This window comes from Rhododendron vialii, chromosome 4a, assembly GCF_030253575.1.
Source record: "Rhododendron vialii isolate Sample 1 chromosome 4a, ASM3025357v1".
Classification (NCBI taxonomy): Eukaryota; Viridiplantae; Streptophyta; class Magnoliopsida; order Ericales; family Ericaceae; genus Rhododendron; species Rhododendron vialii.
Window position 1 is genome coordinate 13,035,539 of NC_080560.1, and position 258,723 is coordinate 13,294,261.

Sequence of the window (258,723 nt, forward strand, 5' to 3'; positions counted from 1 at the left end):
AGGGATCCCATCGTACCTACATCGGGTACGAAACTAGAATTCCACCATGCGTGGATAGTATTACGAGTATGTTTAAGCTCATAAAGGACGACGAAGACTCGAACTTGGGCCTTGTCCAACAGAATTTAAGCTTCCACCACCGAACTAACTTGCTAAAATATAAGTAAATTCTATTTACACCAAAAGTTATGTTGTTCCTATCAAACCAGTGAGAGTGAGAGAAAGGAATCATAATGGAATCCACCACAATGCCATTCAACGACCTGGACCATTCAATTTGAAAGCCTAGGTGCAAAATCATCCATGCAAATAGTCAAGTTGATCAGACATCTGTTTAGTTAAATCGTATTTCTTTACAACAATGGATGGTCAAACTCTGAACGTGCATAGTTGTTAAGATAAATATTGTTCATATAATACTAATGTCCAATAACAGCATGGATGAGTTGCAAATCGATATCTGCAAAATTATAAAGGTAAATAAAATATCAATGTCATTAGAGCACATGGAAAGTGGGGGTTTCAAACCCTTAGACAAAATGGGCGGGCAAGAGCGGTTTGGTGTCCGAGCCTATTGGTCAAATTAGGTCCAAAAAAACTCAACAACAGATTAGCAATCCACTGCAGAAATACGACAAAAAATTGGGGTACAAGATGTGAGTTATCCATAAGTGGAATGATTATTCATTGTTCCTAGAGTGCTTTAGTGAGGGTGCACCAAAGCCTTTTCTCACTATATTGGTGTGAAAGACACAAAATTTTGCGGCGGAATTCGCACCAATATGTGATGAGAAGGACTTGACCTGGAGCACTGGAGGAGCACTTTCAAAACTTTTCCCCTCTTGTGGGAAACTTGGTGATGGAAATCCTTCTCAGAATCATCACCAATCCATTATGATAGCGAATCCCTCCACATTTGGAACACCGCTCAATCAATCCATTTTCTGATGTCTGGAACGAGGATTTCTTGATGGAAATGAAAAGAAACACGTAAAAAAAAACTTCGAATTATAGCTTAAAATATTCACTTTTAGTTATCGAGTAATTAGCTGAAAAAGTTAAATAAGTAATTATCTACGATTGTTAGCGAACACTCTTTATTAATCTTCTTTATGCAAATAAGTTTAATAAATCCCCTTATAAATGCTTACAAACGAGCCCAAAGAAGATTTGGCTCGATTATCCAACGAAAGTAGAGATAATTATTATGCCCTTTCTAAATAAACTATTTTCCTTTTCATTACTTTTTCCATCTTTTGACAAATCCCACTACAAAACAATACATTAGCAAAAGCCTATTCAAACGCATGGCTAAAGCCAGTGATATGATTACATACATATTGGTAATGCAAGGTATCCCGGGTCTGACAAGGTGAACGTGTGATCTTAAGAGGGAACAAATCATTGCTTAACAAAATATTTATAAGGAAAGAAAAACAATACTAGTGCTGATCTCACACTAATTACGCCAGGGAAATGAGCATTGGAGGTAGTCACAAGCAACAATGATTGAATCTAATAAATTTGGGAAATCGACTCATCAAACAGTTAAAAAATGGGAAGGTTTTCTTCCACTAGCATTTCACAAATGATTTGTTTAATAAAAGGTGCCACTTTCTGTAGTTAGGGTGGAGGCTGGAAAAATAAATGGCTGTGCTTAATCAGCAACTTTTTTGCACCAGATGAGACAGACAGACAGACAGGGCCAAAAAAGGATTCAAAACACCCATTTGATTTGGCAATTTGTTTTAAGAATCTCCACACTTTTGAATACCATATGACACTTGATGATGATAAGAACAGGGTGTATGCAAAAGTAACTCTGAGATCATGGTCAAGGTCAGCCAAACAACAGAGAAAGCTTACATCCATCGCTCACTTTTTTACAGTTCTCTCCACCGCTCTTAATAATTACCATTTAAAAGTGTTTTGGATGGTTCAGATGCTATTCTTTGGAAAAGTTTTTTTAAATCCGGACAATTGATTGTCAAAACGAACGGTGAAATGTTGAGCGATAAAACTAAACTGTGGGTGTAGTACCGCTAACAAAACAAGGGCTCGGATAGGGTATAGCAGTGCTTTAACCAAATAACCAACAGGAAAATGATACGAGTCGGACACCAATGCTAGACAATGGACTTACACACTCGCCAGTCCTAAGCAAGTAGTAGTAGGATGAGAAAAATCATGAACCCACGCATATTTGTAATCTTGATCTTCCCGAGTGTTTTACCATGGATTCAAACCGGCAGCTCACGCAGCACTTGAAAACCGGTAGCTCATGTAACATCCGAGTTCAACCCGAATTTGACACCTCAAAGTGAGATATTGCTACACCGATCTTCACCATTGGCAAATGCTCTGGAGATCGCAGTAAACACTGCAACTAGAAAATTACAAACGAAAAAAATATTACAAACTGTAGCAGGCCGAACATGAGTTCGCAATGTAACGACCGAGCCCGTGCCGTGCCGAGCAGGAACCTTAAGCACGGCTCCCGTCCCTGTCCTACGTCGACCATTTCTTTTGCCACGGACTCGTTAGCAGGTCAGCTCGTTCTCGGCCACCTTCCACGGCGGGTCATTTGTGACTGTCCTCTCCTGTCAATCATGTGCCCGATCGGCAATGGCGTGTTTGGCCACCCGCAGAGCAAGGCCACTGCCGACCACGGCTAGCCGCTGATTTGCATGTCTTTCCACGTGTAAAAGCGGTTATAACAGAAGATGATCATGAGCGCACATGGGTGTGCCAGCTCAGCCCTAAAAACGGTTACCAGATCTATTTGGTGACGCCATGATGACACTGCCTGACCCGCGCAAGACACGTGCTGGTGCTTGGAGAGCAAGTGAAGGAGCTCTATAAATACCTAGCAGTGGAAACCCTAAAGAGGTACTGGCTACCACATACTCACTCTCATAATCTTCTGCCTACTCTCTCTGCACATTACTTATCCTCACGCCGGAGGGCCTTGCCGGGACAACCCCCGGCCTGGTCTTTAGTCGGGCGCTCATTGTGCAGGCTGCGTGGAGAAGACTAGGAGACCACTGAACCAACGAAGGAAGGACTCGGGCCGGAAGAGACGGGCCACACAATTGGTGAACCCGACGTGAAACCTTCTCAGCCTCTGATCCAAACGACTCAAACTCTCTTCCAAACCACCTTCCTCTTAAAAAGACGGTCAAAAACTCAACAGCGATGGGCGGAGATCCACAAAACGTTTCCGTTTCGGGGGCCAAAGACACCAGTGGAAACGCAATCCTCCCACCGTTTTCAGAAAGGCACATGTCCATCTCACTCCCCCCAGATTCTGGGCTTTCTCCGGCCGCAGACGACATAACAACGGCCTACATCCGCCTTCTGCAACGACGAGACGACGAAAGGGACAACGAACTTGCAGCGCTAAGAGCGGAAGTGGCCCAGATGAAGCAACATATACAGGACGCAACCCCAGCCGCCTCCAGATCTACCGGAGGCGGACGACGGAAGCGAAGAAATTCTCCTCCCCCTCCTCCGTCGCCTCGAGACCACCCCAACGAGGCGGGCCACCGCGTCTCCGTCAAAGACCGCCTTGGGTTTACGCCAGAAAAAGGGGACGCCAGGGAAATCATCCTCTACAAACGACCTGCAACATCTGGTACACACCACTCGAGACCCCACCACGAGCGAACCCGCACAAGGGACACCGAATCATTCACGAGCACGTACTCAACTGGTCGCGCGGAGTTCTCTCGCACAACGGCCTCACGCCGAAGCCGAGACTCCGTCGAAACCAGGCGCCATGTCTCTGAACGCCTCGGGGGGATACCACCAGAAAACTTGGATAATGAGAACGATGTTCGGCGGAATGGCAAAGGCATACGGATCGAAGGGGTGGAGAATGGGAACAGAACCTATTGCAACAAAGAGAAGTCCGTCGACCACCCCCGTAGGGAAACAACGGACCTGCGGGACAAGCTTCGCAGCCGAGTACGCGAGAAAACATCAGAAAGAGAGAAGCACCCAAAGAGGCCGCGCACGGACGAGCTAGGCAAACCACCGCGTCTTGGATTTGAACGGCAACTAAAGGACCTTGGTATCTCACCCTTCACCTCCCACATCATCAACACCATCGCCGAACCCAATTTCCACCTACCAAAATTCACGAAGTTTGACCCAAGCAGCTGCGAAGCTTACACTCACCTCATTCACTTTTGCCAAACCATCGAGCTGTGCACTACGAAGGCTGAAATCAAATGCAAAGCATTCCCATCCAGCCTTGGCTCTCTTGGACTCCAGTGGTTCAACAAATTGCCTGCTGGATCCATACGGAACCTGGCTGACCTCGAACGCGCCTTCAACACCCGCTTTATCACAAGTAACAGAATAGCGAAGGAGCCTGAGTCCTTGACCCAGATGAGGAAGCTCCCAAATGAAACGCTCAGGCACTACGCAGAGCGCTACTGGCAACTTTTCAATGAAATTACCGGAATCGACGAGTACTGGGCCGCCCGTACCTTCAAAAATGGGTTGGAATCTGGGAGTAAAATACTCGACGAACTGGCTATTCGACCTCCGCACGGCATGGGAGAGTTGATGCGTGTCGTAGAACGATTTTGTGCCCTTGAAGAGTTCTACGCAGACCGAGCCGCTCAGGGGATCCCCAATTCAATAGCCTGCCAACCGACGACAGCCCCTCAGCTGCAGACACCAATCGCAACTCAACAATCCCAGCCAAAGAAACACGTCAACAACATCAAGGAAGGGAAGAAACGCCAGCCAAAGGAGCACGACTACGTGGCCGAAACCACCCACTTCAAGGAACCAATTTGGTCTTTTCTGAAAGAGATAATGAGGCAACCGTGGTTTGAGTGGCCGACGGGCAAGCTTGGCACAGACAACGGCCAAGTTGACCAGAATCCGAGGAAGAAGTGCTCGTATCACAATGAGCTCGGCCACTACACAACGACATGTGCTCCGTACAAGGCGCTGTTGGAACGTTTGCCAGCCCAAGGCCATCTCGATCAATACATTGACCGATCAAAAACTCCCGCCCGTCAGACAAATCCCAACCCCAATGAACAGCGCCCACTGATACACGTTATCCATGGCCCAGTGTCAAAGGAATTTGAATCAACTCTTCAAGCCGACCTCAGTCGCGCATCAACTTCCCGGCAGGTACTTGCAGTAGGACCTGGATCTAAACGTCCACGAACAGAAGAGTTGCCCAAATGGACGATCACTTTTACCGAGCGCGATCTTGAACGTGTGCAAACACCACACTCCGACGCTCTCGTCGTAACCGTCCAAATTAGAATGCATGATGTCAAACGCATTCTTGTCTATCAAGGAAGTTCAGCAGAGGTCATGTACTACGACCTTTTCAAAAAGTTGGATCTACCTGAGTCAGCCCTACAACCTACCGACGTACCCCTCATCGGCTTCAACGGCGCACCCGTCTGGCCGCTTGGCCGAATCTTCCTCCCAGTCGTCGTTGGCTCAAAAACTCTGACCGTCGAATTCATCGTCGTCAACGCACCAAGCCCATACAACGCCATCCTTGGCCGAACCTGGCTCCATGAAATGCAAGCCATTGCTTCTACCTACCACCAGGTCGTCCGCTTCATCGGCGCCACAGGAAGACAGGAAGATTTGTGGGGTGACCAAGTGGCCTCCAAAAAGTGCTATGTCTCTGCCGTCCACAACTCTGCCAAAGCCAAACAAGTACAATGGGTTGAAGTCCCCGACATGGCAGTAACCGACGACGTCGGCCAAAAAGCAGAAGACAAAGCAGAGGAAGACCTCGTCCAGATGCCAATCAACGAGGATGGCTCCCGATTCTTCCTCATCAGCTCTTCCATCAGTGAGGTTGACGGCGAAGAAATGTTCCAATACCTCAAGAAAAATGTCGAAGTCTTTGCTTGGACCCCCAACGAAATGCCTGGGGTCGACCCGAAATTCATCAGTCACTCCCTCAACATCAAGAAGGACGCTAAACCTGTCATCCAGAAGGCACGGCGATCTGCAGCCGAACACGCCGACGCCGTCGTCGAAGAAGTCAAGCGTCTGCTAGCGGCCAACGCCATCCAAGAAGTACAATACCCGACATGGCTATCCAACACTGTGGTCGTTAAAAAGAAAAATGGCAAATGGCGAGTTTGCGTGGATTATACCAATCTCAACAACGCTTGTCCAAAGGATTGGTTCCCACTGCCGAAGATTGATCAACTTGTGGACGCAACGGCAGGCCATGCTTGGCTCAGCTTTCTGGACGCCTACCGTGGCTACCACCAAATTGCCATGGACCCCGACGACATGGAGAAAACTGCTTTCATCACGCCGTATGGAATATTTTGCTACCGCGTCATGCCCTTTGGACTCAAGAATTCAGGGGCAACGTTCAACAGAGCTATATTCAAGATGTTGGACGACCAAATCGGCCATACCGTGGAGGCTTACATTGATGACCTGGTAATCAAAAGCAAGAAGGAATCCAACCACCTGCGAGACTTGGCCGAAGTTTTTGAAATCCTCAAGCTACACAAGCTACGGCTGAATCCTGAAAAGTGCGCTTTCGGGGTAAGCGCTGGGAAATTTCTCGGACACCTTGTCACCCGAAGAGGTATCGAGGCCGACCCCAACCAAATCAAGGCTGTTCAAGATTTGTGGCCACCAAGGACGATCAAGGAAGTTCAAAGGCTCACTGGGATGGCAGCGGCTCTCAACCGATTCATCAGCAAATCCTCAGACAAATGCCACGCATTCTTCCACGCCTTGAAAGGGAAAAGCCGACGCATCTTTGAATGGACCCCGGATTGTGAAGCAGCCTTTGCCGAACTAAAGAACTACCTAAATTCGGCCCCGCTGATGGAAAAACCGAAGGAGTTCGAAACATTATATCTCTACCTCGCCGTATCCGCTCACGCAACCAGTTCTGCACTTGTACGGCGGGAAGGCGCCGAAGACAAGCTCATCTACTTCACAAGCAAAACACTCCTTCCAGCTCAAACTCGTTACCTCCCACTTGAAAAATTGGCCCTTGCGCTCGTCTCAGCGGCTAGGAAACTTCTGCCCTACTTCCAATCACACTCTATCACCGTCTTAACTGAACACCCCCTCAAAGCTCTCTTTCGAAAGGCAGATCTGTCTAACAGGGTCTCCAAGTGGGCAGTTGAGCTAGCAAACTTTGATATCCGTTTCGAACCACGAACGGCGATCAAAGGACAAGTCCTTGCGGACTTCATTGCTGAGCTTACACCACAAGACACTGAACTCCTCAACACACCCATCCCAACACAAACCGTTGCCGAGCATCAATTGTCTCCGAAAACTTGGCACCTTTTCCAAGGCGACATATGGCGTCTACATGTTGACGGAGTGTCAAACAGCAACGGAGCAGGGGCCGGGGTCGTCCTAGTATCCCCCTGTGGAACAATACACGAAAGTGCTATCAGCATCGACTTCCTCGCCACAAACAACGAAGCTGAATATGAAGCCCTCCTTGCTGGCTTACGCTCAGCCATCGCAATAGAAGCCACCAACCTTGTTGTCTACTGCGACTCCCAACTCATCGTCAATCAAGTACTCGGTGACTATGAAGCTCGGGACCCTCGAATGTTGAAATACCAAGCCACGACAGCTGAGCTCATCTCTCAGTTTCACAATTTCAGCATCGAACAGATCAACCGAGAGCACAACGCACACGCGGACGCACTTGCTGGCCTCGCATCGGCATCCACAGCCTCAGAATTCAGAACCATCAACTTTGGCAGCATTGGCCGTCCGTCTTTTAAGCCCACTCCAGAGGTACTCAACGTTGAACTCGGTCCCAGCTGGATGGATGAGATCGTTACGTTTCTAAAGCACGACACCCTGCCCACAGACAAGAAGGAGGCTCACCGTGTGAGAAACAAGGCCGCTTACTACTGGCTTTCTGAAAGCAGCCAATTATACAGGAAATCCATCTCCGGACCGTATCTCCTCGTTGTCCACCCCACCCAAGTGCCCGCAATTCTGACAGAACTTCATTCAGGCAGCTGCGGATGTCACTCCGGCGGTTGCTCCCTCTGTCAACGTGCCATGAGCCAAGGCTACTTCTGGAAGAACATGAAGAAAGACTGCGAAGAAGTTGTCCGCAAATGCCGACCTTGCCAGCTGTTTTCACCTATACCAAAGCAACCCGCCAAGAACCTCTCCCCTATTACCAGCCCTTGGCCCTTTGTACAATGGGGGCTCGACATTGTCGGAAAACTACCAACAGCTCCAGGAGGATTCAAGTTCTTAATCACAGCAACGGACTACTTCCCCAAATGGGTAGAGGCCGAACCACTTGTGACAATCGCAGAAGCTGACGTTCGCAGATTTGTCTGGCGTAACATTGTTACAAGATTTGGAGTTCCATACGCCATCGTATCAGACAATGGAAGCCAATTTATCGGTAAAGACCTGACCAGCCTCTGTGAGGAATTTGGGATACGCTTCTTCAACTCCACACCAGCATACCCCCAAGGGAACGGACAAGCCGAGGCTACAAACAAGACCGTCTGCGCTAGGATCAAGCGACGACTGAACTCCAAGAGAGGAAAATGGGCTGAAGAATTACCACGTGTCCTCTGAGCTTACCGTTCTACACCCCGGCGCTCAACCGGCCAAACTCCCTTTTCAATGGCATTTGGCATAGAGGCAGTTATCCCACTAGAATCCAAGTTCCCCACTTTGAGGACAGAACATTTCGATCCAAAGGCCAATGAAGATGCAGTGGAACAAGAATTGATTTTAGCAGAGGAAAAACGCGACGACGCTCAGTTAAAGCTCGCCAAATACCAACAACAAGTGGCAAGAGGCTACAACCGAAGTGTTCGAACCAAGACCTTCAAACCAGACGACTTGGTTTGGCGAAAGGTGGTGCAAGCTAGCAAGAAGCAGAAATTCAAACCCAACTGGGAGGGTCCCTTTCGTATTGTCAAAATAGCTGGTGAAGGTGCCTACGTGCTGGAAGACATGAATGGGCACGTTCTAACTAACCCCTGGAATGCACAGAACCTCAAGAAGGCATACATGTAGCCGGAATTCCAATAGTGTGCCTCATGTTCGGCCACTGCCTATCCATTTGTTCTTTGTTGGCTTCGGCCCATGTTTTTACATTTTCCCCTATACTTCAAAATTTGTGGAATCAAAAGAAATTTTATCTGGCAGTCATTTACAGTTCAAAATCCTTTCCATTTAATTTATATTCTACCTCGGCTACTTGGCCAAACACAAACGATGACCTCGGTCACACCCACAAACGGCTCTAATGCCTCCGCTTCGGCCACTATTGCTGCCCAAAAGAAGCAAAAACAGACATCAGGTCCACTGAGCCCAGAAACACACAATATGGCTGGAATTTGGGCTCGAGTTTGGCTTAGCAAGACACTATGGTCGGCTACAGCCAGGTTACACTCACGCTTTGGTGAGCAAACCACCCACAAACATTAAACACTTACAGACTAAGGGCTGACAAATTAACCGAGCCCCAAACAATGGTTGTGTATCCTCCACAACTTCGGCGACCAATCGCAGTATCAACTATACTAGCAACTGGCCGATACCAACACACGCGCTCAGCAAAAACTTTATTCTATTACTCTACTTTGGTTCAAGCTCGGCAATACCTACAGCTAGTAACTTAAACAATTGGACAAGCATTCCTACAATTAGGCCGAACCCAAACCAAAGTGGGGGCTACAGGATAACTACTACCATTAGCCAGGGCTCGGCAACTCTTCACATCAACACATCTAATGTGCCACAGGCTCGGCTCTATTATTATGCATTGTTCAAGCTCGGCAAACACCAAAATGATAAAGCAATTTCTACTTTGCTACATGTCAACACAACTCAGCCGACCCAAAATGATCTCAAAAATAAATTTCAAATCGAGCAAGTATGACATTCAAGAAAGCGTTGCAGAACAGAAGTCATTCATTTAAAAAGATCAAGTAATGCAAGCTCGGCAAAAAGTTTACAGCCAGAGACCATTACATCTGGAACGGTAAAATCCGAACTTGGATCCGCCCAGTCTAAGAGTTCAACGAAGTACGAAAAATAAAAAGTAATTAACTACAGCAACATCTTCCCCGAAACCAGCACCCGCGTACAACTTCTCTCAACCTTGGGCAGCCTCTCCAACTTCAACTCCTGTCCCAGCTACATCTGCACCAGCACCATCTTTGGCAAAAGCATCCTGATTGACGATCACAGGCTCTTGCTCGGCATCAGGAGCAGCTGTCTTGCCATCACTATCTTTCTCCAAACCAGTCAGATCTTGCGCAATGACGTTGGCGTCGGTCAGGTCCTCGACTTCATCCTCGCTCTCGGGAAATTCTTCAGGAGCAAGGGGTGCACACTCCTCCTCGGTATACGGCAATACAAGCTAGGGAGTGACTGGGGCTGGAATAGACTTGGTCAAATTCATGTCAGCCTCCAGCTGCATGACTCCACAAGCTGCATTCACCCCATCTTTGTATCCTGTTCGGTAGGCGATGGGGATCCTCATTCGGATGGCGTCATTGACCATAGACCGAGCCTCCTGCATGTACTCGGCACTGGCTCGGTCAAAACCAGCTGGATATGCCGCCCCATCCACCTCCTTCATTTTTCTTTTCTCTCTCCTGAGCACCTTGGCCACCTCGCCCTCGGCTTTCTTCATCCTCTCCTCCATCTCATCTCTTTCCTTCTCAAGCTCGGCAACCTGGGTTTTCACCGTCTTCAAGCTCCCCTTATAACTTCTAACCTTCTCCCGCTCAACCTTTAAGTCCTCATGAAAGCGAGCGCGCTCGGCAAGAACGAGCTCGGCATCTTTACTTGAACGGAGCAAGGCTTGTCCAGCCTGATAAGCAAAGAGAATGTTAGTTAAAGACACTCCTAAAACAGCAAAAACAATTGAGAAGGAGAACTAGGGTCGGATCATACCTGAACAAGATAGGCACCAGCATGAGTCAAGCTCGGCTGGAGGCCCTCAGGAATCTTTTGCATATCTTTCGGCAATGCAAGACCCTGGAGAATTGCAGTGGCCAGTCCAGGTTCAACCTTGACAGAATCCTCCACCGTGACAACTCTGCCTTCGGCCAAAACATAGGAGGGACTGAACTCCTGAGCAACACCACCAGCCGAGCCCAAAGGTGGTCGGGCTGGTTTCGAACCACCAGCAGCCGACGATTCGGTCCTCCCCTGCTCGCTCGGACGAGCAGTCGGCGGCTTGGTCGGAAAAAACTAGTGTGTGACCTTTTGCCTCTTCTCGGTAGGCTCGGCTAGCCCAGGCTCTTGACGGACTGTTTTGCCGTCCCTTATGTTGACAGGGACAACGTTCCTACGGCCCATTTCGTTGGAATGATAAGGCAAAAGAGTTTTAAGGGGAAAATTAACACCTGGGCGCTCGGCTTGATGGCTTCCTCCGAACCAAAATTCAGCCGGCTTTCTGAATGTCGGCAACTTTACCCTCGGCTGCTTGCTTCCTCCTGTCGAAACGGCCTTCTTCCCTCGGCTGGGACCCTCTTTGCTCGGCTGTAATTCTTTGCCCCTCCTCCTGAGCTTCCCCCGGTAAGAAGGCTCGTAGGCAAGCAACGTCGGTGCGTCCCTACAAGCTTGAGACAAAAGAATATCAACGTGTGCCTCAACTGACAGGGTCTGTTGAGTCTTTGTGATTGCTCGGTGATCTGCAAAAGTATTCAACTGTTAGGAAAATCACATGCATCGAAAGAAAAGTTAACGTCGGCAGAGCAGAAGAAACAAAATTACCTCGAAAATCTTTCGTCTTCGGCACCATATACTTACGTACGGTCTGGTCGCCGAACTCAAAATTACCCCTCACTTCAACATAAAAATTTGCCCATTTGTCAGTGTCGGGCAAACCGTCTACTAATGGTTGTTTCTTGCCCCGTGTGGACAAGTACCGACGCTCGGTTTGGCCGTGCCTAGACATAATGTAAGTATGGAAAAGGTCGGCTACGGTGAATTCAAGGTTGTGAAGCTCCTTCAGCTTAATCACCGACATTACTATTCGGTAGCTGTTGATGGCGGAATAATGTGGGACGATGCTGAACCGAGCAAGAAGTTCCCTCAAGAAGGGATGGAGAGGGAACCTCAAACCAGCCTCACATATCGCCATCAATGGGACAGTGATATGCTCGGGATAGTCCCCCCTCGTATCCTTGATTCTGTTGCTCGCCACTTGGTTGAGTATTACGTCGTTTGGGATGCTGTACTCTCGGCAAAAATCTTGGTACTCCCTAGCACTTCCGGTGAAGAAATGGGCATAGGGGCAAACTTGGCCCTTCTCATAAAGATCGTCTACCACTCTACCCTTGGATTGGGATTCACTGTGCCCTGAAAGGATAGGGGTTGGGGCGTCGGCCTGTGGGATGAATCTGGACTCGGCCTCTGGTCCCAGTTGAGGCTCGGCATCAGAATGGGTCGATGGTGTGAACGATATTTCAGGATCGGTTATAAACTCGTCGGCTCCGTATTCAAAGACACGTTCGGCATTCGAGTCACAGGAGTCGGAGGACATATTTGAGGCAATGGACGATATTTGGTGTCGGCGTCTGTGTTTTTCCAACCACTCACGGAAAAATGAATCTCCAGAATCTCCCCCTGAGCTTTCAGAGTCGGAAGAGATGACAATGGTTGGGTGAGCCAGACCTAACAAAAACAAGAAGAAAACAATGAGAAACCTCGTCATCGGCAAATAAGGCAAGGGATCTCTATGCTCGGCTACCCTATTGGCCCACCCTATTTGTCTCTTCAAGATTCGAGTTCGGGAAATACTAAGACGCGAAATGGGGCTTGGCCTGCCCGCGCCCGAGGTTGGGCTCGGCAAATCCCAACAGGGGCCGAGCACGGGCGTTGTTACAGACTCGTGCTCGGAAGAACAAATTGAAGATGAAGATGAACAGTCGTTCATCTCCAGACCTCGTACTGTTCACTCAGAACAGAAAACCCCCAAAAACCCAAGAAAATGGAAAGAAAGCATGAAAAATTGAATCAACTATGAGAGGAATGAAAATCGAACACATACCTAGAAGTTTCAACGAGATTTGATGAAAATTTGCTGAGAATCAAGGCTGGCAGACGAACGGTCAAGGAACGAAGCTTTGGCAATGGAGGTCTAGAGAGAGAAAGCAACGGTGGCTTCTCTCTCTAACCCCAGCTCTTTATATAGACGTAGGGTTTGGGATTCGAGTTTCCCGCCCATGTCACTGTACCGCCGAACCTGCAACCAATAAACATTTGACGCGTGGCCTGATGAGACGGGTTGGCAGGGCTCCACGCGTGCCCACCGTCTCCCTGTCAGCCTTACCCAACAAGAAATCGACACCTGGCGTATCCCCATTGGTCCCCGTCCATGGCCGTTTTGTTGAAAAGGGTTTTAGGCTCGGCTCAACTCAGTCCAGTAACCGAGTTCCATGCTCGGCCAAAGTTAACATCAATCCCAACCGTGCACTTGGCGACGATCGAGATTGAGGGGCTATTGTAGCAGGCCGAACATGAGTTCACAATGTAACGACCGAGCCCGTGCCGTGCCGAGCAGGAACCTTGAGCACGGCTCCCGTCCCTGTTCTACGTCGACCATTTCTTTTGCCACGGACTCGTCGGCAGGTCAGCTCGTTCTCGGCCACCTTCCACGGCGGGTCATTTGTGACTGTCCTCTCCTGTCCTCTCCTGTCAATCATGTGCCCGATCGGCAAAGGCGTGTTCGGCCACCCGCAGAGCAAGGCCACTGCCGACCACGGCTAGCCGCTGATTTGCATGTCTTTTCACGTGTAAAAACGGTTATAACAGAAGATGATCATGAGCGCACATGGGTGTGCCAGCTCAGCCCTAAAAACGGTTACCAGATCTATTTGGTGACGCCATGATGACACTGCCTGACCCGCGCAAGACACGTGCTGGTGCTTGGAGAGCAAGTGAAGGAGCTCTATAAATACCTAGCAGTGGAAACCCTAAAGAGGTACTGGCTACCACATACTCACTCTCATAATCTTCTGCCTACTCTCTCTGCACATTACTTATCCTCACGCCGGAGGGCCTTGCCGGGACAACCCCCGGCCTGGTCTTTAGTCGAGCGCTCATTGTGCAGGCTGCGTGGAGAAGACTAGGAGACCACTGAACCAACGAAGGAAGGACTCGGGCCGGAAGAGACGGGCCACACACAAACGAAAAAAAAAAAAATTAGATGGGAGAAAACGAGGCAAAATACTCCCTTGTTAGTAATCTCAAAATACGAAGAGAAAAAAAATCGGCCTTGGCTTCATCAACGAACAACTCCTAAAATGTAATTAAACTCGGCCTTGATAACCAAATTCAACACTTAAAATTAAGTAGCCTAGTGCCTATTTAATTTTTACTCTTGGGAGTACTTGTGTATCATCCCTTCCTTCACCACCACCACCCACCAAGTCCACCACTGTCACCGCCACTACCACCACTACTACAACCACTGTCACCAACACCAATATGCCACTACCGTCATCTCTACCACCACACCATTACTCCATCATGTCCACCACCACCTGCCATGTGTCATGACCACCGCCACCACCCTCACCACTACTACTTTATCGTCACCGCCATCATTACCACCACCATTAAATAGCTTTTTACCTTACAAAATTAAGTATTCAATTCTCAGTACTTAATTTTTCGTCTTCTAGCTTTGAGCTTTTAGATTCAGTTTTATTAAATAACACCTAAGTATTTCTCTTGTAGTTCTAGATGTTTTTGTTAGACTTTATCACACGTCGTTCATTTAAGCCATCCAAGTTTGATTAAGATATTATAGAGAGTAGAGATTATTTCACGCAATCAATATTAGTTTGGAACCGTCGAAGAAATTCTAACATGGTATTAGAGTTAGGTCTTGGGTGACTTCACCTCACGTGGTAGAGTCTCTGTCGCTCGAGTCAAATCTCTTCATCTCCTTAATTCGTACCTCCACATGCATTTGGACTGCACGTGAGGGGGAGTGTTAGACTTTTCCCACATCGCTCATCTAAGCTATCCAAGATTAATTAACATATTCTAGAAGTTACTTCACCTATTGCCAATTTATTTTAGATTGAAACTTTCATGATTCAATTTCCCGTGACTATAATGCTATTTTTTCCTTGGGTACTTTAGGGTGAGATCAACATTTTTAGTTTTCTTTCATTTTTTTTAGTATGAAAAGAACTTTTCTCTTATTGTGTGATGACTCAATTTCATGTGACCACCTATTAATCTAGTTTTTTCTTGCGTAATTAGGGTGAGATCAGCATTATGAGTTCTCTTCCATTATAGCATTACCACTTTTATAGTATTCGGGGTGTTTCCACTTACCAACAATTTGTTGGTTTTATCTTTATTCAATTTTTATTTTTTTTACATTTGTTAGTTTTGTGCCAAATTTTTATGTAATATGGATTCGTCTTGATGAGAGGAATCCGAAAAATACAATATTCTAGCTTTTACACAAGTATTTTGAAAATATCGAAGAAAAAGTTCGAAAGACAGCTTTTATAAAAATCTCGTAGAACCCCTACTTGGATATGAGTGTGTGAGCAATTATATTTTTTAAAGTTCGTGTAGTTCTAGACTTTTTGTTCTTGTAATACCAGGTAATAATAGATTTTCGAAATTTACCCCGTAAGAGTGAGTGGGCCCAACATGACCCTATCTAAAATTAGAAGAGTTCCTAGTTATTTAAAAATTTAAAAAGGAAATTGATTTTTTCACTCTCTTTTTTGTTAATGCACTCACTTTCTCTCACAAAATAAATCATTTAATCAAGACACAAAAAGAAATGACATTAACAAAAAAGAGGTAGCAAAACTACCCTTTTAAAAAAAAAAGGGTAGACATGGACTCAAAACGAAAAGATAAAAAAGAAAAGAAAAGAAAAGAAGCTCACTCTTCACGGGCCACAAGTACAGAGCCCAACAAATAGGTGCCAAATTGCCAATGGACCAATGGATTAAGCAGGCTCCCTGCCTGGGTGTGCTAATTTTTAAATTTTTAATTAACTCACTGAATAAACTACTACCGCAATTCCATTTGCAGTCTTTCTTCTTCTTCTCTTTCCATTTTACCTACCCCAAGGGTTTTTCTTGGACAAGAGCTGGAACTTATGGGTTTACTCCAAAGATTTAAATATTGGTCGTTACATAGCGTATCAATTGTTACGTAGAGGTTTTTTAATCTTTCGGTACCGCTACACTGCGCTATACCAGCGTTATCACATAAATATTCACACCCTTATCGGCCGATTTTCACTCGGTATCACTTTTTATCTGATGTTTTGCCCGCTCCATGACTGCTGCTGCCATTACCGCATGATGAGGCTAAAAAATTCACACCCATGCGTTTAACATGCCTTCACTGCAGGATGAGTTTAAACATCAAACTTATATCCCCTAAAATAGAATGACAGTGTTACGTGCACAAACTTATGTGCACATATACAGATATGAAACCATCCGATGTACATGGACTGACAAAATTATAATGGATCCGCGTGCATCAAATGGTTCCTGACCAATTTAAGTCTTGATCCATACACATAAATCTGTTTAAATAGAGGAAATTAGGAAAACTGTTACTTGTGTGGCAGTGCTCTAGAGGCCTATCTACCACACATTTGTGTGAACTCCACCTTCAAGTGTGTGGCTCCTACATAAGTGTGAGGCAAAAAAAGTCCGTGGAGTGCCACATGGCGGTGCTCCAAGAGCACTGAATAATCTCTCTTAAATAGACTTTTCCATATGCACAAAAAGACTCTTCCACAGAGAATTCTCTAGATCAAAGGATTAATCTCACCAAATGTCAAACATATCCACACCTGTTTTCCTTTGACAAATAGCTGTATGCATGCATTGGCATGCGTCTGGAGGTATACATAAATAATAAATAAATATTTATTTATTTATTTCTAACAAACTACTGTTGACTAATGTATAGAATAGAGATGTTGCCGAGGAGTTGGTGGCACCACCACCCTTGACTTCGTAAAACCAAATCCAAAACAAGTCGTAAAAAAACAACTGGCATTGCCCAAGACCGCGTTTCCTACGTTCACCGGAAGCCCTTAAAAAGAATGCCCAGCCTTCAACTTATTGTCATCTGCTTATCTTTTGCCTGAATTCGCATCTCCCTCAACAAAATCAAATCTCTCTGTGTCCAAGAATCCAAGAAAAGACCCGTCGATTTGGAATTTCTCTCCGTTTTTTTTCCAACAATGTGTCCTCTGAGGTTCATCCTGGTCTTCTTCTCGGCGGTTTTGGCCGGGTATTTCGCATGGAGGGCCGTTCGTTCCTCGCCAGAAACAGATATCATGGGCTCAGACGCGACGACAGCGGAGAAAATCTCATCAAAGGACAAACAAGAATTTCATTTGAAACAGGTGGGTGCTACGAATTTTTCTTCTTCGGTGCTTGTTTGTTGTTCTGGTTTAATATCCTAACCCCCAAAAGCATCTGAAATTCTTGAATTCCAGATGATTCTAAATGGCTTCTGGGGATTTGTCGACATGGCCAGCGGGAGGTACTTGTGGAGGAATCTTAGAGATATGAAGAGAGACGAAAGAGTCAAGAGCTGCTAAATTTACATGACAGAAAGAACACGAATCTGAGCCGTAAGAAATCAATCAGATGAAATGTGGGGTTCTCTCTGTTATCTTTTCTCACCCTCCTGTTAAAGGATATGGGATTGTATTTACTAAGGATAATAGGATGTAGAATTGTTGACTTCATTGAGATTTCTCTTCAATAAAGGGAATCACAAACGGTGTTTTTCATCCATTCGGAATCACGTAATGCTTTATAGCCACAATCATGTTTGCAGGACAAAGCCCTTCTTATCTCCAAGATTTTGCACAAACCTAAAGCAAACAAATCTTGAAAGTAAATGCATCTCTAGAAGTTTGACTTCGTAACCAAATGTCCCTGTTATTGAACTACCGCACATCCTACACTCAATAATGTCACAATCTATGAAGCACCGACACAGTATAACTCTAATCAATGAAGATCACCCTGATGTTTAGAAATCCATATGTTTGAAGAACGAGAAATCCATATGTTTGAAGAACGAGTGGAAAAGTTGGGATTGCATCATCTAAATTTCTGAGACTATCAATATAACAATCTATGGCACCATAGAAAATTGTAGGATTATGTACAAATATCCTATAAGAAGGGCAATTTAGCACCATAATTTACATTACAATACAAGCAGCAGCAGCTGTGGAAGGCAGCAATAGCCTTAACTACGATCAGTTTGTAGCTTAATAGACATGTACAAGAGGGTAAGAAGTGCACCTTGTGGTACTGGGGCATATCTCGCAAGATTTGAGCCAACCCACATGGCTACAACTACTAGCGTTACTACACTGCTGCTGGTTTTGCCGCAAAACCAACTGGCAAATGAAAGGCACAAGGTAAGCAGAACGCCGCCACTCCCACCCAAAACCCATGCAATCACATATCCCACCTTATACCCAGCGTCCAACTTATGGTCAAGCAAAGCCATTAGACTACTAAATGTGAGTGATAATTGAGCTCCAATGGTCCGCATCAAAAACAGAGAGAGCAATGCAGATCTAAGCACTTCGATGAAGGGGCCTCTCTCTTCATGTGCGGTTTCGTCTTCGGATACCTCGTCCGCTTCATCATCAAAGGAGGAACTCTCCTCTTTGACATTGGACTTTCCCCCATAATTCTGACGCTGCATTCGCTGCCTTAGATCAGACCACCTATAGATCCTCAATTCATCCTCAAACTCATGGTGGGAACCCCAGTTTCCTCTAGATTGCCTGCTGGAATCCTCTTGAAATCTGAGTGCTCGATCATAGCGATTGCGTGATCTTTCATTAGATAATATCTGTGACGGGATGGAAAAGGACAAAAACAACTGAATGAAAAAATCGAGTTTCCCTGTGAGCTTGTTAACCAAATTTCCCAATGATGGGAGATATTTTACGAATCCTCCCAATTCTAAGATGTTAATATCAGAAGTACTTAAAAATAGGGCTATAATACAGAAGCTCTAAGAGCATTTTTCCAAGTGGACTGTAGAATCTGGCTGAAATCCAGCGTGCCAAAATACTTTCTTGTCCTACTTCCATGAATTGGTGAATCATAAACGAATCGGTGAACGGTGAACCGTATTTTTGTGAATCTGGCACCAAAATAAAGTAGAACAAGAAAGTATTTTGGCAAAATACCAATATCAATAAAAAAAAATTCCAAATCAATGAATCTGGCTGAAATCCATGAATTGGTGAATTGTAAATTAATTGGTCAATCCACTTAATAATTTCAGGCGAATCAATAAAATACCAATGGAATAACAAGAGGTTTCTAGTCCTTTATGATTGGCAAAATTCAGAATCATGCTTTTCAGGCGTAGTTGTTAAGGGCGAGAGAAGCACCGAGGCGCAAAGATTTGTTGGGGCCTAGGCAAGAGGCGCAAGGCAAGGCACACGCCTTTTTGAAACATTAAAAAAACTTTTTCGTTTTCATATGCAGTATCATTACATGTACACACAAACATACACACATATATATTCCTAAAAACATTTAGAGAAAAGGCTTGTTTTCATATATAGTATATGTCGATTATATACGCGAAGAGAGAAGATCGACTGTGCTATTTTCATTTCTAGTGATCGAGAGAAGAGAGATTTACGATCAACTGAAGTCAAGGCTGAATGAGTGAAGGTAATACGTTTAACCTAGATTTGATCCTATGGCTGTGATTAAAATTGAAAGAGTCGTGCCTTTTCTTGCTTTTGCGCCTTTCGCGCCTAGGCGAGCCTTCCTTGAAGGCGCGTCGCCTGCACTCAGTGAAGGCGCTAACCCTGAGCCTTAACGCTCCTCGCGCCTTTGACAACTATGTTTTCAGGTGAGGCAACAAACCTTTAATGAAGAGTGAATGAGCTAGGCCAAGAAAGCAGGCCACTTTGGTATGCATTATGCAATACAGGAGCATGATTGCAACTCGTGTATGATTCCGAAAGTTAGCAACTTAGAATGATGATAGAAAATATGGCACTTTAAGATCCCATGATTCCCATCAACCATCATCTATCACAATTCATAGTGTCCCAAAGGTGACTACATGAAAGGGGGAAAAAGAAAAGAAAAGAACAAATAGGACACTTCTGATTTTATTTTTGGACACGTGTGCAAAAAGTGTCCGAGCCGGATAGCACCATGTGTACGACATGCTTCCAATAACATTACTTGACCTCCGGTGAAGTGCAAATATCTTGTGCATCATTTACTTTCAGGAAGTTTTAAAAGATCAATCTGGTAGAACAAAATGAGCTATCGAAATGTTAATGAGTCATATGACTCTTTCCATCGTTTATCTCGTCAGACGCTAGTCATAATTTATTTCCCATGTTTTTTTTTATAAATTTCATTGCATAATTGCTATGACATGATCTAAGTGTCAATTGGCACAACTTTATCCAACAAAACATATTAACCATAAGAAAAGATGCAAGGAGTAAAGCACCATTTCGGTGCGGGCCGCAAGATTCAGATACCTGTACCTAACTTCCATTTATACTACTACAACTCCCAGTTCTGAACAAAACCTTTGGTGTCTGAACGGTTTGGTCTACTGAAAGGAAGAATTGGAAGTTAGAAGAAATTGAAAGATAGCCAAAGCCTGGTATTTTGGAGTCATAGCACATCTCCAAAACGTATTTCTTGTTCGTAGCCAAACTTACAGAGCTACTGTAAATATACCTACCCTCTAACAACTACACCACACCAATCTCCTTGTGCATTTGCTGACTCAACTACTTACAGAGGAAAACGTACTTCATCATATTCTAGAACTTAAAAAGTTGACCAAAGCTTCATGCTCTACATATAGTAGATACTAATAGATAGACATCTCAGATGCTGGATACTAAACATAGAAGCATAAACAAAGTATATATCTAGTGGGTTGCAGGAATCACTCAATAAAGAACGCAAAGTACAAGTTCCAGTCACAACCAAACCAAGGGGGTTCACCATTCTGTCCATGGTAAAAAATAAAAATGGTCACATATGAATGTGTACAGAAATTAGACAAGTAATACAAACTTTAACGCTGGATGCACAAAACATATAATCAACAAAATGGTACTCATCAATTAGATCTTTTAAGAGCATTTCCATGGTTGTTACAAAATGTCAACGCCAAGCCAAGTTTAGACCTGCTATTGTCCCAAAATGCCGCAATTTGTTGATGCACCTCCAATAGTGCAAACGTCAAGTCTTATGTTTTTCTCTAGAAGTCAAATATAAATGTCACTTGTGGTTCCCCTCATACCATGAGCGAGATAGATAAAAGAGCACTTGCCAATGTTGGATTGTTTTAGCCAAATTTGGCACAAAGCTTTGGCATTGCTATAATTGGGATGGAGAATAGAAGCCCATTGGCAAAGAATAGTTGTCGCCAAATTCGGCTTTGGCATGGTCAAAATCATTCCATTGGATAAGCTCTTAGCAAGCATGAAAGGTTTCACTTGTGGTATACACAAAATTTATAACAGTCACTGAAGATGATTCACCGCACAACGCTACTTCAGAAACTCACAAATTTCCTTTAGAACTTCCAAATTTATACTGCGCATGACATACACAAATCGAAGGCATGAAATACAGGGCAACAAGCCAACAATTATACTTAGTTAATATTTCTTTTGCAGAAGCAGAAATCAGTGAATTAAAAAACAAAATTGTAGCATCACTTACGTCGTATGCAAGACGGATGTTCTTGAAAACCTCATCAGCTCGTGAATCCTTGCTAACATCAGGATGATACTGCAATCATGAAGTGAGAATACATAGATTAAAATAACTGTCAGTAGCCATCCTAGTAAGTTTTTGTGTAACGCACTAGAATCAATCTCAATTAGACAACCTAAACAGTGGAAAGTGATAAGTCATTTCAAACAAAGAGAATATCTAGGTGGTGATCATATGTTCATACTGCTAACCACTCACTAAGGCTAAGAGTATTCTTACAACTCACACAGGGTTACGATACGAAAACCAATAGAGGGGCTCGGGCCCATGACATCCGAATCCTACGAGAGTGTTTGGTAAAAGCATAGATATAGATATTCGTAACATCAGCTGTGACCTCGTAGAAAACATGGATGCATATGCACGATGAATGATTGTTTCTATAAAACTCCTAAACAAATATTTGAATGGAAATGCCAAAGTGCCAAGAACAGTCTTTTGTGATACATATGGAAGTTCAAGTATGTTCTAGAACTCAATGATAGTATCACATTCTCGTCAAGGCCAAAGGTATCGAACACATAAAATTCCAACACTGATACATAGAGACTAGAACTAGAGCACCACTACATAAAAGGGTTTAGGATACTAACTGTTAACCATAATCAGCCGCATATTGTATCACAATTTTATTCTTTAGCAGTTATGTGAAGCATGCATCAAGGTTCATTATTTTTTGGTACGTCAACATGAAAAGTTAAAGATAGCTTATATATGAATGTCCATTAAAGTAGTGTGACATAATTCAGAGATTCTACTACTTTAAGAGATGAGTAAGACTGTTACCAAGATAGAATAAATGAAGCTAAAAACAATATTCAGATGGTAATAATATCAGTTCCTGTTACTGGAGGATCAGATCTGCAACACTGTACATCGAAGTACTTGAAGTTCATGGCACATTTAACAAAGCATTCAGGTCAACATGAAAACTTAAAGATAGCTTATATATGAATGTCCATAAAAGTAGTGTGACATAATTCAGAGATTCTACTACTTTAAGAGATGAGTAAGACTGTTACCAAGATAGAATAAATGAAGCTAAAAACAATATTCAGATGGTAATAATATCAGTTCCTGTTACAGGAGGATCAGATCTGCAACACTGTACATCGAAGTACTTGAAGTTCATGGCACATTTAACAAAGCATTCAGGTTTGCAAAGGTAGCTTAGCCTAAAGATACCTTCATTAACTTTTTTTTGAACAGCAATACCTTCATTAACTTGAAATGATGAGAGTTCCATAAAAAAAATAAACTAAGAAATATTCAGGCATTATAGCACCCCAACTCAATAGATTTTACCAGTATTTCACTACTTCTCTCATCATTTTTGTGATACTGTAAACTGTGCGCGCTTTAGACCTCAATAAATATTTTTTTTGGACCTAACCAAGTAGTATAAATGCAAGTACCTGCAACCACCCACAAGCTACAAGCATTGGGTAAGCCAACGATTTTCGGCAGTTGAACGCAAGGCTTGGGTTCACAGTTGGTCACAGTGACAAACTTAAACAAATAGGCTACGCTCTACCCTCATGAGCAACCTCATTAGTCATTACCTAAGTCACATAAAGCACAGGCGCGGGTGCAGGTGGGAGTGCAAGCATGAAAGCATCTCTCAAAAACCTCCAAAATAACTAAAATTTGTGAGTGTAGGCTATTTTGAAGGATTATGTGACTAAGGTCATCACTGTATCATGGAGAATAAATTGAACGGGTTAATACTTTACCATACCATCTGCCCATCTCTAAACTGCTTTAGGTTTAACCATTATTTCCAGTCAGATAATATAACTAATATCTAGAGTTTGTTCTCTTCTTCCAAAGCTTCTTATCATCAAAACCCTCAAAATGGATAATTAGCGACAAATTCTGCCCTCTTTTTTCAATCTTCCAAGCTTAAATTTGTTTCCCTCAACAAAAAAAATTCATGTTAACAGGTCATTCAAAGACATAGTCGGAAATCAAAGAGCTACCCATATATACATGAATAAACGTAGAGTACCTTGAGAGCGAGAAGACGATAGGCCTTCTTGATATCGCCGGAGGAAGCGCTGGGCGAGATGCCGAGGACGGTGTAGTGGCTCTTACCGCAGTTAACGGCGGCGGATGCCACAACCGGGGCCCAACGACGGCGGCGAGGGCCAACCAGGAGGCTACGATTGGCGCAGGGACTGATCATGCCGCCGCCGCCATCGACGGAGGCGGGTCCCAGCGACAGGTACGCCTGCATAATTGGCCTCCTCTTCTTCTTCTTCTTCACGCATTCATATGAGATTTCCACCACTTGTCTCTCAGCCTTCACCACCACTCGGGGACGGAGAGAGTGAGAGGTGCGTTGGAACTTGGATGATGATAAAAGTATCCAGTGCTGCGGGAGCACCCCCACTTTGTATTCCATGGTCCTTTCCGTTTCGCTGAGTCTTCTAATTATTTATTTGCAATTTTCAAATTTAAAAAGGGCGTTGCTATTCGCAGCTCTCTATTTACTCTCATAGCCCGTTAAAAATTTTTAATTATACTCGACAGTTAGTTACCGAAATTGAGATATATTTTCAGCATCCAATTACCGAAATATAATATTTTTTTCAACAGATGTTTACCGAAAATGCATGTTCGGCAGTTGTTTACCGAAAGTTGAACATATTTTTGACATGTAATTACCGAAATATAATCTTATTTTTAACAGCAATTTACCGAAATGTTATTTATGATTTTCAACAACCATTTACCGAAATGTAATGGGCTACGGGAGAAAATAAATGGCTGCAAATAGCGGCGCCCTTTAAAAATAAATTGCTCCACATTGAGAGTTTAGATATTGTATGGGTATGTGTTTAAATGGTCTATTATGTCTCTCCCTAATTAGCAATTACCTAGGTGAGTTGGTAAATGAAATTACTCTCTTAACCTCCTTCAAAGCAACCAAGTCTCGCCCACCCGTTGTGATTTGGGTGCTTGCCCTCCTTCAAAACTTAAAAATAAATGTATTTACGAAAATAATTTTTTGATTTTTTTTCATCGTTCAAAAGATCTTATCGAGAACTATCAAATAAGATCCATATTGCACAAAAATTTATTTTCGTAAGTAAAAAAGCTTGAAATTTGTAAATAAGTACTGATTTTTTAATAAGGCTTAGCGGAGTGAGATCGTCTTTTTTGGCTAAATAATTCATTTGGGTTAAACTTAACTTAAAATGAGTTGGTTTGTCATTATTTGAATTTTTTTCGCATTTGTTAGTTTTGCGCCAAACTTTTGTGGAATATTGATTCGTCTCGACAAAAGGAATCAAAAAAGTAAAAAATTTGTACTTTTACCAAAGTATTTTGAGAAAAAAGTGAAAAAAGTGGTTATGTTCTAAAATATTTGGGAAAATTCATTGATACGAATCAATAATCTACATAAGTTTGACGCAAAATTAACAAATGCGGAAAAAAAAATCAAAAAATGACAAACCAACTCATTTTAAGTTAACGCATTTTACCATATCATTTCTACTAGCAGAAAAGTTTCAACAGATACAGATAGTAGTCGCACTAGCAGAAAAGTTTCAACAGATACAGATAGTAGTCGCAGCTAGGAAATTTACAACTGATTTGGCTGGGGTGCGCCATGCCAAGGCAGTAGTGTAACGCCAAGGCGACGCTCAAGAGACCCCAATAGCAAGTTATTGTGATAGGTCCTCCTCCTAAAAAAATTAATTTAATATTATGTGAGCCGATGACCCACGTATCAGATATTAAACTGATAAGAACAGATACTACACTTGATCTTAGCCAAAAGGCCGAGAAAGGTATGCTTTAATATGCTGCTTGTTTCGCCATTTATAGCACAGGTTTAGCTCGCTTTTCCCGTCGGGGATCTGTGTGGGATTAAGGCACTAATCCATCTTTGCAACAAATATTACCCAGTTAATTCACAGTTCTGAATCCCTTCGGCTTATTAGGCCAAAATAAGCCTTAGTTAACGAATTTCTGAGGCAATCTGTTTATACGAAAGGGAGGGAAAAATCTTTCTCCTCCATGGTTTTAAACAGTGGTCGCTAGGTAACATATTGGCCGCTACGTTTTGATGTTTTGTCCCTCTTATATATACTGTTACTCAAGGACGGATTGAGGGGTGAATAAACTTGGGCGACCGCCCACCCCACTCACCGAATTTTTGTTAGTATTATGATAGTTTTTTTTCTAAAAACTTTAAAATTACGTAAATCGTCGGGCCAATTTCGTTTTGAACAATTCAACACCCTTTCTCACTTAGAACTTTGAGTAAAACTATATCATTTTTTATAGTACTGTTTTGCTTTTGAAATTTGTAGGGGCAATCTTGAAAGTGAGTATCTTTAGTAATTATGGAGTATAATCTTTTGCTAGTACTTTTACCATTTGTATTGGTAAAATTAGTATTGCCTTTCATAAGTTATAATTTTTTTAAATGCTTGCCCATTCAATCTTAAAATCATCCGTTCGTCTCTACTGCTACCCTCCAATGTACCGATGATGTTGAAATTTTGCATGCGTAGTTAGGGACGGAATCTGAATTTTTTAAACACGGGGACCGAACTATTAACAACAAATTTTGAAATTTCAATATTCAAAAATCTAAGAATTTATTTGGTTTGGATTTTGAGGGAGGTTTTTTTGGATGCTGAGTAAAGAGATAGAAAGAGAAACGAGGGTAACAATTAAAGAAAAAATTGATTGGAGATTGTGCGGATAGAGAGAGGTTGGATTTTAGGACCCAAAACGAACATAGTGTAAAATATTTAAATGTCTAAATAACACCTAATTCAAAAAAGATAATATATAGTTGCCTTACCAAACAAAAAACAACTAATCTTAATATTTTAAAAAAAAAACTCCGAAACTATATGCCTTGTATATAGCTCCGTCTCCGTGTGTAGTGATTGATTCCTAATACTTATCGACTCGATCTAATTTTTCTTTTCTTTCTTTTCCTTTTTTTGGGTAGTGCAGGGTTGTAGGACCGCAAATTTCGTTCCTTTATTTATGTGCATTTCCTTTTACGTAAATGTGTTTAATTCAATTTCCATTCTTATTGATTCTTATGTGACTTAATACTCGTTATCATAAACATTCATGATGTCATGATTTAGGAAATGGGTAAGTTCAGTCTTCTTCTCGCTCATGATACTCGTTACCCCAACCTTTCATGTCAGGTGCCGTCGGCAATGGAATGGAGATCCTCCTGAGACAGCCGTCGTTAAAGTGAAAGAAGCTGGAGATGAAGAACCGATGGGGCCTTGGTTTTACAATTTGGCTCTGCCTCTTTATTGTACTTCTTTTGTAAAACCCTAGTATTAACCGTTTTCAATTTCAAAAATAACATTCAAAGATTAAGGGGTTGTAGTGTAATTTCTATCCGTGGTATATTTATTTGATTCTTTCTGAACTTGAGTAGTTTTTTAATTAAATGAATGTCAATAATTATACTTTTATTCAATTTTCTTTAAGTAAACGAACTGAAGTTTTGGGGGTATTACAAGGTTGTTTCAAGCTAGTTTACGCACACCTCACACATCCCTATAGCCATTTCAAATGCATAGCGTGGAGTGAAGTCAGCCAGGAGTTTCAGTAAAAAAAACAATCAAATTTGAAATCTCATGAGGAAACAAATCTCTAAGTTCCAGGCCAAACCACTAGGTCAACCCCTTGATATTCGTATTTTATATTTTGTGCTTCAAATATATCTCACCAAAATAACTAAAAAAAATAGTCAATTTATCTCCTTTCAATTTAATTTTTCCCTCTCAACTAACCTCTCGTTTAATTAGTAGTAGTATTTGTTTGTTTGCATCTAAGGATTTTTTTTTTTTTTTTCCTTTGTCCACGTATCCAGGATACCATGAGCTTTCTTGATTATAATCAATAAATAGATTAGTTCTGAGTCATCTTACAACTTTTCGAGCAGATAAGAACAAGCATTTTTTAAAAACACTCAATTATCAGTAGAGGGAGTAATTTTTGAACTGATTTGGGTGGGGTGCACCAGTCCTAGACAGTAGTGTAACGTCAATGAGACATTCGAAAAGCCCCAATAACAAGCTAATGTGATGGATCTTTCCCCTTAAAAAATTTAATTTAATATCATATAAGCCAATGACCCACGTATCAGATATTAAACTGATGAAAACAGATACTACACTTGATCTTAGCCAAAAGGCCGAGAAACGTATGAATTGAGAAGTTGCCTGGGTGGGATTTTATATTCTCTCTTTGCCCACTTTGCACACGGAGAACCAATGTGGGATAAAAGCATTCCCAGTTAAGCATCTGCTTGAAAAGCACTATTGCACTATCGATTACGTACTCTTCTTTTTAAGAAAAATGAATATATCAATCCCACCAAAGCAACTCATCATAGAATAAATTTTGAACATTACCAGCTTACCCTCCAAATGCTCCAGCAACTTCAGTCAGAAGAATTAATTGAATCCACAATTTCTCAGTGGCCATGTGAAGTATTTTATGTCAATAAAAAAATTGAACAAATGAGAGGAAAAATTACAGGATGGGAGGAGGATAAGAATGTATCTTTGGGAAAGCTTATTTCAACAGAATCATCTGGTTTAGTATGAAAAATAGGGTTGGACGACTCGACAGGTGCGGCCTTTTGCTGGGTTTTTTCATAAGCTGTGACCCAGTTTTTCTCCAAGACCTCCGACCAGATTCTTTAGACCAATTCTTCCATGCATCCCTCATTGGATGGCCCGGTGATCGAATTCAATTGGTATACACACGATTGATTATATTTTTGTCCAAGTGAGTGGCTCTGGGATATTTCTATTGATCGTCGAAAATGTCCAGAAGGATACAACCAATGAGTGCCCCGTTGTTTACTAAATCGAATCGTGATTCGGTGATTACTGAATTGGTTATCAACCATTGAATTGTTCCCTCCGTGATATGTGAATCCAAAATTGAAGTAGTTTTCACTAATTACTCTAGCGAAGTGAACGGAAGCCGAGTTCCTACCATTCTGGGCAACAAGTCAAATTTGATATGTGAGTAGGGCCCTGTTTATGGAAACATAGTATGATCCCGCGTGTATGGGGAACATCACCAGATTTCTGACACAGTGAAATTTCAAACAACGTTAAGCATCGCATACAAAATACTTTTGTGTTCAATTAGCCTCTTATGTGACTTTAATGCTTGTTATTAGCATAAACATTCATAATGTCATGATAAAGTTGGAGGTAATCTTCCTGATACTCGCAGAATTAGGGCCTTTAATGACATGTTGAATGAGTGTGGATTAGTTGACTTGGGGTGTAAGGGGCCTAGATTTACCTGGAGAAATAACAGGAGTGAAGGCGGTTTCATTATGGAAAGGATCGATATGGCTTTTGCAAACATGGATTGGAGGGAAAGATTTGATTCGGCTCTGGTTTTCGTTGAAGCAGCAGTGGGGTCTGACCATAACCCACTGTTAATCAATACCAACTTCTCTCTAAATAAAATACGAAGACCTTTCTGTTTTGAATCACTATGGACCACAGAGGATGAATGCCACCGTACTATTGCAAAAGCATGGAATCAAGTATTTGTTGGGTCTGAGATGTTTCGTTTGTGCAAGAAGCTTAGGGGATGCAAAGATGATCCAAAGGTGTGGCACCGTAACAACTTTGATGATTTGAGGTTTCAAATTGCAATTCTAAGAGATCAGCTAGTCGGTATTCAAAAGGAGAATGAAAATGGATTCAATGCTGATAACTATGTCAAGGAGAAAGTTATGATAACCAAGCTGGAGGATCTGCGGCAAAAAGAAGCGATGTTTTGGAGGATCTGTGGCAAAAAGAAGCGATGTTTTGGCACCAAAGATCAAGGGTGAACTGGCTCAAAATGGGGGATAAAAACACGCGTTTTTTTCCACCTATCAACAATCCACAGAAGACAGAGGAATCAAGTAGCTAAATTGAAAGATGAATATGGGATTTGGCAAGTTGAGAAGGAGTGCATTGCTGGAGTTATTCAGGGGCACTTCGAAAAACTATACTCACCACCCCATAGTAGAGATATTGAGGATATCATCTCTTTGATTGACCCTGTGGTTCATTCAGAGATGAACACAGCTCTTACAAAAGCTGTAACAAGGGAGGAAGTAAAGGCAGCTACCTTTCAAATGGGGGCCCTAAAGGCCCCGGGATCAGATGGATTTCCAGGATTATTCTACCAGAAGTATTGGCAAGTCGTGGGAGAAGATGTATTCAAAGCTGCCAGGAATTTCTTCGAAGGAGGATATCTGCTGAAAGAGATGAACCACACAAATGTCACCCTCATTCCAAAGGTATCGAATCCTGAAACTATGGGGTAGTTTCGACCTATAAGTCTTTGTCGTTTCAATTATAAGATTTTCTCAAAAATTATGGCTAATCGGCTTCAGCCTTTTATTCATAATGTTATTACTGAACAACAATCTGCTTTTATACCTGGGAGGCAAATCCATGATAACATTATCGTAGCCCACGAAATGTTTCATTACTTGAAACACAAAAAGAGTGGAATGAAGGGAAGTGTGGCAGTCAAACTGGATCTTAACAAAGCCTACGACAGAATTTGTTGGGATTTTCTCATTAAAGTGGTGGAGAAGATGGGATTTAGTCCTGTCTGGATAGGATGGATCAAAGAATGTGTATGCTCTGTCAAGTATTCCATTACAGCAAATGGGGAACAAGTGTGCAGTATCGACCCCAATAGAGGCCTTCGTCAAGGTGATCCACTCTCTCCATACCTTTTTCTAATAGCTTCAAATGTCTTATCTACCCTCATAAATAAAGCCATTATTAAGAAATCTTCGGTGGGAGTTCGTATGAGAAGAAAGTGCCCTGTGGTTTCTCATCTCTTGTTTGCATATGATTCTCTGATTTTTTTGGAAGCTAATTCAAGATGCTGCAATAACTTTAAAGATATGGTATTGGGCTTCAGTGAGGCCTCGGGCTTGACCATCAATCTTCAAAAATCCAGTCTCTTCTTCTCCTTAAATACTAAGGTGGATACGAGAGTTGAAATTAAGAACATCTTTGGAATGGAGGAGATGACAGAGGGAGCAAAATATTTGGGCCTTCCCATGTTTTGGGGGAGATCTAAGAAGGAAGCGATGGCCTTTATCAAAGATAGGATAATGGGGAAGATCCGAGGCTGGAATAGGAAGGTACTTCCTCAAGCTAGCAAGGAAGTTTTGATCAAATCGGTGGTGCAAGCTACTCCAATGTATCCTATGATGTGCTTCAAACTGCCTGCAACCCTTTGCGCCTCTCTTAATTCTGTTATTGGAAAGTTTTGGTGGGAAAATAGTGATGGAGGTGGTAAAATTCATTGGGGTTCATGGGATAAGCTTACGGAAGCAAAAGGAAATGGAGGAATGGGCTTCCGTGACTTTGAAGCATTTAACGACGCTCTGTTAGCTAAACAATGCTGGAGAATGGTATCTAATCCAGATGCCTTTTGGGTCCAGGTTCTGAAATGGCTTTACTTCCCTAACAATTCTTTTAAGGAGGCAGGGAGAGGGGCCTCCCCGTCGTGGTTATGGAGTAGCCTTTTAGTGGGGAGAGACCTTCTCGAACAGGGACTTAGGTGGAATGTGGGTAATGGGGACAACATTAATTTCTAGGGTGACAAGTGGATTCCGAACTGGAATGATGGAAAACCAAGTGTAAATCCTCCAATGGACTGCCTGTGGTCAAAAGTTTCAAATTTTATAAAGCAACCAACAAAAGTCTGGGATGTGGGGAAGCTAAAGAGTTGTGTGCCTGAAGATGATGTCAAAGCGATTATCAAGATCCCAGTTAGCATCACAAAGGGAGGAGATAGAGTTATACGGGATCATACAAAAAATGGGGTTTACACTGTTAAGTCTGGGTACATGAAAGCTTTCTACAAGAAGGCAAAGACAAAAGATTCAGCGCCCATCATCATCTCACCGTCCTTCCAATAAATTCTGGGCTAAGATATGGGCTACACCAACAATTCCTAAGGTGCGTCAGTTTATTTGGAAAGTTATTAGGAATTGGGTAGCTAGCAAAGATAACTTATGGAGAAAGAAGTGTGCTAATTCACCTCTGTGTCCAATATGTGAGGAGGAGCAAGAGACTATTGAGCACATCTTGTTTAGATGCTCTTGGACAAAGGCAGTATGGTTTGATTGTGACTTATCATTCTGGATTCAGGAAACGCCAATTGTTTCACCTGATAAATGGTTTGGGGATTTGCTCTGTGGGGAGTTAGCCAAAGAATCTAGCCCAGAAAGAGTGGGCTACATCTTCCAAGTCTGCTGGGCAATTTGGAAGACTAGAAACGATTGTGTCTTTAATGGAGTCATGCCCAAACCTGAGAAAGTCATAGAAAGAGCAAAGAATGCTAATACCGATTACTTGCAAGCTGTTTTCTTAGTGGTTAAGGATCCTAGAGTAACAAAGAGAGGATTGACGAAATGGATCCCTCCGCCCCCTTCTTTTATTAAATTCAACTGTGATGGAGCGTTTTCCTCCTTCCGCAGCTTAGCTGCCTTTGGCTGTTTAGCCCGAGATAGCGGTGGAGTGATGCAATACTATAGAGCAGGTAGAATTGTAGCATCGTCAGCATTGGTGACAGAAGCTTGGGCATTGAGAATAGCATGTGGGATGGCTAAGGATTTGGGAGAATTGATAAAGCACTGTTCGAATCAGATTGCCGAGTGCTGATTGACTGCCTCAACAAGAAGGTGGAGTACTGCTCGTGGGAGATAGCAACTATGGTGGAGGACATCAACACTTGGGCGGCTCATACCAGTTGGGCTTTTGGTTGGATTCCTAGGGAACAAAACAATGTAGCTCATTCGCTAGCTTTTTCATGTTTAGATCAGTGTTATACCAGGTTGTATTCCGCCTGGACTGGATTCCCTTCTCTTGAAGGATAAAACTGGTTAATCTTATGTAATCTTGTTTGACTTGTCAAAAAAAAAAAAATCATAATGTCATATCATGAGTTGGGAAATGGTAAGTTTATTCTACTTCACTCGGCATCAATCCCTCATGATGCTCGTTACCCCAACCTTTTCATGCAAGATGAAGTTAGCAATGGAATGCGTTCCTCCCAAGACAGCCGTTAAAGTGAAAGAAGCTGGAAATGAAGAACTGATTGGGTCATAGTTTTACAATTAGGCCTTGTTTCATTAAGGTTCTTAGTTTTAAATACTTATTTTTTATTTTGCGAGATATATCATTCTCTCAAAATACACCATCTTTGATTTTGAATAAATAATTACTTATTTTCCTTAGCGGAATGGAGCCTTAGTCGGCTCTGCCTCTTTTTTACACTTCTTTTGTAAAACCCTTGTATTAACCGTTTTCAATTTTGAAAATAATATTCAAAAAGATTAAGGGCAACTTGTAGTGTAATTTCTATCCGTGGTATATTTCTTTCCGAACTTGAGTTTTTAAGTTAAATGTATGTCAATAATTAATTGAACTTTTATTGGAGTAAGTAAATCGAAAGCGAAAGTGCTACGGGCACAGCACTTAAGTGCCACACCCAGCCACATCAGCTGATGTGGCACCCCATTTAAAAAAAAAAAAAAAACAGAAATCAAAAACGAAACAAAATCGTGTTTCATCTGGTTCTTCTTCAGCGCCCAAAGTCGCGGACGGCTACCCAGACCAACCGGCCAACACCGGCGACCTCCGCCTCCATCGCCGCCACCGACGACCTCCGCCGCCATCAGCTCCTCCCCTTCCCTCCCCTCCACCGACGGCGACCAGCAGCAACAACAATTTCCGCCTCCCCGACCACCGATGCGACGACGCACCTCCAACGTCCCTAAATACCTGTACGCTCTCTCTCTCTCTCTCTCTCTCTCTCTATATATATATATATATATATATATCAGCCCCAACCCTAAAACTTTTTTCGATTTCACTCTGGTTAGGGTTAGGGCTGATTTGAAATTGAGACTTTCACTCTGAAATTGGGGATTTCACTTTGATTAGGGTTATGCTTCCTTGCTTGCTTAGGTGCTTATATTTGCATTAATTTCTGGGATTATTGTTAGTAACGTCAAGCAATTTTGATTTTCAGAGAGATCCACGGAGGATTTTGTACGAAATTTTGTATGAGCAAGTGCCTGGTAGCGAAATGACAGCTTTCTGGTAAGGACTTCAACCCTTTGGTAGTTTTGTGTTTAATGCAAGATGTGAACCACCCTGACTTCACTATGGAACATTGTTTGTTTGAATTTATGTTTCTGTAGACTGTTCTAGTTGAAGCAAAACCCATGCTCAAGTATATCCCCAATATGACTGTAATTTCCAACACATTCGAATCGTTAAACTTTTTTCCATCCAATATCATGGCAGGAAGCTAATATTACCCCTCAAAAAATTCAAAGCATACAATTAATAATTTTTTTTATCACATGATCAGCCTTTTTTATGTTTCCATTATTTTTTCGATAAATACTTCATCCAAACAAATCGTTAGTCTGCCCCATACCATGGCAAAACACGAGCTAATTAATCGATTCCTACTAAAAGAAAGTTCATCCTTTTTTTTTTTTTTGATTGGCAAAAAAAATAATAATAGTCATCGGAATAATCTCCAGTGGCCATGGAGATTAATTAGTGAGGCAAATCCAATGAATGGTCTGATATTTTACCTCCTCTCTGCATTATTTGGAATGTAAATGTTCCATCATACTGTACATCCCATTGTCCCCTATCTTTATTACCACATGACAACTATTTATAGCAAGAAGAAAAACAACCACAAACTAGCCCTTCTTCTAAATGTTCCATCACACATCCCATTGATGAATGTTAAAGATAGAAGTTCGGCATACAGCATACTAGGTCCAGTTTGAAAACCAAAAGCTGGTAAGTTATTGAAAACTTCTTTTCAAGTGCTAAATTGTGATATCAAAATAGCCTCTTGGGGAATCAATGATTCTGCATGGTATATTGGTAATGGAACTAAAGATTTGACTGTAAACTGATAAACAGTCCAATTACAAAGTGATGGAGACATAAAGTTCAGTTTGGTTTGGTTAGTCTAATTATGAAGCACGTCATTCAGAATCCCCTTCAAATGTCTAGCAAGATGGTAATTCCTGCAGCCTTTCAGAAGTCCCTCTGTTTTTAAAGCGTCCATATTTGTTTATGGACTGAAATTTCAGCCGGTTGTTTGTTTCCAAACAAATAGATGAAGTGCAATGAGGATAAACTTCTGCTGAAAAAGATAAACATATTTTGTGCTTTGAGGCAGTTACACTACATTTGCTGGTTCTTTACTGTAACTTCTTTAATGCAGGTGGTATGAGTTTGAAGGTGGTGAAAAAGTTGCCTCAAGTGCAAGAGAGAAGCAAGAGGGAAAAGATTGGGCAGTGGTGGGCATGGTGGCAACGGGTGTGCCTCAACTGCGGGAGAGGGTGAAGAAGGTGAGCGTGGAATGCTATAAGATGGAAAGAGAAGAGGGTTTCTGTAATTACAAAGCAGTCAAGATGCAAAATGATTTGGTGGCAAAGAAGAGCGAGACGTCGGGCTATGATAAAAGTTGAATACAATTGAATGCTAATTTGTGGAATGCAAAGAAGAGCGTGGAATGCTAATTTGTCTTACGATTGAAAAGTTGAATACTGGAATGTAGCTTCTTCTTTTTTGTTTTGCAAACGAGGTTTATACCATTTGAGGAGAATGTATTCTTATTTATTTGGATATGAATGATATTTAGCATGAGAATGTACTCTTGTGGTGTTTGTCATGAATGGATAAGTTGGCAATGGATTTTAGCTTTGAATGTGGCTTGTGAATGTTAATTTAGAATGAGAAATGTCCGGCTTGGACTTGTGCATAACATGATGTTTTCTTCTTGTTTTTGATGTACTGACTGAGACGCGAGACGTCGGGCTAGGACAAAAAACAGGGGAGATTCTGCCGAAATTTTTCAGAAACCCTCATTCATGTGCATCTTCTGTGAACATAACTGTGATAAATTTGCATACATGAATTTTGTTCTAGTATTTTGTACGAATTCAGTATATGGTGTTTTCAACAAAGTGATCATGTTGCTTTCTTAAGCAACTTCCAAAAAAATCATCAAGAATCTACCAAATTGTGGAACCATAAGTCAATGCCACTCAAGTCACAAGCTTTCATTCAAACCTTTAACATAACGACCAGATGTTATAACATGATAAAAATACGACGCGATACAGCTATGACACGAACAAATACTCAAACAGACATGCCAATACCAAGTCTTGCAAAAAAATAAAAATAGTTTGAGATCCCATTGGGCACTAGCTAGTAAATGGGTAAATGGATATGACACACTACAGATACGACACGATACAAATACTAAAACACCAACAATCAAGTCAACTGAACTATTCTTCAGCATTATCCGGTGCATTCAGCATTTGAGTAAAACTTGGTGGTGGTCCTCCAACACATTGCCATTGAGTCTCCAAAAAATTTGATTGCCCTCCTCCCCAAATTTGCCTACTTGTAATATTTGATTGCCCTCGCCAATCATGACTACCGAATGAGATTGGCATGTTTGTTTGTGAACTTGGAAATGCATACATAAATTGGTTGAAGCCTGTTTCGGTTGGACATGAACTTGGAGAAAATTGGAAAATGCTTCCTCCTTGTGTCATATTCGGTCGCATATTATGGGGTATCATATTTGGCCACATTGATTGCCCCATGTAGCTTGGCTGACTCTGGCCAACAATAAAAATGAGAATTAACAATAACTTTAACATGAAACAAAAACGTAAAAAGTTTAACAGGAAATACAAAAAAAATCTTACATTAATATTTACCACACTCTCTTGTGACCCAATCTCCTGAAAAAAACAGTTGTTGTGTTCCAACCTCTCTTGTGTCCTAACCTCCTGAAAAAAAGTTTACATAAAACATAAATATAAAAAGTTTATTGGAAACATGAAATTAGCAATACAAAAAAATTCTAAACTTTACATTATTTTATACCTTGGTTTTTTCCTTGGACAATGTCTTCTTTTTTGTTTCTATTTTCTTCTTACCAATTTTTTCAACAATGCCTACCTTCCTTTTGTTTGGCGGTCTCCCTTTTCGACGAAGAGTTACCGGGTCAAGTATGTTTGTGCTTTCTTTGGAAGGTAGAACTTCATCTCCAATTGAAAAAGAATTACTAGGAGTATCAGAAATCACATTACTTCCACAAACAATCGAAGATTCAATCAACTCTCGTTTTAACTCAAGTAACCGTGCCATCACCTTATCATACTTCTCTTGACTATCTTCCGCCAAATCGGCAACCTCATTAAAGAGATTGCACATATTGTCATGCCGATGTGCTTCAATTGACGTTGACGAGTTATCATAGTTGATTCGAATTTTAGTGTGCACCCTTTTGACATTTTTGTTCCATCTCCTCAACACATATTTGTCAGGTACTCTTTCAACTCCCATTTGACTCCACACCGTCAGTTGATGTCTACAAACCATTCCTCTGTACTCAAACAATCGACAGTTACAATGTGCTTCATTTGTTTCAGCATTAAAATCAACAATAAATGGCACTTGAATTCTCTTTTCCTCTTCTCCATATGTAATCCACTCTTTTACCTCATATTCAGATACACTTTCATTTTTTTTACTGCAAGAACACTCAAGTCTCCCCACAAATTCTTCATGAAACTCTCTCACCTTCTCATTCGTGTAAACACTTTGAAATTGCCTTTCCAAGCCACTTTTAGTTATTAATGGGATGAAACTCCTCCAACTTTTTCCATCTTCTTCATTTTCACTCTCCACCTTATTCGCCAATGCATTTTCATATTGCTCTACAAATTGTTTCAAGGTCGTCTTTGAATGAATGTAACCATCAAAATATGCATTCATACCCTCGCTTCTTTGTGTGGATGACATTCCCGCCCAAAAGCAGTCATTCACATAAGCAGGAACCCACAGCTTCCTCTCTAGATATAACCCATCTAACCATGTGTTATTGTGAAGCTGGTACTTTTTGATGAACCCATCCCAAGCATCCTCAAATTGTTTGATTGTCAATGAATTCCATACGGCTTTGCGCATACACGAACTAATTTGTTCATAGGCATTGTACTTACCGAACTTTTCTGGCACCTTTTTCATAATATGCCATATGCACAACCGATGTCGGGTGTCAGGGAATACTTGTTGTATAGCATTCTTCATGCCTAAACACTGGTCGGTGATTATTGCTTTCGGAGCACAACCCCACATGCATGTCTTCCAAGTCTCAAATAACCACGAAAATGACTCTGTGTCTTCATGAGAGATGAGCCCACATCCCAATAAAATCGACTGACCATGATGATTCACACCAACAAATGGAGCAAAAGGCATGTCATACCTATTTACTAAGTAAGTTGTGTCAAATGTCACAACATCACCAAACTCCTTACAAGCTGCCCTACTCCTTGCATCGGCCCAGAATACATTTCTTAGTCGACCCTTGTCATCCAAATCCATGGCATAAAAGAAGTCAGAATTGTCAACTTTCATTCTCATGAAATAACTATGCATCGCTTCAGCATCTCCTTCCACAAGTTTCAAACGTCGTTGTTTGTCCACATAATTCCTGCAATCCTTCTGACTATATAGAAGCTTATCAGGTCCCCCCGCCTCAATCTGAAGTGAGGCATAAGTCTGGGGCAATTTAATCCCAGCTTTATCATTCAACATGAGCTTTCTTTTCACATGTTCATCAATTACCCTATTGCTCTTGAAAAACCTGCACTTTCCCGGGCTTTGATCGTGATTATGCTCCAAGACAACTAGGTTTAACCTCCACTTTCCATCCGGGTATGAAGCAACAATAAACCGAGCAGGACAATCAATTTTTGTTTGTGGCCGTGGTTTCGCCAGGTTGCTTCCTCTCACCCTTGCCTTTCCACCACGACTGCATTGAAGAGTTAGATTCTTCAAGTTTCCATCTTTTCCCTTTCTTGACGTTCTTTTCGCCACAGCAAATCCTTGTTGTTTTGCATATCTTAAGTAGTACACATAAGCTTCGTTTGATGTATCAAATTCCATTCCCACATTCGGTTCCTCAATTCCATCTTTACAATTTTCTGTTGTCTCATTAGTACCACTCAATACCTCTTCTTCATTGTCTCCACTCCCTACCTCCTCCTCCTCCTCTTCTTCTTCTTCTACATCTCTACAAAATTTAACAAAAAAATTATAACTAATTAAATCTTGTTCAACTATTGCCAAACAAAACCATGTAAATTATATTGAAGGATGAGGAAAATACCTTCCAAAATCAATTTCGCCATCCGGAGGAGGCATAGCCGACCGAATAGACTCTGGAGATATCAAAGACGATGATGATGGCAAAGGAAACATCACCTATTGGTAAAAATAAAAAGTAACATATAAGCAATATGTTAGACTCCATTAAAATGAACATATGATTTATGAAAACATTAAAATGAACAAAGTATCTAACTGGGATTTGTACTAAGTATCTAACTGGGATTTGTACGTTGGCTTTAGCTAAATAAGATGCTAGTTCATTTAATCACGTAGGTTTCCACCTATGGCTTCGTCAAGCTGTCCGGGTTCGTTTCAGTTTAAGGTTTATTTACATGCCATGGATTGGAGCAAGAAATTAGGGCTTGTGACTGTGAAAATTCTAACAATTGGTATCAAAACGAACCAAATCACAATTTCTGTTCAGCATTAACCCTAATCCTACCAGAAAAAAGCAATGGAAAAATAATAAAAATTGAAATCGAAACAAGTTCTGTTCACATTCTCAATTTCAGTTCAAGTACTAACTCTAATCAGAGTGAAATCGGAACAAGTTCTAGGGCTATGGCAGAGAGAGAGAGAGAGAGAGAGAGAGAGTGAGAGAGTACGAGTGCGTAAAGACGTTGGTGGTGCGTAGTCGTGTCGGTTGGCGGTGTGGCACAATTGCAGCCGGTTGTGGTTGCCGTCAGCGGAGGGGAGGCGCTGATGGCAGCGGGTCGTCGGTGGTGGTGATGGTGGCTGAAGTCGCCGGTATTATTGGCCGGTTGGTCTGGACTGAGGTCTTTGTTGCCTCTCTTTTGCTCTCTTTTTGTTTTGGCGGAAGAAGATGGCGCGGAAGAAGCGAGGAAGTCAGATTTTGATTTCTGTTTTTTTTTTTTTTTTTTAAATGGGGTGCCACATCAGCTGATGTGGCTGGGTGTGGCACTTAAGTGCTGTGCCCGTAGCACTTTCGTAAATAAATATCCGTGGAAAGCTTGACATGATTAAAATATATTGTTGTTAAAACACCACATCAGAGCATAATAAATTCAACGTACTTTGCATGAAGAGCAAAGACAGCTGAGAAACCACGACCACCCTTTGAGAGGGTTTTGAATGAACCCCCAAAGAGATTGGGAGCTTCAGCCCCCAACCCATCTTCTGATTCCATTCGATGAGAAGCATCAGATGATTTCGCTTGTTGAATAGTGATCGACAAATGAGAACCTGCATTTTTTAAATTATTCATTGAATAGTCGAGAATATTTTTTGAACTAATTTGGGTGAGGTGTGCCAAGCCTAGGCAAATAGTGCAACACCAAGGAGGACAGATGTGGGATTATATATAGCTATCTAGTTAAGCATCTGCTTGAAAAGCACCATTGCTCTATCCACTATCCAGTGTCTAGTTTTTTCCCCAAGACCTGCGACCAGAATTGTTCAGGCCACTTCTTCCACACATCCGTCATCGGACGGCCCGGTAATTGAATTCAATTGGTATGCACACGATTGATTATATTCTTGTCCGAGCGAGTGGCTCTGGGATATTTCTATTGATCGTTGAAAATGTCCAGAAGGATACAACGAACGAGTGCCCCCTTGTTTACTAAGCCGAATCGTGATGTGGGGATTACTGAATTGGTTATCAACCATTGAATTGTTGCTTATGTGAGATGTGAATCCAAAACTGAAGTAGTTTTCGCAATTTGCTCTAGCAAAGTGAAAGAAAACCAAGTTCCTACAATTCTGGACAACAAGTCAAATTTGAGATAGATTCTAGAAATCTAAAAAAAAAAATTGTTGAAGCTGTACCGAGCTGAGCTTAAAAAAGAAAAAACTGCAACTGAAAGGCAGAACAAAATCATCCATAAGCATGAGCTTGTATTGTAAAAACGCCATACACCACATGACCCACTTCTTTCCATTGAGTATGATTGCATTTGTATTTTCTTTGAAAGGCGGAAACATTTCATTAATTTTGAAATTGTTGTAAGACTAATAGGACAAGGAAATGACATCCATGTTCAATGGAATATTTCTGCCTAATCCGAGACCCGAAACCTAGGATTGGCAAGAAACCAATCAAAGAACGCTCATATGGAACAAAGCCCATCTAAATAGGCTGAAGCTCAAACACCTAATATGGGTCTAAAGTCTAAACCCAGATCATACAAATTCAGCAGGAACAAAGCAAGAAGCCTAATAGTATCCTGTGCCTGTGTGGTTGAGGCGTGTGACTAATATGATTGCATTTGTAAATTTCATAACGTCAATTAACACTTGAAATCATATGAAACTTGTAAGAAATGGGAAAATCCTTCACAAGAAATCAACTTTCAAAATGAGAAGACAAGCTGTGATGATCACATAAAGACATGCTCAGGGTCATAACCTCCTATATATAAAGACATGCTCAAGGTCATAACCTCCTATATATTCCGCTCAGATTACAGAGGCTTTCAAGTCCCCCTTGTCCAAGTAGAACAGTGTAGAAAGAAAGCAAGGGTAGCATTTGTTTGTTTGCATCAAAGGATTTTTTTCCCCTTTGTCCACGTATCCAGGATACCTTGAGCTTTCTTCATTATTATCAATAAATAGATTAGTTCTGAATCATCTTACAGCTTTATGGGCAGATAAGCACAAGCAGTTGAACAGGGAGTATTTTTTGAACTGATTTGGGTGGGATGCATCATGCCTAGTATTTTTTGAACTGATTTGGGTGGGGTGCGCCAGGCCTAGGCAGTAGTGCAACGTCAAGACGACGCTTGAGGAACCCCAATAGCAAGCTATTGTTATGAGCCCTCCCCGTAAAAAAATTAATTTAATATCATGTGAACCGATGGCTCACGTATCAGATATTAAACTGATAAGAACAGATACTACACTTGATCTTAGCCAAAAGGCCGAGAAAGGTATGAATTGAGAATGCGCCCAGGGTGTGATTTTATATTCTCTCTTTGCCCACATTGCATACGGAAGACCCGATGTGGGATATGATAAAAGCATTCCCAGTTATCTGCTTGAAAAGCACTAGTGCACTATCCAGTGTCTAGTTTTTCCCCAAGATGGGCCCGACCAGAATTCCTCAGACCAATTCTTCCACACATCCGTCGTTGGATGGCCCGGCGATCGAATTCAATTGGTGTACAGGGTTCACACGATTGATTTTATTCTATGTCCGAGCGAGTGGCTCTGGGATATTTCTATTGATCGTTGAAAATGCTCAGAAGGATACAATGAACGAGTGCCCCTTGTTTACTAAGCCAAATCATTGAATTGTTGCTTCTGAGAGTATGTGAATCCAAAATTGAAGTAGTTTTCACTAATTGCTCTAGCAAAGTGAAAGGAAACCGAGTTCCTACAATTCTAGGCAGCGAGTCGAATTTGAGATAGAATCTAGAAATCTACAGAAAATCTTTGTTGAAGCTGTACCGTGCTAAGCTTAAAAAAGAAAAAAAACAGCAACCGAAAAGCAGAACAAAATCATCCATAAGCACGAGCTTGTATTGTAAAAACACCATACACCACATGACCCACTTCGTTCCATCGAGTATGATTGCATTTATAAGTTTTATGACATCAATTAACGTTTGCAAATTGATCCAAAAATCTGATTAAACCGAGAAGGCAAGCTGTGATCACATAAAGACATGCTCAAGGCAATAACCTCCTATTCTGCTCAGATTACAGAGGCTTTCAAGCCCTCCTTGTCCAGCGGCATTTGCGTAATTCGTTGGGATGCTCTTCATGCAGGGGATATTAAACTTAATACTGACGGTTGCTGGTACGACTTCAATGGAGTAAAGGGGTTTGGTGGAGTGTTCAGAGATTGTGATGGCAACTGGGTGATCGGATACTACGGTACTTTGAACTGTGGGTTAAGTTTAGAGGCGGAGATCTGGGCAATTAATAGGGGTTTACCATTATCCTGGAGAAAGGAATGCTCAGCGTGATGATTGAATCCAACTCTAAAAATAGCTCTGAGATGGATCAATGAAGGCCCTCCAGAAGGACACCCTAACCGAACTATCATTGAAGATTCAAGAATCCTTCTCAGTCGAACAGATGTTGGAAGCTTGGCGCGGAACAAGCGGAGGAACTCATCCTCACTGCAAATATCATTGGCCCCTGCAAGACCCTTCGTGCGCGATGATGGAACGGGCGTTGCCCACCTTAGGTTTTAGTCGGTTTAGGCTCCTGTTAGTCTCATTTTGAACTCTACTATATGCCCTTGTTTTGTTATTTTTTTTCTGCTGTTGTTCTGAGTTGGGGGAAGCATTCCTTCAGATACTCCCAAACCCATAGTCCCTTTCTTTAATGGGTAAAACTTAGAAGCCTCAGAATCTCATATTTCCATCGTAACTTACATCAACCGTCGTCAATTTGGTTCGGGATGTCCGTTATTGATCTTTGTCTCCTTGATCTGGTTAATATCACCCGGTTTATTTTTCTTGATGCGCGTTCTTTCACACTCATATCAATAGCGTCTAGCGTCGAAGTTCAAGCATGTTTTTCAGTTCCTAAAGAAGAGAGTTGCACAGAGCACTTTTTCCCTGTTGAAATCTATGGGCAACAAAACACTACCACCAGAATCTGAAAGTAGACTCCAAGTACTAGTTTGCAAGATTTTCAGTTTTCTTAATAGAGTAAGCATTTCAACGAAATTGTAACTCTTTTCCCCCTCCAAAGCCACTCTCATGTGCAGTGGTTAAATTTTAATTTATGCTGATTCGCATAATTTTTTAATTTATGCTGACTCGCATAATTGCCAAGTTTCCAACAGGAAAACTTTTCATGCAGAATGTCTCGATGAATCAGACTAATCTCTCCCTTTCGGAACCTGGGGATGCTGTAGGGCGACCAATCCGGCCATCCATTTCGACAATGGACAGCCCTATAGTGCAGCTGTGCACTACATAAACAACAATCCTCCCCGGACCTCCCACAGCCGTTTTCATGCATTTTGCGTCAGATGAGGTGGCCCAAAAGATAAAATTGGGGTCGAGGAGATTCGACCCCGCCGAGATAAGTAAATTAACCAACAACCCCTTGGGGTTCGAGCAGGAAACTTTATTTTCTCCACTCCACAAAAACGATTTTCAGCATCAAAAAATTGGGTATTGAACAAAAAAAGCAAAACAGAAAAAAAGAAAAAGAAAAAAAGAAATCGATTTCATCAAAAAAATGAATTGGGTGAAATGTGAGAAGCTCGGTAAGCAGATTTGTCGACGGGAATAAACAACAAGCGGCCAGTAAAACTTCTCTCAATATGGATATAGCTACAGCCGTTTTGGCAAAATCAAGATATCAAGGGTATTGAACCGACCCTCCCCTTGGTACATGTAGCCTCAATTCTTAGTTTGATGAGTCAAATATTAACCAGAAATCAAATCACCATTACAGAAAAATACTTTTCAAAAACCAAGATGGAGATTACAAGATGAAACATATGAGAATCAGGGAGGGAGAGAGAGAGAGAGAGAGAGAGAGAGACGATATCCCGTTTGATGAACTCAGCCGAGATATATAAGGGAGGCGACCATCTATAAACCCAACGTCGACGATTAGGGTTTGCGTATAGGGTAAAATACGCTTTATACCCCTGCACGGCTATTTGGCGTCACTAGTTTTTTAATTTCGACAATCCAACTCTCACGTAATCCTTCAAATTAGGCCCTTCATCTCATATGCTCTCAATTCTCACTCTCTCATCGCTCTCAATTCTCGATCTTTACGAATTTTGATAGTTTTGATTGATCCTTCACTTATCGTAACAGTTAAATAAGTTACCCAATTGGTCCGCTGAGTTACACGTAGAGGGCAATTTATAAGTTGCCAACAAATTTTAATGATGAGTTCATGCGGTGTCAATTTTGTGATTTTTTTAATTATAATAAAAAGTCGGTATGATCCCTTGCAGTTATTGATGAACTTGGAACATGTAAAAAAAAAAACCCATTGATTTTGAAGGTTAAAAATCTCAATACATGCGTGTTTGTTGCAGTTTTTAAAGGTTGTTTAACACTTTTTTACAAGTTTAGAGTTTATGACAGTGAATTTACGACAAGTTTATTGTTTGAGGAATGCTAGGTACCTATTAGTCATACCCGTAAACAACCTATAATTTTAACACTTGTCCTTCACCTCATCCTTTCTTAGGTCCTACCTTTTTTCCCTCCTTTGGTGAAGTACCAAAGCGTTAGTAGTATAATTATTGGTTGTTTATGGGTGCCTAACATTTTTGTTATTGTTTATAGGTTATGAGGTAAAATAGCTTTAAAAAAAGCCGAAATAACTTTACTAAAAAGCAAGGCCATGAATGTTTCTTTGTTCTACTTATAGATCAACAAAATTTTTTTTTTTCCTGGAAAAAAATTGTTTTGATTCCAGTAAGCTGAAAAGAAGAGTCGCGTAGTCATGAATCATGATTTTTTATTTTTTATTTTTTTCATTTAGGTGTGATACCCCGTCACTTTGTCAACTGTCAGGGAGTATTACCTTTTACACCCCATCTCTATCAGTATATGGGTGAATTATCTCGTATATAAATGCGCATACTTTCCCTCCTGGGCCCAAAACAGTTTTCCCCATCAGATTGTAGCCATACATTCATTTTGAGGAAATTAAAACAATATATTCATAAACGAAACACCTAACGAGGACACAAAAAGTCCTAACAAAAACAAACAACAATAACAAATTAAAATACATTTTATTTTTAACAAAGAGGACATCATATAGTAACCACTAATGATAAAGGTACCGACCGGCTGCGCCGTCTCCGACTACCGGACGACCGATCTGAGCTGTCCAAAAATTTTTAAAATAAAAAACCGAGGGGGCTTTGCGTGGGAATCAACGGCATCCGAGGTGTGTAGGGTGCTTGATCCGAGCACTCATTTTTCATGTATATACGTATATACATGTATATATATACGAAAAAGGGGTACTCGTATCAAGCACTCTATACACCTCGGATGCCGTTGATTCCCGCATTGAGCCTCTCGGTTTTTTATTTTAAAATTTTTGGACGGCTCGGATCGGCCGTCCGGTGGCCAGAGACGGCCTGACAACGGCCATCCGGTGGCCAGAGACGGCCCGACAGCGGCCGTCGTACGATTTCTCTCCCCTCCCTGTCGGTACACATAACATCACTCTATAGTAACCATGTTTTGAAATTGCAAAAAATATGTAAGAACTGTTAACAGGTAGTTTTGGTACAACAGGTAAATCAATTTAAGATTCATGAATGGCAACATGTAGTCAATTAGATCATACCCATAGGACATTACATATACTGGTAGATGGGTACATATGAGACATAAATTTTGTTACGATAACAGAAAAAAATAGATCTGGCGATGTTGCCAAGCGGCATCCGGCCGTTCATTTCGGCATGAACGGCTCGGATTGAATCTGAATGCACACAGATCTGAACCATCCATTGCTCAATCAAGATCTAAACCGTCGATCGCCGGAATGAATGGCTGGATTGACTGCTTGGCACTGTGCTTGACAGCATCTCCCAATCCCAAAAACAAAATGGACATAAATATTGATTGATTGTTGTTGTCCCCCGGTTTCTCACTAATACACAGATATCTTTCTAACAAAATTCATAACCCATTCACAACCACGGCAGAACACTTCCTTCAAAACTTGTAGATTCTCAACCCTGAAACTAGCAAAAACAAGTCGTCTAAACTTCAACATAAACTAATTCAAGCTTCCAAAACCTTCCTGACAATAGTCTTGCAAAAATGGAAGATGAAAGCTTACTTCTAAAGTATATATGAAATCCTACTGATACAAAATTCCCAATGAAATATAACTCTTCCATGGGCACAACTACAAAGCTACCAGAGGAAAAGGAAATTGGGTGTAATGAGTGGAGATCATATGGTACAAGGGTTTGCTAACGACGGGAGCTTTCCAATCCCTGTTGCCTTTTGAGTTTTGAGAGAGTCCATACATACCCTAGAGTAAAATTGGGACGTCAAAAATTATCAACCGGCCAATAAATTGCTGATAAATTTTACTGTTACTTGTAGTAACTAGGGTTTTCTTTGTTTCGGATAAGTGGGACACCATCTTCCCTCCATACTATTCGCTCTTCGCACAACGCTTCTGCTACCTCAACATATAATTGGTGTTCCTGACAAAGAAATAAGGGGTATTAACATTTAACAATGCATTATACCACTTAACGATAGATATGCAAAAGAAATATTTTAACGCAATGCCATGATAACTGAATTACTCTATAAGGTATCCCCTTTTCTTTCCCCAGCTTTGGATTCGGTTGACAATGTGTAGTAGCGGGTAACATATTTGGGGGTTACTTTGTGGCTTCACTCTGATGGGGGTTCATACTCCATTTCTGTTTTCTTTCTTTCTTTCTTTCTTTTTTGACAAAGACAACAGATATTAAGCAAATAGAACTAGGAGGCATGCAATCATTTGTCAGTGTGGCCAGTGGCCAGATCTCGTAAAGTTAATCCGGGTGGGAAGCATTTCTTTGTGTCCATTGTTTTCGCGGTTTTGTTGTTGGATTCTGTGAGACGATTCATAGTTTCTGCTTGTTTCTCGTTGGTTTCTGCGAGTAGACGAATGGAATCACTAGCTGCGTTTGACAATTTCTTGATTGTCTCATCCAATCGTTTGAGGTCTTGAGATCTGGTATGGTCTGCCATTGGAAAGCCTGCCCACAGTTGAAGGAGAAAGGCTCTGATACCACTGATAAGACTCGGCTAAGTAAAGTATTCAAGAATGGAGTTTTATTGCTATTTCAGAGAGGAAATCACAGGAAGAGAAATTGAGAAAGGAATCCATTCCAAATGATGGCAGTATATAGGAAAGCTAAAGCGGCAAAATGAGGGGGATAAACTCAGAGACCTGCTGAAGAACCCTTGCAGCCAGCTCATCCGCTGTATCATTAGCGAGTACAGGTACAACTCTTTGAGCTAGGATACGTCCTGTGTCATAGTGCTCATCAACGAAATGAATTGTCGGACCTGAATATCTGAAAGACCCCAACGAAAATCATGTGAAAAAAGTGCACAAATAGTCGCATACTGTCGTCAATAAGAAATATATCCAGGAGGCTAAAAGAAAGGTAAATTCAGTAGTTGTGAATGCATCCAGCAGTTGTTGAAACAACAGGTATTGGACATGAAATAGAAAAGAAACAAGGTAAATGTGGTCATGATCATAATTTCAGAGCTGATCTTAAAACAGGCCGAAACATTAAATTTCACAATTGATTCATTGAAAACAAATAATTGAAGGACATGGAACACAAACTGAGAAAATCTGACCATTAATGCCATAGAATCACAGCACCGAATTCAATGAAATAGCAAATAATTCGGAACAAGTGTTGAATGCAGAGTTATGCCAAACATTAGTTGCTAAGATGCAATGGGAGATCCTTCATGTTATACGACCAAGTGATTTTTCAACATCAAAGTTCAATGGAACATTGCCAATGTCGTTTTATTAAAGTCTCATTTATCAGAAGTCAGTTGTTGCACCCATTCAGTAGGGAACTCACAAACTCAAAAGAACCAATCACAAGATTGTTGCTTGGAAAGTCACAACAATAGGTATATATCACATCCAAAATAGTCTGGAAGATAGAGCTATTCAGCTATTTAAAAAATGACACATATGCATCTCTATGAGACCCACAATGGATTATCAGTTAGAAACACTCAAAGCCACAATAAGAATTAGAAAAGAAACAAATTGTTTTACTCGGAAGAAAAAGATTTCGCCTATCCAACACGCGGAACTGAGAATCAAGTCATGCCGAAATAACTGAGAACCAAATAGTAACATTGCAGATTATCCTGAAGTACCCAACTTAAAAGGCAAAAAAGCTGCTAAAACAAAACAAAAACAATTGAACACACCTTGCTCCAGAAGCAATTACTGCTTGATGCACCTTCATACCATAATAACCTTTGCCCCCGAAAGCTGGAAGAAGTGAGGGATGAATGTTTAAGATTGATCTTGGATAGGCGCGGACTAATTCAACTGGTATAAGTTTTAAGTATCCAGCTAATAGAATGAAGTCAATCTTGTATCTCCTGTTTATGACATCACGTGGGTTAGTACAAGAAAGCGTAAAATACATGGAGTAAATTGGTATGGTGATACCAAGAGGAAGGAAGGAGGATGAAGACAAAGGTATGTTGTGCTGAATTTAAACCAAGCCAAAGGTGGCAAGGATCATTCATAAAGGGTCAAAACAGATTATGTGTGCCTCTATTAAACAACAGGATTACTAGGCACAAGGACATTACAACAACAGGCATGGACTAACTAGGGCTATTAAAAGAGAAGACAGGTGATGTCCAGAAAGCTTATTTAATACTTAAGATGGGCATTCACCACACTGTTTTTCAGCTAGTTATTACACATTTACCACAGATGCAGAAGAAGAATCTTTTTTTTTTTTTTTTGATCCGCAGAAGAAGAATCTAATCAACCTTTCCAAGAAATTAATTGCAATGTGAATACGATAATTCAGGAGAAATGCAAAACAGAAAAATTGTACCTCTAGTGGGTTAGCTATTTACATATGGCAACAGAGAGCATATTTGTGCATAGCAAATCTGAACCCCTGAGGAAGAATGTTGAATATATAAGTTCATATTGGTGCCACAAAGTTTGAATGATTCCTAGGTGAAGAATTGAGAAACTCAAGGTGTTGACTTGCGGCACTTGCCTAAGGGATTGGTCATGGGTCTGAATGTCTGGTAGTTACCCTATCTCAATAAAGATATGATCATATGTTGCTTTTCATCAGTTACGAGCCTTTCTTTCACATGCTGCATATTTTCACGCCGTTGAGTAATCAAGAGCTACAGGGCGTCCCTTATGACAATCTATTTAGCAATGCATCAGAAAGTATGACACAAGGAAAGCAACGAGTACAGAAGATGGTTATTGGTCAACTTGGGCAAATCATGCAAACAGGCTATCCCTATTAGACTAGTACACATGGCTCCCACTAGACAGCAGGGTTTCTGTCATATAGTTAACTAATCTATGCTTTTTCTGCAGAGCAGTTGTGTGAAGCACAATTTAAATCATAGTCATCTGAAAGGGGTAACCTCACCTAAGAGTAGTGACAAGGTCATTGGCAGAGAGAACGTCAGGTTGTTCCTTCATTCCAGGGAATAAAATAACAGGAATGTTGTTATCCCTCGCATATTCCGCACCTCCACAACCTGAGTACATAAGTTCAAAGATTGAACGGAAACGCAAGATTCAGAGAACAATTATATGCAAGACAGAGTAACCAGATTAAAATCATTGGAAGCATGATACTTAAAGCACATAAGGAAAACTGGAAAACATAAGGGAGAGATTGGAAGCAACAAAATTGGAGAATGGTGCAGCTATGCGAGGCGATGTAAGGCTTTCTGTACAACAATATAATGTAAGTTGAGAATTTAAAGTAAATAAGAGGAAGCTTGGCTCAACTCTCCTTTTCTCCCCTATTGTGTTGCATATCAGAGTATTCACAAAAAACATAAGCATAATAGTAAAGTTTCAGGGCTTATAATTTTTACCTTCAAAAATTTTCCAATTATAAACAGGATTTCCAATACACACAAGAAATAAGCGCGCATTTCAAATAGTTCAAAATCTCTTCAGACATCGAGTTGGGAGATACTACTGATCTGTAAGACCTCCCAGCATGATTCTTTTGTAAATGACACCCATATGTTTTGGTTAGTTCAGTTTAGTTAAATAATACGCGACCACAAATAGCACAAAAAGGATAGGTGAGTTCTTATTTCAAATAAAAATATATGTGAAAAAAACTGGAATGGACATTAAGGTACCCAAGTGGCCAAGTTATAAAATATTAACCTCTGGGGCTTCAAATCGAGTCATTTCCCAAAGGCCTTAGCAAATACAACCATTGCACATATACTTCTAGGCCTCCAAAAACCATGATGTGAAGAGAAGGGTAAGATATAGTGTGGTCTTATATGAAGTCGCCACTCACCAGTCTTATATGAAGTCGCCACTCACCAATAACTGGCAGACTTCACTGAAGACAAATAAGACCAATACAAACCACTGAACCAGGACTACTTGATCCCATAGAGAATCTTGCTTGTATCAAATAGTTGCATCTAAGCAAGAAACCATTACATAATCAAAAATTAAATATGTCTTGGACAGAGATACACCTTCACATTTCCTCATATTAGTACAACATTAGTATAGTGACAAGCAAGCATGGTCCTCTACCTTCGTGGTACTTCAGAGTTCAGAGTTCATACCCCAAACTTTGAAATAGGATAATTATTTGGTGACCAAAGCAGAAGGATAATGACTGCATATCGTTAAATCCACAAGACTAACAGAGTAAGAGTTTGTTCCAATTAGTAAACTGGTACTAATTTATCTAGATAAATTACTCTTTAGATGTACTTCCATTCCATCCTATGCTCTCTAATGCCAAACTTCCGTGCAATATACGTTTCTACCCAGAAAGAGCACTAAATGTATGTGACATGGATTTCTGTATGGAGGACCATAGGACAATAATTGATTCCTGTAGGCCAGTTTACTATGTTTCCCTTTTGGAGAGGTGCAAGACTAGATCTCAGTCTTCAGGGAAAAATATCCCACCCAACATGCAACCATATAGACAAATACGGCAGACAGCACTATCCAATATAATGAATCCCTTGCCTTAAGATTAGTTGATAGAGTTGTTCTTTGATGTCTAGGAGATGCCTGACCATATGACAATTACTTACCAGATATTGGATATTGGATATGACAAATAACAACTAGATAACATTCCCCCTTCTTTAATCAGCTATATGCCAAATTGCCAATCCTTTACTATAACAACGAAAAATACACCCAGCATGCAACTATAATGACTTGAACCAAGCAATATACTTATACACAGATACTCAAGTGCAGAGAGTTGGTAGAACATGTTCTATGATGTATAGGTGATAAGACATGCATACTGGAGTACTTGAAGAGCTGCGTCCACTGAGGGCTAAAAACAAGAGAGGGTGGCACCTCAAGCTTACAAGACCAAGGGATGATCCAAGAGTGGCACCTCAAGCTTAAGGAAGTTACACTCATTAGAGTGCTCCTTATCCAAATATAGTTAGCATCAACGGATTGAGAACCAACTGCATTGTGGGATCCATGGAGTCAAGGACAACTAGGACATAGCTAAGGCCACAATTCCGAAAGTTGGTTAATAGCCTCCAAGCTTAGGCCAGGAATGTCATCAAAGACAACCCATAGTCAGGTGAGAAGAGTGAATTGAATCTTGACACATATCACGGGACTTAAAATTCCTAATTCCAAAAGTTACATGCATGCCATGCAAAGAAACTCCAGCACACAGTATCTTTACAAGCAGGCTTGACTGATTCCCCTTAAACTTGAGGTATAAGTACCAAATAGATAATCAAACAATCTATGGTACCAGAGCTTATTAAGACATCATCCTACACCACTCCATTTAGAACTTTTGACTCATTGACATTTGCAGGTTTATATGCAGAAGGCTTTACTTTCGTTGATGAAGAACCATCCTTTTGCACTAATCCAACTAACTCAATGCCGATAATTGCCTTCGCCCGTATATCTGACACAAAATCTGTGTCCATTTCATATTTTGGTGCATTCACCCCCTCATAGACAATACCTGACAACGTTACGTGATTAACATTACATGTGCTGTTTGAATTTTTTTTCCAAAACATTGTAGTTAAATAAGTTCAGATTCAGTATACTAACTATGCTTCAGTAACCGAATATCTCCAAACCCATAAACTTCATCACAATATCCCAAAATCCTTATACTAAATAGCATTGCTACTTCATATGTGTGGAAGAGTATGCAGAGTAAACCCAAAAAAAAGAACTAACAGAGAATTAGAACATTTGTAAAGCGAGTCAAACAGCATTAGAATAGAAGTCAGCTGCGTCTGAAGCTCCAAATAAAAGTTTTGGTACCATTAGAGCAGGATAACTGTCATTAACTTTGAAACATAGGAGATAAGAGACTGTGATTAACAAAGGGAAACAAGCCCAACATAATAGCATGGAGGGAGAAGATAAAAAAAATAAAAAATGCATGGAGGGAACAAAACGTGCATCAACTTAGATTTTCTGTAACAGTATCGCTGGTTTTCATACACATGCCAGTAATATAAATGTACGCATACACAGATATAACTGCATTTTCTAGTCCACCAGTTTGTGATGCCCAACGATCAGAAAATATGATTCCATAAATTGTGGAAAGATAGAATTAGATGCTAAGTGGGAGATAAGATCAATACTCAGTCATGTGCTTACTACTGGAAGTATAAAGGTTTAACTTTTTTCAACAGAATCAAGTTGGGTAATGGATAATAACAATGAATTCATACAACAAACACTCAATAAGAGAAAAAACAGAACACTAACAACAAAAGGATCATATAACAGTTCCAAACACTGCAATTAACTGGATCAGGTCTGTAAACATACCAGGTTTGTTTGTGACCAAAACAACAATCTCTCCTTCTACTGATCCTTCAACAATGGCCTCGTGAATGGACCGGAAATTCGAACCACCACCGGAGACGAAAACTGCCAAATTTTTCTTCCTATCCCCAGATTTCAGACCCTCCGTATCACCAGAAACAGCCTCTACCTTTTGTAAACTACTTCTACACCGAAGCTTGTATTCACACGAATCAAGTTTCCAAGAGAGAGAGTAAAGGGTTTTGAAGGACACCTGATTTGAATAAGAGGGTACTGCAGGAAAAGATGCTTTGCTAGGGTTTTGAATTGGGTTGTTGATGATGGGGTTTGAGCAAAACCCAGAAATAAAGCTTCGAGCTTCCATTGAGTTGTTGGATGGCAGAGGACAAACGGTATCCTTTTAGAGCGGATTACGCATTGCACTTGTGGACCCCAATTGCAAATACCGGCGCCGTTACCGGAAACGTTGAATGGCGACGGAGATATCGGGGGGTGTTGCGCTGCTCTCTTGTTGCCAGAGTCGCGACTGGGCGCTGGAACACTTTCCGTAACTTAATGGTGAAATACACTTTCCTCCTGAGGTTTTAGGTCGATGATATTAATACCCCTGACGTTCTGAAAAATTATGTCCTCGCCTGAAGTTAGTTCATAATACGCATAGCAAATATACCCTTCAGAATAGAGCATCTCCATTACTTACTACAGAAAATCATTGTTAAGGGTGTGTTTGTAACTTGGAGAAACAAATGGAAAGGAAGAGAAACGTTTTTAAAACTTCCTTCCCATTGTTTTTCCCATTGTTTAGTCTGCAGAGAAAGAGAAGAGAGAGTTTAAAAAACAAGGTCAATTTTCTCTCCAATAAATTTTCCACTTTCCGTCTAATATTGCTCTACATTATTTTCCCCTCCCTTTCTCCTTCCATCCTCAAGTTCCAAACAGAGCCTACGGTTGTGTTGTGCCAAAAAAAAAAAAAAAAATGTTTAACTTATAAATTTTTTTTATGTGATAATAATGATTTTGTGTAACTAGTTAGTATTAATTAGAGAATGGATGAGTGCTCACTCAGAGCATGTCCAATGGGGTTGGAAAAACTGGTGCTATACTTATTTGTACAACTTGGTGCTCCAATGGTGATGCAAAATTGGTTGGAAAATGGAAAAGTTCTAAACTTGGTGGATGACTATAGCCATCCTTAACACCTCACCTATCCCTACTGCCATCTACCAGAAAAAGAACCGGAGTTCACCTGAAGCTCGCCGAGAAATGGCCGGAATTTTCAATGGACGCAGGAATCTGCAAAAAAGCGCCGGATTGTGTAACCACCGCGGAATCAGCAACAAACGCCGGAAGAAGGCAGACGGTGAGATCGAGAGAGAGATGGACACACACAGAGGTCGCTGTGAGAGTTTCGTGGAGTGAGGGGTTTCACGACAGAGGATTCGGCCAGAGAGAGGGGGTTCTATCGATGGGTTGATCCCCGCTGAGCGAGAGAGACAGAAGGCCGGAGGGGTTTCAGTTTTCACAGAGCAACGAACCCCTCTTGCAATTGGGAGTAGAAGGATAACGGGCCGGTGTAACTCGGGCCCAATAACCTCTCTGATGGGTTGAACCCAAATCAACTTTTTCTATAATTTTTGTTTGAGAGGGATTGATATTCACACTTTCTTTATTATTATCAAAACTTTTTTTTTATTTTTTAGTATTGAAACTTGAAAGCGTGTGTATTCAACATTACAAATCCTCTTGTTTTATTCTCTCAACTATTTTTCTTCAAGAGATGGTTGGAACATTAGGCACAACATTTCATTTCCACTACCGTTTCAACGTGCGGGATCCACCACTCATGTGAGTGTGCTTGTAGGAGTAAGTAAGTATCGTGTTGTGTTCAGTTGTATTCGTGCTGTATCATTTCAAGTTTTGTGTCTTTTCTGGTTCGGGTCAAAACACCTGTTAACATAATTGTGTCAAATATCTTAACACTAACCCAATCTGCTTAAACTCATGTCGTGTTCGGATTAACATTATTAAGACTCTTTTACTTATTTTATATGTACACAAAATTATATTAATAAATATTGCGCATTAACTACTTGATTAACCAATGATAAAAATGAAGATATTCTCAATACCATCAAAATCACAAAATGATAAAATCAACCAAATCATCACATTTAAAAAAAAGACCTTATGCCGCCACAACTAGATAGATGTCTCAAAATTAAATAGTTTTGTATGATTTTTCGTTAAAATAATGAAAAGCAACCAATAACTATGGAATAAGTCTAAATATAAATTTTAAACTCAAAGACCTAAATAATGAAAGAGAAATTATAAATCAACCTATTGACCATATTCGTTTTGGGATTTTGGTTTTGGGATTTTGGATAATGAATAGAAAGAGATAGATAGAAAAATAAGAGTAATAATTAAGAGAATTTATTAAAGACCGTGCACAGAGAGAGAATCTAAAATTCAAAATTCCAGATCGAAAAAAATTTATGTAGTACGTTTTATAAAAATATGCATGTCTTGTCTTATCAGAACTAATCATGTCATGTTGTGTCGTTTTGGGTTAATATGTCGACAGAAAATTAAATAGTTATTCGTGTCCTTATCGAGTTACGCAAGTCAAATCTATGTTTGACCATTTAATTATTGTGTAGCCGGGTCATGTTATACTCCATTCGTCTCAATTTGTTTGTCCAATTGTCGAAATACATGTCTTTCAAAAATATTCTTATATGTTACATTTTATAATATTTTTTTATGATTTTAAAGATTTTGTATAATAAAATTAATTGAGATCTATCAAACAAGATTCATATTGCATATTAAAAACATTACGATTTGAAAATTATAGCCAATTCTTTAAGAGATCAAATGCTATCAAAAAGTCAAAAAGTGGACAAACAAACCGGGACGGAGGGAATATTTGTATCGGAGGGAGTATTTGTATTCATGTCAAAAATTGGTCAATTCAAACCCTCTAAATATCTGTTATGTTAATGGGTCATGTCAAGAACTGCCCCTTATGTGACTGTGTATTTGGGTGTGGTACATTGGTATTAGCAATTTTCGTTTGACCGAAAAAGAGTGGTACTAGCAAATTTGTATTCTTTCCGTTCCGATTTGTTCGTGCAATTTGAGGTTTTCAACTTATTAAAGAAACAAAATTTAATCCATTAATTTGAAAATTCACATAAGCTGGTTCATTTATTTTAAAATTGGATAATCAATTTGAAACATGCTTAGGTCAAAAAAGGGATAAACAAATCGGGACGGAGGGAGTAGTATTTAGATATGTTATACTCATGGGTTGAACTCAATCAATAAAGTCTTGATCGATTTAGCTCTATATTTTCAAAGAAATGCACGATTGAAATTTGATCGCTTATTTTTCCTGGGACAAATATACTTCGTTTCGTGATGCCAACTTTAATTTACTTTTTTTTTTCATATAGTATATGATGGAGTATATGATAAGCAGATCAACACATACAGAAAATAACCCAAAGAGGAATGCTAGATATTAATACAAAGAAAACTTATCTCAAAAAAAATAATGCATAGTTGAGAATTACTTTGATGATTGAACATTTGAATTTCATGGAGACTACAAACCTAGCCCTGTTTAGTTGTCAGGAAAGTACAAGAAAAGATGAGAAAATCAATTTTTCCATAACTTTTGTAGTGTTTAGTTGCTAAGAAAGTAATGGGAAACATGTTAAATTTTTCTGCAAGATTTACTTTTTTGCAAAAGTGATCCGGCAAAAAGAGGGCTGCTACTCCCCCCCTGACACACACACCCCCCGGCCCCACCTTCTTTTTCCCAATTTACCCCCCCCCCCCCCCCCCCTCCCCCCTCTCTCTCTCTCTCTTCCTTTTTTTTTTTCCACTTTCTGCTTCTTTTTTTCCCTTTTCTTTTCCAGTTTTTTTTTTCATTTTCTTTCTTTCCGGTTTGAATTTTTTTTTCTTTTTAATAATAGGTTCAAGTCTAATTCTAGGCTTTGTAAAGTAATTGAAAGAAAAAAAGTGTTTCAATTGATCATGTTTATCCCACTGTTTTCTTTTTCTTTTTTTTGTCCTTTATAGATTAAAAAATATAGTTACGAAAATAAGTGTTTCAATTTTCAATCCGTTTGAACTGGTGCAAAGTTGTTATTTTTCTGATCATTTCATCCTAAATGGTCATAATAAATTTTTGGCTCCAAGGGTTTTCAATGGACACCCTAAGAGAGTCTTAAAACTAAATAATGAGTCTTAGGGAGTTTGTTGAAAAGTCTTAAACCAAAAAATTCATTATGACCATTTAAAATAAAATAATAAAAAAACGATATTTGCTCTGATTTAATTGAATTGAGAATTAAAGCACTTAATTCTTGAATTATATTTTTAAATATACAAATGGTGTATTTATAGAAATTAAATAAATAAGATATAAGTAATTAAATAAAAAAATAAATTAAAAAGTATGGGGGACCCGGGGGCTCTGCTGCCTCCATTGACATAGTAGCCCCTAAAACGTTTCCGTTTTAGTTATAAAAAAATAGAACCCATCCATTTGCAATCCTATGGAGTATAAACGTGATTTGAAGCAACATACTACTGAATCAGTTAAGAGGATCTATGCTAAATAATGGTTAACAAATTTATAAAATTGTACTATAGTTAAAAAAAAGTAATCCTGAATATAATATTTGTATTATGGATTAGTATGTCGTTTGCAAAATACATTTCGTAATTAGTTCCCGAACACTAATTGTAATCTTAATGAATTTTTTGCTTTACGACCTTTCAACGAGCAACCTAAGACTCATTATTTAGTTTCAGGACTCTCTTAGGGTGTTCATTGAAAGGCCTTGGAGCCAAAAATTTATTACGACCATTTAGGATGAAATGATCAGAAAAATAACATCTTTGCACTGGTTCAAACGGATTAAAAATTGAAACACTTATTTTCGTAATTATATTTTTTAATCTATAAAGGACAAAAAAAGAAAAAAAAACAGTGGGATAAACATGATCAATTGAAACACTTTTTTTCTCTCAATTACTTTACAAAGCCTAGAATTAGACTTGAACCTATTATTAAAAAGAAAAAAAAATTCAAACCGGAAAGAAAGAAAATGAAATAAAATGAAAAAAAAAACTGGAAAAGAAAAAAAAAAAAGAAGAAAAGAAGCAGAAAGTGGAAAAAAAGAAAAGGGAGAGAGAGAGAGAGAGAGAGAGAGAGAGAGAGGGAGAGGGGGGCGGGAGAGAGAGAGAGAGAGAGAGAGGGGGGGGGCGGGGGTAAACTGGGAAAGGGACGTGGGGCCGGGGGGGGGGTGTGTCAGGGGGGGGGGGAGTAGCAATTTACCGGCAAAAAACATAGGATTTTGCGGGAAAGTTTTCTCCATTGTGGGGCTAAAATAATTGGCGGGTAAGAAAAAAGGCAAATGATGCCAATATCAAAAAAATACGAATTAGATTATTAGAAAGACACTTTGAGATTTACGTGAGTAACAATAATTTCGACTACTGTGGTGCTTTCTGAGATAATTGTTGTGGAAAAAATTAGTAATTGATTTTTTTTGAAAGTATTTATTTATCTTGTCATTAGTATTCAGTTTTGTTTTGTACTTACTAATCATCAGTTTATCAATGAATTTTTGTATCGGCAACTAATAAGCATAGTTGTTTAAAATTTGTTTATTTTGCTATCATCTACTTATTTTTTAAGCTTCATGTTAAGGCTTTGCATTAGATAAAATACATTTTTCGATATGTGTTAGCTCTCAAAGTTACTTTTAGCCATGAGAAATAAAAAAGTTTCTCATAAGTATCTTTTCCCGACAAACGAATCATTAAACTTGAGTTTTCCTGCAAAATTTTTTTGTCAAATGAACACTCACAGGAAAATAGAGTTCTTTTTCTTTTACTTCACTTTACTTGACTTTTTCTGAAAATAACTTTTCTGTACAACATTCCTGACAACTGAATGAAGCTTAGAGTTATTGTAAGAGTTGACTGATCGTTAACTTTAGGACCACGAAATTAATTAAGATGTGCACAAGTTAATCTGGATATCCGATTATAAAAAAAAAGAAAAAAAGAGTGCATGTTTCTCCTCAATGAGGTCGCACATTTAAATCTTATAAAGGCGAAACATGGAAACATTCCAAACTTTGAAATCAGTATTTGAGGGAATTGTCCAATTATAACTTGGCACCGATAGAAATTGAGATGCACACAACTGATCCGGCACCGGATCAAATTTTTCAGTGCTGGGTGGGTACGGGCCACGTGGTACTGAGCACAATTTCGACCGACTAAATTTGTTTTAGACAGTCCAGATTTGTTTGGAAAATTATTTAGTGTAAAATTAACAAAATACCCCTTCAAGTCCAAATATATCTGAATCATTAAAAACACGTTTGATAGCCGAAATAAGTGTTTGGCACCACGTGGCCCGCCTCTACACGGCACTGAAAAATTTCTCCGCATAATGAATCGCTTGTTACATGAGAGACCTTGGTCGTTTCGATTTGGACAATACTATCTACACGTAGAAAGAATTTGGTAGGAGAGGGAGAGCGAGAGAGAGAGAGATGGTGTTCAACAGCCCGCTGGTGGTGGAGGTAGCAAATATATCGGCGAATGTGTGCCAATACATAGCGTGTAACCCAGAGAGGCTGAGCAGCGATCACGTGCTCCGTCTCCTCTTCTGCTTCCCTCTCCAACAGTTTCGCCGCCTCCTGCTCCGTCTCTCCGCCTTTTTCTGCTTCCCTCCTCCCGACCCACACCTCTCCTCCTTTTCCTCCTCCTCTTCTTCCTCCTCCTCCGATCCATCCGATTCCGATAACGATCCCCACTCCGATTGATTGATTCATCACGACAAATGCATAGGCACGCGCTCTGTATATTTGGTAACCTTCTCTTCGTTTCTCATTTATGGGATTTGGGTTTTTTGCGAATTTGTCCACCCTAGATGATTGTGAAAAATACCCTCATTCTGATCGGCGAAAAAAGTGTGGGGGCTACGGGATCCATGCAGATTTTGATAATATTGAGATATTGAAGTTAGTTTGTGGTGGGACCTACACTTCTCCACCAATCAAAGCGAGGGTATTGTTCATCCTTTTTTAGCGAGGGTGAACAAATTCGCCCCCGGTTTTCATACCAATGAGCTAGTTGTGTTTGATTGTTGTCTGCTTGAACTATTTCTACTTTAATATTGTTCGGTCAATGGACTTGGTTTTTAATTACTGCCGGGCTCACAAGAGTATTTGTATGATTTTATCTGTTTGGTTGGTGATTTGTGTAGGTTGTGGTGAAGAAAATTTCCCATATGGGTTCATTAAATGTTAGGGAAAAAATAATTGCTAAGATCCCCAATTGGTACCGGAAGACGTGTGTACTTGTTACTTTGATTGCCCATATTAGGGTGCATTTCCGCTAAACTAAATAGACTATAGGCAATAGTCTGAGGTGTTTCTGCTAAATGCTATTTTAGTTGATATATACGAGGAGAATGACTTTTCTAGAAATCTGTGAAAAACATGGGCTTTAGTATTTTAGTTTATCAGAAACGCACCCCTAGTCATGGGATTGGATTACATGTTCAATATGACCGTATTTTGGGCTTTTGAATGCAATCATCTGTTGTGCACAAAACAAGGGTTTGCATTGTGTTAGTGGACGTTGTAATGTTGTATTAGTAATCCCTTCACTATTCAGAGGGGTGCTATTATGGGAACCTATCAAACAGGTTGAACATACAAATATGAGGTATGGAAATTAGAGCTTTCACTTGTATGAAATTTCTTATCATATTACCTATCAAGTGATTAAAATTCTGAACCATCTTAGATCCTTTTCGGTCTTCGCGAAGGCTTACACTGTCATTTATAGCTGCCCCAATCTTCAAGATTGGTTAGAATTTGTGCCACAAATCTTTCCTTTCTGTCCCTTTGACAACTCTAAGATCCAAAGATGGCATTATTTGTAAACTTATTTGTGCTATAACTAGACAACAACTTATAGGTAATGAATAAAAACAAAAACCTTTGATGAACTTGATTTCTTTTTTTTATCACCTTAATTGATGTTATTTTAAAACAATCAACATGGTTCCTGAATATGCCTTTAGTTACTGCCTAACAGTATGAATTGAGTTTTTCACGCTGTGAGAGGACACACCTTATTTCTAGGAAGACTCAAGAGTATTAGAGTTCTGGTGACGGAAGTTTTTTGCTTTCATGGTCTTTATAATTCAAAGAAGGCAAAAGAGTGCCACTTTTGACTGGATATACCAATATAGTCTCGATGCTGGTACACTACGTTGTTGTATGAATAACCTTCTTTGCAGTAGTAAATGAATTTTGATTGGACAAATGCAATATTTCTTCTGAAGCGCTTGAATTTTTACTCTTTGATATCGTTGCAATCGCTTAACGGCGGAGATAAGTCAGCTTCTAAGCAGCTGTTTTTGTCCATGAAAGATTCACAAAGCATATGCTTAAGGCCAAGTACAACTCAATTGAAGGAATTACAGCTTTTTGAATACATGATACGACTCAAATAACTAGTATTGGACAAACAAGATTGTGAATGTACACTGGGGACAATATGACCTAACGGAGAAGACTTGGCCCAACGTACACTCTGATTGTTTGGTTGTTTTGTTGTTTCATAATTGACCTATTGTAGCTAATGGTGAAGACAACTTCACGTTCGTGATCTTTCAAGATTGTTTAGATCCCCAATTTGTGTGACGAGATAAGGACAAGTTGGTTCTGAACACATACATGAGAATGGGAGAGTTCGCCAGTCTGATAACTTCTCATGATATGTGAAGCGATTAAAAAGTTTAACCATCTTAGATCCTTTTGTGTTCTGCCAAAGCCTGCACTGTCATTTACAGCTGCCCAGTTTTTCAACTGTGGGTAGAATTGGAGCCAAAGAAGATAGATGTGTATGGTGGGATTATACGCTATCCTAGGTTACAAACTCTTCTTACTGGCTTGACACATGAATCATATTGGAAATCTTGTTTTATTTATGCTTGTTTTGTTTGCGTAATTCCTTGTGGCTATGGCTTCAGATTAGGTTTGGATCATGATTTTGCAGAGGGAAAAAAGAAAAAGGGAATAAGTATGAGACGAAAATGAAGGGCAATGAACTATATTTATTTTCTTCCCACTTTTGGTTTGGCTAATAAATTGATAACAAAATGAACATACAACGCTTTTTTCCTTGGAGAAAATGCACTTAAGTAGCTCTAAATTTCTTTTATTTTCCTCCCCATTGACAAAACCAACATCCTAATATGGCCTTGTTTTAAACTTATTACTGCTACCAGCAAGTACTGTATTTTCAATGATCAAAAACATAAACTACCATTGACCTAGATTTCATTCTATATCACCATGCTGTCATATCAAAATCAACATTTTGTAGAATATACCTTGATAAAGATGCTACTGTATTAGTTTCACTTTTGGTTTGGCTAATAAATTGATAACAAAATGAACATACAACGTTTTTTTCCTTGGAGAAAATGCGCTTAAGTAGCTCTAAATTTCTTTTATTTTCCTCCCCATTGACAAAACCAACATCCTAATATGGCCTTGTTTTAAACTTATTACTGCTACCAGCTAGTACTGTATTTTCAATGATCAAAAACATAAACTACCATTGACCTAGATTTCATTCTTTATCACCATGCTGTCATTTCAAAATCAACATTTCGTAGAATATACCTTGATAAAGATGCTACTGTATTAGTTTCATTGTTTTCCACTGAGAGAGGAATACACACATCAGTTCTAGGATATAGTGTCTTCCACTTTGTCCGGTTTGAAAGGATAAGTGTACCGCTAATTATTGGATATAGCTTAAATGCTGCTGTGGTGCACTTATATGTCACTTGAATGTTACGTCAATATCCTACTTTGAGTCAGTCAGAAAACTTTGATCTTTCGCTGATGTTGTATGGATAACCTTTGCTCGTTAGCAATGTTACACGGACCCCCTGAACGTATAAAATACCCATGCAGTACATTAGACGCTCGGATAAGGTGACATACTGAACACCTAGCATGCATAATATGTCATTTGAATTTAGCATGTACTATGTGTGGAACTCCTGTACTATGCATGCAATGCCTCAAGGCACTTCGTAAGCAATAGAAAATTGAATATTTTGGCGTATTCTCCAGCCTTGAGATGGAAATGGGATGAAGTGGGCACTTAGACACATACGCACACCTATATTTGTACCCGAGTCCATGTAACAGAGCTTATAACTTGTTAGCAGTTCTCATTAGTGTGAATTCTATTGATGAAAGTAATGAAGAATTAGCTACTTAAAGGATGAAGCCATGGTCCATTGGTCTCAAAGTCAGTTGATTCTACTTTGCTATGTTGGCACTATGGTCCAGAAGATAGTGCCTGAACCAAGAGGAAACTAGTAGTATATGTTTACAATTGGGAAACTATTTAAATGAAGTTCCTGGCAATTCAAGAGGGTCAGGTGTCATATGTCTATGTTGAGATCATAGTATTTTAGGTTGTGGTATGTCGAACTAGTTGAGGTTCAGTTGAAGCAAATTAAACATAAAAGACTCTAGACTTGGATTTGGGGCTTGGAAGCTGATCATTCTGAACTTATTGTTCTTAGTTAATGCTCTATCCTGAGTCATCGATTTGGAATTTAACCATTACGCGTTTCGTGGGATGATATAGGTGTTTGACATCTGATGAGTTGTTTATGAGGTGTTCTACATCGAACTGCTCTCATATAACTTTTCTCACAATCTCTTTCTCCCCTCTTGTTCGTGGTCAACAATCAAATGTTTCTACAAGCACTCGAGAACAGATAATTTGTTTAGTAGCGTCAAGAAAATACAATTTTATTTTTGTGAATCAGGTTATAACCATTGCAATGTTTAACATTCCTCAGCTATGTCTTCCAAGTGATTAAGAAGCTCATGGTACTTACAGTCAGCATCAGCACGCAAATTAAAGTCACATTGCCCACAAGTGGGAACGTTTCTTGCCCAAGTGCTTGAGCGTGGCTGTGGACTGTGGGGAGGTAGTGTTACATTCACAGAAAAATTTTGTTGTTGCAACTTTTCTATGTAATTGTAAATGTGTTTGTGGAAGAAAAATTCCAGGCCATTGACCCCAAAAATTCGTGGTCAACAATCAATGTGTTTGTGAAGTTCAAAAAGAATACCATTACCTTTGTTGCAGCTTTGGACAAAATGATACCCTTCATTCTATAGAAGTGGACTATCTTATCCTTGTTTCGCATGAAGTCCAGGCAACTACTTAACATCTTATCCTTGTCTCATAGGGGTATAAGAGACTGCAATGAAAACATATTGATGGTACAAATGGATTAGGTACATGGTGTTTAAAGATATGTTTATAATAAGCAATAATGGGCTTGAAAACAAAGTGCACGAGGTTATAGGAGAATCATAATTTAGTATTTCCTCCTTTTCAAAAAATTAGTCCATCCTAAAAAGATGTGTAATTTTTGATAAAAAGATAAACTACTTGTGTGCATAATTTTTTTAGCCAAAATGCAATATTATACTAAAGCTTAAAAGTGGAAGTCTAGTACCATGGTTATATTGGCACATCAATTGCTTTAAGTTAAACGTGGGAATCTGAACATAATAAGCTGCAAATAACCATGTAATTCAAATAACTGGCAACTCACTAGCACATTAGAAGTTGCATAGTTGCATTGTCATGGTCAGTTCTAGCTTACGCAAATGTGACTCCAACACAATTGTTCTAAGAACGCCTCAGAGATAAATCAGTTGGAATTCGGTCATTAGACCGACAAGTAATATGAGACTCTATTTCATTAATATCTTCCCTCACGTGTAGCCGCATTTGAACTCTGTCACATGTGGCCACTTTTTGGGTCCTAGGGGTGTGGATTGTGAATTTTTAAAATGTGTGGTGGAATGTGCCCTGCTTTGATACTATGTGAAAACTTTATATCTATCTCAAAATTAATTGTCCTAGGGGTGTGGATTGTGAAATTTTAAACTGTGTGGTGGAATATGCCCCGCTTTGATACTATGTGGAAATTTTATATCCATCTCAAAACTAATTGGCAATGAGTGGAGAGATTCCAAATGTTATTAAGTGATCACCCGTTCCACTTTCTAGTAATGTGAGACTCTATTTCCTTAAAATCCCCCCTCACGTGCATTTGAGGTCTATCACGTGTGGCCACTTTTTGGGTCCTATCATCATGCAGCCTTTTTGCTGGTCTGTCATCTTGGGGTGTGATTTGTGAATTTTTTAAAGAGACCTTCTACAACCACACTCAAATACACACCCGATTACACACGCATACATTTTACAAAAGTGTGTGGGCTCCACACACACTAGAATGTGTGTGTGGGTGTGTAAAATGGGTGTGGTTATAGAATTATTATTTTTTAAAATGTGGGACTCTATTTCCTTAACAAAAATAACCCACAATGTTGCACTAGGGTTCACAATCTCCTCTGATTTTCTCTCCCCACAACCTTCTGATATGTACATATATATTGTTGAAAGTTTGTAGATTGGAGGAGTGGGGTTCGTCAGTGTGGGGATTGGAGTCAAGAAATTTATTGGGAGTTGCAGTTAATACGCACGAGTATGTTCCATTGTGTGGGCACTAATTTGTTAAGAAGAGGAGACATGTAACGTTTAAGGTAAATTTTTTCGTTCTTTAGTTTGCGAAAATCATTTTATGGTTTGTTACGGTGTTAAAAAGTCAAAAAAAGTAATGTTACACCAGTTTGGTGCCATTTTGGCCCAATCTCACATCATAATCATTGGATTAAACGCATCTCATTTTTGGATACACATCTATTGGCCAAAGTGTAGCTGCTAAATTTAGTCTACAACATACACCAAATAAACAAGCTTAAGAAGTTCATATTTCCAAGCAACCAAGAGCTTTTGATTAGTTAATATGTAAAACTCTGGAGCTAGGTAAGGTTTGTTGTTACTCTGTAATATGACCGATTATTCACAACACATCGTGTCTGTATCAGATGGTAAATAAGCATACATAACTGTGTGGGTTAGTCCGGATGGTTGGTGGGTCTCTCTCCCCAAACAATTGTCCAGCGTTCGACTCTTAAGGCCAGGCCGTAAGAAAGTAATTTTTTGTGAATTCTCTAGACTTGACATGGATGACGACCGGACCGGGAACAAATTCAATCACAGTACGCGTAAGCTAGCCTGGATACTCCTGATTGTCATGCCAACCACAGTAAACAGGGCTAATATGACTCTTCATAGAGCCAATTAAAAGGAATGAATTTGTACTTCGAGAGAGACATGGGAGATAGTTTTGAATACATCAACTATTAAAAGCCAACCAAAGGGTTTAATTGCTAGCTAGCATCATAGTATCATATCAAGTACTCAAGATTTGGAGGCGTGGGGTTGTTGCCTATTTATGCCTTCAGAATCAGATATTTCTTCTCTGAATCCAATGTAAGTTTCTTAATTATTGAGCTATATATCACGCAGTTTGATGCCAAGCAATAGAATCATGTCATTTGGTCCTCCATTACCCCGTTGCCTTCCCCGGCTCTGCGCTAGTGGACGCGATATTGGTCATTTAGAGATTAATTGAGGTTTGCGTAAGTTGACCCCAACACCTGTGACAGAAATTTGGAGACGGGGGATATCTAGCTAAGACAGATAAGATGATATATCTTTTCATTTAGCCCAATCAGTTTGAAAATTATTGTTAATATATATATATATATATTTAAGTACATCAAAAATGCTCAGTAGCTCGGATGCAATGCCCATCTCCACTCGTGTGAAAATCGATCTTATCAGGTAGTTTTAATTTTTGGGCAATCAGTAGTGGGCTTGAGTCATACTCGATTGACCCGATATCAAGAGGAGAATAGGAAATAGTTGGTAACTCCGTTGAGTTCGCCACCATAATATTCGAGTGATCCGACGGTGCCAAGTGGAAGGGTCGTTGCTACAAGGCAGGGGAATCCACTCTTGCTAAGGTTGATTCTATTATTTCCAGTCTCTAGGAGGTGGCCAACGAGTTCAAATGCAATAACCCAGGAGAAAATAAGCCTAGCTAATCCCTGTTAGCTTCATGTTTAACTCTTTTGTGAAAGATAGAGTGGCGCGGACTTTGTGTTCTTCTGGGGAATTCAGTGTAAGAACTGCTTGGGAAACTATTAGAAGGTGTTGGCTCCAGTGACTCGATCGGTGCAGCCTAGTATGGTTCTCCCGAATTGAAGAACCCAAATGAAGCCCGGTTGGAGCTAGTCATGAGAAGATTCTTCATTTTGAAGATATGAAGGTATGGTTGGAAATGCTCTAATAAAGTTGCATGAATGGATGTTGACAGTCCTAAAAAAGAAGGTGGTCTTGGTCTCACTAGAATAGTCTTACTAGAATTATGCTGCTATGCTAAAAGCCTAAAACACCATTTTGGGCTATCTGCTTCTTTCAATCTTTCTTTCTTTTTTTGAGATATTTTCTTCTTTTGTTTATCTTTTTGACATTTTCCCCGAATGTCTATACTTTTCCAGTTCATCTTGAGGAGAGGATTCAAAAAAGAAGGAAAAGAAAGATAACTGAACAAACCCGAATAGCAATATACTATACTTGCCTTTTTGGTTCAAATTGAAAAGCTGGTACAGTAAAAGCGCAAATTTCCAGTTCATCTCGAGGAGAGGATCAAAAAAGAAGAAAAAGAAAGATAACTGAACAAATCCGAATAGCAATATACTATACTTGCCTTTTTGGTTCAAATTGAAAACTGGTACAGTAAATGCGCTGATAGGATTCGAAAAAGTAAGCAAATATAAACGAGGCGTACCCAACAGGTTGAGAGAAGTTGAAGACATACTTAGAAACATACGAAATATTGGTTATGTGGTCCTAACATATAATTCGTCAAGCTTACGATGAAAGCATTATTTGTCACACCATAAATCAAATTGATTCTTGTTTAATATACCCGCTCGATCTGTAGGGTCATGGCGGACATTGGCAAGGTGATTGGATTCTTGTTTGCTTCCGACATTGTCTAATGGAAGTGTGCGTATGCTGGCTTGGACACCCCGAGTTATCAACATTGTCTTGGTTTCCATGTCGGCCTGGCAAGGTAAAACCTTGGAGGATTAAAGACAATGTCGGAAAAAAGTGAAGATGAAAGGACGAATTTACAAAAGTATTGAGTAAGATTTTCAATTGTTTACCTTCAAAATATTGCTCTTCACCAGATGAAGCTCACGGAGTACGATATCGATGCTCATTCGGTCTTTTGGGGATTCTGTGGAGCATGCCAGTCCTATCTCTAAAATGGAGATTAGATATTCCATCATTTTGCTGCCATTTCTCTCCTCCGTTAAGAGCATAGGGTCTACAATCTCTATCACACGTTGAGGCAAGGCAATCCTTGTAAAGTTATGAAGGTTAAGGTCTCCCTCAAACATTATGTCTGTAGGTCTCTTCCTTGTTATCATCTCCAACAGCAAGATCCCGTAACTATAAACATCTCCACTAGTTGACATCTCGCTTCCCAATCCATACTCTGTAACTCGTGAAGTTCAAACATCAACACAAAATGATCACTGTTCCGATAACAAAAGTGATAACGAAAAGAAAGAGAAAACTAGCTCTTTTCTATGTTAAAGTTATACTTCAACTACTTATTTTACCATCATCATTCCAATATCGAACAATTGAATGTGAATTGTTTCAAGATAACAATAACAAATTCCACATCTCAAATGGCATGGACAGATCAAAACCCAAAGTTAATTCAATCCTTTAGCAGTGTCTAACCTACCTTTATGCTGAAATTTTGAATGTAGATATTAAAAGAGGAAGACTTAGAGTACCTGGAGCTGCATATCCAATGGTTCCCCTAATTTCTGTTGAACTAGTACTTGGAGTGGTGAACTCTGCACGAAATCTAGCTAGACCGAAATCTCCAACATGAGCAACCATGTCACCGTCAAGAAGGATATTACTCGGCTTTAGATCGCAGTGAATAATTGGCCTTTCGCATTGGTAATGAAGATAATTGAGAGCACAAGCCACATCAATGGCAATTTCTATTCTTTGCAGAAGATCAAGTCCCACGAACTCACGTTCGCCATTACTTGCTTCTGGAATGGGATGCAACCAATTATCTAGACTTCCATTCGGCATGAACTCGTAAACTAGAGCTTTAAACTCATTCCCTTGAAAATCCATGCTAGAACAAGAAGTTATGATCGAAACCAGGTTCCTATGTCGAATATTTCTTAAGGCTTCGCACTCTGCCATGAAACTCTTGGTAGCGCCACGAGTTTGAAGGTCAAGTACTTTGACCGCAACAACCAACTCTCCGTTTTGTTCAATAACACCTTTATACACACAACCGAAACCACCACAACCAAGCAGATTATTTAAAGAGAAACCTTTAGTTGCTTTGAGAAGTTCTCCATAAGAGACTTTCAAGAATGGATCTTCCAACAATGAAACAATAGGTTTGGTCTTTCGTTTCTTCTTGAACAAACATATGATGAAAGATGACACTACGGTTACACCAACGAGTATCGAAGCTACTATGATTCCTAACGTCCGTGAAAGAAACTTCATATTTCTTGATTTTTTCGTGGTGCATCGACATAGTTGTAGTTCAAAAATTCCACCACAAAGCCTATAGTTTCCGGCAACTGATATTGCACTTGCATTTGTAAAAACACCCTTCATTGGTAACTCTCCTTCGAAATTATTGAAAGACAAATTGAGATTCTTCAGGGCCAATGTACCTAAAAAGCTCGGAATTTGATTGGATAAGTTGTTATTCGAAAGGTCCAAATTCTGAATACCTCTCAAAGATTCCATTGATAAAGGAATAGATCCTTGAAAGGAATTTTGCTGCAAATACAAGTTTTCAAGGCTACTACAGCCACCAAGAGTCCCAGGAATTTCACTAGACAAACCATTCTCGGAGAAATCGATTTCTCCTATATTTTTGAGGTTTCCAACCTCAAGTGGCAAGGATCCAGACAAACGGTTGCGAGCTAGATCCAATCTAATTGACAGCGAAGAGACCGTCAAAAGTTGTCTTGGTATGCTCCCATTAAAGTTATTATCAGAAAGTGTCAGTAGTAACAAATTTTGACAGTTGCCAAGATTAAAGGGTATGGCCCCCTTTAGTCTATTTTGCTGCAAGTTTAGATTAATCAGCAATGACAAATTCCCAATAGAGTCTGGAATTTTACCTGTGATATTGTTGTTTGAAAAGTCCAACCCTTGCAACTTACGCAGATAACCTATGCTATTGGGAATCGGGCCTGTGAATAGGTTATTTTTCAGAGCTAAGGTTTGAAGATTCACAAGGTTTCCTATTGTTGAAGGAATAGATCCGTACAACTGATTTAGACCCAGTGACAAGTAAGAGACAGATGAGACAGATAGATTGCCCACAGAGTTCGGTAATACCCCTCCGAATTGACCATTCTCCATTTCTACCACTCTCAAATCGCTACAATTGGTCAAAGAACTAAGAAAGGCCAGTCCATCAGTTCCCTTGGCTTCAAAATTGTTATAAGCTAAAGATATCCAGTAGAGATTCTGTAAGTTTCCGAAATCATTTCTTACTTTTCCACTGAAATTGTTTTGCATTATTTCAAGCTTTCCCAACTGCGAACAGTTGGATATTGAAAGCGGAATTGGGCCATTAAATTGGTTTTTGTAGAGCTGAAGTTCCTCAAGGTGAGGGAACATGAAACCAAATGATGGCGGAAGAGTACCCCAAAGCCGATTATTAGGCAGTGATAATGTAACTAGCAACGATAGGTTGTAAAAGGAATGAGGGATGGTACCTGAAATTTGATTGAAACCCAACCAAAGTTCTCTTAAAATTTTCAATTGACCCAAAGTGTTGGGGATACTTCCTCCTAACTGATTGTAAGTGGCACCAAAGACTACCAGAGAAGTAAGATTCCCAATCGATGGAGGAAGCCCTCCAATCAAATTGTTTTTACTTAAGATCAGTGATACGAGTCTCGGCATTGAGTAACCGAGTTCTTTCGGGAACTCTCCAACTAGCTTGTTTTTTGCTGCACTTAAGTGCCTGAGATTGGAGCAACGAGATAGGCTTGTTGGAAATTTCCCTTCGAAATTGTTGATAGACAGAGTCAGATTCTGTAACCTAAAAAGATTACCGAGTTCCATTGGAATTTCACCTATAAAAGTGTTGTTGAAGAGCCCGAGCACCCGAAGAAAACTGAGGTTCCCAATATAAGGAGATAGAGAACCCGTTAGACCTTTTGACGCGAGGTCTATAACGGTGACTCTTGCGTGTCGGCGTCCACATTGGACCCCTTCCCAGTGACAGAAATGGAGAGATCCATTCCATGAGCTCAAGGCCTTTTGATATTCTGGGAAAATATTCGACTTGAAGGCCAATAATGCTTGGAAATCAGTCTCGTTGCCAGCAACATTAATAGTGTTCGAAAGACTAAAGGATGATATTGTTGTGTCAAGGGCAAGGGCTTTGATTTGAAGGAATGGGATGAGGGAGAGAAATAAGGCTATGAGATCAATCGAGAGAGATCTGGTTGCTAGACTCATGATCTTCATGTCTGCTTTGAGCTCTCAAGAACTAGAGATTGTTTCGCTAATCATTTCCAAACTCGATTAAAGTTTTCTCATTGTGCAACTCTCTCTATGGGTGTTTTCAGTTTGAGTGAAATATCTATTGGTCCTGTATGTGCGGACCAATAAATATTTTTGCGTGGAGTTGAAGAAGAGGACATTGATTGGCGTCATTGAGACGGGAGCAGGTGATGAAGAGGACGTTGATTGGCATCATTTAGACGGGAGCAGGTGATGTTTTTGGATGGACAAGTTATATGGCTTGTCAGATTTTAACTCAGCTACGTAGTGTCTCAACACCCTTTTCTATCACACATTTTTGTGTAGCTCAGGAAGAATTATTTGTACTCCACAGGAATATGTGTGAAAGAAATTAAGTGTGTTAGAGCACTACATAGCGATACACTGAGACCACAGAATAATTCTCTATTTAGATTTTCAATAAAAATGTCCATTTAACATTCCCAAAATTCGGAGCGTTACATACTTTTTCACATATGCATTTTGGCCACGAAGAACGAAGAGTCGAGACCACTTGATGCCACGATAATGAAGAGATATTGGAAATTAATCGAAATGCTAAATTAATAAGGCATATTGTGTTGGAATACTAAACCCTGGTTATGTGTGAGTGTACGTGCAAGAGAAAGGGACAGAGGGAGAGAGAATTGAGAATTATGGCTTTGTCTGATTGAAGAAGGCAGTTGGGAAGTAATGAGAGTGTTGAGCTTTGCATGTGCTGTGTGGATGGAACTAGGATTTTCGATAAGTGAGGTAAAAAATTTTAACTATGTGTAATTTATGAACAAAATTTTTGATTTGTTCATTTTGAGGAACAAACAAACTAGTATTACGTTTGGGAATTTTGTGGATAGAGATTCTACTTTGACTCCTCTTTTTTTTCCTTAAGTACAAAATTCTTATATGGACTGGGGCAAAAATAAATTTTAAAGTGGAGTCAAATTAGTAAAAATGTGGTAAAAATTATACCTATCTCTATAAAAACTTGGCAACTAGTAGGGTCGGCTGCCCACCCTTATCTCTATGTGATCCATTTTGGTGCAACTAGTAGGGTCGGCTGCACAGAATAATCCATTTTGGTGTACCATGATAGAATAGTCCAATAGTGATCTTTAGTCCGTGAGATTTTCTAGTGTACCTGATGTTGAAAAAATCAACCAAACATACGTTCTTTAAATATTTTAAAAACTCAAAGTACCAATCGGATCCAACATCTGATTAAAGAATTATTGGAGGTTCTTATACGTACTGAGAGAAGGTTTCTTGGATTTTTTTTCACAGTGTCCATCAACTTAACGTGAAAACAATTGTGAGGGGTTGGTTCGGTGGTGAAGGCTTTGAGACTTAGGAGTTTGCCAATCTTATATTGAATTTTGCTCCGATTTTAATTGGGCTCTCCAATAGTGGGCACCTCCGTAAATAAAAATTTTCCCTTCTTGGATTTTTTTTTACAATGTCCATCAACTTAACTTGAAAACAATTGCAAGGGGTTGGTTCGGTGGTGAAGGATTGAGACTTGGGAGTTTGCTTTATTCTAAGATCTCAGGTTTGAAATCTCTCGGGTGCTGTCAATTCTTTTTGGGCCAATCTCATACTGAACTTTGCTCCGATTTTAATTGGGCTCCTCAATAGTGGCATTAGTGGGCGGTGGGATTTGGCTCCCAAGATTCGTCGAGGTGCGCGTAAGCAGCACAGACACTTGAGTTATAATAACCACAAAACTCTCAGCACAGAAGAAATTAGTCAATATCCAAATACTGATCAGAAAAACTCTAAAACATCATCTTGTCAGATTTGTAGTAGAGTTAAAATCATCCAAAAACATCATCTTGTCAGATTTGTAGTAGAGTTAAAATCTGACAAGCCATACGAGTTGTCCATCCAAAAACATTTGGACGTGAAGGACTGCCTCCTTGTGGCTATGATATATGAAATCGTGTCGAATGTAATTGGCGAATTGTAGAAGCTCGTGTAGCTTCTTTTTATTTATTTATTTTTTTGTCGAGAACTTATAAGAAAGATTATTAGTATATGCATTTTGATATCTTTTATGTACAAGTTGAAACGCTTGTCGAGCTTTAAATGTGATTTTTGTTGGAAGTAGGTTATTAATTGCCATTATTATGTTACATTTTTCGGTTTTACAATTGGCAAAAGTATTGACGTTTATGCATGGATTATCCCATGCTCCGGAATTCCTGGAGTTGCCATTGAGAATAGAGTTTCAATGGTACTAATCCGGAACGCTCATTTTATAGACGAGACAAAAACAATGCCAGTGCAAAAAGATTAGCTTGATTGGACTTTGGATAGACATGCAAATGAATCGTGCTATGTCTAAAATCACATTTGCCATCCGAAAAAACGTGAGGAGTTTGGTTTCTATTGTTGTCCTATGGAGCCGCATTGTTATTGAGATTTTTTTTTTTTTTTTGCAGAATTATGAACATTGAACAAGACATTCAACTATGCACCTCCAAGAATCTTGTTCATTCAGCTCATGGAGCTCTAGTTTGTTCCAGAGTTTCAGCAAGAATCATAATTAGATTTGTCCATTTGGAAAGTTATTTGGAGTCGAGTAACATTGTTGGGGTTTTATCACAAACTAGTGAGATGTCGACGCGCTACCGCGTCGGTACAACATTAACAAATTGAGGAATGCGTTGCCTATAGCAATTGTGAAACAACACGCGAAACTTAAAGCATCATGCAGAAATTATTTGATAGATTATTAGGAACAATGTAATGATGCACTATTTTGTGGGAGCACGTCAAATCGAACTATGTTGAGTGTGGTTGATATTTTTTCCAATATAGCAACGAATTATAGTGTATAGATGGTGTGTAGGGATTTTTGCGGAGTTTAAATCACAACCACCATAGTAGGCCTTATAAGGCAGAGCGAGTCATTTACAAAACATCGTGTCTGCAAATATCTTTGCAGATGTTCAAAGTCTATAACTCTCTTGAAAACAGAGGAAGTTTGTACACTGCAAACCATCAGATCACCAGATATTTTGGGGAGTCATACTAATCCTAATCCATTTACTGCTAAGTAGTGCCAAAGCTTACAGCTTTTAGAGTTTTTTCCCTTTTGTTTGTTTCTTGTGATGTTTAAAAACCCCCTGATGTTGATTACAAGTGACCTCCCATCAAGTCCATGTCAAATATAGTGTCGTGTGCCGACATGCTACGCACGTCGTATTTGTCATTATTGATCAATGTATTGATTGACAAATTGTAAAATGCAATTTTAAGTGTACACGAGTTTTGCATTTCGAACATCCAATGCAGAAAGATTAGCTTGATTGGACATAGATAGACATGTAAACGAATCTTATTATGTCTAGAATCACATTTGTCATCTTAAAAAACACATGAGAAGTTTGGTTTCTATTGATGTCCTTTATATGAAACTGCTTTGTTATTGAGAATTTTGTTTTTTTCACAGCATTATGAACCAAGCGGTTCAGATCAATATTTTGGGACTCCTTTGAGATCCCCACAAAATGGAGTTTTGAAAGGGCAGGATGGAGGTGATCCAGAAAAGTGCCAAAGAGAGGATGGCATTATTAGGAGTTTCCAGTTAAGATGGGTTCTGTTCTGGGTAGATAGACATACGAGAAATGCAGTTTGAATGCCGACAGGATCCCTCCGTACCCTCCTGCTCCTAGTACAGATTCGAAATGTCATTTCTAAACAAATAAGTCTGATCTCCTTCAATTCATTAAAAAAAGTCTCAATGTATACTAGAATTTATGATTTTGTGTTGATCGAAATAAAAATCCTCGGCTAGCTCCCAAAAGTCTCATACTATACCAAAATTTTCGAGTAATTAATCACACGGGTGTTCACTATTTTTGTACAACCACAACGGCAAAACTATCTTTTTTTGGCAATTAAAATGATCAAAACCAGACTTGGGAACAAAATGGAGTATGATTAATTTTCTCCCAGACTCTTCAGTTTTATACATTGAAAGGAATGTTGCGATGAAATTCAGTTCACAGTCAATCTTATATGATTTTTGATATTTGAAAACACGTCGATTTTCAGTTTTGATAGATTGTTAAATTACTTTTGTTCTATTTTGATCGATGATCAATCTAGAGAAATATTTTTTATGCTCTCTCTTTAACTATAAAATGCAAGGATTTTGATAGTTGTTTTTTGTACTCATTTGTTGAGAGTAAAGAATAGAAAGATATGTTTGTGGTTGAAATTTTTTCCGCCCCCCACCCTGGGATCGAGTATTGATCAGTAAGGAATAGAAAATGTGTTTTCTGCTTTCTCTTTAACAACGATGCTATATCGCTGCTTTGTCGTTTATATGACTGCTAAATGGGCTTTCGGAAACTATGCCCCTCAAAATAAAGTGTTCTATTGCTCCTAGATATAGTTTCCTGTTCACTAGTTTTGTTCAGAAATACAACGGTTGTTGTTTTTTTTTTTTTTGTGATGTTTCATTTTCTCTCTCATGATGTGCTTGTGGTCTGGCACATTTTTCAACTCTTTTGCTGGTTTTTGCATGTTCTGCTCTAGCACCTTATTGGCCAGCTTGGCTTATTTTCTTCTTCTTCTCCCTTTCTTTTTTTCAGATATTTTCTTCGCGTGTACCTTCTGACATTATGTGCACATGTAGAAAAAATTTAGTGACACCGCATTACGTAGATACAAGTGCAGTGGTCTCTGACCACACAAGTGTTTTTATGGAGCTCACTGTTGTGCCAAAAACAAAATTGAAGCATCCAACAAATATCTAGGGACAAATCTCTAGTGAAATCCAAAAAAGCGACACAAACTCTTGGTGGAACCCTAAGAGATGAACAAAACCCTAATATCTAAATCCTTGAACAAAAGGCCATCACCGTAGGAACCCCCAAGGTCCCTATTTATAGGAAAGCACTAAATAAAATTAAACCGAACAGGAATCCTAGTCAATTTCCAACAAATCTCCACATTGACTTGAATTCCCTTGAACTCAACACTATAGCTAATCCTTTCCTTCAATCGCTTGCCTCCTCCAAAGGCCCCCCACGGGGCAATCACCAACAGCACAAACTAGCAAGGCTCAAGCACGCCTGCTTGACCTTGTACACACGGCTCAGGGAATCCAATCGCACATGCCTCCAAATTGAGCTTCCATCTTCCAACAAACACCTTCCACCCAATGCATCCCTCCCGGATACACACGAAGATCTGCTCAAATTTCCCATGGAGTTAATTACCGACTCAGAAACCCAGTCGCGCATGCCTCCAAATTGAGCTTCCATCTTCCAACGGGCACCTCCCACCTAACTTATCCCTCTCAGATACACATGAAAATCTGCTCAAACTCCCCACGGAGTTAATTACCAACTCCACCATGGAGTTAAAAACCCAATACCGAGTGAACCTCGAATTCACTAATGAAGAACCCAAAGATGTAGCACCCACAATCGTACTACCATTAAGCACATAGAGGTTATTCGATTTCCAACCCTTCATCAAAACACAAGCACCCTTTGAAACTCTCAAGACTCCACCTTCAGCGGTATGCTTCCAACCCAAAGAGTCAAGAGTACCCAAAGAGACAAGGTTCCTTTTCAAATATGGTACATGTCGAACACCAAACAATGTCCTCACAAAACCATCATGCATTCTGACTTTAACTGTTCCAATCCCAATAATTTTACAGGGCATATTATTCCCCATAAGAACTGTATCACAACTAACCAATTCATAAGTATTGAACCAATCTTTATTCGGACATATGTGGTAAGAACATCTGGAGTCTAGAATCTAATCGGTATCCGAACAAACATTATCGACACTCACAGAAAGAGCCAAAAGTGAATCATCGGAATCATCTTCAACAATACCAGCAACACCCTTCTCTTCAAACTTGTCCTTTTTTTTTAACCTAGGACAATTTCTCACCATGTGCCCGTATTTCCTATAGTAAAAACACTTTACTTCCTGATTTGTGGAACGAGAGCCAGAAACCCCTCTACTGCCATTATCCCTCTCCGATGTTCTTCCTTGCACCATCAAACCCTCAGCATCGAAATCACCACCCTCACTGGATACCTTTTTCCTTAATTCTTTCGAATACAAACTAGACTTAACATCCTCCATGGAAATTGTATCCCTCCCATACAATAAGGTTGTAACAAAGTGCTCATAAGATGCAGGCAAAGAACACAAAAGAATAAGGGCCTGATCTTCATCATCAATCACAACATCAATATTTTTTAAATCCATAATAATTCGATTTAACTCATCTAGATGGTCTTTTACGGGTGTACATTCTCTCATATGAAACGTATAAAGGCGCTGCTTCAAATACAACAGGTTGGTAAGAGACTTCGTCATGTAGATGCTTTCCAACTTCAACCAAATACCGGCAGCCGTATCCTCCTCGCCAACCTCGCGAAGCACATCATCAGCTAAACACAATTGAATCAAATTGAGCACCTTCGCATCAAGATCCTCAAACACACTATTCTGCATATCAGCAGGCTTCTTCGATTTCCCCAATAGAGTCTTGTGTAATCCTTGTTGAACTAGCAAAGCCTTCATCTTAATACACCATAAACTGAAGCTAGTTCTCTGCCCATCGAACTTCGCAATTTCGAAACAAGTCGCCATTGAAATGATCACTAATTGCACAATATGCATCGGAAACAAAAGTCTTAAATTGAAACCCTGAGCTCTGATACCAATTTGTTGTGCCGAAAATAAAACTGAGAATATAATAAATCAACAAGCGATAAATAAGAACACAAAGATATACGTGTTTTCACTCAAGTACAAAGCAAGAACGTACTCCACGGGGAAAGGAGCGAGAGGATTCACTATAAACGAGGAGAGAAACAAAGAGCCGGTTATACTTGTAACTCTACTAGAAGCACCCAACAGATATCTAGTGACAAATCACTGGTGGAACCCAAAAGGGAGACAGAAACCCTTGGTGGAACCCTAAGAGATGAACAAAACCCTAATATCTAAGTCATTGAACAAAAGACTATCACCCTAGAACCCCTAAGGTCCCTATTTATAGGAAAACATTAAATAAAACTAAACCGAATAGGAATAGGAATCCTAGCTAGTCAATTTAGGAATTCTAGTCAATTTTCAACACTCACCACACTAGTGTCTACAAAGTAAAAAATGTGGTGTTAGAGCATCTCCAACAGACTCGGGTAATCCTCATGTCGGACAAAAGGGCGTGAAATGGCCGAAAAAGGAAGACCCATCAGCCTCGCTTGGAACTCGCGTTTTTGTCCACCGCCAAAACTCCTCGCCTGTTGTGGCGAGGTTTCTAGCCCCTCTCTCTCTCTCTCTCTCTCTCTCTTCGGATCCAGTCCTTTGAACAGTCAGCGGCGGCGGCCCTATTTCTTGGCTACAGATGGAAGACCGGTCAACCGCACCACTCCATCCGGCTAAGTCAGATCTCGCCGTTGTCGTCATTCGACTGTCACTGTTTGAGCTTGACTTCCTTCGGTGGTTTTTTTAGTTTCCCGGTGAGTTTGATCTGTGGGTTTGTCGAGTTTCCAAGTGATATGTGGCTGGATCTGGTTTCCCGTCGTTTATATATGTGTACATGAGTATATATGCATTTATATATGTGTGAGTATGTATAGTTTTTTTTTTTTTTTTTGAGGAAAATGACTAGACTGTTGGGTGTTACACTTGTTTGGTGGCTAGCTAAGAGGGAAATCCAAACCAAATGGCTAAAATTTTGGTTAGGCTCCTGGAGATGCTCTTAGTAGCATTAATGCTCTTGTGCGAATCTTTTAAGATTATCCCAGTTGATCATCTCAATGAGAGTATTTGGAAGAGCAAAAAGATAAATCAAAATTACAAATAAAAATCATATGATGAAAGCATTATTGGTCCAAATCGAAAACGTACAGTAAATGCACATAAACGATCCGGAAAAAGTAAGCAAATATAAACGAGTGAAACCCAACAGTTTAAGAGAAGTCGAAGACATGACTTAGAAAACTGTGAAAGATCGGTAATGTGGTCCTAACATATAATTCATCCAGTTTACAATGAAAGCCTTATTGGTCACACCATTAATCAAGTTGATTCCTGTTTAATATCTGTGGTGGCCTCGGTTACCCTCTTCGGTAACCTAGCCAGGTGGTTCGAACCGATGCCTCGGGAGATTCCATCCAGCATCTTGGTAAAAACTAAATGATCCCGACATACTCTTTGGTTTTCCGCTCGATTATAAGCCTTCTGTACCAGCTTCGGTAACTATCAGCAGTATGCTATATATTCGTTTGGATGTTCCCGAAGCCGCTCAATAGAAGTGGTTACACCAGATGGGGACCATGAGGATTATGTGGCAAATGTAATCATTGGGATCAGATCTGGTAATGTGCTCCATAACCGTTTTGCTCCACTCGTCATATATGACGTCACTCGAGGTGGTTATCCAAGCGTAACCTCCACGCGCTAGCTTAAAGGCTAAGTAAACCTAGGTCTATAAATACGAAGGGATATACGCTTGGAGAGTTATGTCATTCTTCCCTAACCTTAGATCTATATATATTCTCCCCTGAGATCTAACTTGATCGTCGGAGGGTCACCGGGCTATCCCCAGCCCTAGTGACTTGTTGCAGGTCTAGAGTGCAGGAGAACAGATCAGCGGAGGGAGAACCCTAGCCCAAGTCAAAGTCAAGGTCCCGTCAAATTGGACCCCTACTGTATCCATGTTGAAGGTCCATGGTGAGCATTGCCAAGGTGATTCGATTCTTGCTTTCTTCCAACATTGTCGAATGGAAGGTGGGTGTGGTCTCTCGGCTTAATCGAAGTGTGTGTGTCACGACCCAACCCAAAAACACATGGGTCATGACCGGCCAATGAGGTTTACCCACTAAGGCCTGTGAATTAAATAGTTTAGAAATTTTTTGCTCATTAATCTATAAATAAATAAAAATACTCGAGTGTAACAGAAAAAAGCGAAAGTGTGATAAATTAACCAGAGCTAAGTGTAAGATAGGTCGAAGTCATTGAAAACATCTTGAATTAAACATAAGCATAATCACGGTCTTGGCCACAAGTCTAGCACAACCGTCAACAAAAGATACAAATCTGAGTTACAAGCACACATGATCCTACTATATTATTGAAACTAAACAACAAGCATTCAGGCTTCTTCGGTATTGAAGAGGTTCCTGAGAGTACACAGCATAGAAGAGTAACAATATTAAGAAGCGAGGTCTGGAGAGGTAGATAGATAGGACTACGTCTTCCTCGATCAGGACCCTAGCTTTATTGTGAGTGCATCAAGCGTGTTCCACAAAATCATAAATTACCTGCAACATTATGTACAATGATGTTTTAAACATTAGGCTAGTGTGGCGCAAGATATGACAAACTTACTAGTTTCCATGAACTTATAAGTCAACTAATTCATTTCTCAAAGTGTAAATCTTTATATCCAACATTTTAAGCCCATGTTGCAAACATTTCATTTAGCAAAAAACAGCTCAACTAGGCATATTCATGACAATCACTTGTCAAGTGTTCCATCTCATTAACAACCTATAAGCAACATATTCAACGCCCACCAGTAGTTATGGAGCGACCCTAAATATAAATATTTGGCCTGACGTCTCCGACGATCATCTGGCTATGATCCCCCCTTATTTACTTTGCCTCGCTATTCACTTGCCCTAGCAGCCGGACACCGTTTGAACCACGTGCCATTAATAGTTATGAATCCCAACAAATTTTCAATCCGTTTTCATATAAATCGTGGCAATTTTAAACGATAGCACGCTTCTTTTTTTTCACGTGGTTTGAAATCCTTGCAAACATTTACCATATTTTCAACACAATGTACATGTGAAAACATTAAGTTCTACCATTAAGCCAAAACAAAGCACGCTTGCTTCTCATCCGAAAATTCTAGTAAGTAAAGCATATACAAGACTCACCGAGAGCGTGCCGAGCAAACTTGTTAAACGTGCAAGCTTACGGGTTTCCCAAGTTCGGACCTAAACACATCAAACCAAACTTATTAAGGTTCACGATAGGTCAAAAGTTTATCAATGCCGTGTAAGGCTGAGCTATCCGGTATGGTTTCTGAAACAGAGCAGTCCCGGGAAACCGATGAAAACCAATATCAATTTAACTCAGAAATTTATGTAATCTTACAAGGACATAGACAAAGATGCTAGGAAGACAAGTTGTGGAGAACTCGAAGGCTAGAAATGCCCAGAGGTAGGGTGAAAATTCAACACACCAAAATCTTGTCAGAACTGGACCAGGATGGAAAACAAACGAATTCGAGGCACGGATTCTGAGTGTTATTTTCTGTTCATATTTTCCCAACATAGTAGATTCAAAAACAAAAAATTTGGCTCAAGAATAATGCAAAACGGAGTTTTATAGAGTCCTAGGAAATTTTCGGTAGATTTGACTGATCGCCGCACGGGTACCAGTCGTGCAGACTGGTTCTGGTCTTCAAACAGAGGAAAAATGACTTCATTAATGGGAGTTCTCAAACTTAAGTCTAAAGTTTACCAAAGTGGAAATGGAAAACGGGAAGAACTGAGATTAAAATTTTGAAGTGCAATTAAAGATACTTGTTCTCCCCCCCCTCTCTCTCTCTCTCTCTCTACCCAACTAAGTTGAGGAAAGTTTTGGTCAGGAGGAGTCCACGTAGGAGGAGAAGAGAAATGGAGGGAACGGATTCAATAATTCTAAGTACACATAAAATCGATCTACTCCGAAATTACCAAAAAAATGAGTCTATACCATAGATTTAACTTAATTTCGTCATCGGAATTTAAACTAATTTAGTCAAAATAGATTTAAGTTACACAAACTACTTTAAAAAATAATAATAATGCTTAACCTTTGTAACTAATTAAAACAACTCGATTTCTAATTCTATCTTTGGCGTTATTTCAATGTTTTGTTAGTGTATTTAGTTCTCTCTATGTTTCATTAGCGTGTTCAAAATCAATATGAATATTTTTTCATGGATTCTGTATATCTCAAATACCAGTATATAAAGAGAAGAAAAATAGAATGCATGCCGATTAGATTATAATAGAATATATCAAATCTATGAATGACGATGTTTGGAGTATTGTACCATTCCTAAACTTACCCTTGCTGTCAATTACACGTTGGACTGCCGAAGGGAGTGACTCCAATGCAGGACAACCTCGTATTTGCACTTTTTTCAAAAACGATCCTTGGAAAGCGCAACCCTGGGGGCAGAAACTCGTCAAGAGTTGCAGCTTGAAGAGCTCGAGGGAAGTTAGTTGAGGAAAGATGATTATATTTGTTCTGATCCCGTCGTCTACTTCTTCTTCCTCCCAGTCAATGACTGCTTCCATCGTATCACAACTATCTATATATAGTTGTTTTAGGTTCACAAGAAATCTGGCTATGAAAGGTGAGACCAAAATTCTCAAACTGCCGCATCCAGACACCTGTAGGGATGTCAAATTCTGAAAGCCTTGAGATATTGTTGGTGGATAATTCGCCCAAACATGCCTCAACCTTGGTAGCCCGACAAGTGTCAAAGAAGCTAAGCAAGGGAATATTGCTATGGCTATATTCCCATTGCCTTCTCCACCAATATTTAGTTCGCCCAAGTCAAATATTGCTACTTCCACTGATCCGCACGAGTATACCTCAAGTTGTTCTAGCTTTTCCATGCATTCGATCAAATTAGATGGAAAAAGAATATTCGACAACTTGTCACATTCACAAACCGAAATCTCCCTTAGTTTTGCTTGAAGATCCCTGGGCCATATTTCTCTCGGGTCTTCCACTGTCCACAAACGCAATTCCTCTATGCTAGTCAATGCATCCTGCAATTAATTAAATCCACTACGTTAAGAAAATCACTGCACCTAAGTCCTAACAAACTAAGAGTATATAGAATTCAAATAAACTCACTCCATTGAATGTCTCAGTAAATATGGTCCAAAGTTTAAGTACAGTTAAAAACTTCTAATTTTAAACAAAAGGGCGGCCATTAACGACAACGTTTCATAGAGATATATACTTTTTATTTGATTCTTTAATCTTTTTCAATCCAACAATACACTTACTAATTACTATTAGATTTGAACATTATCAAATATTTCCTACAATCTCTTATTACAATACACATACTAAATATAAGAATTGAACAAGTCCAATATTTCCTGCGATCTCTAGCTTATTTTCCATAACAAGGCAGTTTAAATCGATCTTTTCTGTAATCCCGTTGAGCATGTTGTGAAGATGAATTTCGACGGGGCTTTCGACCAACACTGAAAATGCGGTGGAATTGGAGTTGTAGCAACAGATGGTCAAGGGAATTTTTTAGTGGCCCGTTCTTGCAAGGTGGAGGCCGGCCACTGGAAATGCAAAGTTGTGGAAGCCTTGGCGCTAAGAGAGGCCGTAATGGTTGCTCTGATGCTCTCTCTTAATGTTACGTACAGAAATGTCCTAATTGAGGAGGACGCGAAGGCTTTGATTGACATGCTCAATGGGCATAAGCATTCAACAGGAGGAAGCTAGGAATTAAGGGGCTAAGCATTCAACATGCTCAATGGGCATAAAGCACAGTATTATTAATCTATGATTTTCGATCGATCAAATACAGTGCGGGGCTTTAAGGTCAAGCTGTTTCCAATTTGTTTGCAGTATGGGTAACAGAGTGGCGCCCCAATGGAAAATTATTTAGTACTCCCGGTGTGTACTCCTTCCCCTCACATAACATGTGAGACTCATGCAGGATCCACATGTAGGCCCCACATGTTATGTGAGGGGTGAGAGTGTACACAGGAAGTACTGAATAATATTCTTCCCCAATTGTTGTGATGAGAGAGTGTCAATGAACCTCGAGCAGCATATCAGTTGATGAGGAAGGAAGTTACGTACTGGAGTACTCAATGATCGAGCAAACTAAAAACTTAGTCAGGCAGTCAAGCAACTAAGAGTTAGTCAGACAGCTAGAATTTGTTAGGCTCATTCCATGTGTAATTCTGTGATTGAGTGAGCAACATCGGTTAGCTATTGTATATATGTAGAGCTCAGGCTCATTTCTGTTGTAATCAAGATTTATATTTTCACAACGAAATGAAATGCAGTTTTATTTCTCTCTCTAAAAGTTGTTAGAGTCATTTTGCTATCAATGAATTTGTTAACATTTGGAAAAAAAAAGATGCATAACATTTTACTAATAGGTACATAATAGACTTAATATGTCCATCATCAAAATTTCTAATGTTCATTGATTAAACATAACAAGTGGCTTTATGATGAAAATGATCATGATCTCATTTGAATATGATAAATTTCATAGATGAAAGAATTAGAATTCCTCTATATGATAAATTTCATATATCATAGAATTAACCTCTCATGGAAAGATTTAGGAAATGTTTGGCCCAATAAATAAGCCGGGCTTATTTTGTCTTCACTTAATTTTTTTTTTTTGTATTTGTTAGTTTTGCGTCGATTTTTTTGTAGATTAATGCTTTATTATGACAAGAGGAATCTAAAATGTAAAAATTATGATCGAAACCAAATTTTTTTTAATAAAGACGAAAAAAATTGGCTTATTTTTGTCTGTATTCGATCAGAAAAACTTGAATTTTGTTCAAAATTATTATTTTTGGATTCTTTTCATCTTGATGAAGTAATAATCCACAAAAAATGTCAAAAAACTAACAAATGTTAAAAAAAAATTTGAATAAGGACAAAAAAATAAGTCATTTTGCTTATTTGGCCAAAATTAATAGGCTTCAGTTTTGTTGGTTTATTTCTTGACTTAAAAAATAAACCAAAAAAGGATCAATATATATAGGATATACTCTCTTCGTTCCTTTCTTAGTCTAGTATTTTATTTAAGGTTGTCCCTTAATAAATGTTTATGTTACAAAGTTAGTAGATAAAAGTTGGTAAAATTTTCATTTGGCCCTTTTGATTAGATTTCTCTATGAAAAGTTAGTGGAAAAAGTAATATTTCCATAAAAGGGTAATTTTGGAAAGCTAGGTTGTTTGAAATAAATGAAAACATCGCCATGAAAATTTGAATTTACGAAGTTGGACACTAAAAAAGGACGGAGAGAGTAAGATGGTATAAGAAAACTATACCTTTTATTGGCCTCGAAAAAGTACAAGAAAAAAATACATTAAAATTTAGTAATATTACTAAAAATTAAGTTTTTAATTCACATTTACACATTCATCTAAACAAAGCAAAATAAAGGAAGCAGGATATAACCTGAAATTGATCTCCACTGAAAATATAGAACTAATAAACTAAATTAAAAGCCTTCCACAAAATAATTGAACATAAATTGAACTCTTGGATCGGAAGCATACCTTGTTGTTGAATAGTGGTTGAATGGTGGTATCATTATTACTCCTTGAAGCAGGGCATAGACAATTGAGCTTTGAAATGGATTGGAGATGCAACCGTTTCAATTGTGGCATCCTAATTGCATTCATGCCTTTGCAAAAACCAGTAAAATTTGGCAGATCTTCAAGAGACAATGACTCCAGTTTCGGAAACACAATATCTTCATCTTCTCCTGCTACTTCTATCTCATGCTCTCCTCCTCCATTAGCATTAGAAACAATCACTTCCAATACACTGCACGCCCATACCTCAAGCCTATGCAATTGCACGAGATTTCTGGCTAGGGCAAGTGAGAACACATAATATCCCAATTTTGGACATCTACCCACATCTACATATGTAAGATTGCAGAGGCAAGCAAGTTGAGTGGGACCCTTCCACAAATGCTTCAGTTGAGGCAAGTCGTATAGGTTCAGAGTTTTCAGCGCACAGAAGGACTCCTTTTCCAGCTGGTCATCGCTTGTGTTGATGAGGCACTCCAAATCTAAACATTTTTCCACTTTCAGCTCTGACAAGTGTTTAAAACCATGTTCGTTCAAATCACAGATTACGTGCCTGACCCCAATAATTGAATCTAACTGTAGATTTGTAGTGATCTTCAAAAGCATCTTAAGCCCACGTATCTCCATAACACCACGACTGACGTCAAGAGCTTTGAGTTCCAATTGATTAGTTGATGGAAGCAAACATTGATCATCAACGGCATTACTTCTTATATTTGATTGCCCCAACGAAATACCGAATGCCCTTATCTTCCCAAGGAAGTCCACATCTCTCGGCCAGACCCAACACTCAATTTTTGGTACATTAATATCCAAAGCCACCAAATTAGGCAACGATGCTAATTCGGCTATGGATGCATTAGTTAATATTATATATTTTCCCTCTTCAACAACATCCCACCCCGTAAAGCTCTTCCCAATATACAACTCTTCCAGCTTCGATAAACTTGTCAAAATGCCATGAGGAATCCTTGTCCCTGCGCAATGCAATAAATCTAGTAGCTTCAAGCGAGTAAGATTACCTATTTCTCTCGGCAACTCTTTGATATAAGATCCAGTAAAGCTCAAAATTTCCAGATTCATAAGCCCTCCGATTGCTGACAAATCTGTATGCAACAAATTGCAATCAGACAGTGACAGGGTTTGAAGGTTGGCTAAGCATCGGAGTGATGGCGACAGTGATGGGATCTCCATCCTTGAAATAGCTACCACTTTGAGTTCCTTCATCCCTTGGTACAAGCTCTCAGGGGATTCCATGAGAGGTCGACGATAATAGTCGTCGGACTCCAGCCGCAAAAGTTGGAGCCTTGGAAACGCTAAATTATCGGGTAGCCCCCACCCCATACCGGTGCATCTCATTGAAATTACACCATAGTTCCCACGTCGTTCTTCCTCTGGCCATTCTTTCAGTGCTTCATCACACCTAACCAAAAACGAATGTTCCTCTCTAGATGCGATCGATATAGCAACATCACGTACCACGTCATGCATTTTAACAAATCGATCATCTGTGCCATCCATCAATAAAAAACATTTCTTCAAGTGATCTACATGGGCACATACTCTGTCTCTTGCTTCTCCCACGCTATCAATTCTCTTAAACAACTTTAGTCCAATCCCATACCTAACAATATCTTCTACCTTAATGTCATAATCTTCTTGAAATAGGGAACAAAGCAAAAAGCATCTCCTGGCTTCCTCACTTTCCAAGTTTTTGTAACTCCGCTCAAGAAGTCTAAACACATTTTCCTCTACTCCCCTTATGTTTTCGCCGATGGACTTGCGAAGTTGTGCAAGAGCAGAACGCCAGGAAGACTCGCCTTTTCCATTGAGTGCCCTTCCAACTGTAAGAATAGCAATCGGTAGGCCTCCGCATTCATTTGCAACTTCTCTTTTGATGGACTGGTAATTAGTGTCGTCTTCTGGAATTCCGGCCATCTCTTTGAAAAGATTCCATGCTTCTTCTTTATGCAAGATTTGAACTGGAAATTTTTTTTGAGATCCCATATCGTTGCAAACCTCTTCGCTTCTTGAAATCACCAAAATTTTGCAACCTTTATGGTCATCTCCGAATGGAATTCCAATATCATTAAGTTCAACTCTCTTCCAAACATCATCCAATATGACGAGAATTCTGGCTTTTTGTTTGAGTTGGCGACGCAACTCATCCGCCCTTCCAGATTCACTCTCTTGCCCAAATGGCAAACCTAGCTCATCTGCGATTTCACCTTGAATCTTCCTCACCTCAACATTTTGTGAAACTGTCGCCATTACAACGTCATCGAACAATTTCTCTTCCTTTGCTTTCTTGGCAACTTGTCTTGCCAGTGTTGTCTTACCAACACCTCCCATCCCACATATTCCAATCATATTATTGACACCATCTTCCTTGAGCGCCTCCATGACTTCCTTCAGGATCAAACTCCTTGATTCAAAACATTTAATATCGTCAGTGGGTCTGGATTCTATCCCGGGTGGAGGAGCGGTGTGCGACACGCGGGTGAAGTCACCACCTTTGTGCAGCTCAGCCACCTTTTCCACCATCTCTTTCTGTCTGTGTAATACCGGAAGAAGACAGCACAAGGCTTTTCTACAAAACGGAAACAAAGAAAGTGAGCTTTGGAAAATGAAAACAAAGCACAGAGAATACTGTTTTGGTAATTGTACAAGACAATTAGGAATGAAGAAGTAGTAGCACGGGACAAGAATAAAAACAAAACTTTGAAATCAAAAGGGAATACAAAGGAGAAGCAACCAAATAAGTAATTTAAAACCCAAGAGAGGATGTACGCTCGTTTTGTTTGCTTCCATGTAAAATATTCGTCACTTTCCCTTTCTGGTTAGAAAAAAAAATTAAAACATTTTTCAAAGTAAAACATTTTCCATCATATGGGCACAAATGATTTCCTCCCAAATTTTTGATTTATTTTACGGCAATGGACCGGAGTCTTCTCCGATAAGTTATTAATTTCAAGAAGTTCCAAATATGGGCTTGTTCGTTCTGGGTCTCAAAATCCTGCGCATGATATTCAATAAATTTTCTATATCTATCTAACTCTGCTCGTTACTCTAAAAAAAAACACCCTTAAAATCCAATTTCTTTAATGACCATGCCAGCAAACTTTCCCTATTTATAAAATTGCAAGCGAATAATTTTCCACTTCACAACCTAAACTCCCTTAAAATCCAATAATTTCTTTAATGACCATATTTCTTCTCTGTACTTGAACTAAGATGACTTTGACTTATTTGGTTTGTTCTTGTGATTATAGGTGGTCTCCCTCCTGCTAACATGAGCATCGTGCCCATTGTTTTTGCGGTAACATTTTTCATTTCCATTTCCCTTTAATTTCTTCTTCTTTGTTGTTTGTTCTAACTACAGTAAATAAGATGAGGGCCAAGAGACGAAATTACCGAAGAGGGAGAGCTGGCGCGTGCTTTACGGACTGGGAGGGAGAGCTGACCGGATGGGGAAATCGCAGGAGTGGTTCACCGCTTGCCAAGAAAAAAGAAAGCCGAAGCCAGGGGTACCGTTTCGGTTGGGGGAGGAGAGAGAGATGTTTGCAGTAAATGAAAGAGAGAAGAATAAGAGGTTTGCGTGGGAGATAATTGCTGGAAAAGGGAATTGGAGATTGGTTTATATGAGCTGGGAAAACGTAAAGAGTTTGAATTGTAAACTGAGGTTGAAATGTAAACGGAGGGTCCGCGTACAATCCAAAATCCTCCCAACCAATAAGAACAAGACACCTCAGTCAAAAGTGGGGCAACCCATTTTTATCCTACCTCTCCAACTAAGCTATGGTTGGACATTGGTTACTATAAACAGCGAGAAAAGGGAACCAACACCTAAAGCAAATTGCTTTCCCACCCCCCGGCCTGCGCCACAGAAATACCCAACCCCATTTTTTCTTATTTCTTTTTTATTTTCTTAATAATTTTTATATTTTTTTTCTCTTTTATTTATTTAATATTATTTAAGTGTTTCGATTTTCAATCTGGTTGAATCGGTGCAAAGATCTTATTTTTTTTTATCGTTTTATCTTCAATAGTTATAATGAATTTTTGGCTACAAGGCCTTTCAACGAGAATACTAAGGCTCCTTATTTAGTTTCAGAACTCTCTTGGAGTGTTTATTGAAAGGTCTTAGAGCTGAAAATTCATTACGACCATTTAGGATGAAATGATAAGAAAAATAAGATCTTTGCACCTGATGAAGCGGTCTTTGGTCACCTCCGGAGGAGGTGCTCCTCAACTGTCCACCTGATCCTCCAGTGGATGAAACGGCTTCTGGCGTGCTCGATTAACGACCTGCAATACAAAACAAAAAACTATGGGCACCGGTGTGGCTGTCGCCATCACCCCTCCGATGCCTAAGTCAGTTGATCTGCTTTAGAAGAGAGTATGGACTGAGTATGAGTTGTCTAGTATTGCGTACCTTTATGAGGTGGAGGTGTGATCTTTATATAGGCATTTTTGGAAGAATCACTTGGGACCGGGACTCTTAAGTCTCATCCGCTCGTGGCAGGTATAGATAGGTGATGAAACGGTTTTGGGTCACCTCCGGAGGAGGGGTTCCTCAACTGTCCATCTCATCCTCTAGCGGATGATATGGCTTTTGGGGTGCTCGATCTGTGACCTGCGAAATAGAAACAGTAAACTATGGGCACCGGCGTGGCTGTCGCCATCGCCCCTCCGATGCCTAAGTCAGTCAATTTGCCTTAGCTAGATAGAATTGATTGTATGTTAATTGTGTACCTTTATTTTATAGAGGTGGTGTCTCTATATAGGCATCTTAGGAGGAGTCCCATTGGGACTGGGACCTTTAGGTCTAATCCGTTGATGATGAACTTGGATGAGCTTTGGAGTGTCCTCTCTAGCTTAGGACTTTTTGATTCTTATCTAGACCAAGAGTCCTTATGACATATGGGTTCTTCAAGATTATCCCTTGGGATCTGTAGGCCTTATCCCTTCGTGTGGAATAAGGCATTGGTTGTTTTGGGAGTCCTTTTGACTGCATGAGTTTCCTCCGTAGAGTACTTCATAATAATTGGTTTCAGGAAGTTAGTTTGTCATTCCCTTGGTGATCCAGCTCCTAGGCTGAGTTGATTGTCACGTTTGCTGAGCTCACCTCATGGGCTGAGCTCGATGATCTTATGAGCTGCGCCGATGAGCTTATCTTTCCCTTGGGCCGGTTAGTCAAGGCTAACCCTTATGGGCTAGAATTAGTTGGGTCTAATGCCTGTGGGCTAGACTTCATGTTTATTAGGCCTTTTAGCTTAAGCCCTCCGGCCTGTGCTGGGCTCCTTGTGCTGAGCTGACCTTGGGAGGTTATTCTATCCTTATCAGCTACTCCCCTATTTCCTGGCTCGTGCTCTTCTTAGCAAGGGAAAGGAAACACTATTTGTTTTTGAACTAATGACTATGCTGGCTTATCTAATCATGTTGCGGCGTACATAGCCATTATTTGGTCTTGGAACTCTTCGTGGACATGTGGTCCTATGATCATGTCATTGTTTCTAACTTTGTTGAACAGCTTTGTTGGCCGGCCTTGCTGAATAACAAACCGATGAGAATGTTTAGGGGGCTAAATAGAGTGTGCCCTTTTACATTGATCCACACCCATCTATGGTAGTTGTTTCAACCATGGGGTATCTAGCCTTAGCTTTGCTGAGTGACAATGCTTGTCTTAGAGTGGTTATTCTATGCCTTAGCATAAGGTTTGCTCATGCCTTAGCATGAATCTTGGAATAACACCTAATGCCTTTAGCATGAGGCTTGCTCACGCCTTAGTATGAGGCTTGGAATAACACCTCATGCTTTTAGCATGAGATTCGCTCATGCCTTAGTATGAGGTTTGCTCATGCCTTAGCATGAGACTCAAAATAATACCTCATTCCTTTAGCATGAGGTTTGCTCATGCCTTAGCATGAGACTTGTAATAACATCTCATTCTTTAGCATGAGGTTCGCTCATGCCTTAACATGAGACTTAGAATAACACCTCATGCCTTTAGCATGAGGTTCGTTCACGCCTTAGCATGAGGTTTGCTCACGCCTTAGCATGAGACTCAGAATAATACCTCACCCCTTTAGCATGAGGTTTGTTCACGCCTTAGCATGAGACTTTGGATAACATCTCATTCCTTAGCATGAGGTTCGCTCATGCCTTAACATGAGACTTAGAATAATACCTCATGCCTTTAGCATGAGGTTCGCTTACGCCTTAGCATGAGACTCAGAATAATACCTCATGCCTTTAGCATGAGGTTTGCTCACGCCTTAGTATGAGGCTTGGAATAACACCTCATGCTTTTAGCATGAAGTTCGCTCATGCCTTAGTATGAGGTTTGCTCATGCCTTAGCATGAGACTCAGAATAATACCTCATTTCTTTAGCATGAGGTTTGCTCACGCCTTAGCATGAGACTTGTAATAACATCTCATTCCTTAGCATGAGGTTCGCTCAATACCTCATGCCTTTAGCATGTGGTTTTCATAGTCTTCATTTTTTAGGGCGTCCTTAGCTGGCCCATGATCTTCTAGATTTTACTGGGTCAATGGCTTAGTCTGGGTCTTCACGTACTGAGCAGCTGCGCGCTTTAGCTAACTTAGCACCTTTCTGAGATTTGATTTCAACTCAGGTTTGTTTGTCCAAAGCTCTTTGGACTTGGCTGAGGAGGCTTGTAGGCCACACTCTCGGACTTTTAGCGTGAGCTCCGTAAGCTCGGGCCCTTTAGCACCAACTTTATGGCTTTTGGGATGTTCTATTTTCCAAGAATTTGACAGCTCTTTTTCTTATGAGGTGGCTAGCATGTAAGCCCTATCTTCTGAATGATGAGGAAAAAGGTTTTGCCCTTCTGAATCTGGTTCAGGTTTTCCAATTTGTTCCCTCGTAGGGTCAACTTTTTTGGGAAGGAGATCCTCTGCTCAGAGGTTTCTCAATTTGACCAAAGTACTGTGATACTTTGCCATTATCTTTCCCCTTGTGTGCTTTTGTCCCCAATTAGCATCTAGGTTATCGCGCTGATCCCGTAGAATCTTGTAAGCATGTCCATAGGATGTCTCTTGGAGGTGACTTGTTTGAGTCTTTAGTTATGTATATCGAGTTGGCTCTCTTGTAATCGAGCTAGTTTAATGTGCTGAGCTACACCGTGGTGCTTACTATGCTTGTCCCTTGGGATGAGCTGGTCTGTTTTATACTCAGCTTCATGTATTCCCCCATTACTTTAGACCTCGTGAGGTCAGGAAAAGGGAAACACTTGAGAGGGTGATTACTTTTCGTGCTTTTATCTGGCACATCGAATGCGAGCAACATGGGTCATTTTTTGGGCATGTAGCCTCATTGCAACTATTGGTTGTAACCTTGGGCAACCCTGTCCCTTAGGACTGTCTTTACTTGAACTCTTTGTGTTGAATCGAACATGATGATCTGCTCGGCCTAACTAAGCTATGCTTAGGGTGACCATGTCCCTTAGGACTTTTAGTTGAGCTCTTCTGTCATGTGTTTATTGTGTTGGCTGAGCTTATCTCTTAAGATTAGTTAGTCTTAAATCTTTATCCCTTGGGATTGTTGACGGGCTAGGTTCTGTTGTCCAATTGAGGTACTCGTTTTGAGATACTCTCCTGGGTTATCCATTAAGATATTTTATGTTTGTCACCTCCCATAGGAGGTGTTTCAGTCACCTAAGATGATCAAATCCTTTGTTGAAGTAACTTGGTGGACCACATAGCTGGGCTGATGATGGTGCCATGTTAATCCTCGAAGATGATTTAGACGATGTTGCCTTTCATGCTCAGCTCTCTGAACGAGTCTGAGCTCTTATATGTGTATTTGCTTAGAAATTTTCATGTTTCCGTGGAGGTGAGTTACTCATTTACTTAGGACTGGGCTTCACCCATTGGTTGTTCAAACTCCGTAAGCTTTTTATAGCTACTTCCAAAGCTCTAGCTTTGGATGAGAAGACCTGTATGTCCATATACTTCCTTACTCCCCCAAGTGTTAAGGTGTTCGAAAAATAGCTTAACACTTGTAGATTGTGTAATTGTTTCTTGTGGGTCGTTGGCCTTATGACTAGTTGTCCCTTTTACCAATTGCCTTTTAAGGACTGTTGTCATTCATTGCGCGTTTGGATTTGCCGTGGCGTTAGAGCGAGGAGCTGTCGAGAACTGTGGTCCGTTTTTGCTTAGTCGAGCATAGGGAGTGCTATGTATTTGAGCTTTGAAGCCTATTCTATGTCTGTGAACTTGAAAATTTTCCTAAGCTTATTTTATTGCATAGTTATGCTACGTCTGTGAGCTTGAAAATTTTTCAAAACTTCTTTTGTTGCATAGCCGTGCTACGTCTGTGAGCTTGAGAATTTTTTAAAACTTCTTTTATTGCATAGCTGTGCTACGTTTGTGAACTTGAAAATTTCCTTAAGCTTCTTTTGTTGCATAGTTGTGCTATGCCTGTGAGCTTGAAATTTTTTCTAAACTTCTTTTACTGCATAGCTGTGCTACGTCTGTGAGCTTGAAAATTTTTCTAAGCTTCTTTAAGTGCATAGCTATGCTACGTCTGTGAGCTTAAAAATTTTCCGAAGCTTCTTTTAGTGCATGGTTGTGCTACGTCTATGAGCTTGAAAATTTTCCTAAACTTTTTTTACTGCATAGCTGTGCTACGTCTGTGAGCTTGAAATTTTTTTTCTAAGCTTCTTTTAGTGCATAGCTGTGCTACGTCTATGGGCTTGAAAATTTTTCTAAGCTTCTTTTGTTGCATAGTTGTGCTACGTCTGTGAGCTTGAAAATTTTCCTAAACTTCTTTACTGCATAGCAGTGCTATGTCTGTGAGCTTAGAAATTTTCCTAAACTTCTTTTAGTACATAGCTGTGCTACGTCTGTGAACTTGAAAATTTTCCTAAACTTCTTTTAGTGCCTGGCTGTGCTACGTCTATGAGTTTGAAAATTTTCCTAAGCTTCTTTTACTGTATAGCTGTGCTACGTCTGCGAGCTTGAAAATTTTTCTAAGCTTCTTTTAGTGCATAGCTGTGCTACGTCTATAAGCTTGGAAATTTTTCTAAGCTTCTTTTACTGAATAGCTGTGCTACATCTGTGATCTTGAAAAAATTTCTAAGTTTTTTTTGTTGCATAGCTGTGTTACGTCTGTGAGTTTTGAAATTTTCCTAAGCTTCTTTTGTTGCATAGCTGTGCTACGTCTGTGAGCTTGAGAATTTTCTAAAGCTTCTTTTATTGCATAGCTGTGTTACGTCTGTGATTCTCATTAAGGTTAGAATCACCTTGGGTTCCTGAATAAGGAATTGACCCGAGCTCAGCCTAGTTATGCAGGTTGCTTATGAAGACATTGTCATCCATGTTATCCATCTGGTGGTATAGTTATGCAACGATTTTCACTTATCTTGCTTTATGGTAAGGATGCGGATTGTTGGTTTGCTGTGACACTGGCCATTAGTAACCTGTAAGGCTCTCACTGAGCTCTTTGAAGTTGCTTATGTTACTCTGTTGGAGATTGTTAAATCTCATGCGCGTGCTTCCCTTTAGGGAAGGCTCGGCACATGACCTCATTTGGTATCGCCTGGAGATGTGTTAGAGACTTATACGTCTCTGAATGATCCGATGGTCCGTGGTGCCATTGAATGTTTCATCTGCGGCATCTTGAACTCCCTTAGGAGCGGGGGCTTTATTATTTTGGCCGTGAAGGGAGAATCGGTGACTTGGATTAACTTTTCCACAGCAGTGGTAGCTTTTCCTTTAACTTGTTTAATCAGCCCCTCGATTTAGGTTTACCTCCATAGAAGGGCTTCTTGGGAGAGATTTTTGATCTCTCTCGATGCGACTCGATCGCCTCTTTTTGGGATCGGTATTACTGTCCCTTTTTTGTTCTTCAAGTGGACTGATGAATCAGCTTTGTCTTCAGCTCCGACCTGATCCTCTTTGAGGAATATTGAATCCTTGTATGACTATATCTCGTAGATTCCGGATTACCTCTTTGAGGAATATTGAGTTCTTGTAGGACTGTATCTCGTAGATTGCGGATTACCTCTTTGAGGAATATTGAGTCCTTATAGGACCGTATCTCGTAGATTCCGGATTACCTCTTTGAGGAATGAGGGGTCCTGCCTTAGCTTGGAATCCTTATGCATCCCTGATTACGTATATCAGAGATGTTTCGTGCTTATCTTGTTTGATGGCATCCTTTATCCCTTAGAATTTGGTTCTTTCCTTATCCAGTTGGGATATCTTTATTGGAATAAGTATATTCTTTGGATAATATTAAGAATATTATCCTTCCCTTTGTAGCTATGGATCAGAGCTAGTCCTTGGACCTTATGACAGCTTTGTCTGAGGAGCGGAGCTAGCATACTCTGACTTTAGCTTCAGATGAGATGACACAGAGAGGTCCAGGTAAGGCTGGTTTCTACTCCCCAGGTTTGTGATTCTTGTAGTGCTGACCTCCTTAGGTTTACCATACTTATCATGGACTTTCGTCCAAATTGGTGAGTTATTTGTTTAACTCCCCATTCATTCGTGTCGCATCCGTTAACCCTTGGGTTAAAACTTCCACTTGATCTTCCAAGGGTTCGATTACTCCTTGCATAATATCAGCTTGTTTCAGACGGCGAATGCCGCTAGATCGAGTCACCGTGGGTGAGATGTCCTTCTGGTGACTTTTTTGACGTGAATGAATATATTTTCTGAAGCCGTTAATCAAATATCCGTTGTGGAAACTGTTCACCGTGAAGGGTTGAGAATGATATCTCGTTTCCCACAGACGGCGCCAACTAATGAAGCGGTTTTTGGTCACCTCCGGAGGAAGTGCTCCTCAACCGTCCACCTGATCCTCCAGTGGATGAAACAGCTTCTGGCATGCTCGATTAACGACCTGCAATACAAAACAAAAACTATGGGCACCGGTGTGGTTATCGCCATCACCCCTCCGATGCCTAAGTCAGTCGATCTGCTTTAGAAGAGAGTATGGACTAAGTATGAGTTGTCTAGTATTGCGTACCTTTATGAGGTGGAGGTGTGATCTTTATATAGGCATTTTTGGAAGAATCCCTTGGGACCGGGACTCTTAAATCTCATTCGCTCGTGGCAGGTATAGATAGGTGATGAAACGGTTTTGGGTCACCTCCGGAGGAGGGGTTCCTCAACTGTCCATCTAATCCTCCAGCGGATGATATGGCTTTTGGGGTGTTCGATCTGCGACCTGGGAAATAGAAATAGTAAACTATCTGCACCGGCGTGGCTGTCGCCATCGCCCCTTCGATGCCTAAGTCAATCGATTTGCCTTAGCTAGATAGAATTGATTGTATGTTAATTGCGTACCTTTCTCTTATGGAGGTGTTGTCTCTATATAGGCATCTTAGGAGGAGTCCCATTGGGACTGGGACCTTTAGGTCTAATCCGCTGATGATGAACTTGGATGAGCTTTGGAGTGTCCTCTCTAGCTTAGAACTCTTTGATTCTTATCTAGACCAAGAGTCCTTATGACATATGGGTTCTTCAAGATTATCCCTTGGGATCTGTAGGCCTTATCCCTTCGTGTGGAATAAGGCATTGGTTGTTTTGGGAGTCCTTTTGACTGCACGAGTTTCCTCCGTAGAGTACTTCATAATAATTGGTTTCAGGTAGTTAGTTTGTCATTCCCTTGGTGATCCAGCTTCTAGGCTGAGCTGATTGTCACGTTTGCTGAGCTCACCTCATGGGCTGAGCTCGATGATCTTATGAGCTGCGCCGATGAGCTTATCTTTCCCTTGGGCCAGTTAGTCAAGGCTAACCCTTATGGGCTAGAATTAGTTAGGTCTAATCCCTGTGGGCTAGACTTCATGTTTATTGGGCCTTCTAGCTTAAGCCCTCCGGCCTGTGCCGGGCTCCTTGTGCTGAGCTGACCTTGGGAGGTTATTCTATCCTTATCAGCACTGATTCAGACGAATTAAAAATTGGAACACTAAATTTTTTAACTAAATTTTTTAATATATGAATGGTGTAAAAAAAATAAGTGTTCCGATTTTCAATTTGTCTGAATCGGTACAAAGATCTTATTTTTCTTATCATTTAATCCTAACATTGGAAGGTCTTTGTGGAGCATTGCCAAGGTGATTCGATTCTTGCTTTCTTCCAACATTGTCGAATGGAAGGTGGGTTTGGTCTCTCAGATTAATCGAGGTGCGCATATGCTGGCTCTGACACCCCACTTATCAATAATGCCTAGCTATCCATGTTGCCCTAGCAAAAAATCACGGAGGATTAAAGGCAATATCAGAGAAAAGGAGAAGGTTGAATTTTCAAAATATTTGAGTAAGATCTTCAACTGCTTACCTTCAAAATACTGTTCTTGACCAGATGAAGCTCATGGAGTGCAATATTTATGTTCATTCGGTCTTTTTGGATCTTGATGAGGGAGATCAAATTTTCCATCATTTTCCTGCTATCTGTCTTCTCGATTAAGAGCATAGGGTCTACAATCTCCATAACAAGTTGAGGCAAGGCAATCATTACCAGCTGGGAAGAGTTGGATATTGACGGAGGAATTGGGCCATTAAATTGGTTGCCCCATAGCTAAAGGGTCTGGAGGTGAGAGGGAACATGAAACCCAATGTCGGCGAAAGACTACCCCGAAGTCGTTTAACAGGCACAGATAATATTTCTAGCAACTATAGGTTGTACAAGGAAGGTGGGGTGGTACCTGAAACTTGAGTGGCACCCAGTGCAAGGATCCCCAGATTTTTCAATTGACCAAAAGCATTTGGAATACTTCCTCCAAACGGATTGTCAATAACACAATGTTTACCAGAGAAGTAAGATTCCCAATTGACGGAGGAATCCCTCCAGTCAAATTATTTTTATTAAGGTCGAGGGATAAGAGTCTCGGCATTGAATAACCAAGTTCTTTTGGGAACTCTCCAACTAGCTTATTTCCGCGTACACTAAGGAACCTGAGATTGGTGCAACGAGATAGGCTTGGTGGAATTTTCCTTTCAAAACCGTTAAGGACCAAATTAAGTATCTATAACCTGAAAAGATTACCAAGTTTAGTTGGAATTTCACCTGTAAAAGTGTTGTTTACGAGGGTAAGCACCTGGAGAAAACTGAGGTTTCCAATGTAAGGAGACAAAGAACCCGTTAAACCTTTAGACCTGGGGTCTATGACGGTGACTCGTTCTTGTCGACGACCGCGTTTGACACCTTCCCAGTGACAGAAATGGAGAGACTCATTCCATGAGCTCAAGGCGTGTTGATATTCTAGGAGAATATTTGACTTGAAGGCCAATAATGCATGAAAATTAGTCTCGTTGCTAGCAATACTTGACTCATCTTCGTGTTGTGTGGTTTGAGTTCTCAATTATGTTTGAACTACGTACTACATATGTAACATGAAGATCCAAGTTCAACCACATGATATCTACATAATTGACTCTAGTCGTCTCATTGGTCAAATCTTTATAGTAGTAGTACATGGGTCCTGGAAATGTGGGGTTGAAGAAGAGGACACTGATTGGCAGCCTTTAGAATGGAGCAGCTCACCTCTGTATCCCAACGTCCATCTAAACTTAATTTTGGAGGTCCCGAAAGAGTTTTAACTTCACTTATCCGATGCATTCATTTTATAGAAGATGCGAAAACAATGTCATTGCAAAAGATTAGCTTGATTGGAGTTGGATAGACAAGCGAACGGATCGTGTTTTTTTTTTTTTTAATCAAATATATACAAGTTCTGTCTAGGGGTGTAAAAATTGGCTAACTCTGTTAACGGAATGAGGAAAAATGACGATTCAATACCTTAAAAATCACCCACACTGACTCCCTTATCCATAAAAAAAATGTCAACGCTGACTCCTTCATCTTAACGGTCTTTTTGACAAAAAGGTGCTAATTGATTTACAGTTATAGTTGAGGCGACTTGTATGGGCAATTTTAAATATTAAGGGATCTCCGTGAAAAAAAATTATAGTTGAGGGGGTCTCTGTGTACTTTAACATATTTTTTATATTATACGCGTGAGAGCGTTGAATAATACTTAATTCAGTACAATGTCATAGTGTGGCCAAATTGGTCATGTAAAAGAACAAAGGTGAGGTATGTTTACAACAAAAAAAAGTTCATAAACAAAAAATTGTACTGTTCAATACATGTGGATCATACTTAATGTAGATTGAACAATCATTGACAGAGTTTTGTCCGAAGTGATGGTTTAAAATTGTGTGCGTTCTATAACCATTTTCGTGACATAAGTAGAAGAGAAGCATAATAAAAGCTGATTATTGAGTTAAATATCCAAGAAATTTCCAAGGTCACGAGGAGACTCATTAAATTATACTCCCTCCGTTCCTTTTTAAGTGTCCTACTTCATAACTCCAACTTATTAAAAAGACATCATCATTATATCTTTCATATCAATTTTTTTCTCCACTTTTCCTATTTACCCATTATCATTATACTTTTACTCACTCACTTTTCAAAATGGAATATACTTTTAGGGGCAAAATAGACAATTCACCAACTTTTACCCACTAACTTTACAAAATGGACACTTATTAAGGGACAGCCAAAAATGGAATACTGGACTATAAATAAGGGACGGAGAGAGTACTAAAAATCAACTGAAAGATTTTAATATTGGCCCAAGCTGATTATTGAGTTAAATATCCAAGAAATTTCCAAGGTCAAGTGAAGACTCATTAAATCATACTCCATCCGTTGCAAAATGAGTGACCATTTTGGGAAAGCGTGTCATTTTCAATTGTTTATATCTTTCAATATGTGAGTGTTAAAAAATATGCAATATAGATTTTATTTAATAAATTTTAATTAGTTCTATTAAACAAAAATTTTAAAATCACATAAATTAAACTTCATAAATTGAAAGTTAAAGGTATTTTAAAATGACACGAAACCTCCAAAAGATTACTCATTTTGAAACGGAGGAAGTATTCAAAATCGACTGATAGATTTTAATATTGGCCCATGGTGTAACGACACTAAACAAAAGCGGGCCAAACTTCCTACAGCCCCCCTCCCACACGTACAGTCGAGACTCATTTGGAGGAATATTGACTTGAAATTCGTAAAAGTCTTTGTCGTATTACTATTAGGATTTGGCACCATCCAAGAGATTTCCAAGGTGAAGATCGACGAGACTCATTTGGAGGACGTAAAAGTCTTTGTCGTATTAGGATTTGGCACCATGTGGTATATCACCATCTCTCATGAAGAAGAGGTAATGCCTGACACATCAGATAAAAAGTTAGGAAGAGAGAGAATCGCAATAATGAAGGCCTTAGAGCAAGTGCATAAGATTCTTTATTTTTCCTTCTTTTTTTTAAGTAAAGAGTAAATTCAGAAAAAGTAACCTAAATCAGCCTAGGTACTCTCAAAGGTATAATACATTTGGCCGCAGAGGCTTGATAACTTTAGAGAGGAACTGTGTAAAATCCTAACTTTTAAAAGTTTGTCACGTGATCCGAATAGAAACTCAACACTTTAATTTAAATTCTAATGGTAAGATGAGCTACAGGAAGCGAATCGTAGTCTGTATAACAAATGGATCCTGATTTAATTTTGTAAATACTAAGGGACAATCGAGTTACATCTGATACACTGTACGAGCTATTTTAAGTTAGGATTTTTCCTTGAAAATCGAACACTGCTACGATGATCCTCATATTTTTATTTGTTTATGTTGAAATTATAAGAATTTTTGGAGACCGAAATTTGTACGCGAACAGACCAGAATAGCGATGATCTGGCGCGAAGCACCACGTGGTACAATGTGGTGCTTTGTGGTGACATGTGGCATGCACGGGTGAAATGGGTGTTGATTCAACTTTTGAATCCACCAAAGTGTATATATTCATGTATAAGGATATTATATTTGTTAATTACATTTAGTAATTGGGATATTAGCCTCACCCCTGTTTTCTTCCACCGTTTACAAAGAGAGAGAGAAAGAAAGAGCAAAGGAAGAAAAAGAGAAGAAGAAGAACGAACTCCTGTAGTCGACTACTACCCCGTCGAACATGCCGCTCGTCAGAAGACTCCATTGCCGAACTCCCTTTTTCTCTCTCTTCTGGTAATCTCACTTTCTCACTCTCTAATTTACATTAAAACGTGTATTTTATGTATAGTACAGGACACACAAATCACGCACAACATCGCAAACCCATCGATCTTCCATAGCACTCCTCACTTTCTCTCGGGTTCTCTCCGCCATCTGCTCAAAACAGAAAACCCCTCTTTTCGGCAAATTCTGAAATCACGACTCAACATGATTAACACTAAATTTCCAATGACTAAGTCTCTAACTGAAGTATTAGAAATCTAGGTGCCTGTATTGATTACCCAATCGTTGCTGGCCGTCGAAGCCGGAAACAAAAAATACTGATTGAGTTAACTGAAGGGAATTTGGGGATTTCCCAGAAATCCTATTGAAACCCCTGCTCTATTAAAGAAGACACAATTCAACCCTAGACTTCTAGTTATATATGACGGAACGACCCTGAGCTTGGAACATCAAAAAATAGCCTGGACTTGGGAATTTTGTCCTAAGACGGATTACATGGAAGGTGGCTGAAACTAAGTTATAAAATGATACTATTCTAGTTTTAGCTAAGTTGGTAGTAAATGTGATTTTGTGAGTAATTGTCACGATAATTATGTGTTTAGATGCAAGTATTGTGGAGTACTGAAGTGGTCGCGTGTTAAAGCTAAACGCTACTTCTTTTTGGTGAGTTGCGCATACCTTAGTTGCATATATTTTCTCTAATTTTGGAAGGAGATGCCATTGCTTGATTTTGCTAGAAAATATGGAATTTGAACTTCCTATTTGGTTTAATTGATGTCAATGCATGCGATGGCTGGTTTATAAATCTTTTGAGTTTCAATTAAATTAGATCATGGCAATATGTTTTGAAAACTTGAAATTTTACTGGTTGCTAGTACATGCTAGTGATAATATGATTCATTTGAACGGTGTCCCGAGCGCTAGGGGACGGGTAAAGATACTAGTGGCATGGAGTAATATGGTAGGAGATGCAGTCAGGCATCACAGGGTAATGATATCTTACCACTCTTCATTGAGGTCTGATAAGCACCCGATAATGCATTGAAGGGTGAGCTAGTTTTCTAGTCTTAGTTCAATTTAATCGTTAAATAATTGTTTTTAATTGCTTTTGCTCGTTAGATTTGTTGATTTTATTTTTGTAGAAAATCGGTCGAAACAGAAATTTTAAAGCCCAAAGCATGCCAAGACCCGAAGGTGACCAAGGCTAGGAGACCAAGGCAAGGGCAAGGCCAGACCAAAGCCAAGGCAACTGCTGGGGCTAAGCTGCTCGGCATCGATGGGAAGAATTACATTACATCGATGCCGAAGTACTTAGAGGATCAGTCCTAAGCTGTTAGGCATCGATGGAAAGAAATGCATTACATCGATGTCGAGGCCTTTAGCACAGCAACTAAGCCATTCTCCATCGATGCCGAGGGCTTTAGCCGGGCATCTTTGGAGCATTTTGAGAATATTCCGTGCGCAAATCTTGGAGGGATAAATAGGAATGATGTCATTTGTACAAACAACTTTTTGCTTACATAATTCTAGATCTATAGTAGATTTTACTTGTTTTTGAATTGTTCTTCATTTTCCAGCTTTGAATACTTAATTCCCAGTCTTTATTAATTAGTTTTTGCCATTGTTCTTTTAATTAAAGTTGTAGACAATCATCCGATCTATCATTTAATCTAGTTTTCTTCAAGTGTTGTTATTTCAATTATGATAGCTAGATTTTTGCTTGCTCTTATCTCCATAGATATATGTGAGTAGTTTTTCAAGGTTGGGTCATGGGGTGATTAGCACCTCGTGGCTCGAGTAAAATTGTATTTTTCACCATAAAGTTTGAATCTTTGGTTTGAAAATCGATGTGAAGTTCGGGTTTGTTTGTCAAATTGCCGAGGTGTTAACCTCCTTGATCATGTGTAGGTAAGAGCATCGCCTACTTACCACACATGATGCTTGGAGCTCTGTCGCACGAGGCGTTTGCTAAATGAATTCTAGAGCTTGCTTGGTAGATGAACCATTTTATCTTCCAGGTTGAGTTTCTCAAACCGCGTAATTGGGTGAGAAATGTAATTGGACTCGAGTCGTGGGTGTTAGGATCTCCTAGACCTAGCCTGCCTTTTATTAGTTAATTCGTTTTTAATTTAACTATTTAATTTCCACCTCAAAGTAAAAACAAAGTTGGCTGTCTAAAAGCCAAAAACCGTGCTTACATCTACAAATCCAGCAAAGCCGTACTAATTATTCCCTTGGATACGATCCCGGTCTTTCGGATTATTATGCGTCAATTGAATGCCTATGCGTCAATTGAATGCCTATACCCTACGCTTGGGGTGATCTTATTTGATATATCGACGAACGAAGTATTTTTGGCGCCATTGCCGTTGCCGGGGATTTCTTATTATGGCTTTCTTGGAGGTTCGACAAACCACTATAAGTATCCCGCTTCTTTCTAGTAGTAGTAGTAGTTTAGTAGTTTATGTGTTAGTTGCTCATGTTTAGTTTGGTGGATACCTCTAACCTGGCCTGATACCAAACTTGAGGTGTAACGAAGCCAAGTTAAATATCGAGTTTGTTTTTAGCTAGTTTAGTTTAGTTGATTGCATTGCTTAGCCGAGGTGGTGGCATAACCCCTCTCATATCTTGTTTGTTGAGTTGAGGCGGGGCCTAGCCCCTCTAGTCTGGTAGTTTGTTGGTAGTTAGTTAGTTGGTAGAATTTGTTTGTGTATGCCTGTGTACCAAAGCCCTATTTCCAATCAGCTTCATTGTTCTTCTTCACCACCAAGAATCTGGAGTATTGCTCGGGCATATCCTGCCCATTTTTCGCCTCGCAAATTAAATCGCAAACGATATCGCAAAGGCCCAATGGCCGAAGAAGCTACAGTTCGTACTCTTCGCGAATATCTCAATCCAGAATGGGGTCCTCAAATATCGCCTATCGTTATTCCGACTCTGGCTGCTGGGAATGTCTTTGATTTCAAGGCTAAGTATCTCAGGGTTGTTCCAGAATTTCGGGGTTGAGAATTGGAGGATCCGTATTCCCATATTTGGGAGTTTGAATCTGTTCTGCATTCCTTGGTCCCTAATCAGAATCAGTTTGATCAGGCTCGCCTCAAGCTTTTCCCATTCACTTTGAAGGACAAGGCGAAACAATGGCTTAATTCTTTGAAGCCTCGATCATTGCGTACTTGGGGAGAAGTTCAGGATGCCTTTACTATTAAGTTCTTTCCTGCTAGCCGAACGAAGTTGCTTATGGATCAGATTCAGAGTTCAAGCAGAGGGATGGAGAGACTTTTCACAAGTATTGGGAACGATACAAGGATCTACTCATGGCAGTTCCTCATCACAACTTTCCGTTGTATCTTCAAGTCAATTATTTCTACATGGGGTGTTCTGAAGAAAGTAAGAAGCTTCTCGATACTTTGGGTGGTGGTGACTTTATAGGGAAGACACCTGAGGATGCATGGGATTATTATGAGTCTTTGGCTGAGAAAACTCAAGCGTGGCAGTTTGCAGACCCGGGAGAACGAGCAATGTTCAATTAAGGCCTTACTGGATCAGAAAAATTCTCTATTAATGAGCAAAGTGCTTTTGAAACCCGTTTGGAGGAAATTGCCCAGAAACTTGATAAGTTGGAATTGAAAAGTGCTCAATCTCAAGAAGTGAAGGTAGTGCGCCAAGTGGAGGAAGTATGTATCATTTGTGAGATGGTTGACCATTCTACCGAGGCTTGTCCAAACATTCCTACTTTTAAGAATGTGATTAATGGAATTGCTCCGGAGGAAGTACATGCTGTGCAACGCTTTGATCTATATTCTCAATCTTATAATCCAGGAACTCGTCAACACCCAGCTTTCTGTTGGAGTCAGTCGAATGAAGCTGGTTCTTCTCAAGTTTTACCTCCCGCTCCTCAATTGCCTTGGAAGCAACCTTAAAATGCCTTCCGTTTCCCTCAAGCACAAGGTCCGCTGGGTTTTTCTCAATCCAGTCCGTTCCCACATGCAAATCAATTTCAACAACCCTCCCAGTTTCAACAACAACAAGCGTTCTTGGGAAGATCAATTCAGTGATCTCTTACAAGGTCAAACTGCTATCAACGAGCAACAAACTCAGATGATGAATGATATCAGAAATCAGTTGGGGAAGTTGACAACTACGGTTGGTATGCTTCAACAAGAGAAAGGGAAGTTTCCAACGCAACCTCAACCCAACCTTCAACCGACGTCTATTCCGCCTAATTCTCAAGGTCTTCACTTTACTAGCTCTTTGGTGACTTTCCCTGAGCAAGCAAAGGCTATTATTTCTCTTCGAAGTGGAAAGGTGGTGGATAACCAAGTGGTGATGCCTCAGAAACCTACCTTGTTGGTTCCTCCTATCGATCGTTCAATTCCAATATCAACTCTTGGGGAATCTCCCAAGGAGTCAAGCAAGGAAGCTCTCAAGGAAAAGGAAAAGGGTAAAGAGAAGGAGGGCGAACCGGATCCTCAAGTTGTTCCAATACCGGCACCATATCCTCAACGTTTGAAGGCTTTGGCGAAACCAAATTTGAATGCAGAGTTGCATCAGTTATTCAATCAAGTAAAGATCAACATTCCTCTCATGGATGCGGTCAAGCAGATTCTGTCATATGCTAAGTTTCTTAAAGATTTGTGCACTCGGAACCAGAAGCTTAATGTTCAAAAGAAGATATTTCTAACTGAGCAAGTGAGTTCTATCATTCAAACGAGTATCGCTCCGAAGTACAAGGATCCGAGGAGTCCCACTATTGCGGTCACTATTGGAGGAACGCATATCGAACAAGCCTTGCTCGACCTTGGTGCTAGTGTTAATCTACTTCCGTATTCTGTTTACCAAGAACTTGGGTTGGGGGAGATGAAGGCAACTCGAGTCACCCTCCAATTAGCTGATCAGAGCGTTCGTGTGCCAAGAGGGATAGTGGAAGATGTTTTGGTACAAGTTGGTCAATTCATTTATCCGGTGGATTTTGTGATTCTCGATACAAATCCAACTGACTCTTCTACTGCTTCTACTCCGGTGATCCTTGGAAGACCCTTTCTAGCCACGGCGGATGCGATTATCAACTGTCGGAATGGACTTCTTAACATGACCTTCGGTAACATGAAGATGGAGGTCAATGTCTTTAATGTGGGTAGTCAAATGGGGGATGATGAAAACGTGAATGAGGTGAACTTTATCGACACTCTTGTAGAAGAACATGTAGATGAGGTGCTCTATAGTGATCCATTGGAAGTTGCTCTTCCAGCCGAAGAGGCCGAATTCCTTGAATCTTCCGAAGTGAGTTATTTGTATTCATTGCTTAGTGCAGACGAAGCTTGTGCTATGAACTCTTGGACTCCAAAGTTTGAGGAATTTGAGGAATTACCGCCAATCGAGAAGAAGGCTCTCCCATCTAGTGTTGACCCACCAAAGTTGGAGTTGAAAGCCTTACCCGACACGTTGAAGTATGTTTTCCTTGGAGACAATGAGACCTATCCTGTGGTTATATCCTCCTCTCTTGGGAATGTCCAAGAGACGGAGTTGATCAATTTGTTGAGGAAGCATATGAAGGCTATAGGATGGACCATTACGGATATCAAAGGGATCGATGCTACTTTGTGTTCTCATCATATCGCTTTGGAGGACAATGTCAAGCCGTCTCGACAACCCCAACTCCGCTTGAACCCGATTATGAAAGACGTAGTACGTGCGGAGGTTTTGAAGTTGCTAGATGTGGGAATCATTTACCCCATCGCCGATAGTAAATGGGTGAGTGATTCAAGTCGTACCGAAGAAATCTGGGGTGACCGTTGTGCATAATGAGGAGAATGAGCTAGTAACAACACATGTTCAGACGGGATGGAGAGTATGTATCGATTATCGAAAGCGCAATGCAAGCACGAGAAAGGATCATTTTCCTTTGCCGTTCATTGATCAAATTTTGGAAAGGATAGCCAGACACGCTTTCTACTGTTTCTTGGATGGTTATTCCGGTTACAATCAAATTGAAGTTTCTCTAAAGGATCAAGGGAAGGCGACATTCACTTGCCCCTTCGGAACTTTCGCTTATCGACGTATGTTGTTTGGTTTGTGCAATGCTCCGGGGACTTTTTCACGATGCATGATGAGGATCTTTAGTGATATGGTCGAGAAGATAGAAGAGGTTTTTATGGACGATTTCTCAGTATTTGGCGACTCGTTCGAGTCATGCTTGGCCAACCTTGAGAAAGTTTTGACAAGGTGCGAAGAGAAGAACTTGGTGCTGAATTAGGAGAAGTGTCATTTTATGGTCACTCAAGGTATTGTTTTGAGACACATTATCTCTTCTGATGGTATCGCAGTAGATAAGGCAAAGATCGATCTTATTTCCAATCTCCCGACTCCAAAGTGCATGAAGGATATTCGTTCATTTCTCGGGCATGCCGGTTTCTATCGTCGGTTCATCAAAGATTTTAGTGCTATCGCTCGCTCTCTATGCCATCTCCTTGCCAAGGATGTACCGTTTGAGTGGTCCCCTGCATGCGAGCAAGCCTTTGTCAAGTTAAAAGCTAGTCTCACCACCCCTCCGATTGTGTAACCACCGGATTAAGGCCTACCATTTGAGCTGATGTGTGATGCAAGTGATTACGCCGTAGGTGCTGTTTTAGGACAAAGGAAGGATAAGCATCCGTATGTGATTCATTATGCGAGCAAGACCTTGAATGACGCTCAAGTGAATTATACTACCACGGAGAAGGAGTTACTTGTGATTTTGTTTGCTCTTAACAAGTTTCGATCTTACCTTATTGGTGGTGCCCCCATTGTTGTGTATACAAACCATTCTGCTCTCAAGTACTTACTTACTAAACAAGATGCCAAAGCTCGGTTGATAAGATGGATCCTACTTCTCCAAGAGTTCAATTTGACCATCAAGGACAAGAAGGGTATCGAGAATGTGGTAGCCGACCACTTATCGAGATTGCAATTTGAGGATCCTACTCCTAGTCTTCCTATCGTGGACACATTTTCGGATGAACAATTGCTGGCCGTTTTGAGTGCCCCATGGTTTGCTGACATAGTGAATTATTTGGCTACGGGTCTCTTACCACCGCATTGGTCTCCTCAAGAACGTCGTCGGTTCCTTCATGAAGTACAGATGTTCTCATATGATGACCCCTAACTCTCAAATATTGCCAAGATCAACTAGTGCGTCGATGTATCCTGGATACGGATCAACGAAAAATTCTTGAGTTTTGCCATTCCGAAGCTTGTGGAGGCCATTTCTCTTCTAAAAAGACGTCCACCAAGGTGTTACAATGTGGATTTTATTGGCCAACTCTGCACAATGACGCATATCACTTTTGTGTTGCTTGCGAACGTTGCCAAAAGCTTGCGAGTGTATCTCGGAGGGATGAAATGCCACTTACTAATATCATGGTAGTTGAGATTTTTGATTGTTGGGGCATAGACTTCATGGGACCATTCCCTGTCTCGTTCGGGAACTTGTACATCTTGTTGGCAGTTGATTATGTATCAAAATGGTTGAAGCAATTGCAACACGGACCAATGATGCCAAGGTGGTAGTGGAATTCCTCAAGGGCAACATTCTTTCACATTTTGGGATGCTGAAAGCTATCATAAGTGACCAAGGCACTCATTTTTGTAATCGAGTGTTTAGGGCCTTAATGAAGAAGTACGGGATCACTCATAAAGGTTCCACCGCCTACCATCCACAGACAAATGGGCAAGCACAGTTGGCGAATAGGGAGATCAAGCACATTTTGGAGAAAACAGTGAATTCAAACCGGAAAGATTGAAGTCTCAGGTTGAATGATGCACTATGGGCATATCGCACGGCATACAAGACCATCTTGGGAGCTTCTGCATATCGCTTAGTTTATGGGAAAGCGTGTCATCTTCCGGTCGAGCTAGAACATAAGGCATATTGGGCTATCAAATCATTGAATTATCGTTTACCGGCGGCCGGAGCACACCGAAAGCTCTAACTCAACGAGCTTGAAGAGATCCGGAGGGATGCTTATGACAACACCGCCATATATAAAGCAAAAGTCAAGGCCTTCCACGACAAGTGCATTCACCGAAAAAACTTTGAGGTTGGCAGAAGGCACTCCTATACAACTCTAAGCTTCACTTGTTTCCTGGCAAATTACGTTGTCGTTGGGTTGGCCCTTATATTGTTGAGCATGTTTACCCTCATGGTGCTGTTAATGTTTTAAATCTGTTAAATGGTAAATCGTTTAAGGTGAATGGCCAAAAGCTTAAACCATTTCTTGGTATGTCTGAAATTGGAGAGCCTGATGAGGAGTTGAGTGACCCAGTTTACACGGTCGATTCGTTGGTTTAGCTTGTGTTAACTTTAAATTGCACAGGGAGTGAAAGCGTAACCGTTGGACTTAACTGTCTGGTAGACCCGGCCCCTAGGTAGGGGGTACCCACCACTGACTTGGGTATATGTAGCTTCGCACGCCGCTACTAAAAGAAGGATCGTGTGCCCAGCCCCGGTTCGAAGGGTAAAAATTTAATATCAGTGACATAGGGCTTTAATTAGCTTTTCTGATAGGAGTAATTCACAGTGATCACTCACGTCTTCCAGATTAGCCCCAACGAGGGCGGTATAGATCCTTAGGTTAGGCCTTGATATTCCTGTGCTAGCGCACTTGGCTCTATCTTGTTGCTTGCCTGGTTACGCTCTTAGGGGACGTTGGACTTCATTGTCTGGTGGAGTCTAGCTGTGACTTGGACGCTTTGAGTTCTGATATTAAATTTGTATATCCTGTACATATTTGTTTTTCTTTCTTGCTTCGTCATGTTTCATTTAGTTATGCATGCTTTGTTTTGTTTGTCTTGTTTTAATAAAGTCTTGAAGACAATTCACATTCAAAAGATTTCACCATGTTAGTGACAAAACGGCTTTCACTAGTTCTTCTTAGTAATAGTTCATCGTTCGCAATCCATGCTCTCCGAATTTGCCCCTATCGGTGGCAGCTTAGATCCATGGGTAAGAATTGATGTTTCCTTGAGTGCACGCGAGGTTGTGTCGTTTCTTACTTTGTTTTGATCATAGGGGGCGCTGGACTTAGTTGTCTGGCGAGATCAAGCGGCGAATTTTATTACGGGCGCTAGCATTACAAATTCAACGGTCTAGTATAGCCACCCAGGCCGTACCCCACCGGTACGAACTGGGAAGAAAAGTATGACTCGTGAGATCGCGTAAGTATCGGGTGGTGCATTTCATTTGTCTTGCATTTTTTTCTGTGTGTTTCCTTTATTCTATGTTCTTTTAATTTCTATTTGTTTTGAAGCCGGATAGCAGGGGCCGGTGTTTCTAATGTCATTTATTTCGTGAAAAGTCATTCTCTTAAGTCTTGTAGGGTTTATGTGCTACCACACCAGCCTTGGTAGTTTGGGCCTAAGACGGGGTGAATGAGACGTTCAAGAGCCCTAAGCATGGGTGCGGCTATGTGCCGCGGTTGTTAGTCTGATAAAGCCCTGGATATGACCCAGTGTGACTAGCTGTGGTTCCGAGTTGGCAGAACCGAAGGAGTAAGTCCTGGAAGCATCTAATCTGGCTAGAATGAGACATTGACATGAAATCCTCCTATTTGGTCGAGGTATATAGGGGTTGACATTCCCCTTGGACGGTACATTCGTTCACTTTCCTCTCTTCGCCCTTATTCTTATTGCTATGAGGGCATAGCATCGCCTTAAGTTGGGGGGGAGGGGTTAGCATGTGCTATTTGTTTGATTTTGTGAAAATTTGAAAACTCAAAAATAATAAAAAATTGAAAAATCCAAAAAAATAAGAAAATGAAATTTTAAAATTAAATAAAGGCTTTTTATTTGCAATTCTTCCTTTTGGCATAGTTTTTAGCTCTATTTCGTAACTTGTTGCATGTTCAATAATTGCTAGTTGGCAAGAGTTCGTAGCAATTCTAAGAATCTTTGTGCTTCTCAATTTGCATGCTTAGTTAAAAATTGAACGGTTTAGGTTTTGAGTTAAGTTTTCGAGCAAGTTTTGGCCCATATCCCCATCTTTTCAATAAAATTGCTTGTAGTTAGGAGAATAATTGCATGTCTATCTCTAATTGTATTTAATGTCGATTGTCAATCATTTTGGAATCCAAAAGTGCACGTAGGAAAGGATACAAGGCATTCTTGCATGATTATACCACAAATGAGTCCCCTCGCCCTATTTGCATCTTGTAATTTTCCCGTTCTTTGCTTAACCTAGGCAACCGGTTGTTTGGAGGGTTGTTGAGATGTGTGTTCAAACCTCAAAAGGTGTTTTGGGGGTGTTATTTGAAGTGTTGGAAGTTCTGGGGTTCAAATTGAAGGAATGGAAAAATTGTTGAGTTATGAGATTCGGCATCGATAGGCAGTAATGAGATCCATCGATGCCGAGGGGGTTCCACAGGAGTCTGCTATCGGGATCGGCATTGATGGGAGAAGGAAGGTTACATCGATGCCGAGTGGTTTTCAACAGTGATCCGTTAAGTGGTTCGGCATCGATTGAAGCTGAAAAAGTCCATCGATGCTGAGGGGTCTTCAGCAACAGATCAGTTCCAGTCCAGGCACGATTCAAACCCTTCTTCAACCTCTATAATCCGAACCTCTCTCTCTAAACCTCCATTACCAACCCAAAAACCCTAACCCTAAACCTTCAATAATCCACCAAATCCCCCACTTTTCCACAGAAAATCCCCAAATCCTTCATCTCCTTCAAGAAATTGCAAGGTTTCGTCATCTATTTCCAAGTTTTCAAGCCAAAAACAAGGTAAACCCATCTCCTCACTTTTAATCCGAAAATTTCCATATTCCCCCACAAAAATCCTTGCTTTCTTCCTATTTTCCACCTATATACCCATTCCCCACCATATTTTACCCTCCTGTGGGCATGCGTGCCCTTTTCTTTTCTTTCCTTGGAAGGGATTCCGTTCCCCTCCTAAAAAGAGAAAAGTGTCGGTTCGCGGGAGCGCTTTTAAGCTGGACGACAAGTGCTCGCGAAAATACAGAGTCGCCACTCGGGTTTTAAAGGTCCGACACCCAAGGAACCGTATTTCGAAGCACTTGTCGCGCTGTTTTGATTTTGAAAAAAAGTTAATGAACCAGTCCGTCATAACCATATCTGGGTTCGGGAGCCAGGTTACGAGAGGGGAAGGGTTTTATGGCACCCCTCTCGCCCAATCCGGAGATCGGTCTCTCATTTGCGAAAATGTTTGTTTGCGATTCTGTTTGATTAATCAATTTTTAGCCAATTAGGGCGGGGGAACAGTTAATCGGAGATTTTAATGCTGTAACACGTTTGCAAGGTGTGATGGATATGGCATGGATGGGCGAGATAACAAATAATAAATGGAATGAAGTTCAAAACATCGATCAAACATCAAGACAGTGCTGTGTATGATCTTGGCACAAACAAACAGCCAGCTTGCATGCGTGAATCAATCTGCATGCAAGCAAACAGTCGCGCGACAATACCATACACTCGCACGAGTGTTGATGCCTCACCAATAGTTTGAATTTTACCCCCTTCTGGGCTCTGGAAGGACCAGTGCTCACCCAGGTGCAAACCAAGCAGTTTATATGTACTTGAAAGTAAATAATATTACAACAGATAGCTATATTTTGGAAACACAACCCCTAAACAGTGGGGGTGAATAAACAGAGGCCAGGGCCAAGCTGCCCATGCAAGGGCAGTCCCAGGGAATTAGCCGACCATCGCGCAAGTAAGTGAAAGACGCGCGCGATTTTTTGACTGGACTTCCAGGAATTGCTTTGCATGCTTAGGGCTCTGAGACATATTCAAGAGCATCCCAAGGGCATTCCAAACCAAGTGAAGTCGTAAACTGAGCTAAACTATGATTTTTATCATGCAAAGCAGTGAGCTAATACTTTGAAAAGACTTGAAAATGACTGAGAACATGACAAGAAACTTAAAGACCAGCATCCCTTCCCCACGTGATCCAATCTCGTGCAAACAGAACTGTCGCGCGAGTTAGCAAGACCATCGCGCGAGGGTGTTGTTGGCCACGGCTCTCGAAACCTTGCTAGCTTTAGGGCCAGAACTGGTATTGATTACCAGCCTTGACCCTGCTAGCTCCCCTCAGGGGTCTAAACAGTGAACAGAAAGCTGTTATACCTTTGCTTGTGTGTCTTGAAGATGGCTTGAATGAAGTGGAATGGCTTGAATAGTGATTAGGTGGGAACGAATGCAATATGGAATGCTTGTGCTTGGGTTGCCTTCTTCTTTCTTGAGATTTCTTTTTGGGTAACCCCTAGATGAACCATGGGGGGGGGGGGGGGGGGGGGGGTACTTATAGAGGGAAAGGTTGGTTGGTGGCTAAGCAAGGCAATGCAACCAGCCAACAAGGCTGGCTGCAATTACTTGGTGGAGAACTGGGGTGCCAAAGGTGATGGGAGAGTGGGGGAGAGGTGGTGCAAAGAGAGCCCCCCAGAACGCTGTTCAGTCGACGAAACGGGATTACATAGGCCTATAGCCCCCTGATCACCACACAATCCAGCTGGAAATTGGTGAAAATGACAGGTGTTGACCATCGCGCGAGGTACCGGATGCATCGCGCGAGTGTCAAACTAACCCCTCGAGGGTCAACAGTCAAGACTTTGACTTTGACCACCACCTGGCCAGTGAAGCATCGCGCGAGGGTCCCAGTGCATCGCGCGACATTCAAACCTAAGGTCTAGGTTTGGATTCAAGGTTTTCAGGGCTAAGGATGGGTTCCAAACACGCCAAACTCAAGCCATTTCACGTTCTCAAGACTGTTTTCGACCTGATTCATCATCGAGGAAATAAGAAACCGAAAAACGAAGTAAAACGATCGGGAGATCAGATTAGGGTGTCTACAGTAGTCCCTCTTTGACGGCACGCGGAGCACCATTGGCTGGTACGGGTAACGTCAAAGATTTCTAGACACCCACCCAATTCACCCAAAAGCCGATTAAACAAAGAGTGCAAGCAAGTATATACAAATACCGTGCACCAAGGGATCGGAGAGTAGATCGACCGCTGATTTGAAATTGGACGGATAGATCGTCGCGAATTTGAGATTGGACGGATAGATCGTCGCTGATTTGAAATTGGACGGATGGATCGTCGTTGATTTGAAATTGGACGAATGGATCGTCCTTGATTTGAAATTGGACGGATAGATCGTCGCTGATTTGAAATGGACGGATGGATGAAATTGGACGGATGGATCGTCGTTGATTTGAAATTGGACGGATGGATCGTCGCTGATTTGAAATAGGACGGATCGATCGTCGCTGATTTGAAATGGATGGATGGATCGTCGTTGATTTGAAATTGGACGGATAGATTGTCGCTGATTTGAAATTGGACGGATGGATCGTCGTTGATTTGAAATTGGACGGATGGGACATCTCGAAGGGATCCTAAAATCGATCGCAAGGCCTGAGCAAGAGTCCTGGGCAATTATTAAAGCGATACATAAGATCGGGCCTGAACCTAAGGCTACAGCTGGTCAACGGCCCAACTTGACAATCGCGCGAAGAAACCATACCATCGTGCGATGGTTTCTTGGTAGGGCTTGGGTCTGAAACCAGCCCAGACCCGGCCCATGGCTGCCTTCTTCCTTTTAATCGACGGGGACGTTCCGAAACCGCTCACAGCAGTTTCGAACTCCCCCCAACTCTATTCTCTCTTAAACCTTCCCTCTCCAAACCCTCGATTTTACCCCAAAACCAAGTAAACCCACACGCGTACCAACACCCATGGCGGATCACAGCGTTAATCGGGGTAGTGGAGATGTAGTTGATCGTCCGGAGGGCGAGGGAGGACCAATGGAGGTCGAAACAGAGGATCAACCGCCAGCGGGGGTTGTCGCGGATACCAGTGCAGGGGTAATGGGCGGTGGCGATGGCAAACAGGGCCGCATGCAGGATGCCAGTGGTGGCGTCGAGCATCGCGCGACGGAGTCAGATCGTCGCGCGACAGAGGGGGTTGGGCCCGTGAGTGCTGGAGTCGAGTAACTGGACCCGAGCGAGGCCGTGAGTGGCTCGGTGGTAGTTGGTGGTAGTTCTGAGGGTGCGGGCAACAGAGGTTCCGACGGTGGGGATGCCGGGCCGAGTGAGATTCCGCTGAGCGATCCAGCGAAAGGCAAGGGCGTGGCGAGCGAGGAGGAGGGCACCACAGAGGTTCCGGAGGAGGAGGTACTTTTTCGACCAGCAGCAACGTCGTCGGGACACAGACCGATCACGCGACAGGATCTCACAGAGTTTTTGAGTGAGGAGAGGCTAGCCTGGCTCCTCGAGGAGGATCCCATGATTGGGGCTGCCGTTTTGGAGGCTCGAGAGGAGCGAGAGCGGGTGATAGCCGCCTCAGAAATTGCGGCGAGGGCCGAGAGGGCAAGAGCCGCTGAGGAGGAGGCTCTGAGGGACATAAAGACCGAGGAGCAGATTGGAGCCAGGGTACATGGGCCCAGGGTGACAGCGGTGTCTGAGGCAGAGAGTTTGACTCGTGCTCCGTTTTCAGCAGAGGGGTACAAGCCACCCATTCCACACTTGTTCGTACCATCAGGTCTCGCAGCTTACAGGCCACGGCAGGCGGAGTACAACCCCGAGCTAATTTTGAGAGACACCGACACCCATATTTCGAGCAGCTGGGCTGAGGTAAATTTCTGATAATCCCTCAATTCCTTTTGTGATTGCAAATTTAAATAAAATGCATGTGCTTAAAAACCGAAAAAAATGTAGAGTAATCCTCTGAAGTAGATTCGAATGACGATACCGTAGTTTCACGTTGAATGCCATGCGTAGGACATAATTACTTGAACCAACCATCTACTGCCAGGTCACATTCATTACCTAGAACTTGAGGATGAAAGCTTCACATACTGATATATCTCTTGTTGCTTGTTTCCGTGTCTAATGCAGGAGAGAGCGAGCCAGAGAGACATTCGAGGTTTTGGGGGCGCATGCAGTTCCTTGGCATTGTACCAGGGTTTGCCGGAGAGGGTGAGGCAGTTGGTGGACGAGGTAGGCTTTGGGGAGTTCATACAGACCCTTACCCCGGGCAGAAATGACCATGTTGTTCTGGTCGCACTTGCAGAGAGGTGGAGGGATACCACCAACACCTTCCACCTACCGCTCGGGGAGATGACGGTGACGCCTACTGACTTTGCGGCGATCACCGGCTTGAGGGTTGGAGGTGATCCTATCCCGTTTGATTCGGGCATTCAGGAGGACGAGGCGGCCCTGGAATGGTTCTTGGGAGAGGTGCCCAAGGTTGAAGAGGGGATGGCGAGATATGGATAGTTTACGAGATACCTGACAAAGGAGGTGGCGACTGAGCAGGAGCCGGAGCAGATGGCCCGGGCGTACCTATTGTACCTTTTCGGCGCTACCCTATACCTGAATAGGCGTAGCAAGGTTCACATATCGTACTTGCCTGCACTGAGAGACCTGAGGACAGCCTCACGCTTTGACTGGGGAGGAGCTGCACTTGGCGCAGCTTATGGCTTTATGGGGGACTCATCGAGGACTGAGATGAGCACTGCTGGGTACTAGTGGATTTGGGAGGTATGATCATAATAGAGTAAAGCACATTTCCAATGTACATTTATCGATTTGAGTATATAACCTATTCAATCATATTCCTGCGCTGTACTAATGATTTAATCTCTTGATAACTGTGCAGCTCTGGGCCTATGAGGTTTTGAACATGTGTCGTCCAGTGACGAAGAGCCTAGACTTGGGGATCCTCCCGCGTGCTCATATCTGGAGCAAGAAGAACATGGGGGAGAAGAGAGGGAGAGGTGACCTGAATGGCTTCCGGATATACCTAGACGAGCTCCGCCCCTCATAGGTATGACATGACTTTATCAAACGGAAATATGCATCTCTTTTTATTGCTTTAATGTTGTCGCTGACCGATACTTGCATTGCTTGCTCGTGCAGGTAGAGTGGGATCCTTGGAGGGTGGCAGAGCCAGAGCCTGAGTACCTGGCCAGGAGCAAGGTCGTAACGGCGAGCATGGTGCTGCTGGAGTCGGCCTTTGGTTGGCAGTGGTACTTGGGCGACCGAGTGACACGCCAATCACTTGGCCATGCAGGGTTCCAGGTACCCGGACCGCTTCCACCACGGGCCTCACACATAAGGGAGTACACGCTGGCCGAGTTAGAGGTCTTCACGCGACCTGACACCGACTTGACACGCTACCTGCGTCCCGGCATGGACTATGCAGTTTACCAAAGAGAGCGCTTGGCGGGGCCGCTGAGAGTACGAGAGTTCAGGGAGGTCCGGAGTCAGGCCCGCGGAGCTGCTGAGGAGAGGAGAGCCATTACTGTTAGGCAGAATGGTGGTGAGAGTCGTGCAAGACGGGGTCCGAGTGGACCAGTGAGAGGTGGGCCACCAGAGTTGACATGGTAGATAGCAGTGGTGGACTCTCAGGGCAACCCAACTGAGTTACACCTAGTCCCTGCCAAAGTTGAACCAGCGCCCGTTACTGTGCCGGTAAGGCATTATAGCCTTCACTATTGTACTTCCATAAAATCTTGAAACATTGCCCAATTACTTATGTCCAAATTATTCATGCAGGAGCCCAATGAATGGGTGAACGAGGCTGTTCGGCGTATGCTTGCACTGGAGAATGTGATAAGGCGAGCGGCGAGTGGCTTGCCTTTGGACTTGCACTACCCACTACCGGCGACTTAGAGACCTCAGGTATATCCCTCCAGCAAAACGATACATTCCTGCATTCGATACTTGACACATGCATGCTTTGCTCGATACATAGTATTCTTTGATTGCCGTTGACTTTGAAATTGATTGTACCTGCTTGCAAACATATAACACATAGAATGTATACGAAATGTGCACAAATTTACAATGCAGACACAGGGACGGGCGGCTCCTAGGAGGAAAAGTGCCAGAGAACCTCCACAAAAGAAGCTAGCAACTAGGACTCCTACTCCTCCACCCACTACGAGACCACAGACGCGGGGCGTACAGCCACCTGTTGTGAGTGAGGAGGCGGCCCGAGAGGCCGTAGCGCACGCCGAGGAGAGGTATCAACTAAAAATGCGTCAAAGGCCCTCGCAAGATGAGCCAGTCCGCAAGAACCGGCTGATTCTGCCCGAGGACTCCGAGAAGGAAGGGGAAGAGAAGGAAGAAGAAGAAGGAGAAGATGAGGAGGCGCCCGACAGCAGCGGTTCAGACGACTCAGCGGACGATCCTGGTTTTAGACAGGATCCTAGAGAGAGGGACGACGACGACGACGATGACGACGACGGAGATGGTGATTGGTTCGGCGAAGACTGAGGGCTGCTGAGAAGCCTCATTTCACTTTCCACACTTTGCTTTTTGCTTTTGGGCCTGCGCGCCCGCGTAGATAGATTGAAGACCGGAGTGCCTTAGTTGATACTTGATACATGTTTTTGGGGCCTGTGTGCCTTTTTGACTTGATGGGCGAGTGTGCCCGAGCTGACATAACGTCTTTTGACTGGCCGAAGCGCCGCACGTACAGTAGTCTCCTTTACTTTGACATAGATAGATTATGGTTTAGCTATAAAACTTGCATTTTCGGTTTATTTTACTCTTGTAACAAATTTAGAGTAAATAAGCGTTTGCCACTAATACCATGCTTGCATTGACGATGTACCGAGATTGCTCACAATTACACGCACATGCACAGACAAAACTAGCTCAGAAGGGAAATCAAAATGTACCTTAGGATACGGCCAGGACACGAGGATACAAAGGAATGGAATATTGGACGTTCACAAGTCAAAACTCAAAATACCCTACCCTGCATGAAAATGTCGCTTCCGCAAGGTCACGTATATGCAAAATGACCTGCAAGAGTTGACAAAATCGAGAAACGCATCCCGAAACGCAAACTTGACCGAAAACGTTTAAGAAGGACACAAAACGGACACGAGATGGAAAAACACAACTCTATTATGTCCCGGACTGAAACCGACATCTCCGTATAGTCATATTAGGTCATCATGACCTGTACGGCCTGAGAGAAAGGAGCAAGAAGCTTTGAACTGAGTTTCGAACCCTCGAAATGGTTATTTGGACTCGAAACGGGCCGCCGAGGGTTCAAAAACTTCGTTAAACGCGATATCTCGAATCTGATGCTTGGATACGGTTGCGTACACTCATAGTGACTTTCCAGAATCACAAAAGTTACAGAAAAATCCTCGGAACAAGAAGCGACCAAAATTGGACAGTAGCTGGTGCAATCTGTCAAAATGCAGGCCGAACCATCGCGCGAGATAGTGAGTCCATTGCGTGATGGAGTGGATGTTACTCACTCGCGCGACGGAATGAGACCATCGCGCGATGATCAGGCCGTGCGAAGCCATCCTTCTTTGACCATTTCAGATTTTTAGGACGAACAAGCCTTGTCATCACCCTTCGACTGCTCAGAGTACTTTAGGGGGAGGGGGCAGTGCAGAGATGCCCTGACTTTGGAGAAGAGGATGCCACGTTATATGGATATTTGCACTGGGAAAGAACAACACTTTACGTGTTCTATCTATAAAGAGGCCAATGCTCCGCTAATGGAACGCATTCCTTCCACAACTTGAGAGTCCTACGAGAAGTAAAATGGCAAACAACCTTCCGGTCTTGATTAGCCCGTGCCTCACGGCCTTTGTTGCTTGAGATTGGCTATCATTCCGGTTTCATGGGCTGGCCGCATTTCGTTTCCTCCGCAATGTGAGGGTCCGTCCTGAATTTCTGAGGGCAGCCCTACAATTCTGGGACCCAGAGGTTCACGTGTTCAGGTTTGGGGTTAACGAGCTGTGCCCAACTGTGGAGGAATTCCAAGCATACCTCCAAGGAGTCGCCTCGAGCGTGATTATCGTGCCGCCTTATAGGAAGAGTATACCAAAGCTCCTACAGTCAAGTCTCGATATTACCAGGGGAGCGCCCGAAAGTTTACTAACCGGAGGGCAGATCAACATCATGCGCCTACTGGAGTGGTATGGGCCAGAGGGGGACGTAGAGGACATAGCCGTGCAGGCTCAGCGCCGATTTGCTCTGGCAATCAGCGTGCTAGCCGCTTATTTGCTGGTATCTCCAAATGGGCAAGTCAACCCCATGTTAGTGAGCGTTGCAGCTCAAATGGGCGCCCGAAGAAATGTGGTGCCATTGGTCCTGGCAGAGACACTCATAGGTTTGGATTTGGTTTCTACTGGCCAAACAAACGTGTTTGGTGGTAGCCCACTCCTACTGCAGGTCGGCTCTCACTCAGCTCACCTTTTTCAATTTTCTCACGCTTTGTTTTAACCTCATCTCTCGGCTAAAGTTATATGGAAGCTTCTTACTTGTCTTTTCCTCTCAAGCTTTATATGACTTATCACTTGTTTTTCCACTCATGCAACTCTGGCTATCTGACAAATTGGGATTGCTTACAGTACCGGAAGCAAATTGGCCTCACCTGCCCGGTCGAATGCATCAGTGGGGCATGATCTACCCAAAAATGTCTGCGCATCAATGGCACACATTCATGAGAGAAATGCTGCCGAACGAAATCACATGGTGGCACGATGCCCTAAACATTCCAGACATGGCCCCGAGTTCTGCAGGTTTCGAGAGAGTAGTGATCGCTGGGCTGGCCGCCTTCACATTCTACATCTCCGGACGCATCCTTCGTCAATTAGGAATGAGCCAAGGGCTCCATCGAGCTGGGATTGAAGACTTCCAAATCCCTGCCTTCACTGCCCGAAATTTGAGAGGATATGAGCACAATTGGGGCCTGAGGCAACTTGGGGGAGCTGACCTAGGCTTCAGCACAGAACTTATGCACAGATATCAAGTATGGCTAAGAAGGGAAGTTGCAAACAGGCAAAACAACAACTGACTTCTGACGGACCCTGATGATCTAGAATAAACCGTGAGCCTGTTAAGGCCTCGAGCACTTTATTCTGTTTTTATGCTTAACTCTTTTTAAGACTGCTCAGCCTGTGTAATAGAAGTTATAATTTAAATAAAAATGAAAGTTTGAGAGTTTTCCCCTTTTGATTCAAGTATTGAAATGCTGCGCCACGCAAGTATCGAGTTAATTTCTGGTGATAGGAAACCGGGGATCAAGTTGATGGATTGTGACCGAATCTCATAGAGAGACTGCCTACGTATCCTTTTTCAAGGAATCAGGGTCAGCACGTAGTTTAGGCTAAGGTTCACTCGAATATTTTAGCTCTCCTTTTACGCTCTAAGTTTTGCCTAGTGCCGCCACTTCGGGTTTTCAGCCTAGCGAGCTTTGATTGATGCCTATTTATTTTTGCCTAAACCGCCTTCTCAGGTTTTCGGTCTAGCAGGCTTGCTCTAATTTTTGCTTGGAACTGCCCACCATTGTGGTTTTCGGCCCAACGAGGTTCTCTCAGGGGTAGTACCGTTTGAGTTGATCCAGGTTAACCAGAGAGTTGAATTCATTGCCGTCGAGATCGATGAGCTGAGCCGCTCCCTCAGAAAGGATGGTCTTGATGATGTAAGGTCCGGAACGCTTGGGTCGGAATTTGCCACGGGGGTCAAAAACTGGTGCCCGAATCTCCTTTGTGACCATGTCCCCTTCGACCAAGTCTCTAGACTTCACTTTTTTGTTGAATGCCCGGGCAATTCTCCGCTGATACCCCTGAACATGATACAGGGCCCAAAGCCTCCTTTCATCAAAAAGCATGAGCTCAACAAATCTCCCACTGAGCCATTCAGATTCTGAGAGTTCCGATTCTACCATGATCCTCAAAGACGGTACCTCAAGCTCTATAGGGAGAACTGCTTCCATCCCGTAAACTAAGGAATAGGGGGTTGCCCCGGTTGACGTTCGGATCGACGTTCAATAACCCCAAAGAGCTAAAGGCAGTTGCTCGTGCCAGTCCCTGGCAGACTCTGCAGACTTTTTGATGATTGTCTCAACGTTCTTGTTGGCCGCTTCAACTACCCCATTCGTTTGAGGGCGATAGACCGTCGAATGATGGATTTGGATCTTGAATTCTTCGAAGAGCTCCAGGACCCTGCCTTTGAAATGATTCCCATTGTCTGATATGAATGCTTGCGGAACCCCATACCGGTAGATGATGTTTTTCCTGATGAAATGAGCAACTTGAACTGCAGTCAGGGTTTTATAAGATTCGGCCTCCACCCATTTGGTAAAATAATCTATCGCCACGAGGATAAACCTATGACCATTTGAAGCAGACGGTCTAACCATGCCAATGACATCGATGCCCCATACAGAGAAAGGCCAAGGCGAAGCCATGCCAAATAGGTTAGAGGGTGGAACATGCATTAGATTAGCATGGATTTGGAATTTGTGACATCGCCGCACGTAATCCACGCACTGAGATTCCATAGTAGACCAGAAATAGCCTTGGCGCAAGATTTTCCTAGCGAGCATGATGCCGCTCATATGAGGGCCACAGACCCCCTCGTGGATTTCCTCCATGATTCTGACAGCCTCGGTACCGTTGACGCAGAGCTTATGCATTCCGCAATGAGATCTCCAATATAACTTTCCCCCACAAATGATGTACTGGGCAGCCATTCTCCGCAACGCAATCTGATCCTTTTTAGAGGCCTCGGCCGGATATAAGCCACTCTCGACGAAGTTCCATATGTCATGGTACCAGGGTAGGCCATCATCAACATCATCGATGGCGTTGACGTATTGATAAGCGGGGCGGTCCCCCTGTTCGATTAAAACTGGGCGAAGTTTGACTCCCAAAGGTAATTCGACCATGGAAGCCAAAGTCGCAAGTGCATCGGTAAACCGGTTCTTCAAACGGGTGATGTGGGTGAAAGTCACTTTGTTGAAGCGAGGAATTAGCCCCTCCAAATCCTGATGGTAAGGCTTCAACCCCTCTTCACGCACCTTCCAATCCCCATTGGCTTGAGATACAACGAGATTAGAGTCCCCGATGACTTCGAGCCTTTCTACGCCGAGCGTGAGTGCAGCCTCCATACCCACGATACAGGCCTCATATTCAGCTTGGTTGTTTGTAACATCGAAGTTAAGCTTGAATGCAAGCGGAATATGAGAACCGTCAGGGGCAACTAGCAAGACCCCGACCCCAAATCCTTTCTGATTGGCCGCCCCATCGAAGTAAAGAGTCCAAACGTCTTCGACAATCGTTAGCACTTCCTCATCTGGGAACAGAAAATCTGCATCCTCCGGTCCAACCACAGGGTGATCAGCCAAAAACTCAGCAATGGCTCGTCCTTTCACCGACTTTCTCGTGACGTATTCGAGATCGAATTCTGCCAAGAGAAGCAACCAACGTGCTAACTTACCAGTGAGAGTTGGTTTCTCAAACAGATACTTGAGAGGGTCCATCCGAGAAATCAATTTCACTGGGTAAGCCAGCATGTAGTGTCTCAACTTCTTAGAGGCCCAAACCAAAGCCCAGCACATTTTTTCCAAGGCAGTGTAGCGCTCTTCAGACCCAACCATTTTTTTACTCAAGTAGTAAACGGCCTTCTCAACTCCCTGGTCCCTCTCTTGAGCTAGCAAGCATCCCATGGACGTAGAATTCACAGACAAGTATAGAATCAAGGGTTTCCTAGGCATTGGCGGCATCAAAACAGGCGGATTCTGTAGATAGTTCTGAATTGACATGAAGGCCGCCTGGCATCTGTTTGACCACACGAACGGGGTATCCTTCTTGAGTAGACGAAATATCGGCTCGCAAGTTAGAGTCAACTTGGCGATGAATCTGCTGATGAATTGAACTTTCCCCAAAAAGCTCCGCACTCCCTTTCAGTCTCTGGTGGCTTCATTTCAAGCACCGTTTTTATCTTTGATGGATCAACTTCAATCCCACGCGAAGTGATCATGAAATCGAGCATCTTGCCTGCTGTGACCCTGAAAGTGCACTTCTGTGGATTAAGACGCATGCGAAACTTACAGAGCCTTTCGAAAAACTTCCTTAATACGGGAACATGCCCCTCCCGTGTTTTCGATTTAGCAATCATGTCGTCCACGTAGACCTCAACCTCTTTGTGCATCATGTTGTGCAAAATGGTTGTTGCGGCTCTCTGGTAGGTAGGACGAGCATTCTTCAAACCAAATGGCATGACCAAATAACAATAAGTCCCCCATTCAGTGATGAAAGTCGCCTTCTCACGGTCTTCCGGCGCCATGAGAATCTGGTTATATCCGGAGAATCCATCCATAAACGAGAGCATGGCATGGCCTGCTGTATTGTCGACCAGTACATCGATATGTGGCAGGGGAAAATCGTCCTTGGGTCTTGCCTTGTTCAGATCTCTGAAATCAACACACACTCGAATTTGTCCATTCTTTTTAGGAACCGGGACAATGTTGGCAACCCAAGCGGGGTATTGAGAAACCATAAGGAAACCGGCGTCGATCTGCTTAGTGACCTCTTCCTTGATCTTCTGTACCCAATCCGGCCTCATCCGCCTTAATTTCTGCTTTACGAGTTTGGCATTCGGTAGCAAAGGGATTCGATGCTCCACTATCTCTAGGTCAATGCCAGGCATGTCCTGATGGGACCACGCGAAAATGTCACTGAACTCTAAGAGCAGTTCTTTGAAATCGTGATGTTCTTCTGGAGATAAAGTGGAGCCCACCTGAACCATTCGGGGATCGTTATCATCTTTCAAGTTTATTAAGACTATTTCTTCTTTTAACGGCTGAGCATGCCTTTCATCTTCCCTTTCTGTGAGGGCACGGATTTCCTTGGGAATGTCCCCATCGAAATCTATCCCTTCATCGTCGGGGTCGACACAGTTTATGTAAAGATCATTCAAATAGTCAGAAGAGGATTCCTTCATTTCATAAGACCCTGTAGGGTCGCAAAGTACAAAGGAATCGAACTCAAAGTAAAAGCCATGACATGGAGGGCTGAGAGGCGCAAACTCCAACTCAGAGCTAGACTTAGACTCAGACGACTCAACAGACTCAGTGTCAGACCCTGATACATCATCAATGCAAGTAAGGCGTGGTTTGAAAATGCAATTTTTGAGGCTACCCTTAGCTTCCGTGATGAGGGAGATAGGATCCTTGAAATCACCGGACCCAAGCATGAACACCTCGGCCTCTTCAGCTTCCTTAGCCAAACCCACTTGGGAGAACTCATAGAACAGCTGCTCCAAGCTTCCCTGATCAAAAGACATCAGCCAATCGGTTTTCAACTTGGGCTGGCTAAGCTTCCTCTTGAATCCCGCCCTTGCCGGTTCCTCATCACTAGAGGACCAAGTGTCATCAGCGAAGATCTCAAACCCAGGTAGCAGCTCTCCAGTGACTGAATTGACAAAAGGCTCAGGCTGCCCGGTGTAGACATCATTCCCCACCTCGCGCACAAAGTAGCTGTCGGGCTCACCATAGAGAGATCAAGGTTTTCCCGTGCATTTCCTTCTTTTGGCATCCTTGGTAGAAGAGGAGTACCCCAGACCAAAGCGGCCCTCGCAGGAAGGAAAGGCAGGGAACTCCGGGATCCCTTGTTGGTGAATCCCCAAACCAAGACCCGGTAAATAGGACATTCTCCTCATGATGTCTAAAGAAACAGAGCTTATGATGAAGTCCCCATCCACGTTTATGGCCAAAACCGAACCAGAAGTGTCAAAGGAGAAACCCCCGAGATCAACATCTTCATCACCGTGCGCAATCCCCAGAACGGGTGTGCCATCTTCCTTAAACGGGCGAATGCCCGAGTCCCCGCAGATAGTCAAAGTTTCGGTGAGGAGTCCGAACATAACCTTCTGATGAAGAGTAGATGGTATAGCCATGATGTCGGATCGGTGAAGCCATGGCCTTCCTAGCAGGAGATTGAAGGTGGCCGGGATGTCAACTACATGAAACTCGACATCCAATTCAAAACCCTCAGCATCAAGCTTGAGCACGAGTGTGCCCTCGACCACGCGACGAGTACTGTCGTATGCCTTAACAGCCAGATTGGAAGGTGCAAAGTCCTTCTTGGCTAGCCCCAAGCGGTAAGCCACCCTCAAAGGGCAAACATTGATCGCCGATCCATTGTCGATAAGAACAGTTGGAATCCAAAGTCCTTTACATTTAATGGTGATGTGTAAGGGGCGATTGTGGTCAACCCCTTCAATCGGTAGATCCTTGTCAGTGAAGATCACGGTGTGCTTAGAAGTAGGCGGGAGGATTATAGATATCATTGCTTCAGGTGTGACATCCGGTTGAATCTCAAGACGAGAGAGAGTGTGGCAGAACTTTCGACGATGCTCACGGGAGGAACAGATTAGTCCCCAGAGTGATATAGCAGCAGGAATCCGCTCTAGCTGCTTTTGAATCATGTCATCATTCGGGGAGCTATGAGGTACCTCAAATGGTGCAGACCTTGAGAAAGCAGAAGGTTCGTTCCTTTGGTTAGAAGAATTGGACGAGCTCCCAGCTTGCAGACTAGCAGGCTGAAAAATTCGTCCACTTCTCTTAACGTTGAGAACGCTCTCTAGCGAGGGCACCACTTGAGGATCTTGATTATCATCCCAAAGGCATCCCAAAGGTCAGCAGGGACTTTCCCCAATTTGCGTTTCCCTTTGTCAGAGAGCGGCGGGGCCACAGGTACTTCCATGCCTAAGCCTAGGTCTTCAGCCAAATCATTTAACAATAGCGATTCCCAGAAGTCTGGATCCTTAACAGCTGCAGCATCCCTGATAGGCTCTGTATTAGCAACAAACGGGACATCCCAAAGTCCCCCATCGGCGAAAGAGCGGTTGACGGTCCAAACCTCGGACCCAACTTGGATATTGACCACATCATCAACGTCCTAGAGATCGGGTGGCGGAACAAGGTCCGTAACCATAATACTGCAATCCTCCTCGGCTAGATGAGGCAGTGTAGGACACGAGAGTTCTTCGTTGACGATGTAAAACGTAGGGTCATACTCGATGTTAGTTACAGAGTCAACCAGCCTGTCGAGAGTAGAAGGGAGAAAGCATTCCCCCAAGACACGAGTTTCTCCCTGAATGAGACCCTCTTCTATAAACTTAATCTCATGATTGGGTAGAGCATATCCTTGGAGAGGATTAGGGTCAAATTCCAATGGAAAGTGCCACGCGGGGGAAGCCGTCCAACTCTAGCTCCGTCCATTCATTGATTATGGGGGTTGCATAGTCATCATTATCAGCTATGGCCCATCCCACTGCTTGCATATCAATCTGCTGTTCCGGTAAAAGAGGGGCAGCGGACCTAAAACGGCTTACCAAATTTGGAGAGGGGTTTGGATCCGTCTCATCGAAATACGGGCTGTCCAAGGAAGAGGCAGAGTTGAGCTGTATGGAAGGGATGGACTGGTGAAACAAGTCGCTGATAGAAGCGTTGAACACAAACGTTCCATTCTGTAAGTGTGCGAGGGGCACGTTGGAGTTGGATGACTGTCCTTCCTCAAGATGAATATAGAAAATTTCGACTTCGGGCTGAGAAGGTATGGGCACGACTGGCTTGGGTTGGTCCGTGGAGGCTATATGGTCGGTAGGGTTAAATATAGTGGAGTTAGGGTTGATATTAGTGGAGCTGAGGGATATCTGGTTAATGTGGGGAGCAGCATTGTGCTTTGGCATGGAGTTGGAAAGGATGTTTGGCTTTTGGGTTGGTGGCGGTGGAGCGTGGAGAGTCCCTTCATCTATGAGATCCTGAATTGCATGTCGGAGACGAAAGCAAGAGTCCGTGAGATGACCAGCCCCTTGGTGGTAGGCACAATAAAGATTGGCCTTGAAGTTGGGTGAAGGGTTCTTAGGCAGAGGAGTCGGGTCGAGGGGTTTCAGATGCCCTAACCGGATCAACTTCTCCATAACAGATGACAATGAAGCTTCAAACGCGGAGAAACTGCGGGGCTGACTGCGGGGTCGGTTATTTTGAGGGGTTTGCACCTAATGAACCTCAGCAATATGATTGGTTGCATTGGAAGAAGAAGCGTTAGTGCCGCTAGTCGCTGTGTTGGAGAATGCCCCACTGCCAAACAATGCATTGGTGTTTCCCGAGTAAACCCGAGGCTTTGATTTCGGAGGGTTAGAAGACTCCCCTCTTGACAAAATCCCACTTTGTAGAGCATCCTCGATAGCCAACCCAGACTTGAAGAAGGTATCGAAGTTTGACGAAGCTTGGACAAGGACCAAATGCCTAGCATAATCTAGCTGGAGATTGCGGGAGATGATTCAGAGCTGATCTCTCTCGCTCGGGCGATCGGTCATCTGAGTGGCCTTTGTCCTCCATCTTTTGACAAAATCCGCAAAGGATTCCTTAGCGTCCATTTTGGTGGACTCAAGCTCCCGGGTTGTCATTTTGAGTTGGGAGTTGTAACTATATTGCGAAATAAACGCAGCGCCGATGTCTTCCCAAGTCCTCCTTTTGGCGATGTAGAGGGACAAAAACCAGTGAAAAGCAGGCCCAGAAAGAGTCTGAGGGAATAGCTGGGATATAGCCTCGGGTTCAACAGCCAAGAGTTTCATGGCGGCATGATAGCCATAAAGATGAGTCTTTGGGTCGCCACTTCCATCAAACTTGGCGAAATCAGGCATTTTGAACTTGTCGGGAAGCTTGGCATTGGGATACAAACAAAGGCGATCTAGGTCAATCCCCCCAGCACTAATCTTCTCGGACTTGGAAACAGATTCCTCCAGTTTGACGATTTTCGCCATGAGAGCAGTCATGTTAGGGTCTAAAACGGGTCTCGCAGCAGCAAGATTCGGGTTTGCTGCTTCCGGGCGAGCTTCTCTCGGGTTGGGGTGGATTATGATCCGCCCTGCATGGTTGGGGTCTTCAACAAAGATTGGCTCCGCATGGTCATCCTCATCGACCTCGCCCCCCGCTTCTGCAGCTGGCGGAAGACGAGTGTTGATAAGGTCATTGAAACTAGTGAGATTTGCATCAGTTTGAGCGGCCCTTTGTTGCATGGTGGCGATGCTGTTCTGAATGTTCATGAGTATGGTTTCAAGACTTAGCGGTTGCGGATGGTCTACCATAACAGAGGCCCCAGATGAACTTGATGAGGACAAAGAGGTAGGTGACGCCGGAGATTCGATCTCCTGGATAACCAATGGTGATCCTGAATGTAGAGCGGCCAACAGAGAACCCGGAGAGTCTTCCGTTGTGACTGACTGAGCTTGCAACCTGACTATCCTTTGAACCGGATCCCGCTGCAGACGTTCCCAAGTGGGTTTGGCTTTCTGCCTCGATACTTTCCTTGGCGGCGCAATGGTTCAGAATCCTGCTTTGCTTTGCTTTAAAGTAAGAAAAGGTTCAATAAGGGCCCTGCAGCAACTTTACTCTAAACAAAAGACTAAAGCGATAACACAACCATCGTCGTCAGTGTCGCCCTTAGACTCTAAGACTACGAACGAGTCTGTCTCATGACGTTCGGACGCTGCCAAAACCCTCGAATTTCTTTTCGAGGTGTATCCTTTGAAACAGATCGACTAACACTAAGAGATGTCAAAACAGACTAAGCCTTTGCCCATTCTGCTATTGAAATTTCAACTTTGGAATTTGGATCAACTTGGGGTAGATGACGTGATACCTTAACCGGGGTGGCGTAGGCGACACAGCACCATAGCCTGAGCGGTGTACGTGCTGCGCACGATAACCAGGGTGGTATAGGCATCACGGCATCCTCTCCGTTGTTCCTCGTTTTCTATTTGAAACTTCAACTGGGTATGTAGACAACGACCTAGAAAGTCTTGATTTCCCAAAGTCCTGTTGATCTAAGGATTTTAAAAATTGACAACGTGCACCATCGAGATGCACGACTCTTCATTGGGCCATGGCATCGTCCTAATGATCATAAGACAGACTCGAAAGAGAGACAACCTAGAAGCCGCCCTAAACATGCTCCTACGCGAAACGACATGTATGAACAGTGCATGCAATAGGAAAAACAGTAACACATAAACAGTATATAGGGTTAGATGCAAATAATCTTACCCTGTGGGTACCTGTCCTAGTTTGGAGAGTTCTAGTGCTTTGTATATGTAAAGGCTAGTTTTGGCTTGTAACAGGTTCCTCGGACTAGGGCCAAAGATATACCTCCCGTTGCCCGCGTAACCGCAGAGCAACAGTCGAACGGTAGAATGACCCATCATCGTCGGAGGTTGTTAGTCATTCGGGGTCCCCGGGCTCCGGTAAACCGTGCCAGATTGCCAAAAAGATCCAACGAGGCTTATCCCACATCGATGCAAGTGAAAAAAATGCTAAAAATTGATTAATGGAATAGAATCGTAAATTCGCAAATGCCTTTTCAAATTTGGCTCTCTTTATATAGTCAATACTAAGAAGAAATTACACGAGAGAACAATCGGAAAAGCCCCAGATCGGATTGGCCGGACACGAGGTCCTGTTAAATCACCATTCCAACCTTCGGCAGCGCGGAGCTCACCGTTTTGACAGACTTTTGTGGGATTGTCCTTAGGCGTATTAAATTCTAAGTATAGACCGATATTGGTTCCCTCCCCAGCAGAGTCGCCACTGTGGGCATGCGTGCCCTTTTCTTTTCTTTCCATGGCGGATCACAGCGTTAATCGGGGTAGTGGAGATGTGGTTGATCGTCCGGAGGGCGAGGGAGGACCAATGGAGGTCGAAACAGAGGATCAACCGCCAGCGGGGGCTGTCGTGGATACCAGTGCAGGGGTAATGGGCGGCGGCGATGGCGAATAGGGCCGCATGCAGGATGCCAGTGGTGGCGTCGAGCATCGCGCGACGGAGTCAGATCGTCGCGCGACAGAGGGGGTTGGGCCCATGAGTGCTGGAGTCGAGCAACTGGACCCGAGGGAGGCCGTGAGTGGTTCGGTGGTAGTTGGTGGTAGTTCTGAGGGTGCGGGCAACAGAGGTGCCGATGGTGGGGATGCCAGGCCGAGTGAGATTCCGCTGAGGGATCCGGCGAAAGGCAAGGGCGTGCTGAGCGAGGAGGAGGGCACCACAGAGGTTCCGGAGGAGGAGGTACTTTTTCGACCAGCAGCAACGTTGTCGGGCCACAGATCGAGCATGCGACAGGATCTCGTAGAGTTTTTGAGTGAGGAGAGGCTAGCCCAGCTCCTCGAGGAGGATCCCATGATTGGGGCTGCCGTTTTGGAGGCTTGAGAGGAGCGAGAGCGGGTGATAGCCGCCTCAGAAATTGCGGCGAGGGCCGAGAGGGCAAGAGCCGCTGAGGAGGAGGCTCTGAGGGACGCAGAGACCTAGGAGCAGATTGGAGCCAGGGTACATGGGCCCAGGGTGACAGCGGTGTCTGAGGCAGAGAGTTTGACTCGTGCTCCGTTTTCAGCAGAGGGGTACAAGCCACCCATTCCACACTTGTTCGTACCATCAGGCCTCGCAGCTTACAGGCCACGGCAGGCGGAGTACGACCCCGAGCTCGTTTTGAGAGACCCCGACACCCATATTTCGAGCAGCAGGGCTGAGGTAAATTTTTGAGAATCCCTCAATTCCTTTTGTGATTGCAAATTTAAATAAAATGCATGTGCTCAAATACCGAAAAAAATGTAGAGTAATCCTCTAAAGTAGATTCGAATGACGATACCATAGTTTCACGTTGAATGCCATGCATAGGACATAATAACTTAAACCAACCATCTACTGCCAGATCACATTGATTACCTAGAACTTGAGGATGAAAGCTTCACATACTGATATATCTCTTGTTGCTTGTTTCCGTGTCTAATGCAGGAGAGAGCGAGACAGAGAGACATTCGAGGTTTTGGGGGCGCATGCAGTTCCTTGGCGTTGTACTAGGGTTTGTCGGAGAGGGTGAGGCAGTTGGTGGACGAGGCAGGCTTTGGGGAGTTCATACAGACCCTTATGTCGGCCAGAAATGACCATGCTGTTCTGGTCGCACTTGCAGAGAGGTGGAGGGATACCACCAACACCTTCCACCTACCGCTCGGGGAGATGACGGTGACGCCTACTGACTTTGCGGCGATCACCGGCTTGAGGGTTGGAGGTGATCCTATCCCGTTTGATTCGGGCATTCAGGAGGACGAGGCGGCCCTGGAATGGTTCTTGGGAGAGGTGCCCAAGGTTGAGGAGGGGATGGCGAGATATGGACAGTTTACGAGATACCTGACAAAGGAGGTGGCGACTGAGCAGGAGGCGGAGCAGATGGCCCGGGCGTACCTATTGTACCTTTTCGGCGCTACCCTGTACCCGAACAGGCGTAGCAAGGTTCACCTATCGTACTTGTCTGCACTGAGAGACCTGAGGACAGCCTCACGCTTTGACTGGGGAGGAGCTGCACTTGGCGCAGCTTATGGCTTTATGGGGGACTCATCGAGGACTGAGATGAGCACTGCTGGGTACTGGTGGATTTGGGAGGTATGATCATAATAGAGTAAAGCACATTTCCAATGTACATTTATCTATTTGAGTATATAACCTATTCAATCATATTCCTGCACTGTACTAATGATTTGATCTCTTGATAACTGTGCAGCTCTGGGCCTATGAGGTTTTGAACATGTGTCGTCCAGTGACGAAAAGCCTAGACTTGGGGATCCTCCTACGTGCTCATATCTGGAGCAAGAAGAACATGGGGGAGAAGAGAGGGAGAGGTGACCTGAATGGCTTCCTGATATACCTAGACGAGCTCCGCCCCTCACAGGTATGACATGACTTTATCAAACGGAAATATGCATCTCTTTTTATTGCTTTAATGCTGTCGCTGACCGATACTTGCATTGCTTGCTCGTGCAGGTAGAGTGGGATCCTTGGAGGGTGGCAGAGCCAGAGCCTGAGTACCTGGCCAGGAGCAAGGTCGTAACGGCGAGCATGGTGCTGCTGGAGTCGGCCTTTGGTTGGCAGTGGTACTTGGGCGACCGAGTGACACGCCAATCATTTGGCCATGCAGGGTTCCAGGTACCCGGACCGCTTCCACCACGGGCCTCACACACAGGGGAGTACACGCTGGCTGAGTTAGAGGTCTTCACGCGACCTGACACCGACTTGACACGCTACCTGCGTCCCGGCATGGACTATGCAGTTTACCAGAGAGAGCTCTTGGCGGGGCCGCTGAGAGTTCGAGAGTTCAGGGAGGTCCGGAGTCAGGCTCGCGGAGTTGCTGAGGAGAGGAGAGCCATTACTGTGAGGCAGAGTGGTGGTGAGAGTCGTGCGAGACGGGGTCCGAGTGGACTAGTGAGAGGTGGGCCACCAGAGTTGACATGGCAGATAGCAGTGGTGGACTCTCAGGGCAATCCAGCTGAGTTACACCTAGTCCCTGCCAGAGTTGAGCTAGCGCCCATTACTGTGCCGGTAAGACATTGTAGCCTTCACTATTGTACTTCCATAAAATCTTGAAACATTGCCCAATTACTTATGTCCAAATTATTCTTGCAGGAGCCCAATGAATGGGTGAACGAGGCTGTTCGGTGTATGCTTGCACTGGAGAATGTGATAAGGGGAGCGGCGAGTGGCTTGCCTTTGGACTTGCGCTACCCACTACCGGCGGCTCAGAGACCTCAGGTATATCCCTCCAGCAAAACGATACATTCCTGCATTCGATACTTGACACATGCATTCTTTGCTCGATACATAGTATTCTTTGATTGCCGTTGACTTTGAAATTGATTGTACCTGCTTGCAAACATATAACACATAGAATGTATACTAAATGTGCACAAATTTACAATGCAGACACAGGGACGGGCGGCTCCTAGGAGGAAAAGTGCCAGAGAACCTCCACAAAAGAAGCTAGCAACTAGGACTCCTGCTCCTCCACCCACTACGAGACCACAGACGCGGGGTGTACAGCCACCCGTTGCGAGTGAGGAGGCGGCCCGAGAGGCCGTAGCGCGCACCGAGGAGAGGTATCAACTAAAAATGCGCCAAAGGCCCTCGCAAGATGAGCCAGTCCGCGAGAAGCGGCTGATTCTGCCCGAGGACTCCGAGGAGGAAGGGGAAGAGGAGGAAGAAGAAGAAGGAGAAGATGAGGAGGCGCCTAACAGCAGCGGTTCAGACGACTCAGCGAACGATCCTGGTTTTAGACAGGATCCTAGCGAGAGGGACGACGACGACGACGACGGAAATGGTGATTGGTTCGGCGAAGACTGAGGGCTACTGAGAAGCCTCATTTCACTTTCCGCACTTTGCTTTTTGCTTTTGGGCCTGCGCGCCCGCGTAGATAGATTGAAGGCCGGAGTGCCTTAGTTGATACTTGATACATGTTTTTGGGGCCTGTGCATACACAAGCAAAAATACTAACTAACTTGATCGAGTGAACTCATGCACAGGGATCGAGTGAACTCATGCACCAATAGACTCCGCCAAACAATGAAGGACATGGTATGAGGTCTCTTGTAATTTCCCCCTCATCAACCGGCTCGGGGACATACTTCACCCCGAGTAATAGTACAGGGATCGATGTCTGCCAGGCTATCTCTCTCATCAACCGGCTCAGGGACATACTTCACCCCTGCAGAAGACTTAAGAGAACGACCTTCCACAAAACAAATGACATTAGAACCACCGGCCCGTGTTATCCGGCTTCCAAACAGAACAAAAAATTAAAAGACAAAAGATAAAAAAATCTCGAAGAAAACACACAAAACAAATAAAAACATGCAAAACAGAATGGAATGCAATGCACCACCCGATCATCACGCGATCATATGAGTCATACTTTTCTTCCCATTCCCTACAGGTGGGGTAAGAAATGGGTGGCTGTACTAGACCGTTGACATGTGTTATGCTAGCGCCCGTAATAAAATCTATCGATTGACCTCACCAAACAATGAAGTCCAGCGTCCCCTAGGATCAAAACAAAGCAAGATGCAATACAACCTAGCGTGCACTCTAGGCAATATAAAACCTCACTCACAGACCTAAGTTGCCTCCGATTAGGGGCAATCGCGGAGAGCATGGATCATTAACGATAAACTATTACCAAGAAGAACTAATGAAAGCTCTTTTTACACTAACACATTGGTGAAATCTTTTGCATGTGATGTATCTCCAAGATTTTATTGGATGCAAACACAGAACAAAACAAAACACAACAAAATAGAACATGCATAACTAACAGAAAAGAGAAACAAAGCAAGAAAGAAAGAAAGAACAAATATGTACAGTATATACAAATTTAATATCAGAACTCGGAGCGTCAAAGTCACAGCTAGACTCCGTTAAACAATGAAGTCCAGCATCCCCTAAGATCGTAACCAGGCAAACAAACAAGATAGAGCCAAGCGCGTAAGCACGGCAATATTAAGGCCAAACCTAAGGATCTATACCGCCCCCGTTGGGGCTAATCTGGGAGACGTGAGTGGTTTACTGTGAATTACTCCTATCAGAAAAGCTAATTAAAGCCCTATGTCACTGATATTAAATGATTTGCCCTTCGAACCGGAGCTGGGCACACGATCCTTCTTTTAGTAGCGGCGTGCGAAGCTACATATACCCAAGTCAATGGAGGGTACCCCCTACCCGGGGGCCGGGTCCGACAAACAGTTAAGTTCAGCGGTTACGCTTTCGCTCCCCGTGCAATTTTAAGTATCAAAACTAATCAACCGTGTAAACTGGATCGATTAACTCCTCATCCGGCTCTCCAACCTCTAAAGTACCAAGAAACAGTTTAAGCTTTTGGCCATTAACTTTAAAAGATTTGCCATTCAATGGATTCAAAACATCGACAGCACCATGAGGATAAACATGTTCAACAACCTAAGGGCCAGCCCAACGGGAACGTAATTTACCGGGAAACAAATGAAGCTTATAGCTGTATAGGAGTACCCTTTGTCCAACCTCAAACTCTTTCCGGTGAATTCGCTTGTCGTGGAAAGCCTTGACTTTTGCTTTGTAAATGGCGGTATTGTCATAAGCATCTCTCCGAATTTCTTCAAGCTCATTGAGTTGGAGCTTTCTGTGTGCTCCGGCAGCTAGTAAACGATAATTTAGTGTCCTGATCGCCCAATATGCTTTGTGCTCGAGCTCTACCGGAAGATGGCATGCTTTTCCAAAAACCAAACGATACGGCGAAGCTCCCAATACGGTCTTGTATGCTGTGCGATAAGCCCAAAGTGCATCGGTCAAGCGAAGACTCCAATCTTTTCGGTTCGGATTCACCGTCTTCTCCAAAATGTGCTTGATTTCCCTATTTGCCAACTCAGCTTGCCCATTCGTCTGAGGATGATAAGCAGTGGAGACCTTGTGCGTGATTCCATACTTCTTCATTAATGCCCCAAAAACACGATTGCAAAAATGAGTTCCTTGATCGCTTATGATTGCCCTCGGCATCCCAAAACGTGAAAGAATGTTGTCCTTGAGAAACTCCACCACTACCTTGGCATCATTGGTACGTGTTGCGATGGCTTCTACCCATTTTAAAACATAATCAACCGCCAATAAGATGTACAAGTTGCCGAAAGAAACGGGGAAAGGTCGCATGAAGTCTATGCTCCAGCAGTCAAAGATCTTAACCACCATAATGTTAGTCAATGGCATTTCGTCCCTCCGAGACACACTCCTAAGCTTTTGACAACATTCACAAGCTACACATAAGTGATGAGCATCCCTATGCAAGGTTGGCCAATAAAATCCACATTGTAGCACCTTGGCAGAAGTCTTCTTAGAAGAGAAGTGGCCTCCACAAGCTTCTGAGTGACAAAACTCAAGAATTCTTCATTGATCTGAATCTGGGACACAACGGCGCACTATTTGATCTTGGCAATACTTGAAAAGATAAGGGTCATCATAAGAGAACATTCGTACTTCATGAAAGAACCGACGACGTTCTTGAGGAGACCAATGTGGCGGTAAGAGTCCCGTAGCCAAATAATTCACTATATCCGCAAACCATGGGGCACTCGAAACAGCAAACAATTGTTCATCCGGAAACGTGTCCACAATAGGTAAGCTTGGAGTAGGGTCCTCGAACTGTAACCTTGATAAATGATCGGCTACCACATTCTCGACACCTTTTTTATCCTTGATAGTCAAATTGAACTCTTGGAGAAGCAGAATCCATCGTATCAAACGGGCTTTGGCATCTTTCTTGGTAAGTAGGTATTTGAGAGCAGAATGATCCGTATACACAACAATAGGGGTGCCTCCAATAAGATAAGACCGGAATTTATCAAGAGCAAACACTACCGCAAGTAACTCTTTCTCCGTGGTAGTGTAATTTACTTGAGCATTGTTCAAAGTCTTGCTTGCATAATGGATGACATACGGATGCTTGTCCTTCCTTTGTCCCAAAACAGCGCCTACAGCATAGTCACTTGCATCACACATAAGTTCGAACGGGAGGCTCCAATCCGGTGGTTGCACAATAGGAGGAGTGGTAAGACTAGCCTTCAACTTAACAAAAGCTTGCTCACATGCGAGGGCCCACTCAAACGGAACGTCTTTGACAAGAAGATGGCACAAGGGTCGAGAGATAGCACTAAAGTCTTTGATGAACCGACGATAGAATCCGGCATGCCCGAGTAATGAACGAATATCCTTCACGCATTTTGGAGTCGGGAGATTGGAAATAAGATCGATCTTGGCCTTATCCACCGCGATACCATCCGACGATATAATATGCCCCAATACAATCCCTTGAGTGACCATGAAGTGACACGTTTCCCAATTCAGAACCAAATTCTTCTCTTCACATCTTGTTAGAACTTTCTCCAAATTGGCCAAGCATGAATCAAATGAATCACCAAAAATAGAGAAATCATCCATAAAAACCTCTACTATCTTCTCAACCATATCACTAAAAATCCCCATCATGCATCTTGAAAAAGTCCCCGGAGCATTGCACGAACCGAAAGGCATACGACGATAAGAGAACGTTTCGAAGGGGCAAGTGAATGTCGTTTTCTCTTGATCCTCTAGACCAACTTCAATTTGATTGTAACCGGAATAACCATCTAAGAAACAATAGAATGATGGCCGGCTATCCTTTCCAAAATCTGATCAATAAATGGTAAGGGAAAGTGATCCTTTCTGGTACTTGCGTTGAGCTTACAATAATCAATACAAACTCTCCATCCAGTCTGAACACGAGTAGGTACAAGTTCATTCTCCTCATTTCGCACAACTGTAACTCCGGATTTCTTTGGTACAACTTGAATCGGGCTCACCCATTTACTATCGGCGATAGGATAAATGATTCCAACTTCCAAGAGCTTCAATACTTCAGCACGGACTACATCCTTCATAATAGGGTTCAAACGATGTTGAGGTTGGCGGGACGGCTTGACATTATCCTCCAAAGCAATCTGGTGAGAGAAAATAGTAGCATCGATCCCTTTGATATCAGCAATTGTCCATCCTATAGCCTTCATATGCCGCCTTAGTGAATTGATCAACTTCATCTCTTGGAGATTCCCAAGAGAAGAGTAAATAACAGGATAAGTCTCGTTGTCTCCAAGAAAAACGTACTTCAAAGTATCAGGAAGGGGCTTCAACTCCAATTTTGGTGGCTCAACACTAGATGGGAGAACCTTCTTCTCAATTGGTGGTAGCTCCTCAAACTCTTCAAACTTTGGAGTCCAAGAATTTATAGCGCAAGCTTCATTTTCCTCACCAAGCATTGAACTCAAATAACTCACTTTGGAAGACTCGGGAAATTCGACCTCTTCGGCTGTAAGAGCAACTTCCAAAGGATCACTGAAAAGCAACTCATCTACGTGTTCTTCTACAAGAGTGTCGATAAGGCTCACTTCATTCACGTACTCATCATCTCCCATTTGGCTACCCATATTAAAAACATTGACCTCCATCTTCATGTTACCGAAGGTCATATTGAGGAGTCCATTTCGAAAATTGATAACTGCATCCGCCGTGGCCAAGAAGGGTCTTCCAAGAATTACCGGAGTAGAAGCAGCAGAAGAGTCGATCGGATTGGTATCGAGAATCACAAAATCCACCGGATAAACGAATTGGCCAACTTGCACTAGAACATCTTCTACTACTCCCCTCGGTGTACGAACGCTTCGATCGGCTAATTGAAGAGTGACACGAGTAGGCTTCATCTCCCCCAACCCAAGTTCTTGATAAACAGAAAACGGAAGCAGGTTGACACTTGCACCAAGATCAAGTAAAGCTTGTTCGATACGCTTTCCTCCAATGGTGACAGCGATAGTAGGGCTCCCCGGATCCTTGTACTTAGGCGCGATATTCGTCTGGATGATAGAACTCACTTGCTCAGTAAGGAATATCTTCTTTTGAACATTAAGCTTGCGCTTCCGAGTACACAAATCCTTAAGAAACTTAGCATATGAGGGAATTTGCTTAATTGCATCCATAAGAGGAATGTTGATCTTTACTTGATTGAATAACTCATGCAACTCCTCATTCAAATTTGGTTTCGCCAAAGCCCTCAAACGATTAGGAAACGGTGCCGGTGTTGAAATAGCTCGAGGATCCGATACACTTTCCTTACTCTTGCCTTTATCCTTTCCTTCTTCTTCTACAAGAGTCTCCTTGCTTGCTTCCTTGGGAGATTCCCCAAGGATTGGAATTGAACGTTCGATAGGAGGAGGCAAATAAGATGGTTCTGGAGGCATCACCACTTGATTGTCAACTGTCTTTCCACTCCGAAGAGAAATAATAGCCTTTGCTTGCTCGGGGAAAGTCACCAAAGAGCTAGCAAAGTGAAGGCCTTGAGAAGTAGGATTAGAATTCGGTTGCGGATTAGGTTGAGGTTGAGTAGGAAACTTCCCTTTCTCTTGTTGTAACAAACCCACTGTAGTTGTCAACTTGCCCAACTGATTTCTGATATCATTCATCATTTGAGTTTGTTGTTCATTGATAGCTGTTTGACCTTGCAAGAGAGCACTGAATTGATCTTCCCAAGAACGCTTTGGTGGTTGTTGGTGAAACTGGGCAGGTGGTTATTGAAATTGGTTCGCATGTGGGAACGGAGCAGAGGGAGCAAAACCAGGCGGACCTTGAGCTTGAGGGAAACGGAAAGCATTCTGAGGTTGCTTCCAAGGTAATTGAAGAGCTTGCGATGGAGCTTGAGAAGAACCCCCTTCAACAGGTTGACTCCAACGGAAAGCTGGATGTTGTCCTGTCCCCGGATTATAAGATTGAGAATAAGGGTCAAAGCGTTGCACGGCTTGTACTTCTTCTGGAGCAATTCCATTGATCACATTTTTCAAAGCAAGAATATTGGGGCACGCTTCGGTAGAATGGCCCACAATCTCACAAATAACACAAACTTCTTCCACTTAGCGTACTGCTTTCACTTCTTGAGATTGAGCACTCTTTAACTCCAACTTGTCAAGTTTTCAAGCAATCTCCTCCAAACAAGTTTCAAAAGCTGTATGCTCCGCAATAAAGAATTTTCCTGAACCTATAGGACCTTGATTGAACATTGCTCTATCTCCTGGATCTGCAAACTGCCAAGACTGGGTCTTCTCAGCTAGTGACTCATAGTAATCCCAAGCATCCTCCGGTGTCTTTCCCATAAAATCACCTCCACCCATAGTATTCAGAAGCTGTTTTTTCTTGAGAACACCCTGTGTAGAAATAGTTAACTCTGAGATACAACGGAAGGTTGTGATGAGGAACCGACATAAGCAAGTCTTTGTAGCGCTCCCAATACTTGTGGTAAGTCTCTCCATCCCTTTGCTTGAAATATTGAATCTGATCGATAAGTAACTTTGTCCTGCTGGCTGGAAAGAACTTAGTAGTGAAAGCATCCTGAACTTCTCCCCAGTTGTGCAAAGATTGTGGCTTCAAAGAATTGAACCATTGTTTCGCCTTGTCTTTGAGAGTGAATGGGAATAGCTTCAAACGAGCTTGATCAAGTTGCCCTGAAACTGTAACAAAAGAGTGCAGAATTTTCTCGAACTCCCGGATATGCAAATAAGGATCCTCCAATTCTCGCCCCCGAAACTCTGGAATTATACGAAGATACTCAGCCTTGAATTCAAATGTATTCCCAGCGGTCGGAGTCGGAATAACGATAGGAGATACTTGAGGAGCCCGTTCTGGATTCAGATAATCACGCAGAGTACGAACTAGAACTTCTTCGGCCATTGGGCCTTTGCAATTGCGATTTAATTTGCGAGGCGGGGAGTGGGCAGGATATGCCCTGGCAATGCTACGAATTCTTGGCGGTGAAGAAGAACGATGAAGCCGATTTGAAATTGGGCTTCGGTAAACATGCATACACAAGCAAAAATACTAACTAACTACCAACAAACTACCAAACAGAAGGGGCCATCTCGCCACCTTAACTCAGCAAACAGAATATGCGAGGGGTTATGCCACCACCTCGGCTAAGCAATGCAATCAAATTTAAACTAGCTAACTAAATTAATTACGCTAAACTAACTAAGAACTAACTCGATATTTAGCCTGGCTTCGTTACACCTCAATTTTAGTAGAACTAGGTTAGAAGTATCCACCAAACTAAATACAAACTACTAACACATAAACTACTAAACTACTATTAGATGAAAGCGGGATACTTACAGTGGTTTGTCGAACCTCCAAGAAAGCCATAATAAGAAATCCCCGGCAACGGCGCCAAAAATGCTTCGTTTTCTCCGATGTAATGGAATAATACCTCAAGCGTAGGGTTTAACACGTCGATTGAAGCATAATAAATCGAAAATCCGGGATCGTACTCAAGAGAATAATTATATGGCTTGATCGGATTTGTAGATGCAAGTAAGGGCTTTCGGCTTTTAGACAGCCAACTTTGTTTTACTTTAAGCGGTGGAAATAAAAGGGCTAAATTAAAAACGAATTAACTAGAGAAAAGATAGGCTAGGTCTAGGAATTATTAACACTCAAGACTCAAACTAAATCGCACTCTTCACCCAATTACGCAATTTAAGATACTTGGTTAAAGTTCTCAAATCGGAAGATAATATGATTTGAGAACCAAGCTAGCTCTAGAATTCATTTGGCAAATACCTCGAGCGACAGAGCTCTAAGCATCATGTGTGGTGGGTAGGCGATGCTCCCACCTACACATGATCAAAGAGGTTAACACCTCGATAATTTGCCAAACAAATCCGGACCCCACATCAATTTTCAAATCAAAGTTTAAAGCTTTATTGGGTGCAAAATGCAATTTTCGCCCGAGCCATGAGATGCTAATCATCCCATGACCTAACCCTTGAAACTACTCGCACATATCTAGAGAGATAGGAGCAAGCAAAAATCTAGCTAACATGATGAAATAACAAGACTAGAAATAAACTAGAGATTAAGATAGATCGGGAGAAAATAAGCAACTTTAATTAAAGCAACAATATCAAAAACTAACAACTAAAGGCAGAAATTAAAGTATTTAAAATTGAAAAATGAAGAACACTCAAGAACAATTTGAATCTAGATCTAGATCTAAAATTAGGTAAGCAAATCTAATTCTATTTGTTTGTACAAAATGATGAAATAAGCTTTTATACTTCTAAGATCCGCGCCTGGAATATTCCCTAGATGCTCTGAAAATCCCCTCTTAAGTTCCTCGGCATCGATGGCAACGGCCTTAGAGTGCTCTGCTAAGGGGCTCGGCATCGATGTAAGATATTGAAGTCCATCGATGCCGAAATGGTTAAGGGACTGGGCCACTAAGGGGCTCAACATCGATGGAATGTCTCCCTTGACATCGATGCCGAGGTCAATAGTGGGGTGCTTGGCTGTCAACCTCTGCCTTGGCTGCCTGCCTCTTGCTCGGGCAAATCTGGTGTTGCTCGGGCAATGACAACTTCTGCTCGGGCAAATCAACCTCTGCCTTGGCCATCCAGCTTTTGCTCGGGCAATGACATGCTTTATGCAACGAAAACTCCCTTGTTTGGCGACTCACCTATAAAATAGAACTAGAACACTATACGAGCAAACAACGTTAACAATACTAATAAGTAATTAAATTAAACTAAAACTATACACTAGCGCACCCTACATTACATTCTTGGGTGCTTATCATGTGCCTATACTAAGGTACCTGAGGTTGGAGCAATTAGATAGGCTTGTTGGAATATTCCCTTCGAAATTGTTAATAGACAGATTGAGTTTCTGTAACCTAAAAAGATTACCGAGTTCAATTGGAATTTCACTTATAAAAGTGTTGTTAAAGAGGCTAAGCTCCTGGAGAAAACTGAGGTTCCCAATATAAGGAGACAAAAAACCCGTTAGACCTTTTGACATAAGGTCTATAACGGTGACTCTTTTGTGTCGGCGTCCGCATTGGACACTGTCCCACTGACAGAAATGGAGAGATTCATTCCATGAGCTCAAGGCCTGTTGATATTTTGGGAAAATATTCGACTTGAAGGCCAATAATGCATGGAAATTAGTCTTGTTGCCAGCAACATTAATAGTGTTCCAAAGACTGAAGGATGATATTGTTGTGTCAAGGGCAAGGGCTTTGATTTGAAGGAATGGGATAAGGGAGAGAAATAAGGATATGAGATCAATCGAGAGAGATCTAGTTGCTAGACTCATCTTCATGCCTGCTTTGAGCTCTCAAGAACTACAGATTGTTTCGCTGATCATTTACAAACTCGATTCCAGTCTTCTCATTGGTGCAACTCTTTTTTTAGGTGTTTTCAGTTTGAGTGAAATATCTAGGCTATGTTTGGTAGCGCTTTTACTTTCCATTTTCTTTTTTTTTTTTCCAGAATTTTCAAAAACTGGACATGGAAGTATGTTTGTATGTCTATTTTCATATGCAAAAAGAGAAAATGACTTTCAAAATTTCTGAAAATTGGAGAAGTAGCAAAACTGAGCTTCCACTATTTTTAAAAACAAAAATAGGCTACCAAACTTCCGCTACAGTGCTCAGAGCCGCTTACCCGCGTGAGACTCAAGTTCAAGTCTTGCCCATGTTGGAAATTCGGTCTTCATTATGATGAAAGTGATGGCGTCGTCTCTTCAAATTTGGAATTGTAGAAGCATTCAAGTCACGTTAGGAAAATGCTTTCCTAAAGACAATATTTGCCCCTACCAGAAGGTGTGCATCGGGTTACAGCAAATCTGCCTTCAAGATAAATCGAATCCAAACTCTAGGTTCTTTCTGTCATTGTTTGCACAAACGGAGATAGACAGAATATCCATCAAGCAAATGTAGAAGAACCAAGAACTGATACTCTATTTTGAGATATAACAGAATATCAGTTTGCCATTTATAGGAAGAGAATGTGTAGAGAAAAAATAGAGCAATTCAGTATGGAATTTTCAACCCCTTGAATGACTTTACAAATGACCTATTTATAGACTTATAAGCACCATTGTATGAAAGGTTGTTACTCTAGTAAACAACCATAAGAAATGGTCATGTTCTTTAAAGACACCAATTAGGAAAGATCATGTCTTTCAAAGACAATTAATAGAGAGGAACATGCCTATTAGTAGACACCCTTTAAATAATTAATTAGGAAGGGTCATGCCTCTTAGAGGCACCCCATGATTTACATCCCTCCTAACAATCACATCTTTTCAAATGAACACACCCTAATTTAATGGGTGTTACAACCATTTACATAAAGTCACAACTCATGCGAAAAAGTGTAGTAACCTTTCACAAAATCCTCATTTAGTACCTTTCCGAAAATTCCAAACTAAAATCCAATTTTATTTTGAAAAAACTCCAACAGCCCAGAGCAAAAATCGACTTCCACTCTCTCACTCTCTCTCTGACTTTCTCTCTTCAAAACCCAAAAAGTTCAATTTAAATAAAGGAGGAAGTAATGGGGATTTCCAAGCAAAATCAAGAAGTAGACGAAGACCCAATCTTCGACGATGGATCGAGAGAGAGATGAAGACCCAATGTTTGACGCTGTCGAAGAGACTCGATCTAGTTTTACAATTTCACTTTCTGTAAAAGCAATCAAAGAGGGGGGAAGAGGGGAGCAGAAATGGACAAGGGAAATGGAGAAGAAAGAGGAAAGAAAAAAACCAGAAAGAGAAGAACGAAAAGAAGGGAGGGAGAGAGAGAGGGGCAGAGTATATTTTAGAGAGAGAGGCAGAGTATATTTTAGAGAGAGAAGAGAATCTGCAAATCCACAGGCCACATGTGACTTCCTCCACCACATTATCTATGAACGTCCCTGTTTTTGGCATGAAGAAATGCAACAAGGCCGCGTTTGTTGCTGCTTCTTTTTTTTTAAAATAAGTTGACACAAACATATTTTTTGTTTTTATTTTATTTTTGAAAAAGTAAAAATTAATTTTAAAAAATAGAAAACAAGAAATAGAAAAGTGGCAACGTTACCAAACACATCCCTTATGGTCCTGTATGTGTGGACTTATCAACGTGAAAGTAAATTATGCGGGGTTGAAGAAGAGGACATTGATTGGCATCATTTTGAAGGGAGTAGGTGATGACCACCTCTGTATCCCATCTGTCAAGACTCTTCTAAACTTAATTTTCTAGGTCCCAACAGAACAGAGTTTCAATGTTACTAATCCGAAACGGTCATTTTATAGACGAGACAAAAGCAATGCCAGTGCGAAAAGATTAGCTTGACTGGACTTCGATAGACATGCAAACGAATCTTATTATGTCTAGAATCACATTTGTTATCTTAAAAACACATGAGAAGTTTGGTTTCTATCGATGTCCTGTATATAAAACTGCTTTGTTATTGAGATTTTTTTTCACGGCATTATAAACCAAGCGGTTCAGATCAATATTTTGGGACTCCTACGAGACCCCCACAAAATTCAGTTTTGAAAGGGCAAGATGGAGCTGATCCAGAAATGTGCAAAAGAGAGGATGGCATTATTAGGAGTTTCCAGTCAAGATGGGTTCTGTTCTGGGTAGATAGACATACGAGAAATGTACTTTGAATGCTGACAGGGTCCCTCCGTACCCTCCTGCTCCTAGTACAGATTCGAAATGTCATTTCTAAACAAATAAGTCTGATCTCCTTCAATTCATTAAAAAAAGTCTCAATGTAGAAAATTGCTATTCCCCCCCCCCCCTTGACACACCCCCCGGCCCCACCTCCCTTTTCCCATTCTACCCCCCTCTCTTCTCTCTCTCTCTCTCTTTTCTTTCTTTCTTTCTTTTTTTCTTTACCGTTTGGTTTTTTTTTTTTCTTTTTCTTTTCAGTTTCAGTTTCGTTTTTTTTTTTTCATTTTATTTTCAGTTTCGTTTTTTTTTTCATTTTATTTCCTTTTCGTTCTTTCCAGTTTGAATTTTTTTCTCTCTTTAATAATAGGTTCAAGTCTAATTCTAGGCTTTGTAAAGTAATTGAGAGAAAAAAAAGTGTTTTAATTGATCATGTTTATCCGACTGTTTTATTTTTATTTTTTTGACCTTTATAGATTAAAAAATATAGTTACTAAAATAAGTGTTTCAATTTTCAATCCGTTTGAACCGGTGCAAAGTTGTTATTTTTCTGATCATTTCATCCTAAATGGATCTAGTAAATTTTTGGCTCCAAGGCCTTTCAATGGACACCCTAAGAGAGTTTTGAAACTAAATAATGAGTCTTAGGGTATTTGTTGAAAGGCCTTAAACCAAAAAATTCATTATGACCATTTAAAATAAAATAATAATAAAAACGATCTTTGCTCTGATTTAACTGAATTGAAAATTAAAACACTTAATTCTTGAATTATATTTTTAAATATACAAATGGTGTATTTATAGAAATTAAATAAATAAGGTATAAGTAATTAAATAAAAAAATAAATGAAAAAATAGGTGGGACCCGGGGGGCTCAACTGCCCTCATTGGCACAGTAGTCCCTACGAAGCCCCTAAAACGTTTCCGTTTTAGTTATAAAAAAAATAGAAACCAGCCATTTGCAATCCTATGGAGTAGAGACGTGATTTGAAGCAACATACTACTGAATCAGTTAAGAGGATTTATGCTAAATAATAGTTAACAAATTTATTAAATTGTACTATAGTTAAAAAAAAGTAATCCTAAATATAACATTTGTATTTTGGATTAGTATGTCGTTTGCAAAATACATTTCGTAATTAGTTCCCGAACACTAATTGTAATCTTAATTGAAAATAGAATTTGAGTTAACCAAAAAAAAAAAAAAAGGGAGGTAAATGGGAAAAGAAACAAATAAAGAAAATAATTGAAAAAAAAAAGATTCAAAGTGGAAGGAATAAAAGGAAATAAAGAGAAAAAAAACGAAAAAAAAAAAATCCAGCCGAAAAGAAACAAAAAGAAAATAAAGAGGGAAAAAAAAAAAGAAAAGTAAAGTAAATGGACGGAGGGGGGAAGCAGGAGAAGAAGAGAGAAAAAAAAAAGTAAATGGGAGGAGGGAGGGGCAGGAGAAGTAAAATGGGGGGAGGGGAGGGGGTAATATGGGAAATGGGGTGTGGGGCCGGGGGGGTGGGGTGTCGGGGGGGGGGGGGGGGAAAGCAGCCCTCCTCAATGTATACTAGAATTTATGATTTTGTGTTGATCGAAATAAAAATCCTCGGCTAGCTCCCAAAAGTCTGATACTATACCAAAATTATTGAGTAATTAATCACACGCGTGTTCACTCTTTTTGTTCAACCGCAACGTCAAAACGATCTTTTTTTGGCAATTAAAATGATCAAAACCAGTCTTGGAAACAAAATGGAGTATGATTTTCTCTCAGACTCTTCAATTTTATACATTGAAAGAAATATATGTTGCGATAAAATTCAGTTCACAGTCAATCTTATATGATTTTTGATATTTGAAAACACATCGATTTTCAGTTTTGATAGATTATTAAACTACTTTTATTCTATTTTGATCGATGATGATCTAGAAAAATGTGTTTTCTGCTTTCTCTTCAGCAACGATGCTATATCGCTGCTTTCACAGTCAATCTCATATGATGTGCTTGTGGTCTGGCACCTTTTTCAACTCTTTTGTTGGTTTTTGCATGTTCTGCTCTAGCACCTTATTGGCCAGCTTGGCTTATTTTCCTCTTCTTCTCCCTTTATTTTTTTCAGATATTTTCTTCGTGTGTACCTTCTGACATTATGTGCACATTCAGAAAAAATCTACTGACTCCGCATTACATAGATACAAGTTTAGTGGTCGTTGGCCACACAAGTGTTTTCATGGAGCTTACTGTTCTGCCGATAACAAAATTGAGAATATAACAAATCAACAAGCGATAAACAAGAACACAAAAATATACGTGTTTTTGCTCAAGCAGAAAACAAGAACATCTTCCACGGGAAAAAGATCAAGATGATTCACTATAAACAAGGAGAAAACAAAGAACCGGCTATACCCGTAACTCTACTTGAAGAACCCAACAGATATCTACGGACAAATCTCTAGTGGAACCCGAAAAGGAGACACAAACCCTTGGTGGAACCCTAAGAGATGAACAAAACCTTAATATCTAAACCCTTGAATAAAAGAACATTACCCTAGAAACCCCCAAAGTCCCTATTTATAGAAAAACACTAAATAAAACTAAACCAAATAGGAATAGGAATCCTAATCAATTTCCAACACTCACCACACTTGTGTCTACAAAGTAAAAAAATGTGGTGTTAGAGCATCTCCAGCAGACTCGGGTAATCCTCCTGTCGGACAAAATGACGTGAAATGGCCGAAAAAGAAAGACCCATCAGCCTCGCTTGGAACTCACCTTTTTGTCCACTGCAAAAACTCCTCGCCTGTCGTGGCGAGGTTTCTAGCCTCTCTCTCTCCAGATCCAACCCCTTGAACAGTCGGCGGTGGCGGCCCTGTTTCTTGGCTACAGATGGAAGACCGGTCAACCACGCCACTCCATCCGACTAAGTCAGATCTCGCCGTTGTCGTCATTTGACTATCTCCATTCGAGCTTGACTTCCTCCGGTAGTTTTTCTTAGTTTCCCGGTGAGTTTGATCTGTGGGTTTCTCGAGTTTCCTAGTGATATGTTGCCGGATCTGGCTTCCTGTCGTTTATATATGCGTACATGAGTATATATGCATTTATATATGTGTGTGTATGTGTAGTTTTTTTTTTTGTTTTTTTTTGTTGAGGAAAATGACTAGACTGTTGGGTGTTACACTTGTTTGGTGGCTAGCTAAGAAGGAAATCCTAAAAAAATGGCTAAAATTTTGGTGGCTAGCTAAGAGGGAAATCCTAACCAAATGGCTAAAATTTTGGTTAGGCTCCTGAAGATGCTCTTAGAGCATTAATACTCCTGTGCGAATCTTTTAAGATTGTCCCAGTTGATCATCTCAATGAGAGTATTTGGAAGAGCAAAAAGATAAATCAAAATTACCAATAAAAATCATACGATGAAAGCATTATTGGTCCAAATCGAAAACTTACAGTAAAAGCACATAAAGAATCCGGAAAACTAATGAGCAAATATAAACGAGTGAAACCCAACAGTTTAAGAGAAGTCAAAGACATGGCTTAGAAAACTGTGAAAGATCGGTACGTAATGTGGTCCTAACATATAATTCATCCAGTTTACAATGAAAGCCTTATTGGTCACACCATTAATCAAATTGATTCCTGTTTAATATCCATGTTGAAGGTCCCTGGTGGGCATTGCCAAGGTGATTCGATTCATGCTTTCTTCCAACATTGTCGAATGGAAGGTGGGTTTGGTCTCTCTGCTTAATGGAAGTGTGCGTGTCACAACCCAACTCAAAAACACATGGGTCATGACCGGCCAATGAGGTTAATTTACTCACTAAGGCCTGTGAAATAAATAGTTTAGAAATTTTCTGCTCATTAATCTATAAATAAATAAAAATACTCGAGTGTAACAGAAAAAAGCGAAAGCGTGATAAATTAACCACAACTAAGTGTAAGATAGGTCAAAGTTATTACAAACATCCTGAATTACACATAAGCATAACCACGGTCTTGGCCACAAGTCTAGCACAACTGTCAACAAAAGATACAAATCTGAGTTACAAGTACACACGATCCTACTACATTATTGATACTAAAAAACAAACATTCAGGCTTCTTCGGTATTAAAGAGGTTCCTGAGAGTAAACAGCATGGAAGAGTAACAATAATATTAAGAAGCGAGCTCTGGAGAGGTAGATAGATAGGACTACGTCTTGCTCAATCAGGACCCTAGCTTTATTGCGAGTGCCGCATCAAGCGTTTTGCACAAAATCATAAATTACCTGCAACATTACGTACAATAATGTTTTAAACATTAGGCTAGTGTGACACAAGATATGGCAAACTTACTAGTTTCCCATGAACTTATAAGTCAACGAATTCATTTCTCAAAATGTAAATCTTTATATCCAACATTTTAAGCCCATGTTGCAAATATTTCATTCAGCAAATAACGGCTCAACTAGGCCGTTCATGACTATCACTTGTCAAGTGTTCCATCTCATTAACGACTTATAAGCAACATGTTCAACATGTACACATAAAATTTATCTACTCCGAAATTACCAAAAAAATGAATCTATATTGTTGATTTATCTTTTGAAGTAAATCTGTACCGTAGATTTATCTTTTTGGGATAATTTCGGGATACATTTTCTGTGTACCTAGCATTGCTTGGAGGGATTTGAGAGAAAAGGGAGGACTGTATAACTAGTTTAGGATATGAAATTCTCTCTTACTAGAAGTTAGAATACTAGGAATTTTTATGCCAATAAATTACAAGGTGTTACATTCTATATATCCACCCTTAACTTAATTTCATCATCGGAATTTAAACTAATTTAGTCAAAATAGATTTAAGTTACACAAACTACTTTAAAAAATAATAATAATGCTTAAACTCTGTAACTAATTAAAACAACTCGATTATTAATTCTATCTTTGGCATTATCTCTATGTTTTGTTAGTGTATTTAGTTATCTCTATGTTTCATTAGCGTGTTCAAAATCAATATAAATATTTTTTCGTGAATTCTGTATGTCTCAAATACCAATATACAAAGAGAACAAAAATAGAATGGATGACGATTAAATTATAATAGAATATATTAGATGTATGAATGATGATGTTTGGTGTACTGTATACCATTCCTAAACTTACCCTTGCTCGTCAATTACGCATTGGACTGCCGAAGGGAGTGACTCCAATGCAAGACAATCTTGTATTCGCACTTCTTTCAAACACGATCCTTGGAAAGTGCAACGCTGGGGGCAGAAACTCGTCAAGAGTTGCAGATTGAAGAGCTGGAGGGAAGTTAGTTGAGGAAAGATGATTATATTTGTTCTGATCCCGTCATCTACTTCTTCTTCCTCCCAGTCAATGATTGCTTCCATCGTATCACATCTATTTATATGTAGTTGTTTTAAGTTCACAAGAAGTCTGGCTACGAAAGGTGAGACCAAAATTCTCAAACTGCCGCAAGAAGACACATATAGGGATGTCAAATTCTGAAAGCCTTGAGATATTGTTGGTGGATAATTCGCCCAAACATGCCTCAACTTTGGTAGCCCAATAAGTGTCGAAGAAGCTAAGCAAGGGAATATTGCTATGTCTATATTCCCATCGCCTTCTCCACCAATATTTAGTTCGCCCAAGTCAAATGCTACTTCCACTGACTTGCAGGACTCTACAGTAAGTTCTAGCTTTTCCATGCATTCGATCAAATTAGATGGAAAAAGAATATTCGACAACTTGTCACATCCACAAACCCAAATCTCCCTTAGTTTTTCTTGAAGATCCCCAGGCCATATTTCTCTAAGGTCTTCCACTTTAATCAAATGCAATTCCTCTATGCTACTCAATGCATCCTGCAATTAATTAAATCCACCACGTTAAGAAAATCAGTACTGCACCTAAGTCCTAACAAACTAAGAGTAGAATTCAAATAAACCCACTCCATTGAATGTCTCAGTAAATATGGTCCAAAGTTTAAGTACAGTTAAAAAGTTATAATTTTAAACAAAAGGGCAGCCTATTAGCGACAACATTTCATAGAGATATATACTTTTTATTTTATTCTTCAATCTTTTTCAATCCAATAATACACTTACTAATTACTATTAGATTTGAACATGATCAAATATTTCCTACAATCTCTTATTACAATACACATACTAATTATAAGATTTGAACAAGTCCAATATTTCCTACTTTTCTATAACAAGGCAGTTTAAATCGATCTTTTCTGTAATCCCGTTGAGCATGTTTTGAAGATGAATTTCGACGGGGCTTTCGACCAACACTGAAAATGCGGTGGAATTGGAGTTGTAGCAAGAGATGGTCAAGGGAATTTTTTAGTGGCCTGTTCTTGCGAGGTGGAGGCCGGCCGCTGGAAATGCAAAAGTTGAGGAAGCCTTGGCGCTAAGAGAGGCCGTGATGGTTGCTCTGATGCTCGTTACGTACAGGAATGTCCTCATTGAGGAGGATGCGAAGGTTTTGATTGACATGCTGAACGGGCATAAGCATTCAACAGGAGGAAGCTAGGAATTAAGGGGCTAAGCATTCAACATGCTCAATGGGCATAAAGCACAGTATTATTAATCTATGATTTTCGATCGATCAAGTACAGTGCAGGGCTTTAAGGTTGAGCTGTTTCCAATTTGTTTGCAGTATGGGTAACAGAGTGGCGCACTCATGAGCTAGCAAGGAAGGGGTATGGCGTGGGGCGCAGTACGAACTGGATATCAGTTCCCCAATGGAAAATTATTCAATACTCCCGGTGTATACTTCCTCCTCTCACATAACATGTGGGGCTTATGCAGGATCCACATGTAGGCCCCAAATGTTATGTGAGGAGAGGGAGTATACACCGGGAGTACCAAATAATTACTCTTCCCCAATTGTTGTGATGAGAGAGTGTCAATGAAGCTCGAGCAGCATATCAGTTGATGAGGAAGGAAGCTACATACTGGAGTACTCAATGATTGAGCAAACTGAAAACTTAGTTAGGCAGTCAAGCAACTAAGAGTTAGTCAGACAGTTAGAATTTGTTAGGCTCATTCCACGTGTAATTCTGTGATTTGGTGAGCCACATCGGTTAGCTAGTGTATATATGTAGAGCTCAGGCTCATTTCTGTTGTAATCAAGATTTATATTTTTCACAACGAAATGAAATGCAGTTTTATTTCTCTCTCTAAAAGTTTTTAGAGAGTCATTTTGCTATCAATGAATTTGTTAACATTTGGGAAAAAAAAGATGCATAACATTTTACTACTAGGCGTAACATAATAGACTCAATATGTCCATCATCAAAATTTCTAATGTTCATTGATTAAACATAACAAGTGGCTTTATGATGAAAATGATCATGATCTCATTTGAATATGATAAATTTCAAAGATGAAAGATTTAGAATTTCTCTATATGATAAATTTCATATATCATAGAATTAACCTCTCGTGAAAAGATTTAGGAAATGTTGGGCCAAATAAATAAGCCGGGCTTATTTTGTCTTCACTTAATTTTTTTGCATTTATTAGTTTTGTATCGATTTTTTTTTATAGATTAATGCTTCGTCATGACAAGAGGAATCTAAAATGTAAAAATTATGATCGAAACCCAATTTTTTTAATAAAGACGAAAAAAAATTGGCTTGTTTTTGTCTGTATTCAGAAAAACTTAAATTTTGTTCAAAATGATTATTTTTAGATTCTTCTCGTCTTGATGAAGCAATAATCCACAAAAAAATTTCAAAAAAAAATAATCTTAAAAAAATTGAATAAGGACAAAAATAAATCATTTTGCTTACTTGGCCAAAATAGGCTTCAGTTTTCCAATGAAATAGGGGTGTAGTTTCATCAAACTTCTCTTTTGCTTAATATAAGCCTCCCTAGTCCGACTTATACTTTGATACACTCTTTCTCCCACTTCTTGTGTCCAACACTTCACTTGTGAATGCCTCCATGTATGTATTCTAGCCTAGAACGTTAATTTTTAACTATCATTTCCCCATTTTTCCTCATTCAAAAGAAATTCTAATGAAATAATACGTTATTTCCATATATTCATTCAAAAACTTCTAAATAAAAAGTTCGTGCATATTAGAATAAAAGGGTTGAAAGTAGTTTCATGTTCTGAGAGTTTTATTTTTAAATTAAAATAAAGAGTTTTATATTAAAATAAAAGGGTTGAAAGTAGTTCGTGCATATTAAAATAAAAGGGTTGAAAGTAGTTCGTGCATATTAAAATAAAAGCGTTAAATTATTTTTGACTAAAAGGATCAACGTACTAAGAAAAATTATTTCCCTAAAAAAACCATTGTTTGAACTATGCAAAAGTAATCTCAAACTGCAAGCATAATCTCAAGTTTTTTTTTGCCATTTGTTAAAACCTAATTTATTCTATCCTAGGGAATTTGGGGAGGGGGATGGGTGCTTATGGGAGTTGAAACTTGCCCATGTGCATGGAAGTATAAGGGTTAATTTGTTGAATATCGTGGAATATAATGCCATTAGACGAGCACAATGGAGAAAAGCATTCATGTAGCCGATGCCAATTGTTTGGGACTTAAGGATAAGTTTGATTTGGACGGAATTGATAGCAATTTAGAATCTTTGAGATTATGACTACCTATCCTAGTAGTGCAATGAACATAGATTTCTTGGTTTATTTCTTGACTTGAAAATAAACAAAAAAAGGATCAAATTATATAGGAGGCATAACATGCATATACTCTCTTCGTTCCTCTTTTAGTTAGTATTTTATTTAAGATTGTCCCTTAATAAATGTTTATGTTACAAAGTTAGTAGAAAAAAGTTGTCAAAATTTTCATTTGGCCCTTTTGATTAGATTCCTCTATGAAAAGTTAGTGGAAAGAGATAGAGAGAGAAATAAAATTAATAATTTGAGAAATAGGGTAATAATTGGAGAAAAATATAGAGTAATAATGATTGGAAAACAAAGTAAAATATCAAAACGAACAAGGCCAATATTTCCATAAAAGGGTAATTTTTGAAAGCTAGGTTGTTTGAAGTAAATGATAACATCGCCATGAAAAATTTGAATTTACGAAGTTGGACACTCAAAAAGGACGGAGAGAGTAAGATGGTATAAGAAAACTATAGCTTTTATTGGCCTCGAAAAAGTACATTAAAATTTAGTAACATTACTAGAAATTAAGTTTTTAATTCACATTTACACATTCATAATTCACCTTTACACATTCATCGAAATAAAGCAAAATGAAGGAAGCACGATATAACCTGAAATTGATCTCCACTGAAAATATAGATCTAATAAACTAAATTAAAAGCCTTCCACAAAATTATTGAGCATAAATTGAACTCTTGGATCGGAAGCATACCTTGTTGTTGAATAGTGGTTGAATGGTGGTATCATTATTACTCCTTGAAGCAGGGCATAGATAATTGAGCTTTGAAATGTATTGGAGTCTCAACAGTTTCAATTGTGGCATCCTAATTGCATTCATGCCTTTGCAAAAACCAGTAAAATTTGGCAGAAAACAAAGACGCAATGACTCCTGTTTCGGAAACACAATATCATCATCTTCTCCTACTGCTTCTATCTCATGCTCTCCTCCTCCATCAGAAACAATCACTTCCAATTCACTGCATCTCGTTACCTGAAGCTCATGCAATTGCACGAGATTTCTGGCTATGGCAAGTGAGAACACATAATATCCCAATTTTGGACATTCATGCACCTCTACACACGTAAGATTGCGGAGGCATGCAAGTTGAGTGGGACCCTTCCACAAATGCTTCAGTTGAGGCAAGTCTTCTAGGTCCAGAGTTTCCAGCGCACAGAAGGCCTCCTTTTCCAGCTGATCATCGCTTGTGTTGATGAGGCACTCTAAATCTAAACAATTAACCACTCTCAGCTTTGACAAGTGTTTAAAACCAAGTTCGTTCAAATCACAGATACCGTGCCCGACCCCAATAGTTGAATCTAACTGTAGATTTGTCGTGATCTTCAAAAGCATCTTAAGCCCACGTATCTCCATAACACCACGACTGACGTCAAGTGCTTTGAGTACCAATTGATTAGTTGATGGAAGCAAACATTGACCATCAATGGCAGTACTTTTTATATTTGATTGCCCCAACGAAATACCGAATGCCCTTATCTTCCCAAGGACGTCCACATCTCTGGGCCAGACCCAACACTCAATTTTTGGTACATCAATATCCAAAGCCACCAAATTAGGCAACGATGCTAATTCGGCTATGGATGCATTAGTTAATATTATATCTTTTCCCTCTTCAACAACATCCCACCCCGTAAAGCTCTTCCCAATATACAACTCTTCCAGCTTCGATAAACTTGTCAAAACGCCATGAGGAATCCTTGTGTCTGCGTGAGGAATCCTTGTCGCTGCTGCGCAATGCAATAAATCTAGTAGCTTCAAGCGAGTAAGATTACCTATTTCTCTCGGCAACTCTTTGATATTAGATCCAGTAAAGCTCAAAATTTCCAGATTCATAAGCCCTCCGATTACTGACAAATCTGTATGCGACAAATTGCAACGAGACAGTGACAGGGTTTGAAGGTTGGCTAAGCATCGGAGTGATGGCAGCAGTGATGGGATCTCCATCCTCGAAATAGCTACCACTTTGAGTTCCTTCATCCCTTGGTACAAGCTCTCGGGGGATTCTATGCGAGGTTGACGATAATAGTCGTCGCACTCCAGCCGCAAAAGTTGGAGCCTTGGAAACTCTAAATTATCGGGTAGCCCCCACCCCATACCGGTGCATCTCATTGAAATTACACCATAGTTCCCACGTCGTTCTTCCTCTGGCCATTCTTTCAGTGCTCCATCACACCTAACCAAATACGAATGTTCCTCTCTAGATGCGATCGATATTGCGACATCACGTACCACGTCATGCATTTTAACACATCGATCATCTCTGCCATCCATCAATAAAAAACATTTCTTCAAGTGATCTACATGGGCACATACTCTGTCTCTTGCTTCTCCCACGCTATCAATTCGCTTAAACAACTTTAGTCCAATCCCATACCTAACAATATCTTCTACCTTAATGTCATAATCTTCTTGAAATAAGGAACAAAGCAAAAAGCATCTCCTGGCTTCCTCACTTTCCAAGTTATTGTAACTCCACTCAAGAAGTCTAAACACATTTTCCTCTACTCCCCTTATGTTTTCGCCGATGGACTTGCGAAGTTGTGCAAAAGCAGAACGCCAGGAAGACTCACCTTTTCCATTGAGTGCCCTTCCAACTGTAAGAATAGCAATCGGTAGGCCTCCGCATTCATTTGCAACTTCTCTTTTGATGGACTGGTAATTAGTGTCGTCTTCTGGAATTCCGGCCATCTCTTTGAAAAAATTCCATGCTTCTTCTTTTTGCAAGATTTGAACTGGAATTTTTTTTTGAGCTCCCATATCGTTGCAAACCTCTTCATTTCGGGAAGTCACCAAAATTTTGCAACCTTTATGGTCATCTCCGAATGGAATTCCAATATCATTCAGTTCAACTCTCTTCCAAACATCATCCAATATGACGAGAATTCTGTGAAACGGTCGCCATCACAACGTCATCGAAATTTTTCTCTTCCTTAGCTTTCTTGGCAACTTGTCTCGCCAGTGTTGTCTTACCAACACCTCCCATCCCACATATGCCAACTATATTATTGACACCATCTTCCTTGAGCGCCTCCATGACTTCCTTCAGGATCGAACTCCTTGATTCAAAACATTTAATATCGTCAGTGGGTCTGGATTCTATCCCGGGTGGAGGCGCGGTGTGCGACACTCGGGTAAAGTCACCACCTTCGTGCAGCTCAGCCACCTTTTCCACCATCTTTTTTGCTTTCCTACTAATTGAGTGGCATGACTTCGGGTTTTGACACCTCCCATTCAAACACCCTTCGTTTGCTTGACCTTGTATGAGAATATTGTTGGCCTCTCTGTTGGCTTCATCTACTCTTGCCAGCCACCCCTCAACTTCACGTCTAATAAGTTCTCCCTTTCGTTTTGCCTGGTTAACCAATAGTTGTACATCGCCCCTTCTCTCTTCCAACATTTTGACTTTATCTCTTAGGCTTTATCTCTTAGGCTTTCAAGGTTGGTGTTGTAGTAAATCAGATAACCAAACTGACGACCAATTGTGTCAATCAGATATCCTGCTATCTTCCCTCCGATGGCAAGAGCACAATCGAGAGCCATTTCTCAGCCCTCTCTCTGTGTCTGTGTAATACCGGAAGAAGACAGCACAAGGCTTTTCTACAAAACGGAAACAAAGAAAGTGAGCTTTGGAAAATGAGAACAAAGCACAGAGAATACTGTTTCGGTAATTGTACAAGACAAGTAGGAATGAAGAAGTAGCACGGGACAAGAATACAAACAAAACTTTGAAATCAAAAGGGAATACATAGGAGAAGCAACCAAATAAGTAATTTAAAACCCAAGAGAGGATGTGGGCTCGTTTGGTTTGCTTCAATGTAAAATATTCGTCACTTTCCGTTTTTGGTTAGAAAAAAAATTAAAACATTTTTCAAAATAAAACATTTTCCATCATATGGGCACAAATGATTTCTTCCCAAATTTTTGATAAGTTATTTTACGGCAATGGACCGGAGTCTTCCCCGTTTCTTAAAATCCCAACACGAGAGGTGAGAGGGGTTAAATTTCCTATTGCCTTGTCTGGACTGTTCTAACTTCTAATACACCAAATTTCTCTCTCACTCCATCTCTCTCCACTATTTTGTCAGTTTCTGAAAATATTTTCATGTGCAACCAAACACCGAAAAATAAAAATTTAAAGTTTATTTTTCTAAAAAAACATTGAGAAAATTAAATAGACATCCTATATGGGATCTTATTTAGGTGTCCATCCTAATGAGTTTAAGGGGGTGTTTGGATGGCCACTTTTTACATTTTTAAATTCTCATTTTTGGGTTTTGGGTGTTTGGCAGGAAAGGAGAAAATGGGTTTTGGGTAAAATAGATTTTTCGATTTCTTGTTTCTAAAATAAAAGGCAGAATCTGATAATAGGAGCTTTTCCAATTCCCATTTTCCCATTTTGGAATCCAGCCATGCCAAAAAGACAACCATACCCTCTGCCTTTTGGATAATCTCCACTTTGCCTTCGGTTTTCAAGGACCCGGGGACTAAAAAGGGCAACGTTTTGGTTAAAAAAAAAAACCTTACCATCAATTTACAATCCTATGGAGCAGAAACGTGATTATGAGAGCCATAGAGACAAAATTTGATTATGTCTCTTTAAAATAATATTATCAAAATAATAAGATCTTCACACCCGTTCAAACGGATTAAAAATTGGAGTACTTAATTTTTTAACCATATTTTTTAATATATAAACGGTTTCAAAAAATTAAGTGCTCAAATTTTCACTCCGTTTGAATTGGTGAAAATATCTTGTTTATTCTGATCGTATTATTCTAAAGCGTCGTAATTCATTTTTATCTCTAGGGCTCTCATATTAAGTATATGTTATTTATTTAGGACTCTGTAGAGAAAAATGTGATTATGAGAGTCTTATAAATAAAAATTAATTATGACCATTTAGAATAATATGATAAGAATAATAAGATCTTTACACTGATTCAAACAAAGTGAAAATTTGAGCACTTAATTTTTTTAGACAATTTATATATTAAAAAATATGGTTAAAAAATTAAATACTCCAATTTTTAATCCGTTTGAACGGGTGTGAAGATCTTATTATTCTGATCATATTATTCTAAAGAGACATAATCAAATTTTGTCTCTAAGGCTCTTATAATCATATTTCTGCTCCATATATAGGATTGCAAATTGATGGTAAGGATTTTTTTTAAAACCAAAACGTTGACGTTTTTAGTCATGCTAGGGGTTGTTGTGCCATGGAGGCTGCAAAGTCCTGGGTCCGTTTTGGAACGTTATCTCTCAACTGATTTTCCTTCACCTCCCACCAGTTCTTCACATAATAGCAAACAATAATTGAAATAAAAAATATATAATTAAAAAAAGGGGACACTTTCAGGTCATGTACATCCAATTTCAAAAGTAAATTTAAAAAAATTGATTAAAACATTATTTATATACATTATACACTATTATTAATAATCGGGGGCAATACAGTAAAAAATCAATCCATAATTCATTTTCATTCCATATCTTCCAAACACTACTCCTACTGCAAAATGCATTCTGCACATATTATCCAAACACTCTACCAAATACAAAATATATTCTGATCATAATCCCAAAAGCCAAAAAGGCAAAAAGTTGAAAATGAAAAGTCAAAAAATTGGCTCCCAAACACCCCCTAAATACTTATGTCTTCATCCTTAAATTGGTTGAATGACCAATTTTGCCCTTATTTAATTTCTTCGTTAATTAACTCTCTCTCTCCCTTCAAATTTAATGTCTATCCAAACACATTCTCTCTCTCAAATCTCGAAGAATACATAGCCGGAGAAGTCTCATTTCTCTCAAACACGTACTCATAATCTGGTATGGGGTCCCCCATTACTCCCTCTTCCTCTCTGCTCTTTTCTTTGTCAATCCCCGTACATTCCAACATGAATCAAAGCAATAATGCACCGAAGAAAACAACTCCTCTTGACCCCATCACCACCACCACACGTGCACGCACGTTTCAAATCGAAGCCATGGATTGGATTTGTGTTTCGGCGGCCCACTCCCGTCCGACCGCGACCCACCCCGTTTGTCCCACTCCGCACCCGCGGCGACCTACCGCTTCGAACCACTCCAGATCTGGGTTTCAAGTCGACGGCGGAGCATCCGGGTTATTAAAAAAAAAAGTCGACGGCATCGTTCTAAAATAGCGTCATTGTAGTCATTGATCTTGGAGAAGAACCTGGAACAGCACCGTTGTCATCAATTTTTCGTTTCATTGATATTTAGAAACGAGAGTGGACGACATCAAAACAATCATGAATGATCGAGATTCTAAGGTTGAGTCACATCGCTTCCGTCCTCTTAATCGCCGCCGTTACCAGATTGCGTTGCTGGAATATCAGTTTTAGGTATTATATTTTTCAATTTTGGTCATGTTTGTGAATTGATGATGTTTTGTTCATCTACCTCGATTGAAATCTACACTTCTCAAAACTTGTCACATTTTCTGATTTTTGTCATGTTTTTTATTTGATTATGTTTTGTTCATCTACCTCGATTGAAACCTACACTTTTCAAAATTTGTCATGTTTTCTGATTTTTGTAATATTTTTTATTTGATCATGTTTTGTTCATCTACCTTGATCGAAACCTACACTTCTCGAAATTTGTCATGTTTTTCAATTTTGTCATATTTTTTAATTGATCTTGTCTTGTTCATCTACTTCGATCAGGTTTCGCCATGTTTTGTGAATTGGTCATGTTTTTCGGCTTACACATTCGTTTTTGTAAGAGTAATATTTTCTTTTTAGATATTTGGGGAATGAAAATATGAGAGAGAAGATTAGGAGAGAGAAAAAATTCAAAAGATTAGGTGAGAGAAATGTTTGAAAGAGGAGAGAGGATTGAGATAATAAGAAAAGATAAAAAAAAACAGAGAAAGAGAAAGATTTGAAAAATCAGGAGAGAGAAAGGGTAATTTAGTATTTAATTGAATTTGATGATGGAAAGATAAGTATTTAAATACATTATGATGAGCACCTAAATAAGTAGGGTAAAAAGGATGGCTAATTAAGTTTCCCAAAAACATTTTACATCGAAACAAACGGAGCCACAGAGTGATTTCCTTTTCCCTTTTATCTTTACAGTGTAAAAAACAGTTGAAAACAGAGAAGCTACAAAATAGAATTCAACAGATATTTCAGTTTCGTTTTTTTCGCTCCTTACAACATAATTGAGGAAGTGGGGATTTTGAGGAATGAGGAAGCAATTAAACTAAAGACTTTTGCAAATGTACCTCAGTGTTGATGAGCAGAGTGAATTTGAAGACCAAAGCTATTCACTCAACAATTTCCCAGTGAAACCTTTGAATCGATCACGGGTTTGAGATGAGATCTGTGGAGAGCAGGAAAAGCACAGTTCAATATCCGCGGAATGAGAATGGTTCAATAGTCTCTGGGTTCAACAATAGGCTTGCGATAGTTATCCATTTCACTTCACCTACTGGCTCCCACGTTGACTTTAGTAATGTTGATTCTGGAATTCTTTTCTTTTTCTATGGTTACGCCAGTACACCAAATATACATTGAATTGTGTGAGACTCAATGTAAAATGTTTTTTTAGAAAACAAATTTCAAACTTTTATTTTCTTGTTTTTGGTTGACACTTGAAAAATATTTTTAGAAATCGACAAAATAGTGTAGAGAGAGAAGGGGGCTTAAACGGTGGAGAGATTTGAGAATATTGGAATTGAACGTGAGTTAGGACTAATGATCGAGGAAACTAAGGAGTGAGAATTGCAATAGAACGCAACAAGTTCATTTCGGAAAATAACTTACAGAATATTTAAGGATAAGTCATTTTCATCCAATTAATGAAAAATATTTTACATGTAAATATTTTTCTCATTTTTTATACAATCAAACACAGGAAAATAGGTAAAATATTTTATCGAAAAATATTTTACACTCAAACAAACGGAGTCTAAATAAAAAACGCAAGAGAGGACAATTAAACAGCAAGCAAGTTTCCTTTTATTTTTTTCTTTGCGGTGTAAAAAAAGGTTGAAAATAGAGAACAACTCAACAGAAGGTTGAAAATAGTTTTTAAAACTTTTTTTTGGAAAAAAAACAATTTTTTAGTAAAATATTTGTTTTTTCAAAAATATTATTCGAAAAGATAGAGAGAGGAAAAGGGAAGAGAGATAGAATATTTTTGTATGATGATTGATGTATTTGATTGAGAATATATAGGGTCTATTAAATTTAGTTATTGTGAAAATGTTAGTTTTGATTTTTTCAAAACCCAAAATTTGATTATTTTTAAGAAGGTTGTTAAGTTTGATTATAATATTATGAGCCTTATTACACCAACATCATTAACTTTAAAAACCTTTTATTTTTTATTATAGCATTGTGAATACTCTTACAACGGAGAAATTTTTCAGTGCCGGGTGGGTACCACGTGGTGCCCGCTCGGCACATCCGAGCCGTCCGATGTAATTTTGGACAGCTCAGATTTGGAGGGAAAAAAGAAGAGAGAAAGAGGAGGGGTGAGAGGGGAGAGAAGGTTTTAATCTGAACCATCCAAAAGTGTATTGAACGGCTCGAAAGTGCCGAGCGGACACCAAGTGGGATATAACCGCTCGGTACTGAAAAATTTCTCCTTACAACGTATTTGAGGAAGTGAGGAAAAAAAATAAAAACTTAAGACTTTTGCAAATGTACCTTGTGTTGATGAACACGACGAATTTGAAGACCAAAGCTATTCACTCAGCAGTCTCCCAGTGAAACTTTTGAATCGATATTATCAAAGCTATCAATCGATCATGGGTTTGAGATGAGATTAGTGGAGAGCAGGAAAAGCACAATTCAATATCCGCGGAATTAGAATGGCTCTACAGTATCTGGGTTTGTTTTGTCCTTTCCAATAATTCTCGACTTCACTTCACCTCCCACATGTACTCTAACTTGAAAACAGAAAATAAGCACTTAAAAATAAAAAATTTAGCAGAGCGAGGCTTATAATAATGTTGGTTTTGGTTTCCTTTTCTTTTAATATATATACACACACAAAACTTCCAATAAGGGCACCCTTAACTTATTAAGTTAAGGGCGTCCCTTTTCCGACCAATTTGAGATGATCCGAGCCGCTCAATATGTTCAGAATGTGATTTTAAAGGTACCCGCGAGAAATTAGCAAAGAAAAAGACCAGAAAGGGCTTGATCCGAGCTGTTTTTGTTTGTATTTTATCGAATGGTTCAAATAAAAACTGCTCAAATCAAGCCCTTCCCAGTCATTTTTATTGCTGATTTCTAGCGAGTACCCTTAAAATCACGTTCTGACCATATTGAACAGCTCAGATCATCAAAATTTGATCAAAAAATAGGAGAAAAGGGGACGTCCGTATTTTATTTAAAATGAAGACGCCGTCATAGGAAGGGGTATATATATATATATATATATATATATATGTGTGTGTGTGTGTGTGTGTGTGTGTGTGTGGGGTTAAGGCATTTTGTGACACTCCACTTTTCTGTGGCCGGCGGTGCTGTAGGATGGTAGGCTCCGTCCGCACGGGAGGGGGCAAGTCATGGTTTATAAGAAAAGATCTCTCCTACTTGTACAAAGCCTTTTAAAGCCGTGAGGGCAGGCCAAAGCGCATAGGAACTTCATAGTTAAGCGTGCTCATCCTGAAGCAATCCAGGGATGGGTGACTTCCTGGGAAGTCTATGGGCTTTGGGCGTCCAAAGTGGATAATATTGTATAAAGATGGAGCGGGTCGTTACAGATGGTATCAGAGCACAACCTTGGTCTACGTGGTAGGGGCTACCTCTAGAATTTGGTACGAGCACACTGATTGTGCTGTACAGAACTAAGTGTCACACCATAGCCACTAGGGGAAGGTTGCTGGGCCTGTGCAATGAGGACGTTGCATCCCTAAGGCGGGTAGATTGTGACACCCCGCTTTCCGGTTGCCGGCGGTGCTGTAGGATGGTAGGCTCCGTCCGCACAGGAGGGGGCAAGTCATGGTTTATAATAAAAGATCCCTCCTACTTGTACAACTCCTTTTAAAGCCGTGAGGGTAGGCCAAAGCGCATAGGAACTTCATAGTTAAGCATGCTCATCCTGAAGCAATCCAGGGATGGGTGACCTCCTGGGAAGTCTATGACTTTTGGGCGTCCAAAGCGGACAATATTGTACAAAGATGGAGCGGGTCGTTACACATTTGGTATTTGGTGTACGCCAAATATATACTGGATTATGTGAGACTCACCTAGGAGTCACACAAATGATTGGAACTATTTAATTTATGAAAACATTTTTTAAAGAGTCCCTATAAAAATGCAGCTCATCCGGATATCAATAAGGGCTTGATCGATCAATTTTCCTTTTACAGTGGAGCAATTTTGAAGTATTAGGTATGGGCCAAGCTTCACCTGAGCATTGAATAAAGTTGGGTATTTATAAACGTTCTTATCGATATCTGATTGAATTATTTTTTAAAAATGATCCTAAACAAAATATTTTGAACAAAATGAACGGCTCTGATCATCTTTGTGGAACTCAATACGAGTCCCAAAGTCATATGTACATAAATAAATACTCTCAAATAAAAGGGGAAAGTGAGAGTAGGTACTCATAGCTGCTTTGTTTAAATACACACAATCACTTAGAAGCAAACCATTTGAAACGTGCAAATCTTGAAAAAAAAATTCTACGACGAGTGATGGTTCTCAAATATGTATTCGGCGGTCCATTTGCTCCCCTCTATTTCCTATGATGCATGGTTGTGTGGGGCTCACTTCAAGGCCCCCACACAAGAAATCTTTGCCGTTGAAAAAAATTAAAATAATTTTATGAGGGAATAAGTAAAAAATCAACTCAATTAGATAATTGTAAATGATCGATCTAATCTTTTAATTTTTCATTTAGAGTTTGGGATCCTAAATAATGAATGAATATTGACAAAAAATTGGACAATTGTGTACCTTGTATTCTTGTGATTTGGACTACAAATATTGTTTGCCTTGTTGAGAAGAAAATTTATTAAAAAAATTATCTTCGTTAGAATCGATAGGTATCAAAATAGCACTAGTTGTTTGTGTGGGACTCCGAAGTAAACCCCACAAACCAATTGGTATCACAGGAAAGAGAAGGGAGCAGAAGGGAATGGAGTGCCTAAGTTGGCCCCAAAACGACATTGTTTTGGGGCTCTGCTATTTGCAGCCATTGTGAGACGCTACAGGGACCCGGCATCCATGTATTGGTGTGCATTTAGGTGCTCCCATTTGTGACTGTAAGCCGCGTTAAAGACTCAACCTAAAGATGAATATAACCACCAGTTTGAAGCCACATTACCGGTGCATCAAAATCGCTTCAAATTCTGCACCTTCAAAACAATTTAGTACTCTATCAATGGATCATATCTCATTTTACTTAGTATAGATCACGTTTTTGCTTCTAGAAATCTACTCTCCATTGCATAAGTACGTATGTTTACTGTGAGACTACAGTATCAAACTACAATGAAAAGGCTCAGACGTTTATCTAGGAATATTCAATAAAGGGCAAAGTATGGAATACTTCCCTGTGGTTTGAGCTTTTGGCACATCACCTCCTTAACATTTGAAAATGACCAATTCACCTCCTTATAGTTTTGGACTAAAGTGTTTCCGTTACATTTTCTATCCAAATTAATGGAAGGTGTACACAACTACACATGCTTGTGATGAGAGTACAAATGAAAAATGAAAGATTAAAACTTCTATGGAAGAAGACAAAATTACCCTTCTTCATCTTCTCCAAAACAATACAGAAGCAGCTAAACAAATTTGCAATAGTACATCATCGTTTTTTCCATGCCTCCCCATTCATCACTCCAGGGCTTCTTTCACTATATCAGTAGACTCTCTCTCTCTCTCTCTCTCTCTCTCTCTCTCTCTCTCCCAAATCATCCCAAAGTGCAAAAAACAAAATTGGGTACATGGTGGGTGCTGTTGATCGATAGAAGACAAAATTGGGTTTCAACCTCACAAACCTCACAAATCTTGTTCCTCAAACATCTCCAGGGGTCCTTCAAAGTTGGAACCGAGAAAATAGTTTTGCTTAGCGCTGGGGCGGTGGGTTTTCGGATTTCCACCATTGAGATGTTGGTGTTTGAAGTATTACCTAATCAATTTTTCAGGAAACAAAGATTGCATTGTGGGTTGCAAACAAACAATGTGAAGGAAATGGGATTCCAAGTTGGCTCTGAATTTCAAACAACTCCAATTCCAACTACTCCTATTTGATTCCACTGCTTAATGAGCAATCAATTCGGGGCATTGATTTAAGTTCCGAAATTGTGTTGCACGCTGAAGATGTACTATTTTTGTTTCAAGAATATTCATGTGAGCAAACATGTTTTTTCCTTTCTGTTTTGAAAATTAAAAATTTGTTTCTTGTTTTTTCATGAAGAAAAAAAATAGCAACGTTTACTTTTAGGAGTCCTTTTTTTTTTAACAGAGTTTTTCAGAGTCCTTGCTTTTCAGTTTTACGAATAAATTCTCTAGCTCAATATATCCTAAAGAATAAAAGCAGAAAAAAATTGTCTATCTAAATTTTTTATGTAGCAGAACATGAGAATGGAAAAAAGGGAAACATGTGCCAAAAAAAGAAAGCATAAATCAACCATGGTCAAATTAGGATGTATCTAAAAAAGTCCGAGGGTATTACAATCATTTCAATGATTTCCGTTAATGGTGTTAGCTTGGCACTTTAGTCCGAAACCACGAGGAGGTGAATTGGCAATTTCTCAACGTCAGGGAGGTGATGTGCAAAAGGTCCAAACAACAAGGAGATAATTTATACTTTGCCCATCAATAAATTCATCTCTGTTACTTTTTTCAGAGACACGGTGAACGTAAGGGAAGAGAAGAGAAAATATTCGATTGTTTTCTTTGAGAAGCAAGAATGAGAGAACATAGCAAAACATATTATTGAATGCAGTAACTTCTTCTCTACACTTTTTTCTTATTTTTGAAGAACTATTTTCTGTTCTTTTTCCCTTTATTTCAAGAAGTTCCAAACGTGGGCTTGGGATTGTTCGTTCTTGATCTCAAAATTCCTGTACACGATCCCAAATAAATTTTCTACATCTATCCCTCTCTACTCGTTACCTTAAAAAAAAATCTATTAAAATCTAATAATTTTCCTTGCCAGCAAACTTTTTCTATATCTATTCTACTCCCTCCGTCCCTTATTTATAGTCCGGTATTTCATTTTGAGCTGTCCCTTAATAAGTGTTCATTTTGTAAAGTTAGTGGGTAAAAGTTGGTGAATTGTGTATTTTGTTCCTAAAAGTAGATTCTATTTTAAAAAGTAAGTGAGTAAAAGTGTAATGATGATGGGTAAGTAGGGAAAGTGGAGGAAAAAATTGATGTGAAAGGTATAATGATGATGTCTTTTTAATAAGTTGGAATTACAAAACAGGACACTTAAAAAGTGACGGAGGTAGTAATATATAAAGGGAGAGCACCGGTTTGGTGCCTTCTCTGTCATGTATTTTCCTTTCCTAAAATACCCTCTAAAGAGAAAAAATACAAAACAATATAGTTCAAATTTTGGAGGGTAAAAACATAAATGGCATGACAGTTATCAAAATCATCATGACATAATAGCACCCATTTGCCATGTTCCCGTTTTCCCAGTTAACTGCTTCTACAATTTCCCTCCCTCCCTTGGAACAACATTATTCCAAATGGAGAAGAAGTTCATTTCAATTATGATCTCCAACAACTCTTTTTTTGTTTTTGATCTCCTGCAACTCTGTCTATTTGGAACAATTTTGCATTCTGTGGGGGAATACTTGGTCCTTTGTCACAATAAACCAATGTAAGCCATTGCCATTGTCTACTTCCTTTTGTCTAGCAAATTATTCTTTGTTATTTCGTTCTCACTTCTTTAGAATTAATTTTGTGTTCCTTATTTGTGGTTTTTTTTTTAAATTTCTAGCTGTAAGTGGAGTTCGAAAATAGTAGTGCCTCATTGTGATTGCTATTTGATGGGTTTGTGAAATGACCCCAAAAAAACCCAAACATGGTATGAGATTGTTGTAATGTAGTATCACTGTGACTCGAGATTTTTTTTTTTTTTGCTGGTGTTAATGAATCATCCACACACATTGCGTGTGCCAAAATTTCTAAGAGACACAAGGGAAAGATAAATCATGATGATGTCATGACCTAAAACATAAGTGGGAAGTATTTTTACAAAAATGTTATGAAAATCCGACGTACACACGGGATGCGTGTGCCCAACCCCTAGTGTTGATAAAGTTGCAACCCAATAATTTTCCACTCTACTTTTTCGCATCCCACAAATTACTTTAACAAAGTTGCCCTTGCCTTCGTTTTCTGTCTACGGTGGAGCAATTTTGAAAGTAATGGAACAAGCTTCTGGGCCAGTGGTTCCTCTTTGTTCTAATGATTATAACTAGGTGGTTTCCTTGATGCTAGCACGATCATCATGCCCGTTGTTTTTGCAGTAATACTTTTGATTTCCATTTCCCTTTCTTGTTTTTTTTTTTTTGCTTCATTTGTTTGTTCTAACTACAGTAAATAAGATGAGGGCCAAGAGAGGAAATTACCTAAGAGGGAGAGCTGGCGCGTGTTTTACAGAGTGGGATGGACCGATGGAGAGAGCGAGAGCTAACCGGATGGGGAAATCTCAGGAGTGGTTCAAAAATGTCGTGTCATGATTTTTTTGCCCTATTTATTCCGTGCGTCAACTCCATCTCGCCATCATCACAAATCCTCTCTCCCTGATCTCCCTCCAACACCACTCTGCCCCACCTCTTCCAATATTCCCGTCAAACATGCCGCCGGCGACGAGCCCGAGCGAGAATCCCTCACATCCCGCCAGGGACTTCCCCACGACAGCCGGTTCCACTCCCAACAACCCCTCTTTCCATGCTCTTCTCCCTTATGGACTTCCCGATCGACGGCAGTGGCCTCCGGTGAAGAGCACGTCACCTCAGCGGCGCCTCGATCGAGCGGGGGAGCAGTTTTGTATTATCTCTCAGTCTTCGAAAATAAAACTAATCTGTACCTATCCTATGATAAAAACTAATCTGTACCTCTCCTGTGATTTACCAAAGGTTTGCTGTTGTTGCCTGTTAGTTGCCGAAGAAAATTGGGATCATCGACATTTGTTTGTTGTGAAATGTGGAATTTAGGGGGAAGGGGTTTGGAAATTGGAATATGCAATGGAGAGAAAGTTATCGTGTTTGTTGTGAATTTTGTTCTATTTTCTATAAGAACTGTGTATTTTTCATAAGAACTGTGTAATTTTTATGAGAATTGTGAATTGTCTATGGGAACTGTGTATTTTCTACGTGAACTATATATTTTAGTGTGTGGTAAAAAATTTCGACTATGTGAACTGTTTAATCGACTATGTGCACTATGTGTATTGGGGCTATATAAACTATTTATTTTAGTGTGTGATGAGGCTATATAAATTGTGTGTTTTTCAGTTCACAGAGCCCAATTCTCTTAGATTTCAAAAAATAATTATTATTATTTTCATAAACAGTTCTCATAGAGATAATTCTAAAGTTCTGATAAAAAAAATTTCTCATAAACAGTTTATTTTAATGTGTGGTGAGACTATGTAAACTGTGCGGTGAGCAATGAGAACTGCATATGCGAATTATTTGTGAACTGTGCGGTGGGCTATGAGAACTGTATATGCGAATTGTTTATTTTAGTGAGTCGTGAAGGTATATGAACTGTGCGGTAGGCTATGAGAACAGCATATGCGAATTATTTATTTTAGTATGTCGTGAGACTGTGAATTTGGCGGTGGGCTATGAGAACTGCATTGCGAACTATTTTATTTTAGTGTGTAGTTAAGTTATGTAAACTGTTTATTTTTCGGCCTTACTTTTTTATAATTACTACTACTACACTTGGTTGGATTTTAGCTGAGTGCTACGAATTTGTTTAATTTTTGTTTGTGTGTATATTTTTTATGAGAACCGTATTTTTTATAAGAACTGTATATTTTCTATTAGATTTGTGTATTTGTCCATGAGAATTGTATATTTTCTATGAGAATTGTGTATTTTCTGCGATAATTGTTTATAAGAACTGTGTATTTTATATGAGAATATTATATTTTTCTATGAAAATTGTGTATTTTCTACGGGAACATTATATTTTTTTATGAGAACTATCTATAAGAACTGTGTATTTTTCTAAGAGAACTGTGTATTGTCTATGACAACTATCTATGAGAGCTGTGTATTTTTTATGAGAATTGAGTATTATCTATGAGAAATGTGTATTTTCTATGACAACTACGTATTTTCTATGAGAAATGTGTATTTTAGTGTGTAATGAGACTATTTAAATTGTGTATTTTTCAATTCACAGAGCCATTTCACATAGTTCTCATAGAACTGACTATGAGAATTGACAATTCTCATAGCCAGTTTACATAACCAAGGGTATTTTTGTCCGAAACAGTTCTCATAAAGACAGTTCTCATAGGGACAGTTCCCATGGAAACAGCTCTCATAAACAATTCTCACAGAGACAATTCTCATAAAAACAGTTCTCATAGAGAGTGCTCATAGCAAAGGGGAGCACTAGCGATGTGTGTGCCCGACCCCTAGTACTGATAAAGTTCCAACCCAATAATTTTTCACTTTACTTTTGTGCATCCCACAATTCACCTTAACAAAGTTGCCCTTGCCTTCGTTTTCTAACTACTGTGGAGCAATTTTGAAAGTAATTGGACTAGCTTCTGGGCCAGTGGTTCCTCTTTGTTCTAAAGATTATAGCTAGGTGGTTTCCTTGATGTTAGCACGATCATCATGCCCGTTGATTTTGCGGTAATATTTTTTATTTCCATTTCCCTTTCTTGTTCTTTTTTTTTTTTTTTTTGCTTAATTTGTTTGTTCTAACTACAGTAAATAAGATGAGGGCCAAGAGAGGAAATTACCTAAGAGGGAGAGCTGGCGCGTGTTTTACAGAGTGGGATGGAGAGAGCGAAAGCCAACCGGATGGGGAAATCTCAGGAGTGGTTCACCGCTTGCCAAGAAAAAAGAAAACCGGAGCCAGGGGTACTGTTTCGGTTGGGGGAGGAGAGAGAGATGTTTGCAGTGATTGAAAGAGAGAAGAATTTAAGAGGTTTGCGTGGAAAAGGGAATTGGAGATTGGTTTATATGAGCTGGGAAAACGTGAAATACGTAAAGTTTGATGGTCAACCATCATTAAGGAGATGCCTGGAGTAACATTTTTATATCATATTGATAAAGTAGTATTGGAGAAGCTGCATATGAAGCCCACTAGGCCTATGTCAGTAAAATAAATAGAAAATTAGAGGCCGGCCTTATTTTGTATGTTTGATTTGATTCCAATCTTAAATATTATTTTCAAATTTATGTAGGTTCAGAAATGTTGTGTCATGATTTTTTTTGCCCTTTTTATTCCGCGCGTCAATTCCATCTCGCCATCATCACAAATCCTCTCTCTCCCTGATCTCCCTCCAAGACCACTCTGCCCCGCCTCTTCCAATATTCCCGTCAATCATGCCGCCGGCGACGAGGCCGAGCGAGAATCCCTCGCATCCCGCCTGGGACTTCCCCACGACAGTCGGTTCCACTCCCAACAACTCCTCTTTCCTTGCTCTTCTCCCTTATGAACTTCCCGATCGACGGCAGCTGCCTCTGGCGAAGAGCACGTCACCTTAGTGGCGCCTCGATCAAGCGGGGGAGCAGTTTTGTATTATCTCTCAGTCTTCGATCGAGCGGCGGAAGAGGTTTGGAAATTGGAATCTACAATGGAGAGAAAGTTATCGTGTTTGTTGTGAATTTTGTTCTATTTTCTATGCGAATTGTGTATTTTTCATAAGAATCGTGTATTTTTTTATGAAAATTATGGATTGTCCATGAGAACTTCTATTTTCTACGTGAACTGTATATTTTCGTGTGTGGTAAAACTTTTCGATTATGTGAATTGTATAATCGACTATGTGTATTGCGGCTATATAAACTGTGTATTTTAGTATGTGGTGAGCCTATGTGTATTTTTTAGTTCACATAGCCCAGTTCTCATAGATTTTTCAAAAAAATTCTCATAGAGATAATTGTATAGTTCTCATAAAAAAACAATCTCGTAGACAGTTTATTTTAATTTGTAGTGAAACTATGTGAACTGTGCGGTGAGTTATGAAAACTGCATAAGTGAATTATTTGTGAACTGTGCGGTGGGTTATAAGAACTGCATATGCAAATTGTTTATTTTAATGTGTTGTGAAGCTATATGAACTGTGTGGTGGGTTATGAGAACTGCATATGCAAATTATTTATTTTAGTACGTCGTGAGACTGTGAATTTTGTGATGGGCTATGAGAATTGCTTTGCGAACTATTTATTTTGGTGTGCAGTTAAGTTATGTAAACTGTTTTTTTTTCGGCCTTACTTTTTTATTATTACTACTACTACTACTACACTTGGTTGGATTTTAGCTGAGTGCTACGAATTTGTTCAATTTTTATTTGTGTGTGTATTTTCTATGATAATCGTATTTTTTTTAAGAGAACTGTGTATTTTCTATGAGGTTTGTATATTTGTCCATGATAACTGTCTATAAGAACTATGTATTTTCCATGAGAACTGTGTATTTTCTATGAGAATTGTTTATTTTCTGCGAGAACTGTGTATTTTATATGAGAACATTGTATTTTTCTATGAAAACTGTGTATTTCTATGAGAACATTATATTTTTCTATGAAAACTGTCTATAAGAACTGTGTATTTTTTTAAGAGAACTATGTATTTTTTATGAGAACTGTGTATTGTTTATGACAATTATCTATGAGAACTGTGTATTTTCTATGACAACTACATATTTTCTATGAGAACTGTGTATTTTAGTGTGTGGTGAGACTATTTGAACTGTGTATTTTTTAGTTCATATAGCCATTTCATATAGTTCTCATAGAACTGACTATGAGAATTAATTATGAAAATTGACAGTTTTCATAGCCAGTTTACATAATCAATGGTATTTTTGTCCAAAACAGTTCTCATAAAGACGGTTCTTATAGGGACTGTTCTCATAAAAACAGTTCTCATAGAAAATTCTCACAGAGACAATTCTCATAGAAACAATTCTCATAGAGAGTTCTCATAGCAAATGGTATTTTTTTAATCTTATATAATTTCATATTCAATATGGATCTTATTTAGTAAATATCGTCAAGTAGGTTCCAAAAATATAATTTTGACTTTTTAAAATTTAAACAATGTTTTAATAGTGCACCAATGCTCATGGAGCATTGGATAATTTTTCTATACTAGATGATCTCTAGTTTCGTGCGCTGATGCACATGAAAGGGCATGTTTGGAATAAAAAATACAAATAATTGTGCAGGACTAAATTAAGTTCGAACCTAATTTTTGGGGTCAACCTAAAAATTCCCCTAAAATAGACTAAATGAAGCGTGTGCACAAAGTTTTCAAAATTTTTGGTCTTTAATTGTACTAGTCTACTAGTATGGGCAACCCATCAAAAAAATATGCCATGCGAAATTACAAGTATGGGCAACCCATCAAAGCCCAAGCAAATGCAATTTAGGGGCACAATTGGATCAAAAGTGCGAATTCATGATAACCTACTTTCTAGAGATTAGGTTAAAGTATGGTTGGAGCTATACAGGGAATTAATTAATTATTGGGTGGATTAAGATATATGTCGTGGGTGCATTTTAAATTGCTCTATGACGTGTGTTTTCACAATTTTTTATAAACTGTCCTTTTCCATTGTTTTTGTTTTGAAAAAAAAAACAGAGTGTTGAATCTAGTAAATGTTTCTCTGGGCTTTTAAGAATTTTCCTTCCAATTTATTTTCTTTTCTCTTTCGGTGTTTGGAGCTGAACATAGTTTCGTCCCTACGAATCCAGAAATAATACTTACCGATATCCGTTGGAGATTGTTTTTTACAGAGTCCCATAAAAATATTATTTTAAAATTTATGAGTGTTTTTTTTTATTTGAAAGGAGGGGCATTGACAATTGGTAGAGGTTCTGTTGATAGAAATACCCACATAACAATGATTATCTATCCCTACAGTGCAACTGAATTTCCTAACATTCACGCTCAAACGTAGAGTTGGACATGCAATAATTCAATTGTGAAGCCCAGAAGAGCTATGTGATATAGGCCCAAAAAACCAAGGGATTGATCCGCTGTGATATAAGATCCAAATAGAGACCATCCAAATATGGATGCAAATACAAAAAGTAATAGAATAGACAAATGTAAGTAAAAAAACTAGGTGCATTGCGACGTGCCTTGCACGTCTGTCATGCCCATTGAACAACATATAAATAAGTTTGATGAAGAGGTTTATATATACATAAGTACGACATATTTATGATTACCAAAGGCCTAACAAAATTAGGCTGAAGGACTTCTTCGTTTACAAAAGGCCTAATAGAATTAGGCTGCATAAGTTTGATGGAGAGTTTCAGGTACACAAGTATTTGGATCGGGAGTTCTGCAGGTCAAAGGGTTTGCCTTGGAGTTGTGGTTCCAGTTTCTGTGAAGTTGATGGAAGGAGTTGACTATTTGTTGTCGTTGGGAATGTCCATTTTTCCTTCATTTGGTAAGGAGTCATCTATGGTCAATCAGCCTCTGTACAACCTTGCAGCATGTTCTTTAGCTGAAAAATCGGTCACGTATCTATGAACTGTGTGTAGGGGAAACTTCAATATGTTCTTGAGTTAGTCCGCCGACTGCTACTTAAACTAAAACCTCCCATTGCCTCTAATGGTGGGAAGAAAACAGAAGGAAATGGGCTTTCTCTCACAGTGCCTTTCAGTACTCACAGTATGCACGAGTAGCCTGACAAGGCATTGAACTACTGCAACATTCTCAGGCCTGTGTTCAAGTAGAAAAACCTACATAGACAATCCAAAGTATGTAGCAAAAGAAAAGTCATAGTTCGCTCTCCATTTAGGTGTCCACCCCAGCATCTTCCATCTTATAACAAACTTGGATAACTACTACTGTTTCTTCTCTAACAAAGCAATGACACGGAAAAATAAAATCCAGTACACTACTTAAGTAAATCTGAAGCATTTACTGTAGTTCAAAATGTTACAAATTCAAATTCAATAAATATCTGATCAAACAACTTTTATTAGCAATCAAAGTCAAACCACTCATCAATTTCTTTTTAATAAAGTTTTCCTTGTTAAACTCAGTAAATAAAATTCAATCCAACTTTTAAAAAGTTATCATTAGTTAGTCACCACCAAAAACAATAGTTGGTTGCCAATGATCAGAAACTACCGATAATAAGCCCTGCAAAGGACATTTCTAATACAAAACAATATTCTAACATACCTGTGTCTGCGTTCCTGAAGGTGCCTCTCTCTTTCAAGAGGGTTCACGGCATGTCAAGCCCTGGTAAGGTTCTTCGCTTTGCATCGAATTAAACCACATGCTCCACCGCTTGTGCGGGCCCCAGTCAATTCCTTTGAGTTTCATTCTTGGGAACTTAAAATTCTACCAAATAAAACATTAGAATGGGCTAACATCATTATTTTTTTTTTTTTTGAAAGGCATAAACAATTTTATTAATAACGAAGTAAGGAGTCAGGACAAGGGAAGGGATATAAGGCATCACAACGGGAGAATGGTATCTCAACTACGTTGGCACTCCACATGCCCGACAATCATATGCCATCCCAAAGCCACATAAAGACCACACCATAAATAGTTGGCAAGGTTCCAACCATAAAGTACGTACACCCACAAAAGAAAAATACAATTTTCAATGATGTGTAATTGAGACACCAATGAGAGTTGAAATGACTGGTTCTCCATCAATTGTGGTAGCCAGGAACAATGAAAACAATGGATGTCTCTGATCAGATTTCCTCCACAATGACAGCAAAACAAGTTTCCTCCACAATGGCAGCAAGAATGATGGTAGCGTAAACAGCTCGAAGTATAGCAGCAGCAGTAGTTCCGAAACTTCAGAGAAAATTATCAAGTTCATTCAAAATAGGATGAATGATAGAAGACTGTTACAGTCACTTATCCAGCAGCAAATTTCCTCCAAATAATTATAGCAACAGCAGCAATCAATCCTTGAAAAGGAAGGCCTAACAATGTAGACAATTGGAACCATGGACGATGAGGGAATAAGGTTCAGAACTGAGCCTAAATCATGAAAGAATTAGCCCCAAGATGCTGTTTATGGGAGCAGTAGCAGCTCACACCCATATAAGATGGACACAAGACACCAACCCAAGAAGGGACCGGAGACACAACCCAAGACACAAAAATCCCAACCCCAACCACCCACCCAACCAAAGCCCAGCCCCAAGACGGCCACCAAGTGTGCTTCCCAAACCAACACAAACCAAACAACCCCAGACCCAACAACAAGGATTCAAATAATGCTATTTGAATGCTCTAATGATGGTGAGAGTAAACCATGTTTATGTGGAGTATGGACTACAGTACATAAACATTCGTCATTTACTGGTTCTTCGTCCATGGCATAAGCAGAGGACATCATAGTTCTAATTCCACATGCTCATTACATTACTAACAAATCTCAGAAGGAAAAATCTATTTACTGGTTCTTCATCCATGGCATAAGCACAGGGCATCATTGTTCTAATTCCACATACTCATTGCATTACCAAAAAATCTCAGAAGGAAAAATCTGCATCTAGTAATCAATTTCTATTGAGAACAGAGAAAGAATTACCAAGTGGATGGCTTAACCGAGAGTCGCGTGGAACTTATTGAGGCAGCCACTCTTCATTCTTATGCAAGTCATCCTTGTTCTGTCACACTCCCAAGCGTATATTGTCTGAAAATTTTGTGAAGAAAAATACAGAAACTCGGGTTTTAGCTTTGATATAAACAATGTAGAATTCCGTGCTCCCAAGGATAGTCCAATTTCTTCAGGGACTTTTATGCAAGCAAAGGACACACTTCATGCTATTCCATTGTAGCCGAAGAGGAAGCTACAACTACTTGCTTTTGAGGACTGAAAAAGTCTCTTAGCGAAGCTCTAAGAAGGTTGTTTCAAACAAAACAACCTTACACTAACATATCTTAGAAATTACATACCCCACTCAAAATATCCCACCAATGTGAACGAAATTCAAACACAACACAGAAATATATAACATACAGGTTTATACCATAAGAATCCATGCTTGGGCTGCATTAAATCAATACTCATTCGAAGCTGTTGCATGCCGACAGTGAATAAAAGAGAACAGCATCGGGGAGCCAAGCTTGCCTGAATCAAATCAACAATCAATATTCCTAAAATAATTATAAAAGCCAATAATCAGAAACCTAAGTCTGTAAATCAAATACTGCAGACAAACATGAACAATATAGTTTTTTTTTTTAAACGGCAAAACATGAACAATATAGTTAGAAGCTTTATAATCAGAAACCCTAAGTCCGTAAATCAAATATCACATGCATGCATGAACGACATAGTTAGAAGCCCTAAATATTACTTATATTCCCTGAAACCCTTATTCCACATCACATATTTTCCAATTCCTCCACCAACGAACCCAATGCAGTGGCCCCGCTAACCGTCGACCACTGATGCCGTGAAATGCTTTCGGTAAGAAGTTGGGGTGGACGGTGTGGTGTGCGAGAGTGTGACGCTATGGGGGAGTGAAGGAGGAGAACAGAGGCCGGAACAACCATAATCTTGCCAAAGCCGAAATCTCTCGAACTCAACATTCCTGATCATCTCTGACTCAAGAAGCACCGGCTTCATGGCGTTGAGGATTTCCTAAGAGAGAGAGAGAGAGAGAGAGAGAGATAGTGTCACGCCCTCGATTTTCAGCTAAAATAATAATATATTTTCCACAACAAAAGTCTTCCTCTCAACTATATTTACCCTTAACTGTCATGCCAATCCAAATAAAGAATCAAAGTCTCTTCTTCTTCTCTCTAATTTTTTTTTTTTTTTTATACATAAAGTCTCCCAAACGTTTACAATTAAATGAGTTCCATACTAATCAAGGAGAGGAATTTATACATAGTTTTACATATATTTTGATCAAAAGGTACAACTTTCCATTACGAGTAAAGTACACAACATGAATTAGACTAGATGATAAACACTTCCTTTATGATACCAATGAAGCTCTCAAGAGACGTCTCAATATGCACTCCATGCAATCCAAGCTAAGTGCCATGGCGAGTACCTGAAAGGATAGGGTGAGCTACACTAGCTCGTAGAGATATCCATACCTAAATTACATGCAGAAGTGAAGACAGATCACAAGGGAAAACATTTTCCAAAAGCATACTTGTTTTGTCAAAAGTGAAGCTCAAAATGTCATACTCACGCTGGAAAGTATTTAACTCCATTTCTCAAACACCAATACTCTCACCCACACACACCAATATTCTTAAAAATCTCAGCTTACCGTTACGGCGTTATCCAAATCAATCCTTGCTTTTTCATTTCCATTTCAATGACCTAAAGATTAATCTTAGTTCTTTAACGAAATGTTTTCACTTTCTTTTCTCATACAACTAGCCAACCTCACCCCAAAATATACACGCTAGGCATGTAGAGTTAGAACATAAGGTAAGCAATGACAAGTCAAACAATACCGCACCTCAACAAGAAGGAAACTCACCCGTCAACCCCAAATCAATCTTCAAATCTCAAGTTTAACATCTAGTAAAAATCTCTTCACAATAAGATTTCTTTTATGAAACTCTCGCAATGCATAGCACCACAAGGTACCAAATATGCATTCACACAAAACAAGTTGACCACCACATATCAGGTAAACAAGCCACAATGATTTGGAGGTCTAAAAGAAGGAATATAAAACATGTATTGACATACTGGACAATCCAAGTTACCAACTCAAACTGACATTTCAATCTTAGTATGATGCTAAATACTATGAAGATTCTCCGTTTTCACTGTCACATGTTTCGATTTCATTTCCGGGCATTAAGGACCGCCGTGCGTCCACTAAAATCCTTCTCATTCAATTCTGGGCTTTTGGGACCCCCGTGCGTCCACTAAAATCTTTTCGATTCAATTCCGGGCTTTTAGGACCCCCCGTGCGTCCGCTAAAATCCTTTCGATTCCATTCCGGGCTTTTAGGACCCCCGTGCGTCCCCTAAAATCCTTTCGATTCAATTCCGGGCTTTTAGAATCCTTTCGATTCAATTCCGGGCTTTTAGGACCCCCGTGCGTCCGCTAAAATCCTTTCGATTCCATTCCGGGCTTTTAGGACCCCCGTGCGTCCACTAAAATCCTTTGGATTCAATTCCGGGCTTTTAGGACCCCCGTGCGTCCGCTAAAATCCTTTCGATTTCATTCCGGGCTTTTAGGACCCCCGTGCGTCCGCTAAAATCCTTTTGATTCAATTCCGGGCTTTTAGGACCCCCGTGCGTCCACTAAAATCCTTTCATTCAATTCCGGGCTTTTAGGACCCCCGTACGTCCCATTTTCGGCATCGCACCTTACGGTGGATCCGTGGCTTTCACTATCGTTCAACCAGTGTCACATATTCTCACTAACAAGCAATCTCTTTATCCACCGTTTCTCTAATCCCCACACATAGCAAAACATATCTCTCACACCAATACTTAGATTCAGTTACACGTAAATAATCTTGTCTTCATCATTTCAATAAAGAAAGCACAAAAACCCACATCCTTCACATTATAGATCAACCATTTATTTCACATCTCATATTACCACATAATGGACCCCCTTTGTGACATCTCCATTAAAAGTCTAATTTGCAAATACTTATAAAGATTCTCATCTTTGTAGTACCCATCAATGCTTAACAACCATGCACTCATGCCAAGTGATTCACCAAATCCTGTTTAACTCACTGCAAGTATCCCGCAAGCCCAAAGACTCAATCTCATGGAAAGACATCGAATAATTTACACATCGCGTCAAACATTCTACAACTTAATTTATCATCGATCGTATCATCCATCTAATCCCTTTTCTATTCCAATCGTTTACAAGTATTTTAACCCTTATGCTCACTAGTTCTCATATCCCAATAATTAATCATCTAGATCAACTCATCATATCCCCACATATCCAACAGGTGAAATTAATCATTCACACTTGAAGTTCTGACTATATCCGATCAAATAACATAAATTTAAGAACGACATTTAAACCATTGAATAGTAGGCTTCTTCTTCTTCGATCCGAAGGTCATACATCAAAAAGAAACAGAGTTCGGGTAGCCTTACTACGGCCTTATAATTATGGTTCAACGTAACCATGAAACTGGTGCAAAGGCAAAATTTGGGTCAACTATGGATGCAAATCTGTTATCGCTCGGACGTACCCATGATGCATGGCATGTATCGTAGGAAAGCTCTATGTGTCTAGTTTCTAACAAAACAAACGGTGCATCATTTTGAGTCCCGAGCTAGGAGTTATGGCCATTTTACCAAAGTCCGTCGGTGCTGCCAGATTCTACGCGGGAATAAGTAAAATTGATTGAAAAATCATAACTCTTTCATCTTAAACCCAAAAACATTGAAACCAACGCCAAAGGTTGCACCACTACAAGCCCTACACTCAGTAAAAATTCCAGGTTCAGAAACGAGAGGAGGTTAACCCAACAATCAAAAGAAAAACCGATTCGCAACCATTTTCGCACCAGTCAACCAACCCTGCTTTAGAAATTCACCAAAAATTGTATACTTAACCAAATTACTTAATTCCAACGCCAATCTCTTCTTAACTTAAATATGCAACTCCTGTAAAAGACCCAAAGCCACCCAAAATGTTCATCATGCCCAGAAGTTAAAAGAAAACAGCCACGCACAGATTCGCACATCCAGCAAACAGCCAGTATTCAAAAATTCATAACTAATTGTGTGATTATCGGTTTTGCATGATCTTGGTACCGAAATCTTCGTATTGAAACGAACTTTAACAGTTATGAAGACACCAAAAATTGATTCCTAGCAGAAGGGCCCCAAAAAGACAGATTACCAGAACCCACGAAATTTTCAGCATACACTAGATTTATTCAAGACTCAAAATAGATGATCAAACTTAATCCTTGCACATCAAACCAACACTTAACACATATAAAGAAGGCTGGAGATCCCTACCTCAAGTATCAAGACCAAGCTTTGAGCTCAAACCAAACCCTAGCCTCCAAATCCGAAATATGCCTCCACCGAGCTCTTCCCACGCGATCCGAGGGCCGAGGATGAAGATATGTGCGTGGGTTTTCAAGGATTGATGGTGGAGTAGCAAGAATTTGGTTGAGGGAGTGAGAGAGAGGAGACCGAGAGAAAGGGACAGGAGGGAGAGAGAGCTGGCGTTAAAAAAAGAAAAGGGGAAAGTGAAGTGTTCTCTTTGTGAGTGTTGATACATATAGCCCTAATGCACTAACACCCCTGTATTCAACAAACATCACATTATAATCCCCAACTCATACACCCTCACACATTAACAATATTTTGTTCAAAACTTAAATTCATATTTATTTATAGACCAATTGCATTATAAATACCAAAGATTAAATGATGAAATTACGGGTCTCTACAGATAGAGAAACAATGGCGTGGTGGTGGAGTAAATCGGTGGGAGAGAGAGAAGGGGAAAGTAGAGTTGAAGAGAATTTCTCTCTCCTGGTCCTGGTAAAGCCACGTATCCAGACTTAGGAAATGCGAAATGACAAAAATACCCAATTGATTAATACTACGGGGGCGTTTGGGAGGTTGATTATTGCATTTTCAACTTCTCCTTTTTTCATTTTAGTTGTTTGGCTGTCTCCTTTTAAAACTCATTAACAGAGAACACATTCTTCAATTTTTGGTTTAGAGAATAAAAGTCAAAAAGAGGCCAAGAGGTCCTTTTTGCATTATGCTATTTTCCCATTTTATGGTTAATTACCAAAATACCCTAACACTACTCCTGTATTTTCTAGTTTTAACCTCACATCTTAGCCACTCCTCACATCTGTGTGCCTCTACCGACACCAAAGAGAGCAATACAGAGAGAGAGAGAGAGGAGAAGAGGAGAAGCAGAAGGATCACCACACATCTCGTTGCCGGAAAACATTTGTGTGTCGCCGGACTTGATCTACACCACGACACCGTTCCACCCAGCATCGCCACCACTGATCGGCAATCAACCACCCCAAACATTGCCATCGAAAATCAGGATCCACCAAAATTATAGTGACCAAAACAACCAATTGCATGTCGATGAGGACTCAAACTCTTGCTGTACCCTCTCACTAGGATTCTCTAAAGACTAATGACCCAGTTTTATGAATTGGGGGTTTCCGATTTTTGACAAATTGATCTTTCTTAAACTGGATTTTCTTATGGAGTGGCTTTTGGATTCCAGATGTAGAAGATTTTTACCACTTATCTCAAATAGGCAGGATAGCATTAGAGATGGAAAATGTTTGAGAGAGGAAAACAGAGAGTGGAGGGGTACGGCAGTGCTAAAGGAAAGACAGATAACAAAGGACAACCTGGTAAAAAATCAACCAATAATTCATTTTCAACATTCATTTACCAAACACTGATACAATTTCAAAATACATTCTGCACATATCTCCCAAACACTTCTACTTTACTCAAAATACATTTCGATCATAATCCAAAAAACTAAAAAGCTGAAAATGAAAAGTCAAAAAGTAGACTCCCAAACACCCCCTACATGTCTTCCAATCGAGGAGCAAAATTGCCCGAATCAGCCAAAGATTGGCTAGCGAAATCTCCCCCAAACTGGTTCTTATTATAGAGGGAGGGGAAGGATATGTCAACTGCCTGCAAGAATGGAAAATTTGGCAAAACAAGGCCACAAACAGATGAGAAAACATTTTTCTCATATGGCAAAATATGTCAACTGCTTGCAACATTTTTCTTTTGAAACTCTTCCAATCCATACCATTAACATTACTTAGGGGTAGTTTCTCAAAAGTGATAAAAGTTTCTTTAATACATTGTGAAGGAAAAAAGTCCCTTCCGTGATGATAAAAGCATTTTTGGTACTTTTCTTCCTTTAGTATTTTTAGACCAAAAGGAAAACCACCCCTTAGTCGAGGTGTGCGTAAATTGATTTGAGAATTTGAGTTATAAAAAAAAAACACCACTTTCCAACACATAGACAACCACCACCACAACAATGAAACAGCTTAAATCCCAAACTCAAATGAGAAACCGAGTTTGTCAAGTTGGTTGTCTCATTTCTCTTCTCAGTAATGACCTAAGTTGGAGCCTCACAGGGAGCAGGTTTGGGGTTCAAGGCTATGGATAGCCTCTAAACCCCACGTTGACTAACATCCCGCTAACCCCCGCTGATGTATACCATATGACAAAAAAATAAATCCCAAACTCAAATAAGTTGACTGCAACATCCCCAGAGTGTTACAGAATCCAATTATAAGAGAGGTAGAAGAGAAAAGACAACAACTACCCAAATTTAAGCACCCAAGATAGGAAAATAATGAGCAACATCATCGCGGATTGCATGACCTCTACATACAAAGGTATAGCCTTGTTCATTAATTGGTGCCGCCATTCGCCCCTATTTGACAAAAGAAAATGCTCAAAGCTGCCACGGGGACAAATGTGAAGTAATGATCCGATTTGGGATGAAATTTACGTCAAAAATCTTCGTTACGTACCTTAATTTCCATCCAAGAGATGGTTTTATGCTTGCATTGTAAAATATGTATCGGAAATTACCTCATCAAGACCACCATTCACGCTCTGGACTAGTTGATTGTACCTGAAATTTGAGTGGCACACAGAGAAGGGATCCTTGGATTTTTCAATTGACCCAAGGCATTTGGGATACCTCCTCCAGCGGATTGGCAGAGACACTAAAGTTTACAAGATAAGTAAGATTCTCAATTGACGGAGGAATTCCTCCGGTCAAATTGTTTATATTTACGAAGAGCGTAACGAGTCTCGGCATTGAATAAGTTTTTTTGGAACTCTCCAACTAGGCTATTTTGGTCGAGAAAAAGGTACTTGAGATTGGAGCAACGAGATAGGCTTGGTGGAATTTTCCCTTCAAAACCATTGACGACCAGATTTAGTTTCTGCAACCTGAAAAGATTTCCAAGTTCAGTTGGAATTTCACCTGTAAAAGTGTTGTTTCTGAGCCTAAGCTCCCGGAGAAAACTGAGGTTTCCGACATAAGGAGACAAAGAACCCGCTAGACAGGGACGGACCGAAGCGGGGGCCTGTGGGGGCACGTGCCCCCACTCAAACGCATGCTCTCGTTCAAAATTAAAATATTTTTTTGGTATAAATTAGCATAATTATGAAAACGTGCTAATATATAAACATAACACTTGCATATATCTCGAAAAAATACATACATAATTAGTTTTATGTCTGAATTTTATCATATGGTGTATTTATACTTGTTGCTTTATGAGCTATTTGTCTATTTTGAATTATTCTTTCTTGATTCTCTTTATTTTAACCGTCTGGGAGAAATATTGTAAAACAAAGTCATTAACAAAACTAGCTCGATCATTCTAAAACTCGTGGATGTTCATTTAAAACATACTTTAAATATTTTGTATGAGATTTTGTGCTCATTTTAACCTAATTTAACTTAAAGTACGCATTATAAACTTTTGTAGTCAGTAATACATGCCTTAATTTTGTAAAATCTTATTGTGGTTGACTACAAAAATAATTTTCACCATTATGATTAACAGGTGCCCCACTACACTATATTCCTGGATCCGTCCCTGCCGCTAGACCTCTGGACATGACGTCTATAACGGTGACTCGTTCATGTCGGCAACCGCATTTGACACCTTGCCAGTGGCAGAAATGGAGAGATTCAATCCATGAGCTCAAGGCATCTTGATATTGAGGGGAAATGTTTGACTTGATGGCCAATAATGCATGGCAATCAGTCTCGTTGATAGCAACATTGATAGCGTTAACAAGACTAAGGGATGTTGTTGTGTCATGATCAGAAAAGGATTTGATTGGAGGAATATGGCTAGGGGATGTATTAATGAGAGAGATTGGGTTAATAGACTCATCTTCAATTCAAGAATGTGGTTGAACTACAATTAATTTGTTCAGGAAAAAGTAAAATTAAATCATCACCGTGAATGGCTTAACAATAACAAGTGTTTTGGAGCTGATTGGGGAAGGATTAGTCTTCTTTACTTTAATAAAGTTGGCTTTAATTAATTAATTTGCTTTTCTCGTCTTTCTTCTCTATCCTCTTTTATGTGTTACCAAAAAAATTATATCACCGTGTTGATTATCGACAGTGTGATGACCAGTTTTTATAGTATACTTGCAAACAAACAGAAAGAAAAGAAAAAAAAAAAAGAGAGGCAAAGCTGTTTGTTTCTCAACCTTCCAATTTTTCATTTAGAATGATCAGGATTCTAATATTCTAAATGAATTTTGAAGAAAAGGTAAATAATTGTTTGTCGGGTATCCCTTTGGTATGAACCGCAGATATTGTAGAGCTTGTTGGGAAGAGCATTTATCAGAAAATTTATCTTGATTAGACATTGATAAGTATCAAAACAGGGTCTTTATATTTTAGAATAATCTTTGCGTTTGGTACCTTTCGATGTTTGATCGGATTTTAAACTTTCTAGATGCTATCTACTCATTTGGGGCTACTGGAGGTTTATTCAATCATTAACTTCAAGCCCTGAAATTAGCCGAGGCGCACGTAAAATGACTCGGACACCTGGTTATGAAAAGAAAAAAATGGGAGCCATAACCATTAACCACCGCTGACCAAATCTCTGTAAGCTTAGGTGATGCCTACTTAATTATTTTATTTGAGATACAAATAAAAAGTTCGTCAAATATAAAACATTTAATTGGCTTTCCTTCGTATTAAACTTGTTGTAGGGTGGTAAATTGAATCATGGTCCTAGAAGCACCATCTAATTAAGTTTTCATTCATGGCACATCATTATGGTTAAATTCTCATTCCGTGATTGTATATATGAATGTCCAATTATACCCTTCTTATTTTATTTTTGGATATGTATGCATGGTACATCCTTGTTATAAATGTCTCGTACTTAAAAGACAAAATTTATCATGAAGTTGTTAGAAACTGTCTTATTTGTATTCTAAATTTACCAAAAGATATATAGACTGATGTAACTTGGTAATATATAGTATATAAATTCACCACAACGTGAATTTACCAAGGATGTCTGAAAACTTCAGTAAAAAACATCATAATCTTTTTACAATTATATCCCATATCAATATGAAATATTCAAAGCTCGAGTTTAAGGAGTATTGATATTTCATTTTGGTTTCGTCTTTCTCCTCGATTTTTAAAAAAAAGCTCGGGTTCATATTTTTAATTTTTGAAAAAAAAAAACAAATAATTTTTCATCAAAAGTTACAAGAGCTATCATTCGTCTCATGAAATGTATCAAAAATGTATTAAAAAATGAACTCAAGTTAAAGAAATTCAAATAAGACGACACTAAACACAAAACAAATTAAAACACTTTTGTTTCAAACTTTTTCCATCTTTAGTGAACTTTTGGTTGTAAATTTTTACTTTTTACACTACTTTCGTGTAGACGAATAATTAATAATAAAAACATTTGTTGAAAACCTATATAAAAAAATTTCAGAAAAAGACGAAGGAAAAATACCAAAACAGTAACTTAGGAAGTGTCTTAGAGCATCCGCAATGGTACTAAGAGCATCCCCATTGTAATAAGCAAATGAGTGTGGATAAGCAAACTTAACAACAATACTCAAAAAATATCTCATATTATAATAAGCCAAATTACAAGTCTTTTAGCAAATAATCAAATTTCACTCATTCCATAATCAAACTTAACAACTTTTACCAATAACCAAAACTCAATAACCAAACTTAAAACTAAAAAACTCAAAAACACCCCACATTGAAATTGTCTTATCGAGTCGAATAATTTGGTGTGGTCGAGTGCGTGATTGAAACTCGTTTGCAATTGGACATAGGTGCATTGCATATTGTGGGGGTTTTTTTTGTTGGAAATATAAAAATTAACAATGTGGAGGTAGAGGTTATTAAGTTTGATTATGAACTAAATGGATAATTAAATGCTGACGTGGCACATTTTGATTATTGATTTTGATTATTTCCATTACGGATGCTCTAATCAAAATCAATAATCAAAATGTGCCACGTCAGCATTTGATTATCCATTTAATCCATAATCAAACTTAACAACCTCTACCTCCATATTGGTTATTTTTGTATCTCTAACCAAAAAAAATTCCATGATACACAATGTATAATTGTCCAATCGCAAACGAATTTTAATCACGCACCCGACCACACCAAATTATTCGTCTCGATGAGACGATTTCAATATGGAGTGTTTTTGAGTTATTGAGTTTTGAGTTTAATTGTTGAGTTTGGTTATTGAGTTTTAGTTATTGGTAAAAGTTGTTAAGTTTGGTTATGTAAGAGCATCTCCAGCCTTGACCCATTTTAAGACTCAAATTTAAAAATGGGGCAAAAATCACAAAAATCTCTTTCCAATTTTTGACCCAAACCCTTTCCCATTTTGAATTTTACCCATTTTTTTGCCCAAATATGAGACAACTTTTGTCTTAACCCATTTCTCCAATGGCTATTAGGGAGAGAGAGAAAGTGGGAGGAGGAGGGAGAGAGAGAACCTCGTCGGCAATGGCGGCAGGCTGAGAGCCGGCGGTCTAAGAGGTGATGCAGAAAGTGGCAATGGCGTTGTGACCTCTAAGCCGTCTTGGGTCCCCTAGAGCTGTCGTTATCTTCTGGCCTCCGATGATGATGATGAACGAGTTTCAGAATTGTTTTTTGTCGTTGTGTTCGTTCTGGGTTTTGTGTGAAAAAAATTTTGTGTTTGATTCCTGGGGGGAGAGAGACGGAGATGGAGAGAGAAAAATACCAGGTCTACTCATTTTGGATTTGATTGTTTTACCTTATTTACCATTATGCCATTAAGAATAAAATGTATATATATTTGGGTAAATTTTGGGTTTGATGGTTGAAGATGTGTCTACCCAAAATGAGTTTTTACCCAAAATTTGAGGAAAAATATGGGTGAATGCTGGAGATGCTCTAATGAATGAAATTTGGTTATTTACTAAAAGACTTGTAACTTTGATTATTATATTGTGGGGTGTTTTTTTAGCATTGTTGTTAAATTTTCTTATTCACATCCATTTGTTTATTACAATGCAAATGCTCTTAGAGCATCCACAGTGAAATAAGCAAAACAAAAAATTGTTAAAGTTAGCAATGTTGGATTAAAAAAGTGCTCATATTAAAATAACCAAACCTAACAACCTCTTAACAACTCATTAAATTTTGGCTCTTCAATAATCAAAGCTAGCAATATTTTATCAATAACCAAAATTTATCTCTTAATCAAGTACACCAACATTACACAAAAACCTTATCTCTCTCTCTCTCTCTCTCTCTCTCAACAATGTTTTCAAAAAAAATTTAAAAAAATTGTAACTTTGACTTTCAGATTTTTTTTTTTTTTTGTTTTTTTCAGAAACTTTTTTTTTTTTTTACAATACTCTTTTATAGAAAACTGTTTTTTACACAAAATCTATTTTTAAAAAACTATATTTATAGTTTTTAAAATTTCAAAACTATTTGTGTAACAACAATTCTTTCAAAATTGTATTTACAGTTTTTAAGTGAACAATGTGTTTTTTGAAAAATTATTTTTGGTTTCGAAAAACTCTTTTTTTTTTTTGAACTGTTTCTAACATAAACTGTTTTTTTTTTTCCCTTCAAAAATCGTTTTTTCAAAAAATATGCGTGAAATGAAGGGAAAAAGTTTGGAGGGCCCATTGGTTTTGATTATGGGCAAAAAATAAACAATGTGGGATTTGACATTGCTAACTTTAGCAACCTTTAAATGGATAATCAAAATCTAATGTGACATATTTTGATTATTCACATTTGCTTATTTCATGCTGATGCTCTTATTATGGACTGCTAATTTGCAAACTTCCGTCTCATTGGTGCGACTTCCAAGTCTTTATTAATTAATTTTTTGCTAAGTAAGTTTTTATTAATTAATTCTTTTGCTAAGTAAGTCTTTATTAGTAATTATTAGTACGCGTTGAAGTTGACTGAAATATATAGTGGCAGACATTGTATATTACGAGTAAATCTGTAAATGGGGTTAATGCGAAAAGTTATATCAATTGGCATTAGCTCACTTCTGTATCTTAGGGGCGACTATTCGCAGCCCCGTATTTTCTCTCATAGTCCGTTAAAAATTTTTAATTATACTCGACAGTTAGTCACTGAAATTGAAATACATTTTCAGTATAAAATTACCGAAATATAATATTTTTTTCAACAGCTATTTACCGAAAATGTATGTTCGGTAGTTGTTTACCGAAGGTTGAACATACTTTAGACATGTAGTTACCGAAATATAATCTTGTTTTCAACAGTTATTTACCGAAATGTTATGTATGATTTCAACAATTATTTACCAAAATGTAATGGGCTAAGGGAGAAAATACGAGGCTGCGAATAGTCGCTCCCGTATCCTATCTCAGTACCTGTACCTGAGCCCACGGGTAGGTACTTATATTATTAAGGGAAAATTTCACTCAGACCCTTGAGGTATCTGAAAATGACAGAAGGTACCCCTCAGTTTTTAAAAATGACAGAGACCTCCCTTATTTCACAGTTTGGGTTTCATTCCATTAGTTCCGCTAGTGAGATGGACGGAAAAGGTATGAAAAATGAAATCTTCAATTTTATTTAGTTTTACAGCTATTTTAGGACTCTCATTGAAAGTCTTAGAGCCAAAAATTAATTATGATCATTTAGGATAAAATGATAAGAAAAGTAAGATTTTCGCACCGATTCAAACGAAATGAAAATTGGAGTACTTAAGTATCTGCTATTTGATTCTATGACTCTCCTATGGCTCTCATTGAAAGCCATAGAGTCAAAAATTAATTATGATAATTTAGGATAAAATGATTAAAAAATTAAAATCTTCGCACCGATTCAAACGGATTAAAAATTAGAGCATTTAAATTTTTGCCCTTCATTTGGTTTTGGGACTCTCAATGAAGAGCAAATACTTAAGTGCTCCAATTTTCAATCTATTTGAATCAGTGCGAAGATCTCATTTTTCTGATTATTTTATCCTAAAGTGTCATAATTAATTTTTGGTTCTAAGATTTTCAATGAGAGCCCTAAGTTAGTCGTAGAACTAAACTAAAAGGAGTTACTTAAGTGCTCAAAGTTTCAATCCGTTTGAATTGATGCGAAAATCTTATTTTTCTGATTATTTTATCCTAAAGGGTTATAATTAATTTTTTGCTATAGGGCTTTCAATAAGAGCCCTAAGAGAATCGTAGAACCAAATGAAGAGCAGATACTTAAGTGCTCCAATTTTTAATTCGTTTGAATCGATGTGAAGATTTTTATTTTTTTATCATTTTATCCTAAACGGTCATAGTTAATTTTAGGTTCTAAGGCTTTCAATGAAAGCCCTGAGTCTGAGAGAGCCATAGAACCAAATGAAGAAAAGATACTTAAGTGCTCCAATTTTCAATCCATTTAAATTGGTGGAAAGATCTTATTTTTCTGATCATTTTGTCATAAATGATCATAATTAATTTTTTGCTATAGGACTTTCAATGAGAGTCCTAAGGGAGTCATATAACGAAATGAATAGCAGATACTTAAGTAATTCAATTTTCAATCTGTTTGAATCGGTACAAAGATTTTATTTTTCTGATCATTTTATCCTAAAGAGTCATAATTAATTTTTGGCTCTAGGGCTTTCGATGAGAGCCCCAAAAGAGCCTTAAAACTAAATGAAATTTAAGATTTCATTTTCCGTTCGTCTCACTAGCGGAACTAACGGAATGAAACCCAAACTTTGAAATAGGAGAGATCTCTGTCATTTTTCAAAATTGAGGGGTACTTTCCATCATTGTGAGATACCTCAGGTGTCACGCCCTCGATTTTCAACGTAAATAAATAATACATTTCGATAAAGATTTCTCGCATATCATAAATAAATACCCAAAAGAGTTTCCACCTGTTTAAGTTTACATACCAACCCCCAAGATTTAAGGAATTACAACCTTGGCACACCAGCCACGGAATAAACTTATGTACGAGTACAAATCTGTTTAGAATATTACAAATATTTTAGAAAAAGGGGATTCAAGAATACTTGGTTACAGACCCATCTTAAATTCAAAGAAAGTCAATTACTTAGATGGTTAAGTAACTAAAACGGTTAGCTTCCAAAAAAAATATCCTTCACACCCAAGCATACGAATGCATGCGAATTACTGACTGGCACTTGAACCTGAAAAGAAAGATTAGGTTGAGCTACACTAGCCCAGTAGAAAAATCTTTACCAACTTTATATGAAAACATGGTGATATGTGCAAAGAAAGGAAAACAAGAGGAAATAGCCCAAACAATGAATACAACCAACTCATGGTTATGCCACTCACTCAAGGAAATCGTTCTAAGATATGCTATAATCACATTATACCATATAGCTCGCAATACTCAAGCAATTCAACCACCTCGACACGACTCACTAACACCAATTTCCACCCCTTGCGTTGCCGTATAACACCACGAGGATTACAGTGTTACCACCCCATGCGTCTCGGCATTCCCCAACACTTGGGTCTCCGTATTACCACCTCTTGTGTTACGTAACCCACCTAAGTCTTCATGTTACCACCCCTTGCGTTATGAGACTTCCTAAACCACCTCTGACTCAAACAACAAGTTCTCCCTCTATGCGCAAGTCAAGACTTTTCCAAGGTCATATTCATACCTAGAACATCTTACAATATGCCAACCATGTCACAAACATGCCACAAACGTTCACAAGTAATCAATCAATCACAAATTGCATAAACATTCACAAGTGCCAACAATGGATAGAAAGTATTTAAATGAAATTTCAACTAAGCAATTCCTTATTCATTACTCACTAACAGGAGGCCAATGGGTCAAGAATATCATCCACTAATCGTAGGAAGTCATAATGACAAAACAACAATCAAAGGAGTAGCCAACAGATGTTGGAAGGCTGATATACCCTCACTCTAACAGTCATAACTTTCTGTGTACTTGGATTCTTTAGGTAATTTTGATGGCAATGAAAAGCTAACTTCAAGACCTTCGAATCGATATAAAGTTTGCATGAATTGAACATCGGACGAGAAAGTTATGACTATTTGAAGTTGGGCTGAAATTCGAAAGACGAGTAGAAAATTCCAGAGAGGGGAGGGATCGATCCCCCCATCACCAGGGATCGATCCCTGGGCTTGCTGGACCAGAAATGAAATGGGGGATCGATCCCTACACGATTTTGGGCGATTTCTGCAGATTTCGACAGCTTTCGACACGAACGAAGGGAGGCGATCAAGGCTCGATTCTCATATTATATCAACATATAAACACATAAAAGAGGTAAAGAAGTCCCTACCTCGCGATGAACACCAAGATCTACGAGATTTGAGTAAGCCCTAGCCTTTTTGAACTTCAAAATCAAAGAAAACCCTTCTCCAAGCTTGACCCAAGGATTTCCGAGCTTAAGAACGTGGATGCAAGGCCGGAGGGAGGTTGATTCTTGGAGATCTTGAGAGATGGAGTGGAGTTTTGTGTAAGATGAAAGGAGAGAGAGAAGGCCAGCTAATGAGAGAGGGAGAACGGATGAGAGAGAGATATTTGGGGATGAAATAATCCCCTACACATACACACCCACTATTTATACTCCTACATTTCCAAATCACACAAACACTCCCTCAATTCTCAATTCATTCACTTCAATCCCCAATCTAATTAGCCACCAAATAAACCACAATTTTCCGATTAGACATTCAACAAGTATATTAATAATTAAGGATTTTTCGGGTCTCTACATCAGGGGGTTGGAGTGAAATTTGCCCTATTATTAATAATAATTTTAGTTTGATTTAATAAAAAATCGGTTGGATTTGATAAAAAAAAAACCCGATTATTTTATATTTTTATTTCTCAATTTCTTTCATACCAAATCAAATCTAACCGAGCCTCATGTCCAAATCAATTGGGGTTGGTACATAAATCTTTTTTATTCATTGAGCTCTGTCTAATGTCATTTGTTCACTCAAACCCAGAAGGCTCGTGACAATTGAAGTAGCCTACAGAAAAAAATAAAATAATTAGAATACTTTAACAGTAGTAGGCTAGCTAGAATCATTTCATTGTCCAAATGTAATGTATTAGAAAACAAAAACTTTATAATATAGTAATAAGTATACGTTCCGATGAAAATATATTTCTACTAAGCCGACCCCCCAGGGTCAAAATCCTGATTTTGCCACTGGTAGCCCCTCTAAACTTATTTTTGTTAGTACCAACAGAGTTTTAATGTTACTAATCCGCAAGGTTCAAAATGTAATGGTAATTTCCACAAGTCAATTAAAAAGGATTAAGGTGATTTTGAGAAGTCACACCGCCTAGCTTTTATGCTTGGGGAGAAGTGCCCCTCTCCCTCCTCCCCCGGGCTCATCCTCCTCCATCCGCTCTCCCTTCTCTGCTCTCCTCTTTCTTCCCCCTCTTCCCTTTGATTTTTTTCTTTTCGTTTTCTCCTCCCTCAGATCTGACCCTTTCGGCCACTTTATTTAACGTCTTCATTTAAAATAATCCCGCGGCTCTCCGAACCCAACTTTTGACACTCAACTGGTTGCATAGGACCTCTAGAACTCTTATTCAGGTCATGTTAATTATTTTAATATTTTTACCTAATTAATGTATTTAATTAGTTTTTAATCAATTTAATTACTTATAAATAATTAATGAGAGCCTAGAAAAATATTTTTTTAAATTCTTTTAAAAGGTTCTTACTTATTATCATCATGGCCATACAAGACTAAGGGCAACGGTCCATTCATAAAAGGTTGAGTGATTGCTTTGCTTGTAATTTGTCTTAATTATTATTCATTTTAATTACATATTGCACCGATACTTGATTTTAAATGCTAGATTGGACCTTAGAGACATGGGATGGTATGCGAATAGAATTCACCTAGACGATGCTAGGTAATGGATGAATTAGAAAGTTTTATTTTTAGATTGCCTGCAGGCGTGATTTTGAGATATGATGAGATTTGTGATGAGATTGAAATTGGCGGGAGTCCAGTGATGATTGTGAAGTGGTATATAAGATAGGTGAACCCTAGTTGTGATTCAGGCATGATAAGCTTTCCCTTTGTTGTAGTAATTGGAGTGCACACTTGGTATATAACTTAGGTGTATCTGCGACAGCAAAGGGAAGAGACCTCATGAGACCGAGCATGGCTAGCGGTTGGGGGAAAAAAGATCTCGCGGAGAGATCTTAGATTTCACATTAGAATAATGAATAGTAATAAATTAGTGTTTGTAAATTCTTATTTTGCTTTTCACATTATTATTATCATTTTGCTTGCTAACTGTAAAGTAAGATGGGTAGTTGGGTTGAATTATACTATGGGGTGAACTCTATCACTCAGGTACGGATTGCCAGGCTTCCGTGCCAGATTTTGCAGAAAATCAAGACGAGACACAGAATCCCGAAGGTGAGCAATTTTATACAGAGGAGAATCCAGAGGTGGGAGTCGAGCCAAAATACGCTTGGGATCCATATCAAACCTAGAAGACGGCTCGATTATTTTGTCTAGTTTATTACCACAAAGACTATTTTCAGTATTTCTACAATGATTTGTAATTGATGAATCTTTAGGATGAATTATCTGTTTTGGATTTTGAATTTAATTTAAATAATTTTCAAAAATTAATATTTAATGCTTCCGATTTTATTCCAAAAAATCGAGGCGTAGCAACTTGGGATCAGAGCATAGGTTCAAACCCTCAGTCTTGGGTAGTTTGGGTAGATCACATCAGATTGAGTATTTCGCTACAAGTTTAAAATGACACTGTTTGAAATATACCGAAACCTAACGATAAATATATTTTTCTTGCTTTTATAGATGGACCCCACATTTGTAGACCAACTAGCCGATAAATGGACCAGATTGCAAGACTTCTTGGAAAACATCGTAGGATCCAACTTCTCGTTCTGAGACCCTTACGTACCTACTGAGTTCCCAATTATGTATGCTCAGTATCAACAGCTGATGGCGAATCTGCCAAACCAGAGGGAAGTATACATGGCTCAGCATCCAAGCCCATGGAGAAGGGCTAATCTCGAGAAGGAAATTCTAGACATTCTAGAAAGCATACCAGGCTTTGATATCAGGAGCGAACCCTATTACTCACATTATAGGGATATGGATAACCAACCCTCGATTCCTACCCCAGACCAGCACCATAATCCTTCCAATACTCAGAAAGAGGATGAGGTGGCCCAGCTAACTGCGGAAGTAGAAAACCTAAGCGCATTCATGATAGCCACCCCAGATTTTCCAATGGGAGATGACTATTTGGCAGGAATGTTCCCTACCCTCTATCGGATGAGACAGGCTCACCAAAGGATTACAGCTCTCGCCGACGCCGTCACCCGCTCCACCGTTGAAGATCTCAAGATACGAGGCATACTAGCCTACATCCTTGGAGTAGAAGTGGGACTGCGAGGGAATCCCGAAGAACCCCCTGAAGAAGAGAGAGATCCCGAAGAACCCCCTGAGGAAGAGGGAGATCCCGAGGAACCCCCCGAGGAGGAGGAAGACCCAGAAGAGCCTCCATTTCTAGGATCAAACCACGACTACCGTTTGGGCCCTTAGTAGCCAGAGCAGAAGGAGCCAATAGTACCAGAGGACGAACAGGTACAGAAACAGGATGAAGAGATGGGCAATGCTGAACCAGAATTGGAAGAAGATGCTGAAAATAGCAGTGACAGTGACGATGGATTTTTGGCAGAACCGAAGATGGATGATTATGGCTGGCTCTTACCCATAGATGCACCAAGAGATATGGATGCCGAGCTGCAGTTGTGGCTGACAAACCAACGGCTCGAAATGCAGGAACCTTTACCTTCTCCAGCTCCCGTACCAATGGAAGAATCAGACAGTGAGTGTGAAGTCATAGATGTCGACCCTCCACCTCATCCTAAGATGGCTCGACCCGCAGGAATTCCATGGTTAGGACACCATTCCGACTATGGTCCAAACACTTGGGTCTATATACAGCTAGAACCGCTATACCCTTGCCCATTTAAGATCAGGGCACAATCAGCTTACCTAGCCCCATGCTATAATGGATATTATCTCATTGCTGTACTCCAAGGATTTCAGGAACACTACACCGACCGCATCCATTACTCATGAGTCGCAAGGTCCCACCCCGAGCAAGAGCATCGTATCGTTACAGAGAATGCCGACTTCACCGATCACGTCACCTATACAGAGATACCCATCCGTCTAGAACCTTATAACTACCCAAACCCCAACGAAGGACAGCAGAAACCACTATGGCGAGTAACATGGCATTGCTACGGGCTCACAGAGGACACCATCGAAAAGCAGAGTCTTCTAGAAGAGCATTTTTCAATGCTTTTCGATTGATCAATTTCTTTAGCACCCACTAGTTATTCATGCGCAGTACATTTTTATTTTTATTTTGTTTTATGTTTTATTTCTGTCTAGGAAAACAATTGTGGTAGTGGAAATTATCTTGACTTTTAGTAGCTACACATTTGAGTAATATGTTTTGACATGAATGATGTGTTTGATTCGTTTTGTTAATAAAAGAAAAGTTTCTTATGAGGTTCTGCTTCCATGAATATAATAAATATACAAATATATATGTTCTTATAATAAACCCCCCTTAATAAATTATAACATAACGGTATCTAGATGGAAGAAACGAGAGACAACTGGAATAACGAGCAAAACAATGGATAAAATGGAGCCCCTCAACTCAACAACCAAATTGGGACTAGCGAACTAGTCCAACTCATGCAAGCATTCATTGCCGTTGCGACTACAAATAACCAGAACCAGCGCGGAGCCTTGCACACACCTCGAGGACCAATGACCAGAAGTCAGGCACTGAATGAATTCTGCAAGCGTTGCCCTCCCTACTTTCAAGGAGAACCTAACCCCATAGCTGCGGAAGCTTGGTTGGAAGAAATCAAGAAAATTCTTGAAACCCTAGACATTCAAGAAGCCAGCAATCGAATTGCTCTAGTCACCTATCAGATGCAAGGTGAAGCTCAACATTGGTGGAACCTGATGAAGAACACCCATGATGTGGGAACAATGACTTGGGAAAGGTTCGAGGAAATTTTCCTTGACAAGTACTTTCCAACACCTGTCAAACAAGCACTGGCCTTGCAATTCATGAACCTCGAGCAGGGCACAATGACCGTGACCTAGTACGCAGCACGATTTGAAGAATTGTCTCGCTATGGCACAACAATCATACCTACTGATGACGACAAGGCAAAAAAATTTGAGTGGGGACTCAATGAGACACGCCGAGCAGTAGTGGCACAGACACTTCCCACCTACTCACAAGTGGTGCAATGCGCACTTAAGATGGAGAGAAAAAACGTGGATTTCAAGACAAGGCGTGAGTAGAAGAAGGCAATACCTGCAGTTGGAGGACCCATCCGCACCAACCCTAACAACAGGGGTACCCCAACCTCTCAACCCTATCACCAAAACTACCCTCGCCTGCAACCGTTACAATCCAACCCAGCTTGGAGAAACCCCAATCCAGGGTTCAATCGAAACCCTAACCCTAATCCGAACCAGATCCAAGCACCGAACCGAGGCCCAAACCCTAACCTTGGACCAAACCGCAACCTCCTTCCCCAGAATAAAAACCTAGACCACCGCTGTTATTACTGCCTAGAGGAGGGACATATCAAGAGGAATTGTCCTAGGTTGAACGGCGTTGGAAACTATGGAGGACCGCCGCAAAATCAGGTTAGGACGCTGGACTTGGAAATCAGAATCAGAATCAAGCTAGGCCGGTTTGGAATGGTAACCAACCCGGAGGACAAAACCAGCTTCGTGGTGGGTGGAACCAACCGCCAACTCGCCCTTTTCAGAACAGAGGATCAAACGGGCCAATCCAGCCCAATGCTGGAAGGGTGTTTGCACTGCAAGGAACAGAAGAGGAGATGGACCCTGCAGTAATCCAAGGTACCCTCACTCTTTATACTACATGCGTTCAAGCACTATTTGATTCTGGAGCTTCGCATTCATTCGTATCTGCCGCATGTGTATCTACCATTGGATAAAAAACTGAACCTTTAAAGACAACTATGCATGTGACCTCACCATTAGGGGGTAAGATTTCGGTAGTACTAATTTGTAAAGGGTGCAAACTAGAAGTATCGAACTTGCGGTTAACATGCGACTTACGAGTAATCGAAATAACGGACTTTGACGTCATACTCGGAATGGACTGGTTGACTGCGCACCGAGATGTCATAGACTGCCATCGAAAGATGGTGATAGCCCATTCACCAGATGGAACGAGTTTTAAGTTTAAAGGGGATAGACAAGACCCTTCTGCACCCCACGCGCACAAAACGAAGTGGCATAGGAAGCTCGCTAGATGGTTAGCGAGTCTTAAATTGGAAGAAACAGACCGAATGGAGTTGGACCTCCCTCACGTTGTCTGCGAGTACGAGGACGTATTCCCAGAGGAATTACCAGGACTACCGCCGCCAAGGGAATTGGATTTCACCATCGAGCTACAACCTGACACGGCCCCAATCTCAATGGCCCCGTATCGAATGGCTCCAGCAGAACTACGAGAGTTGAAAACACAACTACAGAAACTTTTAGAGAAGGGTTTTATCCGACCTAGTACCTCACCATGGGGAGCTCCAACGCTATTCGTCAAAAAGAAAGAAGGAACGCTTCGACTTTGTATCAACTACCGCTAACTCAACAAAGTCACCATCAAGAACCGATATCTTCTACCGAGAATAGACCACTTGTTCGACCAACTGAGAGGGTCGACTTGTTTCTCGAAGATTGATCTAAGATCTGGATATCACCAATTGCGAATCCGGGATTGTGACATACTTAAGACGGCGTTCCGCACGAGTTACGGACACTACGAGTTCATAGTCATGCCGTTCGATCTTACCAATGCTCTTACTGTTTTCATGTGCCTGATGAACCAAATTTTCACGCTGTACTTGGACAAATTTATGGTAGTGTTCATCGATGACATCCTTGTATACTCTCCAACGGAGAAAGAACACGAAGACCACTTGAGAATTGTCCTCCAAGTACTTCGAGACAACCATTTGTATGCGAAGGCCAGCAAATGTGAATTCTAGATGAAAGAAGTCAAATTCTTGGGACACGTGGTGTCAGAGAAAGGAATCTCAATCGACGACAACAAAGTAGAAGCAATCATGGACTGGAAAAGACCTTCTACGGTATTCGAGATTAGAAGTTTCTTGGGATTAACCGGCTACTACAGAAGATTCATTCAGGATTTCTCCATCTTGGGAAAACCATTGACGCGACTGACCCAAAAAGGGGTTAAGTTTGAATGGAACGAAGCATGTGAGAGATCCTTCCAAGAACTTAAGAAGAGGTTGACTAGTGCTCCTATATTGATCATACCCGAACGAGACGTAGGGTATACCGTGTACTGCGACGCATCCAAAGATGGATTGGGAGCTGTACTCATGCAAAATGGAAAAGTCGTTGCTTACGGATCCCGACAGTTGAGGCCGCATGAAAGGAACTATCCAACTCACGATTTGGAACTGGCAGCAGTGGTACACGATCTATACGGAGAGCAATTCGAGGTATTTACGGACCACAAAAGTTTGAAATATTTGTTTACCCAGAAAGAGCTAAACATGAGGCAAAGGAGATGGGTGGAATACTTGAAGGATTTCAACTTCACAATGTCCTATCATCCTGGAAAGGCAAACGTAGTCGCTGATGCGCTGAGTCGCAAGAACCGAGGACAAGTGGCTAGTTTAGCTATAAGAGAATGGAAAATGATGGAAGACCTTAACAGCTTTAAATTGCAACCAACCGCAGAAGGCACTGACGCGTGTCTCTTCGCCATAGTCGCAACTCCAGCCTTACACCGAGAAATTCTTTTAGCCCAAACCTTTGAACAAGAATACGACTTTATCCGACATCAATTCTCAATTGGGAAAGCAGCAGCCGGGTAGGAGATCCACGCTGATAAGAGCCTTCGCTTCCAGGGAAGAATTTTTGTACCAGACATCGGTACCCTCCGGAAAGCAGTACTTAAGGAATTCCACCATTCCAATTTCGCCGTCCACCCAGGGAGCACCAAGATGTACCAAGACCTCCGCCGACAGTACTGGTGGGCTGGAATCAAGAAGGACGTGGCCAAATACGTTTCAACATGCCTCACCTGCCAACAAGTAAAAGCGAAACACCAGAAGCCCGGCGGAACCCTACAACCCTTGCCTATACCCGGATGGAAGTGGGAACATATCGCCATGGATTTTGTGACAGGACTACCTAGGTCTCTGCAATCAAACACCACCATTTTAGGTGATAGTCGATCGTTTAACCAAATCCACCCACTTTTTACCCATGAAGATGACGGACCCAATGGACTCTCTCAGCAGACTCTACATCTGAGAAATCGTGCGATTACACGGTGTACCCGTATCCATTGTGAGTGATCGGATTCACGATTCACTACGACCTTTTGAAATAGCCTACAGAAAGCATTGGGAACTGACCTTCATCTCAGCACCACATTTCACCCACAGACGGACGGACAATCCGAAAGAACAATCCAAATTTTAGAAGACATGCTCCGTGCCTGTGCTTTGGACTTTAAGGGAAGTTGGGAACGACACCTACCCTTAGTCGAGTTCGCCTATAACAACGGCTATCAATCCAGCATAGACATGGCACCATACGAAGCTCCGAATCTATTTCCTCCTAAAGGTACACTCAAATTTCAAGGACGAAATTTTGTCAAGAGGGATAGGTTGTAACAACCCGTAATTTTTTAACAATAATAATAATATTTAAAAAGCATTATTCTTAATAATAAAATTCTCTCCTTAATGGATATATACAATTATAATTACATTATCCTAATTACCTTATTTTTTTAGTTTTATTTTTTTTATTTCTTTCTTTACAATTTGCATGCATGCACAAATACAAACTCCTTTCATCTCTTTCTTTCCTACTCAGTCTCTACTTCCTCCCTGACCATTTATTCGTCCCCATCTCGTTCCATCTTAAAGCCCAAGAGGTAGAGTTTTTATTAAATTCAATTTCATCACCCTCTTTAAAATTCGCCAATAAATACCCCATCACTCCGAGCCTAGGGCATACCACAATATTTCTCATGCATCACCAAGCCATGGAGTTTTAGAGAGAGAAAGAAAGAGAGAGAAAAATGGGTTTTGTACCAAGACCCAACCGAAATCCAATTCGATCGTTCCAAACTCTTCCCACAACTCCTAGCATCACCAAGCATCGTCCAATTTGGTCCCAAAGTCTCCCTACCAAAGAACCCGAAGTCTTCTTCCCCAAAATTCAAGATTCGTTTTTAAATCAATTCGATCCGATTCAAGGTATTATAATCCATTCCAATCTCTTCTCTAAGTATATTAAGTGTTTATATGCTTGACCCTATGCCCCGAACGATCGCATGCATCGAAACTAAGCCAAAACAATCAAAAAAACGAAATCTGACATGGAGTTTGCGGCCGCAACCTTCGGGTTTCTCCAGCCGCAAGAACCAGGTCTCTGACCTTGCGGGCAGCAAGGTCAACCCGGTCAGACCTTGCAGTGGGTACAGTTTTAGTTCGAATCGACTTTTTGACATCTCGAACACCATTTTTGACACCCGGACTATTTTTCCTAGACTTTTCACACCTCAAAGATCATAACTTGTTAAGATCATTTTTTTATTTAATTATCTATTTATTAAATTATTTACTCCCTCCGTCCCAAAATGGATGACAATTTTTAAAACTCGTGTCATTTTTCATCGCTTATATCTTTCAATCTATAATATTTTTCATGAGTTTGAAAACTTTGTATAATAGAACTAATCAAGAACCATCAAACAAGATCCATATTGCATATATTTTGAGATCCATATTGAAAGATATAAGTAATTGAAATTGGCACAGATATCAAAAATTGACATCCAATTTGGGACGGAGGGAGTATTAGTTATCTATCAAAGTTTATAAACGAAAAATCTTTACAACCTTCCAAACAACATTTTAACATCCAAATTATTTTTTTCTAGACTCCTTGCATCTCAAAGATGATATCTTGTTAATTTAATATTTTTTATTTAATTTACTATTTATTGTTATTTTATTAGTGTTTCCAATCAAAATTACCTTACGACCTTATAAACCATATTATTAATGCTCGAGTAATTTTATTTAGACTCCTTACATTCCAAAGATGAAACTTTGTTAACCTCAATATATTTTAATTTATAAATTATTTATTATCTATTTACTTCACTTTCGACCACTTTATTTAACGTCTTCATTTAAAATAATCCTGCGGCTCTCCGAACCCAACTTTTGACACTCAACTGGTTGCATAGGATCTCTAGGACTCTTATTCAGGTCATGTTAATTATTTTAATATTTTTACCTAATTAATGTATTTAATTATTTTTTAATCAATCTAATTACTTATAAATAATTAATGAGAGCCTAGAAAAATATTTTTTTAAATTCTTTTAAAAGGTTCTTACTTATTATCATCATGGCCATACAAGACTAAGGGCAACGGCCCGTTCATAAAAGGTTGAGTGATTGTTCTGCTTGTAATTTGTCTTAATTATTATTCGTTTTAATCGCATATTGCACCGATACTTGATTTGAAATGCTAGATTGGACCCTAGAGATATGGGATGGTATGCGAATAGAATTCACCTAGACGATGCTAGATAATGGATGAATTGAAAAGTTTTATTTTTAGATTGCCTGCAGGCGTGATTTTGAGATATGATTAGATTTGTGATGAGATTGAAATTGGCAGGAGTCCAGTGATTAATTGATAGACTGGCGGGAGTCTAGTGATGATTGTGAAGTAATTTGTGAAGTGGTATATAAGATAAGTGAATCCTAGTTGTGATTCAGGCATGATAAGCTTTCCCTTTGTTGTAGTAATTAGGGTGCACACTTAGTATATAACTTAGGTGTATCTGCGACAGCAAAGGAAAGTAATCTCATGGGACCGAGCATGGCTAGCGGTTGGGAGAGGAAAGATCTCGCGGAGAGATCTTAGATTTCACATTAGAATAATGAATAGTAATAAATTGGTGTTTGTACATCATTATTTTGCTTTTCACATTATTATTATGTTGCTTGCTAATTGTAAAGTAAGAGCGGTAGTTGGGTTGGATTATGTTATGGGGTGAACTCTATCACTCAGGTACGGATTGCCTGGCTTTCGTGCCAGATTTTGCAGAAAATCAAGAAGAGACACAGAATCCCGAAGGTGAGCAGTTTTATGCAGAGGAGAATCCAGAGGTGGGAGTCAAGCCAGAATACGCTTGGGATCCGTATCAAATCTAGAAGACAGCTCGATTATTTTGTCTAGTTTATTGCCACAAAGACTATTTTTAGTATTTCTACAATGGTTTGTAATTGATGAATCTTTAGGATGAATTATCCGTTTTGGATTTTGAATTTAATTTAAATAATTTTCAAAAATTAATATTTAATGCTTCCGATTTTATTCCAAAAAATCGGGGCGTTACACCACGTGTCATTAATAGTTATGAATCCCAAATTATCCGTTTTCATAAAAATCATGGCAATTTTAAATTTTCTTTTTTTTCTTCACGTGGTTCGAAATCCTTGTAAACATTGTACTATATTTGCAACATATTAAATGCACATGCGAAACAATAAGTTCTGCCATTAAGCCAAAACAAAGCACGCATGCTTCTCATCCGAAAATTCAAGTAAGGCATATACAAGACTCACCGAGACTAGCGTGCCGAGCAAACTTGTCAAACGTGCGAGCTACTAGTCGCCGATGCTCGGACCTAAACACATCAAACCAAACCTATTAAGGTTATGATACGTCACACACAAGTACACAAGTACGTTAAGCAACAAGAAATTTATCAATAACGTGTAAGGCTCGAGCTATACGGTATGGTTTATAAACAGAGCAGTCCTAGAAACCGATGAAAACCCATCTCTATTTAACTCAGAAATTTATGTAATCTTACGGGGACAGACAAAGATGTTAGGAAGACAAGTCGAGAACACGAAGTCTAGAAATGCCCAGAAGTAGGGTGAAAACTAAACACACCAAATCTGGTCAGAATTGGACCAGGATGGAAAACGGATGAATTCGAGATGCAGATTCTGAGTGTTATTTTCTGTTCATATTTTTCCTACATAGTAGATTCAAAATAGAAACTTTTGGGGAAAGAATCAACCAAAACGGAGTTTTATAAAGTCCTAGGGAAATTTCAAAATTAAAGATGACTGATCGCCGGACAGGTACCTATCGTCCAGACTTGTTCTGGTCTTCAAACAGAGAGGGGAAAAAATGACTCCATTAATGGGAGTTTTCAAGCTAAGTCTAAAGTTTACTCAAAGAAAGATATTAAGGCATCACAATATAATAATATACGATGATAAACACAAGATTTAGAAGAGTATTAACAACTTACCAAAGTGGGAATGAAAAACGGAAGAACTGAGGTTGAAATTTGAGGGAAAAGGGATGGCTATACAACTAGTTTAGGATACGATTTGGTTCCTCCTTGTGGAGGCTTCGGTAATTGTCTCGGTAATATAACCGGACCACCATCAACCGAGGCCTCATATTGACATGGGCCTGTGTATATCTTTCTGATTACTCGCTCGGCGTCAAGTCTCCTGTTTCCACTTCGGTTAGTTACCGAGGTGTGCATTCCGTTTGGGATTTTTGGCAGAATGCAGCATAGCAGGAGGGGACCATGAGCAATACGTGGCGAAAAGGATCATCTGCCCATGTGCTTCGTAACCGTCTTATCCCGTGGCATCATCTATGATGTCACCAAGGGCGGTTACCTAAGCGTGACCTCCACGCACTGGCTTGGAGCCCAAGTTAACCTAGGTCTATAAATACAAAGGGATATTCATCTTTGAAGGGTATGCCATCTGATCCTAACCCTAGACCTAAAAACACCTCTCCTTACATCTAACTTGATCGTCGGAGGGTCACTAGGCTATTCCAGCCTTAGTGACTTGTTGCAGGGTCAGCAGCGGAGAAACGGAGTAGCGGAAGTGAAGTACTGAGTTCAGGCGAAGGTCCCATCTCCTAAATCGAACCCCTACACTCCTGACTGTGGTAGTTGACAAAACTACAAAATATCAAAATGTACCAAAGACATATAATGCTTAACCTCTGTAACTAATTAAAACAACTCGTACTAATTTAATCAATCCAAACGCGGTTGGGTCCCCATATTGCGTATGCTGGCTCGGACACCCTGAGTTATCAACAATGTCTAGCTATCAATGTTGCCCTAGAAAAATAAAACCGTGGAAGATTGAAGCCAATATCAGAGAAAAGGAAAAGGTTCAAAACCATAAAAGAACGAATTTACAAAATATTGAGTAATATCTTCAACTACTTACCTTCAAAATATTGTTCTTGACCAAATGAAGCTCATGGAGTGCAATATTTAAGTTCATTCGGTCTTTTGGGGACTCTGCAGAGCATGCTAGTCCTATCTTGATGAGGGAGATCAAATTTTTCATCATTTTGTTGCTATCTGTCTCCTCGGTTAAGAGCATAGGGTCTACAATCTCCATCACACGTTGAGACAAGGCAATCCTTGCAAAGTTATGAAGATTAAGGTCTGCCTCAAGCAGTTTGTCAGTAGGTCTCTTCCTTGTTATCATCTCCAACAACAAGATACCATAACTATAAACATCTCCACTAGTTGACATCTTGCTTCCGAGACCATACTCTGCAATTCGCAAAATTCAAACTTTAAAACCAAAGAATCCTTTTTTCATATAACAAAAGTGATACAAAAGACAGAGAAAACTGGACTCGGATCCCCTGTCCGAGTTTCCCTGTCCTACCCCTCTGTCCCAGCCTTCTCCAGCTGCCACGTTGCCCACTCCAACTCTCTTCAACTTTTTCTTCAACTCCGTTAGTTCAACCCCTTCCGTTTCCTTTTATTCGTTTCCTAGCTTAAATGAATCTGACCTCTTTCTTTACCACCTATCATCCCAAGAAACAATATTTGTTCCAGTGCAGTAGGAAACTACACTTCGGCACTTGTTTTAAAAAATAAAAATAAAAATCCTAATGAGTATTTGGGTGGTTTTGGCCAAAAAATGACTTCGTTTTTTGGTTTTATTCAATTTTTTTTGTATTTGTTAATTTTGCGTCAAACTTTTGTAATTTATTGATTCGTCTTGTCGAGAGGAATCAAGAAAGTATTTTTTTATTTATTGAAACTCATAATTTCTTTAAAAAGACAAAAATAAGTCAAAAAGACTGGCTGCATTATTTTAAACTTATAACTTTAAAATTTATTTTGATATTTTTTACTTTTCGTAAGTTTTGTTTAGTTTTTCGTCGTAATTTTTAGAATTAACCATTCGTCTCATCGATGAGACGAATCGAAAAAGTATAAAAATATAGACCGATATTGAAAGAATTCAAATAAGACGGCAATTTAGACAAATAAGACAGTCGTTTTAATACTTTTTTCGTCTTTAGTAAACTTTTTTTTGCTTTCTGTCATAATTTTATATTTTTTAGACCCTTCTCGTTGAGATGGATGATTAATCCAAAAAATATCACGCGAATCTAACAAAAATTCAGAAAAGACGAACAAAACACACAAAATGAAGAAGAAAATTAAGTTAAAAAGAATGCACCCTCAATTTGAATAAAGACAAAAAAAAAGTTACTTAACTTATTAAACCAAAACTTACGAAAAGTAAAAAATATCAAAATAAATTTTAGACTTATAAGTTTAAAATAACGCAGCCAGTCTTTTTGACTTATTTGTCTTTTTAAAGAAATTTTGAGTTTTGATAAAAAAAAAATCTACTTTCCCAATTCCTCTTGATAAGACGAATCAATAAATCATAAAAGTTTGAAGCAAAATTAACAAATACAAAAAAAATGAATAAAAACCAAAAAACTAAGTCATGTTTTGGCCAAAACCACCCAAATACTCATTAGGATTTTTTTTGTGCCGAAGTGTAGTTTTCCTACTGCACTTGAATAAATATTGTTTCTTGGGATGACAGGTGGTAAAGAAAGAGGTCAGATTCATTTAAGCTAGGAAACGGAATGGGGTTGAACTAACGGAGTTGAAGTAAAAGTTGAAGAAAGTTGGGGAGGGCAACGTGGCAGCTGGAGAAGGCTGGGACAGAGGGGTAGGACAGGGAAACTCGGACAGGAAATCCGAGTCCGAGAAAACTTGATTTCAACACACCATGTGAGTTTGTAATATTAGCTAGTACATTTACTCTAACATGTAAACGGTACTCCCCCTCATTCTTTTTGGGTACTCCCTTGTTTTTTAAGGAATCGACCAATTGAGCATGATTTATTTCATGATGAGAAAATACCAAATTCAATATCTTGAATGGTATGGACAGATCACAACCAATTTAACAATTTCGTGGTGTCTAACTAACTACCCTTGAGCTGAAATTTGGTGAGATGAGGCAGAATTAAGTTTGTTCATACCTGGAGCTGCATATCCAATGGTTCCCTTTATTGCACTTGAACTACTAGCACTTGGAGTGGTGAGCTCTACACGAAATCTAGCTAGACCAAAATCTCCAACATGGGCAACCATGTCTCCATCAAGAAGGATATTACTCGGCTTTAGATCGCGGTGAATAATTGGCATTTCGCATTGGTGATGAAGATAATCGAGTGCACAAGCCACATCTATGGCAATGTCTACTCTTTGTACAAGATCGAGTCCCACTAACTCACGTTCCCCATTATTTGCTTCCGGAATAGGATGCAACCAATTATCTAGACTTCCATTCGGCATAAACTCGTAAACTAGAGCTTTAAACTCATTCCCTTGAAAATCCATGCTAGAACAAGCAGTTATGATTGAAACTAGATTTCGGTGTCGAATATTCCTTAAGGCTTCACACTCTGCCATGAAACTCTTGGTAGCGCCACGAGTTTGAAGGTCAAGTACTTTGACTGCAACAACCAACTCCCCATTTTGTTCAATAACACCTTTATACACACGACCGAAACTACCAAAACCAAGCAGATTCGTCGAAGAGAAACCTTCAGTTGCGTTAAGAAGTTCTCCATAAGAGACTTTCAAGAATGGATTTTTCAACAATGAAACTGTAGGTTTTTTCTTTCTTTTCTTCTTGAACAAACATATGATGAAAGACGACACTATGATTACACCAACGAGTATTGAAGCTACCGTGATTCCCAACGTCGACGAAAGAAACTTCCTATTTCTTGATTTTTTTGTGGTGCACCGAGGTAGTTGTAGTTCAGAAATGCCACCACAAAGCCTATAGTTTCCGGCAACAGATATGGCACTTGCATTTGTGAAGACACCTCTCATTGGTAACTCTCCTTCGAAATTGTTGAAGGACAAATTGAGATTCTTCAAGGAAAAAGTCCCTAAGAATCTTGGAATTTGGCCGGATAAGTTGTTGTGAGAAAGGTCCAAATTTTGAATACCTTTCAAAGATTCCATTGATGAAGGAATAGATCCTTGAAACAAGTTTTGCTGCAAATACAAGTTTTCAAGGCTGCTACAGCTTCCAAGAGTCCTAGGAATTTCACCAAACAAACCATTCTCAGAGATATCGATTTCTACTAAATTTTTTAGGTATCCAACCTCAGGTGGCAGGGATCCAATCAAACGGTTGCGAGAGAGATCCAACGCAATTGATAGAGAAGAGACCATCAAAAGTTGTCTTGGAATGCTCCCATTAAGGTAATTTTCATTAAGTGCAATCATTAACAAATTACGACAGTCTCCAAGACTCGTCGGTATGGCTCCCACTAGTCTGTTTTCCCCCAAGTAAAGTTCATTCAGAAATGACAAATTTCCAATAGAGTCTGGAATTTTACCAGAGATAGTGTTGGTTCTACATACCAACCTTTGCAACTTACGGAGATAACCTATGCTATCGGGAATTGGACCGGTGAATAGGTTATCATATAGACCTAAGTGTTGCAGATTCACAAGGTTTCCTATTGTTGATGGAATAGATCCATGCAATTTATTTCCACCTAGTACCAACCAAAAGAGAGAGAGTGACAGATTACCCACATAGTTCGGTAATACCCCTCCAAATTGGCATTCCCCCATACTTATCACTCTCAAATTGCTACAGTTGGTTAAAGAACTAAGAAAGGCTAGTCCATCAGATCCCTTAGCTTCAAAATTGTTCATATCCAGAGTTATTGCACTGAGGTTTTTTAGGCTTCCGAAATCATTTGTTACTTTTCCATTGAAATTATTAAAACCCAAAATGAGTTGTAACAACTTCGAGGAGTTGGATATTGAAAGTGGAAGTGGACCATTAAATTGGTTGCGATTTAGCTGAAGGATCTGAAGGTGAGAGAACATGAAACCGAATGTCGGTGGAAGACTACCCTGAAGTCGATTATAAGCCACAGATAACGACTCCAGCAACGATAGGTTGTATAAGGAAGGAGAGATGGTACCTGAAATTTGACTGGAACCCAACCAAAGTGCTCTTAAATTTTTCAATTGACCCAAAGCATCTGGAAGACTTCCTTCAAGAGGATTGCCAGCAGCATTAAAGTCTTCCAGAGAAGTAAGATTTCCAATCCACGGAGGAATCCCTCCGGTCAAATTATTCTCACGAATGTAGAGAGATATGAGTCTCGGCAATGAAAAAGCAAGTTCTTTTGGCAACTCTCCAACTAGCTTATTTTCACGTACATTAAGGTACCTGAGATTGGAGCAACGAGATAGGCTTGGTGGAATTTTCCCTTCAAAACCGTTAATGCCAAGATTCAATTTTTGCAACCTGAAAAGATTACCGAGTTCAATTGGAATTGCACCTGTAAAAGTGTTGTTTCCGAGACTAAGCTCCCAAAGAAAACTAAGGTTTCCGATGTACGGAGACAAAGGACCCGCTAGACCTCTGGATGTGAGGTCTATAAAGGTGACTCGTTCGTGTCGGCGACCGCATTTGACACCTTGCCAGTGGCAAAAATGGAGAGATTCATTCCATGAGCTCAAGGCATCTTGATATTCGGGGGAAATATTCGACTTGAAGGCCAATAATGCATGGAAATCAGTCTCGTTGCCAGCAACATTAATAGTGCTGGAAAGACTAAAGGATGATATTGTTGTGTCAAGGGCAAGGGCTTTGATTTGAAGGAATGGGATGAGGGAGAGAATTAAGGCTATGAGATCAATCGAGAGAGATCTGGTTGCTAGACTCATCTTCATGTCTGCTTTGAACTCTCAAGAACTACAGAATGTTTTGCTGATCATTTCCAAACTCGATTCCAGACTTCTCATTTGTGCAACTCTCTTTTTGGGTGTTTTCAGTTTGAGTGAAATATCTAGTGGGTCCTGAATGTGTGGACTTATCAACGGGAAATTAAGTTATGTGTGGGTCCTGAATGTGTGGACTTATCAACGTGAAATTAAATTACGTGGGGTTGAAGAAGAGGACATTGATTGGCATCATTTAGAAGGGAGCAGGTGATGATCACCTCTGTATCCCTTCTGTCAAGACTCTTCCAAATGGGAAAACCAAACCAACCAAAAGGACAATGTAAGGTGTTTGGCAAAGGTGCGCGCACTGTAACTTTGTAATGTAGATTGCAGGAGCTTTATCTAATAATGAACATGATATATATATATATATATATATATATATATATATATGGGATATATATATATGGGGCGGTTCCGGAGACACCCAAAAAAACACCTAAGAAAACACCTCATAGTTTCCGATCAAATTTTGATGATCCGAGCCGCTCAATGTGATCAGAACGTGATTTTAATGATACACGTGAGAAATCAGCAAAAAAAATGACCGGGAAGGGCTTGATCCGAACAGTTTCGAACAATTTTTTATTGAACGGTTCAAATAAAAACTGCTCAAATCAAGCCTTTCCCGATCATTTTTTTTTGTTAATTTCTCGCGGGCACCTTAAAATCACATTCTGCACACATTGAACGGTTCGGATCATAAAAATTTGATCGGAAACTATGAGTTTGATATTTGGGGTGTTTTTTTAGGTGTTTTTTTGGATGTCCCTTGAACCGTCCCGATATATATATATATATATACTAGTGCATGCCCGTGCCTGAAGGCACAGTGCAACACTTTTCGGTCATACGGTTGGTGATAGGGGAGAGAGCAAGGAAAAGGGATGTGCTGGTCCTGTAATAATTTGATCACATTATTACCTAGGGAAAGGGATGTGCTAGTCCTGTAGTGATATGATCAAACAATACCATTCAAACGAAAGGGGAATAAAGTCGACAACAATTAAACTCCCAGTTGGAATACTTTTAAGTGACATATGTTATCCTCGTAAAGCTTTTTAAAAAGTGTTAAATTCACTTGGATACCTCATGTGGCGTGTCCAGACATATCTCCACGTGTTTCCGTCGTGTCGCGTATTCGTGTCGGACCACAAAAAAGGGCATAAAGAATAAATTCACTGCCCCCTATTTTTCACTCTATCAAACACGAATTTTAAAAAACACAAAGTGAATATCTTTGAAAGACAAATAACAAAAGTAATAGCTCGCCAAAATTCTCATTTTCAGATTTGTGTTAGGGTCATTTAGAACTCAAAAAATCCAAACACCCCAGCTTGCAACTTATACTATAAAGGGAAACTATCTTCTGATGTGTGGTACTCAGTGGAATGACATTAATGGCTCAGACTTTGGAATCACCAAAAAAAACGGTAAAGGTGGTTGAAGAAACGGTAATGATTGCAATGTAGTTTATCATTACCAAAAAAAAAAAAATATATATATATATATATATATATATATATATATATATATATCAGCTGTAGTTTTTCATTTTTTTTTTTGGTTTTTTTTTTTTTTTTTTTTGTGGTAAAGGTGGTGAAGTTGTAAATTCTGCTAATGAACAAAAAAATAAGAGAGACATAGATTGCAAAATTGCAATATTCTGATTTTAATTATCTACCCATACAAACAAATCCGTTTGTATTTTTTGCTACAACTGTAGTTTTAGAGCAGAGGTAGGGAACGTAATGTGAAGAACATAGGATTTCAGAGGTAGGGAACGTAGGATTTTTTGCTACTTCAAAAAAAATTAGCCATCGGTTTTGGTTTATTGTGGGGAAATAACGTGTTCTGAAGAGAGAGAGGGGCTGATTATAGCATTAGGTTTATAGATTACCATAAAGAGTCTCAATTTTTCGGAGTATTAGCCAAAAATTTCTGTGACTACCATGATTGATTAGGATAACTCCTAATATGATTCAAATTTCGGTACCGCCTGGAATTTTTAGATTACCAACGTACAATTTCTTAAATAGTGCTTGACTATTTTATACCTAGAATTAAAATGGCCAGAAAGCTCCCTTAACAACTCTAAAGATGTTATGGCAACAAAGAGCATAATGCATGTAATACCAAAATTAAGGTAATGCCTTTCATTAAAGAAAACTCCGGATTCCTTTCAATAAGTAAAAAGAAAAAACTGAATTCGTCTGCTTCATAAACCTGATAAAATGCAAATTAACAAAACTATGAATTTATCTTAACAAAACAAATATTTATTTGTCCCACCTATTAAAATAGAAACAATCTTGGAATCGTACAGTTTGCCACTTTCCCGTATAGTTTGCATGACAATATTTTCACCTATTAAAATAGAAAAAATTATGAAACAGGACTAATATACATGGAAGTCGTAAATGGGTATACTTGGAATCGTGCAGCATTTTTAAACTAATATACATGAAATTCCCGGGTAATTTTTAAACTACGCACGATACTGTATGTTTCATGCAAATCGTGCAGGATTTTTAAACCAATATACACAGAAGTCTTGGGTAATTTTTCAACTATGCACGATACTGCATGTTTCATGAATAATCATTCAGAATGGAAGTATGAGAGTATGACGCTACTTTTACTTTCATGAAACATAATACATTCTCTTAACTTAAATTATCACGAAGTTTAAATTGGTCGTCATACCTTTAAATAACATGGAAAATCAATTGTATTAACATATCTAAAATTAAAGTAAATGAAGGAGAGTCAGCACAATGCACGTGATCTGAGACAACGTCCTATAATATCCTCTGCAAAAGAGTAGAAAAGGACAGAGTCACACAGAAGTAAAAAAATAATAAATTGAAGGAATTTGTTAACCTATTATTGGTAGAGAGAATACAAAAAGAAAATAACGTGTGATAAGCTTTTTCACACATTTCCCTCTGGTTGCTCTTGAGCAATATGATAATTTCTCTTGCAAAAAGAAAATATCAGAGGAAAGTATAAAAGAAAATCCAACCATCTATCTACAAAACAAATGTCAAAATAAAACATAGAAACGAAACGAAGGATCAAACTACTCACATTAATATGTAGTTTTTCAAAGATTCAGTCTCAATATTGATCATCAGAAAGTTGAACCACTCCTGCATAATACGAAAAATTCGAAGAAAAGTAACAAAATTCAAGAGATTGAGAATCAGTGTATCAAACCCACTTATACATTTTCAGGGGGAAAAATAGGAGAAACCATCGTCGAAGAGAAAGCTATAGCTAGGCGGCCAAAAAAATAATAAAGAATGTCTTCCGAGAAAAAATTCAAAGAAAAGTAACAAAATTCAAGAGATTGAGAATTAGTGTATCAAACCTACATATACATTTTCAGGGGGAAAAATAGGAGAAACCATCGTCGAAGAAAAAGCAATAGCTAGATGGCCAAAAAAATAATAAAGAATGTCTTCCGAGAGGTAATATATAGGAAAAAATCTTATATAGGAAAATCGGCAATTTCCTATATAAATCTGCAATTTCCTATATAAATCTTATATGGAACGGAAGTCGACAATTTCCCAAGATTTACGTAGATGGCAAATCTTGCTCAATTATATATGGGAAGTGAAAATCGGCAATTTCCTATATAAATCTGCAATTTCCTATATAAATCTTATATGGAATGGAAGTCGGCAATTTCCCAAGATTTACGTAGATGGCAAATCTTGCTCAATTATATATGGGAAGTGAAAATCGGCAAATTCCTATATAAATCTGCAATTTCCTATATAAATCTTATATGGAATGGAAGTCGGCAATTTCCCAAGATTTACGTAGATGGCAAATCTTGCTCAATTATATATGGGAAGTGTTTTATTTTTTTTCCTATTCAGCCGAGATTTCCTTTTTAATGAAGATTACCACATCTATCTTTGTCCAAAGAACATAAGTTATATACTAAATTGCCATTGGTTTGTATGTGAAGGGTGGAGAAATTTGGACCGTTGGATTTGTTTGTATGGTTAGATAACATATGTGTTAAAGAGAAATCTGAACCGTTGAGAAGAAATATTTCTAAAGATACCCATCCTGTTTTATAATATAGATATATATGTAAGGTTTTTGGCAAAGGTGCACGCACTGTAACTTTGTAATGTAGATTGCAGGAGCTTTATCTAATAATGAACATGATATATATATATATATATATATATATATATATATATATATATAGAGAGAGAGAGAGAGAGAGAGAGAGAGAGAGAGTCCGGATCCAATGAGGGATCCCGCACGATGCTACCGTGCGGGACTCCCCTTTTCCGATTGAATTGCGACGATCCGAGCCGTTCAAAGTGATTGGTTCAACAAAAAACTGCTCGGATCAAGCTCTTTTCGATCATTTTTTTTGCTGATTTCTCAGCTACTGTGCGGGACTCCCTTTTCCCGATTGAATTGCGACGATCCGAGCCGCTCAAAGTAATCATAACGTGATTTTAAGGGTACCCGCAAGAAATCAGCAAAAAAAATGATAGGGAATGGCTTGATCCGAGTAGTCGGTTCAATAAAAAACTGCTCGGATCAAGCCCTTCTCGATCATTTTTTTTTTGCTGATTTTCCACGAGTTCCCTTAAAATCACGTTTTGTACACTTTGAGCGGCTCGGATCGTCGCAATTCGATCAGGAAAGGGGAGTCCCACATCGTAAGGCCGTAAGGGATCGCTTATGGGATCCGGACTGTGTGTGCATAGAGTCCGGATCCAATGATGGATCCCGCACGGTGCTACCGTGCGGGACTCCCCTTTCCTGATTGAATTGCGACGATCCGAGCCGCTCAAAGTGATCAGAACGTGATTTTAAGGGTACTCGCGAGAAATCAACCAAAAAAATGATCGGAAAGGACCGTTTAGTAAAAAACTGCTCAGATCATATATATTTGTGTGGATGAGAAAATGCATAAAGAAGAAGACACTAGAGATACAGTAATTGGGTTTTTGGCATTATTAAGAATTTCCACAAGTCTGTCAAAAACTCTTGGGCAATATCAAGAATTTCCACAAATCTGGTCATTGGTGGGGCCATCATTTAATGGCCTACAAATTTTCAACCTCTTCGCAAATCTCGCTCCAATGATTTTTCGGGGCAAATGATACCTAAAGGCTAAAAGTCCTTCCAGGCTCTTTGAATTTAGGGAGTTGATGGAACAGAAGCAAAAAAGATTAGAATTTCTTGCCAATTCACTCACTAAGATTAAGTAATTTCATGAGAAATAAAGAGAAAAGTACAAAAATTATATATATTTTATTTTTATTGGCTCCTTCTTCTTTCTCACCCAAAGTGAGAAAACGATCCATTTCTTATGACAATGTTTCTTACAGTACAAAGGAGGCTGTCGCAGCCATGGCTCCACATTTGTAAAGCTTACATTGCATGTTTTCTCTCCCTCTTTCGGCATGACAATTGGCAACCTACTAGCCAATGATTCTGAACACAAACTGTAAGGACCAAATTTCGGGGTCTCCGTATATTGGCAATTCCGTATGACAAAACATATATTTTATATCGAATTGTAATTTTATAATTTTTTATAGGCTAACAAGTCTATATAGAATTAGAGTAGAAGAAATCATTATTATATGTAATCGAAAATGAGCGTATTGAATAAAAAAAAGGTTGACTATTGCAAGACAATTTTTGGCAAAAGACAGATCAATCCCTCCATCAATCTATTGGAGTATCAATCGGCTTCTTCTGATTTTTTCTTTAAAAGAAAAAGTAAGGTTAAAATGGGCCCAATCAAGAGTCTTATTCTTTTCCTCCTAGGTTTGTACTAGACCTGGGTAACATGTCGGGTCGGGTCGGGTCGGGTCGTATTCGTATCTTGTCAGTCGGGTTCATGTCACAAACCATCCAACCCGACCCCGACCCATTTAGAATTCGTGTTTCTCAAGTCGTGTCATTTTCGCTTTTCGTGTCAGAAATGCTCAACCCTAGCGCGTAGATCCGAAGGTTCCGGGTTCGACTCACGAGGAAAGCGAAAATTAATAAATAAATGGGGACCAAAATAGACAAGCAGAATAATCTCGTACACTTACATTAGCCTAGGACAAAAATGAAAAAAGGCAGAAAAGACTACTCCAAGAAGTATGTGTGGAGTCTTTGGATCAAAGTCACGCATGCCCAAGTCATTGGAATATGAAGGCCTTATCATCGACATTGACATCGATCAAGACAATTGGCAGAACCATTCAATGACCAAGACTTAGCATTTAAGTCTGTGCAACCCATGATAACTCCGATAGGATGTCCATTTAATTGGGCAAATTGGTCTAAATGACATATTTAAAGAGTTTCTCAAGTAATAAGGACATCAAAATATTTTCATGTTAGGGGAAGGAAACAAAGGGTTTTTCATCCCCCACGTCATCACCAGAGAGCTGACCGTTGACCGACATTGACCGGTGTTGACCATTCAATAAAGGCTTTACCGGCGTTAGTATTACCGACATTAAATAAATGTTGTTAAAAGACACTTTTAGCGGCATTAATAAGACTGCTGGGAATAATTATCCTAAAATGGCAGTTTTCCTAAGACTGCCGTTTTTAGTGACTTTTACCGGCGATTTTTTAAATTACCGCCGGGAAAGTAGAATATACAATTGTTTTTAATACCAGCGGTAATACTTATAATAAAACCAACCCGTATAATATAAATAATATTATTTATCCTATTTGCCCCAAAATGCGGGTTAGCCCAATTGGTCACACGCGTGCACGTAGATCCGGAGGTTCCGGGTTCGACTCACGGGGAGAGCGAAAAAAATTTACCGCCCATTTTATTTCCGACAGTTTTGTAGTGCCGTTTTTAGTATTACTGGCGGTTTGTTACCACCGTTTTTGTTTTTGCGATCATTGCTTTACCAGCGGTTTTTTAACTATTACCGGCGGTTGTTAGTATTATCGGCGGTTTTTTGACTATTTCCGGCGGTTTTCTAATGCCGCTAAAGGAAAATTTTGGCGTATTTTAATGGTTCCTCCTGTGCAGATTAATTAGAATGGTTCTACAATTGGGCAGATTCTTACTTGATTTTGCCGTGTCCGAACCTGTGTCCTTGCCCCCATCGGGTCCCAAAGTCGATGTTACTTTGTATTGCACATACTAGTCGAAATAGACAACAGAAAACTAACCCCTCACTAAAGACCAGGGACACCATCTTTTCTTTTCTGAAAGTTACATGAGAAAGCAACATGACCACTTTATTCCATTTAAAGAGTCTACTTTTCTTATTAGCTTAATTTCATTCTCTCGCTTTCCACTTTGTACATTTAAATACTACCTCCGCGCACGTAACTTCATTTCATTTGTGGAAGTTCATTAACATCCTAACTTCCAACACTAGCTATTATATATGTGTCCATCCTTAAACATTATGTCCATGCAGTACTCCTCTTGTTTCTTTCATGGCGCCTCCTATTAGCACAACACACAGTACTAGCAAAAAACGTAACCGCCAACATCGCGGATGTAACCTCCAACAGCTTCCTCGGCACCAAGCCCGACTGCCAACCTAAATGCGGAAACCTAAGCATCCCTTACCCATTCGGCATAGGGGCTGCCTGCTCCTTTGATCGGCCCTTCGTAATCAACTGCAGCAATTCACAGCCCTTCTTAGGTGGCCTCGTGGTCTTATCCATCTCACCAACCCAAGTCCGGGTCCGAAACATTGTCGCTTCCATGTGCTACAACAAGACCGGGGCCGTGACCAATGATTTTCGCCTGGCCTGGACTTCGTTGCAGTTTGACTGGCCATACACATTTTCGGACACCGCGAATAAGTTTACGGTCGTCGGCTGCGAAGTCTCTTTCCCGATTAAGCCAAGAGACCAAACGCACCTTCCACTCGACAATATTGGAAGGAAGCAAGAATCGAATCACGTTGGCAATATCCACCATGACCTAGCAATTTGGGTATATTAAACAAGAATCAATTTGGTTAATGGTGTGACCAATAAGGCTTTCATTGTAAACTGGATCAATTATATGTTAGGACCCCATAACCGATCTTTCACAGTTTTCTAAGCCATGTCTTCGACTTCTCTTAAACTGTTGGGATTGACTTGTTTATATTTGCTTACTTTTCCGAATCCTATCTGTGCATTTGCTGTGTGTTTTGGATTTGGAGCAATAATGCTTTCATCGTATGATGTTTATTGGCGATTTTGATTTAAGTTTTTTTTGCTCATCCAAATATTCTCACTGAGATGATCAACTGGGAAAATCATAAAAGATTCGTACAAGAGCAATACTACTAACACCACATTTTTTACTCCATAGAAACAAGTATGGTAGGCTCCATAAAAAGCAGATAAAAAAAAAAAGAGGCTCCATAAAAACATTTGTGTGGAGACCACCACACTTAAAAAATGAGGTATTTATCATACAGGTACACAAAAGAAGAAAATATCTAGAAAAAGAAAGGGAGAAGAAGAGGAAGGAAATAAGCCAAGCTGCTTCTTTAAAGAAATGAGTAATGCTCTGAACACTTACAAAAAAAGCAACCAAGGAATCGTTTGTCGCATACAGTTTTTTCCACCATCTCTCCAAAAATTAATTAGTAGTAGGAAGAGTTTCAATTAATGTCTTGTTTGGATCAAAATTTGGAAAAAAAATTTCAACTCAAATAATACTCTTTATTCTTATTTTCAATCATTACTCTTCACTCATTACCCCTATCTTCAATCATTATTCTCATTTCTCTATTTCTCTTTACTCATTATCCCTACTTCCAATCATTATTAAGCCCTGTTCCAGAAATCTTCTTAAAAAATAAGCAGTTTATTTCACATTTTCAAACTAAAAAAAATGTAAATGACAAAAAAAATTTCAATGTTTTTTGCACCGTTTAAAAGATCTCAATGAAATCTATCAAACAAGATCTATATTAACAGAAAAATTATTTGTGTAAGCACATGATTTTTTAACTTGAAATTGTCTTCTTAAAAAATAAGTACTACTTATTTTGAGTTCTGGAATGGGGCCATCATAAAAAATTTCTTAAAAACTCATCCAAACGCAGAATAAGTCTTTTTTCAGCATTCAACATCGCACTCGTAAGTCTATTTTTAGAGCAGTCGCATTGTGTAACCAAATGCATGGAAGCACTCCAGGCCTAACAATCTCTCCCTCATGATGACGCTCCCGCGACTTGAACTCATGATACCTATCTAAACGAAATAAATCCTCACAACGTTCTAGGTATCACCTGCCAAGTCACTTGTGCACCGCACCCAGTGATCTTAATCGCCAACGGCCTTGAATCCACAAGCCCTCCTATAGACCTAACATATATTTTCCGTAGAAATAACTCTCAAAAAATCAGCTGCATACATGTATGTGCTTCTGCCGTTATTTTCTTTTACTTCCGCCACTGCCTTTTCTTTTTCTTATTCTCACTTTATGCACAACCTATCACAGCGCCACTTTTATTTTTTTTTATTTTTTTATAGGAGTATATGTATATATAGCCATATAGGCTGTGCCGCTGTGGTACAAACTAGAGCTGAGCAACGAACACGAAACATTTTAACACGACACGAACCGGACACGAAGTTAGCGGGTTAGGATTAAACATTTCTGACACGAAACACGAAAATGACACGATTCGAGAACACGAATTCTAAATGAGTCGGGTTCGGATTGAACACGTGAGACACAAAACTGACACGACCAACACGGTTACTAATCTGTGTCACTCATTAACATGAACATATATATATAATATATGGTATATTTGTAATTCTATATAGAGTTGGACAACAGACACGATAACACGATACGAGCCGGACACGAAATTAACGGGTGTTGAAGCTACCGTGATTCCTAACATCCGGGAAAGAGACTTCCGATTTCTTGATTTTTTCGTGTTGCACCGAGGTAGTCGTAGTTCAGAAATGCCACCCAGTTCATAAATGCCACCACAAAACCTATAGTTTCCAGCAACTTATATTGCACTTGCATTTGTAAAAACACCCTTTCATTTGTAACTCTCCTTCGAAATTATTGAAAGAAAAATTGAGATTCTTCAGGGAAAAAGTCCCCAAAAATATTGAAATTTGACCAGATAAATTGTTGTCGGAAAGGTCTAAATTCTGAATATCTCTCAAGGATTCCATTGGTGAAGCAATAGACCTTTGAAACAAATGTTGCTGCAAATACAGGTTTTCATGGCTAATGTAGCTACCAAGAGTGCTAGCTATTTCACCACAAACCATTCTAAAATATATCGATTTCTACTAAATTTCTGAGGTTTCCCAACTCAAGTGGCAAGGATCCAAACAAACGGTTGCAAGCTAGATCCAATAAAATAGATAGTGAAGAGACCATCAAAAATTGTCTTCGTATGATACCATTAAGGTTATATTATAAGAAAGTGTCACCTGTAACAAATTCCGACAATTGCCAAAGACTCACGGGTATGGCTCCCTCTATTCTATTTTGGCGCAAGCTAAGTTCAATCAGAAATGACAAATTTCTAATAGAGTCCGAAATTTTACTTGAGATACTGTTGTTTGAAAAGTCCAACACTTGCAACTTATGAAGATAACCATGCTACCGGGAATCGGGCCTATGAATAGGTTACAATTCAATGCTAAGACTTACAAATTCACAAGGTTTCCCATTGTTGAAAGAATATAAATCCATTCAATTTATTTAGACCTAGTGCCAAGCAAGAGACACAGGTTAGTAGATTGCCCACAGAATCCAATAAATACCCCTAGCTCCAAACTGGCCCATTCTCCAAAAGAGTACCACCTCCAAGTCACTACAATTGGTCAAAGAACTAAGAACGACAAGTCCATCTGATCCTTTAGTCTCAAAATTATTCTCACCTAGATTTATCAGGTAGAGATTTTTTAAATTTTCAAAATCGTTTCTTACTTTTTCAGTGAAGTTGTTATTATTCAACTCCAGCAGTACCAACTGGGAAGAGTTGGATATTGAAAGCGAAATTGGACCATTAAATTGGTTGCGGTATAGCTGAAGGACTTGGAGGTGAGGGAACATGAAACCGAATGTCGGCGGAAGACTACCCCAAAGTCGATTAACAAGCACAGATAATCTTTCCAGCAACAATAAGTTGTACAAGGAAGGAGGGATGGTTCCTGAAATTTGACTGAAACCCAACCTAAGGTACCTTAAATTTCGTAATTGACCCAAAGCATTTGGAACACTTCCTCCAAACGGATCGTAAGAGGCACTAAAGTTTACTAGAGAAGTAAGATTCCCAATTGACGGAGGAATCCCTCCAGTCAAATTGTTCTCAATAATCTAGAGTGATATGAGTCTCGTCTTTGAATAAGAAGATTATTTTGGAAACTCTCCAACTAGCTTATTTTCCTGTACACTAAGGAACCTGAGATTGGAGCAACAACATAGACTTGGTGGAATTTTCCCTTCAAAATCGTTAACACCCAAATTCAATTTCTGTAACCTGAAAAGATCACCAAGTTCAGTTGGACTTTTAGGTGGTATTTCATATTTGTCCAACCAAATTCTGCGGAGGAGCTGACAATTCGGCGAGTGATAATTGGCCCACCAGTGACAAGATTTGTGGATTTTCTTCATAACCCCAGAAAGGGTTCTGACTGACTTGAGGAAAATTTTACATTTCTGAAAACTCTTAATGGTGACAGCCTCTTGGGCACATTTCTTGAAAGAAATTTCGCTGCAAATACAAGTTCTCGAGGCTACTGCAAACACCAAGAGCGCTAGGAATATCACCTGACAAGTCTTTCTCGGAGTCGTCAATTTCTACTCAATGTTTGAGGTTTCCAACCTCAAGAGGCAAGGATCCAGAGGAAGGGTTGCAAGCTAGATACAATCCTATTGACAGTGAAGAGACCAATAAAAGTTTCTTTTGGTATGCTTCAAGTAAGGTTATTTTCAGGGATTGACAAATTTCGACAATTGCCAATATTGAAGGGTATGGCCACTCTAGTCTGTTTTTCTCCAAGTCCAGATCAATCACCAATGACCAATTTCCAATAGACTCTGGAATTTCACCTGAGATATTGTTGCCTAAAAATGACAACTGCTCCAACTTGTGAAGATAATCTATGCTATTGGGAATTGGTCCTGTGAAAAGGTTATCCAACAAAGATAAATTTTCCAGATTCACAAGGTTTCCTAATGTTGAAGGAATACATCCTTTCATTTTGTTTCTATCGGAAAACAACCAACGCAGAGAGGTTAATAGATTGCCCCCGGAGTCTGGTAATACCCCTCCGAATTGGCCATTCTTCAAAAATACCACCCACAAATTGCTACAATTGGTCAAAGAACTAAGAAAGGCAAGTCCATCAGATCCCTTACTTTCAAAATTGTTATGTTAATCCGTTTGGGGTTCATGCAATCAAACTTTTAGCATCATGCAATTCCACATTTAGCATCATGCAATTCCAGTTCTCCCCGGATCTACCAGCAAAGCATAAAATTTTGTCACCTGCTTTTTCTCCCCAAAGTTTTCTGGTGATCGTATCAGGCAGACGAGTCATTTGCTTTGTTGCCAAGACCGTAAATCTTTGTAATTATGTTCAATTTTGGTTTCACAAAACCCATGAACCTTCATTGATTAGTATAATTGCCGTCTCATCCTTGATTCGTATAATTGCCGTAAATTGCAAATCAAACTTCTCCTTAAGAAAAAAAAAAACAGATTTGAAGCACGAGTAAATCATCGCAAGACAATCATTCAACCAGAAAACCATTTTGGTACACTGTATGACACTGGAGACGAATGTGGCTCAAAAGTGCTTGAAAAACCAATCATAGGTGTACCCCTCAATACATATTATTAGAGAGATTTGAGTCATCATCATCGCCACATAAACCCTTCTATGGTCATAATTGAATTGAAAAGTGCTGCAATTCCAAAAACCCACACAGAAAAAGAAAATTTAATACTACAAGCAGTACCATGACCCCACAGCAAGCAAAATCTAAAACACAGTTTTAACTACCAAAACTCAGTGCAATCAGCTGAAAACGGTTTACGTAGAACAACTTTTTTATCCTCGTTTGCGGGACAACAAATTGATTAAGGAAAAAACCAGAGGTTTGCATGCAACTACGGTAAGATTACTCAGAAAATTTGGAAAATAAAATGAAACTAGGGTGAACTTTTTTATACCACCGGTTTCTACTTAACAGCATAAATAGGGTTATTACTTAATTAAACTGTCTTGCATTTTATAGTCACCAACTTCTCTACCTGTCCCTGAAATTCACAAACTTAATACTTTGAAATTAATGTCACTACAATACTAATCCTATGTACCCCAACCATCCTGAAACAAAAAAATGTTTGACAAAGAGTGGAAAGTGTTTCGAAGAGCCATTAATGTAGCAAAACTTTCACTCTTAACCCCAGTATAGAAATATACACATACATATACACAAATATACATACATATTTTTAGAGAGAGAGAGAGAGAACAGGGGCATTCAGAATGAGTAGGAGGTTATTGTTTTAATCACTAAAACTTCAGATGACAATAATTTCATCATCATTATGCCCATGCCTCCATTCCAACAATAGTTTGGAGAGAAAAAAAAAACTCTTCAGGAAGTGTTCAAGATGGAATTTTAAATCTGTCACTCTAATGTATGTTTAAAAGTCAATTGTGCATTCAGTGTTAGAATGCTTTAGATCGCTCTCAAGTCTCAACTGCGAAAAAGGCAATATTGAAAACCGGCATTATAAACAAGAATGAAATAAACTGAAAAAGGCAAATGAACAGCCTTTTACACAACATCCATACGACGGTGAATTTGTTCCCAGGCCTTTGTACACACTGGCCAAAAAGGAAGAACATGAAAATGAAATGAATGAGAAACTCTTGAGGGACATTGTGAAAAACAAATGAACGAAAATCCGGAGAAAAAAAACAGAACACAAATGGGAAATTTACATAACAAAAATCCGACAGGAGAACAACACAGGAAGAAACTTCAGTAGAGTAAAAAAGAAAACCAGAAAACATCAATTGAGTCGGGGAATGCTCAGATTCTATGGGTGTATAGAAGAGTCTTTCATGCCAATATTGACATTCAGTACGAGGAATTGATTTATTATCATCGCAAACCCAACCCTGAATTTATCATATCAAAGAATTCCAAATCTGAAGGGATAAAGCCTCTAAACAAGTGCCAAAATATAAAGTGAAAGAAATAAAGGCTCAGACACGCACAAATAGGTCATCAGAATGTGATCTAATGATCAAAAATCAGCATCGAGAAACGATTTCTATCTTCATCGCCTCCAGATTTCTGAGGAAAAAAAAAAAGGCATAATCGATAGCAATGAACCTCAAAACAGAAAACAAAAGCAAAAAATTTAATGAAAACCACAAGAACTCTATTTTGTTTTAATCAACTGCAACATACGTAAACAAGACTGAAGTTCGAAAATCATCCCATGAAAACATACCCTTTAAAATTCATTTCCTCTATATATACATTTTTTTGATAACTTAGGTGTCCAAACCACCTTTCACGCAAATTCTAGGGGGGACCACATAACTGGCCCCAAAAGCGTTAATAACACCTAGGAGATTTCGAATTAAGAGGGAGCAAACCCCTAATTCTCAAGCCTTAACCACAAGTCCAATCCGGGTTCATTTACTCCATATATATTGCCAACCAGAATGGTAATAGAAATATCCGAAGCAATTTAGATAAGGAACATATCGAAAGACAGCTCCTATAAATTCAAATTGATTCGAGGAGAGAGATGACTCTCTCTCACTCTAAATTTGTGCCCCTGTCTGAACCGAATGGCGGTGGGTTTTTTTTCCTTCCGGGTATTCAAGAGGCAGTTTTAAAAATAATGTAGAACTAAATATGCACACATATATGTACGTATTCAAAACTAATAATTTGCAATACTTTGAACAGATATGTCTGAGGCTTCTTGGGGAACAATTGGGAGAGAAAGAACAGAGAGTCCCCAGTAAGAAGGCCTCAGAAGAAGACCGCAGAGAAACTCTGGGGATCGGAATTAGTTTATGCCTCCTAACTAAGCCGTGATATGAAACCGAGATTCATATAGCTACTCAAAGAGGCATTCTGCTCCATGGCGGCCAAGAAAACAGGTTTAGAAAGAGAAAATCCAGAGAGAGAGAGAGAGAGATACCAGAAGGGCTGCTGGTGAAGAGGAGGAACTAGGGCTTAACCTTGGGACGTCTAGGGTTTACATCTTTGTGGGCGTTTTATATTGGTCTTTACCATCATAACTACAATCCCCAAAATAACCCTGTCCAGAAAGTCTGTCCACACAGATATTACATGCACAGATTGTGCACAAATTTTTTTGTGAGACCCACCACAGGTTCCACACAAACGATCTGATCTGTTCATTGAGTGTAAAACACATTTTCAAGGGTCTCTAAGAAAAATCAACTTAACATGGTACTTATAGGTGCTCGATCCAATTATTTAACTTTTCATTTTCTTGAAATCTCAATGAAAAATTAGATAATTGGGTCGGGAACTTATATGTATAGGATTGAGTTGATTTTTCATATGGACCCTTGAAAAATTGTTTTACATTTAATGAACGGTTCGAATCATTTTTGTGGAACCCGTGGTGAGCTCCAGGAAAAAATCTATGCACAATCTGTACACTTTTGTTTGTGTAGATAGACTGGTTCCTAACCTGAGTTGTAGCTTTGCACAAATTTTGATACAATGTATTCTGAGCACAGAATTGTACACAGATGCATTTTGATTCATTTGTGTATGTAAGCTCCACAAAAAATAATGAAGGGCCTACGTGCTTAGAATCTTTTTCGGACACATGTATCCGAATATGCGCACATATTGTTGTGCACAAAAAAAATCCTTTGTGTCTCCACGTGGAAACAATAGTCTAATTTGACACACACACAAAAATCCCTCTTATTCAATTTAACATTGTGCTTCAAAAGACGTTAGAAAAGATAAAGTAAAGAGTGAAAGAGAAAAGTTATAAGAAGAGTGTTACAGAAAATAAATTGATAAAAAATTAGTAATAGAGAATTAAAGAAAGAAGATTGCTAATTCCTTACAATTCTTGGATTCTTTTGCTTGAAACTATCAATCAAATAAGGGGAGGAATCGATCAACACAAAAAATAAGAGGAGGAAGAATGATTTATTTCTTCCTTTGAATTCCAAACAAACCCCAATGAAGAGGGCAATTTTGACATTTTATTATGACAAGGTGGTGGCCTATGGGCTTTTTTCGAAAAGTAACGGGCTCATCCAAGATCCAAACTAGGAACTCTCTCTCTCTCTCTCTAAAAAAAGAAAACCCCAAAGCAGATCTGGTTTTGGGGAGGGGGCAGCCGCCTCCCCCTCCGCCCGGCCCCCGGCCTCTTCCCTCCTCACCCTTCCCCTCCTCTTCCTCTCTCTTCTCCGACGGTGTTTCTTCTCATCAGTTTTGGGAGCATGTGTTGCAGTGTTCATGGTGACCTTGTTTCAGGTGTTCCGACCTCCAGCCGGTGACCTGTGGGCTGGATCCATCACGGCTCCACCTTGTCTTTCCAAAATTCGGAGTTTAGTGGCCATCGGAGGAGGTAATAATGGCGGTCTGGGGTTAGGCTCTAATTGGGGTTAGGTTTTTTTTTGTTTTTTTGTTTTTTTTCCGGCCGTTTGGCTCATTTTCTCCGACTGGGTCTCTCCCAGTCCGGTTTGTACCGGTCTAGTGCTCTAGATCCGGTGGGTGTTAGTTGGTGGGCAAATAATTTTAGTTAGGGTTTTGGTGGGTGTTCGGAATGAGGTCTGCGGTGGTTGACGGCGGTGTCGGTGATGCTTTCTGGGGGTTTCCGGCAGTGGTAGCAGTGACGCTGTTGTTGGGGTTTTCCGGTAGCAGCTCTGGACTGTTTGCTCACCAGCGTTGTTTCCTAGTTCTGGGCCGTCAACGGCAATTTCAGGCGTGAAGCAGTGTTTGGTCTCCGGCACAGGATTAGATTTCTTCTTTCACTTGTGATCTGTTTGTTGTTTGATTACATCCGTTTTTATTAATTACTGGTTTGTACTGAGATTTTATTTGATTTCTCTCTGCATAGTCCCGGATGGGATTCTCATATCGGCACCTAGTGATGATTTGCTTTTGCACGGTGTTCTGTAATCCCGGAGTAGGTAGTTTGGTGCAATCCAATATTTTTGCGAAGTAATATTTGCTTTCGGACTTGAAATGAATTGACTGATTCAAAAAAAAAAAATCCAAGATCCAAACTAGCCTAAAAGGCTCCGTATGGGCTAGCTAGTTTTGCCATTTGGGCCTTTCTCACTGCACCCAGGATAAATTTGAAGGCTAATGAAAATCAGTCTTTATAATTTGGAAAATTTATAGAAATTGTCCTCCTAGTTTCATCCGAATTTCATTTTCATCCTCCAAGTATCAATTATAACTATTTTGACCTTTAAGTTTGATTTTCGTACCAAATTGGTCCGATTGATAACTGTTGTCAGCCAAGCCAAACAAAAAAAATTAAATTGATGGCAATTTGGACGTTGCAGTTCGTACCAAGTTGGTCTAATTGATGACGTCTGCCCTCAATTGGATTTTTTCCTTCCAGTTTGACTGACAGACGTTATCAATTGGACCAACTTGGTACAAAAACCAAACTTGGAGGTCAAAAGAGTTGCAATTAATACTTGGAGAACAAAAATGAGACTTGAATGAAATTAGGATGACCATTTCTATAAATTTTCCTTATGATTTTGGTCATAGTAATTTTTATGAGCTAATAATGAAAATCAGTCTTTATGGGCAAGCTAGTTTTGCCATTTGGGCCAGGAATTTCCCGTTTTTATAATAATAAAGCTTTGGAGAAGCCCTTCATTTGAGTACTCAAATCAAAAGGTGGCAAATTGACGGATTTGGGTAAATTTGTGCGGGTTAAAATGGATAACGAGTTGAATATGGACGAGATGAATATGGGTCAATAGTAGACGAGTTGAATACGAACAGGTCAAATATGGCTCAAGCCATACCCATTGAATCCGACCCGATCCGTTTCAAGCCCACGAGAGAGAGAGAGAGTCGTGGAATCATGAAAAAATAAAGTAAAAATAAGTTTGTGTATCGCCTTAATGTTTAGTAACCTATGTCTGGTGACTTGTGAGTTTAAAAGTATCATTAGTTACTCCTTATTCGAAAGTGACCCTAGGACGCCGTCACAGGCTTCTCTCTCACTATAAATTCATGTGGGACTCAAGACAAAATGTGCAAACCTCACATGAATGCGTGGTGAGAGAAAAACTTGGGACGTAACGGTGCTTCAAGAACATCGAATAATCTCTCCCTTTCTTCCATAGTTTAGTACTCTTTGCCAAATTTGCCTTGGGCCAATCTGTCCCCTTGCTACTATTGTTTCGAATCTTTTGGTTTATAGAGGACACTGTACAGAAATTTTAAACAATATCTTTGAATGAGTTAATAGTGCTTGAATCAAACAATCTAGAATTAATCCATACAAACGTGTAAGAGAATATCTCTATCCTATTTGTGTAGTAGGAAAAAATAAGGTGGTAATTTTACACTCCCTTTTTTTTATAATCACACTTTTTTTTTTGTTTTCTTATGATTGGAATTTACAATGTTGTCATTCCAAGCGTAAAAGAGTATGCAAACGGAATATTAATTTTGTAAATTCACATTACAAGAGGACAACAATGGAGTGCAGAAATCAATTATCAACAAATACAACTTCGATTCGTTAATGACTTTTATTTCTTTTTTGTCGATTGACAAACTCTCATATGACTTACATGAATGCACATTGTCTGAGAGGGAAAAACTATTTTTTTGACATTTTGTGAAATATGGCTTGTTACCTTCAAAAACTTCCAAAATAATTCCAAAACAATGGATATTATTTTATGCATATTCGTAAAATTTGAGAAGTTGGCGTATCAAATGAATATTGTTTTGAGAAACTTTGATATAAAATGGTGGACTATATGGTATAAGGTAGACGGGTAGAGACCACCTAACCCCAGGGGATTAGCCTGGTGAATAAGACTTTGAGACTTCAGGTTTGCTTTCTTTTTTGTGTCTAAGGTTTGAATTTCAATCATCCGAGCCGCTTAATGTGATCAAAACGTGATTTTAAGGATACAAAAGAGAATCAACAAAAAAAATGACCGGAAAGGGCTTCATCCGAACAGTTTTTTATTGAATGGTTCAAAATAAATTGCTCAAATCAAGCCCTTCGCGGTCATTTTTTTACCGATTTCTTACGGGTACCCTTAAAATCACTTTCTGAACACATTGAGCGGCTCAGATCATCAAAATTCGATCTGGAAAGGGGAGTCCGCATTTTAAGAGGTCCTCATTTGGAACTTTCCCCAAATAAAACTTTTTGATTGAGTAATTACCAATATTTGATTGAGCTTAGTATGATGATCTCCTAACAAAGCCATACATACAGTTCAAAAACAAGACCCGCAATCTAGCCTACCAAATGTGGATAAAGTTACCCTCACCGAAAGCAAGAATGAACAAAATTATACGTTCTCGATACATGTAAAAACTATGGAATTCTCGCTTTCTTTAAATAAATGTTGGGTTCACGATATAGACTATATTTATAGAAATTAAGTAATACTACCAATTAATTAACCTTTGGAGTTTATATATACTTACCTAATTGATTGTGGGAAATCAAGACAAATTTGGAAATAAAATAACTATAAAGATCATCTCAGATTCTCTCAATGTCTTAATTAACATAAATGATAATCCATTAAAAAGAAGAAGAAGAAGAAGAAGAAGAAGAAAAACCCCTTTCTCAGCAAATATATAAACAACCCCTGTGACATTGACATATATAGTTACAAATTAAAATTGAGAGTTATTATTTTTCTTTATACAATAGTGAGCAGAGGTGTATTGAAGAAGGGGAGATTTCTCTACAATAATGTTGTCCCATGTCAAGCTTTCCATTGCTGTTCTTCTCTGCTGTCTCATTACCAAAGGTATAATTAAGGTTTCAAGAATATTAAACTTCAAATTAAAAATCTTAAATCTATATCAGGGGCACAGCACCCTCCGCGGCTCGGCGAACACCATCTATGTCTGTAGCAACGCTATGGAACTATACTTCCGTAGGCAAGTTCATACTTATTATCCATAGTTATTCGATGCCCAGCAGCACGTGGGTCCTCCTACGCAATGAACATAGGACCTCCGTGCATCAAACAACCGTAAATTTATTTTGTCTGTGTGTTGGGACATCTGCGTCGAGGAGAGTATTTTTCTACTTGGGATCGAATCCGCTGGGAGCCAAAAGAAGTCTTTTTTTCATAGAACTATTCGACAAATGTTTCACAACATTAAGGTTTGTTGAATTATAAAGTTTCATTTATTTGCCTTCCTTTTTATACTCAGTAAGCAATGGTTACCAAAATTTCATATTGTTTATGCAGCATTATCGGAAATAGAGTAACATATTTGTTCGTTAAAAGCTTGTTTTAAGATTGGCTTGTTACCCTACACATTAAGTTTCAACAATTTTTTGAAGCTTGTTAAGATTTCAAATCAAATTCGAACAAGTTAGTACTCGACTCATTCAGCCAATGATCATGTAGTATAAAAAATTTCAAGCAACTCGATGTCATCTCGTGTTTGGCTTGATGAAGCTCATTTGAGATCGGCTCGTCTCATAAATAAGCGAAGCTCAAATACATTTTTGAAGCTTGTTAGCTTTTCAAACCAAGTGTGATCGACCACCTGCTCGGGTCGTTTGACTCGTTTATCACCCCTTGCTTCCGTAAAATAAGTAAAACTGTTCTGGTATGGTATTGAGATTTTCTGGATCCGCCTCTGATGGAATTGCATTGCATGCAGGCTCGTGCCAAAAATGTACCCTGGAGAATCTAATGGTGTTCGAAGAGCGAAGCGGGAGGGAGATCAGGGGACAACCAGAATGGCTGGTAACGGTGACCAACAACTGCAGCTGTACCCGAACTGGCATAGTTTTAGGTTGCAAGGACTTCCGCACGACCGAAAACGTCGATACATCCCTCCTCGTCCCAACTCGTTATGGCCTGTGCCTGCTCAAGGGAGGCCAGCCGGTGAAACCGGCCGAGGCCGTCAAGTTTTCTTACGCCTGGTGGCCGCCCACTGTTTTTTATCCCAGGCGTTTCAATGTTAATCGGGGCTGTTAGTGAGAGCTAGCATTTGGGTATTATTATGTTTTGGTTTCGAATAATGTTCCAATGCTGCATGCAGTGTTAAATAAATCAATCAGTCCGGTGAATGCAATTCTCTGCCATTTTGTATTGAGAAATGGTTATCGAGATGAATACTACTAGCATTGATAAATGGTACATGAATGCAGAGTTGTGCTCTGTAGAATGAACCAATTTACTAGAACACTCGAATTATATTTGACTCGTTGAAAACTCGTTTCGTAATTTGTGCTCTGTAGAATGAACCAATCTACTAGAACTCGAATTATATTTGGCTCGTTAAAAACTCATTTCTTAATTTATGGATGTCACGAGAAACTAGTATGAAGCTCGGTTTATTTTTCCAAAATCGGCTCATTAGCGGACTTCCTTCGGTCTATTTGGAGTTACCTACATAATGTAGTATCTTTGTTCATTGATTGGCTTAGTTGATTTGAGGACATGTCCAAATGGGTCAAAGATTTCCTCTCTCAAATTTTGATGTTCACAACTCAGCTCGGCATGCCTCGGTTGCGAAAAAATGGACATATCCCAAAAAAATGGACAGTTCTTTGTTTGGACGGTCTAAAATACTCTAGTTTTTACATACTCTTCTACGGTTCCCTCTTTGTCGACAAGAAGGGGGTGATTTTGGGGCTAATACGAAAAATTTGGTGGTAAGATTTGACAAACTCCGATTAGGAAATTGATTCCAAATCTGTTGAGAGATACTATACTCCTATGTGCTTGCTGACCAAATTAGGACTTGCCTTGTATGCTTCTCCGCAATGTTTTATTCACAACAATTGTATTCATCATTTTTTGATTCGTAGGAATAATAGATCCATCCCTCCTCCCTTCTTCCGTCTAGTAGGCCTAAATCCGAAGCACGTAATTCTTGTGTTCTAACTTCTACGTCACACATTTTAATGTGTGGTTAATCAAATGCATCTAACGTTAGTGCTATAAATTCATAAAACAAAGAACATCAAAAGTAAAGAAATGGTCACAAAATTCGGCAATCAAAATGGATCACTTTGATTATTATATATATAATGGAGACAGTGACAAAATGTGAATATCTTCAGTACAAAGCATTCACAAAAACAATTAACAAACATAAAAGAATGACAACTGAAAGCCCCAATCAAAGAAGCCCCAATACCCCTCCTCTTTCCCCATACCCCACAAACCCATTTCGGACAGAGAAGAAGATTGAGACACAAACCTCTACATAAGAACAAATAAATTTGAGAGAGAGAGAGAGAGTAAATCAGAATAGAAGGCCAAACGCAAGGGCTACAAGAGAAGCAAAAGCTGTGGGCACAAAGACACCGGCGTCCGAAACGGGACTGGGTGCGGGCGCGTGCGCAGGGGTAGGTGCTGCTCCCACGTTCTGGACTGCCGATACCGCCACCACCATCATCACCACAGCTACAAAAAGCTTCACCTTCATTGCCTCCATTGTAATTTTCTAGAGAGAGAGAGAGAGAACGAAGAGGGAGAGAGTGAGGATGGGGAGGGCAGAAAGCAGAAGAGGGAATGAAAGTGTAAATGAGCAAGTGGGTTGGCAATGGGAAATGAGATGGTGGGTTTATATAAGGGGTGATATGCCCCCAGAAGACCGTTGGTCTACGACCCTTCAATTTTTTAAAGCTTTTGCTTTAACTATTTCTAACGTTTATATTTTTTTGTAGGGCTGCCATGCCACTCTGTTTACAGGGTGTCCTATTTCTTTAGGTGTGGCACACAGCTTGTCTGCCAACGGCTATGTTCCCTTTGTGTAGGGTCCATCCATGTTCTTTGCTTTCTTTTTTTGAACTGCACCAAACTTTGGGGGTGTCCTCAATTTGAAAACAATTTGAAAGCATGTTATCATCCAAGTGGAAAGGGTTATCTTTGACATTTCAGTGCCATAAACAATTATGTGCTCTTGAAGATATTTATAGAGGTAAATTTACAAAAATGGTCCATAGGGGTGTGTACTGAGGGAGCAGATCACATCCAATTTACTATGATCCGGTTCAGTTTTGGGCCATTTGCAATGATCGAAACCGTTCACTTTCTAGAACTGGCCGAAAACATTAACCACGTCAAATATTAGGTCGATCCGATACAATTTGATATGATATCGAAATGCATTAAGTTTGTAAGAAAAAAGGGTTTAACACCGGATTACAATCCATGTAACACAATTATATGAAGCTTAAATCAAATGGTATCGGATCGAAGTGATTTTCGACATCTCAGCGAGCTCTAAAAAGTGAACGGTTCCAATATCCTGGGCTTACAAAATGGCCCAAAACTAGTCCGGACTGGACCATAGTGAACTAGACATGATCTACTCCTGTGTACAAATCCCCTATACAAAAGTTAGATGTTGGATGTTTCGTAAACACCCTTAACAATATTCAATTGTGAGACTCCTCAACAAAATAACAAAATGAGCAGCTCCAATCATCTTTATGGAAACTGAAACGGCCCCCAAATGATTTGTACGTGCGGATACAGCAGCACTGGTAAATTTTTATGGGAGTGATTTTTGCAGTTCAATTATCAGCACTCTTTTTCTTTTTCTTTTTTGGGTTAATTCACGTGAATGTACACTACTATCTTGTCATTGATTCACTTTTTTTCACAAATTAAGGGTAATGTAATGAATTCCTATGAATGAAAGGGGTGTTTGGGAGCCCCGTTATCCCAATGCGATTTTGCATTTTAAACCTTTAATTGTAATTACAATTTACCATGATGCATTACCAAAATGAATTTAAAATCACCTCAAGAGGAGCGTTTTAAACTATTTTTAATAAACCTTTCGACCCTATTTTCCAGCAAAAATTTATTCTATACATCATATAAACACTTATATATATTTGGATTACAATCCAAAAATCTATAATCTAAAAAGAAATTGACTTCCAAACACCCTCTAAAAACAAACTATGGGAATGGTAAAAAGAATGGTGCAGAAATCAATTTCCAAATCTAGAACATAACAATATAAAGAGGCTTCAAATTTTTTTTTTTGAGGGATGACAAGAGGGTAATTTCACCTACCAAATTCACCTAGGCAATTGCTAACTAGAGAGAGGTAGAGTGAACCCTTTAAACACACACACACAAACCCAAACTCCTGATGTGGGAGCCAACCCAGGTTTCAATTATTTTGGTGGAAAATGAGGAGTGATGAGCTGTTTTATGTTTGGTAAGCTGGATTTTCTCATCCTCTCACTTATGCCAGCTTTTTCCTAGGAATGGTAAGGGCTGTACAATTGTTTATAAGTGAGCTGACTTGTCCTTATTCTCTTCATTCAGCCTTGTGGTCCTGTTTTTTTCCTATGAAGAAAAGAAACCCGGGGTGGAGTAGGGAGCGACCCGGCGCAGCAAATCTCACCTGGCACGTGACTCTAGACCCTCGGCTAAGCCTTCTTAAGGAGACCTGAAATTCATAGGTGCACACCGTCCCATCCGAAGCCGAAAAAGACAATAGACGGATCATGAAATTCAAACGGGAGCGAGGGGGTTTTGATACGCCTCGAACTTGTAACCACAGGAGAGCCAAGCCCAATGGGGTAGCCCATTGCCATCTTGGCTACCACCCCAGATGGTCCTTGTGGTCTTGTCCCCAGGCCTAGCTCATGAATTCTGGTCTTAATACAGAGGTTTCTCAGAACTTGGAACAAAAAAAGTTAGAAAAAATACAGAAGTAATCTTATATCAGGAAAACCACAACTAAAAAGACAAACAAGCTTCTTTACCCAATTTCAACATACAGCATCTCCAACCACAACTAAAAAGACAAACAAGCTTCTTTACCCAATTTCAACATACAGCATCTCCAACCATACCTTCATTTCTTCAAAACCATAGTTCTTCAAAATGAAGAATTGTAGCACTCCAACCATGTTTCATTTGCTTTCTTCAACATGAAGAATCAAACTTGATTCTTCATGTATGGAGACTCCTTCATACTTTGAAGACAGTTCCCCATATATAATAAACGATGCATAACTTCTAACATTATGATCCAATAATGATCAGATAAGATCAATCTTGAATTTATTTGGTAAATGTTGAAATTGTGATATTTCAAATTTTGGAGGGAAAATGAGGAATGGTTGAGTTTTGAGTGTGTTTTGGAAAAAAAGAAAGAAAGCGAAGATAGATATAGAGAAATGTAGTTGGAGCATGAGTGAATAGGAGTAACATTCTTCAAAATTACTATTTGAATAAACAATGATATTTTGGTCCTTCAAAATGAAGAATTGGGTTGGAGATGCTCTCAACAAATAATATGAAAGAATAGCAATTGGTAAAAAGCCAATTAAAAAAAAAATTGGAAAATAAAAAAAACAGCTCAAATTAAGTAAATTTTGGGTAAGACTCTTTGGATTCAATATAAGCATTACAGACTTTTCATCTTTCCCAAACACCAAAATCGGTAATACACCATTTTTACATCAAGAACTTGTTTTAATACTGCACAAAGGAAGATCCACAAAGATATACAGTTACATGCCAAATCTCCATCCCACATGCCGACAGTTTAAGTAGGTTCATCCTGTTAATATGTTGTTTCCGTATGATTGTACTTGTCGAGTAAAAGAGAGAAAATGTGATTTTTTTTTTTATGCTTCCATGGTTCCTGCAGAAAGAAAAACAGAGGCAAGTAAAATTGTGTTATTTATGATTCTTCACGCAGCACATGCGATTTCTATGAATGAAAAAACACAGCATATGTAAATGTGGAACTTATGTTACGCTTTAAGTTCTAAACCCACTCAGACGCCCATGGATCGGGACCCATATGATTGAATTGCCAAAAACCAGGATCAGGATAATAAAACATATCAGGAAGACAATGGATGACTGCACACAAAATATCCTTGATGGATCGGGAAAAACTCAAAACAACACAAAGTTGTGAAGCCAGAGGAACAGAGAATTCAAGAGCACGTCTTAGAATTGCTATATCACAAGACTAAAGGAATAATTAAAGAACAAGAAAACGAAGAAACAAATAATGTGGCAGAAAGAAGAGCTGATATGTCATCTAAAAAATGTCACAAACAAAATAAAGGACTAAAGAAAACGAAGAAACAAATAATGTGGCAGAAAGAAAAGCTGATATGTCATCTAAAAAATGTCACAAACAAAATAAAGGACTAAAAGATCAGTCTGTACGTTTTGTCGCCCATAATGTTCTGCTTATTTTGAATAATCTTGAGAAATCCCGACAAAAGATATACCTTACTATGCAATATGCATAAAACAGGGAGTTTTTTTTTTTTTTTTTTGGAAGAGCAAAAAAGATTTTATTAAAAATCAGTCAGGGTATTGAATTGACTATTGAGTTACAAAGTGGCACATCAAGGGGGTATAGTTGAAAGTACGGTGTTAGAATGGTCCTTTTATGTTCTACTCCAACCTTAATGAGTTTCCCTCACTTCAACCACAAATGTCTGGTGGAGTTCACATGTATAGTTCAACAGTCAATTGACGATAACACCACAAGAAGCAGAAAAAGACCAGAACATGAGATATATGGCAAATGAATGCAAGACAACTAAACTGCGTATTTTAACCGTACCTCTTCATTCTTCAATAGAAGCAGACAAATAATCTAAGCTTTTGCAGCTTGAAGCATTTCAACTATGAGAGTCTTCACATCTCTGTGAAAGTCGAAATCAAAGAAGTCAAACTCCATTTAACATTGTGATTTCAAATCTGAGCATCAGTGCATTAGGCTGTGTAAGTAAGAATGCTGAAAGTTCACAGCAGGCTGCAACCAAGTCGCTCTTTTGGTTTTCCCAGATGAAGCAATGAAAATGTTCAAATTCCAGCCACATTAGTTACACTGTTACTAATGTACAATATTTTCACAAACAAAATGGATCCATGAGCATAATTCATTAGTCATAGGGTTACCATAAACAAAACAGAGAAAGTAATATGGAAAGGAGGTAATCAAGGGCATCAATGCCTTACAGAGATACCGAAATGGATCCTTGCAACCTGATTCAAGCTGGCAAGTGGGATTAGCGAGTCTAGACTCTAGAGTTGCACTGCTTTCTACCAACACATTTTGAGCAGACTTACCAGGACCGTGATAAGTACGATAATTGTTTTGTTTGACCTTTAGTAGGTTCTCCCGGTATCACTCTGTTTCTATCTTTTGCAGTGTTATTACGTATTGAGCCCAAAACCTACCTTACTTTGCACAATTTACTCTTCATTTGTTTGGAAAACCATTATTATTACTTCGCAGTGGAAGACATAATTGACTACCCAATCTATGATAAGATAGTACTATTGGAACCGCCTTGCCCAAAACCTTTTATGGCTGCATCTATAGCCTCACATTAGGAAGGCATGGGGCTATTACTAATCTATGGGACTGTGGAGTACCCACCAACTAAAAGGCTGGATATAGGCATCGAAATTATTGAACCAATAGAAAAACTTAAAATGGCTACATAAAAGCCCAACAGCTAGATTCACGTAGAAAACAAGAGCTTAATTTAGGAACCAATTTTTCAAATGTTTTTTCATGATATATCAATATCATTTGAACTTACTTTCTGTCTGCCGCACGTCTAGGGAAGGGAACTCGTAGCTTGAAAGTATCCCCTTGACAGCCAGCCTAGAAATAGAATAAAATGTTATGCGTGAATGAGCCTTTTCACAGTCTCAACAAGAAAACAAAAGACAGACATAGCCCAGCAGTCCAATTTCCCATCTCTTAGAAAAGACCATTTGTTCTCCATTAGGAAAAACTGGACAAGAGATGGTGAAAAGAAGCAAAGCCAACAAACTCATGAGTAAATATAAAATCTTGACCAATCCCACAATTTTCCTTACAAATTGAGAGATGCGTATTTTTAAGACATTTTCACTTCGTCTTATTCCCGTTCCAACTTAGAAAAGAAAAAGCTTCAACCCAGTAAATTATTCAACTAGGTACATCAGCAGTCCAACCGCTAAAAGCCTAAAAGTTCAAAACATACAAGGTATTATCCACACAAAAAAAAATAATAATAACATAGAATTGTTAATGGTGTATAGCATTACCTTAACATAGAAACCAAGACTATCCACATCCAGCAGTTGAGCAAAGTCCACCTACAAAATGGCATAAAGTGAATCCTAGAAAGTGAGTCAATTCTGCTTATATGCAGTCGCTATGAAGCACGGATACTCTGTTTTGGCCTTCGTATCACGTACCGTACGCGTATCGGATACGGATACGCTCCGGATACGTATCCGATACGTTTTTTAAAGTATCCGGTTTTCAAATTTATTTTTTGGTGTCCCGATACGTTTTGGATACGTTCAGACACGACAGGATACATTTCGGATACGTTTGGGGGCAAATTTGTTATTACTTAAAACAAATGGGTTTGAACTGTAATTAGGGCTATATATCTTTTATTTCATCTCACTGACGAGAAAAGGAAGAAACGAAAAGAAAAGAAAAGGCAAAAACGAAAAGGGGGAAGAAAGCGATCCATCTCTGTGTCTCTCATCTCTCTCTCTCTCTCTCTCTCTCTCTCTCTCTCTCTCTCTCTCTCTCTCTCTCTCTCTCTCTCTCTCTCGTCTGTCTCTTCTCTCTCTCATCTTGCTGTGTAGCATATACATACATACATAAATACATACACACACACATATATATATACACACACACAACGCTGTATATATATTAGTGACTGTTGTCGTCTGATTTATTTATTTTTTTATAACAGTATATTGAATCCATTCGTGTCTCTTCTCTCATCTTGCTGTGTAATGGATAACTTTAGTCACCAATGGAATATTATTTTTATTTATATTTATATTCAACGTATTGTATCCTACTTTTTGGAAAAATCGCGTATCCTTATCGTGTCGTATCTGTATCTCGTATCCTTATCCATGCTACTTAGTGTAGTCGGGTCATAGCTTCGACAAGTTCATTGCAGCAACATTTTCTACAGTTCTGCTACAAGTTATGCACACAAACAGAAATAAACAAAACATTTTCCACCAGTAGCGAGTAAACATCAGTAGATGAAAGACAAGTTCTCGAGAGTCGACACCAACCTTGTTGGCAAAAGATGACAATCTCAAGTAATTACCACTATAAAAAAAATCCTGCATTTTAAGTTAGTTTGTGGAAAAGGAGGGGATCTTTGAAGGTACCATTCATTCTAAAACAGATCCTGGATCAGTAAGTACTGCCAGGGTTGGTAAAGAGTTGATTAAAAGCTAGTTTGTAAAGTTGGTTCCATTCGCTATGGATCAGTAAGTACTGCCAGGGTTGGTAAAGAGTTGATAAAAAAACTAAAGACTGTAAAGTTGATTCCATTCGGTATAGTGATGCTACGGTGCTACCCAATAGCAGTAAAAGTTGACAAAAGCTGACTATCTTAAGTAACTAGCAATAAAAATAATTCCTGCATTTTAAGTTAGTCTGTGAAAAAGGAGAGGATCTTTGAAGCCACCATCCATTCTCATACAGATCCTGGATCAGCAAGTACGGCAAGGGTCGGTAAAAAGTTGATAAAAAGCTAAACGCTGAAAAATTGGTTCCATTCGTTCTAGTCACGTGTTATAATACGACACAACTATCATAAAATGCATTCAAACTGCAAACTCACAAGCTGATTAGGCCTCCAGATTGTAAAGAAAATATTTTCCCTCGCTTTCTCATGTTTATCACCATATTAATCCTCAAACCCCCTCCTATGCACCTACGTTAGAGAACTGGATTTGGAAACATCAACCATTCAATTACTTTTCCTCGTTCCATCCATGTTGATAGTACAGGTTTGACTGAGTTTGATAAGGAGAGAAGCTCTACCAGTTGCTTCTCTTACGAAAATGAGCTATTTACAGGAGTATCCCTGATTACCGGAATTGACGTTGAGTGTTGCACAATAGCTTTTGTATCCTCTGCGTGATCTTTATTCATGTGGGACTGCCAACAACAAATATGTCAGAGACTAAGAAATGCGATAAACAAAAGAAATATTTACTGGGAAAAGAAAATCCATTATTTTTTCATCTTATACCGCTATAGGCTTAGAAAACTGATATATAGGATCAACTTTTGCAGCTCTATATTCCTCTTTGCTGAACTCTGAAAGTAGGAATAAAAAGCAGAAAGTGGAAGTAAGAAGAAATTCACAAGACCACAACCCTATTTTCAAAACACTGGAAAAACGCATAAAGTTGCATATCATTCAGCAGCAATAGCCCAAGAAACCAATTTCCCTTGCACCCAAAAAAACATAGCACAAGAAAACAGGAAATTTGTACTTTTCTATTTCAAACACTTATAGTGGTTTCCGTATACATTTAGGAAAAACACAAAATAAGATAAACTTTATTGGGTCATACACAAACCTCCTGAACCCAATGAAGCTGTAGCAACCCCAGACACATATCGTACAACTTTGGGTTCAATACGCAGAAATTGAAAGTCTCCGAAATCAACCTTCAGATTAGAAAAGGTCTTAGTTTTTCTACATGAATACAGAGAAAATTAAGTTGTGCATGTTAAGGAACAAGTGACACAAAGTTACCCATAATGCATTGGGATGCCTTGCCAAGTATGCAGTACGAATAGCTTCTCTCTCTGTTTCAGAAACCTGCATATTTCATTGACTCAGAAAATTAGAAATATAGTTTCCCAATAGAGGTCAACAGGAGAGAAAGCTTTCCACACTAAATTAACAAAACCCCAATTAAGAATAATACAATACATCAACCAAAAGTTATCAACTCACAGAAATAGCATCACCATGCAGGGTTATAATTAAATCAGTCCTATCCTCGGGATCTTTTGCTACAAGCAATGAGCATTTCGAATTGGCTAAGAGGTCCTGCCAACACGAACAAAATATCAATTACTTAACTTGTCCTAGACAAGAATATGCTAAAAACCAAACAAGAACTCTAAAAAGAATATGTTGCAAGTATTTTGTTGCGAAGTTTTCAGTCCTATGATGACGAGGAAAAAGAATAGGGTCAGGGCAGTTATGCTAAAGGAGTACTACATGAGTACTATATTCTGAGTTCTGATTAATCAACGTCATCAAGTACTACCAGTGTTCTAAAACAAAGAATTAATCGGCGATTAATCGCTGGCGGGGCATATCAGATTAGGTCCAAGTCGTCCGACTAACGATTAATTGCCAATTACTAATTAATATGCAACGATTAATTGCCGATTAATTCGATTAATCGCTCGAAGTTGGCCGACTACCCAACTATCGTCTAGCGACTTTTAGAACATTGAGTACTACATTAGGATACACATTCATTCAGGCTGAATCTCTTTAAATTACTTTGCCTGCCAAGTATTACCTCAAAAACTAATCCCAATAATCAGAATACAAAAATTCCTATTTCAAGGGGCATTGAGCACAACCCCATTTTTTATCTCTATTAGCAATCAGCTAATCAGAATTGGCAAGAATAGCATTGAATATTTTGGCCGCCAAGAGGTAATTCACAGTCATACAAAATGAGTTATCTCTTTGGATGACTGCCATTTTAGCAATTCTTCATATACATATGATCAGAAAATTCCAACTTCATGGGAACCTTGGTATGAACTGCTAAGCTGCTGACTGCTAATATTGGAGATCCATATGCATCACAAGCAAAGTCAACCATTGAACCAGATGGATAACCCTCATGCTTCTGCAAATTACAAGGAATTGCGATAAGCTTTGAAAATAATGAACTTGATGAAGAAACGAGAGGTAACCAATACTTTAATGTAAATTAAGCAATGTTGTCCAGTGACCACAGAATATTACATATATCGGATTTAATCACATAAAATTCAGAGAGGAAAAAATCAAAATGTCTTTACAAGTTAGTGAGCGAGGCAGGGCAATCCTACATGTTGTAACCGCAAGATGTGCCAACACTTCTACTCAAAACAGCATCTGAAAATATTTAGATTCGACTAATAACACTAATCATCTACTAAAAGGAAAAAAGTCTCTCACAGGTCAAAGTCAAGCAATATTAATCCCCATTCCTCCCAATCAAGGTAGAAAACTAAAGAATTTTTTAGTAGATGATCAATCAAGAACTATAAATGTCAAGTATCAAAGAGGAGAAAAAGGAAAAAGAGAAAGAGAAAGGAAAACCTGAGAGAAAGTAGAAAGCATGCCGCGCAAGCTGTGATCGAGAACGGTTCGAACTTCTTCAACAGGAGGAAGCCTAGCAGCCTTTTCCTGCAATCACAACCAGCATGCTTCCAATAAAACACCAACAACTACACTCTTGTTTCTCAAGTTATGACTTATGAGTATAATCAAAGTACCTGATGAGATTGAATGAGTTGAAATACATTCAAATCACCAGCAGTAACGTCAGCACCTGATGCGTTCTAAAAAAAAAAAAATTTCCAATCAGCAGATTAAAACGAAATCTAAATTAATCCGGCAATGTGATTAAGTCTAATTGTCATGAAATCCTATCTATAAACCGTAGTACACTAGGTCACACACAATGCGCGTGCGGGTGCGCGAGCGTGAAAGTGTCCTTCAAAAACCTCCCACGCAACTAAAATTCGTGAGTGCCCCTAAAAAACCTCCCACGCAACTAAAATTAGTGAGTGCGAGGATTGAGAGCGAGCGCGAACGCAGGCCATTTTGAAGGATTATGTACATAATCAAACATTTTCAATCAAAAGATGCAGAACCAAAAATAAATTAACGCGTTGATTAGAGCGATTAAGCCTAAAATGGTGATGAAAACCTCTATACAAACGATAGAATACAACAAACGTTTTCAATGAACAGATTAAAACGAAAATTAAATTATGTCGTCAATTGTAGCGATTAAGCCGTATAGTTTTGAAACCCTAGATATGAACGACGGTGTGCAAATATGTACGTGCAGAGAGAGACCTGAGGAGGGGACTGAGTGGAAGAAGAAGAGGCCATAGCGAGGAGGAGAGAGGGAGGAGTGAGAGAGAGCGGTTTATTGGATTGGCGAAATTGAGGAGAGAGAGTGGTTTTTTGTGTTATGGTGGTGTTGTAATTGTTGAGGCCATTAATGGAGCGAGCAAAGGTAGCAGTAATGGAGCGGTGGAGTGCGGAGGACGGAGCCATGACTAGAGTCTTCATCTTCCTCCCTCGGGTCGCCAAAGCCCAACTACCGCTTTTCTCTACTAATTTCCCCACGCACCCTCTTGGTCTCGTGAGCACATTTTAGGTTGGATTCGGATAAGCAAAAAGTGTTTAAAAAAATCGTCTTTCTTAATTTTGCGTCGAAATTTTATGAATTATTAATTTATTTTGACAAGAAAAATCAAAAAAATTAAATATTTTTTGTTTTTATTTAAATATTTTAAAAAAATATCACACTTTCAAACTAAAAAGTTCCAATTTTGCACTTTTTCAGTTTAATAGTAGATATTTTCAAAACTATTTGGATAACTCATTCTACACGAATAATCAATAATCTACACAAATTTAGTGCAAAACTAATAAAAGCAATTTTTTAATAAAGACGAAACTCTCAAAAAGCACTTTTAAATTTAGCGAAACTCAACTTTAGTCTCTCTTTTTTTTCCCGATAGAGGTGTTGCTATCCCCAGGCCAATGCGCGCCTCAATCATTTTCCTTTTTGATTCGGTCAAAAATAGACCATCCAACTCGGAATTAGAAAATTCACGAATTTCTCTATTGTGACCCAATACCAAGAGATTCTAAAATTTCGAAATCAGGATGTCAATCAAATGCAGACACAAAAAGTACTACTCCAAATACTCCGTCATTCGTTGGATAAGAGAAGTGTTTGTTCTATGTTTCACCGGCAGGGACGGATCCAACCAAAGGGGTCATGCGGGGCACGTTTTCCCATTCGAACGCGCGTTTCCATTCGAAATTAAAATATTTTTGTATAAATTAACATAATTATAAAAGTGTGTTAATATATAAAGGGTAATAATAATGCCAAAACTTGTTTTGGCATTATCATTTCTCTATGTAAATATACACATTTGCACAGGAACCGACCCAAAGGGGGTCACGCGGAGGCACGTGTCCCCACTCGAACTTGTGCTCCCACTTGAAAATAAAATATTTTTATATAAATTAGCATAATTATAAAAGTGTGCTAATATATAAAGGATAGTGATAATACCAAAACTAATTTTGGCATTATCATTTCCCTATATAAATATACACACTTGCATATATCTTGAAAATATATATATATATATATATATATAATTAGTTTTATGTTTAAATTTCATCGTATGATACATTTATACTTGTTGTTTGATGATCTATTTGTTTATTTGAAGCTATTCTTTTTTAATTCTCTTTATTTTTAAAAGTATGAAAGAAATATTTCAAAATAAAATATTAACAAAACTAGCTCGATGACTCAATCATTCTAAAACTTGTCAATATCACTTAAAAGTATACTTTCAAATTTTTTATGAGATTTTGTTCTCATTTTTACCTAATTTAACTTAAAGTATGCCTTAATTTTGTATGATCTTACTATGGTAGACTAAAAAAAAATGAACTTTCTCTATTATATTTAACAAGTGCCCCCACTAGGCTACATTCCTGGATCCGTCCCTGTTCACCAGTCGACTTTGTGATGGAATGTTGGTGCGTATACGTGGTAAGTGGTAACATGGAAAGAGTAATGAGATTCTGGGAATGGCGAATTGAAGACGGAAATAATCTCACATCTGGACGTGCAAATGGAAGTTTAATTATGTTGGGAAAAATTCGGCATTTACAGAAAATTTAGAGAACAATTTCATTGATAATGTAACAATTACATAATCGAAACAAAATACAAATACAAATACAGAACAGATTGAAACAGTCAAGATACAAATTGAATTTCCTGAATATCGAACCGAGTCCTGTGTGATACCACAGTCTCCTTAAGAAAGATTCGCCGCCTACCGTGGGTGTTGTAGGTGTTAGGAAACCGAATCCCCAAGACCCAGTAATGACGCGTACAGATTAGACAACAAAAATTGTAAAACCCTATAAAGCGGGATTATGGTTCTACCTCAACTCCCTGCGACACGAACGCTGGTTGAACTTGTTATAGCACGTCTTGCTATAAATCACGAATACTGCTCGACCGTACCTTACGATCTTCTATCGTATTCCCTGCACGTCTAGAACACGAATCAAGTGTGGACTCTTTCGTGATCTGTTTGCTCTCTCTAAGCCTGCCTCTATTTACTGAATAATAGAAAAACATTTATCCTGACCTAAAGAGCATAACGTGTATATATAGGGCTACGATAGGGACTTAAGGAGTAATAAGTCTGGGCTCCCAGTGTAAATAAGAAAACTTAATCCCACCAGGATTCTATTTCTTATTTCACTAATTATAATTCACCCCACTACAGAATTATAATTGTACTCCCGTCCTTATCTCAATTATATTACGAGCTCCATGATATTAAATACTCATTAATCTCTCCATGTTAAGATTACAGATACCCGTTGATTAAAATAAATTACTAACAATCTCCCAGTTAATCAACATCTTAACTTGAGACTATCCGCTTAACTTATTCGATATGTCGGATACAAATATCCACCTGCAGGGTTTGACATAATCGAAACTTATAAGCTTACTCAAGGGGTATCATCAATCCCTATCGGGACGTGGATTCCATTAATAATTAATAGTTGTCATATACATAATGTTGCTACCCAATTCACCGAGACTATTGACCGTACAAAGATCTCACTCTTTAATGAATCAAAGTCAACAACATTAAATATATACTTCTAATAATTATCTTTGAATTAAGAGAATAAGCATTCATAATAACCATGAGATTCCAATTGTCTTATAAAGTTAGTATAAAGACAATTACCTCAATACGGTCCCGTTCAATACACACAAAGTATACTAGCACAATGAGTTGGAATTAACACCATTCCCTGTAGTCAAGAAAAACCTACTAAAATATTGTGCTACAGTCCTACCGATGGTGTGTCAAATTCCATCTAAGACTGTGAACCATAACTTATATTCCACAAGAACCGATGATCCAATCTTCTGTGTGTAAGCCGTACTCTACACACTGGATTATCTACTATGTAGAATAAAAGACACACATGCACAACATACAAAATTATCATGCAAATATTGCCCATAAAAGATTCTCATCAAAAATGGATAAAACTGATTAATAATTAAATATTAATCCATCATATAAAAACATAACTTTTACATAATCTCCTAACAAACTCCCACTAAGACTCAAAACCATACTGCCATGCATCTCACTCCCATTCCTTCTACGTGACTATCAAAAGTCTTAGCTGGTAAGCTCTTCGTAAAAGGATCTGCCAGGTTATTCGCTGATGCAATCTTGGTCACAGCAACATCACCTCTCTGTACGATCTCTCGAATCAGATGATACTTACGCTCAATGTGTTTGCCCTTCTTGTGAGTCCTTGGCTTCTTCGAATTAGCAACTGCACCGCTATTGTCACAATAGAGTGTAATGGCTGATTGCACTGAAGGGACCACTTCCAGATCCAACAAAAAGTTTCTAAGCCAAACAGCCTCCTTGGCTGCTTCAGAAGCTGCCACATACTCTGCCTCCATGGTAGAATCAGCAATGCAAGATTGTTTGATACTCCTCCAACTTATAGCTCCACCTCCCAAGGTAAACACATATCCTGAGGTAGACTTTCTGGAATCCCTATCTGACATGAAGTCTGAGTCTGTGTACCCATGAGGTACCAGACTATCTGACTGGAACACCAACATATGATCTCTAGTTCTTTTCAGATACTTGAGTATATGTTTCACTGCAGTCCAATGTTCTTGCCCTGGATTAGACTGAAATCTGCTAACCATGCCAACGACAAAGCAAATATCAGGTCTAGTACACAACATAGCATACATAAGGCTTCCTACTGCCGAGGCATAAGGAACTGCCTTCATTTTCTCCATCTCTTCAGGTGTTTTAGGACACTGATCCTTGGATAGATTGATTCCATGTCTAAAAGGGAGGAACCCTTTCTTGGAATCTTGCATGCTAAAACGGGCTAGAATGACATCGATATAAGTAGCTTGTAATAAGCCCAACATCCTGTTCTTGCGATCTCGTATAAGCTTAATCCCTAGGATGTGACCAGCTTCTCCCAAGTCCTTCATTTCGAATTGGCCGGATAACCACACTTTCACTGAAGATAACACTCCCACACCGTTTCCGATGAGCAGGATATCATCGACATATAGTACTAAAAACAGTACAACTTTTCCGTTGCGCTTCTTGTACACACATGACTCATCCGGACATTGATCAAAACCAAAAGACTTGATTGCTTGATCAAAACGAATGTTCCAAGATCTAGATGCCTGCTTAAGCCCATAAATAGACTTCTTAAGCTTGCACAACATGTGCTCCTGACCTTTTGCTATGAATCCATCTGGTTGCACCATATAGATACACTCATCCAGATTTCCATTAAGGAACGCGGTCTTTGCATCCATTTGCCAAATCTCGTAATCGAGATGAGCCGCAATGGATAAGAGAATCCGAATGGACTTAAGCATGGCTACTGGCGAAAAAGTTTTCTCATAATAGATCCCTTCTTTCTGAGTATACCCTTTCGCAACAAGCCTAGCTTTGAAGGTATGCACCTTCCCGTCCACCCCTCTCTTCTTCTTATAGATCCACTTGCACCCAATGGGTTTAATCCCTTCAGGTGGTTCTACAAGATCCCAAACCCGATTAGAGTACATAGACTCCATCTCTGATTTCATAGCCTTTTGCCAAAATTCCACATCTTTATCTTGAAGTGCCTCATTGTAGTTACAGGGTTCAGCATGTTGATCATCAGGGATCATTTCAAAAAACTCTCCCAACAACGTATACCGACTGGGTGGAACAGTAACCCTCCCACTACGACGAGGTACCGATGTGTCAATAGGTGCCTCTACAAATATCTCTTGTGGCATTTCCTCCTGCACTATTGGTGGTAAAGAAGTTTGTGCCGGTCTCTCTCCTCTCAATTCTTCTAGAACAATTTTACTTCTGGGTTTGTGGTCTATCACATAGTCCTCTTCTAAGAACCGGGCATTAGTGCTAACAATGACCTTCTTATCCTCAGGACTATAAAACAGTCCACCTCTCGTTCCTCTAGGGTACCCCACAAACAAACAAACTTCTGTTCTCGATTCCAACTTATCTGCGTTCCCATTCAGCACATGTGCTGGACTACCCCAAACCCGAACATGCTGGAGACTAGGTTTGCGCCCAATCCATAGTTCTGTGGGTGTAGATGGTACTGACTTAGATGGTACCAAGTTAAGAATATACGCTGCTGTTTCTAGTGCATGTCCCCAAAACGAAATTGGTAAATCTGAATAACTCATCATTGATCTTACCATACCCATAAGAGTCCTATTCCTTCTCTCTGCTACACCATTTTGTTGTGCATACCTGGAGCTGACAATTGGGATGTAATCCCTTCAGCTGACAAGTAGTCCCTAAACTCTCCCAAGAGGTATTCACCACCACGATCAGATCGTAGTGTCTTGAGACATTTACCCAAACGCTTTTCCGTTTCCGCCCTATACTCCCTGAATTTCTCAAAGCATTCGGACTTACGGTGCATCAAATAAATGTATCCATACCTTGAGTAATCGTCAATAAAAATGACAAAGTACTCAAAACCACCTCTAACTTGGATATTCATAGGCCCACACAAATCAGAGTGAACCAATTCTAACGGCTCTTTGGTTCTATATCCTTTTGCTGAAAAAGGCCTTTTGGTCATCTTACCTTCCAAACATGATTCACAGACTGGAAGTTCCTTAACTTCTAATGAACCTAAAGGTCCATCTCTAACCAGTCTAGAAATCCTATTCAGATTAATATGACCAAGACGTAAGTGCCAAAGATACGTTTGGTTCAATTTCGAAGGCTCTTTTCTCTTGCATGGTAAATTATTAGTATTATTCAATTCATGCAGTTGCACTGTAGGAAATATAGGATTTATAATGTAGAGATCATCCACCAATGAACCAGAACAGATAAAACGTTTATTTAACTTAATAACCACAGAATCACTAAAATAAACCAAATATCTATCCTTTATTAACTTAGAAACTAAAACCAAGTTTCTTCTAATAGTAGGAACATAAAGACAATCTCTCAAAATTAAACTCCTATTACTACTAAAATTTAAAAAAATATTTCCTACTGCAACTGCTGCCACTCTCGTAGCATTTTCCATATGTAGATAAATCTCCCCATCACTGAGTCTTCTGGTTTCCTGGAACCCCTGCAATGAATTGCAAACATGATTAGTGGCTCCCGTATCTACACACCAGGTACTGGTAGATAACACCGCTAAACATGATTCAACAACTAGTGAAAAAGATTTACCTTGTTTGTTCACTTTATTGAGAAAAATCGGACATTCCTTCTTCCAGTGTCCTTTCTGCTTGCAGTGAAAACACTTACCCGTAGGCTTTTTCACTCCACCTTGAGGCGCATGAACTGCCTCCACAACCTTTTTCTGAGACTTATTCTGCTTCTTCTTGCCTTTCGGCTTAGAAGTAGAAGCCTTCTCAGCCACTAGCACTGATGGTGGTTTCTTCGCAACCAAAAGACCCTCAGCTGCTTGGAGTTCCTTAAGAAGTTCCGCCAAAGATAAATGCATTTTGTTCATAGAATAAATCAGGCGAAACTGCTTAAAACTCTCAGACTGCAGTGAGTTGAGAACGAAATCGATCTAGGTTTCCCCATCAATTTCAGCTCCAAGGATCTCTAGTTCATTAAGAAGAGCTATCATCTTTAGAACATGATCCCTAACCGGGGTCCCTTCAACATGGGTGATGCTCACCAATTCTTTCATAGCAACTAGCCTTGCTGCCCGATTCTGATCCCCAAACATTTCTTTGAGGTTCAGCATCATATCAGAAGCAGTTTCCATAGCTTGATGCTGATGTTGCAATATATTCGACATAGAAGCCAAAATATAACACCGCGCCATCTCATCAGCCTTAACCCAATCTTTATAAGGCTTTGCTTCCTGTTCTGTGGCATTTTCTTCAGGTATAGGAGGGCACGCCGTAGTAAGCACATATTTGTGGCCCTCAGCAGTTAACACAATATTCAAGTTTCTTTTCCAGTCAACATAGTTTGGTCCAGTAAGTTTATTTTCTTTGAGAATAATGGCAAGTGGATTGAAAGAGCCCATTTTTTAATCTGAGAATCAAATAACATAACAATCAATTATGAAGGGCAATAAAAATTTTGAATTTCATTTTAATATTGGTTCCCTCTACCACATGTTAAAAGAAAAACATTGGCAACCCTACACACCGTGAAGAGCATGCCTCGATGGGAAGTCTCTACTCTTTATCATTCGTGTAGATAGGCACAACCTTTTAATTTTACTATCTAGACACTATACCGTGCCAAGCAAAATTAAATAGCCAATATAACTTCGGTCCTATAAATAATAATAGTGACTCAGATGGTGAGGATACTATTATTTACAGCTAAGTGTATACCATTACCTAGCCCCATGACCCATTGTTCCGTTATGAATTACCTCAGATGGTGTAGTAATTCACACAACAATCATCATAGACCTATCCTTTAAGGAAGTCTGTACCGATGAGGGCATAATTAATTTTGCCCGATGGGGGGAAGGTTCTAAAACCATCACACAAAATTAATTACATCATCTACATACTAGTAATGGAGACCGTGGGATTTATAAAAATAAACTCCCTCTCCCACTTAGTTATTTAAAAAAAATTTGTGAGGGTTATCAAAAATTTTAAGTTTGCAAAAAACGTGATCTAGGTCAAAAGCCATATATTACCATGTTGTTCCAATATGGTAAACTATCACATATGCAAACAATCATAGAAACATACAAATATCGATCTTATGCCTCCATTGGAGTTCACATGCTACGTTAATTATTACAACCACGAAAAATAATCGTGGCACCCAATAAATAACACATGCTACGTTAATTATTACAATCACGAAAAATAATCGTGGTACCCAATAAATAACAATAACCACGAAAAAATTATCGTGGGATCCAATCGCATAAAACCAATAAAAATCATGTGACCATAATAGCTGGGTAAGAACGCTGCAAAACAAGGGTTAGCACAGTTCTACGTTCTACCCTCTATAACCTACGGACAACATGGCCTGTTTAATCCATACGCGTGATTACAGCCTGCTCTGATACCACTGTTAGGAAACCGAATCCCCAAGACCCAGTAATGACGCGTACAGATTAGACAACAAAAATTGTAAAACCCTATAAAGCGGAATTAGGGTTCTACCTCAACTCCCTGCGACACGAACGCTGGTTGAACTTGTTATAGCACGTCTTGCTATAAACCACGAATACTGCTCGACCGTACCTTACGATCTTCTATCGTATTCCCTGCACGTCTAGAACACGAACCAAGTGTGGACTCTTTCGTGATTTGTTTGCTCTCTCTAAGCCTGCCTCTATTTACTGAATAATAGAAAAACATTTATCCTGACCTAAAGAGCATAACGTGTATATATAGGGTTACGATAGGGACCTAAGGAGTAATAAGTCTGGGCTCCCAGTGTAAATAAGAAAACTTAATCCCACCAGGATTCTATTTCTTATTTTACTAATTATAATTCACCCCACTACAGAATTATAATTGTACTCCCGTCCTTATCTCAATTATATTACGAGCTCCATGATATTAAATACTCATTAATCTCCCCACGTTAAGATTACAGATACCCGTTGATTAAAATAAATTACTAACAGTAGGTTGCGTCGGCGACTTCCTCCCAGGATTGGCTCGGCTAAACCGCAAGCCATCAAAACACTACCGTCGATCGCCTTGGCGAACTGACTACCGCATGCCTCTCTCTCTCAAGAACACGAATATCAGAGTATGCTTAATGTGAATTTTGCTTGTGCCTTCTCCAAAACGTGAGCCCCCTTTTATAGAGTGAGGGTAGCCTATGTAACTCCTGGAGATGAATGCTGCCATTAACATGTGAATGAATTCTGCCAATACTCCGTTCCAGAACACCTTCTTAAAAAATAAGTACTTATTTCACATTTTCAAATTCAAAAATAATGTAAATGGAAAATAATTTTTAAATTTTTTTTGCACTGTATAGAAGATTTCGATGAGATCCATCAAACTAGATCCATATTGGTAGAAAAATTATTTGCTTAAACACATTATTTTTGAGCTTGAAATTGCCTTCTTAAAAAATAAGAACTTATATTGAGTTCCGGAACGGGGGCCTAAATAGAGAGGTTACAGGATTGAATACTACATCATGAAGAGAGGTTTTGGGGATTACAGAATCCACATATCAATACGTCTATTGATTGTGGTGCGTCCAGATACAATGAATCCGGGACATACACGGTTGCCTCGGGAGACCCTCCGATAGCCCCTATTTCATTCATCCGAAATTTCGTAAATTTTCAACAATTTAGAGATGCACCCCTCCTTTAATACTTGCATCTGAAGACTTTAACTTACTACCATGTTTCTGTTCATAAAGTTATGGGTGTTTCCGGTAGTGAAAAATTTGTAAATTTTTATCTGTGGTTTGAAAGTTGTTAAAGTGTTTTCGATCGTAAATAAGTTATTGAGAAATATTAAATTGGTTCAAGTAATGAATAAATTGTTATGAGTAAGTAAGTGAAAAAGTTGTTGGTAAAAACTTTTTTGTTAGTAAAAACGATATAAAAAAATACTGAAACTTTTTTTGTTAGTAAAAATAAGATAGTAAAATACATTAAATTTTTAGTATTTTTTGTTAGTGAAAACGGAGCTTTCATGTAAGACAGATACCTATGGGAACAAAGCAATCTAGGTCTAATCTATGGCTCATTGTGCAGCTGGAGCCGCTGGGCATTTGTTCGTTTATTCGAGATAAGACAATCAATTAAGGCACATTTACCGGAATGAGAAAGATGATACTCCACTTGCGTTCTTTTAGGCTATGTTCTTTTGAACTTAACTTAAACATGAGAGATTTAAATTTCTTTCGCATTTGTTAGTTTTGCATCAAATATTTATGGATTATTGATTCGTCTCGAAGTGAAGAATCAGAAAAGTCAATTTTTTTTTTTTGCTTTTACCCAAATATTTTGAGAAATAACCAATTTTTAGCCAAAATTGATTCGTCTCACAAGAGGAATTAGAAAAGTAAGTTTTTTTTTACTTTTACCCAAATATTTTGAAAAATAACAACTTTTTAGCCAAAAAGACAAACCCACAAAAATTTGGCACAAAATTAACAAATACGAAAAAAATTCAAATAAGGACAAAACTCTCAGATTTAAGTTAGGTTCAAGAGAACGTGGTCTAAATTTAGAAAAATATTGGATGAACTTAACTTATTTTCATTTAAGTTTCAAAAGAGAAGAAAAAATAAATTTTGAAAATTTAAAAGAACGCAACCTAATGATGGGATAAGTAGACATACACGTCGGAGGTATGATAGTAGAGGTGATTATATGAAGTAATTAATGAATTAGTTGTACTTCGTTTGATTTGAACGGAATAAACTATGAGATAAAGGGTGACTAATCATTTTTTTACAGTTAGATGAGGAGGAAAATAATCCCAAAAACCGGCTTAACTAATACCACCCCGTGTGATATTAGATTTTAGTCCCTCGCTTATAGGGTATTAAGCGGGCAAATAGTTCCTCCTAAATTAGGATAGTATATACAATCAAATAGTATTTATTACCTTTAGGCAATAATTGACTGTCGTATCTTTTTGGAGAATCAATTGATCAAAGACAGCAAAATATGAGGAAATTGAGGTAACCTATAGTTGTTTAGATTTCCTGGTTTCCTGTCGGTTTGAACTTCTTCTCTTGATAAAAATAAAATAAAATTTAAAAATACTATACACTATACAAATAAAATAAATATTGTGGCTAGATAAAGATATCACTAGCTTCATGGCGTAAAGAATGAAGTCAGATCACTCAATTTGCAGTGAACGTCACGCCACCGCTGTTGACAAATAATTAAGGCCCTTTTTGGCTGGTGGTTAATGATAATTTCCATTCAACCAATACTGGTGACATTGTGTGATGGGTCATGCCTCAATAAATCTAATTTGTATTGGGTGGATTTGGCTTAATTTGCTGGTTTACAGCCATGCTACACCCATGCTCTGTTTCACGGTTTAACATTCACTGTTCAATATTTCACCGTCCGTCTCGACAATTAATGGTTCAAATTTTAAAAAACTCTTTCAAGAAAGAGTTAAAACTCTTCTGTCAAAGAGTTTTGTAAAATTCAAACCGTTTAAAACACTTTTAAACGGTGAAATTGAGAGCGGTGACTTTTAAGTGGTGGACGTAGACTTTCTGGTTTTGGATTATTCAGTCCATCTTCTGCCACCTTTCATGGAATTAATTACTGTTATTAAAAAATATGTAAAAGAATGGCAGGCCGGGTTTTGAAGAGGAGGAGGAGTATTGATATAAAATTATAAATTAATTACTAATTAATTTAGGTACCTTTTTCCCCCTCATTCGGTTTAGACGTCCTTTTCTGCTTGGACGCATGACTTCTTCCTTAAGCGATTGGCCAAAACTCGATCTCACTCTATCCACTTTATGTGTGTTATAAATATAAATTTATTTGACCTAGTTTTAATCCATTGGGGATTAGAAAAAAGTGTATATTTTTAAATTTTTTAGGAAGATAGATAAAAAAATATACATATAGTTGTATAAAGGCTCCGTTTGGTGTCCGGTTCGTATTTCATCAAGGAACATTCATCCCATGAGGACAGTTTCGCATAAGGTTGTAAAACAAACTAGTCAGCTTATTCGAGTTCGAGATCTAATGTAAATTACAGGCTAAATTTTATCATGTTCAAAGCTTGTGATCCCGAATCTCCGGCCGATGAGCTTATGTACTCCCAAAGACAATAGCTAGAGAATTGCAAAATTAGTGTATAGCTCAAGCTCTTATTAAATTTTTTTTAGAAGAATTTAATTATTAATTCAATCGAATCTAATTTGAGTGTGACTCAAGGATGTACTAGTCCAAGTTCAAGCAAACTTTTATAAGCTCACTAAATCAAGTGATCTCTGAAGGAATCCAATGCAAACGATCAGTAATTAATTGAAGTGGTGGTTAATATTGTGCTTGGGGATGAACTGAGAAATTTGCAAGCTGAACTCTGCCCGTACGTCGCAGTGTTGATCGAGCTGCAAATTGTGTTTGGCCATGCATATATATTGTACTAGGTGTGGCCGTGTGGGTATTGGGACTTGGGAATTTCAACATACATACTACGGCCGGAGTATATACAAAATAGTAGTATGTATCTTGTGCAGTACTGCTATACATCCTTCCAGTACTAGTCTTGCTGAAATTTTACACAAAAAGGACGATTAGTCACTGTCAATTGAATTGAGTGGTGATTATGCAATAATCAGATGGTATTTCCATTCATCAGCTACATATCTTTTTTGCTATTGTTTATTTGTGAAGGCAAGATGAGATTGTAAAAGAAGCTACATTATTATTCAATATTGGTTTGCTGTGGCGCCAAGGAACCAACTAGCTAGCATACTTTTATGCATTTTGATGATATGTTTTGATGTTGATTTGGAAGAGAAAGTAAAAAAGAGAAATCCATCAGTGATGGCAACTCCGTTTTGCTAATTTGCAATGTGATCCTCCCCGGTCCCTTAGGATTGGGGAATCTTGTGTTATGTATAATAGTATCTAAGTGTTGCTTATGTATTGATCTGAACATGACTTTAAACATAATACAGTAAAAGTTTTTAACGAGTTTTAAATATGGTTTTGATCATTGAAATGGACATGGAAAGAGCCAACAAATGGACTGAACCAAAACCGTCAAATCCCGTTGGAGAACGAGGGAGGATCCCATTCTATTCCTTTTGGTTTCTCCAACTAATTCAGACGTAGCATTAGTGTGGCATGTGTCTCCTTAATGAAGATAAATTGTTAAAAAAAAAAATCAATGCTTTGAGTACTGCGCAATGAC

General features: G+C 39.8%; 12 protein-coding genes, 4 long non-coding RNA genes and 8 other non-coding genes across 42 annotated transcripts; 6 read left to right on the top strand and 18 right to left on the bottom strand.

The window, feature by feature from the left end:
* The first annotated feature begins 16,979 nt into the window (after positions 1 to 16,979).
* On the top strand, positions 16,980 to 17,787 carry LOC131324425 (uncharacterized). Its single transcript, XM_058356387.1, has 2 exons — positions 16,980 to 17,392; positions 17,486 to 17,787. Exons 1-2 carry the CDS (start codon positions 17,228 to 17,230, stop codon positions 17,588 to 17,590), a joined length of 270 nt encoding a protein of 89 aa, XP_058212370.1. The 5' UTR covers positions 16,980 to 17,227; the 3' UTR covers positions 17,591 to 17,787.
* A 309-nt stretch (positions 17,788 to 18,096) lies between these two features.
* On the bottom strand, positions 18,097 to 24,217 carry LOC131324426 (uncharacterized). The gene is made up of 3 exons (XM_058356388.1): positions 23,809 to 24,217; positions 21,747 to 21,815; positions 18,097 to 18,870 (listed from the first exon to the last, which is right to left on the bottom strand). The coding sequence occupies exons 1-3, from the start codon at positions 24,202 to 24,204 to the stop codon at positions 18,253 to 18,255; spliced, it is 1,083 nt and encodes a 360-aa protein (XP_058212371.1). The 5' UTR covers positions 24,205 to 24,217; the 3' UTR covers positions 18,097 to 18,252.
* Positions 24,218 to 25,404: 1,187 nt separating this feature from the next.
* Positions 25,405 to 25,601, bottom strand: LOC131324897 (U2 spliceosomal RNA). The gene has a single exon (XR_009199483.1). It is a non-coding gene; the product is annotated as a U2 spliceosomal RNA (small nuclear RNA).
* Positions 25,602 to 27,802: 2,201 nt separating this feature from the next.
* On the bottom strand, positions 27,803 to 28,000 carry LOC131324909 (U2 spliceosomal RNA). The gene has a single exon (XR_009199495.1). It is a non-coding gene; the product is annotated as a U2 spliceosomal RNA (small nuclear RNA).
* Positions 28,001 to 33,394: 5,394 nt separating this feature from the next.
* LOC131324427 (1-aminocyclopropane-1-carboxylate oxidase 5-like) lies at positions 33,395 to 35,591 on the top strand. The gene is made up of 3 exons (XM_058356390.1): positions 33,395 to 33,630; positions 33,879 to 33,949; positions 35,106 to 35,591. Exons 2-3 carry the CDS (start codon positions 33,936 to 33,938, stop codon positions 35,350 to 35,352), a joined length of 261 nt encoding a protein of 86 aa, XP_058212373.1. The 5' UTR covers positions 33,395 to 33,630; positions 33,879 to 33,935; the 3' UTR covers positions 35,353 to 35,591.
* A 529-nt stretch (positions 35,592 to 36,120) lies between these two features.
* LOC131324428 (protein FAR1-RELATED SEQUENCE 4-like) lies at positions 36,121 to 39,186 on the bottom strand. Its single transcript, XM_058356391.1, has 3 exons — positions 36,791 to 39,186; positions 36,610 to 36,693; positions 36,121 to 36,519 (listed from the first exon to the last, which is right to left on the bottom strand). The coding sequence occupies exons 1-3, from the start codon at positions 38,858 to 38,860 to the stop codon at positions 36,181 to 36,183; spliced, it is 2,493 nt and encodes an 830-aa protein (XP_058212374.1). The 5' UTR covers positions 38,861 to 39,186; the 3' UTR covers positions 36,121 to 36,180.
* Positions 39,187 to 41,780: 2,594 nt separating this feature from the next.
* Positions 41,781 to 41,977, bottom strand: LOC131325025 (U2 spliceosomal RNA). The gene has a single exon (XR_009199591.1). It is a non-coding gene; the product is annotated as a U2 spliceosomal RNA (small nuclear RNA).
* A 2,280-nt stretch (positions 41,978 to 44,257) lies between these two features.
* LOC131324903 (small nucleolar RNA snoR109) lies at positions 44,258 to 44,349 on the bottom strand. The gene has a single exon (XR_009199488.1). It is a non-coding gene; the product is annotated as a small nucleolar RNA snoR109 (small nucleolar RNA).
* Positions 44,350 to 46,220: 1,871 nt separating this feature from the next.
* On the bottom strand, positions 46,221 to 55,116 carry LOC131324429 (phosphoribosylglycinamide formyltransferase, chloroplastic). Of its 2 annotated transcripts, none has more exons than XM_058356393.1 (6): positions 54,840 to 55,102; positions 53,597 to 54,208; positions 50,187 to 50,298; positions 48,976 to 49,152; positions 47,957 to 48,083; positions 46,221 to 46,736 (listed from the first exon to the last, which is right to left on the bottom strand). In XM_058356393.1, the coding sequence occupies exons 2-6, from the start codon at positions 53,955 to 53,957 to the stop codon at positions 46,731 to 46,733; spliced, it is 783 nt and encodes a 260-aa protein (XP_058212376.1). In that variant the 5' UTR covers positions 53,958 to 54,208; positions 54,840 to 55,102; the 3' UTR covers positions 46,221 to 46,730. The 2 variants fall into 2 exon arrangements, with proteins under 2 accessions (XP_058212376.1, XP_058212375.1); XM_058356392.1 differs by having other exon boundaries at positions 46,274 to 47,216; positions 54,840 to 55,116.
* Positions 55,117 to 60,071: 4,955 nt separating this feature from the next.
* LOC131324430 (uncharacterized) lies at positions 60,072 to 64,840 on the top strand. The gene is made up of 2 exons (XR_009199334.1): positions 60,072 to 60,498; positions 64,536 to 64,840. It is a non-coding gene; the product is annotated as an uncharacterized LOC131324430 (long non-coding RNA).
* Positions 64,841 to 68,347: 3,507 nt separating this feature from the next.
* LOC131324431 (probable LRR receptor-like serine/threonine-protein kinase At3g47570) lies at positions 68,348 to 72,445 on the bottom strand. 2 transcript variants are annotated; one of them, XM_058356395.1, is made up of 4 exons: positions 71,905 to 72,131; positions 69,484 to 71,789; positions 68,839 to 69,173; positions 68,348 to 68,736 (listed from the first exon to the last, which is right to left on the bottom strand). In XM_058356395.1, exons 1-4 carry the CDS (start codon positions 71,994 to 71,996, stop codon positions 68,554 to 68,556), a joined length of 2,916 nt encoding a protein of 971 aa, XP_058212378.1. In that variant the 5' UTR covers positions 71,997 to 72,131; the 3' UTR covers positions 68,348 to 68,553. The 2 variants fall into 2 exon arrangements, with proteins under 2 accessions (XP_058212378.1, XP_058212377.1); XM_058356394.1 differs by having other exon boundaries at positions 69,484 to 72,445.
* An 8,810-nt stretch (positions 72,446 to 81,255) lies between these two features.
* On the bottom strand, positions 81,256 to 163,457 carry LOC131324432 (disease resistance protein At4g27190-like). 3 transcript variants are annotated; one of them, XM_058356398.1, is made up of 4 exons: positions 163,248 to 163,456; positions 86,594 to 89,186; positions 83,373 to 84,084; positions 81,256 to 81,567 (listed from the first exon to the last, which is right to left on the bottom strand). In XM_058356398.1, exons 2-4 carry the CDS (start codon positions 89,174 to 89,176, stop codon positions 81,557 to 81,559), a joined length of 3,306 nt encoding a protein of 1,101 aa, XP_058212381.1. In that variant the 5' UTR covers positions 89,177 to 89,186; positions 163,248 to 163,456; the 3' UTR covers positions 81,256 to 81,556. The 3 variants fall into 3 exon arrangements, with proteins under 3 accessions (XP_058212381.1, XP_058212380.1, XP_058212379.1); XM_058356397.1 differs by lacking the exon at positions 81,256 to 81,567 and adding an exon at positions 82,190 to 82,251; XM_058356396.1 differs by lacking the exon at positions 81,256 to 81,567 and having other exon boundaries at positions 82,906 to 84,084; positions 163,248 to 163,457.
* Positions 81,563 to 82,577, top strand: LOC131324435 (uncharacterized). Its single transcript, XR_009199336.1, has 2 exons — positions 81,563 to 82,445; positions 82,478 to 82,577. It is a non-coding gene; the product is annotated as an uncharacterized LOC131324435 (long non-coding RNA).
* LOC131323695 (disease resistance protein At4g27190-like) lies at positions 151,589 to 159,389 on the bottom strand. The gene is made up of 4 exons (XM_058355543.1): positions 159,118 to 159,389; positions 156,686 to 158,876; positions 152,485 to 153,191; positions 151,589 to 151,607 (listed from the first exon to the last, which is right to left on the bottom strand). Exons 1-4 carry the CDS (start codon positions 159,387 to 159,389, stop codon positions 151,604 to 151,606), a joined length of 3,174 nt encoding a protein of 1,057 aa, XP_058211526.1. The 3' UTR covers positions 151,589 to 151,603.
* A 1,048-nt stretch (positions 163,458 to 164,505) lies between the features above and the next one.
* LOC131324434 (uncharacterized) lies at positions 164,506 to 173,137 on the top strand. Its single transcript, XR_009199335.1, has 2 exons — positions 164,506 to 164,909; positions 172,930 to 173,137. It is a non-coding gene; the product is annotated as an uncharacterized LOC131324434 (long non-coding RNA).
* Positions 173,138 to 176,235: 3,098 nt separating this feature from the next.
* Positions 176,236 to 183,707, bottom strand: LOC131324436 (uncharacterized). Of its 13 annotated transcripts, XR_009199342.1 has the most exons (6): positions 183,126 to 183,702; positions 179,501 to 180,205; positions 179,171 to 179,271; positions 178,729 to 178,833; positions 177,351 to 177,512; positions 176,236 to 176,902 (listed from the first exon to the last, which is right to left on the bottom strand). XR_009199342.1 is itself a non-coding variant. In XM_058356399.1 (3 exons), the coding sequence occupies exons 1-3, from the start codon at positions 179,770 to 179,772 to the stop codon at positions 178,741 to 178,743; spliced, it is 387 nt and encodes a 128-aa protein (XP_058212382.1). In that variant the 3' UTR covers positions 178,334 to 178,740. The 13 variants fall into 13 exon arrangements, 1 of the variants encoding a protein (XP_058212382.1); XR_009199346.1 differs by having other exon boundaries at positions 177,351 to 177,503; positions 179,171 to 180,205; positions 183,126 to 183,697; XR_009199341.1 differs by having other exon boundaries at positions 176,236 to 176,664; positions 179,171 to 180,205; positions 183,126 to 183,695.
* A 9,309-nt stretch (positions 183,708 to 193,016) lies between these two features.
* Positions 193,017 to 227,690, bottom strand: LOC131324437 (probable LRR receptor-like serine/threonine-protein kinase At3g47570). 3 transcript variants are annotated; one of them, XM_058356400.1, is made up of 4 exons: positions 209,670 to 212,515; positions 207,587 to 207,921; positions 205,934 to 205,995; positions 193,017 to 193,345 (listed from the first exon to the last, which is right to left on the bottom strand). In XM_058356400.1, the coding sequence occupies exons 1-3, from the start codon at positions 212,401 to 212,403 to the stop codon at positions 205,960 to 205,962; spliced, it is 3,105 nt and encodes a 1,034-aa protein (XP_058212383.1). In that variant the 5' UTR covers positions 212,404 to 212,515; the 3' UTR covers positions 193,017 to 193,345; positions 205,934 to 205,959. The 3 variants fall into 3 exon arrangements, 1 of the variants encoding a protein (XP_058212383.1); XR_009199350.1 differs by lacking the exons at positions 193,017 to 193,345; positions 205,934 to 205,995; positions 209,670 to 212,515 and adding exons at positions 224,231 to 224,332; positions 227,643 to 227,690 and having other exon boundaries at positions 207,817 to 207,921; XR_009199351.1 differs by lacking the exons at positions 193,017 to 193,345; positions 205,934 to 205,995; positions 207,587 to 207,921; positions 209,670 to 212,515 and adding exons at positions 222,739 to 223,940; positions 224,231 to 224,332; positions 227,643 to 227,690.
* LOC131325023 (small nucleolar RNA Z105) lies at positions 225,953 to 226,026 on the bottom strand. The gene has a single exon (XR_009199590.1). It is a non-coding gene; the product is annotated as a small nucleolar RNA Z105 (small nucleolar RNA).
* On the bottom strand, positions 226,505 to 226,595 carry LOC131324982 (small nucleolar RNA snoR8a). The gene has a single exon (XR_009199557.1). It is a non-coding gene; the product is annotated as a small nucleolar RNA snoR8a (small nucleolar RNA).
* LOC131324989 (small nucleolar RNA snoR126) lies at positions 226,682 to 226,769 on the bottom strand. Its single transcript, XR_009199563.1, has one exon. It is a non-coding gene; the product is annotated as a small nucleolar RNA snoR126 (small nucleolar RNA).
* Positions 227,405 to 227,536, bottom strand: LOC131324981 (small nucleolar RNA U19). Its single transcript, XR_009199556.1, has one exon. It is a non-coding gene; the product is annotated as a small nucleolar RNA U19 (small nucleolar RNA).
* Positions 227,691 to 234,732: 7,042 nt separating the features above from the next.
* On the bottom strand, positions 234,733 to 235,247 carry LOC131324438 (arabinogalactan protein 13-like). Its single transcript, XM_058356401.1, has one exon. The coding sequence runs from the start codon at positions 235,130 to 235,132 to the stop codon at positions 234,941 to 234,943; it is 192 nt and encodes a 63-aa protein (XP_058212384.1). The 5' UTR covers positions 235,133 to 235,247; the 3' UTR covers positions 234,733 to 234,940.
* A 2,759-nt stretch (positions 235,248 to 238,006) lies between these two features.
* Positions 238,007 to 245,881, bottom strand: LOC131324439 (uncharacterized). Its single transcript, XM_058356402.1, has 13 exons — positions 245,580 to 245,881; positions 244,991 to 245,056; positions 244,815 to 244,901; positions 244,258 to 244,356; positions 243,438 to 243,533; positions 243,234 to 243,299; positions 243,055 to 243,145; positions 242,721 to 242,788; positions 242,561 to 242,626; positions 240,742 to 240,792; positions 240,249 to 240,313; positions 239,261 to 239,342; positions 238,007 to 238,315 (listed from the first exon to the last, which is right to left on the bottom strand). Exons 1-12 carry the CDS (start codon positions 245,796 to 245,798, stop codon positions 239,294 to 239,296), a joined length of 1,023 nt encoding a protein of 340 aa, XP_058212385.1. The 5' UTR covers positions 245,799 to 245,881; the 3' UTR covers positions 238,007 to 238,315; positions 239,261 to 239,293.
* Positions 241,202 to 242,013, top strand: LOC131324440 (uncharacterized). Its single transcript, XR_009199352.1, has 2 exons — positions 241,202 to 241,902; positions 241,978 to 242,013. It is a non-coding gene; the product is annotated as an uncharacterized LOC131324440 (long non-coding RNA).
* Positions 245,882 to 258,723: the final 12,842 nt, after the last annotated feature.

Coding starts and splice junctions, on each gene's coding strand:
- LOC131324425 (XM_058356387.1), top strand. CDS start 17,228: ATGTGTCCTCTGAGGTTCATCCTGGTCTTCTTCTCGGCGGTTTTGGCC. Junction 17,393..17,485: donor AAGAATTTCATTTGAAACAG/GTGGGTGCTACG, acceptor CTTGAATTCCAG/ATGATTCTAAATGGCTTCTG.
- LOC131324426 (XM_058356388.1), bottom strand. CDS start 24,204: ATGGAATACAAAGTGGGGGTGCTCCCGCAGCACTGGATACTTTTATCA. Junction 21,816..23,808: donor ATCGTCTTCTCGCTCTCAAG/GTACTCTACGTT, acceptor TCATGATTGCAG/TATCATCCTGATGTTAGCAA. Junction 18,871..21,746: donor ACATCCGTCTTGCATACGAC/GTAAGTGATGCT, acceptor ATCCCGTCACAG/ATATTATCTAATGAAAGATC.
- LOC131324428 (XM_058356391.1), bottom strand. CDS start 38,860: ATGGAATTTGATACATCAAACGAAGCTTATGTGTACTACTTAAGATAT. Junction 36,694..36,790: donor TGTCCAAGGAAAAAACCAAG/GTATAAAATAAT, acceptor ACTTTTTTTCAG/GAGGTTAGGACACAAGAGAG. Junction 36,520..36,609: donor AGAGTGTGGTAAATATTAAT/GTAAGATTTTTT, acceptor ATTGTTGGCCAG/AGTCAGCCAAGCTACATGGG.
- LOC131324429 (XM_058356392.1), bottom strand. CDS start 53,957: ATGGAAGCTCGAAGCTTTATTTCTGGGTTTTGCTCAAACCCCATCATC. Junction 48,084..48,975: donor GTAATTGCTTCTGGAGCAAG/GTGTGTTCAATT, acceptor GGGGTCTTTCAG/ATATTCAGGTCCGACAATTC. Junction 47,217..47,956: donor CTGCAAGGGTTCTTCAGCAG/GTCTCTGAGTTT, acceptor TTTCTTTGTCAG/GAACACCAATTATATGTTGA.
- LOC131324431 (XM_058356394.1), bottom strand. CDS start 72,220: ATGAAGATCATGAGTCTAGCAACCAGATCTCTCTCGATTGATCTCATA. Junction 69,174..69,483: donor CATTGGATATGCAGCTCCAG/GTACTCTAAGTC, acceptor CACGAGTTACAG/AGTATGGATTGGGAAGCGAG. Junction 68,737..68,838: donor TGAAGAGCAATATTTTGAAG/GTAAACAATTGA, acceptor TTACCTTGCCAG/GCCGACATGGAAACCAAGAC.
- LOC131324432 (XM_058356396.1), bottom strand. CDS start 89,176: ATGGTGGAAAAGGTGGCTGAGCTGCACAAAGGTGGTGACTTCACCCGC. Junction 84,085..86,593: donor AACCACTATTCAACAACAAG/GTATGCTTCCGA, acceptor AATTAATTGCAG/GATGCATTGACTAGCATAGA.
- LOC131323695 (XM_058355543.1), bottom strand. CDS start 159,389: ATGTTGGAAGAGAGAAGGGGCGATGTACAACTATTGGTTAACCAGGCA. Junction 158,877..159,117: donor GGTGGTGACTTTACCCGAGT/GTCGCACACCGC, acceptor ACCGTTTCACAG/AATTCTCGTCATATTGGATG. Junction 153,192..156,685: donor AACCACTATTCAACAACAAG/GTATGCTTCCGA, acceptor AATTAATTGCAG/GATGCATTGAGTAGCATAGA.
- LOC131324436 (XM_058356399.1), bottom strand. CDS start 179,772: ATGAAGCCGGTGCTTCTTGAGTCAGAGATGATCAGGAATGTTGAGTTC. Junction 179,272..179,589: donor AGCATTTCACGGCATCAGTG/GTCGACGGTTAG, acceptor GATTTGATTCAG/GCAAGCTTGGCTCCCCGATG. Junction 178,834..179,160: donor GATTCTTATGGTATAAACCT/GTATGTTATATA, acceptor CAAAATTTTCAG/ACAATATACGCTTGGGAGTG.
- LOC131324437 (XM_058356400.1), bottom strand. CDS start 212,403: ATGAAGATGAGTCTAGCAACCAGATCTCTCTCGATTGATCTCATAGCC. Junction 207,922..209,669: donor CATTGGATATGCAGCTCCAG/GTATGAACAAAC, acceptor TGCGAATTGCAG/AGTATGGTCTCGGAAGCAAG. Junction 205,996..207,586: donor TCAAGAACAATATTTTGAAG/GTAAGTAGTTGA, acceptor TGATGTGTTTAG/GTCCGAGCATCGGCGACTAG.
- LOC131324438 (XM_058356401.1), bottom strand. CDS start 235,132: ATGGAGGCAATGAAGGTGAAGCTTTTTGTAGCTGTGGTGATGATGGTG.
- LOC131324439 (XM_058356402.1), bottom strand. CDS start 245,798: ATGAAGACTCTAGTCATGGCTCCGTCCTCCGCACTCCACCGCTCCATT. Junction 244,902..244,990: donor AACTCATTCAATCTCATCAG/GTACTTTGATTA, acceptor TTGTGATTGCAG/GAAAAGGCTGCTAGGCTTCC. Junction 243,300..243,437: donor TGCATGGTGATGCTATTTCT/GTGAGTTGATAA, acceptor TGAAATATGCAG/GTTTCTGAAACAGAGAGAGA.